This window comes from Dipodomys merriami, unplaced genomic scaffold, assembly GCF_024711535.1.
Source record: "Dipodomys merriami isolate MVZ:Mamm:240054 unplaced genomic scaffold, mDipMer1.0.p SCAF_13, whole genome shotgun sequence".
NCBI lineage: Eukaryota > Metazoa > Chordata > Mammalia > Rodentia > Heteromyidae > Dipodomys > Dipodomys merriami.
The window spans coordinates 42,318,286-42,533,285 of record NW_027202604.1 but is presented as its reverse complement, the minus strand read 5'-3'; the positions used below and the strand labels follow the sequence as shown (position 1 = coordinate 42,533,285).

The window sequence follows — 215,000 nt, the reverse complement described above, 5'->3', positions numbered from 1 at the left end:
TACTCTAACCCTGACCCTAACATGTATTCTATCAAGTACCTTGACATGTACTGTAAAATATACAAGTATCCATACATGTACCCTAACATGACTCAAACATAAGCTAGCATGTACCCTAACATCTGCTCTAACATACCCTAATAAATACTGTAAACCACACAAGTATGGTTTTTTGCATCCTAACATGTATCCCCAATGTTCCATAACACAGCCTAACATGTGCCCTAACCCTAAAAGATCCCCTAACACATACCATAGTATCTGCCCTAAGACACACTCTAACAAGTGCCCTAACATGTACCATAACCCTAACAAATCCCCTATCAAGTACCCTAATTCTAAAACATACCCTAACATGGACCCAAACACATAGCCTAATGTGTGCCATTACTTTACCATGTATATTAAACCTAACAGATTTCCCAATAGCACTGTAATGCACTAAACATGCTCTGGACCCTAACCCATATGGTAACAAGTACTGAAACATGTACTCTATAAACCGCAAGTGTACCCTGAATATACCCTAACAAAATATAATCCATACTCTACTAATAAATATGGTAACAAGGACCCTAACATGTACTCTAACCCATAGTTACCCTTACATATACCCTAACTCATCCCTTCACACAAAAACTAACCCAAACCTTACTATCCTTACACATACTCTAATCCTAACATGTATATTAACATGTGCCCCAACCACTAACACACAGTAACAAGTACCCTAACACATACAGGTACTCTTATAAGCACCTTAACATGTACCCCAAATGTACCCTAACACTAACCCTAAGCAATACCCTAACACACGTCGTAAACCTAACACAATATTGACTTGTGCCCTGAAACATCATAGTTCCCTAACATGTGTTCTTTTACCTAGGTACCCTTACAAGCACCCTAACATGTACTCGAAATGTAACCCAACACATACCCTAACACGTGCCCGAAAAATAACCAAAACCATAACCTTAACCAATACCCTAACATATGTCCTAATCCATGTCCTAACCCAAACACATACTCAAACACATATCCTAATAAATACCCTAACCACTAATACATGGTCTAAACCATACAGGTGACCTTCATGTACCACAAATGTATAACCTGACACATGACCTAGTGCTGGCTCTAGTCCTAACATATACCTTAACCCTAACATGTACCGAAAATGTTCCCTAGCATATACCCCATCATACACCCTAACTCTGGCCCATACTCACACCCTAACATATGCCCTAACCTAAATCCACACACAAACATGTACCCTAACACCTTATGTACCTTAAAATGTGCCTCAATCATAAAATGTATGGTAAACATTAACATGTATCCTAACAAGTACCCTAACACGTACTCCAAGTGATCCTTACATGCACCCTAACATGTATCCTTACATGTACCCTAACATGTACCCTTACACATACCTAACCCTAACACATAGCTTAACTCTAACAATCCCAAACACTTACCATAACTGTACCATGTACCCTAATATATACCCTAACCACTAATATGTACAGAATCAAGTACCCTAACATGTACTTTAAACCATAAAGGTTTGTGTACACCCTAACATGTACTCCAAACCTACCCTAAATGCATGCCCTAACATGTGCCCTAATGTACCTTAAACCCAAACACTATCTTAACTTGTTCCCTAACATGTACCCCACCATACACCCTAACTCTGAACCCATACTCACATCTTAACATGTGCCTTATCCCACACTCATACTCATACCCTAAGACATACCCTAAGCCACTCAGCAATCTTATGGTCTCACACTAAACCAGCTGCTAACCCAAATCCATAACTGTTTGACTAACACTTTCTACAACTCCCCAAACCTACATTAATCCTTTACTAACAAATTACCTAATCCTCACTTGTTCCATACCCACTCTGAAGACTGCTCCATAACATATCCAATATCCTAACCCATCCCACAAAGTTCTTCCTTGCACGTTCCCAAAGTAACTCTGAACCTAACTTTAACATGTATTTTAACCCTAACAGATTTCACAATAGCACTCTAATACATTACACATACTCTAGACCCTAACACATATGGTTAAAAATAGCCTAACACATACTCTGTAAACCATACATGTAACCTTACACGTACCCTGAATGTACCCTAGAATTCTCTAACCCCGACCTTAACATATACCCTAACATGTACTCTAACAAGCACTCTAAAAAACTGTAACCCTAACACACATCCAAACATATACTCTAATACAAGCTCTAAACACTTACATGTATCCTACAAGTACTCTAACATGTACTTCAAGTATTACATGTACCCTGAAGTGTGTACAACACAGGTAACCTTACATATACCCCAAATGTTTAAGTACCCAAACATGTACTCTATAAACCTAACCTTAGCCTGACCCATTCCATAATCCAAATGTTAATCCCTTCCATAACTCCTAACTTCACCAGATCCCTAACCCATTCTCTAACTAATCCATTATCATATGGTAACATTGACCCTAACACTAACTTAGTTCTTCATACAAACCTGCTCTGTTTGGCTAATTGAAAACCCAGCACCTGATCTAACCTAGTTCTGATCCATAACAAAAAATTCTAACTTCCACCCTGAGTAGCCCTAAAACACCCAAACTTAACCCTGCCCTTAGCATCAACAACCCTACACCTATAACCAATTCCTCAACAATTCTTTCATAACCTTATGCCTCTCATAGCTTTGGGAAGTTGGTCAAAGCTCCTGAATGTGTTAGGTACACACTTTGTGAATGGATTTGAATTAGCTCACAGCATAGGACAGAGGGCAGGGTTGGGACTTAGAGTCATCAAAGTTGTTCTGACAAGTAACAACTTACAAGCAGGAAGGAGTAGGCCTCCCTTCCTCACAAATGCCTTCACCCCTTCTCCAGGTAACATAAGCACAGATGAAAGCACGGTAGAGATGAGGATGCAGACCTAAGTTGGGTCTCAGTCTGCCAAAGCATACATTGAGTTGCAGAGCAAGATTCTACATGCATAATTCAAAGTGTGTGAACTCTCCCCAGCTTCTCCTGACACTCAGTACATTTTCTCCTCAAAGTGCCTACAGGCAGAGGCAGGCAACCAGCAACAAAGGATAGGCATCCAGGAGCCCTGTCACAGACAAGGGGGACCTGGTATGTCTGACAAGGAAAAGAAAAAGGCTAGGTTATGCCTTCTGCTTCCCTCAAAAAATCCTTATCAGAATGTGGACATGACTCCAGTCTACAGAAACTGACTGGCTTCTAATGCATAAAATGGAGAGCTTAGTGTTGAGATGTTGCCCTAGCCTGTGAAGAGCCCTGAACATAGTATCACCAGAATTCAACAAAGCAAACTGAAATACCTTGGAATGCCTGACAAAATGTCTGTAAGGTGTATGTAATGAAAACAAACGTGTCACACATCCTCTCACCCCCTAACCACCATACCTTATGCAGGACATAGCTGAAAGCTCAGTAAAGACTTGGTGACATGGATACAGGCCTGGGATGAGCCTAATGTGGTCAAATTTGTTCTGACAGGTATCAACTTACCAAGCAGGAAGGGAGAGGCTTCACCTCGTTCTCCAGGCCCAAGTGTAGACATGAAAGTATAGATGAAAACTTGATGCAGACTCCGAGAAATGCCAGCGGCAAGAGCAAGTTCTGATGGGATCCGATCCGTCCAGACCATCCCACATTAGTCTATACACCATGAACCTATATTCGTGATTCCAAGCTTCCAGGATCTCCCCATTTTATCCTGACACTCTGCGTGTTTTCTTCTCAAAATGCCTATAGTCAGAGAAAGACAACATGCATCAAAGTCTGAAAATCATGGAAAACAGCTCCGGACACCTGGCTCAGTGCCTAAACACCGAAGTCACCTCAGGAAGTGCTCAAATGACACACCGGGAGAGGCAGGCCGCACTTCACACCCTTCCACAGACACCCGCACCCAGGCCTGGGCCTAGACAGCTCCGGACGCCTGGCTCAGGGCCTAAACGCACCGAAGTCACCTCAGGAAGGACACAAATGACACACCGGGAGAGGCAGGCCGCACTGCTCCACCCTGTGCCCCACCAGCACCACCCCAGGCCCCGTACGCACCTGGCCGGAGGCCGCTCATCCTCCGCAGCCGCCTCAGGGTCCGCTCAGCTCCGCTCGTCCTCCGCAGCCGCCTCAGGGTCCGCTCAGCTCCGCTCGTCCTCCGCAGCCGCCTCACGGTCCGCTCAGCTCCGCTCGTCCTCCGCAGCCGCCTCAGGGTCCGCTCAGCTCCGCTCGTCCTCCGCAGCCGCCTCACGGTCCGCTCAGCTCCGCTCGTCCTCCGCAGTCACCTCACGGTCCGCTCAGGCCCCGCGTCCCGCCTTCTCCACAGACAAGCTGACCGCGCAGAGCCCGCGTTCTTCCAGGCGCTTCCCCCGTAGAAAAGCCGCTGGCGCCTGACAGGACCGGGTCGGAAGCCCAGCCCGCCACAAGACCACAGCTCCGCAGGCCCGCACGCCACCGCGCGCGCTCGGAGGAAGGAGCTGCCCGCGGCCTCAGAAAGAACCGAACCAGACTAGTCCAGCCCTCGCCCCCGCCCCGCTCACTTCCTCTCTCCTGCCCCGCCCCTCACGCGCTCTGCCCCACAAGCCCCGCCCATATCCTGCTCACTCCCAATCTAGTTCTGCCCTTCCCATGCTCTGTCCCCCGAAGTCCCGCCCCTGGACCACTCACTTCCTCTCTCTAGTCCCGCCCTTCCCCCCTCCCGCACAAGCTCCGCCCTGCTCCCGACAGGCCCCGCCCTGCTCCTGCAAAGCGCCGCTGGCTCCGCCCCGCTCCCCACAGGCCCAGCCATAGCCCAAAGCGCCGCTGGCTCCGTCCAGCTCCCCACAGACCTCATCTGGTCCGGCAGAGCCCCGCAGGCCCCGCCCTGCTCCCGCCCCCACTGCTCCTGCAAAGCGCCGCTGGCTCCGCCCCCTCCCCACAGGCCCCGCCCTGCTCCCGCCCCCCCTGCTCCTGCAAAGCTCGCTGGCTCTGCCCCCTCCCCACAGGCCCCGCCCTGCTCCCAGCCCCCCCTGCCCCTGCAAAGCGCCGCTGGCTCCGCCCCCTCCCCACAGGCCCCGCTTGGTCCGGGAAAGCCCAGCAGGCCCCGCCCTGCTCCCAGCCCCCCCCTGCTCCTGCAAAGCACCGCTGGCTCCGCCCCCTCCCCACAGGCCCCGCTTGGTCCGGGAAAGCCCAGCAGGCCCCGCCCTGCTCCCAGCCCCCCCCTGCTCCTGCAAAGCACCGCTGGCTCCGCCCCCTCCCCACAGGCCCTACCCTGCTCCTGGACCCCCTGCTCCTGCAAAGCGCCGCTGGCTCCGCCCCCTCCCCACAGGCCCTGCCCTGCTCCTGGCCCCCCCTGCCCCTGCAAAGCGCCGCTGGCTCCGCCCCCTCCCCACAGGCCCAGCCCTGCTCCCGGCCCCCCCTGCCCCTGCAAAGCGCCCCTGGCTCCACTCCACTCCCCACAGGCCCCGCTTGGTCCGGGAAAGCCCAGCAGGCCCCGCCCTGCTTCCGGCCCCGCCCTGGTCCTGCACAGCCGGAAGACCCCGCCCCGCAGGCCCCGCCCTGGTCCCCGCAGAGGCCCCGCCCACCCTGCGCTGAGAGGCGACCCAGCAGCAGGCAGCCAACCAGTGGTGGCGGGCCAGCGCTGCAGGGTGCTCTGGTGGTGGTCGTGGGAGTCCGCAGCCGCGGGGTCCATGGCCAATCTCGGAGGAGGAGTGGCAGAGGGGAAGGAGGCGGGGTTAAAGCCAGCGCCCGTGGGCGGGGCCAGCAGGGTGGGCTGCAGGGCGGGGCCGGGATTTCCCGCCAAGGTGGTGGTGCTTGTGAGGCTTGGAGGCGCAGGGTGTGGTGGGCGGGGCTGGGATTTCCCGCCAAGCCCCTCTCGGTGGCCCTGTGCTTGTGAGGCTTGGAGGCGCAGGGTGTGGCACGCGGGCAGGGCCTGGATTTCCTGTGGGGCGGGGCCAGGGAGGGGAGGGGCTGAGGGGCGGGGCCGCGGGGGAGGGGCTTGTGGGGAGGGGCGGGGCTAGGAGTTCCCGGGCGCGGTGGCCCGGGCAGTGCAGCGGCAGTGGCAGGAAGTCAGAGGAGCCAGGGCCCACGGGCGGAGCGCTGGACAGGCCGGCACCGCCTGCTTTCGAGACCCTACAGGAAAAAAGAAAAGCACAAATAAGTCCCGAACCCGCGTGATTCGACCCCGTACTGGAACTCAGCACACCCGTGCGGGGGGGGGGGGGGGGGGAGGAGTCCGCGTCTGTGCAGGGGTGAAGGGAGGGGTACTGGGGTCAGGAGGAGGGCTCAGGTGGAGGAGGGCTCAGATGGAGGAGGGATCAGGTGGAGGAGGGTCAGGTGGAGGAGGGATCAGGTGGAGGGAGGTCAGGTGGAGGAGGGTCAGGTGGAAGAGGGATCAGGTGGAGGGAGGTCAGGTGGAGGAGGGTCAGGTGGAGGAGGGATCAGGTGGAGGGAGGTCAGATGGAGGAGGGTCAGGTGGAGGGGGGTCAGGTGGAGGAGGGATCAGGTGGAGGGAGGTCAGGTGGAGGAGGGTCAGGTGGAGGAGGGTCAGATGAAGGGAGGTCAGGTGGAGGGAAGTCAGGTGGAGGAGGGATCAGGTGGAGGAGGAATCAGGTGAAGGGAAGTCAGGTGGAGGGAGGTTAGGTGGAGGAGGGTCAGGTGGAGGAGGGATCAGGTGGAGGGAGGTCAGGTGGAGGGAGGTCAGGTGGAGGAGGGATCAGGTGGAGGAGGGATCAGGTGGAGGAGGAATCAGGTGGAGGAGGAATCAGGTGAAGGGAGGTCAGGTGGAGGAGGGATCAGGTGGAGGAGGGATCAGGTGAAGGGAAGTCAGGTGGAGGGAGGTCAGGTGGAGGAGGGATCAGGTGGAGGAGGGATCAGGTGGAGGAGGAATCAGGTGGAGGAGGAATCAGGTGAAGGGAGGTCAGGTGGAGGAGGGATCAGGTGGAGGAGGGATCAGGTGAAGGGAAGTCAGGTGGAGGGAGGTCAGGTGGAGGAGGGATCAGGTGGAGGAGGGATCAGGTGGAGGGAGGTTAGGTGGAGGAGGGTCAGGTGGAGGGAGGTCAGGTGGAGGGAGGTCAGGTGAAGGAGGGATCAGGTGGAGGGAGGTCAGGTGAAGGAGGGATCAGGTGGAAGGAGGTCAGGTGGAGGAGGGCTAAGGTGGAGGAGGGATCAGGTGGAGGGAGGTTAGGTGGAGGAGGGTCAGGTGGAGGAGGGATCAGGTGGAGGGAGGTCAGGTGGAGGAGGGATCAGGTAGAGGGATCAGGTGGAGGGAGGTCAGGTGAAGGAGGGATCAGGTGGAAGGTCAGGTGGAGGAGGGATCAGGTGGAGGGAGGTCAGGTGGAGGGAGGTCAGGTGAAGGAGGGATCAGGTGGAGGGAGGTCAGGTGAAGGAGGGATCAGGTGGAAGGAGGTCAGGTGGAGGAGGGCTAAGGTGGAGGAGGGATCAGGTAGAGGAGGGATCAGATGGAGGAGGGCTCAGGTGGAGGAGTCAGATGGAGGAGGGTTCAGGTGGAGGGGGTCAGATGGAGGGAGGTTAGGTGGAGGAGGGATCAGGTGGAGGAGAGCTCAGGTGGAGGGCTCAGGTGGAGGGGTCAGGAGGAGGGGTCAGGAGATAGGGGTCAGGTGGACAGGGGATGGTAGAAGAGGGCAGGATCCCCTCCTCTGAGCCCAGGGGCATTTAGGGACAGGGATGAGTGGCCGTGGGGTGGTCAGAACTTGAAGACAAGGGACCGGGCAGGGGCTGAGATCAAAAGCGGCAGCAGAGATGTCTCCTAGACTTAGGGGACAGGGTGTCCTGGGGTTCAGGTCTCCTAGACCTGAGGGTCAAGGTCTCCTGGGGTCAGGGTCTCCTAGAGGACAGGGTCTCCTGGGGGACAGAGTCTCCTAGGCCTGGGGTCAGGGTCTCCTGGAGGTCAAGGTCTTTCTGGAGTTTCATTAATGTTCCTGGGTCATCTTCAGCGGCCTGAGGTCTGGAGTCAGTGTCTGCCCAAAGAGCAGCAGAGGCTGAGAGTGGGCACAGCAGGTGGCTGGCATGTGGCATGTGCTGGGGACCCAACCCTGTGCCTCAGGCTGCCCAGGATTCCTCCCAGGTGACAGCTGCTGGGTATGTGGGGGGGAGGTGCTAAGTGTCCCCATGGAGGGTCTGACTGCTGAGTGTCCCCACAGTGAGCCTGAGTGCTGAGTGTCCCTGTGGTGGCTGAGTGCTGAGTGTCCCCAGTGAGCCTGCATGCTGAGTGTCCCCACAGTGAGCCTGAGTGCTGAGTGTCCCTGTGGTGGCTGAGTGCTGAGTGTCCCCACAGTGAGCCTGCATGCTGAGTGTCCCTGTGGTGGCTTAGTGTCCCCACAGTGGGCCTGAGTGCTGAGTGTCCCCACAGTGGGCCTGAGTGCTGAGTGTCCCCACAGTGGGCCTGAGTGCTGAGTGCCCACAGTGGGCCTGAGTGCTGAGTGTCCCCACAGTGGGCCTGAGTGCTGAGTGTCCCCACAGTGGGCCTGAGTGCTGAGTGTCCCTGTGGTGGCTGAGTGCTGAGTGTCCCCACAGTGGGCCTGAGTGCTGAGTATCCCCACAGTGAGCCTGAGTGCTGAGTGTCCCTGTGGTGGCTGAGTGCTGAGTGTCCCCACAGTGGGCCTGAGTGCTGAGTGTCCCTGTGGTGGCTGAGTGTCCCCACAGCAGGCCTGAGTGCTGAGTGTCCCTGTGGTGGCTGAGTGCTGAGTGTCCCTGTGGTGGCTGAGTGTCCCCACAGTGGGCCTGAGTGCTGAGTGTCCCTGTGGTGGCTGAGTGCTGAGCGTCCCCACAGTGAGCCTGCATGCTGAGTGTCCCTGTGGTGGCTGACTGTCCCCATGGCAGGCCTGAGTGCTGAGGCACCCTTACTACACCCAAACACCGTCTTTCGTAATGCATACCCTAACATGTACCCTTAATATATACCACAACACATACCTAAACCATAACACATGCCCTAACTGTAACACAAACCCTGCCACATACTATAAATTTTACCTTACCCTAATACATACCATAACATACACTCTAAACACTAACATGTATCATAGCAGTAACTGTTATGTGAACTTTGAACCATACAGTTACTCTTATACATACCCTAGCATGTACCCCAAACACTCTAATGTATACCCTAACCGAAGATAAAAATTAAAAGATACGCTAACATTTACCGTGGACATAACATGTACCCTAACCCTATCATATACTGTAGACCTTACATATACCCTAAGTACCCTAAACTTATGCCAACACACATCCTAACATGTTGCCTAACCGAAATCATAACCTTAACCCTGAGACATACCCAAACATGTTCCCGAAATCTAACACATTAATATGTCTCCTAACAAGTACTCTATCATGTACTATAAGTCATACATGTAACAGTATATTTACCCTAACATGTGCCAAACATACCATGTATCCTAGTATGTACCCAAAACACTTATTCATATCCTAACAAGTACTCTAGCACATACTCAAAACCATACAGGAACCCTTACATGCACAATAACATGTACCCCAGAGTAAACTAATATACACCCTAATATGTGTCCTAGCTTTAACATGTATCTTAACCATAACAGAATTCCCAATAGTATTTTCACTCTAACACACCAAACATGCTTTAGACACTAACACATATGGTAACAAGAACCCTAACATATACTCTATAACTCATACAGGTAACCCTTACATGTACCCTGAATGTACCCTAACATAATCTAACCAAAACCTTAATCCTGACCTTAACATATACCCTAACATGTACCCTAGCCACTAACCCATGCTCTAACAAGCATCCTAACCCATACTCTAATAAATACATGTGCCCATACATGTACTCTAACACGTACCTCCAACATACCCTAACATGTTCCTTAACCCTAAGATATACCCTAATATACACCCTAATATGCCCTAACAAATATTTTAATCTAAACAGGTACACCAATGGGTACCGCCAATGTACCATAGCACATATCCTAACATGTGCCCTAACCCTAACAGTAACCATAACCCTACCCCAATTGAGTACCCTAACACTAACACATTCTGTAACATACCCTAATGTGTGCTCTAACCCTAACCCAGACCATAACACCAACAAATCCCTTATCAGTTATCCTAACTCTAACATATACCCTAACATGTACCCCAACACATATCCTAACACATACCCCAATACATAACAGATATATTAACAAAATGTACTGTAAACCATAGTTACCCTTACATGTACCCTAACTCATACCTTAACACAAAAACTAACCCAAACCTTAATACCCTTACACATGCCCTAAGGCAAACGCCAACATGTATACTAACGTGTACCTTAACCACTAATACATATGATAACAAGTACTCTTACACATACGGATACCCCCACATGCACCCTAATATGTACCCAAATGAACCTTAACACTAACTGAAACTCCAACCCTAAGTAATACCCTAATACATGCCCTAACTGTAAAGCATACCCTAGCCATGTACCCTAATCCTAACACATCATCTAAACCCATATCCTAATTAGTTCCCTAGAACATACTCAAAACCATGCAGGTGCCCTTACAAGCACTCTAACCCCAAATGTAATCTAACATATTCCCTAACACATGTGTTAACTTTAACAAAACCATAAACCTTATACCCTGAAACATGTCCTAAACCTAACACATACCCCATCACATATCCTAACATGAACCATTAACATTAGCACATATCTTGATATGTAGCCTAACTATGAACACATACTCTAAATGATACATGTGCCTAACATGTACTCCAAATGTATGGCATAACAGTAGCCTATAACTTGCCATGATCCTAACATGTATCCTGACATGTTCTCTAACATATATACATATCCTATCTCTGGCCCATACTAACTCCCTAATTTGTAAACCTAACCATAACCCATACCTTGACATGTACCATAACTAACACATATCTTACCATGTACCTTAAAATGTGCTCTAACCTCAAAATATTATTTCAACATTAACATGTATCCTAACAAGCACCCTAACAGTACTCAAAACCACCCTTACATGCACCCTAACATGTACCCCAAATGCACCCTAACAAATACTCTAACATGCCTTAGCCCTAACAGGTACCTTAACCCTGTCATTTTCTACGCTAACATGTACTCTAAATCATAGCAATACCATTACATGCCCTGTAACATGTACCCCAAACCTACCCCAATGCATGCCCTAACTGTGCCAAAACCTAACACCCTAACATGCACCTTAAACCGAAACACTATCTTAACGTGTTCCCTAACATGTACCCCACCATACATCCTAACTCTGACCCATACTCACATCCTAGCATGTGCCCTAACCCAACTCATACCCTAATATGTACCCCAAGCTACTCACCAATCTTATGTCTCATTCTAAGCCATCTACTAACCCCAACCCATACATAACTGCACAACTAACACTTTCTGCAATCCTACCCTAATAAGTTCACTAATCGTCACCTGTTCCATAATCAACTTTGAAGACTACTCCATATCCATACCATATCCATAACCCCAACCCATCCCACAGAGTTCTTCCTCACACATTCCCTAACCCTAAATCTTTCCTGGACCCTTACTCTAACATTTCCTCAAGTGCATCCCCAACATCACCCTTTGTCTACCATATTCCCTACACCCTTTCCTTACCTTAAGCCTGACCTATTCCATAATCCAAATGCTAGCCCTAACCTCACCAGATCGATAACTTTAACCCATAATCCTAACACTGACAATGACCCTGACTCTGACCCTAACCCACAACCCTAACCCATACCCTAGCACATGCTCCAACATGTACCCTATCAGTTATCCTAACACATACCTTTACTCTAAAACCCTAAACTGTAACACATACCCTAATAAGTACCATAACAAATATAGTAAACAGTGTCACATTCTATCAAGTACCCTAACAAGTACTGTAAACCATACAGGTACATTTACATACACCCTATGATCTACCTCGAATTCACTTTAACACATACCCTAACACTTGCCCTTAACCCAAACTATAACCCTAATATGCACTATAGCATATACCTTAACCCTAAAAATACCCAAACTCTAACACAAACCCTGACATATACCATAAACTTCATCCTCACTCAAACACATGCCATAACATATACTCTAAACACTAAAATGTGTGGTAACAACTACTCTTACATGCACTCTAATACATGCCCAAACATACCCTAATACATAACCTTAACCCTAAGCCAAACCCTAACAAATACTCTAACATATACCCTACTGATTAACACAGACCCTAACCATTATCATGTACTGTAAAGCTTACATATACCCTAACAAGTACCCTAAACTTATCCCAACATACTTCCTAACATGTTGCCTAACCCAAACCATAACTGTAACCTTAACACATACCCAAACACATACTCTAACACACACTCTAAACATTTACATGTATCCTAACAAGTACTCTAACATGTACTTCAAGTCATACATGTACCCGAACATGTGACAAAACATACCCTGTTTGCTAACATGTACTCTAAACACTAACTCATACCCTAACAAGGACCCTAACACTTATTCAAAACCATGCAAATACCCTTAAATACACTCAAACTTGTACCCAAAAGTAACCCAATGTACACCCTAATATGTGCCCTGACTTTAACATGTCTTTTAACCCTAACAGATTTCCCAATAGTACTCTAACACATTAAACATACTCTAGACACACATACTCTAACAAATACCCTAACACATACTCTATAAAGCATACAGGTAACCTTACACGTACCCTGAATGTACCTAACATACTCTAACTCTGACCTTTACATATACCCCAAATACCTTGACACGTACTCTAAAAAATAAATGTACCCTAACACGTGACTCAAACATATCCTAACATGTGCCTTAACCCTAACATGTACCCTAACATGCACCTTAACATCCCCTAACAAGTACTGTAAACCACACAAGTATCCTTACATGCACCCTAACATGTACCCTCAATGTTCCCTAACATATAGCCTAACATGTGCTATAGTCTTAACATGAACCTTCACCCTAACGAATCCCCTGTGAAGTATGCTAACTCTAATACATACCATAATATGTGCCCTAACACACACTCTAACATGTACCGTAATCCTAACAAATCCCCTATCAAGTACCCTAACTCTAACACATACCCTAACATGGACTCAAACACATACCCTAATACATGCCATTACTTTAACATGTATGTTAAACCTAACAGATTCCCAATATACTGTAATACACTAAACATGCTCTGGACACGAACCCATATGGTAACAAGTACCAATTCACATATTCTATAAACTGTACATGTACTCTGAATGTACCCTAACAAACTGTAACTTAACATGTACCCTAAATGTAGCACATCCTCTAATAAATACTCTAAATTCTAATACATTGTCTAAACCATACAGGTAACCTTATGTGTACTCCAAATGTGTAACCTGACCCAGGCCCTAGTCCTGACACATACATGTACCCTAAAATATTCCCTAACATATACCTCATCACACACCCTAACTCTGGCCCATACTCACACCCTAACATGTACCCTGACTGACATCCATACGCCAGCATGTACCCTAACTCTAACACCCTATGTACCTCAACCCTAAAATTTGTGGTAAACATTAACATGTACCCTAACAAGTACCCTAACGTGTACTCTAAGTGAGCCTTACATGCACCCTAACATGTACCCAAAATGCTCCAGTGCTCTGCTTTTCCACAAGCCCTGCCCCTGGGCTGCACACTTCCCTGCTCTAGGCAGAAGGTGCTCTAGGCAGGTGCACTGTCCATGGAGGACACTGGGTGCAGTGAGGGCTGCTTCCCACCAGAGGGCGCTCTAGGTATGCACACTGTCCTCCTCACCACCAGGGGGTGCAGTGACCACTGCTTCCCACCAGAGGGCGCTCTAGCTGTGTGCACCGTCCTCCTCAGGACCCCGGGGCCTCCCACAATCTCCAGCCCTGGCCTGCTCACTTCTCCTTTGCCACACCCCTCCTGTGCTCTGCCTCCCCACAAGCCCTGCCTCTGGACTCGTTCTTGCCCCACCCCTATCACTCTCTGCCCCCCCACAAGCCCCGCCTCTGGACCATTCGCTTCCATGCTCTGCTCCTCCCACAAACTAGAGGGTGCAGTGAGCACTGATTCCCACCAGAGGGCGCTCTAGGCTTGCATACTGTCCTCCTCCTCTCAAGACCTGGAGTACATTAAGGGCTGATTCCCACCAGAGGGCGCACTAGGCAGGTGAGCTCCTTGCTGCTCTCCTCTGGACCCAGGGTGCAGTGAGAGCTGATTCCCCCAGAAGGTGTCTAGGCAGGCTCATCGTTATCTTCTCCTGACGACAGGGTGAGGGGGGTGGGGTGCAGTGAGGCTGCTTCCCACCAGAGGGCGCTCTGGGTGTGTGCACCATCCTTCTCAGGACCAGAGGGTGCAGTGAACACTGGTTCCCACCAGAGGGCGCTCTGGGTGTGTGTACCATCCTTCTCAGGACCAGAGGGTGCAGTGAACACTGATTCCCACCAGAGGGCGCTCTAGGTGTGTGCACTGTCCTCCTCTTCTCAGGTCCAGGGGGTGCAGTGACCACTGATTCTCACCACATGGTGCTCTAGGTGTGCACATCATCCTCCTAGGACCCCAGGGCCTCCCACTAGCCCCTCCCCTGAACCCCTCACTTCTGCTCCCTTGCCACACCCCTCCTGTGCTCTGCTTTTCCACAAGCCCATCCCTTGGACCGCTCACTTCCAAGTTCTTGCCCCTCCCTTCTCATGCTCTGTCCCTCCACAAGCCCCCATTGATCTGCTCTTTTGCATGCTTGCCCCATCCCTCTCAAGCTTTGACCCTCCACAAGCTCTGCCTCACTTCCAGGCTCTTGCCCCTCCCCTCTAGTGCTCTGCCAGTCCACAAGCCCCGCCCCTGGGCTGCTCACTTCTGGGCTCTTACCCACCTTTCTCAAGCTCTGCTCCGCCCACAAAACCTGAGGGTGCAGTGAGCACTGATTCTGGCCAGAGGGCGCTCTAGGTGTGGAGCCTTCCTGGTGTGGGGCCTGCCTGGTATGGGGCCTGGTGTGCGGCCTGGCATGGGGCATGGTGTGGGACCTGCCTGGTGTGGGGCCTGCCGGTGGTGGGGCCTGGTGTGGGGCCTGCCTGGCGTGGGGCCTGCTTGGTGTAAGGCCTGCCTGGTGTGGGGCATGCTTGGTGTGGAGACTGTCTGGTGTGGGGCCAGGCATGGGACCAGCCTGGTGAGGGGCCTACCAAGTGTAGGGAAGACCCGGCACTCACCACTCCAAGCTTCTGAACTCGTCCCATTCTCTCACTGCAGCACCTGAGGTCAAGGGCAGTCTCGGGAGAACAAAGAATCAGCGTCCTGCAGGCCCTCCGCTGCTGAGCGGGATCTGGAGTATGGCTGAGAAGAAAAAGAAAAAGCCATCTCAACCACACTGTCTGCTCCCACCTTCTGCTACCAGACCCAGCTCCTAAGGAGACAGATCTCAGGCCAGGCCCGAGGCAGTGATGGTTTACTCCTAATAACCCTGCCAGTGAGAGAGTCCTCCAGGCACAGAGAAAGATCACAAAGGAGTTTTACTAATGGGTCTGCAACTACTGCCTCCTGAGCTCTGTCAGAACTAGGAGCAGCTGCAACCTACAAGGCTTTTGTTTTCTCCTTCCCACAGGTGTCAGCTCTCTGCAGGCCCCTCAGCTCTCCAGGCTCTCTGCCTCTCCGCCGGCCCCTCAGCGGAGCCCCGCCTGCCTGAGGAGAACCCTCGCCGGCCTGAGGGGACCCTGCGCCAGCCTGAGGGGACCCCGCGCCGGCCTGAGGAGACCCCGCGCCGGCCTGAGGAGACCCCGCGCCGGCCTGAGGGGACCCCGCGCCGGCCTGAGGAGACCCCGCGCCGGCCTGAGGAGACCCCGCGCCGGCCTCAGGAGTCCCTGCGCCGGCCCCTCAGCCGAGCCCCGCCGGCCTGAGGAGACCCCGCGCCGGCCTGAGGGGACCCCGCGCCGGCCTGAGGAGACCCCGCGCCGGCCTGAGTCCCTGCGCTGGCCTGAGGAGTCCCTCGCCGGCCCCTCCGCTGGTCCCTCAGCCCAGCCTCTCCCGCCTCAGGAACCCCTCTGCCAGGCCCCTCCGATAGCCGGATCCCTTACCACACTTCTCTCCTGCTCGGTTCCACAAAACCCGCCAAGCGCCGCTCACTTCCAGTCCTGCTCGGCTCCACAGACCCCGCCCTGCGCCGCTCACTTCCTCTCCCTAACCCCGCCCTTCCCTGCTCGGCTCCGCAAACCCCGCCCTGCGCCACTGACTTCCTCTCCCTAACCCCGCCCCTCTCCCTAACCCCGCCCCTCGCCCGCTCGGCTCCACAGACCCCGCCCTGCGCCGCTCACTTCCTCTCCCTAACCCCGCCCCTCTCCCTAACCCCGCCCCTCGCCCGCTCGGCTCCGCAAACCCCGCCCTGCGCCACTGACTTCCTCTCCCTAACCCCGCCCCTCTACCTAACCCCGCCCCTCGCCCGCTTGGCTCCGCAAACCCCGCCCTGCGCCACTGACTTACTCTCCCTAACCCCGCCCCTCTCCTGCTCGGCCCCCACAGACCCCACCCTGCGATGCTCACTTCCTCTCCCTAACCCCGCCCCTCTCCTGCTCAGTTCCACAGACCCCGCCCTGCGCCACTGACTTCCTCTCCCTAACCCCGCCCCTCTCCTGCTCCACAGACCCCGCCCTGTGCCGCTCACTTCCTCTCACTAACCCCGCCCCTCTCCTGCTCTATTCCACAGACCCCTGCGCCGCTCACTTCCTCTCCCTAACCCCACCCCTTGCCTGCTCGGGCCCCACAGACCCCGCCCTGTGCCACTGACTTCCTCTCCCTAACCCTGCCCCTCTCCCTAACCCCGCCCCTCTCCTGCTCTGCTCCACAGACCCCGCCCTGCGCCGCTCACCTCCTCTCCCTAACCCCGCCCCTCTCCTGCTCTGCTCCACAGACCCCGCCCTGCGCCGCTCACTTCCTCTCACTAACCCCGCCCCTCTCTGCTCTGCTCCACAGACCCCGCCCTGCGCCGCTCACTTCCTCTCCCTAACCCGGCCCCTCTCCTGCTCGGCTCCACAGACCCCGCCCTGCGCCACTCACTTCCTCTCCCTAACCCCGCCCCTATCCTGCTCGGCTCTTCCCACAAACCGAGAGGGTGCAGTGACCACTGATTCCCACCAGATGGTGCTCTAGGTGTGCGCACCTTGCTCCCTTTCTCAGGACCACAGGGTGCAGTGACCACTGATTCCCACCAGATGGTGCTCTAGGTGTGCGCACCATGCTCCTCTCCTCAGGACTAGAGGGTGCAGTGACCACTGATTCCCACCACATGGTGCTCTAGGTGTGCGCACCATGCTCCCTTTCTCAGGACTAGAGGGTGCAGTGACCACTGATTCCCACCAGATGGTGCTCTAGGTGTGCGCACCTTGCTCCCTTTCTCAGGACCACAGGGTGCAGTGACCACTGATTCCCACCAGATGGTGCTCTAGGTGTGCGCACCATGCTCCTCTCCTCAGGACTAGAGGGTGCAGTGACCACTGATTCCCACCACATGGTGCTCTAGGTGTGCGCACCATGCTCCCTTTCTCAGGACTAGAGGGTGCAGTGACCACTGATTCCCACCAGATGGTGCTCTAGGTGTGCGCACCATGCTCCCTTTCTCAGGACCAGAGGGTGCAGTGACCACTGATTCACACAGGATGGTGCTCTAGGTGTGCACCGTCCTCCGGACCCGGTCTGACCCCACCGGCCCCACCCTTCTTGAGCATCAGCACAGGAAGGCAGCCGCACTCTTTGACCTCTCACCTTCTGGCCTGGCCCCGCCCACAGGGCCATGATGCTGTGCCCCCGGCGCTCTGCCCCGCACCGCCCGGAGCCAGAGCTGAGCCCGCGGGGAAGCCGGCTCCAGGCTGCCGGGCGCTGCACCGGGGCTCAGGGTCCGGGCGGGGCCGGGGGTCCTCAGGCCGAGCGGGGCCCCGGCGCTGAGGCCCGGCCAGACACTGCTGCCGCCACGCGCACCCCCGCGCAGGGGCCGAGCGCCGGAGCGAGGGATGCGGCCATCTCCCTATAACGCCTCGATGGAACGCGAATGTGAATGGGATGGTTTCCCTGACTATGGATGGTTGGTGCACAAAGGCCCGTCCCTGTGCGTGAAGTCAGCCAGTTCCTAGGACTCAGGTCACACACCTGGATGCCCGTGTGTACACACACAGATCACACACCTAGATACCCGTGTGCACACACACAGATCACACACAGATCACGCACCTAGATGCCCGTGTGTACACACACAGATCACACACGTAGATACCCATGTGTACACACACAGATCACACACCTAGATGCCCGTGTGTACACACACAAATCACACACAGATCACACACAGATCACGCACCTAGATGCCCGTGTGTACACACACAGATCACACACCTAGATGCCCGTGTGTACACACACAGATCACACATAGATGCCCGTGTGTACACACACAGATCACACACATAGATGCCCATGTGTACACACACAGATCACACACCTAGATACCTGTGTGTACACACACAGATCGCACACAGATCACACACCTAGATGCCCGTGTGCACACACAGATCACACACCTAGATGCCCATGTGTACACACACAGATCACACACAGATCATGCACCTAGATGCCCGTGTGTACACACACAGATCATGCACCTAGATACCCTGTGTACACACACAGATCACACACCTAGATACCCATGCGTACACACACAGATCACACACCTAGATGCCCGTGTGTACACACACAGATCACACACCTAGATGCCCGTGTGTACACACACAGATCACACACCTAGATGCCCGTGTGTACACACACAGATCACACGCCTAGATACCTGTGTGTACACACACAGATCACGCACCTAGATGCCCGTGTGTACACACACAGATCACACACCTAGATACCCGTGTGTACACACAGATCACACACCTAGATACCCGTGTGTACACACACAGATCACACACCTAGATACCCGTGTGTACACACAGATCACACACCAAATACCCGTGTGTACACACACAGATCACGCACCTAGATACCCTGTGTACACACACAGATCACACACCTAGATTCCCGTGTGTACACACAGATCACACACCTAGATACCCGTGTGTACACACAGAGATCACGCACCTAGATGCCAGTGTGTGCACACAGATCACGCACCTAGATACCCTGTGAACACACACAGATCACACACCTAGATACCCTGTGTACACACACAGATCACCCACCTAAATACCCGTGTGTACACACACAGATCACGCACCTAGTGCCCGTGTGTACACACACAGATCACACACCTAGATGCCTGTGTGTACACACACAGATCACACACCTAGATACCTGTGTGCACACACACAGAGCACACACAGATCACACACGTAGATGCCCATGTGTACACACAGATCACACACCTAGATGCCCGTGTGTACACACAGATCATGCACCTAGATGCCCGTGTGCACACACACAGATCACGCACCTAGATGCCCATGTGTACACACAGATCACGCACCTAGATGCCCATGTGCACACACAGATCATGCACCTAGATGCCCGTGTGCACACACACCTCAGCACAGGCGATGCCAACACCGAGGAGACGCGCTGGTTACACACTCACCCTAGGAGGCCCCGCCCTGCTCCTGCAAAGCACCGCTGGCTCCGCCCTGCTCCCCGCAGGCCCCGCCCTGCTCCCCGCAGGCCCCGCCCTGCTCCCGGCCCCGCCCTGCTCTCCACAGGCCCCGCCCTGCTCCTACACAGCCAGAAGACCCCGTCCCTCTCCGCAGGCCACGTCCTGGTCCCCGCAGGGGCCCCGCCCACCTTGCGCCGAGAGGCGACCCAGCGGCAGGCAGCCGACCAACTGTGGCAGGCCAGCGCTGCAGGATGTGTTGATCCTGGGAGTCCGTAGCCGCGGGGCCCAGGGCCAATCTCGGGAGAGGAGTGACAGAGGAGGAGGAGGGGTTAAGGCGAACGCCCGTGGGCGGGGCCAGCGGGGTGGGTTGGGGGCGGGGCCGGGATTTCCCGCCAAGCCCCCTCTCAATAGTGGGGTGCTTGTGAGGCTTGGCGGTGTGGGTGTGGCACGTGGGCAGGGCCTGGATTTCCTGTGGGGCGGGGCCAGGGGAGGGGCCTTGAGAGGAGCGGGGCCTTAAGAGGGGCGGGGCTAGGGCTTCCCGGGCGCGGTGGCCGGGGCAGTGCAGCAGCAGTGGCGGGAAGGCGGAGGCGCCCACGGGCGGAGCCTGGGTTCGAGACCCTACAGGAAAAAAGAGAAAAGAAAAGCACAAAACGTCCCGAACCCGCGTGCTCTGACCCAGAGGGTGGAGTCCGTGTCTGTGCAGGGGTGAGGGGAGAGGTACTGGGGTCAGGGTCAGGTGGAGGAAAAATCAGGAGGACAGGAAGAGGAGTTGTCAGTAGGAGGGGTCAGGAAAGGGGATCAGGAGGAAGGGTCAGGTAAAGGAGGGATCAAGTGGAGGACGAGCTCAGGTGGAAGAGGGTTCAGGTGGAGGGGGTCAGGAGAAGGGTCAGGAGATGAGGTTCAGATGGATAGGGGAAGGTAGATGGGGGCAGGGTCCCCTCCTCTGAACCCAGAGACATTTGGGGACAGGGACGAGTGGCCTTGGTGTGGTCAGAACTTGAGAATAAGGGACCAGGCAGGGGCCGAGATCAAAGGCAGCAGCAGAGATGCCTCCTAGACCTGGGGTCAGGGTCTCCTGGGGGTCAGGGTCTCCTAGATAGACCTGGGGACCCAGGTCTCCTGGAGGTCAGGTCTCCTAGGGGTCAGAGTCTCATAGACCTGGGTACAGGGGCTCCTGAGGGTCAGAGTCTCAGACCTGGGGACAGGGTCTCCTGGGTGTCAGGGTCTCCTAGACCTGGGGTCAGTGTCTCCTGGGGGTGAAGGTCTCCTAGATTTGGGAACAAGGTCTCCTAAGGGTCAGGGTCTTCTAGTCCTGGGTTCAGGGTCTCCTAGGGAACATGGTCTCATAGACTGGGGGTAAAGGATCTCCTGGGGGTCAGGGTCTCCTAGACCTGGGGACAGGGCCTCCTAGGGGTCAGGGTCTCCTAGACCTGGGAGACAGGTTCTCCTGGGAGTAAGGGACTCCTAGACCTGGACAGGGTCTCCTAGACTTGGGGGTCAGTGTCTCCTTGGGGTCAGGATCTCCTACACCTGGGTTCAGGATCTTCTGGGGGGGCATGGTCTCCTAGGCCTGGGGGACAGGGTCTCCTAGATGTAGGGTTAGGGTCTCCTGGGGGTTAGAGTCTGTCTGGGATTTCATTAATGTCCACTGGTCCTCTTCAGGGGCTTGGGCCTGAGATCTGGAGTTGGTGTCTGCATAAAGGGCAGCAGAGAGTGAGGGTGGGGACAATGGGTAGCTGGAATGTGGCACATTCCAAGACCAGCCCTGTGCCTCAGGTCACCTAGCATTCCTCTTGGGTTACAGGAGCAGAGGCAGACACTGGAGGTGATGAGTGTCCCAGCAGTGGCTGAGTGCTGAGTGCTGAGTGTCCCCACACAGGCCTGAGTGCTGAGTGTCCCCACAGTGGCTGAGTGTCCCCACAGTGGCTGAGTGCTGAGTGTCCCCACAGTGGCTGAGTGCTGAGTGTCCCCACAGTGGCTGAGTGCTGAGTGTCCCCACGGTGGCTGAGTGTCCCCACACAGGCCTGAGTGCTGAGTGTCCCCACACAGGCCTGAGTGCTGAGTGTCCCCACACAGGTCTGAGTGCTAAGTGTCCCCACAGTGGCTGAGTGCTGACTGTCCCCGAGGTGGCTGAGTGCTGAGTGTCCCCACGGTGGCTGAGTGTTGAGTCTCCCCAGTGTGACTGAGTGCTGAGTGTCCCCGAGGTGGCTGAGTGCTGAGTGTCCCCACGGTGGCTGAGTGCTGAGTGTCCCCAGTGTGACTGAGTGCTGAGTGTCCCCACGGTGGCTGAGTGCTGAGTGTCCCCAGTGTGACTGAGTGCTGAGTGTCCCCGAGGTGGCTGAGTGCTGAGTGTCCACACAGTGGCTGAGTGCTGAGTGTCCCCATGGTGGCTGAGTGCTGAATGTCCCCACGGTGACTGAGTGCTGAGTGTCCCCACGGTGACTGAGTGCTGAGTGTCCCCAGTGTGGCTGAGTGCTGAGTGTCCCCACGGTGACTGAGTGCTGAGTGTCCCCACACAGGCCTGAGTACTGAGTGTCCCCACAGTGACTGAGTGCTGAGTGTGCCCACAGTATCTCAGTGAGTTTTTCTTCCCACCAAAGGGTGCTCTTGGCATGCACACTGTCCTCATCAGGACCAAGGATCTAGTAAGGGTTGCTTCCCACCAGAGGGTGTGCTGGGCGTGAGCACCATCCTCAGCAGAACAAGTGGTGACATGAAGGCTTCTACCTACCAGCGGGTGCTCTAGGCACATGAGCACCATGCTTCTCTCCTCAGGACCCGGGTTGTAGTGAGGGCTTTGGGGTGCATTCAGGCCTTCTTCTCACCACAGGGTGCTCTAAGCCGGCACACCAACCTCATCAGAACCAGGGGTGCAGTGAGGGCTTCTTCCACCAGAGGATGCTCTAGAGGTTCACACCGTCCTCATCAGGGTGCAGTGAGGGTTTCTTCCCACCAGAGGGTGCTCTAGAGGTGCACACCATCCTCATCAGAACCAGGGGTGCAGTGAGGGCTTCTTCCCACCAGAGGGCATTCTAGACATACAGTCCTCATCAGGGCCAGGGGTGCCATGAAGGCTTTTACCTACCAGAGGGAGCTCTAGGCATGCATACCATCCTCTCTCCTCAGTACCCGGGTGCAGTGAGGACTTCATTCCATCACAAAGAAGAATGAAGCCCTGCAGCAAGATTGTGTAACCTTTTGCCCTTTCAGGCGACCAGCTGGTGACCACCCAAGAATGAAGCCCTGCAGCAAGATTGTGTAACCTTTTGCCCTTTCTTATGGAGACTTTTTGCTATAAAAGTTTGTTATCCTCTGCATTAAATTGCACTCAGCATCCACTCCTCTTGTGTGTGAGTTGTCTGTTTGCCATCTCCCCACTTATTTCAGTTCCTCCACTAGGTGTCCTCCGTCGTCCCGACAGAGCCGGTCCGCGGCACCGGCACACCCACCTCATCAGAACCAGGGGTGCAGTAAGGGCTGCTTCCCACCAGAGTGCTCACTAGGCTTGTGAGCACCATGCTCCCTCCTCTCCTCAGAATCTAGGGTGCCATGAAGGCTTCTTCACACCAGAGGGCGCTCTAGGCAGGCACACCATCCTCATCAGAACCAGGGATGCAGTGAGTTTCTTCACGCCACAGGGTGCTATAAGCCAGAGCACCAACCTCATCAGAACCAGGGATGCAGTAAGGGCTTCTTCCCACCACAAGGTACTATAGGCATGCGCACCATCCTCGTGTCAGGACCAGGGGTGTAGTGAGGGTTTCTTCCCACCAGAGGGCGCACTAGGCACATGAGCACCATGCTCCTCTCCTCAGGACCTGTGATGCAGTGAGGGCTTCTTCCCACCACAGGGTGCTCTAAGCCGGCGCACCAACCTCATCAGAGCCAGGGATGCAGTGAGGGCTTCTTCACACCACAGGGTGATCTAGGCATGCACACCATCCTATCAGGACCAAGGGTGTAGTGAGGGTTTCTTCCCACCAGAGGGCACACTAGGCACGTGAGCACCATGCTCCTCTCCTCAGGGTGCCATGAACGTGTCTTTCCACCGGAAGGTGCTTTAGGCATGTGAGCACTGTCCTCATCAGGACCAAGGGTGCAATGAGGGCTGCATCCCCCTAGAGGGTGCTCTAGGCGTGCACACCATCCTCCTCTCCTCAGGACCCCGGGTTCAGTGAGGGCTTCTTCCCAACACAAGGTGCTCTAAGCGGCACACCAACCTCATCAGAACCAAGGATGCTGTGAGGGAGTGAGGGCTTTTTCACATCACAGGTGCTGTAGGCATGTGCACCACCCTCATCAGGATCAGGTGTGTATTGAGGGCTGCTTCCCACCAGAGGGCGCACTAGACATGTGAACACCATGCTCCTCTCCTCAGGAGCCGTGGTGCCATGAAAGCTTCTATCCACCAGAGGGCGCTCTAGGAGCGCACACCAGCCCTCAGTACCAAGGATGCAGTGAGGGCTTCTTCCCACCAGAGGGTGCTCTAGGTCTGCGCACCGTCCTAATCAGGAACAGTGGTGTGTAGTGAAGGCTGCTTCCCACCAGATGGCATGCTAGGACCATGAGCACCATGCCGCCTTGCCTCAGGATCTGGGTGTAGTATGGCTTCACCAGAGGGAGCTCTAGGCATGTGAGCACCACGTTACTCTCCTCAGGACCAGGGGTGCAGAGCTGCTTCCCACCAGCGGGCGCACCCCTCCCCTGTCCTGCTCAATCCCTCGACTTTGCCCCGCCTCTTGTGCTCTGGCCCCTCCTACAGCCCCACCCTCCGGCCTCAGCCACGCCCGCTCCAGCCGCCTTTCCCCGAGGCTGTCCCTCGCCCTGGCTCCAGCCACTGCCCTTCGAGCGGCGGTCCGGCTCTGCCCCTTCCCACCTGGAGAGACAGGGCTGCGAACCGCAAGGGAAGCCGAGCCTGTGGACCAGACGGCTTCGGCTGCCTCGGTGCCTTGCACTGGCCTTGAGTCCGGCCTTCCCTCCCCGCCGAGGCCCGCCCGGGAGCCGCCCGCTCCACCGCCCGCCGCCCTGCCGGCCGGGCCCGGGTTGAGCTCCACGCCGCGGCCCCGCGCGGGCCAGACCGCGAGCCTCGGGACTCTGCGGCGCGGAGCCGGCGGGCCGCGGGGACTGGCGAGGGACGGAGGCCGGTCAGGCATGGGGAGGAGAGGTCACGGAGGGCACCGGGCAGACCGGAGAGCGGAGCGAGGCAGAAACCAGGGCTGCCCGTTACATCGTCTTCCGACCCCACCTCCCGCCCTACCCTCAAAGGCGGAGAGGTCAGGACAGACGGAGCGGGACAAACAGCAGCAAGCGGGACGGACCGCAGCCAGCACAGACACACGGAAGCACAGCCCGTGACTTTGGGCGAAGGGACAAAAGCGGCAGCACACGGTGCTGAACAGGGATCCAGGGCTTTGCGTGAGCCGCGGCCGGGGTTCGATTCTTAGGCGCGACAGCAGCACACACGCCACAAAGGGAAACCATGAAACCGCATCCCACCCAACCACTCCACAAAGACAAGCTACAAACGGGAGAAAACCATCAAGGACAGTCATAGAAGCCTAATCAGAACAGCGACGTACCGAGGGGCCGGCCATGTCACCAGGAGATGATCAGCCGCCGTCTTTGCCTCGATAGACTACCACGGACCGGCCTGAAACAGAACTGAATTCCTCTTCGCTCTGGGTGTTGGGAGTCTCAGATCCAAGCTGTCAGGCCTGCTGGCCTGAGGCTTCTCCTGCAGCCTGCCCAAGGCTGCGCTCCTCACCAGGCCAGTCACAAGAAAGTGGACCCTGCCACTGGCCCTCTCCTGTGGTCACCACAGGAGGTGCGAGGGGTCTGCGCTTCCACATATGAATCCAAGGAGGCAACCGTCAGCCTGTTCAATCCACTCTGGAATCAGTTTCATGGAGTAAGACAGACATACAAATGGAGAGGAACCACTTAATATTTTTATTGTGCAAAGCACTGCTCTCCACTGACTTTCACCATTTGCTGTCCACGTAATAGACACAGGAATCACTCCAACACGGGAACCTTCATGAATTAAGCGATACCATCAAATGCAAGGTGAAACTTCAGTAACAAAGTGCTCAGTTCTCATCTTTTATGTCACACACTGGCACACAATAGCCCAGTTAATTGCCTACTATCCTGGAGAGGTGCAGAGAGGATCTGCAGACTAATCTCCTACGTTTGATACCAACATAGAAAGAACCATTACATTAAAGTTTTCCTATGACTTTTGAAGTCTAGGTGATTCTGGAGATAGTTCATACAGTGAAATAGAATTTTTTTATGTTGTTGGGGCTGGGAAGGTGGCTCGGTGGTAGAGTGCTCGCTTCGCATGCATGAGGCCCTGGGTTCAATTCCTCAGCACCACATAAGCAGAAAAAGCTGGAAGTGGCGCTATGGCTCAAGTGATAGAGTGCTAGCCTTGAGCTGAAGAGCCGAGGGACAGCGCCCAGGCTGAGCTCAGGCCCCATGACCGAGAAAAAAAAAAAAATTTTTTTTTCATGTTGTTAATGACAAGATCATCTAATTTCCAGAAATTTATGTCAGTCTGTTTCTGGGGGTTTTAACTAACCATTTCTAACATAATATACAGAAATCACTGCAATGAGGATATGAGATTGTTTTTATTTTTATTTTTAGCCAGTCCTGGGGCTTGAACTCATAGCCTGGGCACTGTCCCCAAGCTTCTTTTGCTCAAGGCTAAAGCTCTACCACGTAAGTCACCACACCACTTCTGGCCTTTCCTTTTTATGTGGTGTTGAGAAACTGAACCCAGGGCTTCATGCATGCTAGGCAAGCATTCTGCCACTAAGCCACCTTCCCAACCATATTTATTTCCTTATTGAACAGAAAGTGCTAGCATTCACAAGTTTCAGTTAAGGTTAGCTCTGTTATAAATTTTATTCAGTCTCATTCACGTCACTGAGCAAAAGAACTTTCAACACTTACCTCTTTGCAAAACACTAGAGACCTTTTATAATACTGTTACGATACTTGTGGCATTACAGAACCAGTACCATGCTTGGCATGTAGTAGAAACCCCAATGTTTTGAGTGGTGGGTGCTATTTCATAACAGGTACTGTGCAATCACATACAGATTCTGACCTTCAAAAATCAATAACCGTCACTGCAATATAATCTCCACCTAACACAGCAATGTAATTATCTCTGGTTTTGCTCATACCAGGAGAACCCTGTTTTGGAATAAAGCAATTCAAATATGAGGTTCTCTGCTAATATTATATCCCATTTGTGTTCTTTGTATCTACAACAAGGATTTTAGAATTACATTGTAATAGGGCCAGGAAGGTGGCTCAGTGGTAGAGTGCTTGCCTCCAACGTATGAGGCCCTGGGTTCAATTCCTCATGACCACATACGCAGAAAAAGCCAGAAGTGGCACTATGGCTCAAGTGGTAGAGTGCTAGCCTTGAGCTGAAGAGCTCAGGAACAGTGCCCAGGCCTACAGTTCAGGCCCCACGACCAACAAAAAAAAATTACATTGTTATATACTGCCAAAATTTACATCCCTTCCCCCAAACTTATCAGTGTCCTTTTTCTCTAGAAATAACTACAGTCCTGAAATGGTGAGACTCAAGAAGGACCAACTTTCCAGGAAACCTGGTCTAGAAGCATGGATTCAATATTCATGACCATTACTGGTATTTTGCAGGCATATGGCCATGTGTTTTTGTGTCCCCCGTCAGTGTATCCCCATCCCCTTTGTTCCCTGGATTCCTTGCAGTTCTGTGCTTTTTTTCTTAATATAAATTATTGTTTAGATGATGATGTAAACAGGCTTTACAGCTTCATGAGTACATTTCTTGTCAAGCATTGTTACTCCCTCCTTTTTCTGCTACTATCCCTTCCCTCCCCCAGTTCTGTTACTTTTAAAGCAAGGCTTCCTTCTTACTTTGTCCAAAATGACCTGCAAACATCCTCATCAGAGGCCCATTTATTCTTTGGCGTTTAGGTCTGCCAGGGAACATTGCTAATGTTTATACAGCAAGACAAACAGACTTACTGCCATGGATATCCTACAGAAATATAAAAAGCACAGTGAAGTATTATTAAAACTAAGACTAGAGGTAGGGGATTCAGCTTAGTCAAAGTCCTAGCAAGTGCAAGGCCATGAGGTCCATCCTCAGCTAATACTAAAATACTAAATGCAAATACTAAAAATGACATAGCAGCTAGGCACTGATGGCTGACACCTGTGACCCTAGCTACCCTGTAGTACTATATCAAATTCACCCACAAAAAAAAAGCCAACCAGGCACCAGTGGCTGTCATCCTAGTTACTCGGGAGGCTGAGATCAAGGATCAAGGTTCAAACTCAGCCTGGGTAGGAAAATCCATGAGACTCTTATCTCCAATAAACCACCAGAAAACCAAAAGTGGCGCTGTGGCTCAAATGGTAGAGCACTAGCCTTGAGCTGAAGAGCTGAGGGACAGTGCTCAGGCCCAGGGTTTAAGCCCTACAACTGACAAAAAACAAAAACAAAAAAGCCTAAATGGTGAGCTGTAGCTCAAGTGGTACATCACCCTGGTATGCAAAAGTTCAGAGATAGCATCAATTCCGAATTGAAGCACAACAACCAAGGGGAAAAAAGTAACTATCAGTCATTAGAGAAGGGGAGAAACACATAACTTAAAAAAAAAAAAAAGATACTTGGCCAAGGGAAGGAAAAATTGGCTTTGGCCATGCAAAAGTGTTAGTTACAACTTAGTAAGCGATTCAGACAAGGGTCTTGATGCGCTATCTCATTTCCATCTGTCTTTTTGTGTGTGTGCCTTTTTGCGTGTAACACATAAGAAGTATAAATCAGGGATCTTTGTTGGAGGTGCTATGTTTTGAAGCAGCACCCATGCTTGGATGGCACTATGCCACTTGAGACACCCCAACACTGCTTACTACTAGTTATTTAGGAGACTGTCTCAGTTTCTGCACAGACTAGATTCAAAACACCATCCTCTGAGCTCAGCCTCCTGAGACATAGCCAATTAACCATTCATGTCAGCACTTGTAAATAACCACAAGAAAGGCTCCTGAGCAACTAGGACAGACTATGTACATCCATGGATTATGGAGCCAGATAACCCACAGCAATTTCAGTTGCAATGTCCACTGTCAAAGTACCTACTACTTAATTTTTTTAAATTTTCATTATTATAGTGTTGATGTACAGAGAGGTTACAGTCACATAAGTCAAATAGAGCACATTCCTTTTTGGACAATGTCACCCTTTCCCTTGCTCTCCGTTTCCTCTTCCATCCCCACTGTCAAGTGGTATGATGCTCACAGGTGTCTAATGAGTACCACTGCTACATTTTGTTCACCCGTAGTGCCTCCATTTCTGTGCACACCCTTACCGCCTCCTAAGGTCAGATAAACAATACAAAAAGAAAACAAAAAAGGCACAAGGAAAAAAAATTTCCATTTCCTGGAGTTCACTGTTATGATCAGAGGCAAACAGGCATTGCGACTTTGTGTTCCTCTTCTAAAAGTATTATCCTTTGGTCTCACTGTATGACTGGAGTCACACAGAATTTAGCATTTACTGACATCTTTTAGATCCAGCTTCAACATGAGAAAAAACACGTGCTCCTTGTCTGAGTTTGGCTTTCCTTACTTAACGCAATTTGTTCTAGGTACCTCTGTGAACTATTCTACTTGGATTAGCTTTAAGCCACAACTCTGAGAGCTTAACCTCCTTCATCGCTAGGATTACAGGTGTGAGTCAATGCCACCTGGCTTAGTCTTTTCTTTACTATGTGTTCATTCACTCAGAGGTAACCATTCTCTGTAGGATTCACACATTGTGGGAATTCAGTATCACTTTCAGATACTTCAAAGTAGCTGAGGAACCTAAAGGCCTTTCCACATTGTTTACATTCATAGGGTGCTTCTCCATTATGTTTTCTTTCGTGGGCATGAAAGTAACTGAGATATCTGAAGGCTTTTCTGTTTACACATTCATAGTTTTTCTCCTGTATGTGTTCTTTTTACAAACTTGACTATAACTGAAACATCTAAAAGCTTTTCCATATTGTTTACATTTGTAGGGTTTTTCTCCAGTATGAATGACAGAGATGACAGAATGACAGAGGACTACTCAGACTTTGCCACATTGTTTACATTTATAAGGATTTATTCCAGTATGAGTACTTTCATATATCTGAATGTAGCAAGAACTCAAGGTTTTACCACAATGTTTACATTTGCAGGCATTTCCTTCAGTATGAGATCTTTCATGAGTTTGAAGATAGCTAAAACACCTCAGCGTCTTACCACATCCACATTCACAGGGTTTTTCTCCAGTATTTGTTTATGGAAATTTATATGTCTTTTTTTTTTATTTTTTTTTTTAAACTAGGGCTGAGAACCGAACCCAGGGCCTTGGACGCGCCAGGCGGGCGCCCTTCCGCTGGGCTAAACCCCCAGCCCCTGTTTATGGAAATTTAGAACTCAAAGCCTTACCACACTGTTTGCATTCATAAGGACTTCCTTACCATGTGTTCTCTCATGTACTCAAGGCATCTGTGATCTCTGAAGAATTTTTCACACTGTTTACATTCATGGGGTTTGGCTCCACTATGAGCTTTCATGGACTTGAAGGGAGGTGAAATATCTGAAGCTTCTCTAAGACCGTTTATATTTGTAGGGTTTCTCTCCAGTATGGATTCTTTCATGTTTTCAAAGAGACAGAGAAGTACTAAGAACTCTATCACACTATTTACATTTATACATTTCTCCAGTATGAGTTCTTTCATGTATTCTAAGGTAGCTAGAACAACTCAGGGTTTTACCACAATATTTGCATTTGCACGGGTTTCGTTCAGTATGAGTTCTCTCATGAGCTCGAAGGCAGCTGAGGTATTTGTAGGTCTTCCCACACCGTTTACATCGATAGGAACATATTTTAGCATGAGCATGTTCGTGTACTCGAAGGCAGCGGAGATATTGGAAGGATTCACCACATTGTTTGCATTCATGGGGCTTTTCTCCAGTATGAATTGTTCGATGCACTTTAAGAGAAGCAGAACAACTGAAATTTTTACCACATTCCTTACATTCATAGCATTTTTCTCCACTATGTATCCCTTCATGTATTCGAAAATAACGAAGACTTCTGAAGCTTTTTCCACAATATTTACATTCATAGGCTTGTATTCCACTATGAACTCCTTCATGTATTTGGAGGCTGCTGTGACACAAGAAAGCTTTTCCACATTGTTTGCATGCATAGAGGTTTTCTCCAGTATGAATTCTTTCATGCACTCGAAGATAACTAGAACAACTCAGACTTTTGCCACAATGTTTACATTCAAAGGGATTCTTAGCACTATGTGTTCTCTCATGTTCTCGAAAGTACCTGGCATGTCTGAAGGCTTTTCCACACTGTTTACATGCATAGGGTTTTCCTACACTGTGAGTTTCTTCATGAACTTTAAGACCATTAAGAGAACTGAGACTTTTACCACATTGCTTACATTCATAGGGGTTTTCTTCACTATGTGTTTTTTCATGCATTCGAATGGAACTACGTTGTTTGAAGACTTTTCCACATTGTTTGCATGCATAGAGTTTTTCTTCAGTATGAATTTTTTCATGCACTCGAAGATAACTAGAACAACTCAGGCTTTTGCCACAATGTTTACATTCAAAGGGATTCCTAGCACTATGTGTTCTCTCATGTTCTCGAAAGTAACTGGCACGTCTGAAGGCTTTTCCACACTGTTTACATGCATAGGGTTTTCCTACACTGTGAGTTTCTTCATGAACTTTAAGAGCATTAGGAGAACTGAGACTTTTACCACATTGCTTACATTCATAGGGGTTTTCTTCCGTATGTGTTTTCTCATGTATTCGAATGTATTTAAGTTGTTTGAAGGTTTTTCCACATTGTTTGCACGCATAGAGTTTTTCTCCAGTATGAATTCTTTCATGCACTCGAAGATAACTAGAAGAACTCAGACTTTTGCCACATTGTTTACATTCATAAGGATTCTTAGCACTATGTGTTCTCTCATGTTCTCGAAAGTACCTGGCACGTCTGAAGGCTTTTCCACACTGTTTACATGCATAGGGTTTTCCTTCAGTGTGAGTTTCTTCATGAACTTTAAGAGCACTAGGAGAACTGAGACTTTTACCACATTGCTTACATTCATAGGGGTTTTCTTCACTGTGTGTTTTTTCATGCATTCGAACAGAACTAAGATGTTTGAAGGTTTTTCCACATTGTTTGCATGCATAGAGTTTTTCTTCAGTATGAATTCTTTCATGCACTCGAAGATAACTAGACGAACTCAGGCTTTTGCCACATTGTTTACATTCATAAGGATTCTTGGCACTGTGTGTTCTCTCATGTTCTCGAAAGTAACTGGCCTGTCTGAAGGCTTTTCCACACTGTTTACATGCATAGGGTTTTCCTACACTGTGAGTTTCTTCATGAACTTTAAGAGCACTAGGACAACTGAGAAATTTACCACATTGTTTACACTGATAGGGATTTTCTTCAGCATGTGTCTTTTCATGTATCCTTAGGTACCCAAGTTGTTTGAAAGTTTTTCCACATTGTTTGCATTCATAAGATTTTTTTATACTCTGATTATTCTCATGTAGTTGACCTGAACTGTAACAAACAAAGGACTTATTTTGCTGGCATTTATACAGTGATTTTGTTTGGTGAGTTTGTTGATGTACTTGAAATGAACTAGAAGTATCAAAGATTTTCAAACATACCTTACATTCATAAGGTCCATTTATATTGTGAGATGCCATGTGTTGTTGAACACTTTTGTGAGAGATAAATGTTTTCCCACATTTTTTATATTTATATAGCTTCTCTCTGCATTCTTTATTTTCATATTTGTATCCAGAGTGAGATATTACATGCCTATTAAAGGAAGAATGATACATGAAAAATTGGGCATTGTCCCTGAGCTTCTTTTGCTCAAGGCTAGCACTCTTATCACCTGAACCTCAGTGCTACTTCTGGTTTATGTAGCACTGAGGAATCAAACCCAGGGCTTCAAGTAGGCAAGCACTTTACCACTAAGCCACATTCTCAGCCCCATGAAAATCTTTACAGTATTTTCACATGCTTTTAGTCCCACTGAACTTTTCTTCCCTATATTAAGATTTGGAACCAAGTGAAAGTATCGCCACACAAACCAAACTCTATCTGCCAAATAGCTTCTATAAAATGACAAGACATCAGTAGTAAGTGCTTTACTAATGAATATTTATTCATAGGTCTTAAACATAACACTGCTCCACAAATGAGGTGAAATGTGTATTTTCTGTTGTCTAGGTAGGATTAGTTGAAGCAGATGTTTCATTTACTTGGCAACATGGCTTCCACAGAACTATCACAAGAGCAACATTCATGTGTCCTTTTTTTACTACTGTTTGCAAGTGAAATGTTGTGCCAAACATTTAACATCCTTGTTACATCGAAATATATTTTTTGATAATTTTTTTCTAATAGTTAGAAGTTGTGCTCATTTGTTTTCTTCTTTTTTTTCATGGGGAGTGCCAGTCCTGGGGCTTTAACACAGGACCTGGACACCGTTCCTGAGCTCTATCTACTCAAGGCTAGTGTACTACTTCTTGAGCCACATCCCTAATTCTGGCTTAGTTGGGTGATTAACTGCAGATAAGAGTCTCAAAGACCTTCCTGCCTGGGCTGGTTTCAAACCATGATCCTAATATCACAGCCTCCTGAGCAGCTAGGATTACAGGTATAAGCCACTAGCACCCAGCCTTTTGCTTCTTTTTATTTTTATTTTATTTTTTTGCCAGTCATGGGGCCTCAATTCTGGGTCTGGGCGCTGTCCCCCCAGCTTCTTTTGCTCAAGGCTAGTGCTCTACCACTTGAGCCACAGCACTATTTCTGGCTTTTCCTGTTTATGTGGAACTGAGGAATCAAACCCAGGGATTCATGGATGCTAGACAAGCACTTTTCCACTCAACCACATTCCCAGCCCCAGCATTGCTTCTATTATGCACGTAAATTACCTGATATTTCTCTGAGAATTTTTGTGCTGATCATTCATGTTCAGGTCTGTCCATTTGCGTCCTAAATATGACCAAAAAATATTACCAATTATAAATTATAGAAAAGTAATACTAATTTCTAGGTTATATACATGGTAACCATGCCTGAAATATTCAACTTTTTCCCTATCTACATTCCAAATCTGTTGTCTATTTAGAAAAGAGAAGATATTGTGTATGTGTGTGCACATGCCCCTAACACTCTTGCTGGGCTTTGTCATTCCAGGCTGGTGCTTGGCCACTTAAGGCACACATCCATCTCTGGCTTTTGTGGTGGTTTACTGGAGATAAAGCCTCACAAACTTTCCTGAAAGGCTGGCTATTTACCACAATCCTCACATCTCAGCTTCTTGATTAGCTAGGATTACAGGAGTGAGCCATCAATTCCCGTCCAAAGGATGGTATTCTTACCTATACAGTTGAAGTTGCTGAAAGTTTCCAGCATTACATCTCTGTAGAAAGTCTTCTGAGAAGGATTCAGCAAAGCCCACTCCTCCTTGGTAAATTTCACAGACACATCCTTGAAGCTGAAAGACTCCTAAAACATCCCATATACATATACAGAACAGGTAAACTTACAGTACTATAAATGTACAATAATTCATAAACTGTTCTCAAGATTCTGTGGTCTCCAAATATTTACTGATTAGCTGTTACTCCCACATACTTATAGTACTAGAACTGAGCTTTTGAGGAAAAGAAATGCAGCAGATATATGTGATACACACATATAAACTACCTAAAAATTTTCATGAATCTTGTCTTTTAATACACAGATACTACCTCACTATGGATATAAAGTATATGTTCCTCTCATTAATGGGACAAATAAGTAACATGTGGTGCTGAACTAACCATAAATTCTTTATGGCGAGAATCACTAGAACTTGTTATAACCAAGTCCTGCCACCTGAGGTGCATAAGAAAAATCATTACAACAGTCATGACACTGTCCTTATAAACTTAAGCTCCAAAAGTTTGACCTTGGGGCTAGGATATTGCTCAGTGGCATGGTGGTTACCACTAAGTAACATGACACAACCACAAAAGTGGCCCTGTTTGGAGGGGGAAACCAGCAAGGAGGGGGAATGGAGAGGTGAATGGAGGTACATTATATACATATGAAAAATAGCATAATAAATCCCAGCAAAAACAGCTAAAAAGCGGAGGATAGGGCTGGGAAGGTGGCTCAGTGGTAGAGTGCTTGCCTTGCATGCATGAGGCCCTGGGTTCGATTCCTCAGCACCACATAAGCAAATAGAAAAAAGCCGGAAGTGGCGCTGTGGCTCAAGCGGTAGAGCGCTAGCCTTGAGCTGAAGAGCTGAGGGACAGTGCCCAGGCCCAGAGTTCAGGCCCCACGACCGGACCCAAAAAAAAAAAAAAAAAAAAAAAAAAAAAGCGGAGGATAGAAGGGAAACAGGAAAAATTAGATGGAGTGAATATGATCAAAGAACATTATATGTACATTGTCAATATAACATGAAGCTACTTTGTCCAATTATTTTTATTAATTATTTATTTAAAAACAAATTTAAATGTAGCAGTGGTACTAATTAGATACTATGTTGAAAATGAACTAAATACCTTGTGGGAGAGGACAAAAAGGAAAAACTGAGAAAACTAGGGAAGAAGTGACATTGTACAAAAAGATGTACTGCTGGGTGCCAATGGCTCACACCTGTAATCCTAACAACTCAAGAGGCAGAGATCGGAGGATCATGGTTCAAAGCCAGCCTGGGCAGAAAGTCTGAGAGACTCTTATCTCTAATAAACCACCAGAAAACAGGAAGTGGTCTTGTGACTCAAAGTGATAGAGTACTACCCTTGAGCTGAAGAGTTCAGGGACAGCACCCAGGTCCTGAGTTCAAGCCCCATGATTGACAAAAAAAAAAATTGTACTTATTACCTGACTATGTAACTGTAACCACTCTGTACGTTACCTTTATAATAACAATTACAAATTTACTTAAATTAAAAAAAAGGAAAAATTCTGCCAGGCACTAGTGGCTCATGCCTATAACCCAAAATACTGAGGATGATCACAGTTCAAAGCCAGCCCAGGCAGTAATTTCAAGAGCCTTATCTCCAATTAAGCAGCAAAAAGATGGAGGTAGAACTGTCGCTCACATTAAGAGTATCAGCCTTGCCAGGTACTGATGGCTCACACCTGTAATCCTAGCTACTCAGGAGACTGAGATCTGAGGATCGTGGTTCAAAGCCAGCCCGGGCAGCAAAGTCTGTGAGACTCTTATCTCCAATTAACCACCAGAAAACTGGAAGTGGAGCTGTGGCTCAAGTGGTAGAGCGCTTGCCTTTAGCTAAAGAGCTGAAGGACAGCACGTAGACCCCAAGTTCAAAGCACCATGACCAACAAAAAGAGTGTCAGCCTTGAACACTATGGACAATATGAGATGCTGGTCTCAAGTTCCAGGACCTGCAACAAAAAAAAATTTTTTTTTGGAAACAAGAGGTTCTTATTATGTCCTATATGCAGTTATTTCTTTTTTTTCTATTTTAATTTTCTGTATACCCTTTACCTTGTATATAAGCTTAGCTGATTAGTGGAGGGTAAGGGAACCACAGAAACAGCAGGACAAAAGATGAGCTAATACAACAATGATACTCATTAGACACTGTGTTGGAAATGAACCTTATAACAGGAGGGAGGGTAGAATGGGAAGCAGAAAAAAAATGAGGGAGAGGGTAACAGTGTTTAAAAAGAAATGTACCTTCCTTATGTAAATATAACTCCCGTTTATCCCCTTTATAATAATTTTTTTAAAAAAGATCATGCTCTCATTATGCCAAAATGGGAATTTTCAACCATCGCAGAAGTTGAGAATGCTGAGGCACTTATTAGATTAAACCCAACTTATTCAGACTCCATATTGACATCCCTGGCATTTTCTCTCCTAGCCTGGAATCATATTTGAAGAATACAGTAGAACTTTGGGCAGGTTAGTGCTTCTGGATCTTGCACATCTCGATTTCTCTGTGAAACTGTGACTCTTGTCCACTGGGAGAGTGACAGCTTGACGCTGGGATACTGGTGGAAAGCCAGTTTCAGGCGCTGTCCTGATGAGTTCACTGGGGGTCACCTGTGAGATGACCCAGGGCCTGCAGCCCAGGCAAGGCTCATCCTCCATCAACTCTCACTTCTGTTTTATCTACAACCAACTTTTTTTTTTTTAATGGTGGAGTTTAAATTTTTTTTTTTTAATTGTGAAATTACCGTAAAGAGGGGTTAAAATTACATGGGCAAGGCAATGAGTGCATTTCTTATCGAGCATTATTGCATCCTCCTTTGTTTCCCCTTACCATCCCTGAGCCCTGTCCCTCAGCTCACAGACTTTCCTGCTGGGGCTGGCTTTGGACCGTGATCCTCAGATCTCAGCCTCCTGAGTAGCTAGGATTACATGCATGAGCCATTGGCACCCAGCTTTTTTTTTTTTTTTTTTCCTTGACAATCCTGGGGCTTGAACTCAGGGCCTGAGCACTATCACTGATCTGCTTTTGCTCAAGGCTAGTACTCTACCACTTGACCCACAGCACCACTTCCAGCTTATTTTTTTTCTGTGTATGTGGTACTAAGGAATCAAACCCAGATCTTCAGGCATGCAAGGCAAGCACTCTACTACTAAGCGACATTCCAGCCTTTCCTCCAGTTCTTAAAATTCGTGTTTTGTTTTGTTTTTTCTATACATGAGATAGCTTTCATTTTTATCTGGCATGTCATTTTACACAAAAGACATTAATGCCATGTAGGAGGCAAAATGCACTAATTAAAAAACATTCAAACATTCTATTTTACAAGAAACAAAAATCTTGTCTTAAAATTTATATTGAGATTGTACAAAATGATATGAGAATATCTTTTTCTGGAAATTTTTCCATTTAAGAAATGTACACATGGGCTGGGAAGGTGGCTCAGTGGTAGAGCGCTTGCTCTGCATGCATGAGGCCCTGGGTTTGATTCCTCAGCACCACATAAGCAAAAAGTAAAAACCCGGAAGTGGCGCTGTGGCTCAAGTGGCTGGGCCCTAGCCTTGAGCTGAAGAGCTGAGGGACAGCACCCAGGCCCAGAGTTCAGGCCCCATGACCGGACCAAAAAAACCAGAAGTGGTGCTGTGGCTCAAGTGGTTCCACACTCACTTTGAGCTGAAGAGCTAAGGGAGAGTGTCTAGGCCCAGAGTTCAAGCCCCACAACTGACCAAAAAAAAGTGATAATTTTTTTAAATTTTTACTAGTCTGTATTTTCCATCCCAAGACAAGCACATATAAAATAATGTTGAATTTTTCATATACATATGTATGAATAAACAAGCCTGTACATATGTAAACAAATCTAATCAATGATTAATAGATGAGCCATGTGCTGGAGGCTGATTCATGTAACCCTGAAATTGAGAGAGAACGTTTGTGGTTTGAAGCCATCAGGGCAGGAAAGTCTGTAAGACTTTTATCTCCAATTAACCACCAGAAAACCAGAAGTGGAGCTATGACTCAAAGGGGACAACACCCAGGTCCTGAGTTCAAGTCCCAAAACAGACAAAAACAAAATAGCCTGAAGCTGTGACTCAAAAATTAGTTTCACCCTTAAATGAAGAAAGTACAGCACCAAGGTCCTTAGTTCTAGACCAGTACTGGCACACAACACACAACAACTGTGCGTTACAAATGATGGAAAAGGCCTATATGGTCTCACTAAATTCTTCCATTAAGAAGAACTGACAGGCTGGGAAGGTGGCTCAGTGGTAGAGTGCTTGCCTTATGTGCATGAGGCCTGGGTTTGATTCCTCAGCACCACATAAGTAGGAAAAGCAGGAAGTGGTGCTGTGGCTCAAGTGGTAGAGTGCTTGGCTTGAGCTGAAGAGCTGAGGGACAGCACCCAGGCCCAGAGTTCAGGCCCCACAACCAACACAAAAAAAAAAAAAAAGAAAAGAAAGAAAGAAAGAAAGAAAGAAAGAAAGAAAGAAAGAAAGAAAGAAAGAAAGAAAGAAAGAAAGAAAGAAAGAAAGAAAGAAAGAAAATGAAGGGATAGTGGGAGAACAAGGGAAGGGGTAACAATGCTCAATAAGAAATGTACTCATTGCCTTACTCATGTAACTGTAACCCCTCTTTACAGCATCTTAACAATAAAATAAAATTTAAAAAATATAAAAAAATAAAAAATTAACAAGCCGGGCGCCAGTGGCTCATGCCTATAATCCCAGCTCAGGAGGCTGAGATCTGAGGATCACAGTTCAAACCCAGACTAAGCAGGAAAGTCAGTGAGAGTCTTATCTCCAATAAACCACCAGAAAAACAGAAGTGGCACCATGGCTAAAGTGATAGAGCAATAGCCTTAAGCTGAAGGGCTGAGAGACAGCGCCCAGGCCCAGAGGTCAAGCCCCACAAAGGACAAAAAATGAAAATAAAAAACTGCAATAAGAACAGGGCACTGGTGGCTCACACCCGTAATCAAAGCTTCTCAGTAGGCTGAGATCTGAGGATCACAGTTCAAAGCCAGCCTCCTGGGCAGGAAAAGTCCATGAGACTCTTGTCTCCAATAAACTCAGAAAACCAGAAGTGGCACTGTGGCTCAAGTAGTAGAGTGCTTTCCTTGAGCTGAAGAGCTGAGGGACAGCACCCAGGCCGAGTTCAAGCCCCATGACCGACAAAAAAATAAAAAATAAATGTTGCAATTACATTTCAAAATATATTTTTTAATTCGACCCAACAAATTAGGACAGATGTTTTATTTGTTTTGGGTGTGCTAATTACATCCAAACTTCAAAAAATGGAGCCTAGCATTGGTGACTCATGCTTACTATAATCCTAGTTACCTGTAGGCTGAGATCCGAGAATCACAGTTCAAAGCCATCATGGGCAGAAAAGTCTGAGATTCTTATCTCCAATCAACTACCCAGAAGAAAAAGTCAGAAGTAGTGCTGTGGCTCAAGTGGTAGAGTGCCAGCCTAGAGGTGAAGAGCTGAGGGACAGTATCCAGGCCGAGTTCAAACCCCACAACCGACAAAAAAAAAAAAAAAAAAAGAGGTAGAGCCTAGCCTTGATCTGTAGAACTCAGGGACAGAGCCCAGGCACAGATTTCAAGCCACATGACCAACCAAAAAAAAAGGAAGAGTTTGTTCAAGATCACGCAGCTGGGCTGGGAAGGTAGGTCAATGATAGAGTGCTTGCCTCACATGCATGAGGCCCTGGGTTCAATTCCTCAGCACCACATAAGTAGAAAAAGCAAGAAGTGGTGCTGTGGCTCAAGTGGTAGAGCGCTAGCCTTGAGCTGAGGGACAGTGCCAAGGCCCAGAGTTCAAGCCCCAGACCAAAAAAAAAAAAGATCACAAAGTTTACAAGGAGGGGCTCAGAGTAGAGCTCAGTGCCCCTTTGGCCCCAAGTCCAAGCAGTTAAGGTGGTAAATATTGCCATCTAGAAGGCAGGGTTCCCAAAGACAAGGGACTCTCAGAGGTGCTAAGAGCAGAGGCGGAATGTTGAGTGGATACTATGGTAGGTGTGCTAAGGGCAACCAACAGGACACCAGCAACAGTAGCCTCCAGTGAATACAGGACTACCAAGGATGACAGGCAGATAACCAGGGAAGGGAAACAGCCCAGATGCCCTATCACCAATGGATGGATCAATAACATAAAGTGTGTGTGTGCGTGTGCGTGTAAGCGTGCATATGTGAATGTGTATATTTTTTAAAATAAACTGCCATCAGCATTTCCCGGGGCATTTTTCATGTTAAATAGCTCCACACTCCTCTCTTGCCATCTAATTTTTCTGTAATTCTTTGATAATTTTGTTACTTAGCTTGTTGATGGACTATATTACATTCATGTGATAGGATACATTACATTCATCACGGTTTTTTTTCTTTTGTGTGTTGAAATTTGCAACTAGGTTCTTACATGAGTAGCATGTGGTCTGCCACTTAATTACACACAGCCCTCCCCTTTTTCTTAAATTAAAATAGACTGGTAGCATAAAACTGATATACAAAGGCCCCTCATATGCATATGAAATGAAAAACCAAAAGCCAAGAATATCGAGAAATTCTTACATACATAAATCTAAATAGAACCAAGACACAATTTCCAACGAAAATGGAAAGCTGACCTTAGAATTAGATATTTATTTATTTATTTATTTATTTTTCCTATGGTAGGTCCTGGGGCTTGAACTCTGGGCCTGGGTGCTGTCCCATGAGCCACAGCGCCACTTCCCGTTTTCTGATGGTTCATTGGAGGTAAGAGTCCTTTCCTGCCCGGGCTGGCTTTGAACCGCGATCCTCAGGTCTCAGCCTCCCGGGCAGCTAGGATGACAGGAGCGAGCTTCTGGCGCTCCCTAACAAGAATGTGGGGAACGCGGAGGCGGGGCGCGGAGCCGCCCCGGGCCGGCGGGGAAAAGGCAGCCCCGCCCCGTCGGCGCGTGCGGGAGGCCCGCGGGCCTGGGGGGAGGGGAGCCTGAGGCTGTGCGTACTGAGACGGGGAGGCCCGGGCCGGCTCCGCCGGTTCCGCCAGGCTCAACGCAGGGTCCCACTCACCATTTCCCGGACTGCAGGGCCGCCCGGGTCTTGGCCCCGGCGGCGCAGACAGCGGGCAGGAGTTCCACGGGAGGCCGAGTAAGGCCCGCGGCACCGCGGGACGTAAGCAGCAGCCAGGGCGAGGCGCAGCGCGCCGTCCTTCCCGACGCACGGACCCCGATTGGTCGGACGGCCCTCCCGACGAGCCACCCCTCCGATGCGCGGGCCCCGATTGGACGGCCCTACCCCTGACGCAACGCGCCTCCGACGCGCGGGACCTGATTGGACGGCCGTCCCTCCCGACGCACCGCGCCTCCGACGCGCGGGCCCGGATTGGACGGCCCTCCCCAGACGCACCGCCTCTCCGACGCGCGGTCCCCGATTGGACGGCCGCCCGCCGTACCCTTTCAAGACCGAGAACGAGGAGCCTGATCCCCGCCAGCGCTGGTCGCCCTCTCGCAATCCCGGCGGCGCTGGAGGCTGAGGTCTGAGCGTCGCGGTTCCCCGCCAGCCGGGCGGGACAGTCCGTGAGAGGCACACCGGCACAAGGCAGGGAGCGGTGGCCCGAGTGGTAGAGCGCTGTGGTTTACGAACGAGCGGGTAAAACGCAGGCTTGAGGGGAACCCTTCCTCGGCACCCCAGGCCTGACGGCGGAACCCCAGCGGGAGCGGGAGCGGGAGCGAGGAACGCCCGCTGCGGCCTTGGAGCACCGACGGCCGCGGGGAGACGGCGTGGTCCACGGGGACGCCGCGTTCCGGGGACCGGGACGGAGCCCCGCGCGCGGCCGTGGGAGCCCCGCGCGCCCGCTGCTCGTGGTGCTCTCGGGATTCGAGCGAGTGGGAACGTGGGGCCCCTCTGCGCGCGATGGCTTCCCTGGAAGCACACAGAACGCTGCAGATGAATTCTGTTCTGCCGCCTGCGGCTGCAGCCCCCGTTACTAGAAGCCAAGTAAAATGTCTGGGCACCAGGGACTCACGTCTGTGACCCTAACTTCTCAGTGCGCTGAGTCTGAGGATTGGGGGAGAAAGCAGCCGGGCAGCACAGTCTCCTGGAGCCCGGCCTCAACTCCCGGCCTCTGCAGGCCCGGAGTTCAAGCCTAGGACTGGCACGTGAAAGGTAAAGTGTGCTGATCTCATTACAAAAATGAGAAACTCGCTTATTTAACACTGAATTGATTGTCTGAAATACACCGTTATGTCTTTGTTCATTTCCAGGTACTCATCCAATTATAAAAATTAAATAGGCTATCTTTGGTCCTCTTTTGTTTTGGCACTTTGACTGTTTGCATGATTCTACTTGTGGACTCCATATTACATTCCATTTACAGATGTGTACATTATTTCCCCAACATCACTCTTAAATCCTACGGCTTTATAGTAAGTACTACAATGGGAAGCTAACTTCTTCAACATGGTAACAATATATCATATGTATCTTAGCGGGTTATGTTTGGCTGGCTGAAGATTTCTCTCCCCCGAACTAGAATATAAGCTTTATGAGACATGAAACTTCATTGTACTTGATTGTTGTTTTTTTCCCTTCCTATATCTAGCATAATAGTTAGAATGTAGTAAAGTGCCAACGGAAATATTTTAGTTAAGTGAATGAAGATAGGAATGAAATAAAAGGCATGGAGACGGGCTGGGAAGGTGGCTCAGTGGTAGAGTGCTTGCCTTGCATGCATGAGGCCCTGGGTTCAATTCCTCAGCACCACATAAGCAGAAAAAGCCAGAAGTGGCGCGGTGGCTCAAGTGGTAGAACACTTGCCTTGAGCTGAAGAGCTGAGGGACAGCGTCCAGGCCCCAGAGTTCAGGCCCCATGACCAACCAAAAAAAAAAAAGACAAGGAGAATTATTCACAAGTGGGAGGACATAAATGGTGATACCATTCATCTGGTGAAGAAAGATCCTAACCTTCCCTCCTGGGAGAACAACTTTTGGTGAAGATGGAAAATAACTGGCTCAGTGTGGGACACGGTTCCCACTATACCTGTTATCCCAAGCCAGGTCCATGTCCTTCATCCATGCTCTGCCTGGCCTGGCCCTGAAACACACATCTGGGCCTCTTTCTGGAGCAAAGGTTAAAAATAATTTTTTTAAATTTTTTGTTGGTTATGGGGCTTGAACTCTAGGTGCTATCCCTGAGCTCTTCACCTCAAGGCAAGTGCTCTACCACTTGAGCAACAACACCACTTCCAGTTTTCTGGTGGTTTATTGGAGATAAGAATCTTACAAACTATCATGCCCAAGCTGGCTTTGAATCACAAGCCTCAGATCTCAGCCTCCTGAGAAGCTAGGATTATAGGTGTGAGCCATGATGCCCGGCTCAAGGTAAAAATATTTTAACCTGGGACCCTTCCAGTCACCACCACCTTGAATCTCAAAGACCAAATTAAGCCATAATTAGCAAAAATTACAGTGTCTTTGGCATGTTTTAGGAAGGGAGGCCTCTCACAGTTCCTTAGATGTCTTTCTCCCATCTGGGCCAAATGAACAGGAGAATATCATTTATGATGAATGTAGGTACAGGGAGTCTGGGGTTTTTTTTTAGACGTTTGAGTAAGGCTGTCAAGAGAATACAAAATCTTATGTTTTTCCCAAACCTCAAAACATTTGTATCAAAGTAACTAGTCTTCCTAACATCCACTGCATGGGCTGGGAAGGTGGCTCAGTGGTAGAGCGCTTGCCTTGCATGCATGAGGCCCTGGGTTCAATTCCTCAGCACCACATAAGCAAAAAGAAAAAAGCTGGAAGTGGCACTGTGGCTCAAATGGTAGAGCGCTAGCCTTGAGCTGAAGAGCTGAGGGACAGCGCCCAGGCCCAGAGTTCAGGCCCCATGATCGGACCTAAAACAAAAACAAAAAACAAAAAAAAACATCCACTGCATGCAGTGAAGAAGGAAGATACAAAAGTCCACACAATGGATGTGCACTGGCCACCAGAACTGAGAAATCCTCCAGTCATCTCTGTCATGCTAATTCTCCCTCACAGGGAAGCTGAGAACCTCCTTCCACACACCAGGGACCAGGAAATCACCACCGCCTAGCTCAGTCCCCTCCTCTGATACATACCTTAGATCAAAAGAAACTTCTCCCCTTCAGGAGTGAAACGGGGTGCCCATAAAACAAAGCCAACCCAAAATCCACCCTTCCTGTGGCAGAATCTAGAATTCTAGGGGACAGGGAGGTAGCAAGGAAGCAGCACTGTGAATTATAGAGGTTTCATGTCATCAGCACATGTTTTACTGTCTAACACTCCACATCTGAGCCTATGGTTCTGGGGAAGGATGGCCCTGTGTGACAAGGGGAGACTGACTTCTGCTTGACAAGGTCACACCATGGGAGATCATAATGTCCCTCACTCTTTAACACAGAGCCCTCCGAGAGGGGTGCCCAGCCACGCCCACAAATACTTTGCAGCTAAGGCTGCAGGCTTTCTTCCTGTAGGATTGGCAGTCAACCTTGCAATGGGCTGGGCTGAACACACTGAGGTAAGGGTCCTGCTCCCAGAGCATACCAGTCAAGGTGCAGGAAGCATTTTCAGTACTGCAGCTAAAGCTGTAATTAGGAAAGGCACTCAGTGAGAAGGCTGGGAAGGAGGGTGTGTACTTCCTGGATGAAGCTGGGAAGCTGGACCCTCCAGGGCAAGTGCACTACTGGATGCCTGGCCTCTCCTGCTTGCCCTGTCCTGTCAAACATTCTTTCTCTGTGTATCTTTGTAGTGTGTCTTTGCTAGGGATGGTGGAAACACAAGAGTTTTATAACAAAGGCTAGGCAGCTGGGCACCAGTGGCTAATGCCTGTAATCCTAGCTACGCAGTAGACTGAGATCTGAGGATCATGGTTCAAAGCCAGCCTGGCAGGAAAGTCCCAGGGAGACTCTGATCTCCAATTAATCACTAAAAAAAAAAAAAACAAAAAAACTGGTAGAGTGTTAGCCTTGAGCACAATGAGGCTCAAGGACAGGGTCCAGGCCCTGAGTTCAGGACCCACAACCGACAAACAAGAACAACAAAAAGGTAGGAGGTTGTTTGGGCCTGAAATACCAACACTTGAGAGGCAGGAGAACCATGAGTCCTAAGACAGCCTTGGGGCCTAGTGAGAAAGCCCAGGTGCAGTGGCGCTCCCCTGCAGTACCGGATACTTGGAGGCAGGGACCGGGAGCTGGGGTGGCCCGCGTCAAGCACGCCAGGAGGCTCAGGAGGACCGTCGTAGAATGCGGGCCCTCGGCAAACAGGCCGCATCTGAGAGGAACCACCGCGGCGAGAAAGGGCTGGGGCTGGCTCAAGGAGCAGGCCGCTGGCCGGGTAAGCCCCGGGCCTGGGCCCGAAGAAAGACCGCGACCGACGGGGGGGGGGGGAGGGAGGCCTCTCCTTCATCAGATTAGACGGTAGGTGACAGACAGACAGACAGATGTCCTTAACGCCGCCAGTCCAGGGACACAGGCAATGTACCCGGAAGCGAGGAGGCGAAGCAGAACGGGTCCCGCGACCCACCAGCCCCGCCGGACGCCGGCTCGCGCGAGCGGCCGCGGGGAGGCGCAGGCCAATGACGTCACCGGGCCCCGCCGACGGAGCCCCGCGCGCGCGCAGCGGCTCGGCCGCAGCTTCGCAGCGCTCGGCGGCATGAGCCTGCGCGCGCTCCTCCGGCCCCGCGCGGCGGCGGCGGCCCTCGCGGCGAGCCGGCGCTGGCTGGGCGCGAGCGCGCGCAACCGCGCGTTCGCCAAGGAGCTCTTTCTGGGCAAGATCGAGCAGGTGAGACGGGCCCGGTGTCCGCGCGGCGTCGGCCGCCCGCGCCCTGCGCACTGCCCGGGCACCGGCCCGACCCCCCCCCCCCCCCCCCCGGCTCCGAGCGCCGCGGGGCCCGGCCGCCCCTCCGCCTCGGCTGCGGGCCGCCCCGCGGGCTGCAGCTGTTGCCTTGTTGTTTGTTGGTCGGTCGGTCGCGGGGCCTGGGCGCTGGCCCTCAGCCCCGCAGCTCCAGGCGCGCGCTCCACCACTGAGCCGCGGCGCCGCTTCCGGCGTTTTCTGCTGATGTGGTGCTGAGGAATCGAACCCAGGGCCTCGTGCATGCGGGCCAGCGCTCTTTTGCCGGGCTCTGCAGAGCCGGGAGGAGCCGCCAGTGCAGCTCCGGACTTGTCCCGCGATCTCTGAACGGAGCTCAGTGCTCTGGCACCTTCCGGGGACCGCTCGGGAGACCGCGCTTCCCCTGCCAGAAATCTGGCTCCAAGGTTCTTCCCAACACTAACCCTTTCAGCCCCAGAGCCATCCTGTAGCAGCCATCAATAACAAAGCACTCCTCTTCTTAGAAGACACGGCTTCTCGTGGGTCTCTTCCCGGGGCTGCTACAGAGACAAGTGAGAGACCGAGTGAGTAGGGTTTGGGCAACCCCAGCAGCCTCAGTCAAACCACTTGGCTTTAATTTGTTTGGCTTCTGCGATAGGTTTACTTGAACAACGTACTGGTGTGGGTGTGTTTTGTGCCGATCCTGGGGCTTGATCTCAGGGCCTGGGCACTGCCCTTGAGCTTTTTTGCTCAAGTGTGGAGCTCTATTACTTGAGTCAGCTCTACTTCTGACTTTCCAGGTAGTAAACTGGAGATGAGTCTTACGGACTTTTCTCCCCAAGCTGGCTTCTAACTTTGATCTTCAGATCTCAGTCTTTTGAGACTCCAGGGGTTTAGGTGTGAGCCACCAGTGCCAGGCACTGTTCATTGAAATTGAACTCTTCATTCAATTTTTGTTCATTGTTATTAGAGTCCTTTCTTCTGTGCAACCAGGATCTCTCGCTGTAGCACCTTGGCACACATGAGGTGCCAGAGTGCCTCCTCATCTGTCCTTCCCATCGGTGCCAGAATCACCTTTCTCTCACAGCTCATTGCCAAGGGCTAGAGCTCCAGTGAGGAGACAAAGGTGATTGTGGTGGAGATGGGTTGAGCCTCTGTGAATTCCATGAAGGAAACAGGTTTGTTCTGAGGAGCAACACTCCTGTTTTCCTTCTTGACCACCTTGACTATGGTATGCTAAAGGACAGAAGGTTGAGTCAACTGTCTCTTAAATAGAGACCAACCTGTAGCCTGGGCCCAGAGAGGAGCAAACAGATCTGAGCACATTGCTAGAATGGATGAAGTAGGTAGATAGAACTGCAAAGGCCGGGGAAAAATTGAAGGCTCCTCTGAAGAACTTTCTGGCCATGAGTGTAGACAAGAGCCAAACACTGGTGCAAACACTTTGTTACTTCATGTTTCTGAGTTGCATGGCTGCTCTCTGAAGAAGTTCATATGGAAGGGAAGGGAAACTTAGTTTCCCGAGGGTGATCTGGTCTCATTCCATAACCCAGCTCACTTAGACACTCATCTCAGGGAGCTGATGTTGGTAACAGGGACAGTGGTAACCTCAAACAGATAAGGGGCACAGTGGAGATCCTCCCTCCTGTGCTGATCACAGGGAGCTGATGTCAGTGACAGGCCCAGTGGTGACTCCATCCATCATGCTCAGCACCAGGTGTCAGTGTCAGCCACAAGAGGAAGAATGGCCTGAAGGAGCAGACAAGGTGACCATGATACGCTCTCATCAGTAGGGATCTTTTGAACTCACAATGCCTGATACAGAGTTGATTGGTCTATTGAAGAGCTTTCATAAATCCCATCTTCCACAATTTTTACAAGGCCTTGAGTAAATGTGGGTGCTGAAGGGTGATGGGATTTGTCCATGGCCTTGAGTTGATAAGCAGCAAAGACTAAACTTAGACTGTAAAAATACTTCTTGTTTATGGGACTGTCATTATCACTTCTTGAGAAGGAAGCTGGCAGAAAGTGATCATCTTATCTGCTTGCACCAGAGGAAGGTGGACTAGGTGAGTGGGCACATGAAGCATCTCGTGAGATTTGCTTTGGCCTCCTTCCATGGGTCACATCCTGTTGTTCAAGTGTCTTCTTCCTTGCCTTTTGACTACTATCCCATGCTGAGAGGTATTCACTTTGTAAATTTCTGTCCTGTTTATCGTTGTTAGAAAGCCGTTTTCCCATTTCCAGAAGTTAGCCAAGATGAACTTAATGAAATAAATCAATTTGTGGGACCTGTGGAAAAATTCTTCAATGAGGAGGGTATGTAAGATTATCATTACCATTTCCATTATAAAGGTGGTTATCCTGCTGTATTAGAAGCACTGTATACAGAGTCTTTTATGAGGAAGAAACAATGTCCTCATAATATTAACCTAAGGCATCATTCCAACTACTTCATAATGTGTAAACATCTAGTTCAGCAGTGCTTGTTTTCTCCATGGTTCACCATGGGCCACTTTGAAATGTTTTCAAGTAATAACCTCTACATTCCTCACCTGTACAATTAAAAAAAAAAAATGTAGCTGGGCACCAGTGGCTCACGCCTGTAATCCTAGTACTCAGGAGGCTGAGATCTGAGGATCATGGTTCAAAGCCAGCCCAGGCAGGAAAGTCCATAAGACTCTTCAATAAACCACTGTGGCTCAAGTGGTAGAGCACTCACCTTGAGCTGAAGAGCTGAGGGATAGCGCCCAAGCCCAGAGTTCAACCCCACGACCAACGCCCCCCCCCAAAAAAAAAAAAAATGTTTGTAAGCTGTTACAGACCAACACTTGAGCAAAATACAATAAAAGTAAGCAACTGTGGCTGGTCATGATGGTGCACACCTGTAGTCTCAGCTACTTAGGAAGCAAAGATTAGGGAGGTTACAGTTTAAGGCCAATGGGGCCAGAAAGTTACCAAGATCCTATTTTAATGAACAAGATGTGTGTGGTGGTATGCATCGTAATCCCAGCTATGCAGGAAGCATAGGTAGGCCAAGTTGTGTTTAATAACAATTTTAAAAATCTTTTTAATGTTTACCTTAGTAGAATACAGCAGAATTCCCCCTATCTGCTTTTGTTTAATTTATATATCAAGTACCCCTGGAAAAGTCGGCTGTACACCTTGGAGAGAATTAGAATTAGAAAGACAACAATAAAACAACCTTGAACATGAGGGCGCCTTTGAAGGTGTTACATATACTGAAAACTACTGCAGTCAATGTTACTATGTTGCTAGTGTTCAAAGCTGCAGAGTTGTCCACAGATACATTTTATATTTAAAAATATGCTGTTCCTTTTGTTCTGGTGGTTATCTTTCTTCTTTAATCTGTTTTTAATATCCTTGGTCCTTTGGTCTTTATTTAAACTTGAATATCTCACACTTCTAAGTTGTAACCTAACAAACAATCAGCACAATCCATTTGTTAAACAAATACATTTTCCATAGATGTTCCCCACCCCAGCTTCTTTTTGTCATCTTGGCTCTTGAACTCAGGCCTAAGTAGCTAGGATTACAGGCATGAGCCTTTCCCATTTTATTCTCTCTCTGTCCCTAGACAACTGTTCACATGCTTTTCCTCACATTAGTTTGTATTTTGTGGAATTTTATTTAAACAGAACCATACATTATGTATGGTTTTATTCAGCTTCTTTTACAGCATTTTCAGTTTTCTTCATGTTACATGTAACAGATTTGGCCCATCCTAGAGCTTGAACTCAGGGCCTGTCTCTGAGCCTCTTTGTGCTCAAGGCTAGATCTCTATCACTTGAGCTACAGCACCGCTTCTGGCTTTTTTGAGTAGTATATTGGAGATAAGAATCTCATGGGGACTTTTCTGCCCAGGCTGGCTTTGAACTGTATCCTCAAATTGTCAGCCTTCTGAGTAATAGGATTTTAGGTATGAGCCACTGACACCCAACCCAGTTGTCCCTTTTAATGCTGAGTAGCAATTTCCTTGTTTGAATATATGAAAGATTGTATCCTTATGAAGGTTAACATCAAGTGCCAGGATAACAGGTATGTGCTACCATGTATCGCTAAGATTGTTTATTAATGGAACCATACCACAAAGAAGCTCAGAGAAGTTCCCAGGCCTGAGTTCAAGCCCCAAAACCGGCAAAATAAGTAAATAAAAAAATAAAATAATAATTCAGTGCCTTAGGAGAGGAACACAAAGGTCCAATGCCTATGTGTGTCTGATCATCCAAAATTATACTTAATAAAATTAACTCCAGGAAATAGAAACAAAAGGATATTGTTGTTTGTTTGTTTTCAGTTTGGGTTTGTTTTTTTTTTGCCAGTCCTAGGGCTTGAATTCAGGCCTGGGCTCTGTGGCACTGTGATTCAATGTGGTAGAGCACTATCCTTGAGCAAAAGATCTCAGGGACAGTGCTCAGGCCCTGAGTTCAAACTCCACGACCAACCAAAAAAAAAAAGAGAGAGAAGAATTGTACTTTTTACAGGAATTACGTAATTGTAACCCCTCTGTACATCACCTTTATAATAACAGTAAAAAAAAATCTTTTAATCTGAGTACTTTTGTTGTGTGTGAACATACCATATTTTTTTGGGGGGGGGGGTCCGGTCATGGGGCCTGAACTCTGGGCCTGGGCGCTGTCCCTCAGCTCTTCAGCTCAAGGCTAGCGCTCTACCACTTGAGCCACAGCGCCACTTCTGGCTTTTTTCTTATGTGGTGCTGAGGAATCGATCCCAGGGCCTCGAGCATGCAAGGCAAGTGCTCTACCACTGAGCCACCTTCCCAGCCCCACCATATATATATTTTTTTTTTGGTGGGGGGGGGATCCAGTCATGGGGTCTGAACTCTGGGCCTGGGCACTAGCACTCTACCACTTGAGCCACAGCGCCACTTCCGGCTTTTTTCTTTTTGCTTATGTGGTGCTGAGGAATCGAACCCAGGACCTCATGTATGCAAGGCAAGTGTTCTACCACTGAGCCATCTTCCCAGCCCACCATATATATTTTTAATCTTTATTTTTTTTTTTGTCAGTGGTAGGGCTTGAACTCAGGGCCTGGGTGCTGTCCCAGAGCTTTTTTTGCTGTAAGGGCTAATGCCCTTGAGCAGCAGCTCCTCTTTGGTTTCCTGGGGGGTGATTTGGAGATAAGAGACTCTTGGACTTTCCTGACTGGGCTGGATTTGAATCACAGTCCTCAGGTCTCAGCCTCCTGAGTAACTAAGATTACAGGTTTGAGCCACCAGTGCCTGGGTCTTATATTTTGTTTAATCAAAATTATTTCTTGTCAGTGGACTCTCGAAAAATTGACCGCGAGGGGAAAATCCCAGATGATACTTTAGAGAAATTGAGGCAACTGGGACTCTTTGGGATACAAGTTCCAGAAGAATTTGGTAAGTCGGGACAACAGCCACCTATCTGGTCTAGCACTCTAGTAAGCACCCGTATTTGTCCATGAAAGGATTCTTAACTGTTCAGGAAGACTGACCTTTAAATGTAGTACCTCTGCAATCTGGGTTGCAAAGCCTAGATGTATTATTGTGATTCTAGGCTCTGGAGCTTTTAACTGTCTGTCCTCTGATTATATTCTAGTGCTGCTTCCATGTACAATCAGCTAAGGATTTTGAGAGAAATAGCAGTTGGCAGCCCTTCAAGGGCTGGGCATGTTTTCTAGCTGTGAGTTGATTGTTTGGAGATGTCCAAAACAATACTTTTAAAAACTAATAGTTCTTGCCGGGCGCTGGTGGCTCACGCCTGTAATCCTAGCTACTCAGGAGGCTGAGATCTGAGGATCTCGGTTCAAAGCCAGACCGGGCAGGAGAGACCGTGAGACTCCTATCTCCAATAAACCACCAGAAAAACCAGAAGTGGCGCTGTAGCTCAAGTGGTAGAGTGCTCGCCTTGAGCTGAAGAGCTGAGGGACAGCGCCCAGGCCCAGAGTTCAAGCCCCACGACCGACCAAAAAAAAAAAAAAAAAAAAAAAAACTAATAGTTCTTGGGGCTGGGAAGGTGGCTCAGTGGTAGAGTGCTTGCCTTGCATGCCTGAGACCCAGGGTTCGATTCCTCAGCACCACATAAGCAAAAAGAAAAAAAGCCAGAAGTGGTGCTGTGGCTCAAGTGGTAGAGCGCTAGCCTTGAGCTGAAGAGCTGAGGGACAGAGTTCAGGCCCCACGACCGGACCCAAAAAAAAAACAAAAACAATAAAAACTAATAGTTCTTAAAACAATAGTTGTTAGCTGGGCATGACTGAGATTGACTCAGGAGAGCACCTCAGCAAGGGGACCTTGATGTTCTGTGTCCCTGCCTGTTTGTCTCTAGAGATCAGAGGGTGGCTTCCCTTCTGCTTTGAAGACTGAAGGTAGAGTTAAGTTCCTGCTAATACCTAACTCAACAGGTCAATGCTGAGACAAATAGGAAAATGAAGGATAAATGAGTGTGATGCTCAATTTTCTTTGGGTGTGTATTTAAACTGTTGTGACATATCTTCCTGTCATGTCATTTCTCTCATCACATTACCAACCATATGAAAGAATTTGTCCTGTCCTTGCAGAATACCTAAGGTAATGAGTAACACTGCTAACCTAGTGGTGGGAAGCACAGAGCTCACCTCTACAAGTGACAACAGATATCCTGTTGTTTGTTTGTGTGTTAATACCTTGTTTTTCTTTTCTTTCTTTTTTTTTTTTTTTTTTTTTGGTTGGTCATAGGGCTTGAACTCTGGGCCTGAGCACTATCTCTCAGCTCTTCAGCTCAGGGCTAGCGGTCTACCACTTGAGCCAGAGCACCCCTTTGGGTTTTCTGGTGGTTTATTGGTTTCTTGGCCCATCTGGCTTTGACCCACAATCAAATCTCGGCCTCCTCAGCTAGGATTACAGGCATGAGCCACTGGCTCCCAGCTTACCCTGTATTTCTTAACACAAGCCCACTCTGTCTCTGTGTGAGGCTGTGGGAAAGACTGAACTTAGCCAGCTCTTTCAGGCATCAAGGTTGTGACTCCCAAGTGCTGGGTATTACCAGCATCACACGCAGCCACACTGCATGAAGATACGAGTGGAAAGGAGGTGGGCTTGTTTCTCATCAGCTTAACAGAATTAGGCAGCAGTAACCTTATGTTCACGCCCACAGGTTGAGCGAGAATTTTCCCAGGCTAGAGAATTGTCAAGGCTAGGTGGGAGCTACTATACCAGAAAGCTGAAGTGTTTATTGACCAAGCCTGGATCTCTTCCCTTCGTCTCTGCTTGCTGGCTACCCAGGGCCTACAAGTTGTTGCTTTGAGTCCCTCGCACCGCCAGCAGCCCCTTGCAGCTGTCAGCTGTTCCCCTGTGATTGCCGTGCCCACCCCAGCCCCAGCAGGACCCTTCTGCACCCTCAGGGACACCTTCCCATGGGGTGGGCCTCATCCTGAGGTCAAGACTAGACCCACTCTTTGTTGGCCTGATACCCTTAGTCTTTGAATTATCATCTATAAAGTGAACGTAAAGCCATTAAGCTATACCTGGGAGTTGAAGATTATGCAGAGCACATACTTGAGTGGATTTTGTATTTTTCTGCGTTTTTTTCTTGATATTTGTTTTTGCCGGTCCTGCAGCTTCAACTTGGCCTGGGTGCTGTCTCTGAGCCTATTGGTGCTTACATCCAGGGCTCTCCCACTTGAGACACAGTCCAGCTTTTACTTGAGTAGTTTATTGGAGATAAGAGCTTCACAGACTTTCCTGCCTGGGCTAACTTCAACCCACAGTCCTCAGATTTCAGCCTCCAGAGCAGCTAGGATTACAGGTGTGAGCCACTGGTGCACGGCTATTTTTCTGTTTTTAATACTTTTGTATTTTTACTACTGGAGCAGTGGTTCCCAAATGAGGAAGCAGTGTTACCCCTCATGGAACATTTGGCAGTAGTCAAGATGTTTCTGATGATTGTGGCTGGCATAGAAGCCAAGGGTGCTGCTAAAGGTACTGCACAGGACAGATCACACAGAAAGTCGCAACCCAAATGGTGCAGAGAAAGCCTGTCATGGAGCCCAGCAGATGCACTAAAAGTGTTAGCCTGCATGTATTTCTATACCTAGAAAAAGTATAAAAAGATGTACACAGAAAGTTTTTCCTGTATAGTTTGATTATGGGCAATTTTTGTGTTCTTTGTGCCGTTCTAGATTGTGATTTTAAAAAATGGTGATCTGCTGTTACTTATAATCACTTTCCTCAATGGAAGGACTTGGGCTAGACTGAGACAAATTGATGTCTTTCTCCTAGGCGGCCTGGGGCTCTCCAACACCATGTACGCTCGGCTAGGGGAGATCATTAGCTTGGATGGATCCATCACTGTGACCCTAGCAGCACACCAGGCTATCGGCCTAAAGGTCAAGTGTCTGGAATTCCTGTTGGGGGCTTTCTGGAGGGAGGAGCTTCTTCTCTGCTATTAGAAGGGAATGGGGCCTGATAGCTCAATATCTTAGAGAAGAACAGGCCCAGCTGCTCTTGGCACCTTGCCTTCCAGTTCACTCTGGCATCGGTTGACCCACGACCTGTACTTGGCTTATGTAAGCATAGCCCTTGGCTCATGGTGCCCCTTCCCATCAGACTTTCCTCCTGTGCCCATTACCTTGGACCCATCCTTCAAGATCTAGATCAGGTGCCACTCCTGGAAGTGAACCCATTCTGAGCTGTCCCCTGCTTTTTGTGCATGTGCTTCCCTACTCTGTTCAGCTCAGAGCACAGTGGGACAGGTCCAAGGGCACACAGCTATCAGTGGAATTGCATTACATAAACACAGACCACAAAGAGAGCAGAATGATCCCTCTGTCCAGCTCCTCAGCCCTCAAAGCAGGAACCCAACCCCATTTGGCAGTACCGAGTAGGGGTGGGGCACAACTGAACTTCCTGTAAACCGTTTCTGTGCCAGTTCCGGTGCTCCCACATCCACACACCATCATTCCACCCAGCCTGCCAGTGGCAGGGGAAGGGGCTGTCCAGCTCATACATCGTGAAGTGAAGGATCAGAGGGTGATTATTTTTGGCCCAAGGACAGGAGAGGAGCAGAGATGAAAATGGCAAATGCTGATTCCCAAGTTCTGTTGTCATGTACACATCACTGTAGTACATATCCAGAGAGGGTCCACCCAACAGCACAGTTCCCTGCCTTCCCAGGCTGAAAACCTGGTCTCGCAGCACCTTCTTCACAAGAAGTAGATATCCTCAGGGGAGTTGTCTTACAGGGATGTCTTGGACTCTTGTGGCTTACACTGATGTGTCTGTGTGCATGTGTGTTTCATTCAGGGGATCATCTTGGTGGGCAATGAGGAGCAGAAGACCAAGTACCTGCCCAGACTGGCATCCGGGGAACACATTGCAGCCTTCTGCCTCACAGAGCCAGCCAGGTCTGCCACCCTCCGTAGGATGTTTGTCAATTTCCAAGGTTTCCCCAGTCAAGGGACTATTATTGTATACAAAAGCTGGCTTAGTATTTCTCCCCTAACTGATTAATTCTAAAGAATTAACACAGTAACCATTCCTGCTAGCTCTCTGGATCTTATTTCTCTTTTTTTTTTTTTTTTTTTTGGGGGGGGGGCGTCCGGTCGTGGAGCCTGAACTCTGGGCCTGGGCGCTGTCCTTCAGCTCTTCAGCTCAAGGCTAGCGCTCTACCACTTGAGCCACAGCGCCACTTCCGGCTTTTTTTCTTTTTGCTTATGTGGTGCTGGGGAATCGAACCCAGGGACTCATGCATGCAAGGCAAGCGCTCTACCACTGAGCCACCTTCCCAGCCCATGGATCTTATTTCTCTGTCCTAACAGGACTGTGAATGATGACATTTGACAGCATCCACCAAGTCAGTGTTGGTTGTCCACAACTCACAGTACATTCAGGACTGCATTCAGGCTTCAGAGTACCTTTCAGAATACATGGAGTGGTCGTATGTTCACTCCTCCAGTTGAAGAGCTGAGGCTCAGTGAGGCTATATGAGCAGCTTCAGGTCACACAGCTAGGATGGAGCAGGACCAGGCAGGGTTCCAGGCGTCTGTTGACTGTCACTGGGATCTCACTTAGCCCTCCTTCCCTTCCCCTGAACCTGCACCAGTCACCCTTCTGCTGAGGCCCAGACTCCTCCCATTAGCTCACTGAGCCCCTGTAGAGTTCACATTCTGTTCTCGAAACCTAAACTCAGGTTGTTTTACTGTGTGAAAGAGACATGGCCGGAGGTCTGGGAATGTGGCTTAGTGGTAGAGTGCTTGCTTAGCATGCATGAAGCCCTGGGTTCAATTCCACAGTTCCATATAAACAGAAAAAGCCAGAAGTAGTGCAGTGGCTCAAGTGGTAGAGGGCTAGCCTTGAGCAAAAAGAAACTCAGAGACAGTGCCTAAGCCTTGAGTTCAAGCCTCAGGACTGGCAAAAAAAAAAAAAAAAAAAAAAAAGAGACATGGCCGGGTTTACCCTTCCACTAGTTTTGTGAGAACACTTTTATTAGAACCTGCCTGTATCTTTACATAGGATTTTCTGTTCAGATTTTAGTGTTGAGGTGGCATCAAAATCATATAACTCAGAAACCCGAACATAGCTATTGTCTAACCCCACATTTTAAAAACTTAGCAACTTTCCGAGACGCTTACACATCTTTTTCTATTCCCAATAATGTCCTCCCTTGACCACATGGCTCCTCTGCAGTGGGAGTGATGCTGCCTCTATCCGGACCAGAGCCACACTGAGTGAAGATAAGAAGCACTACATCCTCAATGGCACCAAGGTACAGCCCACCCTCGCCAGTCACCCTCAGGCAGCACCTGTAGGTACAGCCCACCCTCACCAGTCACCACCTGTAGGTACAGCCCACGCTCGCCAGTCACCCTCGCCAGTCACCCTCAGGCAGCACCTGTAGGTACAGCCCACGCTCGCCAGTCACCACCTGTAGGTACAGCCCACCCTCGCCAGTCACCCTCGCCAGTCACCCTCAGGCAGCACCTGTAGGTACAACCCACCCTCGCCAGTCACCACCTGTAGGTACAACCCACCCTCGCCAGTCACCACCTGTAGGTACAGCCCACCCTCGCCAGTCACCCTCAGTCACCACCTGTAGGTACAGCCCACCCTCGCCAGTCACCCTCAGTCACCACCTGTAGGTACAGCCCACCCTCGCCAGTCACCCTCAGTCACCACCTGTAGGTACAGCCCACGCTCGCCAGTCACCCTCAGGCGCCACCTGTAGGTACAGCCCACCCTCGCCAGTCACCCCATCAGTTCTCAGACACCACCTGTAGTCATGTGCAACCACTCTTCATAAGCCAGGAGTTATAAAAGATCTGCACATCGCCTCCTAACAAATTACTGGGAGCGTTATGCTTTGTGTTCACTAAAGCTGAGAGACTGGCCCAGGGCAGGCCTTTGAACCTTCAGCAACAGAACCAGAACTAGAGCAAGGCATTCTGGTTCCAGAGTCTCCTTTTCTGCAGTCCCAGATCTGCCTCAACTGCCATTGTGTGTTTGTTTTACATTTTTACTATACAAAATTGCAGTATGCTACACTTGGACAGCTCCAGTACCTGTCTTGAGTGGTCACGTGCTCACAGCCGGCAGTGTCTCCTACTGCCAACATGGTTACGGCTGGATGTCATCTGTGGCAGAGTACATGGCTCTCTGAAGGAAAATTCCTAACTAACCTGCATTCAAGTTTCCTTGATTTTCTCTTTTTTCTTTAATGGTTTGCTTGACTCAAGATTGAAGTAATTCCCAACCATTGCAGTTTGTCAGACAGTCTCCCTTTTTTCCTTTCCCTTTCTGAATTTTCATCTCTTTTCCTTCCTTTTTTTAAATTGACAGATATTGGGTATGGTGTGTGCACTTATGAAAATCTTGTGAGATGACCCAGTTTCTCTGTCCTTGAAGGTCTGGAGTCTGGTGGCAGGAGGAATGCCAACTGCCTCAGTGCCATTGGCTGTTCTCCACCCCGACCCCGGACATAGCCACCTGTCTCTTAGGGAGCTCCCCGCTATGGGAGAAGCTGGGTTGAGCCCCAGATCACAACATATGAGCCAGGCTTATTCATCCATATGAGTTTGGCTTCTTTAACACTCTGCTTATGACATTTCTTGCCTGAATTTTTACAGGCAGCTGGAACTATACAAACAAAGGTAGATCTTGCTAGGTGTCTAGAAAGACCTTTTGCTCTCTTCTCAGGTCTGGATCACCAATGGAGGACTAGCCACCATTTTTACTGTGTTTGCAAAGACGGAGGTGATTGGTTCTGATGGCTCAGTGACAGACAAAATCACAGCTTTCATAGTAGAGAGAGATTTTGGTGGAATCACTAATGGAAAACCTGAAGATAAATTAGGCATTCGGGGATCCAACAGTAAGTAACACAGGCACGTGTGTGACAGGAACTCTGAGCGAAACTATGCAGATAAAGTTGTACATTTGGGGTTTCACAGACTGACTTCTTTGACAATTCAGATAAACTGAACCCTGGCTGTGGCTTCGTCAGTCAGGGCTGTGTGCCTCTGAGCTTTCAGTTTTGATGACACGAGGCAGGTGAGGCCAGTGGACTTCTCAGTATGGCCAGGGATAGTGGGCAACATGGAGGCGGGATGGCAGGTGTCCTACGTAAATACTTCTTTCTTCTTACTGGCCCTCCCAGGCCTCTCATTCACCCATCCATTTGTTTACTTACCTAGTTTTTCCTTTAAATAGTTGCACAAAGGCTTTTACTGCAACGTGCCCACCCTTAGAAAGCCATTTGAGTCCTGCGGTCCATGTACTATATCATGAAATAGGAACCATCGGCCAATTTCAATGTACTTCATCTCTGGGCTCTTGGAGCAGGCGTGCAGGAAGTAGTTGAATGAAGATCAGCAGACCCAATTTGCCATGCCTGGTCTGGCTCCCCTTGAGTCCAAACTTTTCCAATCCTGAGTATCTTTTTCTAGGGTGGAAACTGCTGTGCTTATTTTAGTAGAACATGCAAACGTGTTTTACAGAAAATGTGGTATGGAAGACACCATACTATGCCTTCCTAGGCCCTGTCCTAATCCCTTTAGCTCCTTCCTCTGGCTGTGCTTCACAGTGATCTCCCCGTGAGAATGTCTCCTTTAACAGTAGCTAGCAGTCCCTGGCCACAGTAGCCCTATCTATCAGATACCTCAGAATGGGGCACACAGCAAGGACATTTTATTCTCACAGTATTCAGGTGCCTAGGACAGGCTGAAGCAGCCCATGATTTGGGTTTACGTCGCCCGTGTGCTTTCTTCATCACCCTGGGGCACAGGCACTCAAAGACTTCTACTCACATTGCATCACACTAGCCAAAAGTAGACTTAGCGGCAGAGAAAGCAAGGTCTGCCCTCCATTCGTCTAGTGCTGGGAAGGGGGCTCAGTGGTAGAGCGCACGCCTACCACGCATGAAGCCCTGGGTTTGATTCCTCAGCACCACATACACAGAAAAATGGCGCTGGTAGAGTGCTAGCCTTGAGCAAAAGTAAACCCAGGGACAGTGTCCAGGCCCTGAGTTCAAGCCCCAGGACTGGTCCCCCAAGAAAGAATACACAGCTGGAACCAAGAGTCCCATCTACTCTTTTCCCATGCTGCCTCTACCCCACTTCATCCTCAGGCCCTTTGTATCCATTCAACCTCTGCTAAATGTGATCTTAAATAAATCTTGGGGCCCTCTCTGTCTTCTCTGCCCTGGGAGCAGCTCTCCTGCCACATCCCCTCACCCCTGTGAAAATGCATGCCTCCTCCAAGTTTGTCTCTACTCCTTCCTTGGTCAGGAGCACCTGTCAGCTGCTGAGCCCACCACTGACACCCAACAGATAAGGCCCACATTCCCTGACTTCACTTGTCCCCAGCCTCAACTTCTAGGCCATCACCATTTCAAGGGACATCGACACCACAGCCAAGGCAACCGAGTTCTTTGGGGCTGGAGCCGCCACAGTCGGGTGGCTGCCTCAGGCCGGGATTGTCCCAGTGTTGGAGAGCCTCCTCATTGGTTATGCCAGCAACCTTTCTCTGAAGCAGCAGCTCTTCTGTGCCATTCTCGGCTTTGCCCTCTCGGAAGCCATGGGGCTCTTTTGCCTGGTGGTAGCCTTTCTCATCCTTTTCACCACGTGAAAGAGCCAAGAAGTCTGGGGAAATTGGTAGACTCAGGGTTTGACAGGGAAGACAAAATAAATAGTATATTAATAAGGGAGGAAAAAAAAAGTCTTGGGTTAACCTCCCCACTCCCTCACCTTGCTCTTGGCTTTTTACACTCACAGTTGGTGCTTCTTATCACTTCTCCAGCTCTGACTTCATGCTGGTTAATTGGAGATGAGTCTCTTGTCGCCAGGGCACTGGCAGCTCACGCCTGTCATCCTAGCTACTCAGGAGGCTGAGATCTGAGGATCACGGATCAAAGCCAGCAGGAAAGTCCATGAGACTCTTATCTCCAATAAACCACTCAGAAAACCAGAAGTGGCACTGTGGCTCAAGTGGTAGAGTGCTCGCCTTGAGCTGAAGAGCTGAGGGACAGCACTCAGGCCCAGAGTTCAAGGCCCACAACAGACCCAAAAAAAAGTTGCTTGTCTTCTCCAGACCTTGATTCTCAGATCTCAGCCTCCTGAGAGTAGCTAGGATTATATATGTAAGAAGCCACTGGTGCTTGGCTTGACTCGGCCTTTAATATGAATGTTATGTAACATCTCCTTTAACCCCTCCCCATGTCTCTTCTGTGCCCTTTTTATTTTACCCATAGCACTGAGTATCACATCATGTTACCTTGTTTGTCTCCTTGTCCAAAGAATGAGCTCCATAGACAGGAGCTTGGGCATTGTGTCCTAACCTTCCAGACTGAATGGTACACATGCAAGTCAGGTGCAAAGTGATTTGCATTTGTTAGATGTCTTAATTTTTATGTTTCAGCTTGCGAGGTCCACTTTGAAAACACCAGGGTGCCTGTGGAGAATGTCCTTGGAGAAGTTGGGGGTGGGTTTAAGGTGAGTTGCTATCCAAGGCTCAGGTGAGTGCTGTGCATTTAGGGTGAGTTTGGGAGGCTGCTGCTCAGGCCAGAAAAGGAGAGAGAGAAGCAGAATCTAGAAGAGGGATCTGAATCTCACACACAGTGATATAATCTAGCCAGCCCACATTCCTGACTGGTATAAAAGCTGGCCAGTTCCAAGGACCACATTGTCCCTGAGTTTTCCAGCCGCCTTAATGTTGCTGGAGTAAACACTGGCCCCTTCACAGGGGTATACGAAACCATTTAGTCTCTGAGAATCTACTTGTTCCTCACACAGGATTTGATTTGAGAGATTCTACCCTTCAGATACAACAGAGTTCTACCTAAAGGAAAAATATGGTGTGGTATATTTTCCAAATCATACATAACCAAACACCCCATTAAAAATAATAGTTGAAATTGAGCTTTGGGGAAAACATACCATTCACAGCATTGTGGGGTTTTTTGTCGCTAAGCCCTGGCCCTGCCTTTAGGAACTGTCCATCAGTATCTCACACTTGGTCTGTGCTGTCTTAACAAGGCTCTACTGCTCACCCTCCGCTCAGGTGCTGCTTTCTCCCTGCTTGTCTGGGAAACCCGCCTGCAGTGTCTCTCCGAGAAACCTTTGCTTCCCAGCCTCCCAGCCCTCTCCAAGTCCCATAGTGCTGCAGCTCTCCCTCACAGAGTGGCCTCCTGTTGACTCACTGGCTGTTTGCACCCAAGACTGTGGTGGGTCAGGGCGCTTCCCGGACCGGACAGTGCTGCGGACCTTGTCTGTCCGAGGAGTGCACCTGTCCCTCTCTCAGCTGTTGGCTTTCTGCACTGGGTCAGCATAGTGAGGAAAGAGAGATGCCAGCAGCAGCATCGGGTCACTGTTGTTGGCACCTGGCTGAGCTCACGCTGGGAGGGCCTTGGGAGTGACTTCGCCGGGCTTAGGCTCAGCTTCTTGGTCTGCTGTTGTGTTTCTCTCAGCACTGCTGAGGGCCTTTAGGCCGCCTGGGGTTTCCGCTCCCTCTCCTGAGTGGGAGGGACTTGGGGAGGTGCTTTGACAGTAAGGCTCAGCGGCTGTAGTAGTCTCTTAACCACGTGGGTTTGAGAGCCAAGATTGCTTTCTCCCAGCTTGAGGGCAGATGGGATGACTCACTTGGCCTGGGTGCTAGCAGAGTTCTTTTATACTTGCCATTGTTTCTTAAAAACAATGTTTTTACAACATTTTTTAGTAGGTAAGTGTTCTCCCCTTGCGTCTAGCGTTGTATCTACCCTTTCCATCCCCTGCAGGTGGCCATGAACATCCTCAACAGTGGGCGGTTCAGCATGGGCAGTGCTGTGGCTGGGATGCTCAAGAGATTGATTGGTAGGTGGTCAGCCATGGCCAGGAGCCCTCTGCTGTGTCATGTTACCCTGGCTGCTCACACTGCAGCCTAGGAGGGTCTGTCTGCAGTTCCCCTGGGTAAGCCAGGGCTGACAGACCACCTGGACAGATGGTCAGCTCCAGTCTAGCATTTGGGCTTTGGTTTCAACCAGACAATGTGTATACTTTTCCCGGAGGTTAGGCTTTGTATCTCAACATTACTGTTTTATCTGCACACTGGGGTAAGAAGGAGGTAAGAAAGGACCACTGCCCTAAGAACAGCTGCTTGGTAAGCTCTAGCCGGGAGCTGGGCACCAGGTCAGTGTTAATTCTGATCTTCTTGTGTGCGTCCACATGGAGAGTAAAGAAGAGAGTTAGAACCCAGGTCCCTCAGCCTCTAGACCGTCACCTGATCCTCTCTGTCAGGGTAAGAGTCTCCTTTGTCTGTGAACTGAGAGCAGCCTGTGGCCATTCTCGTGAGGTGAGTGTGCCATGGGGGATGCCCGGGAAGAATGCGCCATCAGTGCTTTGTGCCTGGCATAGCTCGGTGCAAGGTGGGTACATACGGGCTTTGAGTAGGGTTCTTCCCTCTGTTTGGTAGATAAGGAAAGTGGGGTCCAAAGAGAGCAAGTGATTTGTCCAAGACCATGCGCCTGAAGTGCAAACCTGTCAGGCCTCAGGCTCAACATTCTTCTCTCTGTGTTGTGGTAGTTGTATGGGCTGTGCCTCCCAGAGTGGAGAACTAAGTGAAAAAGCTTCCTGGGTTCCTGTGGCCAACCTGTTCCCAAAGAGGCAGGACCTCTGATAAGTCCCACAGCTCAGAAATATGGATGTCAGCCAGGCACCGGTGGCTCACACCTGTCATCCTAGCTACTCAGGAGGCTGAGATCTGAGATTGCGGTTCAAAGCCAGCCCAAACAAGGAAGTCCATGATACTCTTATCTCCAATTAGCTACCTGAAAACTGGAAGTGACACTGTGACTCTACCAGCGCCAGGCCCAGAGAGAAAAAATAATCCTTGGGGATTATTTGGTGATAGTTACACCAGTGGAAGCATTTGGAAAATGGACTTCAGATGGAGCTAGGGGTGCTGGCTTGTTTCTTGGAGGGTCTCAGAATTCAGCCTTCAAATGTGTACCATGAAGCCCCAGGCCTGAGCTTTGAAACACCTAGGGTGTTTGAATGAGCACCTAGGGTGAAGAAGGGCTCTCCCACCTCTGGGGTGCTCTGTGTATCCAATTTGTGCCAGGCGTCTCCCACCTTCCATCAGATTACCTCTTCACAGCCATTCTGTCTACCAGGGAGGTGGAGTACTCGGCCCTGGCCTCCCACCAGTAGGAAAAGGGCCAAGACTCCGAGCTGTAAGAGTCAGAATTCCATGTCCTTTTGCTCTTGCTGGCTCCCCTCATGGGTGAGGACCAGGTACCCTGTCTCTGGTCCACTGGTGCTGGAAAGGGGGAGCTTCTACATTCAGGGCATCTGATCTCAACAGATGATGTTCATAGTTCTCGTTGGATGTTGGAAGGAAAATGGTTACAGCTTTAGGAAATCACTTTCAGATAATGAGAAACGTTCTGGCACCTTCTAACAACTCTTCTCTTCGTCAGAATGGACCGCTGAATATGCCTGCACGCGGAAGCAGTTCAACAGGAATCTCAGTGAATTTGGGCTCATCCAGGTACTGAGGACAGACTTCATGTGTGGACGTGAACAGGGTGCTCTATTGCTGCCTCTCTGCTAGTGCCTTCGGTGCAACAACCTGGGAGTAAGACTGGATAAGACTTTGTTGACATAGGCCCTTTGATTAATACTGGATTTGATTCTTCAGTGTAGAAGGCTTCTGACAGTTACTTCTGTCTTGGGTTGTGAGTTTGGAACTTGGCACATACACATTGCTTCTTGATTGTGGTTTTATATTTTTGTTTTTTGTTTTTTGGGTCCGGTCATGGGGCCTGGGCACTGTCCCTCAGCTCTTCAACTCAAGGCTAGCACTCTACCACTTGAGCCACTGCGCCACTTCTGGCTTTTTTCTTTTTTGCTTATGTGGTGCTGAGGAATTGAACCCAGGACCTCATGCATGCAAGGCAAGCACTCTACCACTTCCCAACCCCTTGATTGTGTTTTTGTAAACACTCCAGGAAAAGTTTGCACTGATGGCTCAGAAGGCTTACGTGATGGAAAGCATGTCCTACCTCACCACTGGGATGATGGACCAGCCAGGGTTTCCAGACTGCTCCATTGAGGCGGCCATGGTGAAGGTAATCGCAGTACATCCAGAGAGCTTGCATAGGAGAGAGATACAGAAAGCCTGCTTAGCTGCAGTCTCCCTGACGCACAGTGCTACCTGCCGTCTTCCTCTTCTCATCAGTTCATAGGTCAGCTTGGCCTTGGGCTAGGATTTTTGCTGTGCTCTGATGCAGCACAGAACAGCGTTGCTTCTTCAGACAGCCCACTGCTTCCCAGTGTGGTCTGGGCTGAGTTGTTATTGGCCAACTTATGGCTTATAGAAATGGGAGAAAACAGACATTGTAACTTCACATTTCTATAAAGTAGCAGCATTCCTGGGAAAGAATATCTTTTGCTCCCTAGGTTGATGGCCTTTAATCTTTTTGGTATCAGACCATACTTTGGTAAAATGTTTGATAAGGTAAAAGCAGGTTACTAATTACAGAAACTCTTTGGTGAGTCACAGTACCGAGTTGGTACTCAGTCAGTACCCTGGTTTTCAATTTGAAAACAGACAAATCATTAGGCTAGAAACAGTGCTTCTATGCTTGGAGATTCTGAAGACATGTAGGAAACTTCCTGAAACTGTTTTAGCCAAGAAGCAGCCTAAGGCCCTGTCCCCATCTGCGGCTTTGTCAGCTGATCCCCTAGAAAGGTGGGTTGCTTCCTTCACCCAGACCAGGGCTCTCCAAGGACACTGACTGGGGACTTGGAGCTCAGGCCAGGCCTACAGCTAACTGCAACAGTGTCTCAGAGTGGACAGAGAGAAATGAATCACGGTCCTGCCGGGTGGGGTGTCCAGACATCTATCCAAGTGCAGAGGATCAAAATGCCAAAAGAGTTGATATCTAGGTGGGTTTTTAAAGCTGGAGTTACACCAGGTGTGGAAGGGGTAGAAGGCGGCCTAGAGGTAAGGAAAGGCATTGTGGGGGTAGAAACCACAGCTGGTCATTGTGATCTGGGAAGGCCAAGGGCTGGCTTGGTACCTAGTAATTTCCTCCTGCGGTCACTCATCTCAAAGCTCGGGTTCTTCACAGACAGCCACCGCATCCTGAGCAGCGGCCTCTGAAGTCTAGGTTCTCCTGTGGGCAGGGATGCTGTGCTGACCTCACCCAGCGTCTTTGGCAGGTATTCAGCTCTGAGGGTGCCTGGCAGTGTGTGAGCGAGGCGCTGCAGATCCTTGGGGGATCTGGCTACATGAAGGATTACCCCTATGAACGCCTGCTGCGTGACGCCCGTATTCTCCTCATCTTTGAAGTGAGTGGCCCTGCTGCCAGCCGCTGTTCTTCCTGTGTTCACCCCTTTGCTTCCTGCATCTGAAAGGTGTGCTGCCAAGGGTCCAGCAGAGGCTTCCCAGAGCCCGGGAGGGGGCGGAGAGGCCAGGCAGTGCTCAGGTCAGGAGCCTAAACCCTCCCTTCTGAGCCCACTGCCTCCGATTGATCTGCTGTGGGTCTTTGCCAAATTTCTTCTCACTGGAAAAGCAGGTCTTATTGGAGACCTGAATTCCAGTTCCATCTTAGGCTCTAATTCCATCCCTTACCTTTTGGGTCTTTACTTTTCTTCTTGGTATATTGAGATAGCTTATAAGGTCTCTCTGTTGGGTCATTAATTCTCACACTGTATTCTTCCATTTTTGCCCTGATGACTTCACAAGTCTATAAAGGGTCAGTTTGGGTGCTGGGAATGTGACTGGGTGGTGGAGTGCTTGCCTCCCACGTATGAAGCCCTGGGTTCCATTCCTCAATACCACATACACAGAAAAAGCCAGAAGTGGCACTGTGGTTCAAGTGGTAGAGTGCTATCTTTGAGCAAAAGAAGCTCAGGAACAGTGCCCAGACCCTGAGTTCAAGCCCCAGGGCAGCAAAAATAAATAAATAGATGAATAAAGGGTCAGTTCATTCAGCAGGTAGCAATGAGGAGTGGGGTTGGGCCACAGAGGCTGCCTTCTGGTGTGGTCCGATGGTGTGGCCTGACTGCACAGGGGCCTGGAGACACAAGATTGTAGCCGGGCGCCAGTGGCTCACGCCTGTTATCCTTAGCTACTCAGGAAGCTGAGATCTGAGAATCACGGTTCAAAGCCTGCCTGGGCTGGAAAATCCTTGAAACCCTTTATTTCCAGTAAACCACCAGAAAACCAGAAATGGTGCTGTTGCTCAAATGGTAGAGCACTAGCCTTGAGCTAAAGAGCTGAAGGGGACAGCACCCAGGCCCAAAGTTCAAGCCCCATGACCGACACTAAGACACAGGATTGTGTTCTCACAGAAGGAGCTGGAGTCCGGAGGAACAAACATGCACTTGGCCTTTGAGGGTTGGGAAAGACAGATTGGGACTGAGGACAGTTTAGACTGAAAGGCTGTGTCAGGCCTACACAAGTCTTAATGGCTAGTACTAGGGAAGCAGTAAGGAAGCCTTTCTGGGAACATTGGTTGGCTCAGGAAGTAGAATAGGAAGGAGGTTGGGAGGTAAAGGGTCAGTGGGAAGATAGAAAAGCAGCTGACTGTGGAAGACTGAGCAGCAGGGATTCTGGAAGTCAGAGGAAGTTTTCAAAGAAGGAACTATAATTTTCTAGGGAACATAGCGGGAAGAGAGGCCCGGGTGCTTCTGACAGGAAGGAGAGCAGACTCGGGGCCCGTGGGGGCCGGCCCCCAACAGGGAGTTTGGAGCTTTGCCCTGGTCCGCTGGAGTACCACCCCGCCGTCAGGTCCTGGGCCATCTCACCCAGTGGAGGGCTTCCTTGGCCGACTCTGTTCCTAGGTGCACATGCCCCACCCAGCATCTCCTTTCCATTAGCCATCAAGGACCCACCTGAAGGTAAAAGAGCCGGCTCCTGAAGGACAGAGTGTATCAGCCCTAGGTACACAGAGTCTTCAAAACCCCAGTCCTCAACCCAGGGGGCTCCATTTTCTCTAAGGCCAGCAGGTCAGCTAGGTTAGGAAACTCTCAGGCTGTGCTTCTCATGTTGCCAGGTCTTCATTGTGAGACCTGCTCAGAGCTGGACAGTATTGTGAGAGCCTATGCATCCTTCTTGCCCCCTCTGCCGGTGGGGCCAGCCCAGCCACAGGCACGCAGGTCAAAAAGCTGGTGAAGGCCCTGGCTCACAGCATCATGGTGTTTAGTAGGCAGAAACCTTTCAGCCTCACAGCAACAGGGTGGAATTAGGTGGGGAGGGGCCGTGAGCATGTGAGCAAACTTCCAAGCCCCAGTACTGTGCTCACCCCAAGGAGCACTGCCCAGGTGCCCTGGGCTGCGCCTGCACTGAGGGTGGTATGCGCTAACAACCCCATTACTGCTGGGCCTGCACTGAGGTGCTCCCATCAGCTGTCCCAGCTTTCGTAAGGAATCTGACCTCAACCTAGGCCCAGTGGAGTCTGTCCCATAGTTGCTGTGCCCTAGGCATCGACAGCCCAGAGAGAACTAGCATTGGTTTTTGGGGGGATTTTGTTTGTTTGTTTGTTTTGTCGGTCGTGGGGCTTGAACTCTGGGCTGGGCACTGTCCTTTAGCTCTTCAGCTCAAGGCAAGCGCTCTACTTCTTGAGCCACAGTGCCACTTCCGGTTTTCTAATGGTTTATTGGAGATGAGAGTCTCATGGACTTTCCTGCCTGGGCTGGCTTAGAACAGTGATCCTCAGATCTCAGCTTCCTGAGTAGGATTACAGGCGTGAGCCACCGGCACCCGGCTTTAGCATTTGTCTTAATGAGTTTCGGGTTTACAGGCAGAGTGACCTATGCAAGACTAGCCATCTGGTCAGCTCCCTAAGCCACGCCTGTGCATGCGCGACACTGTGCTTCTGTCACGCCTGCCGAGCTGGGGCAGTCCTGCAGGTGCTGCCAGTAAGGTGTCTTTTCATCCCCACGTTGCTGGTCATAGGGAACCAATGAGATTCTTCGAGTGTTCATCGCTTTGACAGGCCTGCAGCACGCCGGTCGCATCCTGACTGCAAGGGTCAAGTATGTACCTCCACATCCCGCGGGGAAGGGGACCGTGCAGCCACACACACAGGCTCCATCCAGGCTTGTCAGGAGGGGAGGAGGGACTGAAAACCAGCCCTCCAGCTTGTCCTGCACCTGGGGGAGAGGAGCAGAGCCAGCAGCCACAGGGAGCCCTCATTCCTTACGCCTCAGGTCACACCCTCAGATCCCACACAGACACTCCATCGCCCCTTTCCCTGTGGCTCCCATCTCCCACAGCTACCCTGAGGCCATTTCCTCTCCTTTGTGTCCTGTTCTCTGCCCTGTCCTAGGTCACAACAAAATGTAATCCTTGATAATAGCATTTTCTGAGTCTTTGGTGAAAGCCAGGCACTAGAAAGCTGACCCCTTGACAGGCTGCTCCCTAAGTAGGCATCGGGAGTAGGCATCCAGGAGCCTGCATGCCAGCTGGGCATGCCGAGCTCCAGGGGACATGCTGATTCTCCGTGCTAATGGACCGTGGGAGCCAGCCGTGGGGACCTCGGGTCACAAGGCTGGACTTCCTGCAGGGAGCTTAAACGAGGCAATGTGACAGTAATCATGGAGACCATTGGCCAGAAGCTTCGGAACTCTCTGGGCCGATCTGTGGACCTGGGACTAACAGGCAATCTTGGAGTTGTACACCCAAGTCTGGGGGTAAGTAGGCCCAACACGTGAATCCCTCGGTAGGGTGGCCTCCAGCAAGATATTCCCCTTCCAGAGGGATGAGACTGGAGGCCCAGGCTCCCCAGGGATGTTGGAGAGTCACCTAGAAGGCCCACTCCATCTCTCTAGGGCTCCGGGCAGTGGGTGTCAGGTGGGCGCAGTGGGGACGGGGTACTGAGCCCAGTTTTTCTTCTGCCTATGTAGGAAAGTGCCAACAAGCTCGAGGAGAATGTGTATTATTTTGGCAAGACTGTTGAAACCTTGCTACTCCGCTTTGGGAAGGTAAGCCTGCAGACCCGGGGCACAGCTGGCCCCCGGTATGGTCAGTAGCCATGAGATTCATTTGTGCCCATTGCTCAACCATGGGACCATCCTAGAACAGAATCCTTGAGTGTTTGGGTCTGGGTGATGTGGCTACACAAACACTGGGGAGGCCTCTGCTTGGTGAGTCTTCGACAGAGTTCTCTTAGGAGCCTTTCCTGTAGACTTCCTTCGGTGAGGTGAAGGGCCACTCACCGAGGGTCTAAATCTAGAGTGTCTGTGAACTCGGACTGCTAGAGGTCTCTAGTCTTGCCTTGGCACCTGTCTGAGTATATAAAAAGGAAAGCATTAAGTCAACCGAGAGCCTACCTCCGATAGCCTGAAGGAAAAGTTACACAGACCTGTGTTACTCAGGAGCACAAGGAGACAGGGACGGCACAGGGTGGCTCCAGAGGGCCGGCCAACTGGGCCAGGCGGCAGGCCTCTACCTCTGAGCCTCTGTCCCTAGACCATTGTGGAGGAGCAGCTGGTACTGAAGCGGGTGGCCAACATCCTCATCAACCTGTATGGCATGACGGCGGTGCTGTCACGGGCCAGTCGCTCCATCCGCACTGGACTCCGGAACCATGACCACGAGGTGAGCTGCATCCGCCCGTACAGGACAAGAACGGGTCAGATCCACTAGTTTTCTGGGTCAGGGCAGGAATCAGCAACTCACTGACTAAGCCAGTCCTGGTGTTCCATTCCAGTTTACTGAAGCCCAGGGCTGGGGAGGTGTGGGGTTGGGTGCCTAGGGAAGGAAAGGCTACAGTGTCAGTTGGTGGTCACTGACCATGGGTGAGTCTTGAGGATGAGTGGAAGTGATGCCCAGAAGGCTATGTATGCTTGTTCTGCCAGGGCCTTGAGAGGGACCGTGATGGTCTGGAGACAGGGCTAGCGTCTTTGGTTTCCTGCCTGAGAGAAGAGAGGGGAGTTAGTGATGGGTCCACACACCCATAGCCTCCCCCACCTCGCCATCTGTCGGCTTTGTGCATTCCTCCCTTCACCAGAAGAAGGCGGGTGCCGTCACCAGTGCTTCTGTGTACATGCCTGGTTCCAAGGGAGCATACCAACATGGATTATGTCATCTACCTCACAGAAGAAGCTGTCCCCTGGGCTGGGAAGTTGGCTCAGTGGTAGAGCCCTTGCCTTGTATATATGAATCCCTGGGTCTGATTCCTCAGCACCACATAAGTAGAAAAAAAAGCCAGAAGTGGTGCTGTGGCTCAAGTGCCTTGAGCTGAAGAGCTGAGGGACAGCGCCCAGGCCCAGAGTTCAGGCCCCCCGACCGGACCAAAAAAGAAAGAAGAAGAAGCTGTCCCCAACATTCTGTGTAGGTGGCTCTTGAGGACAGAGTGAGTTTGAGTTAGGGCTGAACATAGAACACAAAACTGACTTACAGGCTAGGGCTGAACCCAGCTGCCAGGAAGGAGCCCTGCCAGATTTCTCAGAGTTCAAAGTTCAAGCCAAAGCTCTCAGCAGCTGTCCTTTTGTGACCTCGGTTCTGGCAGGTTCTGTTGGCCAACATGTTCTGCGTGGAAGCTTACTTTCAGAATCTCTTCAGCCTGTCTCAGCTGGACAAGTGTAAGTGGGTAGTTTGTGGGAGGGAAGCCAGTCCAGACATCTGTCAGTGGGCCCGTTTCTAGGCCTTGTTTGCCTCTAGGACCTGCTAGCGGCTTATATGCAAGCAGGGATTGCGCTGCAGATGGAAACCAGCCTTCACACAGCCCTCTGTGTGGGTCCTGCGGGGTCTGCCTGTGCCTGGCCTCCTCTTGCATCTTCCCAAGGAAGGTCACAAAGGAGCATACATTATACCTGGTCAGAAGACAGCCTCCCTCCCTTTAGCCTCTGAACTTCTGCCAAAATAAAACTTGCAGTTCTCTGCAGAGAACATGGCCCTAGAAAATAGGAGGCTTCCGCTTGTCTAGAGTGTTGTTCCATAGGTCCTGGCCACATCTCGGAGTGTGTAGCTCAGGGTCTTCCTCCGACCCTTAGAGTTCTGGCAGCCTGCCTAGCTTAGCCCTTCCATCAGGAAATGGTGGTTAGGGCTATTAGAGCCATGCTGAAGAGGGTGGAATGTGATTTACTGTGGCTCTGGAAACTGATCAGGGGCCCCAGGCAGCTGGCAGGACTTTTCAGGCGTGGGGGGAGCATTTATGAATGGCCTTCTCCACCCTCGTGCTCTGAAAAACCTACTGTCTGCAGCTCAGAATCGTACCTCAGAGGAGGTAGGGGCCCAACTTTGTATTGCCTCCTCTTTTTCCTCCCAGATTCTCCAGAAAACATGGATGAACAGATTAAGAAAGTGTCCCAGCAGATCCTTGAGAAGCGAGCCTACTTGTGTGCCCACCCTCTGGACAGAACATCATGAAACAGTCCGTGTCCCTACACCAGATGTCCTAGGCCCAAACTGATGTGGGACAGCCTCCTCACAAGATGGAGACCTTGAGGCCCCAACTAAGGCTTCTCCTGCCGGGAGGGAGTCTCAGATTTGAACCTGCCAGCGCCTGTCTGCTGAGTACAGCTTCTGAACGGATGTGAAGAGACAGGAGTCACGCATTACTGGAACTGAGCGCACTGAGGGTTCTGTAGGTGCCATGGTGGAAACCGGGGTGCACGCTGCCACCTCCTGCTTGGGGCCTGGAAAGCTGTTTCTACTAGACTCCATATTCCAGAAACAGCTAAATGTGTGCATACCACTCATCGGAACTAGGAATAAAATATACCTACTACCTGTGTCAGGAACCATTCAGTTAACGAAAGAAAGAAAAATGTGCTATTTTGTGTGTCCCTTCTAGCCTGGCTGTGGAGCTTATATTACTACTTATGATTTGTTTTGTTGTTTGTCTATTTTGTTGCCAGTCTTGGGGCTTGAACTCAGAACCCAGGCTCTGCCCCTGAGATTCTTCCCCTCCCCCACCCCACTTCCTTTAAGGCTAGGGCTCCACTACCTGAGCCACTTCTGGCTTGTTCTGAGTGGTTTACTAGAGATAAGAGTCTCACAGAGCCAGGAGCTGGTGGTTCACGCCTGAAATCCTAGCTACTCAGGAGGCTGAAGTCTGAGGATAGTAGCTCAAAGCCAACCCAGGCAGGAAAGTTCTTGAGCCTCTTATCTCCAATAAACCACTAGAAAACTGGAAGTGGAGCTGTGGCTTAAAGGGGTAGAATGTTAGCTTTGAGCCAAGCCCTGAGTTCTAGTCCCATGACTCACAAAAAAGAAAGTCAACAGATTTTTCTGCCTGGGCTGGGTTCAAACATGTTCAGATCTCAACCACCTAAGTAGCTAGGATTACAGGCATGACCAACCAGCACCTAATTCAAGTTTGTGTCCCCCCCTCTCTCCCCGCCCTCCCTTCACCTCCCCCCCTCCACCCCAATCCTGGGGCTTGAACTCAGCCTGGGCACTGTCCCTGACCCTTTTTGTGCTCAAGGCTAACAACACTCTACCACTTGAGCCACAGTGCCACTTCTGGCTTTTTGTGGGCATGTTAAGAGTCTCACGGACTTTCCTGCCCAGGCTGGCTTTGAACCACAATCCTCAGATCTCAGCCTCCTGAGTAGCTAGGATGACAGGCATGAACTGCTGGCACCCAGCTAAAATTGGCTTTCAATGGATACCCTTTGATGATGGCTTCTCTTTAGTTTTTGGTGGTCCTAGAGTTTAGAACTCAGAGTTCTGTGCTTTGCCACTTGAGCCACACCTCCAGACCATAGCACTTAGCACACACAGGCTCAGTTCACACAGTCCTCAGCGCACACAGCACAGTGCTCAGTACACCCCTTTCAATTGACTTGAAACACTGCATTGCTTGGAGTATAACAGTAGTGTTGTTTGGGGTTTTGTTTTTTGATTGGCCTCTGCTTCTGCAAAAAGAACGAGCAGACATTTTTTCTGGTCAGTCATGAGCCTGAACTCAGGGGCGTGGGCGCTGTCCCTCAGCTCTTCAGCTCAAGGTGAGCGCTCTACCACTTGAGCCACAGCACCACTTCTGGTTTTCTGAGAGGGTTATTGGAGATGAGTCTCATGAGGACTTTTCTGCCCTGGCTGGCCTTGAACCATGATCCTCAGCTTTCACCTTCCAGAGTAGCTAGGATGACAGGTATGAGCCACTAGCGCCCAGCTTCTACAAGAGTTTTGATAACTAATCTTTTTTTTTTGGGGGGGGGGTCCGGTTGTGGGGCCTGAACTCTGGGCCTGGGTGCTGTCCCTCAGCTCTTCAGCTCAAGGCTAGTGCTCTACCACTTGAGCCATAGTGCCACTTCTGGCTTTTTTCTTTTTGCTTATGTGGTGCTGAATCGAACCCAGGGCCTCAGGCATGCAAGGCAAGCGCTCTACGACTGAGCCACCTTCCCAGCCCTTGATAACTAATCTTAAAAAGGGGAAAGTTAGCAGGGAGAAACAGGTAGGCTGTATGCCACCACGCCTGGAATGGCAAGCTTCCCTGGCATGGGAACTCAGCAAGCTGCCTGTCTCTGGCAGCATAAGCCTTTATGACCAGGTAGAGAACCCTTGCAGACTAGTTTTTCTGACACATATCTTCACCTGGCACTGGGCAGGCTGGTAGTAAAGCCCAGGGAAGGAGAACTCTAGCCTGAGAGTGAAGCCATGTCAGGGCAAGTGCAGAAACTGACATTCCAGAAACTTAGCAATTCTTCCTACTTCAGGAAGATGTTACAGTGTTATCAGCTGTCCTCAGGAGTAAAGACAGGAACTATTAGCCTTGTTTTGGTTGCATCTAACTTTCTGGGAATCTCTTTTTGCTAGAGAAACACTTCTGTCTCCCTGAACAAAGTGTCTATGTTCTATATCCACTTTTAAATGATCCTGAGCATCTTCCTAAACAGGATGAAGGAGACAAGAATACTCAGGAGTATTAGTGTAGCAAGCTTCATGCTGCTTTTCTCCCTGGGGGACTGGTAATAGCCTAGAAAGGATTTAGAAGACACCTGTGAGCCCCAGCTTCAGCACTGACGGGCCCAGGGGCTGTGGTGACAGCTCTGATGCTCCAGAAGCCTTGACACCAGCCTCCCACGCCCCTCGCCTCTTCCCCCCTTGTATAGCCATACCCAAATCGGGGGGGGAAATGTGCTCAAAATTGCACAACGACTACCACACATGGGACTAGAACTCAGGCTTCCTGTTTTCCAGCTGTGTGTATAACAGGCAACAGACCAACCCTGGTAACTATCTAGAATACAGATATTGGCTGCATTCTGAAAACAAGTAGCTAAGAGTAAGGATGCAGTGAGCCAGAGCTTTGCCTGCCAGCACATCAAGAGTGTCAATGCAGAAAGGTGCTGTCTTACCTGTTACAGGCTTTGAAACTACAGGAGGAGGCAGCTCGATGAAAGGTGGTGGCTTCTTGTACAGATCAAAGTCTAAGTGGCGCTGTTCCCAGCTCCACCTGTCTCGATCCAACACAGGCTTCAGCACATTAGCAAACAGTTCATTTGCCTTCCACTCCTAAGTCGGGGAACAGGCGGGTTAGGAGGAAAGAGGTGTGTGAAGACCCCTTCCCCCGAGGCCCTGCTGCCCGCTGCGCACCTCATGCAATCCTCCGATGGTGCTCAGGCTGAGAGGCTGGTGATGGCTTTCAGTGTCACTCTGAAGCCCCAACACTTGGAACCCATTGGCTGTGAGCCAGGCCTGGCGAGACTTCTTCTGGGCTTTCTTCTTCTCTTCCTCTGAGTCTTGAGGCTGCACGGTAGCTGAGAGGTAATTCTGTGAGTATGTGAATCTCCTTCTCGGCTCCTAGAAATGAGTGAAAAACAGATATGGAGAGATATTTGGGAATCGTGGTGATAGGGTGGAGTGATCGTCAGGATCCCAGGTAAGTATCAGAAACAGCTGGAAGTGTAATGGAAGTTACCGACACTGGAAACAGTTCACTCAGATTAAGCTCTGGAACCCCAGAACAGTCACATGATTGCCCCACCACCACACCCTCCCACCAGTTCTTTGTGTAAGAAGTACTAACGGCCTAAACCAGGGTGACAGCTGCTGTCAATAAGCAGCAAAAAGAATCCTCCCAGAAGTCAAGTCTCTGCACTCTCAGCATATTTATCCAGACCTATGCTGAGGATTCTGGCTCACCTTTGAGCATGAAGGATTGCACTTACTGTGCAATGGGACTCCTTTCCCAATACCTGATCCCTTGTCCATTTCCCATGGCTGAGTGGTTTTCTTCTCCCGGGAGATCTCTTACTGACCTGTTGTCAGAGACGAGTTTATTGTATCAGCTAATTACCTTTGTCCTGTTTGGGCCTCTTACTCACCTTGGCCATCTCTTTGTACAGCTCCTTCTTGGCAAGTTCTGCTGAATTCAGGGTCTGAATACTATAGTTGTGCACAGCCTTGTTGGGAGCTGTTGAAATTCTGATCATCTTTACTGTGGCCTTAGAAGGCTTCTTGACCTGGTAGACTTCCACGATATTTTTCTGAAGAAAGAGAATATAGTTGTTACCATACCAGACAGCCAGCTAATGTGCCAGGAGATTGTCTCATACACAGAGCAGTGGGCAGTTGGTTAAAGATTTTTAATACCTATGGTATGTTTTCATTCTAGCAGCTTTTTTTTTTCCTTTTGTCGGTTGTGGGGCCTGGTTAATTGGAGATAAGAGTCTCTGGGAAGCCGGGCACCCATGGCTCAGGCCTGTAATCCTAGTTTCTCAGGAGGCTGAGATCTGAGAATCGTCATTCAAAGCCAGCCCAAGTAGGAAAGTCTGTGAGACTTTTATCTCCAATAAACCACTCAGGGGGCTGGGAAAGTGGCTCAGTGGTAGAGTGCTTGTCTTGCATGCATGAGGCCCATTCCTCAGCACCACATAAGCAGATAAAGCCAGAAGTGGTGCTGTAGCTCAAGTGGTAGAGTGCTCGCCTTGAGCTGAAGAGCTGAGGGACAGCGCCCAGGCCCAGAGTTCAGGTCCCATGACCAAAAAAAAAAAAAAAACCAGAAAGCTGGAAGTGGTGCTGTGGCTCAAGTGGTAGAGCACTAGCCTTTAGCTGAAGAGCTGAGAGACAGCACCCAGGCCCAGAGTTCAAGCCCCATGACTGACCAAAAAAAAAAGTCTCACGGACTTTCCTGTCCAAGCTGGCTTGGAACTATGATACTCAGATCTCAGCCTCCTGAGTAGCTAGGATTACAAGCCTGAGACACCAGTGCCTGGCTGGCATCCATGCTTTTAAGCAGCTTGAAGATGTTACATACACACACACATTTTTCTCTAGATGCAACATGTCTTAAGAACATTCCTCCTCTTCAGGAAGTACAGCTGAGATAAGACAAGGCTTGGAAGCTGGGCGCTGGTGGCTCACGCCTGTAATCCTAGCTACTCAGGAGGCTGAGATCTGAGGATCGCGGTTCAAAGCCAGCCCGGGCAGGAGAGACCGTGAGACTCCTATCTCCAATAAACCACCAGGAAACCGGAAGTGGCGCTGTAGCTCAAGTGGTAGAGCGCTCGCCTTGAGCTGAAGAGCTGAGGGACAGCACCCAGGCCCAGAGTTCAAGCCCCACGACCGACAAAAAAAAAAAAAAAAAAAAAAAAGACAAGGCTTGGAGTGAATAGTTTCGGATGGCTTCCTTCTCTATCTGATGTTTCTGGCTTCCCAGCCTTCTGTCTCAGGCTAGAAGCGTAGACAGGCCAGAAGTGCCCAGACTACATCTCTCAGCCAGTGTGGAGACAGCCTAGCGGGGCTTGGAACCCTGGGACAGAGGAAGGAGAAATGCCCACCTGAATCAGGCTGTCCTTCTGGCCTTTGTTTTTTAGCAACATTGCATTCCGCCACTGCAAGTACTTCTCCTTGTGAGCATGGATCTTGAAAGTGAGAGTCGAGGTCTGCTTTTGGGTACCTCCAGTGGTGGGAGTAGACGGAGGTACTGTGGTCAACAGTGCTCCACCTGTGAGCTCTTCTTGTGAAATGGGCATCCCGAACTCTTGGCTCAGGTCTTTGATCATGGCAGAGGAAGGCATCAGGTCTCTCACAATCACCTCCTTGAGCCTAGTGCTATTGTGGCAGATGTCGTAGACCCTGGAACAAGAACAGCCACCTACTCAACCTCACCTGCCTTGCAAGATAGGCACAACCAGCCCCAGCTTACAATGGGTGAAAATCAGAAAAGCAGAGTCTAGTTGGGTGGTCTGGCCTCCTTTCCTTTTTCTCTGAGTCCCCAGAAGTTAAGGTTTCCCAAGAACTACTGAGTGCCTTTCTATGACTACAGTGTTCATGTCCTTCATTAGCCTACACAACTGGGGAGCAGTCCCAGTATACTAGGGGTACATCTCTGCACCCTCCTAAACCAAGAGGGGACAACATGCACACCTCCTCACCTCTGAGTGAATCTCAAGGCCTGCATGATCAACTTTCCTCCTCAGGCCCTAGAATTCCCTCTTGGTGCCCTCTTCAGGCCTGGCCTGCAATGGGCCTTTGGTCAATGCTGACCAGAAAACACACCTGGGAACTGTCACATGACGCCCCGTCTCTGGGTCCCCAAGGCTGGTGAGGTGAATGCCTAGCAGATTCTGCCTCTTGCTGGCCTTTGGTGACCCTCTACCTCCTCAACTCTCAGACAGGAAAAATGCCTTGTGGACATAGCTCCCGAATGCAGAAAACACTTCATTTGACAAGCAATGGCTTTCATTTTCCTGATAGAACCTCAGCTACTTCTCAACACCTACCAGGCAGGACAGGCCCAGTCTCGCCAGCTGAGACTCAAGGTTGCCAACACCCAGGCCACCAGCACCTCCATATGTCCCTCCCTGAGAATTTCTGTGTGAGGATTACTTATCTATGCCTGTTCAGTCCCTGGCTCAGAGCTGGTGGGACATTGGGAAATAAAAGCCTTTAAGCTCTGAGTTCTTGTTCCATTTCTCTCCCTCCTGAAGTGCTGCTTCCACAACTCTTTCCTCCTCCTCTTCTTCCTCCTGATTCTCCTCCTCCTCCTCCTTTATCAACACACTCCACAACCTTTCATAGGAGCCTCTTGTCCAGATCTACTATGGGCTGTGCCAGTAGGAAGATGGGAGTGGCTCCTGAGCACTGAGGGGAGCTGTCTGAAGAGCGAGCTGCTGGCTTCCCCAGCCCTGCCCAAAGAAGTCCTGCTCTTCTCTCTCCCAAGAGGCTGCACAGAAACGAACCCTGTGCCTATTCCTTATGCCCAAAGCTTCTGAACCATGGAGAGAGGAGAGAAAGGGGTCTGGCCCCCTAAGAGGCCGCTCAGTTGTAAGCCATTGAGTACAGGAATGCGGAGAGCCCCGGAGGTGGCGTGGCAAAGGCACCAAGTGTCAGAAGATGCAACCCTTTAGCCCCTGTGGGGCAGAGGGTGAAACAGGCTTAGGGACTAAGCAGAGGAGAGGCATCAAAGCTGGGGGAAAAGCTATGTTGGCCAGCTGTGTGTATGGCTGCTGGTGGAGTCCATTTCCTCAGTTCTCACTAGAAAATGTTTTATGTTTTTTGTTTTTTTGTTTTTTTTTTTGCTGGTCATGGGGCCTGAACTCTGGGCCTGGGCGCTGTCCCTCAGCTCTTCAGCTCAAGGCTAGCGCTCTACCACTTGAGCCACAGCACCACTTCCAGATTTTTCTGCTTATGTGGTGCTGAGGAATCGAACCCAGGGCCTCATATATGCAAGGCAAGCACTCTACCACTGAGCCACCTTCCCAGCCCCAGAAAATGAGTTTTAACCAGCCCTTTCTCAGGCCCTTCTGGGTGTATCAGACATAGCGGCATCGTAAGGGCACACAAATGCCCAGTGCTCCTCCAGAATGTCAGCTTGCACCTGAGGTCCCCTGGGGTCTACTAGTTTTTTACCCATCCCCACCTGGCCAGTGCCAGGAAGGCTCTGCGTGGCACAGCGTTGCGCACATAGAGTGCTGGGTGTCGCATGAGCAGTGACAGGGGCCTGAACAGGTGCACGTGGTACAGAATGGTCTCCAGGTCTGCATAGAGACGGTGGCGAAACAGGAGCTTTGAGTTGTACAGCACCTTGCATGTCCCGTGCACAGATGGGGGTGCCCTGCAAGAGAGAGTCAGACAGTGAAGGAATTAACACCACTGCAGCCCTGGAACATTAGCTTGTTTTGCTCTGCCAGCAGCTTCATTTTATTTTTGCTTGTCAAAAAATAAGCAAAAGAGCCAGGTGCCAGTGGCTCACACCTGTCATCCTAGCTACTCAGGAGGCTGAGATCTGAGGATCACGATTCAAAGCCAGCCTGGGCAGGAAAGTCCATGAGACTCTTATCTCCCAATTAACCACTAGAAAACCAGAAGTGGCACTGTGGCTCAAGGGGTAGGGAGCTTGCCTTGAAATGAAGAGCTGAGGGACAGTGCTCAGGCCCAGAGTTCAAGCCCCATGACCGACCAAAACAAACAAACAAACAAAAAAAGCAAAAGGAACCTACTGATACTACATGCATTTAAAAGACTCAAAATCTGGAAAGGAATTGTCAGTGAACCTAGCGGGCTCTCCCTCCCCTCCGAGCCCTGGGTGCCAGCACTCTGGCACTTCTCGCACTTCGTAGTCTGTTAGGGACCCTGAGTCTGTGCCATGCTGTCACTGCTGTGGTGTGCGATTTCCATACTGCCTTCACCTGGCAAAGTCTATGCTCACCCTTCCAGCATCACTCTGAAAACCCTAATTACCTGCCCAAATAATTTGCCATCCTCTCAGTGGAGTGTTTTCATTGCTGTTCCATTGAATCATAAAGCCTGCTGGGAGACAGTCTCTGTTACGTAGCCTAGGCTGTCTTGGGGCTCAGGACCCTTCTGCCTCAGGCTCCAGTGCAGAAATTTTAAGCATGTACTATCATATCTGGCAACAAGACTTTTTAGATAAAGGGTTCTAACACTGTTCCATATGTTGAAAGCATTTTTTTTTCTGCTTGTGACTTGTCTTTTTATAATTTTGTGGTGATTTTTTTTTAGTAGTGATTTGTTTTGGGTTGTTTTTTTTGTTTTTTTTTTTTTTTTTTTTTGGTCGTAGGGCTTGACCTCCAGGCCTCGGCTCTGTCCCTGGGCCATTTCATTCAAGGCTAGCGCTCTACTACTTTGAGCCACAGCACCACTTTCAGTTTTTTTGTGGTTAATTGAAGATAAGAGTCTCACACACAGTCGGGCACTGGTGCCTCACGCCTGTAATCCTAGCTACTCAGGAGGCTGAGATCTGAGGATCGCGGTTCAAAGCCAACCCGGGCAGGAGAGACGGTGAGACTCTTATCTCCAATAATCCACCAGGAAACCGGAAGTGGCGCTGTAGCTCAAGTGGTAGAGCGCTCTCCTTGAGCTGAAGAGCTGAGGGACAGCGCCCAGGCCCAGAGTTCAAGCCCCACGACCGACAAAAAAAAAAAGAGTCTCACACACAAATGACAAAGGGTGAACCAATGCAACAGCAATACTCACAAGATAATATGCTGGAAATGAACTTTATAACTTAGAGGAGGAAAGTTGGGGGGGAAGTGGGAGAAAATGAGGGAGGGGTAACAATGTTCAACAAGAAATGTACTCATTACCTTACATATGCAACTGTAACACCACTATACATCACCTTTACTATGAAATTTTTTTTTCTGCTTATGTGGTGCTGAGGAATTGAACCCAGGGCCTCATGCATGCAAAGCAAGCACTCTACCACTGAGCCACCTTCCCAGCCCCTACTATGAAATTTTTATAAAAAGTTTCACATACTTTCCTGCCCACACTAGCTTTGAATCATGATACTCAGATCATATATCCTGAGTAGCTAGGATTACAGGCATGAGATACAGGCACCTAGCTAACATTCCATATGTAAAAAGGAACAGCTCTAACATTAAAAAAAATGATTGTAATGACATCATACATATGATGACTGCTTAATACCTCATCAAATTGGAGATGCTTCATCAGTCATTCTCAAGAAGAAATCCAAGCCATGTTGGAATAAGTAAAGAAGAATTTGCAAGAAGAAATCCAGAGCTGTACTCAATCCAGCAAATTTGTTAGCAAATTAGAAAGTTATATACAAAATTTAGTGGCAATTGGGGCTGGGAAGGTGGCTCGGTGGTAGAGCGCTTGCCTTGCATGCCTGAGGCCCTGGGTTTGATTCCTCAGCACCACATAAGCAAAAAGAAAAAAGCCAGAAGTGGCACTGTGGCTCAAGTGGTAGAGCGCTAGCCTTGAGCTGAAGAGCTGAGGGACAGCGCCCAGGCCCAGAGTTCAGGCCCCACAACCGGACCCAAAAAAAAAAATTTAGTGGCAACATAAACTTTGAAGGTGATACAAGTTAAACATTCTATAATACTATTGGGGGAGGGGGGATCTCTGGGGCTTGAACTCAGGGCACTGTCCCTGAGGTCCTTTGCTCTCAGCTAGACCTCTACCATTTCAGACACAGCTCCACTTCTAGGCTTTCCAGCCTGGGCTGGCTTCAAACCACAATCCTAGGGCTGGAAGGTGGCTCAGCAGTAGAGCGCTTGCTTTGCATGCATGAGGCCCTGGGTTGGATTCCTTAGCACCACATAAACAGAAAAGGCTGGAAGTGGCATTGTGGCTCAAGTGGTAGAGTGCTAGCCTTGAGCTGAAGAGCTGAGGGACAGCGTGCAGGCCTAGAGTTCAAGCCCTACGACCTACCAAAAACAAAACTAAACTAAACTAAAACAAGCCACAATCCTCAGATGTCAGCTGCCTGAATAGTTAGGATTACAGGCATGCATGATCCCAACTTATAGTACACTTAGGGTTTTTTTTGTTTGTTTGTTTGTTTTTTGGGTCCAGTCATGGGGCCTGAACTCTGGGCCTGGGCGCTGTCCCTCAGCTCTTCAGCTCAAGACTAGCACTCTACCACTTGAGCCACAGCGCCACTTCTGGGTTTTTTCTTTTTTGCTTATATGGTGCTGAGGAATCGAACCCAGGGCCTCATGCATGCAAGGCAAGCACTCTACCACTGAGCCACCTTCCCAGCCCCTACACTTAGTTTATGTTTAATTAATTTGAGCATTGCTTTAAATAATTTCTCTCCTTCAAATGACATGAAAAGGCAAAGTTTCTTTTTCTTTTTTTTATGAATTTAAGTTTTTATTTACATATTTCACTGTAGTTCTGTGACAACAAAATTATATCTGTGTACCAGACCATACATACATTAAAGGCAAAGTTTCTTTTTGTAAAAATGGAAACATGCCTATTTTCATGTCTTGTTTGTTTTATATTTTAAACAATACATTATTCATCCTTGTGTTTTACATAATGATTATATTGAGGTTAGGTTTTAGGTCATGTTATTAAAATTGTTTAAGCAATCTTTATAAAAAAGAAAGTCTGAATGGGGCTGGGAAGGTGGCTCAGTGGTAGAGTGCTTGCCTTGCATGCCTGAGGCCATGGGTTTGATTCCCCAGCACCACATAAGCAAAAAGAAAAAAGCCGGAAGTGGAGCTATGGCTCAAGTGGTAGAGCGCTGGCCTTGAGCTGAAGAGCTGAGGGACAGCACCCAGGCCCAGAGTTCAGGCCCCACGACCGGACCCAAAAAAAAAAAAAAAAAGAAAGTCTGAAGTATTTTTTCTAAAAAAAAAACTCTCTAAACCTATAAATAAAAGCAATATCACTTTTCAATAAACCTTTCTTTTTTACTATAAAAAATATTAGAAAGCAGGGAAAAAATTTGAATTGCTGATCTGGGTCTCCATGGACCAAAGGAAGGCCCAGTGTAGGTAAAGATACCAAAATACAGGCAAAAACTAGTGAAAATAAAAATTACTGAATCTTAAACCTCTAAAAAAAAATGCAGGAAGAAAAGAAATATTAGCCAGGTGGACCTGTGGGGGTGGAAGCCCTCTGCAGTAGTAGAAATTCCTCCTGGATCTTTTTTTCTTCTTTGCCCTTTCTCAACTTCCCTCCTAATGAGAGAACAATAGGCAAGCTCATCTTGGGGAAAAGGCAAAGCAAATATGCAGCTGTGTCCCTCAGAATAAACCGGAGGATGGAAAGACAACCCGTGCTCATAGATGAGTAGATTACTACTGTGACTACCAAAAACTATCAACCGCAATGCAATCCCAGCCAACATCCTGATGTCATTCAAAAACATGGAAAAATCATATGGCAGCATGAAAGACCCTAAATAGCAAAAAGCAATCCTGGGCAAAAAAAGAGCAACCCTGGAAGCATCACAGCATCAGACTTCAAATTATACTACAGGACACAACAACAAAACCAGCATGATGCAGACTAACTGATCAGTACAAGAATGCAGGAACAGAACCACACAAGCTACAACCAACTAATTTTTGACAAAGAAACTTAAAAAGAAAGCACCTTCCATAAGTGCAGCTGGGAAACTGGTTATCCAAGTAACAGAGAAGTGAAACTTGCTGTCCCACACTCTGCATACAAACCAGCTCGAAATAGATCAAGGATCCTAGGGTAAAATCTGAAACTTATTTATTTATTTATTTTTGTCAGTGGTGGGGCCTGAACTCTGGGCCTGGGCGCTGTCCCTCAACTCCTCAGCTCAAGGCTAGCTCTCTACCACTGAACCACCTTCTTAGCCCCAAAACATGAAAATATAAAAAATTACAAAGAAAACTCTGGAAGATATAGGGATAGGTAATTTTGTTAAGTAATATTCCAATTGCTTAAGAAGCACAAGAATTGACAAATTGGATAAAATCAAATTTAGAGGGCTGGGAAGGTGGCTCAGTGGTAGAGCGCTTGCCTTGCATGCTGAGGCCCTGGGTTCGATTCCTCAGCACCACATAAGCAAGAAGAAAAAAGCCGGAAGTGGCGCTGTGGCTCAAGTGGTAGAGCACTAGCCTTGAGCTGAAGAGCTGAGGGACAGCACCCAGGCCCAGAGTTCAGACCCCATGACCAGACCCCCCCCAAAAAAAAATCAAATTTAGAAGTTACTGCACATAAAAGAAACACTTGCCAGAACCAAGACATAATCCATGGACTGGAAAAAAACTTTGGCAGCTATGTAAGGTATAAAAGCTCACTATCCAGAATATTATATAAGAGTTCCAAAAAGTAAACAGCAAAAGGACAAATAATCCAACTAACCCATGAGTAACTGAATTGAACAGACAATTCTCAGAAGAAAAAAAATACCGCTAATACATACAGAAATGCTCGTCAAAACTATACTAGGATTCCATCTTACCCAAGAAAACAAACCATATGTAAGCTAACAGAACTTCAGTGGCATTCAGTATGGAGGCTCCTCAAAAAACTAAACATATGACACACAGACGCATGCATGCACATGCTTGGACTGTGGAATATTTCTCTGCCACTAAGGAAAACGAAGTTTTGTCATAGCTATGAGACTTTCAGTGAAATGGAAGTGGAGATTCAGTAAGCCTGAGCCCCATTTTCTCCCTCATTTGTGAAGTATAGGTGGAAAACAGATGATGAAAACGATGATGATGATGACGATGACGAAGACAAAAACGATGATGCAGATGATGACAATGATGATGGTAATGGGACAAGAATGTAAACAGAACTGTCTAGGAGGTTGTCAGTGAGAAGAGGAAGAGAAAAAAAGGGAAGAGTGGTATTGAAGAATGTTACACACACACACACACACAAACACACACACACACACACACACACACAACCACACCCTAAAACCTACCAAAGCTGTTTGAAAAGGAGCTGCAGAGGGAGAACAGGAGGACTGGAAATGTAGTGGACAGGATGAAATTTCTTTAAGTGTACTGTATGTATATATGGAAATATAAGGCCTGGAATAAAACTGGTTCCTTCCACAACTTCTGTCTCTGCGGTCTGGTAGAGTGTGGAACACTGCTGACCTCACATTCTAACACTAGGCAAGATGGCTCTTTGTGCCTAGCTTCTTTATATAGCATAATGTTTTCAAGGTAGAATCATGTTAAAGTGTCTCAGTACTTGAATTCTTCAGCTCAAGGCTAGCACTCTACCACTTGAGCCACAGCGCCACTTCTGGCTTTTTTCTTTTTGCTTATGTGGTGCTGAGGAATCAAACCCAGGGCCTCATGCATGCAAGGCAAGTGCTCTACCACTGAGCCACCTTCCCAGCCCCAGTACTTGAATTTTTCTGACTGAATAATATCTATCTTATAAACATACCACACATTGCTAATCCTTTGATGAACTTTAGGTTGTTTCTATTTCTGAATACTTATGACTGTCATGTATTATGACATTACAAGTTTTTCTGTGTCCTAAGCACAGGCCCAGATGTAGGCCAGATTCCTTCTGGTGCATTGTGGCTTGTCAGCGGGTCAGGGCAAGTTTGCCTAGTGCTGACCACTCTCTTGGGCAAACATACTCACTTCTGGATTCCTCGCTGCCAGTACATGTGAGCTCTGTGGGCCAAAGAGGGTTCTTCCCACTAGAGGGGAACCTTATTTACTCAGATGTGGATGCTTCCAGATTGTCACAGAAGAAGAGTTATCACACCACTGAAACTCAAGAATGCGAGACTCATGAGAGCTGCTCTGGCACAGAACCTGATGCTTTATCTCTACGATGTCCTCCAAGGATCCATGCCAGTGCCTCTGAGGAGTCCAGAGACAAGCAGCTTCCTATTCCTGAACATCCTCACTGGGCTCAAAATGGTTACATTAGTATTTCTTGGGATGAACTGAAAACTAATACAGAGATTCTGCCCTGGCTGTCAAAGATAGCCCTTGCTCAGACGTCTGAGGCAAGATTCATTCTCTGAATTACCAGATCTTATGTATTCCATTCAATTCTTCACCTCAACCAAAGGCAAAAATTCTGGTTATCAACTCCCATTCCTGAGCTCTGACAGGCAGCTGACAATAAACTCTTGAGGGGAACAGAATCTCTTTCTCAGACTAAGACACTAACCCTAACCTTGGCTTTGAAAGGCTGTTCTACTCTTTACGACCAGAACACTGTTTCCCATCTGAGATATGGAGGGAGTCACTCACCTACTCTGATGTTTCTCCCACAGTTGCTTCAAGCCTTGGTCTGCCAAGCCTTCCAGGATGAGGAGGTGGATCTTCCCATCCAGCAGGTGGAAGCCGGTGAGCAGATCCATATCCAGTTGGTCCTGGATCTTCACCCGCATCTTGAAGGCAGACAGGATCTGCCGGATATTCTCGGCTGGGTATGTATCCAGCTCCAGGGCCTTGGCATTGATGGCAGTGATGTCCTGCAGCAAGCTCTGCAGAAGGAACACCTTCTTGGAGTCAAACACAAAAACAATGCGACCAAACCGGGTGGCTGTGAGGTCTGCACTGGGGGCTTGTACCCCAACATTCAAGGGCACTGCCACATCCACTCGCAGTTTGAGCAGTGAATCAGCCTCCAGGTAGTTGCCCATGGGCATCGGGCTGAGCTGGAGGATATCTGTGGGAACTTGGGACCTCACAGCCTTCCTGCTCCTGAGGGCCCAGCTGTGGCTTGTGCCCTTGGGCTCACAATTGTGGATGGGGACAACCAGGTTCAGGTACTTGTGGCCAAGGAGGAGGTCAGCAAAGCTGACCTGGGCAACCCCGTAAGGGTCCCATGTCTTGTTCTGGGACTTAAAGGGATTGTTCTCTGTCTCTTTGGAAGAGATGAGGGTCTGGAGGTTGATGTATGGATCCAGAGTACTCTCTCCAAAGGGGGTGAGCTTGTGAGAATACTCTTCTGACTTCCGGTCCCGGTCATGAACTTCCACCACCATTGGGGGGCCCTCCAGGTACTCCCTCAGGTCACTGGGATGGATGGCTCCAAGGAAGATGACATTGATGTCCTGGAAGTATACATGGGTCCCGTGTGGCTCCCCCTTTGTCTTGTGAACTGGCGTCTTGTAGAATTGATAACTGCAGTAGACAGGTGCGCACAGCCTCTGTAAGACAGCAGGTGACAACAGCAGGCACTCAGGAGGGAAATGCACAGCCTGGGCACACCCCACCTGCTACCCGCAGCCCCAGAGCCTGAGTTTCCTCTCCACAAGATGCCTAACATGAAGCCCACTCTGTGAAGCCAGTGCAGGCCCACACACAATACACATGAACATACTCAAGATGGTAGCTGGCACAAGACAAGACTGACTTGGTGATGGGCACTCAGAATCATTTTCCATCCACACTGCAAGATCCAAAAGCATAGGTCATGTGTCTTTGATTCTGTGTTTCTGGTTCCTGTACTAAGGCTAAGTATGAAAAAAGGTGGAGATAAGCAGGTTTTTGAAAAGATAATTCCACTGGTGTGTGAATAAGCAGAACACTTTCCCAACATGCTGGATACCCTGAGTTCCATTACCAGCTCCACAAAAGAAAAATCTAATATCAGGCTGGGAAGATGGCTCAGTGGTAGAGTGCTTGCCTCACATGAATGAGGCCCTAGGTTCATTTCCTCAGTACCACATAAGCAGAAAAAGCTAGGAGTGGCACTGTGGCTCCAGTGTAGAGTGTTAGCCTTAAGCTGAAGAGCTGAGAGACAGCGCCAAGGTCACACGACAGACAGGAAGGAAGGAAGGAAGGAAGGGAAAGGAAGGAAGGAAGGAAGGGAAAGGAAGGAAGGGAGGGAGGGAAGGAGGGAGAGAGAGAGGGAGAAAGAAAAAGAAAGAAAGAAAGAAAGAAAGAAAGAAAGAAAGAAGGAAGGAAGGAAGGAAGGAAGGAAGGAAGGAAGGAAGGAAGGAAGGAAGGAAAGGAAAGGAAAGGAAAAGAAAAGAAAAGAAGGCAGGCAGGCAGGCAGGCCTCATGTCTACAAAAGTTTATCTGCTGTTTTCCTGACATGCATCTGGAAGTTGGCAGGAGCCTCTTTTGGCCTGGCATAGGTATCCAAGCTGAAAGCAGTCACAGGGAACAAAGGAGGCATGCAAGGAGGTTGGGGTTACAGAGAGTGTGGAGAACAGGAGGAAGCAGAGGCAGAAGGTGGAAAGGTATGCATGCTTCAAGCTTGGGGCAAAGACTTTGTAATCAACCACGGAGCACACAAGTCTGCAGTCAGGGTGTCCAGGTGACTCAATGCATGTTTATAAAGGAAAGCCATCATCAGGGGGGTGCTCTTGCAAAGTACATATGGAAATATGTACAGTAATGTTCATGGAGTCATGGAAGGTGAAGAAATATGGAAACCAATCACATGTATACTTCAGGCAAGAGGACAGAATGCAACAGAATTTTTTTGGGGGGTCCAGTCATGGGGTCTGAACTCTGAGCTGGGCACTGTCCCTCAGCTCTTCAGCTCAAGGCTAGCGCTCTAGCGCCACTTCCAGCTTTTTTTTCTGCTTATGTAGTACTGAGGAATCGAACCCAGGGCCTCATGCATGCGAGGCAAGCACTCTACCACTGAGCCAACTTCCCAGCCCGCAACAGAATTTTTTTTTAAAAAATGAGGTACAGTTGCCATGTGAGCATGGATGAATCCCACAGGATACACTATGAAATATCAACTAAATGCACAAAAAGTAGTAATAAAGGAATGGAGAAATGCATGAGACATACAAAAATAAACAGCAAAAGCAAAGGCTTCTTTTTCAGCAATTGATCATGTGTAACTACAGTCAGGTTATTTTATTTTATTTTTTTTTTGGGGGGGTCCGGTCGTGGGGCCTGAACTCTGGGCCTGGGCGCTGTCCCTCAGCTCTTCAGCTCAAGGTTAGCGCTCTACCACTTGAGCCACAGCGCCACTTCCGGCCTTTTTGTTTTGTTTTGTTTTTGCTTATGTGGTGCTGAGGAATCGAACCCAGGGCCTCTGGCATGCAAGGCAAGCACTCTACCACTGAGCCACCTTCCCAGCCCAGTCAGGTTATTTTAAATAAGGGCAGAGATTGAGATTTTTTTGTACCAGTTGTGGGTCTTGAGCTTTGGGCTTGGACACTGTACACTTTTTTTTCTTGAGGCTAGTGCTCTACCACTTAAGTCACAGCTCCACTTCTGGCTTTTTGGTAATTAATTCAAGATAACAGTGTCATAGACTTTCCTGCTTCAGCTGGCTTTGAACCACAACCCTCAAATTTCAGCTAGGATTACAGACATGAGACATCAGCACCTGGCTAACAGATATTTCTTTTTAAGGTTCCCCTGGCTGGGTGCCAGTGGCTCACTCCTGAAATCCTAGCTAGTCAGAAGAGTTATATGTCCTTATCATGAAAAAATATTTCTGCAGCTTGAGGACAATGGACATCTACCCACATGATAAAATGGCATACACACATTGAGCCAATGTTAATGTCTTGACTTTAATATTTTGCTGTCATTATGTAACAAATAGGCACTGGAGAAAATTGGAGGAGACATGGGTCTTGCTATGAATCTTTGCAACTTCCTATGAATTTACATTTCAATATGAAAAAGTATAATGAATCTGTATGGATATATTCATATTAAAACACATAAATAGTTTCAGAAGACAAAAGGAAGGTTCTACAGGCTTTGAGAAAAATAAAAAAGAGCATGTGTGTGTGTGTGTGTGTGTGTGTGTGTGTGTGTGTGTGTGTGTGTATACACACACAGAATATACCAGAATATGAACAATGCTTTTAAAACTGAAAGAAAATGATTTCTTTTTTTTTTTTTTTTTTTTTTGTCGGTCGTGGGGCTTGAACTCTGGGCCTGGGCGCTGTCCCTCAGCTCTTCAGCTCAAGGCGAGCGCTCTACCACTTGAGCTACAGCGCCACTTCTGGTTTTCTGGTGGTTTTATTGGAGATAGGAGTCTCACGGTCTTTCCTGCCTGGGCTGGCTTTGAACCGCGATCCTCAGATCTCAGCCTCCTGAGTAGCTAGGATTACAGGCGTGAGCCACCAGCGCCCGGCAGAAAATGATTTCTTAAGGAAACAATTTTTAACCTGTAGTTCTATAATCAGCCAAAATATCACCAAGTGTGAGGGTGGAAAAAAGATATTTTCAGACATATAAATAAAGAGGGCAGGCTGGGTGGCAAAGCGCTTGCCTAGCAAGTGCAACGTCCTGGGTTCGATCCCCAGTACCAAAAAAGAAAAGACAAAAAAAATACAGTTAAAAAACAAAAAATAAATAAATAAATAAATAAGAGGGCTGGGGGGAGTATCACATTGACTTTTTCTCAAGAAGTTACTGGAGGATGTGCTCCAACAAGACCAGAATAAACCAAGAGGAACACAGAGCCCAGTACACAAACCCAATCAAGACAAGATCAATCAGCTGCAGCACTAAACCTGTCAGTTCACAAGTGACCACCTGGATGGCTGTTGTTTTAACAGAGGAGCCGCAATTTTCTGAAGAGAAGTTAGTAACCAAGAACCTGTGTTGTGGTGAGGAACCTCAAATTTTGTGGCTCCTAGCCTCAGGAGTTTAATCTCTTTCATGTCTTCCTGTGGAATCCTGAGTGTCAGAATTCTCCTCAGTGACCTTTCTCACAGAGCCACTGGAAGGTTTAGAGAGGAAATGCAGAAAGAGCATGTCACCCAGGGGTCCTGTTTGGTCTTACCTCTAGATCATTCACAGGCACAGGCTGTGAAGGAAGGCAGGAGGCACACTTGATCTTTATGGTCAGGGGGTTTAGATCCTGCTTTTGCTCCTCTGTCATGATAGGAACTTCTGTTTTTAAACTCAAAAAGCAATCTAAAATGTTGGCAGACTTCTCACTGCCACGACTTACGACAGTGTAACATCCTGGGAAGAAATGCAGTGTTAGCCCTTGCTCTGGACAGCCACAGATCAGAGGGCACGCACTCCATGGTGAGAGGCGATTTAAGACTTCCAGCTTAGACTGTACCACCCACCACAGTAGAGCAATTAGAACTTAAATTAATTCATATTCAATGCAGTTTACAGTGCAGTTTTAATCAAGACATTCACAGATTATGACCCTCAGCTGTCATCTGTGTTTGCACATAGGTTTATCTTTCCAGCCTCCTTGCTGAAGTCCCAGGACCCAGCACTGGCCAGTCCCTTGTCCTGGAGGGCAGGCACCACTCCCATCAGCCATCACTCGGTTCTGCTGTGTGCAAGGCCCCCTGCAAAGTCGTTTACACGCATCACCCTTAAAATAATACTCTGGAACTGGGTGCCAGTGGTTCATGCCTAGAACCCTAGCTATTGAGGAGGCTGAGATCTGAGGATCATAGTTATGAGCCAGTCAGGGTCAGGCAAATCTAAAAGACTATCATACCTAACTAACCAAAACTGGAGGTGTGACTCAAGTGGCAGAGCACCAGCCAGGAGCACAGAAAGCTGTGCAATGAGATGGATTAGGCTTTGACCCAGGAGAGTCTCAGGAGGTTCTAGCTCAACGACCAGAATCCACACCTCTCCAGAGGGTGGCCAATCCTACCTACCAGTTAATAGTCCAAATGAGCTTTGAAATTGTTTTCTCTAAAATGAGGCTTTTGCGCGCGCGCACAAGCACGCGTGCACACCCACACCCACACAACCCTTCTTTGAGCAAAAAACCCCACATAATTTTACAAAAAATATTCACCTTTCATATAGTAAAAATCTTACTGATTACAAAAATGGAAAAAAAACAGCCAATAAATTGTGATTAAATGTAAGCAAAAGAATCTAATCCTTATTTTCCATTGACCTGAATTGCCTTGGGTAAGTTATTAACCTCTCTGTGTATGACAATGAAAAGCTCTGCTCACAACTTCACCCCCACAGGGTGGGAGTTTCTCATGAGAAGAAATAATCTCACATATGTGACAGGTACCTAATGCTCAGAAAAACGTTTCTCTTTGCTCATTACTTTTACTACAGACTTCCTGAAACCTTGTAGTTAAGTGCGCACTAGAAACATCTTATTTAGAAACTTACTTACTTATTTAGAACTTACATTCTAATGTAAATTTCTTTGGATTTTAGAATCAAACAGACCTGAGCTCAAAACCTCACTTTGCACTCATTAGCTATGAGATCCTGGGCAATGTACTTAACTTCTTGGGGCCTCTGTTTCTTCCTCTGTCCTTTGGAGACAGTTCCCCCACATATCTGAAGGGACAGTGAGGGTGAAGGGAGGTGGGAACACAGCAGGGGTTGGTGGCCAGGAGCATCCCATGTGAGAATATCTAGTCTCATGTGGCAAGACAGGCAGAACTGCAGGGAATGTGTTAGCTACCAGCAAGGAGCGGCATCACTGCCAGCTGGAGAGAGAAGGTGCTCTGCTCCCAGGCCTCCGGCAATTTAGCGTCTATGTCATCTTCTGTTCGAGATTTCTTCCCTTTCTGTGGGTATTTCTTCTTCCACTCTGAATCTTTTCCTTTCAAAAGGAAAGAAAGGAAATAAATTTTAACAGAAGTTCATCAGGCTACAATCCATGAAGTTCTACAGACAACCAGAAGCCTAGACTGGCAGGGGCTGCTGCTTATCCCCAGCAACTACAAGTGGTGCACAGAAGTGATTCACAGACCAAGTTCCAGCTACACGTGGACGTTTGGAGACTGTATCCTCATCACAGACACCACCTGCAAATGAGCAGGCAGGGCTAGGCTCACCCCGATGAGGTGCACTATTCAAAGGCAGCTCAGCCACGGGCTGGCAGTTCAGGCTTTGAGTCCTATCCCCCAAAGAGAGTGTGTCAGGACTTACTCACTCTGATCCTCAGCTACCTAATCTGTCAAATGGGAGCTGCAGCACTCACTTTCCCTAGTGTTGAGAAGATAAAATGTGTAAAGACATACAAACACTCAGTGCAGCACCAAGCTCAGCTCAAGAAGAAAAGACATGAGCCATTGGTTCAATAACATAGAAGCCAATGGAACAGACTAGAAAGTCTAAGGCACACAGAGGAGAACTGAACAAATGTCAGAGGTGGCATGTCAAGTCAATGGGCACACATAGACTCACAAGCAAACCACAGGGGCTGTCCACTGAAGTTGATTCCACCTATGAAATGAATTCCAGACTAAAGAAAGAAAACAGGAAATCACAGACAAATGTCTAAAAAACTGTACTGACATCTAAACAACGAGGATTTCTCAGGGCTGGGAAGGTGGCTCAGTAGTATAGTGCTTGCCTTGCATGCCTGAGGCCCTGGGTTCGATTCCTCAGCACCACATAAGCAAAAAGAAAAAAGCCGGAAGTGGCGCTGTGGCTCAAGTGGTAGAGCACTAGCCTTGAGCTGAAGAGCTGAGGGACAGCAGCGCCCAGGCCCAGAGTTCAGGCCCCACCACTGGCAAAAAAAAAAAAAAACAAACGAGGATTTCTCAGACATTAGCCAAAGCACAAACCAAGGAGGAAGAGTTAAATAATGTGTTCAGAGCAAGACATCCTATGTCAAGTGATAGGCCACAGACCCGCATCTGGAAGAGTTACACATAACATGCCATTTAATGACCCCTAAGGTATAAAATTAAAGCATGAAGCTCAATAAGATAAGCTTTTACATTTTTTAATTATAAAGGTGATGTGTAGCGGGGTTACAGTTACATAAGTCATGTAAAGAGTACATTTCTTTCTGGACAATGTCATCCCTTTCCTTGCTCCTTTCCATTTTTCTCTCCAATCTCCACCCATAACTTGTATAGTGCATGTTCAACACAGCATCCAGTACCACTGCTGCATTTGTTCACCCTTTGTCCCTCTACTTCTGTCCTTCCCTTGCCTTCCAAAGACAGATAAACAGACAAACAAGACAAAAAGAAAAAACAAAAATAGCAACAAGGAAAAAACACTCTTGCTTCCATTTCCTGGAGTTCAATAAATACTTTATATGATCAGATGCACATGGGATTGCTCCTTTGTGTTCCTCTCCTATGAGTATCTTCCTTTGGTCTCACTGTATATGAATGCCTACAGACCTGTAGAATTTATCATGTCCCAGTGTATTTTAGATAGAGCTTCCACAGATGAGAGAAAATGTGCCATCTGTCTCTCTGATCTTGGCTTACCTAACATGATTTGGTCTAGGTCCATCCATTTCACTTCAAATGACATATTATTCTTTCTAATGGCTGTGTAAAATTGTATTGTGTATAGGTACCAGATTTTGAATCCACTCATTTATTGTAGAACATCTGGGCTGTGTGCATATCTTGGCATTTGGGAATAGTGCAGCCGTGAACACTGTCTTTGCAGTTTCCCGGGTCATCACCTAGAAGCGATATGGCTGGGTCATAGGGAAAATCTATGTTTAGTTTTCTAAGGAACTTCCTGACCATTGTTCAAATCAATAAGGTAAGTTTTAAAACCAACAGAAAAATAAGGTGAAGTAAATAAAAAGCAAGCTGCAGGAAGGCACATAGATCATCAGACTGTCTCTATCCCTTATAAAACAAAAGTCAGTGCATTCTTGTTTGCTTGTAAGAAGGGTGTTCATCGACTTTGATGTCAGGAAAGGGCATGCTCCTCCAAGGAAAAGATAGAATATCTCTAATATCTTCTTTTCTTTAAGAAAGGAAAAAAGAGCTGTCTATAATCCTAACTATTCAGGAGGCTGAGATCTTAGAATCATGGTTGAAAGCCAGCTCTGGTAGGAAAGTTTGTGAGATTCCAATTAACCACCAAAAAGCCTGGAAGTGGAGCTGTGGCTCAGGTGGTAGAGCATTAGCCTTGAGCATAATCACTGAGTAACAGTGCCTAGGCCCTAAGTTCAAACCCCACAATCAACAAAAGAAAAAGAAAAAAAAAAGCAACTGGGGAAATGCAGAAAAATTCAGCACCTAAGCTTTGTGTACATAGTTGTTTTATTTCTCTAGAAATTTTCCTTTATTCCAAAATAAAAAGTATTTGAAAAAAATTTCATTAAAATACTTAACACATGTTCTGTGTGTGTGTGTCAGTCCTGGGACTTGAACTCAGGGCCTGGGGACTGTCCCTGAGCTTTTATGCTCATGGATACTTAGCTCAACCACTTGAGCCACAGCTACACTTCTGGCTTTTTGGTAGTTAATTGGAGATCAAAATCTCACAGTTTCTTGCCTGAGCTGACTTTGAGCTGCAATCCTGAGATCTCAGCCTCCTAAGGAACTGGAATTACAGATGTGAGCCACCAGTGCCCAGCCTTAAAGCATTTTTTTTTATTTTTTTATTTTTTTGTCAGTTGTGGGGCTTGAACTCTGGGCTTGGGTGCTGTCCTTGCACTCTTCAGCTCTACCGCTTGAGCCACAGCACCACTTCCCATTTACTGGTGGTTTATTGGAGATAAGAGTCTCACAGGCTTTCCTGCCCGGGCTGGCTTTGAACCACTATCCTCAGATCTCAGCCTCCTGAGAAACTAGGATTACAGGCGTGAGCCACCGGCGCCCGGCTTAAAGCACATTTTTAAAGGAATGGTGTTGTTTAATCTGGAAAGAAGAGACTCGAAGGAGTTGATAGGTGTTCTGACGTGAAAGTATAGACTTGTCTTCAAAGACCTTAAACATGGGAATCCAGCAGACAGCCAACTCACAGCCACTTCCCTACGTGAAGGCCCATTTCAAAGCATGCCTGGTACCCACATGGCTCTACAAGTTTCCACCTCCTATTAGAGACCACTACTGAAAAACTGATAAGGGGAATCTAGACCAAGATCAAGGAGGACTCTTGTTGCCCCAGCGTCTGTCACTAAGATTACATGCTTCTGCAGGAACAGGCCCCACCTGTGAGATGCTCTTCATGCCGCAAAGGAAGCAAGACATTTCTTGTCATTCTGGGAGTCTTTCCCTAACTCCAACCAACCACGTACCTGCCCCTGCCACATCAGCTATTACATACAGTGGCAACTGTTCACCTGAAACTTTCCAGTAGACTTCAAAGATTTTCATGTCCATAGGCATAACATTATAGATGAGACACCCAGCAGCGCTGGTGGGGTGGAGTTGGGAGAGGAATGTGTATATTATAGTAGCTACCATTTTAGTCAGATGCCAAAAAATCATATTGGAGTATCCTGAATTTTAATAGGCTTTCTTTTCTTTTTTTTTGGGGGGGGGTGTCCAGTCGTGGGGCCTGAACTCTGGGCCTGGGCGCTGTCCCTCAGCTCTTCAACTCAAGGCTAGTGCTCTACCACTTGAGCCACAGTGCCACTTCCAACTTTTTTCTTTTTGCGTATGTGGTGCTGAGGAATTGAACCCAGGGCCTCATGCATGCAAGGCAAGCACTCTACCACTGAGCCACCTTCCCAGCCCCGAATTTTAAAAGATTTTTCCAAATTTACACTATGAAATTTCAAGGCGTCACATAGTAAGAACCTGCTAAAGAAGAAAAAAAGGGGAAGAGGAGGAAAAGAAGAAAGAAATGTGGGGGGGAGAAAATTCAAAATCCCAACCTGGGAACTAAAAGTATAGCTCAAGTGGGAGAGCACCAGCCTTGAGTAGCAAAAGCTGGGCAAGAGTGTGAATCCCTGAGTTCAAGGCCACTCATAGCACACACACACACACACACACACACACACACACACACACACACACACACACACACACACACACCTCATTGTAACTTACTTGGAGACTTATGTTTTTCTGATACGTTTGTTAAGCTACTTAATGATGTTCTCTCAATTAATTCCTTAATATCCAACATGGCAGTTCCTGCCAAAGAAGCTGTTGTTCTTGAAGTACTTCGTCTAGAAAATCCAGAGAGAAAAGTTAAGGGACACAAAATGTGCAGGGGCCAGATGTACGAATCTATTTTCTGCACAAAATTACAGCAGATTTTTTTTTTTTTTTTGGGTCCGGTCGTGGGGCCTGAACTTTGGGCCTGGGCACTGTCCCTCAGCTCTTCAACTCAAGGCTAGTGCTCTACCACTTGAGCCACAGCACCACTTCCGGCTTTTTCTTTTTGCTTATGTGGTGCTGAGGAATCGAACCCAGGGCCTCATACCTGCAAGGCAAGTGCTCTACCACTGAGCCACCTTCCTAGCCCCTGGCAGATTTTTTAAAATGTGATCATGGTCCTCTTACCCAGTGATTCTCAAGTTAAATATACAGAGGAACATCTGGCACTCCTGACAAATAAAATGTGTACTTCACAAACCTGAGGAAGCCTGAAATTCCCCAGATGATGACAAGGCAGTCTGCAGACCACATGACACCTTCAAGGGACAAACCAATAGGAAATTTCACGGAAAATAACATGCTGTGTGTTTTTTTTTTAATGTATCAAAAAGTATAAGAGATCTAGAAATTCACTTACTGGAATTATCCATGTCATGTATAGGAAAAAATTAACTGTATTAATGGAACTAAAAGGAAGGTCTAATTAAGTGTAAGGATTTGTCATTATCATGGACAGAGAAACCTGACAACAAAATGAATGTCAAGCCAGGCACTGGTGGCTCATGCCTGTAATCCTAGCTACTCAGGAAGCTGAGATCTGAGGATTGTGGTTCAAAGTCAGCCCAGGCAGGAAAGTCTGTGAAACTCTTTTTTTTTTTTTTTTGGTCAGTCGTGGGGCTTGAACTCTGGGCCTCAGCACTGTCCCTCAGCTCTTCAGCTCAAGGCAAGCACTCTACCACTTGAACCACTTCCGGTTTTCTAGTGGTTTATTGGAGATAAGAGTCTCACAGACTTTCCTGCCAGGGCTGGCTCTGAACTGAGATCCTCAGATATCAGCCTCCTGAGTAGCTAGGATTACAGGCATGAGCCTCGGGCGCCCAGCTGTGAAACTCTTATCTTCAATAAACCACCAGAAAACCATAAGTGATACTGTGGCTCAAGTGGTAAAACACTTGCCTTAAGCTGAAGAGCTCAGGGACAGCACCCAGGCCCAGAGTTTAAGCCCCATGACTGACAAAAAAAAAAAATTTAATGTCAATTCTGCCCAAATTAACCTATACATTCAATGCAAAAACCATTTTTGTGAGAGGTTACAGCAAGAAGGATGTAAAGTATCTCCATTTTGGCTCTGTGAATGAGAACAATCTTGTCAAAGAGGAAACTAGATTCTAAAGAAAGAGGAAGGGAGCAAGAAACCACAAGGGAGGTGAAGGGACACAGAAAGCTACAAAGCAACTACCCCAGTGGGAGAAAAGCAACAAGGAGAGCTGAGCCAGTATCTGGCTCCCTGAGTGTGAGAAGAGAAATGGAGGACTGAAACAGAAGGCAAAATTAGATGGTCTGCCAACAGACTGTGAACTCTAGCTAGCCCTGGTTCTAGTACTGGGATTTGTGAGTCAGCAACTATCTGATCTAAGCCCTAGCCTTGGTAAAGAAAGGCATTCTGTGTCTCCTAGTTTCCCAGAGAACAAAGAGAAGTCACCATCTTGAGAGAAAAACTGTGGGGCTCTTCTGAGCCCCCTGGAGACTCTGCTACTAGGCAAACTCAGCTCAATGATACAGTACAATGTGCCATAAGATTCAGGTGTAAGTCTCTCATAAGAGGTAGTCGAGGAGAGGAGTGTCTGACAGGACTCCACAGAGAGTCTGGCAGGAAGGGACAGTCTTGGGAAGCCTGGCTATGTTAGGTAGTAAAAGAGGCATGGGTCTGGTAGCTATTGTTTTTACCCATAAAGAACTGTAATGGAAACTCATCTGGCTGGAGGCCACCATTACAGGCAGCTAAGACTCCAAAACACAACTGGTCCAGAGGTTAGCAGTGAAAAACCTAGGAACCTTCTGGACGCAGAGCTGTGGCACCCCACAACTACACAGACAGACACACACACCACCCAGGAGAGATCCGCACAGCCTGAGGTCAGGGCATCATGGTCCTCTGAGAAGTACCACTGTGCAGAGCCTGCTCCTTGCTTGTACACTGACTCTGAGGAAGACAGAGCCCTTACACCCAAATCTAAAGAAAATGATTTCCCTGCAGAGAGGTACACACACACACACACACACACACACACACACACACAAACACACACACACACACACACACACACACACACACGAATGATAGAAAATTCATACTTTTATATAAGACTTTGTTGCTCTTTTGATTAAATTTTGTATTTGTTTAACTATATGGATTTCTTCGTAAATAGCTGAGACAGGCCATTTACTTTTTAGTGTAGGGCACTTACCTGCTGCCATTTTTGTTGTTGTTGTTGTTGTTGTCGTGGGGCTTGAACTCTGGGCCTGGGCACTGTACCTCAGCTCTTCAGCTCAAGGCTAGCGCTCTACCACTTGAGCCACAGTGCCACTTTGGCTTTTTCTGCTTATGTGGTGCTGAGGAATTGAACCCAGGGCCTCATGTATGCAAGGCAAGCACTCTACCACTGAGCCACCTTCCCAGCCCCAAGTGCTTTTTATCTTGTAATTCAACAAACAGAAAGAATAAGCATAGAATAATTTATCTATGTAGCCATGTCACTGTGAATAACAATTCCTTGCATATTTAACCATTTTAATTCCCGTTTGATATTTACTTCTCTGTTGCTACACAAAACCGATCAAAGGAAAGTAAGCTTGTTTTACAAGCTGTATGCCTAAAAGCAGGTACTACTATTTATTTTACTGGCTTTTTTAAGTGATTCACTTTTGTAAGAGTCAGATGGCATTATGTTTGTTGTACAATGCCATATTGGTATATGACATAACAAGAAACAGTATTATATGACATATTTATAAATACTGTAAAGAAAATATTGTGTTTCATGCATTTAGAAACTGGTTGTTTAAATTCTCCCAACTGGGTTGACCTTTTTGCAGACACCTGTCCATACATTATGGTGAGCCTTACCAGCACAGACTAAATGTAATGTGGAAGTCTATTTCTAAATTCTGTTCCTTTGGAAGCAATTGCCAGGTCATCATAATTCTGACTTTCCTCCAGTAATGTTAACTTTTAAAATTAATTTTCAGTAAAGAAAATTTTAACTTAAAAAAAAAAAAAGCGGTACAGCCAGGCACCAGTGGCTCATGCCTGTAATCCTAGCTACCAGAGAGGCTGAGATCTGAGGACTGTGGTTTAAAACCAGCCCCACCAGAAAACCGGAAGTGGCACTGTGGCTCAAGTGGTAGAACACTAGCCTTGAGCTGAAGAGCTGAGGGACAGCGCCCAGGCTCTGAGTTCAAGCCCTACAAGAAGAAAAAAGTCCTCTGCATGTTACCTATTGGTAACTTATGAAAATATATGATAACTATACTAAACATTAAATGTCATTATCAAACTGCTAAAATGAAATTCTAATGTTTACCATTTACTGGGACAGGCCATCTCATGCACTGAACTTCCTTCATGGGAAATACATCTATTGTTAAGCATTTCTGTTGTGTTGACCATTTTAAATTGACATGTGATATGGACTTTTTTTTCCAGTCAGTCATGGAGCTTGAACTCTGGGCCTGGGCACTGTCCCTCAGCTCTTCAGCTCAAGGTGAGTGCTCTACCACTTGAGCTACAGCGCCACTTCTGGTTTTCTAGTGGTTTATTGGAGATAAGAGTCTCACGGACTTTCCTACCTTGGCTGGCTTTGAACTGTGATCCTCAGATCTCAGCCTCCTAAGTAGCTAGGATTATAGGCATGAGCCACTGGCGCCTGGCTTGACATGTGATGTGGTATGTATGTGCCTATTATGTGAAAAGGAATCACAAAATACATGTGTAATAACTTTCCAACCTTTCAGGATTCAGTTATATACAGATGAAGTACTTCATTATTTTTAAATAGTCATTATAGAAATCAAACGAGATAAATCAAATGAGACAATAAAAGTACAATGGGGCCCGGCACTGGTGGCTCACGCCTGTAATCCTAGCTATTCAGGAGGCTGAGATCTGAGGATCATGGTTCAAAGTCAGCCCAGGCAGGAAAAGTCTGTGAGACTCTTTTTTATTTTTTATTTTTTTTAATTGTGAAAATACTGTACAGAGGAGTTACAATTACATGGGCAAGATAATGAGTACATTTCTTATCAAGCATTGTTGCCTCCTCCTTTGTTTCCACTTCCCATCCCTTCCCATCTCCCCCCACCCCATTCTCCCCTCTGTGAGACTATTAACTCCAGTAAACCACTCAGAAAACCACAAGTGGAGCTGTGACTCAAGTGGTAGAGTGCTTGTCTTGAGCTGAAGAGCTGAGTGACAGGATCCAGGCCCAGAGTTCAAACCCCACAGACAAAAAAAAAAGTGCAATGGCCGGGGCGCTGGTGGCTCACGCCTGTAATCCTAGCTACTCAGGAGGCTGAGATCTGAGGATCTCGGTTCAAAGCCAGCCCGGGCAGGAGAAACCGTGAGACTCCTGTCTCCAATAAACCACCAGAAAACCGGAAGTGGCGCTGTAGCTCAAGTGGTAGAGTGCTCGCCTTGAGCTGAAGAGCTGAGGGACAGCGCTCAGGCCCAAAGCCCCATGACCGACCAAAAAAAAAAAAAAGTGCAATAGGGGTAGGGTAAGCTGGAGAAAACAAAGGAGGGGTAATGATGTTTGACAAGAATTGTGCTCATTTCCTTACTTATGTAACTGTAAAACCCTCTGGGGGCAGGGGGATGAGAAGGGATGGGAAGGGGAAACAAAGGAGGAGGCAACAATGCTTGATAAAAAATATACTTATTACCTTGCCCATGTAATTGTAATCCCTCTGGTATGGTATTTTCACAATAAAAATTTTTAAAAACCCTCTGTACACCACTTTTATAATAAAATTAAATTTAAAAGTACAATGCCTGACACATACATGCAAATATAAGCTTCCCTTTCTCTCCCTATTCCTTTCATTTGCTTGGATTCAACTTAGCCAGAAGTGCTAAAATTAAAATAATAATAATAATGAAAAGAAGAGGAGGAAGAGGAGGAGGAAGAGGAGGAGGAGGCGGAGGAGGAGGAGGAGGAGGAAGTAGTACATGACTCAGAGTAGGACCAATACAAGAGTTCCCATCTCCCCTAATGACATGGTCCATCCTTACCGAAATGGAGAAAGATCATCCATTTTGAGTGACTTTTCATATTCTTCACTGTTCTTAGAAGAAATTTCAAGGTCTGTTTGGTGGGAACCTGGTAATATTAGCAGATGTCACCACATCTCTTCTTCCATGCTAGTTCTCTAAGAAAGGAGGCTCCTTACACATTTCTAATACATCTCTGTGGCAGAAAGCCTGGCACACATTCAGTAACAATGATTTCAAAGGATCGTTAACAATAACTAAGTGGATGAATATATACAGACCAGACTGATTCTGTTGGACAAATGGGAGCAAGCATAGTCTTGCGTGACTTTATTTATTACCTATGGAATTGTCCACTTTAGCACTTTTACATGGTTAGGCAAATTGCAATCCCATCTACAGATGAAAGATGATCATGTCAAATGTACTGTCATAGAAAGTTCTTTTTTTTTGGGGGGGGCCGGTCATGGGGCCTGAACTGTGGGCCTGAGAGCGCTGTCCCTCAGCTCTTCAGCTCAAGGCTAGTGCTCTACCACTGAGCCACAGCGCCACTTCTGGCTTTTTTCTTTTTGCTTATGTGGTGCTAAGGAATCGAACCCAGGGCCTCAGGCATGCAAGGCAAGCGCTCTACCACTGAGCCAACTTCCCAGCCCTGTCATAGAAAGTTCTTAAGCAGAGAGGAAAGTACTTGTGATGACACATTAATAATCTCAGTATACAGAAATACTGAATGCATCCAGGATAACCTAGTATTTTAAAAAAAGAAAAAAGCCTAAGAGTGGGCACCAGTGGCTCATGCCTGTAATCCTAGCTACACAGGCGGCTGAGATCTGAGGATCTCAGTTCAATGTCAGCCTGGACAGGAAAGGCCTTGAGATCTTCTTTCCAGTTAACCACCAGAAAACTGAAAGTGGTGCTGTGACTCAAGCGGTAGAGCACTTGCCTTGAGCTGAAGAATTGAGGGACAGTGCTCAGGCCCAGAGTTCAAGCCTCATCACTGACAAAAAAAAAAAAAAAAAAAAAAAAAAAAAAGCCCAAGAATGAAATCAGAGAAATTTGCTATAATATGGTAAATAAAATGTTAAGCTGATTGTAATTGGTGATAGAATGATTCTTTTTCCTGTCTTCTTTTACTTTTCATTACTATTCATTGGGTCTTTAAAAATACATATCTAATTTCTACCATCATAAAAGTTATTTGTAAGTCATAAACCATATGAAAATACAAGAAAAGAATCAACAACCAAAAGTGGTGCATGCATGTTGTACCCACAGTTGTCTACTTACCTTGTTGAGACTGTGAGTGTTTTTCTGCCTTTTCTTTTGTTCCTGACAGATATTCCTTATCGTATTTCTCTCTGACAGTGCTGACTCTCTCAGTATCCATTTCAGACATTTTTTTCTGATTTAAAACCAACATTCTTACTTCCTCTAGAACACAGGAGAAAGGTCCACCGGCTTAGTGGATTAGAGATACCTACTGACCCGCTGGTGTATGGCAGTCACTACCTTCTGGTGGACATGAGACAGTGGATACACAACGTGGGGGGTGCTGTCCTCCAGGACAGCTGCCCCCAACCAGGAACCTCAAAGAGCAATAATGCCTGCTTTCAGCTGACAGTGGTGTCTGTCAGTGAAGTCACCGAGCACTTAGGTGACACTTTTTCAGGGTCACTGTCTTTTTTTTGTTGTTTTTTTGTTTGTTTTGGGGTTTTTTTTTTCTGCTTATGTGGTGCTGAGGAATCGAACCCAGGGCCTCATGCATGCAAGGCAAGCACTCTGCCACTGAGCCACCTTCCCAGCCCAGGAGTCACTGTCTTGCTAGGGGGAACACAGCATTACGTCCCTGTTCTACGGGCAATGCATGGATCTGGCACTTGAGTTTCTTGTGGCAGAACTGGTCCATACCAGAGTTTATCCCCAGTGAGGGGCAAAGCCAGGCTTGCACCAGAGCTCCTGTACCCACCACCTTCACTTTTTTTTTTTTTTTGGCTGGTTGTGGGGCTTGAACTCTGGGCCTGGGCGCTGTCCCTCAACTCTTCATCCCAAGGCTAGTGCTCTACCACTTGAACCACAGTGCCACTTTTTCTGCTTATGTGGTGCTGAGGAATTGAACCCAGGGCTCATGTGTGCAAGGTGAGCACTCTACCCCTGAGCCACCTCCCCAACCCCTCCACCTTCCCTTTTATCAGCAACAGGGCATTGCAGGCTCTTGGCAGCGGTCAAGAGGGGATGGAAGGCATGAATGATGATAGCAGTAGCTACAAGAAAGAAGTGTGGGGCAGGGACCAGGAAAGGAAGTGAAATTTCATTCATTTTGAAGGGCAGATAAAATCTGTGGAAAAAGAGATAGGAACCAAGATCCTTTGGAATATGGATTGTGCCTCAATGAAGAAGAGCCCTGTAACTTCAGGAACCAGGAGGTGTGGGAGCAGCACAGGATCAGAGCCTTGAGGAGAAAACCATAAAAAGCCTTTAGAGTCAAACTCAGAAGGATACACTTGGTCTTCTAAGGCACTGGGAAGCTGTGAAGTCTCAGAGCAATGAAGTGCCAGTATCACCGTGGTAACATGGGACGGGCAGGCTATGGTGTCAGAGAGAGGAAGAAACACCACCTCCACCTGCCCACCCCCCAACCCCAGAATGGAGTGAGCCAGATTGCATAAAGAGAAGCTGCATAACAGAGAACACCAAAGAGCATCAGCCAAGCACAGACTTCAGGCAAGTGGGAAGATGGGAGTCAACCTAATGAGAGCACAGGAAGGGCAAAATCAGATTTGAGGGTTTCTAGAATGTCCTCTCCACTCAGCACTGGGAAACCAAGGGGCTAAGCAGATAGAAGCAAAGTGAAATAGTAACTCTGGTAAGGACATTCCACCAAGACCATTGGCTCTAGGGCATGATCTACCAAACAAAAACCCTTCCTTTATAACAGGAAGCAGGCCTCCTGAGGGTGTTTCCGCACCCTTCACGATGCAAGTGTCTATAACATATCTCAGCAGGTGTCAGAAGACAGGACTACAGACAACAGGTGGGCTAGACCTACAGGAAAGCTGCTGACAGTGATTCTAGACAGACATCAGATGGCTTGAATTCGTTCTGCTTTCTGCCACTCAATTTCTAAACTGTTCTTAAGAAGTGAATACATACGAGTCTTTTAGTGGTCAAGATATACATAAAGGAATAGTCAATGATGCTAAGCTAGCGTCAGGCTTTGAGGAGAAGCAGGTGCCGTAGTCTTAGGAGCATTCAGGCCATGGGCTCTCTCTGCAGGGTCCAGAACATTCCTTCCTTTGGCCCATGATTCCATGCAGCCTTCTAGACATAGCCCCTACTGTTCCCTAGCCAGAAAGCTTTCCTGACCTCTTTTCCAGCACTCATATTGGAATGCCAGTGTGAGCCCATCACAAGGCAAGGGAGTATGTCAGGTGGAGGGATTTGAGAACATGATTTGAGAACATGTGTCTTCCCATTCATCTAGTTAAGAAAAAGATTCACAGCTAGGGGCAATTTTGGCAGTATTATGTAGGAATTGTTTATTATCATGCTGGAAGGCTGACTCAAGTCCAGTGAGCAAAGGCCCAGGACACTGCTCGACACCCTGTTATCTGCATAAAAGCCCCCAGAAGAAAGCACCTGTAAAGCACTCTAACACTGAGCTATACACCAACCCAACTTTTCTCCTTTGTTTATTGATATTCTTAGTGTTTTTTCTAGTGGACATAATACAGACAGACTAGTAATGGCCACCCATGTCAGGGCTGCACTGGGACAAAATATACTGAAAGGCAGTAGAAGAACACAGATGCAGGCTGGGAAGGCGGCTCAGTGGTAGAGTGCTTGCCTAGCCTGCATGAGGCCCTGGGTTCAATTCCTCAGCACCATATAAGCAGAAAAAAGCTGAAGTGGTGCTGTGGCTCAAGTGGTAGAGCTCTAGCCTTGAGCGGAAGAGCTGAGGGACAGTGCCCAGGCCCAGAGTTCAGGCCCCACAACAACAACAGCAAAAAAAAAAACCCACAGATGCTGGCCATCATGTCATGACTCTCCAAGAGACACCTCCTGTTCCCCAAGAAGGGCCTAGGGGAATGACATGCCATCAAAACAAGAAGCAATGTGTATATTGGGCAAACTAGGGGATGGATGTGAAAGAAGGCTGGCTTCACCCCAATACCACAAGTTGAATATTTCTCACCTAAAATGCTTGGGATTTTTTTCAGTCAAGAATATCTGTATATGTAAGTGAGCTATTTTGAGAAAGAGGTCCAAGTCTAAACATGAAATTTCTTTATGCTGAATGTATAACACATTTATACAAGCTTAAATGATTTCACATAGTATTCTTAGTGTGCCCTCATTTTAATTAGTCAGGTGAGATCAGTTGTGGAATTTCTCACTAAAGGCATCAGAGTGCTATTTAAACTATAGAGCATTTCAGACTTCTGTAGTGAGAAATCTCAAAACTCCACAATCATTTAAACAAAACAAAAATTACATACTTAGGGCTGGGAAGGTGGCTCAATGGTAGTGTGCTTGCCTTTGCATGCATGAGGCCCTGGGTTCAATTCCTCAGCACCACATAAGCAGATAAAGCCAGAAGTGGTGCAGTGGCTCAAGGGCTAGAGTGCTGGCCTTGAACTGAAGAGCTGAGGGACAGCACCCAGGCCCAGAGTTCATGCCCCACGACTGGCCAAAAAAAAAAAAAAAAAAATGACAGACAGACTTACCAAAAGATCCTGTGTCCTCTGAATAACCACCAGTCTTCAAACGGTAGTACCTGACTTTCTTGGAGACCTTGTCCTTGGTGTCCCAGAGCCTCAAGGTGATCTTGTGGAAATTTATTTTCTTTAATAACTCCTTTGTCATATTGACATTGAAAGTTTGGCTCCATGACACCCAGATTTTGTTACCTTCTCGCCACGGCTTCACCGTCTGTGTAAAACAACCATTCAGAAGCTGCACAGAGTTCAACAGAAACTGCAGCCTACCCCACCAGCAACGGGGTTAGCACACTGCCCTCTACTGGCTATGTTCTGTGATTACCTCACTCCTGGCTCTGAACTCACTGTGGGAAATGGACATTATGTACTGGGCCCTGGCAGACCTCTGCATTTCTCAGGAAAAATAAAAAACAAAAAAAAGAAAATTCATGTAAATAGTGTCCTCTCTGATTATTTCAAAGCAATAATGCAGGCCAAGTAGGAACAACAAGCAGCAGTCAGGCACATGAAAAACACACACACACACACACACACACACACACACACACACACACACACACACACACACACACACACACACACACACACACACACACCTCAAGAGCTACTGAAACTTTTTTTTTTTTTTTGGGTCCACTCGTGGGGCCTGAACTCTGGGCCTGGGCGCTGTCCCTCAGCTCTTCAACTCAAGGCTAGCGCTCTACCACTTGAGCCACAGCGCCACTTCCGGCTTTTTACTTATGTGGTGCTGAGGAATTGAACCCAGGGCCTCGAGCATGTAAGGCAAGTGCTCTACCACTGAGCCACCTTCCCAGCCCCTACTGAAACTTTTTAACACCTTAAATAAAGTAAAAATACTTTAAGTAACCTATATATTTTTGGGGAGAGAGAATGGGGCTTGAACTTGGCTGGGGTGCTGTCCCTCAGCTCTTCAGCTTATGGCAAGAGCTCTACCACTTGAGCCACAGCACCACTTCCAGTGTTCTGGAGATAAGAGTGTCATGGACTTTCCTGCCTGGTCTGGCTTTGAACCGTGATCCTCAGATCTCAGCCTCCTGAGTAGTTAGGATGACAGGCCTGAGCCACCAGCACCTGGCAACCAGTATTTTTTGATGACTTCAGATTCTCACTCAGGAGGTCTGAGGTGGCCCCAGGACCCTGCGCTTTAGCCAGTTCTGAGGCTGCCTGTGCTGCAGAACACTCACAGCAATATTGTGACTACTGCATTCTGTACACAGTCAGACAGACACCACGCACCTTTACTACTGACTCCAGGAACACTTTGGCAACTCCTGGAAATACCACTACATCAACTTTTTTTGGTTCTCCATCATCGGGCAGGAAGACATACTCAATGTGATAGAAACGGCGAGATTTTGTAGTGCGATTGTCCGGTTTAGAGTGTTTCTTATGTTTATCAGTAAAATTTGTGTATTTTCCTTTTTGACCTAAAAAATACAGATTTAATAAGTCTCATTCTAATCTTGTATAGAAAAGCAGACCTGTCTCCACAGACTCCTGGAGGCAAGAAAGAACACTATGGTTTGAAAATGTCCCCAAATTCACAACTAAGGGCTCAGTGCCCAGCTTGAGATGCTGCTGGGAAGGGTGGAACCATTCTGGGCAGAGCCTAGTGGAAGGAAGTGAGGGCACTGGGGGCAGAAGTAGGCCACGCTCTCAAAGGAGGCATTACAGGGGGCACTGGGGAGAGTGATTTTCCTGCGTTTTTCACAGTCTTTTGTTCTTTCTAATGATGGAGATGGAATACAAGGCCTTGCACATTCAAGGCAACTGTACTACTACTGCATTGCACCTTTGCAAACCTCAGCTCTTCAGCTCAAGGCAAGCGCTCTACCACTTGAGCTATAGCACCACTTCTGGTTTTCTGGTGGTTTATTGGAAATAAGAGTTTCACAGACTTGGGGTGGGTGGGATGGGAAGGGATGAGAAGGGGAAACAAAGGAGGAGGCAACAATGCTTGATAAGAAATGTACTCATGGGGCTGGGAAGGTGGCTCAGTGGTTGAGCGCTTGCCTTGCATGCATGAGGCCCTGGGTTTGATTCCTCAGCACCACATAAACAAAAAGAAAAAAGCCAGAAGTGGCGCTGTAGATCAAGTGGTAGAGCCCTAGCCTTGAGCTGAAGAGGGACAGTGCCCAGGCCCAGAGTTCAGACCCAAAAAAAAAAAAAAGAAATGTACTCATTACCTTGCCCATGTAATTGTAACCCCTCTGTACAGTATTTTTACAATTAAAAAAAACAAAAAAAGAGTCTCACGGACTTTCCTGCCTGGGCTGGCTTTGAACCACAATCTTCAGATCTCAGCCTCCTGAGCCACTGGCGCCCGGCTAACTTTCATATTTTAAAAAAAATTGACAATTCAAAATCTTAGAGGTGTCGGGCACCGATGGCTCATGCCTGTCATCCTAGCTACTCAGATGGCTGAGATCTGAGGATTATGGTTCAACGCCAGCCTGGGCAGGAAAGTCCGTGACACTCATCTCCAATAAACTACTCGAAAACAGGAAGTGGCACCGTGGCTCAGGCAGTAGAGCACTTGCCTTGAGCTGAAGAGTGCAGGGAGAGTGCCCAGGCCCAGAGTTCAAGCCCCACAACCAACCAAAAAAAAAAAAAAAAAGGAATGTTGTAGAATAGACCATGTGGGACCTAATTTTTCTTTCTTTTTTTTTTTTTTTTTTTGGTCAGTCATGGGGCTTGAACTCTGGGCTTGGGCGCTATCCCTGCACTCTTTGGTTCAAGGCAAGAGCTCTACCGCCTGAGCCACGGCGCCACTTCCAGTTTTTGAGTGGTTTATTGGAGATAAGAGTCTCACAGACTTTTCTGCTTGGGCTGGCTTTGAACCATGATCCTCAGATCTCATCCTCCTCAGTAGCTAGGATGACAGGTTATGAGCCACCAGCACCCGGCTCTAATTTTTCTTAAATAACATATAAATATTTATATACTTACTATAAATATTTAAGTATTGAAGGGAAATAATGGAACCTAGAATTTTATTTCCAGACAAAGGTATCTCAAAGATTTCGCAAGGTTTTGAAGATAAATTCTTCAAATGCCTTTTGAAGGAGTACCAAAATAAGAAAAGAAAATCTCAAGGGACAGGGCTAGTAATTCACATCATAACCCAACTACTTGAGTGCAGATCAGAATCATAGTTCGAGGCTAGCCTCAACAAAAAGTCCCATCTCAACAAATAAGCCAGGTGTGTTAGACACATCTAGTTATATGGAGGCATATGTAGGGAAAACATGGTCTGAATTCAATGCCAGGGGAAAAAATGAACCCTAACTGAAAAATAAAGCAAAAAATGAAAAGGGCATGACTCAGTGGCATAGCTCCTACCTAGAAAGCACAAGGCTTGGGTTCCAATATTAGTTCTAGCACAAAAAAAAAAGAAAGAAGAAAGAAGGAAGGAAAGAAAAAAAGAAAGAAAAAGAAAGAAAGAGCCGGGTGCTGGTGGCTCACGCCTGTAATCCTAGCTACTCAGGAGGCTGAGATCTGAGGATCGCGGTTCAAAGCCAGCCCGGGCAGGAGAGACCATGAGACTCTTATCTCCAATAAACCACCAGAAAACCGGAAGTGGCGCTGTAGCTCAAGTGGTTGAGCGCTCGCCTTGAGCTGAAGAGCTGAGGGACAGCGCCCAGGCCCAGAGTTCAAGGCCCATGACTGACCAAAAAAAAAAAAAAAGAAAGAAGGAAGGAAGGAAGGAAAGAAAGAAAGGGAAGGAAGGAAGGAAAGAAAGAAAGGAAGGAAGGGGCTGGGAAGGTGGCTCAGTGGTAGAGTGCTTGCCTTGCATGCCTGAGGCCCTGGGTTCGATTCCTCAGCACCACATAAGCAAAAAGAAAAAAGCCGGAAGTGGCGCTGTGGCTCAAGTGGTAGAGCGCTAGCCTTGAGCTGAAGAGCTGAGGGACAGCGCCCAGGCCCAGAGTTCAGGCCCCACGACCGGACCCAAAAAAAAAAAAAAAAAAAAGAAAGGAAGGAAGGCGGGCTGGGAAGGTGGCTCAGTGGTAGAGCGTTTGCCTTGCATGCATGAGGCCCTGGGTTCGATTCCTCAGCACCACATATGCAAAAAGAGAAAAAAAAGGAAGGAAGGAAAGGAAAGAAAGGAAAGGAAAGGAAAGAAGGAGGGAGGGAGGGAAGGAAAGAAGGAAGGAAGGAAGGAAGGAACAAAGGAAGGAGGGAGGGCTGCGAAGGTGGCTCAGTGGTAGAGCACTTGCCTTGCATGCCTGAGCCCCTGGGTTCGATTCCAAAGCACCACATAAGCAAAAAGGAAAAAAGCCGGAAGTGGCCCTGTGGCTCAAGTGGTAGAGCACTAGCCTTGAGCTGAAGACTGAGGGACAATGCCCAGGCCCAGAGTTCAGGCCCACGAATGGACCCAAAAAAAAAAACAACAACAAAAAGGAAGGAGGGAAGGAAAGAGAAAGAAGAAGCAAGTGTATTATTAGGGATATAAGGGCCAGTGAGGAAAGATGCCAGGCATATGTGGCTGAAGACTCCCAGGAGGAAGTCAGTAATGCTTTCTGGGAGAGAATTCTGGAATTCTGCCGAGGCACCTACCTGCATTTGCTGGGAAAGCAAGTGAAATAACGAATTTGCAGGGGACGACCTGGGGTGCGTCTGAGTCAAAGGTGCTGGCGGTCTTGAATGAGGAGTCCATACTGAAGTGGTCATCAGAATCTGACTCCTGGGCCCTGGCCTTGGCCCTGAGGTATTCTTCCACGTCACAGTCACTCAGGGACTTGTAAAAACTTGCCAGAGGAGAGATGGGTTCCATGCTTCCCTGATCCTCATCTTCTTCCCACTCCCAAGCCTGCAGAGACATACCTGCAGAGTGTCCACCAGACTGGCAGTCCTGCCTGAGAGAAAGAGAAGACTCCATCACCAGGAGTGAGCCCTGTCTCCTATAGGAAGACCACTTCCACGCCCTGCTCTGCCTCACCCTGTGAACTGCCTAGACCTGAGTCACTGCTAGTCTTAGATTCCAGGGTTCAACATACTTGGGGAATGAATGGGTGAAATAACCATTGACATGGCAGCTGACATCTTATTTCTCTAGCTGCCTCTTCTTTCACAAGTCAGGAGTTAGTCTGGCACCAGTGGCTCATGCCTATAATTCTAGGTACTCAGGAGGCTGAGATCTGAGGATTTCAGTTCACAGTCAGCCTAGACAGGAAGGTCCAATGAACCACCACCAGAAGTGGAGCTGTGGGTGAGTGGCAGAGGACACTCAGCTCCAGCTTAGCAGCACACGCTCCTCCTCACCTGGGGCTTACTCAGAACATGGAAGGCAGAGAATCCTCTGACTTTGTTTCACTGTTGCCAGGAAACCCAGGACTGGGCTGTTGGGGCTCTAGATCTCCCTCCTGATGCCAAGGTTCCTGCCAGCTGCAGCACAAAAATGAACTCTGCAAACAGGTGTATCCAGATTCTCTGAAGCCACTTACTTCATTCACTGATTCGTTCTATCTTTAAGACATTCTTACTCTGGATAAAAGCACCTGTCGTGCAGCTGGCTTGGATCTGTACTGTGCAGGCAGGAGATCTGCAGGGCCCTCCCTATAGCTCATTTATTTCTCATTGCTTATTTTATTTGTGTGTGTGTGTGTACATATATATGTGTGTGTGTGAGATGCTTGTGAGTGTGTGTGTGTATGTGTGTAAAACTAGAGTTTGAACTCAGTACTTTCTGCTTGCTGGGAAGGTGCTCTACAACTTCAGCCACAACTACAGCCCATTTTTTTTTGGTCAATCATGGGGCTTGAACTCTGGGTCTGGGCGCAGTCCCTGAACTCTTCAGCTCAAGGCTAGTGCTCTACCACTTTCAGCCACAGTGCCACTTCCGGTTTTCTGGTGGTTTATTGGAGATAAGAGTCTCACGGACTTTCCTTCCCGGGCTGGCTTTGAACCTCAATCCTTAGCTCTCAGCCTCCTGAGTAGCTAGGATTACAGGCTTGAGCCATTGGCTTCCAGCCACCCCACCCATTCTTTAATAAATTTCAAGGAAGTAGTAGTCTCGCCATACTCAGATACATGCACACCCAAACATAATCTTGTTATATTTTCTACTTGTGTCTCGACCTGAATTTATCACAAGACCCAACTCAAACAGGAGAAATTGGGCTTAGAGAAGTGAAGTTTAAAGTGGTTCAAGGTTACACAATGCCTGTGCAGCAACACTGGCTTGAAATCTAGACTCCGGATGCCAACGTTTAGACTCCTCTGTAGAACCCATGAAAGCACAGTAGGCAAGCCACAGTGTACCCAGATTCACAAAGCTAAAGAAACAGGCTCTCTACAGAAGGGGGTGGGCCAAAGCATACTGCAAAAGGACAAACATCTACAAACCCAGAGCTGAAGTCACTCATAGCCTGACTTTGCTTCATTCTTCCTCCCAAATGGGAATGTGCTAAGTGTCGCAGGGCTGGCAGAGGCTTTGTGAAGCCATTACAAGATACCAGTAGAGGGCTGTGAAGTGGCTCAGTAGTAGAGTGCCTGCCTTGCATGCATGAGGCCTTGGGTTCAATTCCTCAGCATCACATAAGCAGAAAAAGCCACAAGTGGCACTGTGGCTCAAGAGTTAGAGCGCTAGCCTTGAGCTGAAGAGCTAAGGGACAGCGTCCAGGCCCAGAGTTCAGGCCCCAAGACTGGCAAACACAAAAAACAAAAAACAATCAAAGCCAGGCACCAGTGGCTCATGCCTATAATCCTAGCTATTCAGAAGGAAGAGACCTGAGGATCACAGTTCAAAGCCAGCCCAGGCAGGAAAGTCTGTGAGACTCTTACCTCCAATAAACCACTAGAAAACTGGAAGTGGCGTTGTGGCTCAAGTGGTAGAGTGCTCCCCTTGAGCTGAAGAGCTGAGGGACAGCGCCCAGGCCCAGAGTTAAGGCCCCATGACCAGCAAAAAAAAAAAAAGACACCAGTAGTTGAAAGCACTTTAGAGAACAGCTACATACCAATCTTAGCCAAAACAGTGCCACCCTTTTTCAATGGGGTATAAATAAATAATGCATAGATAGGGGCTGGGAAGGTGGCTCAGTGGCAGAGCCCTTGCCTTGCATGCCTGAAGCCCTGGGTTCGATTCCTCAGCACCACATAAGCAAAAAGAAAAAAAGCCGGAAGTGGTGCTGTGGCTCAAGTGGTAGAGCGCTAGCCTTGAGCTGAAGAGCTGAGGGACAGTGCCCACGCCCAGAGTTCAGGCCCCACAACAAGACCCAAAAAACAAACAAAAACAAAAAAAGAAAAAAAAAATGCATAGATAAAACACATTCATTTTGATGTAAGAATTCAGTGATTTCAGAAACTTTACCAAGTGGTATAATTATCATCATAAATTAGTTTTAGAGCATTTTTATCTCTATAACACAATACTTCTCATATAATTAATAGTTAATCTCTGTTTATACTTCCTAGACAAGTACTAATCTGTCCTCTGCCTAAAACCTTTCCTTTCTGGACATTACATATAAAAAAGGTGATACAAAATGTAATGGATGTATCAGCTCAGGGAAGGGCTCTGAACAGTATGTTTCTGAGTATCACTTCTGCTGCTGCACATGTGGGCATTAACTTGGGCCTAAACACATTTAAAGAAATTTTGCCAAGCACCGGTGGCTCACGCCTGTAATCCTAGCTACTCAGGAGGCTGAGATCTGAGGATCACGGTTCAAAGCCAGCCCGGGCAGGAAAGTCCATGAGACTCTTTTCTCCAATAAACCAGTAGAAAACCGGAAGTGTAGCTCAAGCGGTAGGATGCTTGCCTTGAGCTGAAGAGCTGAGGGACAGTGCCCAGGCCCAGAGTTCAGGCTCCATGACCGGCAAATAAACAAACAAACAAAGAATCGCTGGTTTTTACAGTAGTTTTATGGTTGACTTTTTAAGAACATGACAAACTGCCTTTCAAAGGAACTGTTTCATTGTACATTGCCATCTAAGGTATGTGAGGGTTCCTACTTCTTCATTAATGACCATTTTATAGCCACTTTCATGGGTGATGTAATATTTATTTCACTGTGGTTTTATTTTGCATTTCCTTAATGATCAATGATACTGAGATCTTTTGTGGGCCTGGTGAGAATCCATTTAGTATTTGATGAAATCCCTTACCTTTACCCACTTTTTAATTCAATTTTACATCTCCTTGTATATAAGAAATTCATAAGTTACAAGAAATTATAAACTCTGAATACAGTCCTTTATCAGTCTCTTTTTTTTTTTTTTTTTTTTTTTTGGTTGTGGGGCTTGAACTCTGGGCTTCGGCGCTGTCCCTACACTCTTCAGCTCAAGGCAAGTGCTCTATGCTTCAGTCACAGTGCCACTTCCAGTTTTCTAGTGGTTTAGTGGAGATAAAAGTCTCATGGACTTTCCTGCATGAGCTGGCTTTGAACTGTGATCCTCAGATCTCAGCCTCCTGCGTAGCTAGGATGACAGGCGTGAGCCACCAGCACCCAGCTTATCAGTCTCATTTTTTCCCCACACACACACTTACTGTCCCCCAAAATCCTGCTTCAGCCATCTGAGTGGTAGAATTATGAACACCTACCATACATTCACCATTTTCTTCATTCTGTCCTTTAACACCTACCATGCATTCACCATTTTCTTCATTCTGTCCTTTGAAGTGTAATAGTTTTGGACTTTAATGAGGCTCAAACTGTTAAATTCATTAGATATTATTGTACTTTAGGAATCTTTTCCTAGTTGTATGCCCTCTTTATTCTTATTTTGCTTTAACACTAATAACAATTAACCCGGACTGGGAAGGTAGCTCAGTGGTAGAGCACTTGCCTTGCATGCATGAGCACCACATAAGCAAAAAAGAAAAAAGCCGGAAGTGGCGATGTGGCTCAAGTGGTAGAGTGCTAGCCTTGAGCTGAAGAGCTGAAGGACAGCGCCCAGGCCCAGAGTTCAGGCCCCACAGCCAGACCCCCCCAAAAAAAAAAAAACAAGGCTTGCCTATGCTAGGAAAACCTTGTCCCTCTAAGTAAATCACCATCCTAACCCCCCTTTTAATAGAAAGAAGTAAAAATGGATGCCTCAATACTAAATAGATCTAAAAATCAAGCATCCTAAAGACCTAAAAGCTTTATAGCAATGAAAATAATGTCTTAAGGACACTCTAGATTATCCAACACAACATATATACACAGAGAATGACAGAATGATGCAACTTCATGAAAAAAAACTTGCCAGTATCAAGTTCTTGTCCCACTAGCAAAGGACCCAACATCTAGACTACACCATTCTCAGTATTGTCTTAATGAAGGAACACTGAAAGCTACCTCCCTGTGACCCCAGTGCAGTAGAGGGAGTGTGGAGCCACTTCCATAAGAAAGCGCTAATGCTGGCATGGCTGTTTATGAAGCTGAGTGCCCACGCAGATTCTTATGTTAAGTGGGATGAGGTACGATTTACATACCTAAAACTTGCCCTTTATGTTTTGACAAATGCATTCAGTCGTGGAATCAACACCAATGATATTATAAAGTATTTTCATGATCCCAGAAAGCTCCTTCATGCCCCAGTACATGGAGACTCTGTAAATAAACCTATCAGAAACACAACTCTCATCTTCATATCAGGATAGTGGATATTTTATGCTTCTTAGCATTTTCCAGATTTTATAACAGCAATTTGAACGACAGACAGTTGGAAGTAACTCAGACAACACTGAAGTGACTTCAAAAAGTAGCCAGGACCATGACTGACCACAGTTGCCCCATCCCATCTAATACAAAGAGTTACAGACTCTGCCCAGAGTGGTCCTACCCCTTCTCCTACAAAGGGACACAGAGGTTTCTAAGTTTGCTTACTTTGAACCTCAAACAAAACCTTGTATAGCTAAATGGAATTCTTTCAGGGGTGCCTAGTAACACGACCCACAGACAAACAAGCCTGACAGCACACCATTATAAACCCTTGCCTCCCCGAGCCATGGGGGAGCAGAGACCAGGCAATGACTCCATAGCCAGATAGAGAAAGCTTTCTTTTCAGCATTGACTGATCCTGGAAAGTAGTAAGCTGCATGGGAGAGGGTAACCAGAGTATACTACATCATTGGCTGAGGCTCCTCTGCTGAAATGTGATTTGACATAGAGTCAAGCTGCAGAGTCTTGCTCTAAATGCACACCTCAGGCCCCATCACAGGGCATCCAGCCTAGAGGCTTCCGCAGTCCAGCGGGAGCTCTTGAGTCTCTACCAATAACCAGAGCCTTAAGAGCTCCCCATCACTGGGCCAGAGGACCTTCAATTCCCACCAATGTTTACTACAGATAGTTTTCTCTGGGGGCTTACATCCACAAAAGTATGTCCATAGAAATCTACAAAGAGATTAATGTCTACGTTGTGCATCAAGATCCCCAACTGCGTGTAGCTGGACCTTGGGTAAGGCTCACAGATAATATGGCAACATAGACTGCTTTTTTAACCCCACATCAATAAAGGTATCTGCAGAGAAAATGCCATCTACAATGGCAACTGTGAGGAGGCTGGAATACAAGCCCAAGTTTCTCTCCATGTACCAAAAGAGTTGCAGTTTCAGGTGACCAGAAGAGGAAACATCCCTCACCTTGTTGGTCAGTTCAATACAGGAGACACACAAAGCAGAAGGATGTAACCAGCTAAAGCTGGGTACTATCAGTCCTCATGGAAATTAGAGAAATTGAAGCATAGAACTTGAAGGAGGTGAAGGATCGGAGTTATAATATATCTGAGTGAGCATATATGCTCCAGCTTCATTCACTCTCCTCATTTGCTGATTTGTCCTGCCTGATATCCCATGCATAGCAGTTTCTCACTAGTATAAACAATAGTGCAGTGAATCTCCTTAGTAAATAGCTTTTTCTAAGGTAGAAGCCAAAAAGTGGAATTGTAAAACTTTTTGTCAAATTGCCATTATTTTTATTATTCAGAAATAAACCTTTCCAGGCTGGGAAGGTGGCTCAGTGGTAGAGCGCTTGCCTTGCATGCCTGAGGCCCTGGGTTTGATTCTTCAATACCACATAAGCAAAAAGAAAAAAGCCGGAAGTGGCGCTGTGGCTCAAGTCGTAGAGTGCTAGCCTTGAGCTGAAAAGCTGAGGGCCAGCACCCAGGCCCAGAGTTCAGTCCCCACGACCGGACCCCCCCAAAAAAAGAAAAGAAAAGAAAAGAAAAGAAATTAACCTTTCCATGTGCTACTGACTCTAGCTTGTAATTCTAGCTATCAGGAAGATCTGAGGATCATAGTTGGAAGCCTGGGCAGTAAGTCCCTGAGACTCTCATTTCCAATAAACTACTCAGAAAAAGCCAGAAGTGATGGTGTGGCTCAAGTGGTAAAACCCTAGCCTTGAGCAGAAGCTCAGGGACAGTGCCCAAAGTTCAAGCCCCAGGATCTAAAAACAAAACAAAACAAAAACACTTTTAAAAAAATTGCCCTATGGGGTTGGGAAGGTGGCTCAGTGGTAGAGTGCTTGCCTTGCATGCATGAGGCCCTGGGTTCGATTCCTCAGGACCACATAAGCAGAAAAAAAAAAAAGCCAGAAGTGGCGCTGTGGCTCAAGTGGTAGAGTGCTAGCCTTGAGCTGAAGGCCAGAGTTCAGGCCCACGATCGGACAAAAAAAAAAAAAAAAATTGCCCTAGCCAGGTGCTGGTGGCTCACACCTATAATCCTAGTTAGTCAGGAGGCTGAGATCTGAGGATCGCTGTTCAAAGCCAACCCAGGCAGGAAAGTCCATGAGACTCTTATCTCCAATAAACCACTAGAAAACTGGAAGTGGTGCTATGGCTCAAGCGGTAGAGTGCTGGCCTTGAGCTGAAGAGCACAGGGAAAGCACCCAGACTCAGAGTTCAAGCCCCAGGACTGACTGAAAAAACAAATTGACCAAATGGTTTGGGATTAGGTAAGCAAAAGTGTTCAAGAATGAATAGAAATTTGTCAAATGGACAAAGTGTTTGATTCTGGAGTAGTATGGCAGAAAAAATGAAAGTTTAGTGCTTTTCAGATGGAAGGATTGAACACTTAAAATCAGAATTACTTACAAGGTAAGCCCATCTTAGAAAAAGGACAGCTGAATCTGCTTCTTGCTCCATCTTAACTGGGTAACATTCCAAGGACAGAGAAATAAAAAAAACCATTATTAGACTATTGAACAGGTTTTGTTCATCTTCCAGAACCTCCAAAATGTGGCCAAACGGCAGCCTCTGGGCCTAAACATTGACCCAGAGAATTGAGGTCTGAGTGCACACTGGCCAAGGTGAGGCATGGGGTGAACAATGGAGACACCTACTCGGGGTCCTGTCCCACTTGTCTACTCAGGGTCCACACGTCCACTCGGGGTCCCACACCTCCACTCGGGGTCCACACGTCCACTCAGGGTCCACACGTCCACTCGGGGTCCACACCTCCACTCGGGGTCCCACACGTCCACTCGGGGTCCCACACCTCCACTCGGGGTCCACACGTCCACTCAGGGTCCACACGTCCACTCGGGGTCCCACACCTCCACTCAGGGTCCACACGTCCACTCGGGGTCCCACACCTCCACTCGGGGTCCCACACCTCCACTCAGGGTCCACACGTCCACTCAGGGTCCACACATCCACTCGGGGTCCCACACCTCCACTCAGGGTCCACACGTCCACTCGGGGTCCACACGTCCACTCGGGGTCCACACGTCCACTCGGGGTCCACACGTCCACTCAGGGTCCACATGTCCACTCAGAGTCCACACGTTCACTCAGAGTCCACACGTCCACTCGGGGTCCACACGTCCACTCGGGGTCCACACCTCCACTCGGGGTACACACCTCCACTCGGGGTCCACACCTCCACTCGGGGTCCACACGTCCACTCGGGGTCCACACGTCCACTCAGGGTCCACACCTCCACTCAGGGTCCACACGTCCACTCGGGGTCCACACCTCCACTCGGGGTCCCTCACGTCCACTCGGGGTCCACACCTCCACTCGGGGTCCACACATCCACTCGGGGTCCTGTCCCACACCTACACTCGGGGTCCACACGTCCACTCGGGGTCCTGTCCCACACGTCCACTCGGGGTCCCACACGTCCACTCGGGGTCCACACGTCCACTCGGGGTCCTGTCCCACACCTACACTCGGGGTCCACACGTCCACTCGGGGTCCTGTCCCACACGTCCACTCGGGGTCCCACACCTCCACTCAGGGTCCCACACGTCCACTCGGGGTCCCACACGTCCACTCAGGGTCCACACGTCCACTCGGGGTCCACACCTCCACTCGGGGTCCACATGTCCACTCGGGGTCCTGTCCCACACGTCCACTCGGGGTCCCACACCTCCACTCGGGGTCCACACGTCCACTCGGGGTCCCACACGTCCACTCAGGGTCCACACGTCCGCTCAGGGTCCACACGTCCACTCGGGGTCCACACGTCCACTCGGGGTCCCACACCTCCACTCAGGGTCCACACGTCCACTCGGGGTCCCACACCTCCACTCAGGGTCCACACGTCCACTCGGGGTCCCACATGTCCACTCGGGGTCCCACACCTCCACTCGGGGTCCACACGTCCACTCGGGGTCCACACCTCCACTCGGGGTCCCACACGTCCACTCAGGATCCACACGTCCACTCAGGGTCCCACACCTCCACTCGGGGTCCCACACCTCCACTCGGGGTCCCACACCTCCACTCGGGGTCCACACCTCCACTCGGGGTCCACACGTCCACTCGGGGTCCACACGTCCACTCGGGGTCCACACGTCCACTCGGGGTCCCACACCTCCACTCGGGGTCCACACGTCCACTCGGGGTCCCACACGTCCACTCAGGATCCACACGTCCACTCGGGGTCCCACACCTCCACTCGGGGTCCCACACCTCCACTCGGGGTCCCACACCTCCACTCGGGGTCCACACCTCCACTCGGGGTCCACACCTCCACTCGGGGTCCACACGTCCACTCGGGGTCCACACGTCCACTCGGGGTCCACACCTCCACTCGGGGTCCCACACCTCCACTCAGGGTCCACACCTCCACTCGGGGTCCACACCTCCACTCGGGGTCCACACGTCCACTCGGGGTCCACACCTCCACTCAGGGTCCACACGTCCACTCGGGGTCCACACGTCCACTCGGGGTCCACACCTCCACTCGGGGTCCACACGTCCACTCGGGGTCCACACGTCCACTCGGGGTCCACACGTCCACTCGGGGTCCACACGTCCACTCAGGGTCCACACGTCCACTCGGGGTCCACACGTCCACTCGGGGTCCACACGTCCACTCGGGGTCCACACCTCCACTCGGGGTCCACACGTCCACTCGGGGTCCACACGTCCACTCGGGGTCCACACGTCCACTCGGGGTCCACACGTCCGCTTGGGGTCCTGTCCCACTCGTCCACTCGGGGTCCTGTCCCACACGTCCGCTCGGGGCCCACACGTCCACTCGGCTGATTCTGCCTGGTTCTCGGCACCGTGTGCGTCAGGAAACTGGCGGCTGACTCTAGGAACGGCAGGGAAAGGCCGAGCAGAGCTGCGCCTCACGCGGGCGCCGAGTCCGGGTCCGAACGCTGAGGGCCGGGCGCCGAGGGCGCGGCGTCCCCGCCCAGCCAGCTCCGCGGGGGCGGGGCGGGGCGGGACGCAGGGGCGGGGCGGGACGCAGGGGGCGGGGCGGGGCGCAGGGGCGGGGCAGGGCGGGACGCAGGGGCGGGGCTGGACGCAGGGGGCGGGGCTGGACGCCGGGGGCGGGGCGGGACGCAGGGGCGGGGCGGAACGCGGCTACGCGGAGGCTTGCTGAGGGGCGGGGCTAAGAGGGCCAGGCTCCGCCCCGCCTTCGGTGGAACGCCCGGGCCTCCGGTGGTGGCGGGCAGCCGGGTGGGGATCTGAGGAGGGACCGGAGGTGCGCGCTTGGCGGCCCTGGCCCAGGTCTGCGTGAAGAGCGCGGCGGGGGACCCGTCCCGGAGGCCGGTGCGCACGCCGGGGCTGGAGCCGCGCCCCGGGCCTGGGCGCGGAGAGCCAGGCCGCGGTGCCGGCCGCCGGGCTGGGCCAGCGCCTGCGGGAGGTCTCCGCCCCGACGGCCGCCGACCCCCCTCCTTCCCCGCCGCCGTCTTAGCGCCTGTCCCGCTGCCTCCTGAGCCAGAAGGGGATGGGTGGGGTCTTAGCACCAGTTGCTGCACAGCCCTCCGCGCGGGGCCGTGCCCACTCCGCCCTCCGCCCTCCGCGCGGGGCCCTGCCCACGCCGCCCTCCGCGCGGGACCGTGCCCACGCCGCCCTCCGCCCTCCGCGCGGGGCCGTGCCCACGCCGCCCTCCGCGCGGGACTGTGCCCACGCCGCCCTCCGCCCTCCGCGCGGGGCCGTGCCCACGCCGCCCTCCGCCCTCCGCGCGGGGCCGTGCCCACGCCGCCCTCCGCGCGGGACCGTGCCCACGCCGCCCTCCGCCCTCCGCGCGGGACCGTGCCCACGCCGCCCTCCGCCCTCCGCGCGGGGCCGTGCCCACGCCGCCCTCCGCGCGGGACCGTGCCCACGCCGCCCTCCGCGCGGGACCGTGCCCACGCCGCCCTCCGCCCTCCGCCCTCCGCGCGGGGCCGTGCCCACGCCGCCCTCCGCCCTCCGCACGGGACCGTGCCCACGCCGCCCTCCGCCCTCCGCGCGGGGCCGTGCCCACGCCGCCCTCCGCGCGGGACCGTGCCCACGCCGCCCTCCGCCCTCCGCCCTCCGCGCGGGGCCGTGCCCACGCCGCCCTCCGCCCTCCGCGCGGGACCGTGCCCACGCCGCCCTCCGCGCGGGGCCCTGCCCACGCCGCCCTCCGCGCGGGACCGTGCCCACGCCGCCCTCCGCCCTCTGCGCGGGGCCGTGCCCACGCCGCCCTCCGCCCTCCGCGCGGGACCGTGCCCACGCCGCCCTCCGCGCGGGGCCGTGCCCACGCCGCCCTCCGCCCTCCGCCCTCCGCGCGGGGCCGTGCCCACGCCGCCCTCCGCCCTCTGCGCGGGGCCGTGCCCACTCCGCCCTCCGCCCTCCGCGCGGGGCCCTGCCCACGCCGCCCTCCGCCCTCCGCGCGGGGCCGTGCCCACGCCGCCCTCCGCCCTCCGCGCGGGGCCGTGCCCACGCCGCCCTCCGCGCGGGGCCGTGCCCACGCCGCCCTCCGCCCTCCGCCCTCCGCGCGGGGCCCTGCCCACGCCGCCCTCCGCGCGGGACCGTGCCCACGCCGCCCTCCGCCCTCCGCGCGGGGCCGTGCCCACGCCGCCCTCCGCCCTCCGTGCGGGGCCGTGCCCACGACCGTGGGCTTTTGGCCAGGACTTGCGGCCCTGGGGAGGAGGCGGACCACGCCGCGCAGGGCCTGCGGGCAGGGCGGAGCCTCAGCAGCAAGAATTCCCAGCACTCCCAGGTCTCCAGGGCCCGGGAGCTGGGCCGCCCCGGGCCGCGGCCCCTCTGGCTGTGTGGCTACTGACAGCCTCCAGCCCCAGGGCTAAGACCCAGGCTCCTTGACTCGCTTTCTCTCCCTTGCCCCCCCCCCCCCATCAAAAGAGTATTTACAACAAAGCCTTGAGGGACACCCAGCAAGCGAACTAACCACCTGAACACCTTCAGCCCCTGACTTTTCCTGCCAGGCTGCCACCCTGCTTTAAAGAGCAGAAAGCAGCTAGACGGCATCCTGGGCTCTCTGGCCCTGGTGAGCAGTGTGGCCTTGAGTGGCAAGGTTGCCACTGCCAGCCTCAGTTTCTCTTGCCATCCCTAGCCCTTTCTGAGCCCTCCAGGACAGAAGCCCAGACCCTCTTCTTGGGCTGACACCCTTGGCCAACACCAGCTGTAACCACAGGCCTGGTTGGAAGACCTCTTCCTCTCCTCAATGGCCTATCTTGTTCTCCAAAGTTCTAACAGCCCCAGAGCCTGGCCTTTCTGGTTAAGGACTCTGTTTATTCACGATGCTAGAATAGCACCTACATGAACCCAAGGCCTCTCCACACCCCAGAGGTGCCCAGAATTCACCAGCCACGTATTCCATGTGCAAATTTTACCACCTGCAAACTACTGGCTGACTTGGTTAATATTTCATAATTATGAAACCTTCATGACATTTTAAAATGTAAGCATTAATGTTCTAATGTTATAAACTCTTACACTTCATTTTTACTAATATACTAAAGATATAGTGTAAGTAAAAATAAATGCATTTATGTTTAAAGGGAACATTGTATGACTGAAAAGGAAAAGGACATTATTTCCCTAAGTAGAGGGTAGTCATTAAAGTAAGATGCAAATAAAACAGTGATCTTAAATCCCAGCTAGCCGCTAACTCCTGGCAGAGGTTCTGAGCTTAGGTCTGCAGCTTTTCATTAGAAAGTATCAAAGCTGGGTGCCGGTGGCACCAGTCATCCTAGCTACTCAGGAGGCTGAGATCTGAGGATCACAGTTCAAAGCCAGCTGGGTCAGGAAAGTCCTTGAGACTCTTATCTCCAATAAACCAACAAAAAACCAGAAGTGGGACTGTGGTTCAAGTGGTAGAGTACTAGCCTTGAGCATAAGAGCTGAGGGACAACGCCCAGGCCCAGAGTTCAAGCCCCACAACTGAGAGAAAGAAAGAAAAAGAGAGAGGAGAGGGGAGGGAGAGAGAGAAAAAGATCAGGGAGCATGAGGAAAGGTACCAGGGCACCAGAAAGAGACTCTGTTTGGCCTGTTCAGGGGAACTGAGGAAAACTAAAAATGTTGAGAGCAAACTGTCTAGCCTTGTGTCGCTCCATTTTATACAACAACGCTGTTGACCAAAGCTACTCCATTTTGAGTATTAGTGACAAGACAGAATAAATTTACACCTTGTTTATACAAGTAATCAACCACCACCTGCCAGCACAATATGAGGCACAAACTGGTTGTTTATTTCTGACAATAAACAATTACATTTGTAACTTATATCAAATCATATTGGAAACACCACACACATAAACTTATAAGTCGCACTGCTGTAAGCCCCTCATCTGAGAGACAGCACAGCCCTGAGACTGTCGGGCGCCTGGCACACCGACCCATCACACATCACTCAGGGAGAACCGCACAGCAAAGGCCCTGCTTCTACCCTGGACTCCAACTGAGCCAGCTTTTCCTACTTGCCATGCAGACTTCTGATGAGGAACTGCTCTGCCACTTAGACCTGCTCCCAAAAGCTGTGCTCACAACAGCTTTACACCAGAGGTTCATAAAACTTCTTTCCAGGCCCTATAGAGAAGTCTCCTTGGGTTTGGGGTGTTTTTGTCTTGATTTTTTTTTAATGCTTTTATCACCTCTTTGTGCCTTCCCTACAATGCTCTGACCTCTGCAGCCTCTCTCTTTCTTAACCCACTCAGCCATATGTTCCATAATTAGTAAATAAAAAATTAGAATAGTGAAACCTGTGTTTGCTAATGGCTCCTAGCTAGCAGGTGAAATCAGTAACACTTGGTATATTAAAGGCAACAAAACTAGTAAGTGTGGGTGATGGTGGCTCACACTTATAATCCTAGCTACTAAGGAGACAAAAGCCAGCCAGGCAGGGAAGTCTGTGAGACCTTTATCTCCAACTAACCAGCAAAAACCTGTAAGTGGAGCTCTGGCTCAAGTGGTAGAGCATTAGCCTTGAGCAAAAAAGCTCAGGGGTTGGGAAGTAGCTTAGTTTGTTTTGTTTTTTTGGGGGGTCCGTTTGTGGGGCCTGAACTCTGGGCTTGGGCGCTGTCCCTCAGCTCTTCAGCTCAAGGTTAGTGCTCTACCACTTGAGCCACAACGCTACTTCCGGCTTTTTTCTTTTTGCTTATGTGGTGCTGAGGAATCGAACCCAGGGCCTCATGCATGCAAGGCAAGTGCTTTACCACTGAGCCACCTTCCCAGACCAGGGAAGTAGCTTAGTGGTAGAGTGCTTGCCTAGCATGCATGAAGTCCTGGGTTCGATTCCTCAGTACCCATAAACAGAAAAAGCCAGAAGTGGAGCTGTGGCTTAAGTGGTAGAGTGCCAGCCTTGAGCAAAGAAGCTCAGGGACAGTGCCCAGGCTCTGACTTAAGTCCCCAGGACTGACAAAAAATAAAGCTCAGGGATCGTGTTCAGGCCCTGAGTTCATGCTCCAGGACTAGCACACACAAATAAAACTTGATATGATATGTGATTTATTATAATTCTACAAATTCTGGCATTGTGGAATAACACAAGTGTGTCTCTTTCTTTTTTTTTTTTTTTTTTTTTTTTTTTTTGTCGGTCGTGGGGCTTGAACTCTGGGCCTGGGCGCTGTCCCTCAGCTCTTCAGCTCAAGGCGAGCGCTCTACCACTTGAGCTACAGCGCCACTTCTGGTTTTCTGGTGGTTTATTGGAGATAGGAGTCTCACGGTCTCTCCTGCCCGGGCTGGCTTTGAACCACGATCCTCAGATCTCAGCCTCCTGAGTAGCTAGGATTACAGGCGTGAGCCACCAGCGCCTGGCTAAGTGTGTCTCTTTCTATTCACTATCTGTCCTTAAAATTCCAGCCTGTCCAGGCACCAGTGGCTCATGCCTGTAATCCTAGCTACTCAGCAGGCTGAGATCTGAGAATTGTGGTTCAAAGCCAGCCCCGGCAGTAAAGTCCACAAGACTCTCATCTTCAATAAACCAACAGAAAACCAGAAGTGGCCTGCGGCCTATGGCGCACTGGAGGAAGGTGGGTCTCCCTCCATAACCTGGCCACAGCCTGTGGTTCTGGACATGTAGCCCTGGGACGGGAGGAGATGATATGCCCTCCTTTGGGGCTGCACTCGGGGGATAGGGCAGGCTATTTTCATCATTTCCTTCCTCTCTGAAGTGGCAGCCCTCGCTGATGAGCTAGCTCCTACTGCACTGCCCGCTGCCAGGGAGCACAGACCACAGGATGAGGAGTTCAACCCAAGCCCTGCAGGTACGTGCAGCCCTCCTACCCAGGGTGGCCTCCACGCTGACTCCCTACTAGAAGGGGGGAGGGGGGCAGACTTTTTCTAAGCTATCACTGGCTCCTTGGCTGAATGAAGATGGATTGATCGGTTGAGTGACTACTGCTGTGAAGGGTCCTGGTGGGGAGCTGGGCCTGACAAGGGGACCGCTCCCCACCCAGGCCCTCAGCGAAGGCCACAAAGCAGACAGAAGGCTGCAGTGGCTCCTGGTGACCCTGAGCAAGCTGCTCTCCCTCCCAGACCTCCATTTCCCAATTCTAAGCATGAGTCTAGACAACTGGCTTTCCAGACAGGCCCCTGGGACTCCATCCCGCACCTCACAGAACACCCTTCTGCAGTTTTCTGCATGGCGTGTTGTGGGACAGGGTACTTAGCACAGCTGAGCTGTGGAGAACTATGATGGTTCGAACCATCTGTGGAGGGTTCTACCCTAGCCTGGGCCTGGCTGAGGCCTGGGGCTGGGTGTGGCTAAGAAGCACTGTGCAGTCTTTCAGAGCCGGGATCTTGGCAGGAATCCCTCCGTCCTCTACCATGCCACCACCCAAGCAGGGCCTTCTAGGGACCAGAAAGGTCCTCCCCCTCCCACAACACACGCCGGTGGTCTGCCCCCTCTCAGCTTCCGCCCCATGTCACAGAGGGGGCTGAGGCCTGGACGTTGCTCTCCCCCAGCCCGCCCGCCTGGCGCCCGCCCGGAGGCTCCTGTTCCTGCTCTGGCTGGTGTCGTCGAGGGCCGCCCAGGCCTGTCCTGCAGCCTGCACCTGCCAGGCCTTGGAGACGATGGGGCTGAGAGTTGACTGCGAGGGACGGGGGCTTACAGCCCTGCCTGCCCTGCCAGCCCACACGCGACAGCTCCTGCTGGCCAACAACAGCCTGCGCTCGGTGCCCCCGGGTGCCTTTGACCACCTGCCCCAGCTGTGGCACCTGGACGCCACAGGGAACCCCTGGCACTGTGACTGCAGCCTCGCCTACCTGCATCTCTGGCTGGAGGACCATATGCCCGAGGCCCTCATGCAGGTCCGCTGCGCCAGTCCAGACCAGGCTGCACACCGCCCGCTGGGCCGGCTGACAGGCTATGAGCTGGGCAGCTGTGGCTGGCAGCTGCCGGCATCCTGGGGCCACCCAAGGTTCTGGTGGGACCTGGCACTGGTGGCCATGGCTGTGCTGGGCCTGGCTCTCCTCGCTGGGCTGTTGCGCTCTTGCAGAGAGCCCATGACCCCGACTCCAAAGTGACCCATGCCAGCAGGCCGGGCCAGAGGAGCCTCCAGCGCTCACAGGCCTGGGCAGCCCAAAGTGGGGCTGACAAGCAGCTTCGTATGAGAGCAAAAACCTTACTTGTGTCTGAGGACTGAGTCTGGCTCCTTTTTGAATGGCAGGTTTCTTTTGTTTTAACCAAGCGTGAGTGCAGCAACTCTGTGGCTCCCATTTCCCACCATCTCTGGGTCCTGTGATTCCGGCTCTCACAGGCTCATTGGTCTCTTCACAAGCCCCTCCAGTGACGGCCAGGCCACACCCACCCACATCCAGCCCTCCAGTGCTTGCTGCCAGAGCAGTGTGAGCTGCACTGCAGGTCCTGGGGTAGGGAGCAACTCCATGAAGAGAAACACCTTGAAAGGCACATCACCTTTCTTGTGTGCCCCTGCCCACCACACCTTGGACACAGCGTGGCTGCCCAGGCTCACTGTCCTCCTCTCCCACCTCTCTGTTCTTCAGTACAGGCAGAAACCCACCTTGTCTCATAGGAAAGATCTCTCCTCCAAGCTCTGATGCCAGCTACCTCCAAACAGGTCCCTCCTATCCCAAACAATAGGCATCACATGCTACCAGTGTCACAATTCTCTCCCTCTAAGATTCTGTGCCGCTGTCAAAATGGCCCCTGTGGCTGACAAGCCCGGCAGCTCCCAGGCTGTGGGGAGGGGAAGCCGGGTGGCCTCCTTCCTGCACACTCCTTGGTCACAATGTCCTGAGTCACCATGGGCAACTGGACCCAGCACTGAACTGTCTAAACAGGACTTTCCTGCTGGACGCCACTGGCTCATACCTGTCATCCTAGCTATTCAGGAGGCTGAGATCTGAGGATCTCAGTTCAAAGCCAGGCCAGACAGAAAAGGCCATGAGACTCTTTTTGTTTTGTTTCAGTCATGGGCCTGAACTCAGGGCCTGAGCACTGTCCCTTAGCTCTTCAGCTCAAGGTGAGTGCTCTACCACTTAAGCCACTGTGCCACTTCCAGTTTTCTGGTGGTTTATTGGAGTTTCACAGCTTTTTATTGGAATTTCACAGCTTTTCCTGCCCAGGCTGGCTTTGAACTGCAATCCTCAGATCTCAGCTTTCTGAGTAGCTGGGATTACAGGCATGAGCCACCTGCACCCGGCCCCATGAGACTTTTATCTCCAATTAACCACAGAAAACCAGAAGTGGCGCTGTGGCTCAAGTGGTAGAGCACTTAACTTGAGCTGGAGATGTGAGGGACAGAGCCCAGGCCCACAGTTCAAGCCCCATGAGCGACAAAAACAAACAACTATCTTCATTAATTATCCCCAGTATTTTTTCATAGTGGTAGAAACCTAACACACAGTAATTTATAAACAATAATTTATTTCTCACAGTTCAAAAGGCTGGTGAATCTGAGATTAAGGGAGCAGCATTTGGTGTCTGGCTGGGGTTGGGGGCAGCACTCATACTAGTCCTGTGTAGACCCTGACCTCTTCCAGCAGGACACCACTCACACTAGCCCTGTCTACACACTGACCTCCTCCTGCAGGCTGGAGTTGGGCAGGCCTGTGAACGGGGTCTTTTTTTGTTGTTGGTTGTGGGTGCTGAGCTCTGGGGTTGGGCTCTGTCCCTCAGCTCTTCAGCTTAAGGCTAAAGCTCTTGAGCCACAGCACCTCTTTGGCTTTTTTCTGCTTATATGGTGCTGAGGAATCAAACCCTAGGGCCTCATGCATGGGAGGCAAGTGCTCTACCACTGAGCCACCTTCCCAGCCCCAAACTTGGGCTGGGGGGCGGGGGGGTCTTAATAATGTCCTTCTGAGCTCCAAGACTGGACATGGAACTCTCCCAGACATGAAAATTAGGCCTGCCTGCCCATGTGTCTACTAGCCAGATGATATCTTGAATGTGTCTTGAGTTCTAGCCAGTGCAGCTGCCTGGACAGAGGTCCTGTGTGGCACCGAGGGATCCAGCCTTCATACGCTAATGGGATTTGTCTTCCAAGGGGCACAGTGAAGCTGGGGGCACCTTCTGTCAGGCAGTCCTTCTCTGTAGCCTCTCTGGAGACTGAGGGCTCCAGCCTTCATACACTAACCCCCTGGAATGCAGGACTGACCAGCAAGAGCTGGTCACCGGTCACCGGATCCAAAGAGGAGACCTTCCCCATGGTGGGCCCTAGCCAGGGCCGATGGCGGCTGGTCTGCTGCAGTTAGGCCAGTCCACCTCAACGGGGCTGGGCAGGTCACAGCCCCGTCTTCTGGAAGCCCCCTTTCAGCACAGGGCTGTCGGAGAATGAACCAGGTTACCAGGATGGTGAATGGCACGGAGGGCGTGGCTCTGCTCTCTGCCGGGAACCGAGGAGCAGGCTGGCTGCACAGGGGCTCTCAACCAGATTCTGAATGATGGCTCTACTTTCCCCTGCTGACAGCCCCAGCACCCAAGAGGCCTCCCCAATTCAACCAGCTAAGTAGCTGTGGGCCCAGAAAAGGGTGCTGGCTTGTCCAGGGTTTATAACCCCCTGCCAGCCTTCCCTCTCCCTTTTTTGTGGTTGGTTGTGGGGCTTGAACTCAGGATCTGAGCACTGTCCCTGAGCTCTTTGTTCAAGGCTAGAGCTCAACCACTTCTGGTTGTCTGGTGGTTAACTGGACCTGAATCCATGGACTTTCAAGCCCAGGCTGGCTTTGAACTGCAACCTGAGTAGCTGGGGTTACAGGTGTGAGCCAGGCGCCTGGTGAGTCAGCCTCCTCTGCTCAGGGGTTGTAGGTGCTTCTTGCTCTTAGGGGTCCAGCTGAGGAATCTCAGCAGTGCCAGGCAGGCACTGGGCTGGTGAACCTCCACCTCCCAGTCCTCCCCAGGCCTGGAGACCAGCTCCGACAAGGTCTTGGGCAGAAACATTTAATAGCTGAGGAACACATATACGCTGGCTCTCCAAAGTCTCCAAAAAGGCAACTTTCCATGTTTTAAAAACACTTGATACAAAGACATATATTCATAAATAGATAACATGAAAATATCCCAAATTGAAATGGCATCCTCGGGCCGGCAAAGCACCAGGCCACCGACCCTCCAAGGCTGGAGAGCCCTGCTGGGGAAGCCCTCCTGGGGGAGAGCAAGAGAATTCAATGTGAATCAGGATCTTCTTCCTACAGCCCCCACACCGGGTCCTGTGACCCTGGAGAGTCCAGAAACCTCCAACCCAGCAAAGAGCCAGCCTCCACCTGCTGCTGTGTTATTATAAACAAGGCAAGATTACCACGCTCTCACCCCAGAGGCCCTGGGCTGCAGTGAGCCTGCCAAGCCTGCCACTGGGAAGGGGGCCAGTCCGCTCTCTCAGTTCGTTTTCTCACTGAAGCCCAAGTCCCCTTTGACAGAGGCCCCTCCACAGGAAACTGGCTTCAGCCAGACTCCAGGGACCTTGTAGGTCTGAGGGTGGTGAGGAGTCTGCTCTCAGAAATCTGCCCTGCCAGGGCTGGGAAGATGACTCTGTGGTAGAGCGCTTGTCTTGCATGCATGAGGCCCTGGGTTCGATTCCTCAGCACCACATAAGCAGAAAGAAAAAAGCCGGAAGTGGTGCTGTGGCTCAAGTGGTAGAGTACTAGCCTAGAGCTGAGGGACAGCGCCCAGGCCCAGAGTTCAGGCCCCATGACTGGACCCTCCTCCCCCCCAAAAGAAAAATCTGTCCTGCTGATCACTCCTTGGATTCTGGCTCAGGCTTGGTAAGCAGGAGGGGCAGGTGGGGCGCCAGGGGTCTGGACTGGGGAGCCCCAGGTGCCAGACGGCAGGGCGCACCACCTCTTGTGCTCTGAATCCGGTATGAGCCTCTAGACTGGCCACATGGCAACCTATCTTGGGCCAACGGCAACAAGGTGTTTGTGGCTGGACAGGACAGGGTGGGCTGAGAGAGGCGGGCAGAACAGCCATCAGAGCAGCCTGGAGTGGGGCTGCTCCCCTCTGGACCGCGAGAGCAGGGGTTCACTTAACCCACAATCTAACACCTTGGCTTTGAGAAAAAAGGAGAAAGATGGGCCTTGCTACAGGAGCTAAGAAACCACTAATGCTGGGCGGTGGTGCTCAAGCCTGCAATCCCAGCTACTCAAGAGACTGAGATCTGAGAACCAGCTTGAAGCCAGCCTGGGCAGGAAAGTCCATCAGACTCCTAGCTCCAAATAGCCACCAAAAAAGCCAGACATGGAGCTGCGGCTAAAGTTGTAGAACGCCAGCCTTGTGAAAGCTCAGATCCTGATTAAAAGCCCCCAAACAGGCCTCCAGCCCTAGAGGGGGTAAGGGCGGTGCCCAGGGTGACAGGTGACCCTCAGCCCTAGAGGAGGAAAGGCAGTATCCAAGGTGACAGGTGACCTCCAGCCCTGCGGGGAAGGGCGGTACCCAGGGTGACAGGTGAACCCCCAAGGCAGAAGCCACAGTCCCTGTGAACTGAACTGCAGTGGGCAGCACACAGCAGTGAGTATGATGCTACCTGTGGCCTGATGCTGGACTCACGCCAGGTGCAGGTCCAGACCCCGGCGCCCTCACACCAGCAAGGCTGGTGTTAATGCCTGGCCCCTGGGTTGGAAGCCCAGCTGACCTTGTTATCCAGAGGCACTAGCCACTGCCACGATGGTGGGGCTGGGGAAGGCGCTGTCTGTGGGGCACAGCGTTGCAGGTGAGCGGGGACCCTGAATGGCCTGACAGGCACTGGGCCCTGGCTGTGGCCAGACTGCCACGCCGGGGCTTTGGGAGGCTCCCTATCAGTAGATTGAGAGTGAAAGCAGGAAGTGGGGGCCTGGGCCCCACCTGGCTTCACTGGGCCACGTGAGCCCGCAGCCTGTGCCTGCACACAGGTGCAACCCTACTTTGACCACTCCTTGGGCGGGGCCAGCCTGCCTTCTCTCCAGAACCAGGCCTGGCCTTCTCAGCAAAGGGAGCTGTTTCAGACCAGTGTGGGGAGGGGCCGAGCCCGGCCCTCCTGGCCAGGTTCAGGGTGGGAGCTCACTCTTTTTTTTTTTTTTTTTTTTTGTCGGTCGTGGGGCTTGAACTCTGGGCCTGGGCGTTGTCCCTCAGCTCTTCAGCTCAAGGCTAGCGCTCTACCACTTGAGCTACAGCGCCACTTCCGGTTTTCTGGTGGTTTATTGGAGATAGGAGTCTCACGGTCTTTCTTGCCCGGGCTGGCTTTGAACTGCGATCCTCAGATCTCAGCCTCCTGAGTAGCTAGGATTACAGGCGTGAGCCACCAGCGCCCGGCTTGGGAGCTCACTCTTGAGTCTGTGCATTCCATCTCTGGAGGCCCTCACTGAGCAGTGTGAAAAGGCAGAATGGCTGACACAGAGGCCCTGGGCCGGGCTTGGGAAAAGCAGCTCCTCAGCCCCAGGACCTTTCCCCGTGACCTGAGCCTCCACTCTTTCCAGAGACTCTGCCTTCTGCTCTCTGACCTCAGCACCCAGCACAGGCTGAAGACCACTGGCCACACACTCAGCCCAGTGTGAAGCTGACCGTGCCAGAAGAGATTCTGTACATGAGTAAGGAGGAGCCTCAGACACAATAACAGGGCTTCTTTCTTCTTGCTTCTGTTTTCTTGTTTTGTTCTGGTACTGGGGATTGAACCAGGTCCTGTGAATGCTAAGCATCAGCCACACCCTCTCCAATCTTTTTTTTTTTTTTTTTTGGTTGGTCATGGGGTTTGAACTCTGGGCCTGGGCGCTGTCCCTCAGCTCTTCAGCTCAAGGCGAGCACTCTACCACTTGAGCCACAGCGCCACTTCCGGTTTTCTGGTGGTTTATTGGAGATAAGAGTCTAACGGTCTCTCCTGCCCGGGCTGGCTTTGAACTGTGATCCTCAGATCTCAGCCTCCTGAGTAGCTAGGATTACAGGCGTGAGCCACCAGTGCCAGGCTCCCCCAATCTTCTTTTACCTCAAGTTTTCACTTCCCACCTTAACCCCCACCCTTCGGAGAAACTGCTGGAAGACTAGCTGGTTTTTCAACCTGACTGGTACAATTTTGGCCCCAAGCCAGCAGACAGTCCCTAGCTGGCTATGGCCATGACCCCACACTTGTGCAGATGAAAATGAGAAGCTTCATGGAAAACCACAAGAACCCAAGAGGTCTTGATAAGGCAATGAGCCAGGCCCCAGCAAGCATCTCTAGAGAGCTCAAGCTGGCAGTGAAGGCAGATAGCCGCTCCTGCTGGGACATGCCCAGGCATCCCTGGGCAGGGCTCAGGCACCACGATCCTGGTCTGGTCGCCCTTGCTCCTGGTGCTCCAGGTGGAGGGTCTGTAGGAACTGAGGACTGGCTACATCCCGGGAGAGTAGCCGCAGCAGCCAAGGTTGCAATGGTCAAAACCAGCAAGTGAAGGATGGAGGCCAGGTCTCCTGCCCCTGAGGTCCCATTAAAGGGCTCACAACAGTCCTGGAATGTGAACAACAATGAGAGGCCCCAAGCTGGCTTGCAGGATGGGTCACCGTTCCCCTCTGCCAAGAGGCCCCTGCAAGGGGGGCCCTGTGGCCCCTTCCCACCACGTATCCACACCAGGGTGCAGAACACCAGGGCTGACACAGCAGCAGTTGAATGGCTGGGGCCCTACAAGAGCAGACTCCACAGGCCAGAGAGAAAGGTGGCTCAGCCCCTGGCCTGCTGGCCCTGTGCCCTGGTCAGCACCCACAGCCCCAGCTTTCCCCAATGTCCTTGCTGTCCAGCTGGATGTGGTCGGTACTCTTCTCACTGAACATGGGGCCCCCGTGCCTCATGATGAGCTCGGTGGCCACCCTCGTGAAGGCCTCGTCCACGTTGCTCGAGTCCTTGGCAGAGGTCTCAATGGCACACAAAATGTCGTAGTGTTCTGCTAGGCTCTGAGCCTCAGCCAGGGGGACTTCCCGGAGCTCAGCGAGGTCCAACTTGTTTCCTGAAAGAAAAGCTGGGTGTAGGTGTGGCCTGGGGAGCCCACTGAGATCCACCCTGCGATCCACCTGCGCTTTGCAGTGAGCAGCACAATGCAGAGCCATCCTGAGGAGCACACAGCCCTCTGCTCAGTGGTGCTAAGTGCAGCCTGTGAGGACTGCAGAGCCCTTCGAGAGCTCACCAATACCCTGGTCCTTGGCCTGCTAAAACTAAACATTTCTGAATATGGCAACCCATCTTTCTTAGTCTTTCTTATTTTAACAAAAGTGGGTTCTCATCTGCTGCCCAGACCAGCTTCTAGCTCTTGGGTGCCGGAGCCCCTTCCACAGCATAGTTGGGACTATGAGTGTGCCACTGTACCCAGATGCCTTTCTATTCTAAAGTTCTTACTCTACCCTTCACTCTCTTACTTTGCTTTTTTAAAACTGCTTCTTTTAAAGCTTACTTTGCAGGGCTAGGGATGGAGCCTAGTCTTCTGCACACCCTGTGCCTCGCCCTGCCTCCTCTGAGAGGAAGCCTGCTGTTTGATGAGAAGCACATGGAACTGTGGAGCTGCAGCTCCAGCCTCTGTCCTCGCTGCAGGAGCTCCAGTGAGCAGGTTTCCCAGGTCAAGTATGCCATGCTCAGGACAGGAGAGCAGGGCAATGTGGAAACGCTGGCACTTAAGAACCCCACAAATATGGAAAGGACAGAAATCTGGTGTTGCTATTTTTTTTTGTTTTGCTATAAGTTCATAACTATTATGTGTCCTCTTTTTGGGGGGGAGGGTTGGTTGTGGGGCTTAAACTCTGGGCCTAGGCACTGTCCTTGAGCTCTTCAGCTCAAGGCAAGTGCTCAACCACTTTAGCCACAGCACCACTTCCAGTTTTCTGGTATTTTATTGGAGATTAGTCTCACAGACTTTCTCAGATCTCAGCCTCCTGAGTAGCTAGGATTACAGGTGTGAATCACCAGCACTTGGCTCATGGACTTTCTTGCCTAGGCTGGCTTTGAACTGTGATCCTCAGATCTCAGCTTCCTTCTCAGCTGGGGTTACAGGCATGAGCCACTGTTGCCTGGCTTTGGGTTTTTTTATTTTTGAAATGGGGTCTTGCTACGCTGCCCAGGTTAGCCTCAAACTCCTAGGATGTAGTGATCTCCCTGCTTCGGCCTCCTTAGTAGATGTGGACACCCTCATTGTAGGCATGAGACACTGGCATCCAGCTTGAGTTGCTTTCTAAGAAAATGTTAGTATTTGTAGATGTGAAAATACTATTTTTTTTTTTTTTTGGGTCCAGTTGTGGGGTCTGAACTCTGGGCTTGGGCGCTGTCCCTCAGCTCTTCAGCTCAAGGCTAGTGCTCTACTACTTGAGCCACAGTGCCACTTCTGGCTTTTTTTTTTTTTTTTCTGTGTATGTGGTGCTGAGGAATCGAACCCAGGGCCTCATGCATGCAAGGCAAGCATTCTACCACTGAGCCAACTTCCCAGTCCCTGAAAATACTATTGCATATGTGTGTGTGTATGTATGTATGTATGTATATATGTGTATACACACACACACATATAATTTTTATTTTTGGCCTGTCTTGGGGCTTGAACTTAGGGCCTTGGGCACTGTCTGAGTTTCTTTTTGACCAAAGCTAGCACTCTACTACTTGAGCCACAGTGCTGCTTCAGGCTTTTTTCTGTGTATGTGGTACTGAGGAATCGAACCCAGAACTTCATGCATGCTAGGCAAGCACTCTACCACTAAGCAACATTCCCAGCCCTGCTTATGTAATTTTAAATATCTGTGTTTTATAGACTTATGCTGTAATTGTTACAGAGGAAACAGTTTGGTGTCTGAGATTAGTACCAAAGTAATACAATGGAAAGGAGTGGCCAAAATGAACTCAACTGACAGTTACCAGAAGCAGGAGAGCAGGCACTGGGGACCTAGGATACTATTCTACCTTTTTTTTTTTTTTCCAAATTTTTTGTGATTAAGTGGTTACATAATTTCCCAAGTGTCACAGTATTGTGGCATAGTGATGCTAGTTAAAGTCATAAACACATTCTAACTTTCATGGAGCAAATTGTCTACCATGGTCTATAACATTTATGAGTTCTATGAGCTTTGTGATACAATAATTCTTCCACATTGGGTGATATGTACATTTCTTTTGTTTTGCATAGCATCAGCTGTTCTACTATTCTATTTTTTGCACTATGTAAAATGCACTATAATAGAATGTTTTCTAGAAATGTCCTATATAAAAGAAATGTGGTTGCCGGGCGCTGGTGGCTCACGCCTGTAATCCTAGCTACTCAGGAGGCTGAGATCTGAGGATCACGGTTCAAAGCCAGCCCGGGCAAGAAAGACCGTGAGACTCCTATCTCCAATAAACCACCAGAAAACCGGAAGTGGCGCTGTAGCTCAAGTGGTAGAGCGCTCACCTTGAGCTGAAGAGCTGAGGGACAACGCCCAGGCCCAGAGTTCAAGCCCCACGACCGACAAAAAAAAAAAAAAAAAAAAAAAGAAATGTGGTTGTCTCAAGTGGTAGAGTGCTAGCCTTGAGCAAAAATGTTCAGAGATAACACCTAGGCCCTGAGTTTAAACCCCAGAACAGGCAGGAGTGGGTGCGCACACACACGTGTACACACACATGTACACAACACACACACACACACACACACACACACACACACACACACACACACACACACACACACACACACACACACACGAGCAGCTGAGCCAGACAAGGCAGCTCTGCTCCTGCCAGGGATCTGGGTCTGGAGTGTACTTCCATGCCCTATGGAAGGCTAGCCAGGAATACTGGCAGCAAAAGTAGGAAAACCGTCTTCCAGGCCAGCCTAGGCAAAAAGCAAGGATCTATCTGAAACAAAGCTAAAGCTAAAAGGGAGAGAGGTGTGGCTAAAATGGTAGGGTGCCTATCTAGCAAGCATGAGACCCTGAGTTCAAACCCTGGTGCCACCAAAAAACAAAAATCAAAAATGTACATCCATGGGCCCTAACCTCCTGACTGAAGTAAGCCTACCACCTGCACTTTAACAAGCCTTCTAAGTGATTCTGAAACCTGCAAATGGCGGAGTATTCACAGGGAAGCTGGACAGAGAAACCCATTGAGTTGTGCTCAGCAAACTCAACTCAGACTCTACATCTTTGTGCTAACAGGCTGTGTAGAATTGGATAAATTGTTCCACTTTTTTTTTTTTGGGGGGGGGGGGTCAGTCGTGGGGCTTGAACTCTGGGCCTCGGTGCTGGTCCTCAGCTCTTCAGCTCAAGATGAACATTCTACCACTTGAGCCACAGCACTACTTCCTGTTTTCTGGTGGTTAAGTGGAGATAGGAGTCTCACGACTTTCCTGCCTGAGCTGGCTTTGAACTGTGAGCCTTAGATCTCAGCCTCCTGAGTTGCTAGGATTACAGGCGTGAGCCACGGGTGCCCGGCTCCACTTCTCTGAATCTCATCTCATCTCATCAGTGAGGAGGAGCCATGGTTAGGAGAGCTAAATCTCACGTCAACCCTGAGCACTAACACAGTGACCACTGCAAGGGTTGGGTCTGCAAAACCCAGGCTGCAGTCTAATTGCCACCATGAAGTGTGGCAGTACGCACTCAACCGTGCCGTTTAGCGGGGGAGGTGATGAAGGTGGGAGGTCTTCGGGACAGAATCCCCACGACACAAGACAAGCACACAAATGTACTTTGTTTCCTGCCATGGGACTGGTGCTACCTAGAATCTGCCGGCAAAAAAGCAATTACTAGATATAATTCTTGGTCTTGGACTTCCGGGACAGTAATCCACAATAAACCTATTTATAACTAACACAGTCTGTGGTATTGGTTTAGGAACAACAGAAAGTAAACTAAGTAAGACACATGGGCTGCAAAGCAAATTTCAGCTCCCCTTCTGTCCTCTAGGCTCATTTTTAAATCTAACTGTAAAGTGATTAGCGCGATTAGGCTCTACAAAATCATGTTGAACTTGAAGCTCACTCCTGTGTGGCTAGACTCAGCACTTCTGGACTTGAAAAGGAGAGAGGCAGAGGCACAGAGGTGAGCTTTATTGTCCCAAGGCCTCTGTGGGCTGCCTGGGGTTACCAGCTCACCAATCAGCAGCTGCACGATGTTAGAGCCTGCGTACTTCCTCACATCCTCAATCCAGTGAGGCACAGACAAGAAGGAACTCCTCTTGGTGATGTCATAGGCAAGGATGGCCCCGTTGGCACTTCGGTAGTAGCTCTGGGTGATGGTTCGGAATCGTTCCTGGCCAGCTGTGTCCCAGATCTGCAGCTGGAGAAAGAGGGAATCTTGGGTGAACTTGGTGTTACGTGTGGATCACAGGAACTACAGACCAATTCGGATAGCAGCTATTTCACTGGCCTTCAGAGGCAATAGCCCACAGGATCAAACTTCCTGAGTGCTTACAAGGCAATTCAGAGGCTGGGTGCCAGTGGTTTGGGCCTATAATCCTAGCTACTCAGAAAGCTGATATCTGAGCCGGGCGCTGGTGGCTCACGCCTGTAATCCTAGCTACTCAGGAGGCTGAGATCTGAGGATCGCGGTTCAAAGCCAGCCCGGGCAGGAGAGACCGTGAGACTCCTATCTCCAATAAACCACCAGAAAACCGGAAGTGGCGCTGTAGCTCAAGTGGTAGAGCGCTCGCCTTGAGCTGAAGAGCTGAGGGACAGCGCCCAGGCCCAGAGTTCAAGCCCCACGACCGACAAAAAAAAAAAAAAAAAAAAGAAAGCTGATATCTGAGGACTCTGGCTCAAAACCAGCCAGAAAGACAAATCTGAAAGTGTCTCATCTTCAGGAAGCAGCAAAATGCTGAAAATGAGTTGTGGCTCAATTAGTACATCAGCGATCACTGAAGAAGCCAAGCTAGAGTGTGAGGCCCTGAGTTCAAGACCCAGGACCAGCACAAAAAAGAAAAAGGAAATACAGATCATGGCTTTAAGTAGGCCTAGGAACATATGTCTGTGAGATTCTATCTCCAAAATAACCAGTAAAAAGCAGAGCTGGAGGCATGGCTAAAGTAGAAGAGTGCCAGCTAAGCAAGTACAAGGCCCTGAGTTCAAATACAAATGAACAAATGAAGAAAGGAAGAAAAGAGAGAGAGAGAAAGGAAAGAAAGAAAGAGAGAAAGAGAGGGAGGGAGGAAGGAAGGGAGGGAGGGAAAAGAAAAAAGAAAAGAAAGGGAGGGAGGGAGAAGAGAAAGAGAAAGGGAAAGGGAAAGGAAAGGGGAAGGAAGGAAGAAAGGAAGGAGGAGGGGGAGGGAGAGAGAGGGAGAGAAAGAGGGAGAGAGGGGGGGAGAGAGAGGGAGAGGGGGGGGGAGAGAGAGAGAGAGAGAGAGAGAGAGAGAGAGAGAGAGAGAGAGAGAGAGAGAGAGAGAGAGAGAGAGAGAGAGGTGCACTAGTGGATCACACCTATAATCCTAGCTACTCAAGAGATCTAAGGATCACAGTTTGAAGCCAATCCAGGCAGTAAAGTTCATAAGACTCTTATCTCCAATTAACCACCAAAAAAAAAGCAGAAGGGGCTGGGAAGGTGGCTCAATGGTAGAGCGCTTGCCTTGCATGCCTGAGGCCCTGGGTTCGATTCCGCAGCACCACATAAGCAAAAAGAAAAAAAAGCTGGAAGTGGCACTATGGCTCAAGTGGTAGAGTGCTAGCCTTGAGCTGAAGAGCTGAGGGACAGCACCCAGGCCCAGAGTTCAGGCCTCACAACCAGACCCCCCCCCCCAAAAAAACAAAACAGAAGTGGAGTTGTGGCTCAAGTGGTAAGAGTCCTAGCTTTGAGCAAAAAAAAGCTAAGGGACAGTGCCTAGGCCCTGAATTCAAACTCCACTACTAGTACAAAAAAAAAAAAAAAAAGACAAACAGTAAACTAAATAATACTCATAATTACAATAAATATAAATTCACTAAATGTCCAATTAAAAGCCATAAAAAGCAAGTAAAAGGCAAAACCTAAGCCAGGCGCCAGTGGCTCACAATTATAATCCTAACTACTCATGAAGCTGAGATCTGAAGATCATAGTTCAAAGCCAGACTGAGAAGGAAGGTTCAGGAGAGTCTTAGCTACAATTAACCACCAAAAAGCCAAGTAGAGCTGTGGCTCAAGTGAGAGCACTAGCCTTGAATAAAAAAGCTCAGGAAAAGCATCCAGGACCTGACACAAGAATTAATTAATAGTGAATATGTAGACATTTAACAAAAAACAAAATGACTTTTACTAACAGGAAAAATTAAGAGTTCAGATGAGCCAGGCATCAGTGGCTCACGGCTGTAATCCTAGCTACTCAGGAGGCTGAGATCTGAGGATTATAGTTCAAAGCCAGCCAAACTCTGTGAGACTCTTATCTCAAATAAACCACTGAGAAAACCTGAAGTAGCTCTGTGGCTCAAGTGGTAGAGCACTCGCCTTGAGCTGAAGAGCTGAGGGACAGCGCCTAAATCCAGAGATCAAGCTCGATGACGGACAAAACAAAAAAAGGAGATAAGATGGAAAGTAAAAAATAACAGCATATTTTTTTTTTTTTTTTTTTTGTGTCAGTCGTGGGGCTTGAACTCTGGGCCTGGGCGCTGTCCCTCAGCTCTTCAGCTCAAGGCGAGCGCTCTACCACTTGAGCTACAGCGCCACTTCCGGTTTTCTGGTGGTTTATTGGAGATAGGAGTCTCACGGTTTCCCCTGCCCGGGCTGGCTTTGAACCGCGATCCTCAGATCTCAGCCTCCTGAGTAGCTAGGATTACAGGCGTGAGCCACCAGCGCCCGGCATAACAGCATATTATTACAAAATTAAAAACTTGTACATTCACAAGACCAAAGGAGGATATTCTTAGGAGAGAAACACAAAGGTGCAATGGCCTATGTGCATCTGATCATTTATCAAAATGAACTCCAGGGAATAGAAATGAAGTTTTTTCCTTTGTTGCTGTTTTTGTTTTTATTTTGTCTTGTTTGTTCATTTATCTGTCCTTGGGAGGGTAAAGGGAGGCATAGAAATGGAAAGATAAAGGGTGAACAAATGCAGCTTTGGTACTCACTAAACACTATGTTAAAAATGAACGCCATACAACTGGAGGGTGGGGATGGGAGGGGAAATGGGGAGAGCGAGGGAAGGGGCAACAGTGTCCAAAAAGAAATGTGCTCTTCACCTGACATGTGACTGTAACCCCTCTGTACATTATGACCTTTATAATAACAATAAAAACAAACAGGTCAGGCTGGGAAGGTGGCTCAGTGGCCTTGCATGCATGAGGCCCTGGATTCGATTCCTCAGCACCACATAAGCAGAAAAAGCAGGAAGTGGCACTATGGCTCAAGTGGTAGAGCCCTAGCCTTGAGCTGAAGAGCTGAGGGACAGCGCCCAGGCCCAGAGTTCAGGCCCTACGACTGACAAAAACAAAAAACAAAAAACAAAAAACAGGTCTTCTGTTACAACCAATTAAAAAAAGAAAGGTATTCGTTGCCTAACTTATAAAACGATAACTCCTTTGTACATCACCTTTATAATAACAATTTTAAAAATACTTGTATATTATGCTAGGGATCTAACTCAGTGGTACAACACTTACCCAGAATGTGCTAGAACCTGAGTTTGGTTGGTAAAACCGCACGTGCACGTACACGCACATGCACACACACACACACACACACACACACACACACACACACACACACACACACACAGCTTGTGTACATCAAAGTATACCACCAAATGCGTACACACACACACACACACAGAGCTGGTGTGCATCCAAGTATACCACACTCAGGTTTAGTTATGAACAGCATTTACTAATGTTATTACTGATTACTGATGCAATCATTTGACATTACAAAGTGTTTACTAGAAATACTATAGCTAACAGACAAAAAAATCCTGCCCAAACTTACAGCCTAGTACATAAGATAAACAAGATATGTAAGATTAACAATATATAATAAGCTAGGGATAAGTATAAGCATTTACATTTATTAAGTATATGTATATATAAACTATGACTAAATAATAAAATAAAAGCGTGCTAGGTAACTGTAAGGAGGAAAAAAATAAGTAGGGAAAGAATACAATATGAGGAAGAGTGGAATGTCAGACAGGATGATGTAATGGCTTCATAGACCTAACTGTTGAGGGAAGATCTGAAGTAGTTAGTCATGTGGACACTACAAGAATATTCTTTTTTTTTGGTCATGGGGCTTGAACTCTGGGCCTGGGCGCTATCCCTCAGGTCTTCAGCTCAAGGCAAGCGCTCTACCACTTGAGCCACAGCACCACTTCAGGTTTTCTGGTGGTTTATTGGAGATAAGAGTCTCACAGACTTTCCTGCCCCGGCTGGCTTTGAACCATGATCCTCAGATCTCAGACTCCTGAGTAGCTAGGATTACAGGCGTGAGACACTGAGCCTGACATGAGAAATGTACTCTTTTCCTGACTTATATAACTGTAACCCCTCTGTACAACACCTTTATAACAATAGAAAGGAATATATATAAATTTAAAAAATTGTACAGGAAACTGAACTAAAGGGGTTAGGCATGGCTCTGGTGAGCCCCACAACTCATTAGCCTAGCCAAAGTCAAGGCCACCTGCTCACAGAAGAAACCAACCATGGGATGTCTGGCCAGCCTCGTTTTTCTCCCCTCCCCTCATACCCACACAACAGCAGGAGCCCTGGCCAGCCAATGCTGCAGCTGCATTTTAATGATCACCCCAGAAAGTGGGGTGCAGCAGACTCCCAGGCCTGAGTTCCATCCTCAGCAACAAACTCACTCACTAGAAATATCAGTTTGGCCGCTGGCTGGAGAATAGTCCTACAGTGGACTGCAAAGAAGGTGAGGGTAAAAGGAGCCTCAGTCTCTTGGCCCAAGTGCTTTCCATCATCCAGAAGAGGAAGGAGAAGCCAAGCCAAGAGAACCCTGCGTCCCAAGGAATAAGCATTCCCTCCCCAGGCAAGCTCACCATCTGGTAGTACCCAAGGGAAATAGGGGGGAAGAGAGGGTCTGCCACAGTGGCTGTTAGGAGATGCAGGCACCACCATACACACCAGGCAGAGACCTCCTACACTATCACGGGACAGTTCTGTGCCAGGCCCAGGGGCTCAGAAGCCCAGCAAACCAAGTCCCAGGGATCTGTGGGAGTCCTGGCTCTGTCACCCTCACCACAGCCCACAGAGGCTCTGACGGGTGCCCAGCACAGCCGAGGCACCTAAACTCCGAACAGTGGCTTCCTCAGCAAAGCCTGAGCGCACAGTCTGCAGCACACTTGTGATCTTCTGCCCAGTCCCCTCGCCTCTCTTCTCTTAGGTACCATGGGGTATTGTAGCAAGGTTCCCCTGCTGGATGTTGTCGTAGGCACGATCATGACCATTTCCTTTATTTCAACGAACACTTTCACCTATACTGAGAACTATTTCATGAGCATCCTCTTTTTTGCAGTACTAGAGATTTGACTCTAGGGCCTTGAGCATGGTAGATAAGCATTCTACCACTTGACTAAACCCCTAACTCTAGTTACACCTGTAACCCTAACTACTCAAGAGACAAATATCTGAAGGACTGTAGGTCAAAGTGAGCCTGGACAGAAAAGTCCATGAGACCCCATCTCCAAAATAACCAGCAAGCCAGGCTAGAGGCATGATTCAAGTGAAAGAGCACCAGCCAAGAAAGTAAGCCAAGCAAGCTGGAGGTCTTGAGTTCAAACCTTGGTACATGGGGAAAAAAACAAACACTAGTCCCATCCTATCCCTTAACCCCAACTTCTCTTTCCCTTTTTCTTTCTTTGTTTTCTTGGATACTAGGGACCAAATCCAGGACTTTGCACATTCTCACAAGCATTCTACAACTACACTACACCCCCAACCTAGACCCAACTGAACTATCTGGTGTACTTCACTGCATTGCCTCAAGACTTAAGAAAGCCTTCACTAGAGCTGTGAACCAAAAGAAATGTTTTCTGTATACATTTTTAAAAAAGAAATAAAGATAAGGCTATACTTCCTAAAGCAAATTCATTCTTGTGTGGGATGAAGATGGGACTGTAGAGCAGGAATTGGCCGAGGACACTCAGTATGTGACTCCAAACTTATCATTAAGAATGGGCTTTGAAGAAAGGCCCCTTCGGACAGCTCCACTCTCGAGAGTGGCCAGCACTGAGCCTGCACCGGGCAGGCCCTCCTCCGAACGTCAAGAGTCCAGAGGCGGGTTCAAGTGGTCAGGCAGGGGCTGCATGTTACAAGCCCCCAAGAGCAGTTCACACGTGTCATGGGGGTGGGTGGAAATCAATCTTGTGTAGTAACACCTCGTTTAAAAACAGTTAGTTCAGTTATAAGGCCTGTATAAAACCTTTCTGTCTCTCCTGACAGAAACAAAGGAAGAATCTGCTTGAAGTCTTGTCCTAAGTAAAAAAGGAGACAGTGGAAAATTCCTTACCTCTTCATCTTAGGGAGAAAAAACAAAAACACCTTGGAAAAGTTAATTCTCAGGACATACGTTGAAATGGTCACAGTGATCCACATACCCATTCCTGAGCTCTCCCTATGGTATCCTGGGAGGTGGTAGGGCAGGTTGGGATTGAGGGCCTCCTCCTACTGTGCTCTGTTCTTCAGGGGAGTTTGTCTGCAGGTCTGCAGATGCTGCAGAAACTCTCCTGTGTCATGTTATGTTACCTGGCCCACAGTCAGGCAGGTAGACATGTTACCCAATAGCTGGCTGGGGTCCTTCTAGTCTACCTAGAATCATGAGCAAGCAAGGAGAAATTCCTCCAGGGCCAAAAGTCCAGGGCCTGGAAGTGGCGCTGTAGCTCAAGTGGTAGAGCGCTTGCCTTGAGCTGAAGAGCTGAGGGACAGCGCTCAGGCCCAGAGTTCAAGCCCCACGACTGACAAAAAAAAAAAAAAAAAAGTCCAGGGCCTAGGGTCAACTACAGACCCAAAGGCTCACAGCTCAAAGCCCTGAGAGCTGAAGGCCTACTGCTCAAGGACTTAGCAGCTAGACTTACAGCTCTGGGCACTCATGTGGAAGGCTTAGTACTCTGGGCTTTAACCACCAGTGGCCCCCAGCACTGGTAGCTGCTGTAATCATAATCCTCACCTACCACTAGCAGTGAGCATCAGCAGCAGGTATCACCTACTAGTATATAACAGCTCTAACAGGATTCAGGAATCTGAACCCTTAGCTCCATAGCAACTCCTGTTACAATTCTCCAGCCCAGGCTGTTTAGAACACCTGGCAGCCCCTTGGAGCTCTTCCAGCCGCCAAGTCCTTCAGTTTTTCATCTCAGGCTCCTCACAACTCATCTCTTAGCCTCAGCTGTCCACCTCTCTCAACTTCTGCTGTCACTCATTGGTCTCTATCACCTCTGTTCCCCATCATTTCTGTTCTTGCCAATCTGTGAAACTATTTTTTTGGGGGGGTCCGGTCATGGGGCCTGAACTCTGGGCCTGGGCGCTGTCCCTCAGCTCTTCAGCTCAAGGCTAGCGCCCTACCACTTGAGCCACAGCTCCACTTCCGGTTTTTTGCTTATGTGGTGCTGAGGAATCGAACCCAGGACTTCATGCATGCAAGGCAAGCAGTCTACCACTGAGCCACCTTCCCAGCCCCTCTGTGAAACTCTTTAGCTGACCTCTCATTACTATTCCTACTTTCACTGTCTTCCACTACCAGCTCAGCCAAGCACAGTCTGCAAGCACAGTCTATCAGAGATGCTCCAGGACCCAAAGTGAACCCTATCCACCTCTCACATTAACCTCCTGTATCCTACCATTTGATCCTCGGATAGCACCCCGCCCTGGGGCTTCAGCCCAGCTTTGGGCCCTCCCATTTGTCCTTCTCCTCCAAGCTGCTCTGTAGAGGCATTAGCCTCTCAAGAACAAACAATGGCAAGCAGTCTTCTGGGGTTCCTAGACACAGCTGACCACTTTGCTTCCAGCTGCCTTCAGGTGGCCCTGCCAGCAGGTAGGCCTGGGAGTTTTCCATAGACTGGTCTCCACTACACTCCTGCCTTGAAGAGCCTACAGTCCTCTGTGTCCATCTGATACTCCAGGCAGGTGCCTGGACAAACACCCTCCACTCCTCTTGCACCGTGGCCCTGCATTGACACAGTATGGCATCTAAAGCCCCTTTCATGCTCCTCCTTAGGAATCACCTACCTTTCAGCGTTTCTCTGAGCCCTCATGCTTCCTCTGGGATGGCCTAGCCTGTGGTGTACCACTGCACAAATTCATGACCACTGTGAGGTCCCGCCCTGCAGGAACTGTAACTCATGAGAATATTCGGCCCTGCTGTTGCTACAGTGACCCTAAGTGTACCTGTCAGGCAAGGGGTCTGGTGCTTGGCTCAGAGACCCCAGTTACCATAGAGACGGCATTAACAGCCTCACACGCTAAGTACTTTTTATGTAACTGTTCCCTCAGCCAGCAGCGAATACCAAAAAACAGGGATTGCCTCTGAGTTACCTTTTTTCTTTGGCACTTGGAGCAGAGTTTAGGAGGGCAGGTACAAATAAACCAGGATCTAATCACAGCATAGTTATCTCCCTGACTTAAGCTGAAGTTCAGCCTCTAGACAACAACTTCAGCCTCCACAGACAGCCTTCCAGTTTAGAGGTATGCTTCCTTTCAGTCCTATCTACATTGCTGCTGCTCCTAACAGCTAAGGTCACTGGCATTTTTTTTTTAACTCAGGTGCTGGGAAGGAACATAGAGCTTCAAGTAGGCTAGGTACATGCCAGAAGGGTATCTATGAAAATAAACAGCAAGTGAAGTGACAGAGGTTTGAGACTGATTGGGATATACTGTAAACGTGTGACAAGGATCATATATAGCCTAACTTATGGAGGACTGATGTCTTGGCTTCAACAAGTAGCAGGAAAAAGCACATATTACCTGTAATGTATTCTCATCAAAGCAGTTGACAGTGTTACTTGAGGCTCAATTTAACCTCCAGCTTACAGGAAATATAAAGAATAAAGAAACAGCAGGCCTATAATCCTGGATCCAGGATCAAGGTTCAAAGCCAGCCAGCCAGGAAAGTCAGTGAGACTCTTATTTCCAAGTAGCCTTGGGTTCTATCCCCAGCATAAAGGGGGGAAGGGGTGGAAGAAAGGTAACAGACAAGGAATATATATCCTTAGGTTTTAGCTCCTATTCAACATAAGAAAAAAACTGAGAGAAAGAGGAGCTATTAAAAGAGCTACTTCAATTCCACAGAGCTTTAGAAAGATAAGAATTATCATATTGATTATATATACCAAGTTCAGAGCTAGATGAAGAACTGCCCTATACCTAGACACTCTTCTAATATTTCAGGACATCAGATTTTTTTTTTCCCCCAGAAATCTATGCTTCCAAAAAGAAAAAGCCAGGGCAAGAAAAACAGTACTTTGGGCTGGGAAGGTGGCTCAGTGGTAGAGCACTTGCCTTGCATGCTTGAGGCCCTGGGTTCGATTCCTCAGCACCACATAAGAAAAAAGCCGGAAGTGGTGCTGTGGCTCAAGTGGTAGAGTGCTAGCCTTGAGCTGAAGAGCTGAGGGACAGTGCCCAGGCCCAGAGTTCAGGCCCCACGACCGGACCCCCCCAAAAAAAGAAAAACAGTACTTCATCTACAATCAGACTACATCAACAGCACTGGAAGCAGTATCTTCAAAATTCTGAGGAAATTATTGTGTACTTAGATTTCTATCTTTAGCTTGGCTTACATGAAAATGAGAGAAAAAATGAAGTTAATTTTGAATCTGTGATTACTGAAAGTTTATCAGGTAGTGGGAACTGAAAAATCTTCATAAGGCCTATTAGAATTTAAAAAATTAAAAAAAAATAAATTTCAAAAAGATAAAAAAGTAAAGTGAGGCCTAGTGTGAGTAAGTTGGGTCAACAGGGGTATGTTCTTGAAGGAGATATTGAACATGGGGCATCATTTTGGACAGAGAACTGCTAATACTATGTCAGGCTCCAGTGGCCTGTGACTAGCTCCAATCATCACATCCACCCATGAAAGACCTGCCAAAAGAGAGAGCTACAGTTTCAAAACAGATGTCAAGTGCAGAATGTCAGTTGATTCAACATTTAGGAGCTGTAATTTCTCAAGGAACCAACTCTGAAAAGAACAACACCCACCTCACACGTAAGCTCTAGCCTGTTATTTCTAGTCACACTCCATATATCTTTTGTTTTGTTTCTGAGATAATTCTCACTGTCGCCCAGGCTGGCCTTGAACTCCTGGGCCCAAGGGATCGTCTTGATTTGGCTTCTAAGTAGGCTGGGACCACTGCACCCAGCTTAAAAACTCCACATTTGGGATGATGTCAACGTGATCATTCATGAACACCCAAGTGAAAAATCTCTAAGAATTAATGCTCACATACCTCACTGAAGATTAGTTTCCCATGTTTTTGGGGAAAAGTAAAGGCAGGGGCACACAAATGGAGGGAGGAAAGGTGAGCATGTGCAGACATTATATTCAATGTACATTACATACAAACTGAACTATGTAACCTGAGAGTAGAGATGGAAGGGAGAATGATAGGAGAGAAATGTAAGGGGTAACACTGATCAAGAAGCATTGTACTCATAACCTGACTTATGAAATTATAATGTTTGTACAACTACTTAATAATAGTCTTAAAATAATTAGTCTCCTTTTTTCCAACAGAAGAAAGGGAAGTTTGCAAGCTAAAGTGGTAAGAATAGAGAAGATATTGAGTGGTGTCTATTAATGACCCAGGGTCCTTATTAGGATTTCACTGGTTTCTGTTCTGAACAATAGAACACTTAGTAGGCCATGGGCTGGGAAGGTGGCTCAGTGGTAGAGCACTTGCCTTGCATGCTTGAGGCCCTGGGTTCGATTCCTCAGCACCACGTAAGCAGGGAAAAAAAAGCCGGAAGTGGAGCTGTGGCTCAAGTGGTAGTGTGCTAGCCTTGAGCTGAAGAACTGAGGGACAGCACCCAGGCTCAGAGTTCAGGCCCCACGACCGGACCCCCCCCCCCAGAAAAAAAAAAAAAAAAAGAACACTTAGTAGGACAGTCTAAAAGGTAAGCTTTTTTTTGCCGGGCATAAGTGGCTCATGCTCGTAATCCTAGCTACTCAGGAGGCTGAGATCTGTAAATCACAGTTCAAAGCCAGCCAGGGCAGAAAAGTCTGTGAGACTCTTATCTCCAATTAACCAGCAAAAAACTGGAACTGGAGCTGTGGCTCATGGGTAGAGCCTCAGACTTTAGCAAAATGGCCAAGTAAGACCATGAAGCCCTGGGTTCAAGACCCAATACCAGCACACATGCACACACACACAAACACACACATACACAAAAGTAAAATACAAGTGATCTATAAAATTAGTCGACTTTTCTTGGTTGTTCTTTTGTGTATTCTGTTTGCTGGAAGTGTTGCAGGATATAAAGCTGCAAAGAGAAAATTCCTGACCAGGAGCCAAAGGCTAGGCTCTGGTTTACTCCTTGTCATATCCAGGCCCAGAGTGTCCTGAAGATCAAACAGAGCATTGCATAAAGAAAGTGGTGAAAATCAGTAAAATATGAACACCTGTGAGAAAACACTTTTCCTCTTGCTGAGAACTCTTCATGCCCATAGCACCCAAAGAAAACCACACAGCCTCACCAGAGGTGTACAGGTCAACAGGAAGCAAAGAAAACATACAGGGTTTTCAAAGACTTACAGGTTACAAAGAAAGGGGGCTGGGAAGGTGGCTCAGTGGTAGAGTGCTTGCCTTGCATGCTCGAGGCCCTGGGTTCGATTCCTCAGCACCACATAAGCAAAAAAAGAAAAAGCCAGAAGTGGCGCTGTGGCTCAAGTGGTAGAGCGCTAGCCTTGAGCTAAAGAGCTGAGGGACAGCACCCAGGCCCAGAGTTCAGGCCCCACGACCGGACCAAAAAAAAAAAAAAAGAACAAAGAAAGGGAATGAATAAACTGGGTGCCAGTGGCTCACACCTGTAATCCTAGCTACTAAGGAAGCCGAGATCTAAGGATCATGGTTCAAAGCCAGCCTAGGCAGGAAAAGTCCGGAGACTCTTACCTTCAATAAACCACCAGAAAACTGGGAAGTGGCACTGTGTCTCAAGTGGTAGAGTGTTCACCTTGTGCTGAAGAGCTGAGGGACAGCACATAGGGCCAGAGTTCAAGCCTCATAACCAATGACAACAAAAAAAGGGAATGAATAGACAAGGGGTGCCCTAATGCCCATGTAGAGCAGTGAGGTACTCAAAGGCCTCCTGTGACTTTACCTCCCCATTATCACTCAACTGGTTTCCAGTTACTGCCCAAGCCCCCTCCAGTGCTAACACAATCACTGGAATCCAATCTCCTTCCCTTTCTTACATAGAAAACCTCCTGTAGACAAGTTAGATATGACTTTCCTCACTTTATCTACATGGTAACTAATCAGTGAGTGACCTACTCATATCAAGTAGGCTAAGCACATAAGCTTCCTGACTCCCTTTCCTACTCTCTCTTTAGGTGCTTAAGGTACACTGATGATCCACAAGGGTCAGGTCCTTAAAGGGGTTTTGCAGGTGAAGGAGACAGGAAGAGGTAACATCACATGTTCAAGGTAATAAATACATAGCAAAGCCAAGGCTCTAGCATGGTGTTGTGAAGTTCTGAAACCAGCCTTTTTCCCCTGGCTTTCACTATTCACTGCATCAGGGTTTTAAGAACCCTTAAGGAGATGGAGGTGTGGTTCTGCTGGTAGAGCACTAGCCAACGAGCCAATGTGTCAGGTTCTGAGTTTAAGTCCTGGTCTCAGGCCCCCTGCCTTTCATCCCCCACCCCCAAAATGAAGGAAAATAAGAAACCTTGGGAGGGAAGGGTTACTTGGCAGTGAGAATGGTTACCATTAGAATTAAGAACAGATTTCTGAGAGCCAGTGGCAAACACCTGTAATCCTAGCTACTCAGGAGGCTGAGATCTGAGGATCACAGTTCAAAGCCAGGCCAGGCAAGGAAAGTCTGTGAGAGTCTTTATCTACAATTAACCACCAGAAAATGGGAAGTGGAGCTGTGACTCAAGTGGTAGAGCACTTGCCCTGAGCTGAAGAGATTGGGGACAGTACCCAGGCCAGGCCCAGAGTTAAAGCCCCACAACCCACCAAAAAAAAAAAGAACAGATTTCTTCACACAAGCAGTTTGTCCTACAATGCCTTCCTTATCTAATGGTCCTTTTGCTATTTTTTTTTAATTTTTTTTAATATTATTTTATTTTATTTGAGAACATACTGTACAGAGGGGCTACAATTACATGGGCAGGATAATGCATACATTTCTTACCAAGCATTGCAGCCTCCTCCTTTGTTTACCCTTCACCTCCCTTCCCAGCCTCCCCCCTCCCCCCACCAAATTATACCCCCCTCCCCCCCCACCGACATTGTAAAGCTGGTTTTGACATGACATTTTGTACTTCTCATTGTTGCAACAGGTTCACCTGAATCCTTAAACGACTTGTTTGCCCCCATCTCCTCCACATGTTATACTGACATCAAATATAGTGAAGGCAGGGGTTACACTGTGGGGGATCCTTTTGCTATTTCTGATCAGAGCTGAAAAGTTAAACTGACTTTATTCAAGTAAGAAATGTACACAAGCAAATCCAGACTCAATTGGAAGGAGAGGCCAAACTAAAAAAAATTAAAAATAGGGGCTGGGAATGTGGCTCAGTGGCAGAGTGCTTGCCTAGCATGCATGAAGCCCTGGGTTTGATTTCTCAGTACCACATAAACAGAAAAAGCCAGAAGTGGTGCTGTGACTCAAGTGGTAGAGTGCTATCCTTGCCCAAAAGAAGCTTAGGGACAGCGCCCAGGCCCTCAGTTCAAGCCCCAGAACTAGCAAAAAAAAAAAAAAAAAAAAAAAAAAAAAGAAAAGAAAAGAAAAGAAAAGAAAGAGAGAAAGGAAAAAATAAATAAAAATAGCCAGGTTAAAAAAAAATAGCCAGGTACTGGTGGCTCACACCTGTAATCCCAGCTACTCAGGAGGCTGAGATCTGAGGATCAGGAAAGTTCATGAAACTCGTATCTCCAATTAACTACCAGAAAACCAAAAGTGGAGCTGAGGCTCAGTGCCCAGGCCCAGAGAGTTCAAGCCCCATGACTGACAAAAAAAAAAAAAAAAAAAAAGTTAAAAATAAGCCAGGGCTGAGATGTTGGCTCAGAGGTAGAGTGCTTGCCTTGCATGCATAAGGCCCTGGATTCGATTTCTCAGCACCACATAAGCAAAAAACAGTTGGAAGTAGCGCTGTGGCTCAAGTGGTAGGGCATACTAGACTAGAACTGAAGAGCTGAGGTACAGCATCCAAGGCTGAGTTCAGCCCCCACAACCTACCTAAACAAAAAAAAAGGCCAGGTACCTGTGACTCAAGCCTGTAATTTCAGAAGGCTGAGATCTGAGGATTGTAGTTCAAAGCCAGGCTGGACAGGAAAGTCCATGAGACCCTTATCTCTAACCACCAGAAAACCAGAAATAGAGCTGTGGCTCAAAGTGGTAGAGTGGCAGCCTTGAATGAAAAACTCAGAGACCAGAAGTAGAGCTGTGGCTCAAAGTGGTAGAGTGGCAGCTTTGAATGAAAAACTCAGAGACAGTGCCCACACTCTGAATTCAATCTCCACAACCAACTAAGTAATTAAAATAAAAAACTTTTTTTTTTTTTTTTGGGTCTGGTTGTGGGGCCTGAACTCTGGGCCTGGGCACTGTCCCTCAGCTCTTCAGCTCAAGGCTAGCGCTCTACCACTGAGCCACAACGCCACTTCCGGCTTTTTTCTTATGTGGTGCTGAGGAATCGAACCCAGGGCCTCAGGCATGCAAGGCAAGCGCTCTACCACTGAGCCAACTTCCCAGCCCTTAAATAAAAAACATTTAAAAATCCAAGTTGGGGATGTAGTTCAGTGGTAGAGCACTGACGTAGTAAGCATGAGCCACTGTCACTCACACGCGCGTGTGCACACACACACACACACACAATTCCTTTCACCCTACCCTGACCTTTCTTTGGGAATTACCAGAAGCAGCTACAAAAACAAAGACGTGTGGGGCCATGGGCAAATTGACAACCAAGGCCAAAGGTCCTGAAATCTGGAGGCTAAGACCCAAGGGCAAAGACTTTCACCTCTATGAATAACAGATCAGACCCGAAAGAACCTCAACAAATAGACAGCAAGCTTTGACAGCTGAATAAGGGGTAAGATTCTAACAAGGCTGACCCTAGTTGCTGCAGGCTAGTGTGCCTGGTGATTTGCAAAAGTGACTTTACATAACAAGCCTTTTTGTTGTCCCAGATAAAAGGGAATACAGCAGCATTCACAAGGGTTTAAGGCTTGAGAGCCAGCTGAGATTTCCTGGGGGACATTGTGATCAGCGAAATGGGGGGGGGGGGGGACAGGCTAAGACATTTTATGTGGAAAGTGGTAACAGCAGCAATAAGCAAATAAATCCAAATACTAGTTTACATTTATATCTTGTTTTCCTTATAATACATTTAACAAGAAGTAGGTAATATAGATTGCTTCTGTTAAGAGTAGCTTAGAGGGCAAAGGAAAAAAAAGGGATTTTTTCCCCCTATGTATCCATTTAAGTGTTCCAAATTTTGGAACCTGAACCATGTAAATGAGCTATCTATTCAAAAACACATAAAGGAGGCCGGGCACCAGTGGTGAGATCTGAGAACCAAGGTTCAAAGCCAACCCAGCCAGGAAAGTCCATGATACTCATCTCCAATTAACCACCAGAAAACCAGAAGTAATGCTGTGGCTCAAAGTGGTCGAGCACTAGCTTTGAGCAAAAAAAGCTAAGGGACAGAACACTGGTGCTGAGTTCAAACCCCATGACTGAACACAAGAAAAAAAAATAAGGAAATTTTAAATTATTTTAGGCATGTCCATTATTTTTCAAAATTAGGCAGAATGATCAAGTCCCATTTCACGGATGAAGAAGTCTGAGGCACCAAGCAGAAAGTGGAATTACTCAAGGTTGTGGCACGGGTTGAGTAAGGACCAAGCCTTCAGACTCCTGATCTAATGTCTGTCTTTCAGAAACGCCACAATCAGGAAGACAGTACTCAGACTTACATTACAATTCCAGTCCAGGGAGTTAGAACCAAACAAATGCATGAGGGAACAGGAAATAATGACCATGCAGAAAGTTTACTAACTAGCACAGTAATTGATAAATACCCTTAAACTCTTTGGGTGCCAACACTTACTAGTGAATAACTTTTGTAAAACACCCTAGTCTACATTTTTCTTTTGGTGAGTGCAACAGGCACATTGCATTTTCACTAGATTCACCCACATTCAGAATCTCGTGGTCAACTTTATAGGCTAAGAGTTAATCAGAAAGTGGTCAGGTGTAAAAATAAGCACTGGGTTTCGCCAGATAGACACTGTGTTCAAATCCTGGTTTCACCAATGACCCATGAAAAGCCCTAGGTAAGCCGGTCACTCACCTTGGCCTCAGCTTCCTCTCTATAAATATTAACCAGTATACAGGTATATATGAACACCATGTGCTAGTGCATCTCACTGGATACAGGAGAAGACATATCAGATAATTTTAAGTCCAAATAAGTGCTATGAGCAGATACAATAATGGAAAAAGAGGGTCTGGGAGATCAGGAAAGCCCTGTCTAAAGAGGTTACATTCACACTGGAACCCAAACAATGAACACAACAAGTACATAGGGATCTGGGGACAAAGTATGACAGCAGGGGAACAAGCACAAAATTCTCGAGGCAGGAACAATCTTGCATGTTTAAAGGACAGAGGGCTAGTGATGCGAAAAACAGAATGAGAGGCACGGTGAAGAAAAATGGAGTTGGATATTATTAATTATTGGGCTGGATATTAATTATTGGGTTGATATTATTATTAATGGGCTGGATATTACTGTTACAGTGGCAAGTGACTATGGGGAACAGTAATTAATTTAATTACATTTAGCAGCAAAACTCTTTAAAAGCAAATAACAAGTGAAACTTCTTCAATATGCAGCTGGTAAAAGTGGTAGTATTTAGGCAGGCTGGGAAACTAGTTAAAGCCTCTGGGCTTCAGCCTTTTTAGCATTCCCAACTCACCTCAATGTATATACCCCTCAGAGGAGCTACATATTCTCAGATGATCTATTTCTAAGGTTCCTCAAACTGTTATGAAATCCAGCATCAGAGCTGGAGGTATGTCTGAGTGATAGAGTTCACATGCCAGGCCCAGGTCAAACTGAGGGCTGAGCATGTGAACTCTAGCCATAAAAAGAATAATACAATTATCATTATCATCCTGCATGTTATTTGTAAACTGATTTGTTGGAAGGTAACTCCTTTGCACAACTACTTCAACTATTAAGGATAAAAATACAATTTAAAATAATAATAGTGTCCTCCAGCAACCAAACACAGTCTTTCAGAAAGGTAACCACCGTACCTTGGAGGCCTCATAACTCTTACTCAGCCCAGGCTGCCTCTCAAGGAAGCAATCTGGAAGCAACTATAAAGAAAAGAAATAATGGGCTGCCCAGGTCTGCACTGCACAGCCCATGGGTGGGTACACAGGCCACCCGGCTCCACATGCCACAGGTAAACAGGGACCCTGCAGCCAGCACAGAGCCACCACACCCCACTCCAGATGCAGCCCAGCAGCTGGCCAGGCCATCACTGCACTTTCAATGTGACTGCTCGCAACATCAGGAATACAAATTCAGCCACAGAACCCTGTGGGGGTGGTCCTGAATAATTCAGAGCTCCCGGCCTACACCTTGCCCTTTCCTACACCACGAAAACCAAACTGCACTGAAACTCCAAAGACTACAATATTGCAAAGCAGAAGTTTCTGCTGACCCAGTTACATCTACTCTAGAGGCAGTGAGGTCATAAAAATGCCTTTGACTTACTTAGAGAGACAACATCCAGAAATGACCCCAATTTTTACAGGGGCAAAAACAAAGAGCTAATTATCCTGGCCAAAGGCAACAATAGCAGGCCTGCAGCCTGGGGAATAGGACCCTTAAAAAAATCCCCTTGGGAGCTGGGTGCGGGTGGCTCACGCCGGTCATCCTAGCTACTCAGGAGGCTGAGAGCTAAAGATATCCCGGTTCAAAGCCAGCCTGGGCAGGAAAGTCTCCAATTAACCACCCAAAACCCGGAAGTGGGGCTGCGGCTCAAGTGGTGGAGCGCTCGCCTGGAGCTCCGAGCTGAGGGACAGCGCCCAGGCCCAGAGTACAAGGCCCACGACCGTCCAAACAAAAAATCCCAATGGTAGAGATCTACAGACACCACCGCGCAGCGCAGCGCCGAGAGCCCCGAGGCAGACCCTGCCCCGCGCGGCCTGTGCCCCTGGAGGTGAAGCACGGCCTCCCTGCGCACGGCCCCGTTTCCGCTTCCGTTCCTGCACCGGGAGACACTGAAGCCATCACGAAGGATTTCCGCACCGTTCAATTCAGAAAAGATACTGGGCGCCCCGTGAGCGAGGAGCACACGGGCCGGGCCGGGGGGCAGGGAGGGCAGGGGGGAGGACGGGGGCAGGGGGGCCGGGCCGGGGGGCAGGGCAGGGAGCGGGGCACGGGGCAGGGCAGGGAGCAGGGGAGAGGACAGGGGGCAGGGCAGGGAGCAGGGGAGAGGACAGGGGGCAGGGCAGGGAGCAGGGGAGAGGACAGGGGGCAGGGCAGGGAGCAGGGGAGAGGACAGGGGGCAGGGCAGGGAGCAGGGGAGAGGACAGGGGGCAGGGCAGGGAGCAGGGGAGAGGACAGGGGGCAGGGCAGGGAGCGGGGCACGGGGCAGGGCAGGGAGCAGGGGAGAGGACAGGGGGCAGGGCAGGGAGCAGGGGAGAGGACAGGGGGCAGGGGAGGGAGCGGGGCACGGGGCAGGGCAGGGAGCAGGGGGGAGGACAGGGGGCAGGGCAGGGGGCAGGGGAGAGGACAGGGGGCAGGGCAGGGAGCGGGGCACGGGGCAGGGCAGGGGGGAGGACAGGGGGCAGGGCAGGGAGCGGGGCACGGGGCAGGGCAGGGGGCAGGGGGGAGGACAGGGGGCAGGGCAGGGAGCGGGGCACGGGGCAGGGTAGGGAGCAGGGGAGAGGACAGGGGGCAGGGCAGGGAGCAGGGGAGAGGACAGGGGGCAGGGCAGGGAGCGGGCACGGGGGGAGGGCAGGGGGCAGGGGGGAGGACAGGGGGCAGGGCAGGGAGCGGGGCACGGGGCAGGGCAGGGAGCAGGGGAGAGGACAGGGGGCAGGGCAGGGAGCGGGCACGGGGGGAGGGCAGGGGGCAGGGGGGAGGACAGGGGGCAGGGCAGGGGGCAGGGGAGAGGACAGGGGGCAGGGCAGGGAGCGGGGCACGGGGGGAGGGCAGGGGGCAGGGGGGAGGACAGGGGGCAGGGCAGGGAGCGGGCACGGGGGGAGGGCAGGGGGCAGGGGGGAGGACAGGGGGCAGGGCAGGGGGCAGGGGAGAGGACAGGGGGCAGGGCAGGGAGCGGGGCACGGGGCAGGGCAGGGAGCAGGGGAGAGGAGAGGGGGCAGGGCAGGGGGCAGGGGAGAGGACAGGGGGCAGGGCAGGGAGTGGGGCACGGGGGAGGACAGAGGGCAGGGGAGAGGAGAGGGGGCAGGGCAGGGAGCGGGCACGGGGGGAGGGCAGGGGGCAGGGGGGAGGACAGGGGGCAGGGCAGGGGGCAGGGGAGAGGACAGGGGGCAGGGCAGGGAGCGGGGCACGGGGCAGGGCAGGGGGGAGGACAGGGGGCAGGGCAGGGAGCGGGGCACGGGGCAGGGCAGGGGGCAGGGGGGAGGACAGGGGGCAGGGCAGGGAGCGGGGCACGGGGCAGGGTAGGGAGCAGGGGAGAGGACAGGGGGCAGGGCAGGGAGCAGGGGAGAGGACAGGGGGCAGGGCAGGGAGCGGGCACGGGGGGAGGGCAGGGGGCAGGGGGGAGGACAGGGGGCAGGGCAGGGAGCGGGGCACGGGGCAGGGCAGGGAGCAGGGGAGAGGACAGGGGGCAGGGCAGGGAGCGGGCACGGGGGGAGGGCAGGGGGCAGGGGGGAGGACAGGGGGCAGGGCAGGGGGCAGGGGAGAGGACAGGGGGCAGGGCAGGGAGCGGGGCACGGGGGGAGGGCAGGGGGCAGGGGGGAGGACAGGGGGCAGGGCAGGGAGCGGGCACGGGGGGAGGGCAGGGGGCAGGGGGGAGGACAGGGGGCAGGGCAGGGGGCAGGGGAGAGGACAGGGGGCAGGGCAGGGAGCGGGGCACGGGGCAGGGCAGGGAGCAGGGGAGAGGAGAGGGGGCAGGGCAGGGGGCAGGGGAGAGGACAGGGGGCAGGGCAGGGAGTGGGGCACGGGGGAGGACAGAGGGCAGGGGAGAGGAGAGGGGGCAGGGCAGGGAGCGGGCACGGGGGGAGGGCAGGGGGCAGGGGGGAGGACAGGGGGCAGGGCAGGGAGCAGGGGAGAGGAGAGGGGGCAGGACAGGGAGTGGGGCACGGGGGAGGACAGAGGGCAGGGGGCAGGGGGTAGGGGCCGGGGGGCAGGGGAGAGGACAGGGGGCAGGGCAGGGAGCGGGGCAGGGGGCAGGGGTGAGGACAGGGGGCAGGGCAGGGGGTCGGGGCCGGGGGCAGGGGTGAGGACAGGGGGCAGGGCAGGGGGGTCGGGGCCGAGGGTCAGGGGGCAGGGGTGAGGACAGGGGGCAGGGCAGGGGGTCGGGGCCGGGGGTCAGGGGGCAGGGGAGAGGACAGGGGGCAGGGCAGGGGGTCGGGGCCGGGGGTCAGGGGGCAGGGGAGAGGACAGGGGGCAGGGCAGGGGGCAGGGCAGGGAGCGGGCACGGGGAACAGGCGGGCAGGGCAGGGGGCAGGGCAGGGAGCGGGCACGGGGAACAGGCGGGCAGGGCAGGCGGGCTGACGTGGACAAACTTCTCATTCATCACAGACACGCTTACCCGGCCGCCGCCTTCGCCGGGGCCCCATGGCAGCCACATCCTGCCGAGTCCGCCGGGCGGCCGCGGCGGGTCCCCGCCCTCCGCCCCCCCCGCCGCCCCCCCGCCCTCCGCCCCCCCGTCCCCCCCGCGGCCGCCCGGCCAAGGCTCCGCCGCCCTCACCGCAGCCGGCCGGGGGCGGGGCCGGGCCGGAAACTGACGGAAACTTTGGGCCCTCGGGCCCCGCTCGGCCCCGCTTCCCGGCCGAGCTCCCACCGCGGGCGCGCGCCCGGAAGGCGGCGGGAGGGCAGCCGCCCGGCCGCGCGCGCCCCGGCAGCCCCCGCCGGACCCGCGGCCCGGCCCACCTTGACCCGCTTGCCCTGGATCTCCAGCGTCTTCATGGTGAAGTCCACGCCGATGGTGCTCCCCTGGCGCTCCGAGAAGGCGCCCGTCTTGAAGCGCTGCACCACGCACGTCTTGCCCACGCTCGCGTCCCCCACGAGCACGAGCTTGAACAGGAAGTCGTACTGCTCGTCCTGCTCGGCAGGGCCCGGCCCCGCCATGGCCTCGCCCGGCCCCGGGCCCGCTCCGGCCCGCGCGTCGACGGCGACGTGGAACCGCCGCACCTGAACCCGCTGCGCCGCCGGCCGCCGGCCGCCGGCCGCCTCCCGCGGCCCCGCCCCGGCCGGCGCCCCGCGGACTCGGCTCCGCCCCGGCCCGCCCCTACTCCGCCCAAGGCCGGTCAGACGACGACGACCGCCGAGCTCCGTCCTAAGCGGCGCCTCGCAGCCCCCTCAGCACCGCCCGGACCCAGCCCTCAGCACATGACTCCGCCCCCAAAACGTGCTCCCGCAGGGCCCAAGCCCCGCCCCTCTCCACTCAGCCCCGCCCCTTCCCGCGCAGCATCTCCCCTAAGCCCCGCCCCAACAGCGCCTCCGTCCCGCCCTCAGCGCCGTCCCCTCCCCTCCAGGTCCTCCCTTTCCCTCAGCACCTCGGCCCCCAGTCTCCGATGCTCAGCTTTACCCCTTACTCCGCCCTCGGTACGCGGCCCCGCCCCTACCTCCCCGGAAGCCCGCCCGCTTGTCCCCAGCCAGCCAGCCCCGCCCCCCGGCGGACTCCGCCCTCGGCCCCACCCCCAGGCCATCCACCTCCCCGGAAGCCCGCCGCTAGTCCCCAGCTAGCCCCGCCCCCCGTCGGACTCCGCCCTCGGCCCCACCCCCAGGCCATCCACCTCCCCGGAAGCCCGCCGCTAGTCCCCAGCTAGCCCCGCCCCCCGGCGGACTCCGCCCTCGGCCCCACCCCCAGGCCATCCACCTCCCCGGAAGCCCGCCGCTAGTCCCCAGCTAGCCCCGCCCCCCGGCGGACTCCGCCCTCGGCCCCACCCCCAGGCCATCCACCTCCCCGGAAGCCCGCCGCTAGTCCCCAGCCAGCCAGCCCCGCCCCCGGCTCGGGCTCGAGGTAGCTTTGCTGGCCCAGCCCCGGCCCGCGGGGAGCCCCGACTCCCAGGCCTGCCTCAGCGCCCAGCCCCGCGGGATGCCGTTGCCAAAGGACAGCCGGCCAAATGAGCCAAGTGGGTGAGGCTGGTCCGGGTCGAGAGGGAGCGGAGGGGAGGACCAAACACCTGGGAGAAGCTGCAGTGGATCAGGTGGTACCCATCGCCCAGAGGGCTTCCCTGCTCCCCAGACAGTGGCCCTGCCATACAGCCATACAGCCCACCATACAGCCCGCCATACAGCCATACAGCCCGCCATACAGCCATACAGCCCGCCATACAGCCATACAGCCCGCCATACAGCCCACCATACAGCCATACAGCCCACCATACAGCCCACCATACAGCTATACAGCCCACCTGGAACACTACTTCATCCAACAAATCTGATGAATGCCTGCTTCCGGCCAGGTTCGGTGCTAGGACCTTGGAATGAGTCAAACTCTCCAGCAGAAAAGGAAAGGCACCCTTCCAGAAGCTTCAGCAGACCCTGGGGAATAGGACACCACTCCACTGCCCGAGTGGATAAGGAGACAGAAGCTAAACCCATGGGAAGGCAGGATGGCTTGTTCTGAGACAGTCTGAACTCCCCTCCCATGGAGCTTTCCCATGGGAAAACCCCAGCAGCTGTAGGCAGGAAACCCTGACATGCCACCAAAAGGAATTCTTTGTTATATCAGGCAGAAGTGGGGAATTGCAGTGGCAAGCAATGTCTTCCCTTCCCAGACTGAGACAGAAGGTATGGAAAATTTCTAATACTAGACCTGGCTCTGGCTCTGGAGGACTGGGAATACCTCCAGCTCTGAGCTGCAACTCACAGCGAAAGGTGGAAGAGGAATCCAGGAGTAGGCAAAGAGGGCAGAGGAACTTGGACAGAGGTAGATGTGTTGAACTGGCTTTGACTGCCTTCAGCTGGGAAGGGAGGGAGGCAAACTGGTCTGGACTGGATTTTATGAAAAGGCACCCACCATTTGCATCTGTGTAATACTGAAAGCATTATAAACTGGACTGTTGGTGCAGGGAAGGTGGCTCAGTGGTAGAGCGCTTTCCTAGCATGCATGAGGCCCTGGGTTCAATTCCTCAGCATCACATAAGCAGAAAAGCCAAAGTGGCACTGTAGGCTCAAGTGGTAGAGTGCTAGCCCTGAGCTGAAAAGCTGAGGGACAGCACCCAGGCCCAGAGTTCAGGCCCCACAGCCAACAAAACAAAAACAAAAAATTGGACTGTAGGAAGAGTTGCACAAGTCAGGAATTTAATAAAAATAATTAAATGTATACTTATAAAAAGCAGATCTTGCTGGGCGCTAGGGGCTCAAGCCTGTAATCCTAGCTAATCAAGGGGGCTGAGATCTGAGGATCGAGGTTCAAAGCCAGCCTGGGCAGGAAAGTCCCTGAGACTCTTATCTCTAATAAACCACCAGAAAACTGGAAGTGGTGCTGTGGTTCAAGTGGTAGAGCAGTTGCCTTGAGCTGAAGATCTGAGGGACAGCACCCAGGTTCAGAGTTCAAGCCCCACAACCGACAAAAAAATAAAAATAAATAAAAAAACAGGAAAAAGAAAAAGCAAAGAATTTGCCAGACACTTGCACTCAGAAGGCTGAGATTTAAAGATCATGGTTTAGAGCCAGCCAGGGCAGGAAAATCCATGAGACCCTTATCTCCATTTAATCACTAAAAAATTAAAAGTGAACCTGTGGCTCAAGTGGTAGAGCGCTAGCCTTGAGCTGAAGAGCTGAGGGACAGCGCCCAGGCCCAGAGTTCAGACCCCACAACTTAAGGGCTGGGCAGATGGCTCAGTGGTAGAGCTCTTGCCTTGCATGCTCGAGGACCTGGGTTCGATTCCTCAACACCACATAAGCAAAAAGAAAAAACCTGGAAGTGGTGCTGTGGCTCAAGTGGTAGAGCGCTAGCCTTGAGCTGAAGAGCTGAGGGACAGCGCCCAGGCCCAGAGGTCAGGCCCCATGACCGGACCCAAAAAAAAAAAAAAGAAGAAGAAGAAAATGCCTTTTTGCATCTTTTTATGTCTGAAGTTACCATCACTAAAATATATAGCCTATAATAGTATCACTCAATTTTCCTTGTGTAACATTACTATGACTAGTATTGAAAATAAGCACCCAATCTAAAATGAGTGAAACAATTCCATGAGGACAGATGCCAACCATGAAACCCATGCCTGTAATACAGGAATGCTTGTTGGGCAACACTAGAGAACTGAACACAGCAGTAAAGCAAAGACTGGCAGCAGCAGTTGCAGACTTGGGTGCTCTGTGCTGGTACCAGGACGGCTCCCCACTCGGGCAGCTCTCAGTATACTCTGTAGCCAAAGAAACGGCAGGTATCCTCTAAGAAATGCAACATAAACAGACTGCCTTCACTCCAACATGGGAGCCCAGACCTGGTTTGTGGATGCCCCACCCAGGCTGGTGCTCAGGGTACCCCTGCGGCACGGCACCCTTCCTGGGCCTGAGGGAACAAAGTGCAGCCACAGAGGTTTCCTTTCTTATAAAAAATCTTTTAATAAAAATAGCTATCTACAGAGCAGGTAATAAAACAGATGCTTCTAGCTTAAATTCCCTTCCCCCAGCCAGGCACAGAGGTAAAGCAGATACTTCAGGTGGCTCTGGCTAATGGAAACTGAGACTCAGTTTTCAATAGAAGATAGGAAAAATCACATTTTTTATGCTACCTCTATAGTTGATTCTCCTCCTTTCAAACTCATGGAGTAAAACACTTAGCTAGGTGACAACCTGTTTTACACATCCCTATATAAAACTAAATGGATTCATAGGGTAGCAAAGACATTTGTAGGAAGTTGGTGGCCACGGTGTTCACACCCTGACAGCTACAGGGAGACGAGGGACAGAATCCTACCCTCAGACCAGCTGATGAGGCAGGAAAAGGTGCAAGGACAAAGGATGAGAAAGGTTTCCAGGTGGGGCCTGCCACAGTTGCGTGTGCGGGTGGTCCTGGGAAGGGCAGTCACAGGCATTCACCATATCCTCCAGACTCCAATGAGAACACCCCCTTGCCCTAATATCCCAGGAGCCTCTTGGCTTCTTCACTTTGAGCCTGAAGGGTCTCGCTGGCGTATTTCTGAAGCAGTTCCATTTTCTTCCTTCGCACAAGGGCCTCTTCAATCTGTGGACACCAGAGTAAAGGACTCACTCCTCAGCACGGCATCCAGCCCCTGCCCTGCCTGGCCCAGCCCGGGCGATATCAAGAAGCCAGACTTTCACTATACTTACACCCAGAATGGTCTGTTACACCCAACCCATTCCCACTGGGACCATGTGAACAAAAGCATGTGTTTGTCATTTCCACCTAGAGCAGAGTCCTGCCTTTTGTGGATCCTGCACCCTTTCATGAGCACAGAACTTTGGGTCGCCCAGTGGAACTGAAAGGTCCAGAATACAAAGGAAGGCACTGAGAGAGCCTGCCCTGGAGGAGCAGCCTCAGTCCTGGCCACACCCCACCCCAGCGGCTCTCAGCTTCCGTCCTACCTCCTGCTGTGATGGCACAGGAACATGAGCGATGAACTTCTGCTGCCCATCCTCTCCTGCCTTCTCCATGCTGCCTTCCTCATCAGACTACAAACAGAGACAGAGATCATCATAGGAAACTAGGTACATGAATGTAGATATCTCAGTAAAATATACCACTCTTAAGCTGTTTGAAAGCAAAGGAATGCAGAAGTCTCCTACTAACACAAGAAGACACGCAAGATGAGTTATTAAAGAGAAAAGGCACAGAATGCTGTTTTACATATGGAGAGAAAGTAGGACAGAAACTATAAGCAGCAGTGAAAAGTTGGTGGACAGTAGGTATAGAAAAGAGAATCATGGGCTGGGAAGGTGGCTCAGTGGTAGAGCGCTTGCCTTGCTTGCATGAGGCCCTGGGTTTGATTCCTCAGCACCACATAAGCAGAAAAAAATAAAAGGCCCAAAGTGGTGCTGTGGCTCAAGTGGTAGAGCAATCGCCTTGAGCTGAAGAGCTCAAGGACAGTGCCCAGGCCCAGAGTTCAGGCCCCATGACAGGACTCCCAAAAAAGAAAAAAAGAAAAAAACAAAACAAAACAGAGTCTTTGGCTGGGCACCAGGGGCTGATGTCCGTCATCCTAGCTACTCAGGAGGCTGAGATCTGAGAATTGAGGTTCAAAGCCAGTCCAGGCAGGACAGTCTGTGAGACTCATCTCCAATAAACCACTAGAAAACTGGAAATGGTTCTGTGGCTCAAGCGGTAGAATGCTCACCTTGAGCTGAAGAACGCAGGAATAGCACCCAAGCCCAAAGTTCAAGCCCCAAGACCGACAAAAAAAAAGAGAGAATTTTTGTTGAATATCTTTTCATTTTTGAACCTTGTGAATATATATTTTTAAAATTTTAAATGAAAAAATATACTATCAGAAAGAAAGATCAATTTTTACCCATGCATGGCTGGGCATCAGTGGCTCACACCTGTAATTCTGTTACTCAGGAGGCTGAGATCTGAAGATTGTCAAAACCAGCCCAGGCAGGGCTGGGAAGGTGGCTCAGTGGTAGAGTGCTTGCCTTGCATGCATGCAGCCCTGGATTCAATTCCTCAGCACCACATATGCAGAAAAAAAAGCCGGAAGTGGCGCTGTGGCTCAAGTGGTAGAGCACTAGCCTTGAGGTGAAGAGCTGAGGGACAGTGCCCAGGCCGAGTTCAGACAGAAAAGTCCATGAGACTCTTATCTCCAATTAACCACCAAAAAGCCAGAAGTAAAGGAATGGCTCAAGGAACAGTACCCAAGCCTTGACTTCTAAACCCCAGGACCAGCACAAAAACAAAACAGGAAAGCCTGTTCTGTTAACACTAAACACATTTGCCCTATAGCCTGGAAATTTCACATTGTGTGTAAACAATGCAACTCTATTTGCAGGAGCTGCAAATGGCCCTTAAACAAACCATGCCCATCAGACCCAAGAGTATCAGGGTGCCTTGGAAATAGGAACAAACTATGCATCAGATATGAGAGCACAGTTCATTACCTGACTCTGAAATGGTAACCCCTGTGTGTGAGTGTATATAATAGAATGGTGGAAACATTAGACTGTCAGAGCAATCCTGGACAGGACTGCATCTATAAGTCATAGTCAAGTCCTATTTCCTTCTGGGCATGTGCATGTGAGTGTGTCTCCTGGGCAAGTGCATGTATGTGAGTGTCTCTTGGGCATGTGTGTGTGTGTGTGTGTGTGTGTGTGTCTCCAGGGTATGTGTGTGTGTGTGTGTCTCCTGTGCATGTGCTTGTGGGTGTGTCTCCCAGGCATCTGTGTGTGTGTCTCCTGGGCATCTGTGTGTGTGTCTCGGCATCTGTGAGTGGGTGTGTCTTCTAGGCATGTATGTGTGTGTGTGTGTGTGTGCGCGCGCGCACGCACGTATATCTCCTGGGCATGTGTTTGTGTGTGTGTGTGTCTCTTGGGCATGTGCATGTGTCTCCTGGGCATGCGCGTGTGGGTGTGTCTCCTGGGCATGTATGTGTGGGTGTGTCTCCTGGGCATGTGTGCTTGTGGGTGTGTCTCTGAATCTGTGAGTGGGTGTGTCTCCTGTGCATATATCTCCTGGGCATGTGTGTGTGTGTGTGTGTGTGTGTGTGTGTGTGTGTGTGTCTCCTGGGCATGTGCGTGTGTCTCGGCATCTGTGAGTGGGTATGTCTCCTGGGTATGTGTGTGTGTGTGTGTGTATCTCCTGGGCATGTGCGTGTGTCTCTGCATCTGTGAGTGGGTGTGTCTCCTGGGTATGTGCGTGTGTATCTCCTGGGCATGTGCGTGTGTCTCTGCATCTGTGAGTGGGTGTGTCTCCTGGGCGTGTGTGTGTGTGTCTGTGTGTGTGTGTGTATCTCCTGGGCATGTGCGTGTGTCTCTGCATCTGTGAGTGGGTGTGTCTCCTGGGTATGTGTGTGTGTGTGTATCTCCTGGGCATGTGCGTGTGTCTCTGCATCTGTGAGTGGGTGTGTCTCCTGGGCGTGTGTGTGTGTGTGTGTGTGTGTGTGTGTGTATCTCCTGGGCGTGTGCGTGTGTCTCAGCATCTGTGAGTGGGTGTGTCTCCTGGGTATGTATGTGTGTGTGTATCTCCTGGGCATGTGTATGTGTGTGTGTCTCCCAGGCATCTGTGTGTGGGTGCGTCCCCTGTGCATCCGCATGTGTGGCTACTGTGCTCTGTATACACCTGGCTTGTGGTGGCTACTAATGAAGTACCTACCTCAGAATAAGCAAGTATCCCATCTAGAAAAATCCTCCTGGGCCACACTGCCACCCTACTTCAGACCTCCACTGATCATCCTCAGGGTCAACTGGACCAGAGTGGGAGTCCAGTCTGCTCTATATATCCTCAGTGACAGTAATGAACCTCTCCTGGCCTGAGGCCTTACTCGTGGTGTTGGGATAGCCCCTCACATGGGATCCCCACCCCCACCCAGCTTCACTCTGGACCTGTCCAGACTCCCCTCCTGTTCCAGCCCTGCTTCCATCTGTGACATGGGCAGGTCAGACCGCTACCAGCAGAGGGACTTCCACAGGGTTCATACTCCCACGTTAGCTCATTCGGGGGGACTAATCTTCTAACCAAGAAAATTATAACTGGCTGCAAACTCTCAGGGCAGTCCTTTATGGAACCCTCCCTGTGATCCTCAGAGGAATCATCACAGACATCCTGCAAGGGTAAAGACTGTGTCTAAGTCGGCTTCTTGCCTAGTATCCTTTGTAGCTTGGAGCAGAGGGCAGTGAGTGCCAGACAGAACCCATGCCAGTACCTCCTCCTCAGTGACAGCATAGATGTTGATCTCCTCTTCCTCCTCCTCCTCTTCCTCTTCTTTTTCGCCTCTTGCCAGCCGAGCCTCTCTCTCTGCTTTCCATTTTTCTACCAGCTCAGCTCTGACTGAAGACAAGGGAAATGGAAGCTGTTTATTCCAGTCTCCAAAAACCTTTCACCACTAGCTTAGAAAGGTCAAGGCTTTCCCTCTGAAAAGAAAAATCTGATTTTGTCCTGGGGTTGGAAGAGGCCAGGAGGGGTAGACTAGTCCTGGGGTAGGAAGAGGCCATGAGGGGTAGTCTAGTCCTGGGGTAGGAAGAGGCCAGGAGGGGTAGTCTAGTCCTGGGGTAGGAAGAGTCCAGGAGGGGTAGTCTAGTCCTGGGGTAGGAAGAGGCCAGGAAGGGTAGTCTAGTCCTGGGGTAGGAAGAGGCCGCCAGGAGGGGTAGTCTAGTCCTATAGCATCTCTAGCTACTACTGTAGGACAGCTTTTTGGAATGTCACCCACATGAGCAATCTTGTAAGGAACACTAAGGTGTTCCTTACAATGTGTGTGCTTTGCATAAAGGTGACGCCTACTCTTTCCATCAATAAACACTGGTGGTATGTAAAGCACAACCAAAAACTGCTAGCATGAGCACCTTCAATGAAGACCATTGTGGAACAAATCCAGGTGACCTCCTGGCTGGCAGCGACAAGCCAGAGACAGTTCTGCAGCCTCCCCGCCTGCTGTCCTAGCCCCAGCATGGTCCTGACCGCTGCCCGACTTGCAGGTCAGACCACTGCTATTCCTCTGAAGACCCTCAGCAGTAAAGGAAACCCCTTCTGGCATAATGAACTATTGAAACCCTGGTTTCAAAAGAGAAAACAGAAAACATCTGTAATGAAGCCCTGTGGACCTACGTTTCTTTTCATATTCTTGCTCCAAAGGCACAATAACACCATCATCTTCATCTAGGTAACCATAGTATTCAAAATCAATTGCCTTCATCAGCTCAGCACGTGTCTTTCTGGGAGGAGGAAGAGCTAAAATAAACAGTGGTAACTCAGCTGATTCACAGATAAATCAAATCTTCAGACATACAAGGCATCATGGTCATTTCATCATATGGTCAGAAGAGTATCATGAAACAAGGATCTGTAGCATGCATGGGACTGAATAAATGGAAAAACCTCTTTAAAACTCATGTTTTAGCCGGGCACTGGTGGCTCACGCCTATAATCCTAGCTACTCAGGAGGCTGAGATCTGAGGATCTCGGTTCAAAGCCAGCCCGGGCAGGAGAGACCGTGAGACTCCTATCTCCAATAAACCACCAGAAAACCGGAAGTAGCGCTGTAGCTCAAGTGGTAGAGTACTCACCTTGAGCTGAAGAGCTGAGGGACAGCGCCCAGGCCCAGAGTTCAAGCCCCATGACCGACCAAAACAATAAATTAATTAATCAAAACAAAACAAAACAAAACTCGTGTTTTGGTTCAATTAGTACCTTTAAAAGGAGTCTATCCTCAGGTGGTAGAGCGCTAGCCTTGAGCTGAATTGCTGAGGGACAGCGCCCAGGCCCAGAGTTCAGGCCCCACGACCAGACCCAAAAAATAAATAAATAAATAAATAAATAAATAAATAAATAAATAAATAAATAAATAAATAAATAAATAAAAATAAAAGGAGTCTATCCAGTTGGGAATGTAGATCAGGAGTAATAGAATGCCTTTTGGCTCAAGGCCCTGTGTTTACTCCCTAGCACTGCAAAAACAAACAAACACAACCTATCCTAATCTTGAAAAGGCAGCTGGAAATGTAGCTGAGTAGTAAAACATGTTAGCCAACCCAAAGTCCTAGGTTCAATCCCTAGAACCTAACACTCCTGCAAAAGAAAAAAAAAAAAGAGAGAAACCCTCTAAGTTCACAGCAAAGCTCCATGGATACAGATGTTCACTATAGCACATTTATGTAACAGTGAAAAACTGGAATAATCTAGAACGAAGTCTCAGATGTGCATGGGATGAGATACTCTGGACCTCTACAATACAGGAAATGTCATAATGTCAAATAATAAAGGAAGCCATAAGCAAGCAAACAAGGGAGAGATGGTCCAGAGTAAGGGTTACAATCAGAATATTTAAGCAATCCTTTTTCTTGTTTTAGTTTCATGTGACAGGGTAAGTATGATGGATGAAGAAGCCAGCCCAGAGAGGGCCTTCACATAGCCCCACTGAGATAGAAAACACATCCACATGGAGGGATTTTACTCAATAGTGTTCAACAACTTGAGTTACAGCTCTACCTCAACATTTTGGTGGTTAATTGGAGTTAAGAGTCTCACAGACTTCCCTGCTGAGCTGGCTACAAACCAAGATCCTCAGATCTCAGTCTCAGAATAACTAGGAATATAGGTATGAGCCACTAACTGCTAACCACTAACTACTTTTGATATCAGGAGATTAATTCACTCCTCTCAGTCTTAATCTACGGGAATTTACAGAGGTTAGTAATTGGAGATATACATACATACATCCTACATAGTTGGCTCAGAGCTCTAATTCTACAGGGAACGGCTTACTAATGCAGTTAGAGAGCTGGGCTTTAGCTCAGATGAGACCCTGTTTCATCCCCAGTACCACCAAAAGGCAAGAAAACAATTTTGATTCAATCAAAATCTATTTCACTCAGTTCTGGGAAATTTGCTTGAAATGCCAGGGTAGAAGGCAGTGTCCTGTTGCTGAGAGGACAAGATACAAGCAGATAATGAGTTACTTCCTCCATATATGGGAAAAGCAACTTACAACATAGGAAACACAGAGAAATGTAGTCTGAACTGAGCAACTTCTGAAAAAAAAACTTTTCCTGGGGTTTTCTGTGAGCCAATAAGCCAATAAACCAATAATTTACTTAGGTCTAAGTAAACTGAAGTGAGTCTGGCCCCGGCCATGGGTGAAACATGCGTGTGGAAGGGAGCACGCAAAGTAATCAGTTATGGTCCCAGTCACCTCTGGGGACAGAGTCAGGGGGGTGAGGTCCAGACCTACCTGGACATATACAGCCAGACAATGGCTCAAAAACCAAAAACCTATTGTGTAGCAAAGAAAAAGGGAGGAAGAGCACCTATCACATATTATATATATTTAAATTACGGATAGAGCCTTATAAAACTTCACAAATGAGTTACTTACGTTCTTTTTCAAACAGCTCTCTAACACCAGGTAAATCCTTTGCTGCTCCAAAGTACTTGTAACCTCGGTTTCCTGGGACTTCTTTCCCTTCATGATCCAGCATTTTAGGACCAACTTTCTTATTAGGGAGGAAAAAGAGAAAACGAATCTTGATTCATAAATCTATTTCTATGCTTGAAAATATGTTTTGAGATGTTAAATATCAGTGCTCAGCCCACTTATGTACCTTTTAAGGCTTTAAAATACAAATATCTAACTGTAGGAGGTTCTAAATGAATTATGACATACACTAGTAGGATTATTAATTTCACACCTATAAATGTCAATTCTTGCCAGGTACTAGTGGCTCGAGCATCTAATCCAAGCTAAGGAAGTGGCGATATGAAGCTTTCAGTTCAAAGCCAGCCCAAGCAGACAAATCCAAGAGACTCTTACCTCCAATAAATCAGCAAAATGCTAGTTACAGGTGTGGAGCAAATGTCAGAGCTCAGCCTTTAGTGAAAAAGCTAAGCAACAAGCTGGGCACCAGTGGCTCACACATATGTAATCACAGCTACTCAGGAGACTGAGATCTGAGGATCTTGGCCCAAGCCAGCCCAGGCAGGAAAGTCCACGAAACTCTTATCTCCAATTAACTACTAGAAAACTGGAAGTGGCATTGTGGCTCAAATGGTAGAATGCTCACCTTGAGCTGAAGAGCTTGGAGACAGCACCCAGGCCCAGAGTTCAAGCCCCACCACCAACCAAAAAAAAAAAAGTTAAGCAACAGTGGAAAGCTACACACACGTGCACACACACAAAAGGTAGATCTTATTAAATTCAAATGTTGACTCAGTAAAACATTTTTTATTTTAATTAATTAATTTATTTTTTGTCCGTCAGGGGCTTGAGCTCTGGGCCTGGAAGCTGTCCCTCAGCTCTTCAGCTCAAGGTGAGCGCTCTACCACTTGAGCTACAGCGCCACTTCCGGTTTTCTAGTGGTATATTGGAGATAGGAGTCTCACGGTCTTTCCTGCCCGGGCTGGCTTTGAACCGAGATTCTCAGAGCTCAGCCTCCTGAGTAGCTAGGATTATAGGCATTAGCCACCGGCGCCTGGCCTCAGTAAAACTTTTTTTTTTTTTTTTTTTGGGGGGGGGGTCTGGTCGTGGGGCCTGAACTCTGGGCCTGGGCACTGTCCCTCAGTCTTCAGCTCAGGCTAGTGCTCTACCACTTGAGCCACAGCGCCACTTTCGGCTTTTTTTTCTTTTTGCTTATGTGGTCCTGGGGAATCGAACCCAGGGCCTCATGCATGCAAGGCAAGCGCTCTACCACTGAGCCACCTTCCCAGCCACTCAGTAAAACATTTATGAGTCAGGCACCAGTGCTCCACACATGTAATCCTAGCTACACAGGAGGCTAAAATCTGAGGATCATCGTTTGAAGCCAGTCCAGGCAGGAAAGTCTATCAGACTCTTAGTCTCAATTAACACTAAAAGTCAGAAAATGGAGCTGTGACTCAAACAGTAGAGCACTAGCCTTGAGCACAAAAGCTCAGGGACAGTACTCAGGCCTTGAGTTCAAGCCCCAGGATTAGCATTAAAAAAAAATTTGTGTGTGGCAATTTAACAAAAGACTAAGAACAATCACAAACCACCTAAATAATAGACAAATGAGATACATTGAAAAGAACAAACAAATCTATTAAAAAACAATAACTATAGAGTGTGTAACTGTTGGGCAGGGCCTGTGGTAGAGAGAAAATCCTAAAAAGGGCATTACTAGGAAATGCAAAGAAAGGCCCAAGATACTGAAAGAAAATAAAGGATATATAGCAGGATATTAAATAAAATTGTTATCTACTATTTTTTTCCAACTTTCTGAGCTAAAAACTTTTTATTTTTTGCTGGTCCTGGGGCTTGAGTTTGGGGTCTGAGCTTTGTTGCGCGAAGCTAGCACTCTACTACGAAATGGCTCCACTTCTGGCTCCTTTTTGGTAACTGAATGGAGGTAAGACTCACAATGGTCTTTCCTGCCACCTGCTCCAGCTGGCTTCCAGCTGAAATCCTCCAATCTTAACCTCTTCAGTAGTGTGAGTCACCAGTCGGCCAGGATTACAGGGATGAGCCACCAGAGCCAGCTCAAAACCGTTTTTTGTTTTGTTTTGTTTTATGGTTGGTCATGGGGCTTGAACTCAGGATCTGAGTGCTGTCCCTAAGCAATTTTGTTCAAGGTTAGTGCTCTTCCACTTTGGGCTATGGCTGCACTAATCACAACATTTTTTTAAATGATACAAATAATTCTTTATTGACATGAAAACTGTTCCTGATACACTGTTAAGAGAATAAGCTGAGCCGGGCCCTGGTGGCTCACACCTATAATCCTAGCTACTCAGGAGGCTGAGATATGGGGATTACTGTTCAAAGCCAGCCCAAGCAGGAAACTCCATGAGACTCTTATCTCCAATAAACCTCTAGAAAACCGGAAGTGGTACTGTGGCTGAAGCAGTAGAGCGCTGACCTTGAGCTTAAGAGAGCAGGGACAGAGCCCAAGCCCAGAGCTGAAGCCCCAAGACCACCAAAAAAAAAAAAAAAAAGCAGGCTGGGAACGTGGCTTAGTGATAGAGTACTCGCCTAGCATGCATGAAGCCCTGGGTTCAATTCTTCAGTACCACATATACAAAAAAAGCTGGAAGTGGCGCTGTGGTCCAAGTGGTAGAGAGCTGGCCTTGAGCAAAAGAAGCTCAGGAATAATACTCAGACTCCTAAGTTCAAGCCCCAGGACTGGCCAAGAGAGACAGAAAGAGAAAGAAAGAAAAAGAGAGAAAGAGAGAGAGAGAGAGAGAATAAGCATATAGTTAAGAATATGAACTAATTCCGAAAAAAAAAAAAAATACACACATACACGCCTGGAAGAATACCTAGAACGATAAATAGCAAATGTTCATATTACTTATTTTCTGTGTGGTAGAAAATATAATACAAAAAATATAAATGTAACCGGGCGCCAATGGCTCGCGCCTGTAATCCTAGCTACTCAGGAGGCTGAGATCTGAGGATCATGGTTCAAAGCCAGCCCTGGCAGGAAAGTCTGTGAAACTCTTTATCTCCAATAAACCACCAGAAAATCGGAAGTGGCACTGTGGCTCAAGTGGTAGAGTGCTCGCCTTGAGCTGAAGAGCTCAGGGCCAGTGTCCAGGCCCAGAGTTCAAGCCCCACGACCAACAAAAAAGAAAAGAAAGATAGGTATGTCTACATATATTTTGTTGTTGTTGTTGTTGTTTTTTGGTCAGTTGTGGGGCTTGAACTCTGGGCCTGAGCGCTGTCCCTCAGCTCTTCAGCTCAAGGCCAGCACTCTACCACTTGAGTCACCGCGCTACTTCCGGTTTTCTGATGCTTAACTGGAGAGAAGAATCTCACAGACTTTCCTGCCCGGGCTGGCTTTGAACTTTGATCCTTAGATCTCAGCCTGAAGCTAGGAATTCAGGCGTGAGCCACCAACACCTGGTCTATCTTTCTTTTCTGTACTAGGGATTGAACCCAAGGCCTCATTCTTGCTAGACAAGTGCTCTATTACTTGAGTCATCACGCCAGTTCTTTGGGGATATTTTGTTTCAAAATCTTACTAACTTTGACCAGACTGCCTTAAACTCACACCTTCTGAATAGTTGGGATTAAAACTAATATGTAATCACACTCAGCTAATGTGTACTTTTTATACTATCTACATATTGTAATGTTATGTAATAAAAGTTACCATTTTGAAAAAAAGGAAAAACTGTGACCCAAATTTTACATAAAGGGATTATGATCTCATGATGACATTCGTCAAGAAAAACTGGAAGCGGCTAGGTTATATAGCTCAGTGGTAGGTAGCTAGAATGTGAAAGGTTAGGTATAGTTCAGTACTAGAATACTTATTTAGCATGTGAGAGTCCCTGGATTCCATACCTAGCATAACAAAAAAAATAAAATGAAAAAAAAAAAAAAAAAAAAGGAACTGGTGGCTCATACCTGTAATCCCAGCTATTCAGGAAGCTAAGATCTGAGGATCTCGGTTCAAACCTAGCCAGGGCAGAAAAGTCCCTGTTAGACTCTTACCTCCAATTAACCACTCAACAACTAGAAGTAGAGCTATGGGCTCAAAGTGGTAGGGTGCTCTACCTGAGCAAAAGAGCTCAGGGACAGTGCCCAGGTCCTGAATTCAGGCCCCATGACCGACCAAAAAAAAAAAGGTGGGGGAGGGGAAATAATAAACACTAAAAGCCGTTGGGTGCGCTCATCCCTGTAATCCTAGCTATGCAGGGGGCTGAGAGCCAGAGGATCACAGTTCAAAGTGAGCATAAGCAGAGAAGTTCATGAGACTATCTCCAGTTCCCTATAAAAAGCCTGGACAGAACTGTGGTTCAAGTGGTAGAGTCAGCAGTAAGCATATAAACCAAGCAAGAGCATGAATTCCCCAGTACCAGCATAAGCATGTATGTACTCACACAAACACACCCAAATGGAAGGAAATATTCAAACAGCTGCACCTGTTGGTAGGATTGTGACTGAATGTGGTTCTACTTCTTTGTACCTTTTTGAATCTATAAAAATGTAGGAAATACAAATATAAAATGCTTAAAGAAGTGGAAGGAGCCCGGCACCAGGGGCTCAGGCCTGTCATCCCAGCCACTCAGGAGGCTGAGATCTGAGGATCACGGTTCAAAGCCAGCCCAAGCCAGCCCGGGCAGGAAAGTCCATGAGACTCTTTATCTCCAATAAACCACTCAGAAAATCGGAAGTGGCACTGTGGCTCAAGTAGTAGAGCACTAGTCTTGAGCTGAAGAGCTGAGAGACAGTGCCCAGGCCCAGAGTTCAAACCCCACGACCAACCCCCCCCACACACACACCACTGAATGTGTGATAATTAACCTTGATTAAAAACGTAACTGGACTGAGAAACACCCAGATTAAGCCAGGCAGTAGTAATCCTAGCTACTTAGGAGGCTGAGATCTGAGGATCAAGATTCAAAGACAGTCCAGGCAGGAAAGGTCATGAGACTCTTATTTCCAACTAACTACCAAAAAAGCAGAAATAAAGTTGTGGCTCAAGGGGTAACGCTCTAGCTTTGAGCAAAAAAGCTCAGAAATAGCACCCAATCCCTGAGTTCAAGCCCCAGAAACAGCACCAAAAACAAAACAAAACCTAGGCACATTAGTAAAGAACAGCCCTGGTATGTCTCTAAGAGATTTCCTAGGACAAATTACCTAAGTTGGGAATCACACCCTGAGTGTGGCGACACCATCTCACTGAGGCGGGGGCTTCCCCGGCACAGAAAGAGAAAGGAGAATGCCTTTAGGTGTGGGTATCCTCTCTGCTTCCAGCAGCCATTATGTGAGGACTGCTCTGTACACAATCTCTACCTGATGAGCCAAACAGACCCTCTCCCTCATGGTACCCTCTCAGGTCTTCCTCCTTGAGATATTTTCTCAGGTATTCTGCCACAGCAACAGAAGTCTGCCTGACACAGGACTTAAGAATATATTTTAGGGGCTGGGAAGGTGGCTCAGTGGTAGAGCGCTTGCCTTGCATGCCTGAGGCCCTGGGTTCGATTCCTCAGCAAAAAGAAAAAAGCCGGAAGTGGTGCTGTGGCTCAAGTGGTAGAGCACTAGCCCTGAGCTGAAGAGCTGAGGGACAGCGCCCAGGCCCAGAGGTCAGGCCCCATGACTAGACTCCCAAAATATATATATATATATATATATATATATATATATTTTTTTTTTTTTTTTTTTTTTTTTTTGTCAGACCTGGAGCTTGAACTCAGGGTCTGGACACTGTCCCTGAGCTGCTTCTTTTGCTCAAGGTTAGCACTCTACCCCTTGAGCCACAGCGCCACTTCTGGCTTTTTCTGTTTATGTGGTTCTGAGGAATCGAACCCAGGGCCTCATGCATGGGAGGCAAGCATTCTACCACTGATCCACCTTCCCAGCCCTATTTTATTTATTTATTTATTTATTTATAAATACATCTGAGGCAGATTTTCATGATTATTAATAAACTAGTATTACTTTAAAACAGTCTACAGAAAAAGAGAATCTCCATCACAGACTGCTGAAGAGGTTACGTAATGACCCAGGTGATGCCCCACTGGGGCCTAGAACAGAACCAGACCGCGGGTCTGTCAGGAAGACCTCTCCACTGTCATGGGTACCTCAGCCTGACGACGTCTGTGCTATTCACCACACACAGACTTCCTGCCTAACAATCTACAACCCACTAGTTTCAACGGCTCAGGGTACATGAGTGGAACGGGGTAGGGTCTCAGGCATGGGTCCATTAGTGGCTCATTATGTCAATGAAGCAGTCACAATTGTCAACTTTTAAATATCAAAATGTAGCAGAATAGAAAATATCAAAGTACATCACACATAGCAATTTTTAATACATTTTTGTGTGTGCTGGGTTAGAATGAGTGCATAAACCTGCATAGTTATATGTTTCACAATAGTTTATGATCATTTATTTTTTATTTAATTTTTTAATTGTCTTTGCTGGTCCTGGGGCTTGAATTCAGGCCTGGTCTCTGTCCTTGAGCCTCTTTGTGCTCAAGGTACACTACCACTTGAGCCACAGCACCGCTTCCCACTTTCTGCTGTCTTATTGGAGATACAAATATTTTTAAAAGAGCCGGGTGCCAGTGGCTCACACCTGTAATCCTAGCTACTCAGGAGGCTGAGATCTGAGAATCTTGGTTCAAAGCCAGCCCGAGCAGGAAAGACTGTGAGACTCCTATCTCCAATAAACCACTAGAAAACCAGAAGTGGTGCTGTAGCTCAAGTGGTAGAGCGCTCGCCTTGAGCTGAAGAGCTGAGGGACAGCGCGCAGGCCCAGAGTTCAAGCCCCATGACCCACAAAAAAAAAATTATTTTTTTTTTTTTTGGGTCTGGTCGTGGGGCCTGAACTCTGGGCCTGGGCGCTGTCCCTCAGCTCTTCAGCTCAAGACTATCACCCTAGCATTTGAGCCACAGCACCACTTCCTGCTTTTTCTGCTTATGTGGTGCTGAGGAATCGAACCCAGAGCCTCATGCATGCAAGGCAAGCACTCTACCTCTGAGCCACCTTCCCAGCCCATCCGTAACAATTTTTCAAAGCTATCCTGCCTGCTTTAAGGCCTATGCTTTCAAATTATACCTCCAGTCCACTCTCTCTCTTGCGCGTAACACGTGCACGTGTGTGCAGACGTGTATGAACCTATGGTGAGACCTCATGCGCACAGGTTTCTCTGCTTACACATGGTACTCTACCACCTGAACCACCCCTCCCATTCCTGTTTTGCTAAATAACCGTGGAGATAAGAGTCTTGACAATCTGTCTACCAGACCGGCTTCAAAGACCCTCAGACTTCAGCCTTCTTCACCTACACTCTGCATACATGTCCTACTCACATGTAACAGAGGCGCTACCAAGTGGCTTTAGCTTCCTGCAGGAAGCTTAGCAAGGCTTCGGGATGTGCAGAGCTGGGTGAATCTGCCACACACTCACGAGCTGGCCCCAACGGGAATAGAATGGTGGCTTACTTACTCCATAATCAGGGCCGCCAAGTTCTTTTATCCGCACCTCCCAGTGTCCTTTTTCTCTTAACAGCTTATTGATCTCATCATTCAGGTCTCGAATTCGGAATTCACCTAAACCAGCTAGAAGGCAGAAATGTTAATATCATTTCTTCAAAATGAATGTTGACACCCTAACACATTCTTACTTTCCTACTTTCAAAATGAATGTTGAGGGGCTGGGAAGGTGGCTCAATGGTAGAGTGCTTGCCTCGCATGCATGAGGCCCTGGGTTAGATTCTTTAGCACCACATAAGCAGAAAAGGTTGGAAGTGGTGCTGTGGCTCAAGTGGTGGAGAGCTCGCCTTAAGCTGAAGAGCTGAGGGACAGCGCCCAGGCCCAGAGTTCAGATCCCACGACCGACCAAAAAAAAAAAAAAAAAAAAAAAAAGAATGTTGACAGCCCCAAATGTATGTACTACATAAAAATAGAATTTAAATTGAAAAGAAAACCACAACTAGACAAACAAACTAAAAAGCAATTAGAGAATATTACACACAGGACAAAAAAAAAAATCCCTAACAAAAAACTTCATTAGCAAGCCAGTCACCGGTGGCTCACGCCCGTAATTCTAGCTACTCAGGAGGCTGAGATCTGAGGATCATGGTTCAAAGCCAGCCTGGGCAGGAAACTCCAAGAGACTCTTATCTCCAATAAACCACTAGCTGAAATGGAGTGCTGAAGTGTGCTGTTTGTGGTAGGCAGGGTCTGGACACAGCCAGGAATCCACCAAAGAGGATGGTGGTGACCACTGACGGGCTGAAAGGAAGCACATAGGCTCTTGCCAGGGGCAATCTGAACCCAGCAGAGTTGACCAGCTAATGGAGATGGATAGGAAATACTCCTGGAAATGAACAAGTGGGAACTACATGGAGCCAGGAGCTTATCTATATCTTATGGTAGCAGTTTACATGGTTATGTAAGTGTAAGCTGAGAATGGGTTCATTTTATCCTAGATAAACTCCGTAGAAAAGGAGTGCATTGTGGTGTGTGCCTTAACTCTAAACTGTTTGGGAGGCTAAGCAGAAGGACTGCTTGAGCTCATGAATTTGAGGCCAGCCCAAGTCACAAAACAAGTAACAAGCTAAGAGCTGGTGACTCATGCCTTAAAAAAAAAAAAAACCAGCATACTCAGGACTGGGGAACCACTTAAATGATGGCGAGTACTTGCCTAGCAAACCTCAATACCATAAAAAAAAACAAAAAAACATGCGTGCGTATGTGTACATCTTATAATTTTTTAACCATTAACTTTGTGTTATTATAAAGGTGATGTACAGGGGCTGAAAAGGTGGCTCAGTGGTAAGAGTGCTTGCCTTGCATGCACGAGGCCCTGGGTTCAATTCCTTAGCACCCCATAAGCAGAAAAAGCTAGAAGTGGCGCTGTGGCTCAAGTGGTAGAATGCTAGCCTTGAGCTGAAGAGCTGAGGGACAGCGCCCAGGCCCAGAGTTCAGGCCCCATGACAAAAAAATAAAAATAAAAATAAAGGTGATATACAGAGGGGATAGTTACGTAAGTCAGGCAATTAAATTAGTACATTTCTTTCTTGCCAATGTATATCTTATAAATAATATATAAATATATGTAAGTATATATATGTATGTATGTGTACACACACACACACACACACACACACACACACACACACACACACACACACACACACAGAGGGCAGGAGAGGAAGAGAGAGGGGAGAAGGAGAGAGGGAAGGGGGAGAGAGAGAGAGAGAGAATGAACCTGAGCACGAGCACGAGGCACCAGCGGCCATGCCTAGAATCCTAGTTGATACTCAAGAAGCTGAAATCTGAGGAGCAAGATTTGAACCCAGCCCAGAAAAGTCCATGAGACTCTTATCTCTAATTAACCACCAAAAAGCAGGAAGTGGATCTGTGGTTCAAGGGGTTAAGTGCTAGCCTTGAGCAAAACAACTCAGGAATGGTACCTTGGCCCAGAGTTCAAGCCCCAAAACAAGCACAAAACATGGGGCTGGGAAGGTGGCTCAGTGGTAGAGCACTTGCCTTGCATGCATGAGGCCCTGGGTTCAATTCCTCAGCACCACATAAGCAAAAAGAAAAATAAGCCGGAAGTGGCGCTGTGGCTCAAGTGGTAGAGTACTAGCCTTGAGCTGAAGAGCTGAGGGACAGTGCCCAGGCCCAGAGTTCAGGCCCCACGACCGGAGCAAAAAAAAAAAACAAGCACAAAACATACACAGACACACATATACACACACAACAGACTGTTTGCAGTTGCAGGGTGATAACAATAGGAAGCAGGAGGGTGAATGGAGAGGGTAATAGGTTAAAGCACTTTGTATGCATGTAGGAAAACAGAATAATGAAACCCGCTGTTTTAAATGAGGGTGGGAAGGGTAGGGGAAAGTGATGGAGGGGGTGAGATTGGTGAGGCTTTGTTAGAAGTGTTGTCAGGTGCTCTTCTCTGTAACTGTCAGTGAGGTCAGACTGACCAATAGCATTATTCAGCTCTTTGTATCCTTCCAGTTCTCCTGTTTGTCATACTGATTACTGAGAGAAGTGCTGGAGTCCCCAGTCTAAGTGTAGAAGTAAGAATCACATTAAAGAGACAAGTTAGCTTACCATTCTGAATCTGAGCTACTTTTTTTGAGATCTCTCCAATGATCTATTAAAAAAAAAAAAAAAAGTAAATAGGAGTTCATTTTCAAGACTTTTTATGTCTGAAAGTACAAGAAAACTGTATTTTAAAAGTACTAGTTAAGGGCTGGGAAGATGGCTCAGTGGTAGAGCGCTTGCCTTGCATGCCTGAGGCCCTGAGTTCGATTCCTCAGCACCACATAAGCAAAAAGAAAAAAGCCGGAAGTGGCGCTGTGGCTCAAGTGGTAGAGTGCTAGCCTTGAGCTGAAGAGCTGAGGGACAGCACCCAGGCCCAGAGTTCAGGCCCCACGACTGGACCCCCCCCCAAAAAAAAGTACTAGTTAAAAACACTTAAAATTCTGATTTATTTATTTAGTCAGTTGTTGGGCTTGAACTCTGTCCTCAACACAAAGCTTTAAAGCAGGTACCAGAAACCCTCATTTAACAGATGAGAAAAATAAAAGCTTACAGGTAGCACTGCATTTGTTTTGTTTTGTTTGGGGGGCGGGGGTGGCCAGTCATGAAGCTTTAACTCTGGGCCTGGGCGCTGTCCCTCAGCTATTCAGCTCAAGGAGAGTGCTCTACCACTTGAACCACAGCGCCCCTTCTAGTTTTCTGGTGGTTAATGGAAGATAAGAGCCTCAGGGTCTTTCCTGCCCGAGGTGGCTTTGAACCTAGAGCCTCAGATCTCAGCCTCCTAAGTAGCTAGGATTACAGTCATGAGCCACCAGTGCCCAGCTTAGAATTCTGACTTAAGAGCTATTTATATAAAAAGAAGCAACCACATGCTTGTTAATTCTATTTAGATCAGATTTACCCAGAATATACCTGTCGTCTCCACTTCTCTGCTTTGGGCAACTCTGTACATTCTGAAGCAAGGAAAGGTCTTCGTTCCTAAGAAATATAATATTACATGTTTCTACTATGCTAGTTATAAGCTTATGTATCACTCCATTCCACATGACCCTCAGCCACACAAACACAAACATTCACTGCACTGCACCTAATACAGGGAAATGGTGGATATTATCTAGTTAAAAAAAAAAAAAAAAACCCAAATGATTAAATAGCAGTGGCCCACATCTGTAATCCTAGCTATTCAGGAGGCTAAAATCTGAGGATAAAGGTTTGAAGCCAACCAAGCCAAGAAAGTCTGAGACTCTTATCTTCAATTTACTACCAAAAAGCCAGAGTGGAGCTGTGCCTAAAGCAAAAAACCTAAGGAGTAGCAGCCAGGCCCTGAGTTCAAGTCCCAGTAAGGGCAAAAAAAAAAAGGCTAAATAAGTCACATTTTATCTATTTCATGGTATATTTGTACTATCTTAAGAAATTATAGCTGTGTTAAAAATAAACATGTAAATATGGAACACATATACACGTGCATGTATAAGAAATTTTTTAAAATCAAACGTCTATTAGAGCTGGACACTGGTAGCTCCCACCTATAATCCTAAATACTCAGGAGGCTGAGATCTGAGGATTATGGTTCAAAGCCAGCCAGGGCAGGGAAAGTCTGTGAAACTCTTAGCTCCAATTAACTACAAGAACTATGGCTCAAGTAGGAGATTGCTAACCTTGAACAAAAGATGCTAGGGACAGTCCCAGGCCCTGAATTTAAGCCTCAGGACAGGCAAAAAAAAAAAAAAGAGCCCAGAGATAGCGCGCAGGCTGCAAGTTCAAGACCCAGTACCAGCAAACACAGGTGCATGCACGCACACACACACACAAATTATTAGGAAATAATAATAAACAGAGAAAAGAGCATGTGGCATATGGGAAGACAATCAAGTCAGCCATCCTACACCATCATCAGCCATCTTCTTCATTACAGAACTTGGCCTTGGATTTAAGTGAGAACTGGATGGCTTTCTGATTAGTATGCCTCCTTTATGTTTCCTGTAAGGTTACAATGCCTATGATTTAGTGCCCAAAGCAGAAAGAAAAACATCTAAAAGTTGAATACTGTCCTTAATCTTACTGAGTCTCCATGATTTTATAGTATTTCATCTGGTCCTACATCCCACTCTTTTCCTTTTATTGAACATCGAATAATCTCACTACTTCCACTACGGAAAGGATTACCTGGAGTTCAAGGGAGCAGCCTCTTTTAAGAGTATCAGCCTTACAGACAGGAAGATTTGGATTGCAAGCTCTACCTAAGGAATTTCACTGCATTTCTCTTGATACTTTGCAATTTATGAGGAAGATTTACACCAACCTTCACTTTTCCCTCTTCCAACTGGGCTTGGCGAAATCTTGCTAAGGCCGTCCTACCAGGGACATAAAAGACTCCATTAGATCCTGTTCACAGATTTCTCAGCACCCAGTTCTTAATAGGGTAGACCTACTCATAACCGTATTTAAGATCATATAAATAGCAGAAACTAGGGTTAGGAGGTGTGGCTCAAGTGGTAGGGAGCCTGCCAAGCAGGCAAAAGCATCAGATACCAATTTGGAGTCCCAGTCTCAGACAAAAAGAAAAAACAAAAGGCAGAAATTAAGAGTATATGAAGTGTTGGTTGTCCAGGCCTATAATTCTAGCTACTCAGGAGACAGAGATTGAGAATCACAGTTCAAAATCAACCCAAACAGACATATCAAAAACCTCTTATTTCCAATTAATAAACAAAAACACAGAAGCAGAAGTGTGGCTCACGTGGCAGAACACCAGCTATCTACTTACACTGCATTCCAGACCTACTGGAAACTATAGATAAGAGTATGTTACGTCAGTGCTGTTGGTGGCTCCTGCTATAATCCTAGCTACTCAGGAGGCTGAGATATGAGGACCACGGTTCAAAGCCAGCCCGGGCAGAAAAGTCCAAAAGACTCTTATCTCCAATTAACCACCAGAAAACTAGAAGTGGTGCTGTGGCTCAAGTGGCAGAGCACTCGCCTTGCACTGAAGAGTGCAGGGACAGATCCCAGGCCCAGAGTTCAAGTCCCACTACCAAAAAAAAAAAAAAAAAAAGTACTGTGGTGAGAAATATATCCAAATATTAAAAATTAATATCACAGGGCCCCAGATGTCTGCCTGACACCATTCACAGGTAAATAAGCATTCGTTCAATATACTTTCTAGAAGGTGCCAGAAAACGTTTATGGGGAAAACAAATGGAAAAGTATGGGAATCTTTTTTTTTCATTCCGTTGTGAGGCTTGAACTCTGGGCCTGGGCGCTGTTCCTCAGCTCTTCAGCTCAAGGCTAGCACTCTACCATCTGAGACACAGCACCACTTTCAGTTTTCTGATGGTTTATTGGAGATAAGTCTCAGGGAGGGGCTGGGAAGGTGGCTCAGGGGTAGAGGCACTTGCCTTGCATGCCATGAGGCTCTGGGTTCGATTCCTCAGCACCACATAAGCAAAAAGAAAAAAGCCGGAAGTGGCGCTGTGGCTCAAGTGGTAAAGTGCTAGCCTTGAGCTGAAGAGCTGCGGGACAGCGCCCAGGCCGAGTTCAGGCCCCACAACTGGACCCCAAAAAAAAGTCTCAGGGAAGCCACACACTGGTGTTTCATGCCTGTAATTCTAGCTACTGAGGAGGCTGAGATGAGGATCACAGGTTCAAAGCCAGTTCAAAGCCAGCCCTGGCAAGGAAAGTCCATGAGACTCTTATCTCCAATAAACCACTAGAAAACCAGCAGTGGGGCTGTGGCTCAAATGGTAGAGGGCTCGCCTTGAGCTGAAGACCTGAGGGACAGCGCCCAAGCCCAGAGTTCAAGCCCCACGACCAACAAAAAAAACAAAAAAAAACAAAAAAACTCCAGTCTCAGGTACTTTCCCACCCAGGCTGGCTTTGAACAGCAATCCTCAGACCTCAGCCTCCTGAGTAGCTAGGATGACAGGTGTGAGCCATGGGCACGCAGCTCCAGAATGTTAACACATACAAACCCTTTCTCACGAGTAATGTACCAAAAGAACCAAATATTAGGACTGGGAAGGTGGCTCAGTGGTAGAGTGCTTGCCTTGCATGTCTGAGTCCCTGGATTCAATTCCTCAGCACCACATAAGCAAAAAGAAAAAAGCCAAAAGTGGCGCTGTGGCTCAAGTGGTAGAGTGCTAGCCTTGAGCTGAAGAGCTGAGGGACAGTGCCCAAGCCCAGAGTTCAGGCCCCACAACCGGACCAAAAAAAAAAAAACAACCAAATATTAGAAATTCTTGGGTGTTCATTAAGTTACATAAAAGTTTAGCCAGCCAAATACTGGTGACTCACACCTGTAGTCCTAGCTACTCAAGAGGCTTAGATTTGAAGATCAGAGTTCAAAGCCAACCCATCCAGGAAAGTCCTAAGACTCATCTCCAATTAGCCACCAAAAAGTTGGAAGTGGTGCTATGACTCAAGTGGTAAAGCATTAGCTTTGAGGAAAACAGAAATAAAAACTTCAGAGATAGCACCCAAGCCCTGAGGTTCAAGTGCCAGGGCCACAAAAAAAGTTTTAACAACAAAAAAAGTTTGATACTTACATGGCCTTTTCTGCATTTCGGGCCTAAAACAAGAGAAAAGAGAAGAAAAATGCTCATGTTTAGAATACTTTTCTTGTGCCATTTATTTATTTATTTATTTTGGGTCCATTATGGGGCTTGAAATCTGGGCCTGGGTGCTGTCCCTGAGCTCTTCAGCTCAAAGCGAGCACTCTACACTTGAGCCATAGCACTATTTCCAGTTTCCTGCTGGTTAACTGAAGATAAGAATCTCACGGACTTTCCTGCCTGGCCTGGCTCTGAACTGAGATCCTCAGATCTCAGCCTCCTGAGTAAGTAGGATTATAGGGGTGAGCCACTGGCACCCAGCTTCAATTTACTTTTTAGTGAGAGGTTTTACAAGGATAATGATTGTAAAGTTTTTAACAGAATGCTTTACTTACTATATGAACAACAATACCAAAAAAAGAAAAGTATGTCCAGGCAGGTGTTGGTGTACACCTGTAATCCTAGCTATGCAAGAGGCTGAGATCAGAAGATTATGGTGTGAAGTCAGCCCACAGAGAACAGTCTATCTCGAAAATAACTAATAGGGCTGGGAATGTGGCTTAGTGGTTGAGTGTTTGCCTCGCATGTATGAAGCCCTGGGTTCAATTCCTCAGTACCACATACACAGAAAAAGCCAGAACTGGCACTGTGGCTCAAGTGGTAGAGTGCTAGCCTTGAGCAAAAGAAGCTCAGGGACAGTACACAGGCCCTGAGTCCAGCCCTAGTACTGGCAAACAATAAAAATAATAAACAAAATAACTAGCAAAAATTGGCTAGAAAAGCATGTCTCTAGTGGTAGAGCACCAATCAAGCAAGCAAGCTAAGTGGATACAAGGCCCTGAGTTAGAATCCTGCTTCATGACCAAAAAAAAAAAAGAAAAAGCCCAAATCCTTATGACATATACTGCTCTTTCCTCTACTTCAATTCTTTTTTTTTGGGTCCGGTTGTGGGGCCCGAACTCTGGGCCTGGGTGCTGTCCCTCAGCTCTTCAGCTCAAGGCTAGCGCTCTACCACTTGAGCCACAGCGCCACTTCCAGCTTTTTTCTTTTTGCTTATGTGGTGCTGAGGAATCGAACCCAGAGCCTCATGAATACAAGGCAAGCGCTCTACTACTGACCACCTTCCCAGCCCCTCTACTTCAATTCTTTACTCCTGAATAGTTTCATTCACCTAGATCTTGCTAAGTCCCACTCCTTCAAATTTTACCTATATCACCACCATCCAGATGAGAAGTTCTGCACCCCTTCTTCCCAACCAGGCTGGAGGCCTCCATCTAGGTTATACTTACCCCACACCACAATTGTCTATTATCTGCAAGTGGAATTTAGGGGAGAAAAAAATCCCAAGACTGGCTTTTGCAAAGTGACTTTTAAGTGCTGTTACTAGTGTCAAGTCAGTTACTTCATAGATCATGTTTTCTGGGTTGGGTTATGTAGGATATAGCAAAAGAGTTCTTACAAAATGACACTTTTCTCCCTGTTCTTCCACACCTTCACTGAGAAGTGGTCTCTCCAAACCTGTTTCCCCATCTTTACACTAGAGATCCTATTTCTTTTTTTTTTTTTTTTGGCTCTTTTCAGTTTATTGCATGAAGGAGTTACACTAGTCCAAGTTAAAAGCGGACCCCAAATGGTTACATTATACAAGCTGTGAGGTTTTTATTTTTTATTTTTTTATTTATTTATTTTTTGGTCCGGTCATGGGGCCTGAACTCTGGGCTTGGGCGCTATCCCTCAGCTCTTCAGCTCAAGGCTAGCACTCTACCACTTGAGCCACAGCGCCACTTCCAGCTTTTTTCTTTTTGCTTATGTGGTGCAATCGAACCCAGGGCCTCAGGCATGCAAGGCAAGCGCTCTACCACTGAGCCACCTTTCCAGCCCAGCTGTGAGGTTTTTAAACTTGTGACAAGGGACAGAAGGGAAATTCTACTCATTGCAAGGAAATCCTCACTTAAAAGCTTCAGTGAGCCATAAGCACTTTAAACCCATGAACCTTCAGCTGATCATCTTTAGCCAGTCCAATTTCTACCAGGAACTGGCATATGTTCTTGGCGCTGGTCACCCTGTAACTGAATTACTTCTCCATATTCTGGATGCTCAATTACAGTACCATTGCAGACAAATTTCTTCTTAAACGCCTTCACTAGTTTTTTTATGGTAATCATCAGCGATCCCTTGGACAGTAGTAAGGGTCTTCCTGCCGTTTCTCTGTTGAATTCTTTTTTTTTTTTTTTTTTTTTTTTGGGTCCGGTCGTGGGGCCTGAACTCTGGGTCTGGATGCTGTCCCTCAGCTCTTCAGCTCAAGGCTAGCGCTCTACCACTTGAGCCACAGCGCCACTTCCGGCTTTTTTCTTTTTGCTTATGTGGTGCTGAGGAATCGAACCCAGGGCCTCATGCATGCAAGGCAAGCACTCTACCACTGAGCCAACTTCCCAGCCCCTCTGTTGAATTCTTATATGGATATAATCCTCAGTGCCAGCAGGAAGCAGGTCATCACCCTTACTTGCATCAGCAAAGGGGTCGAAAGAGTGGAGGTTCTGGATAGCGGACATACAATGTCCTTTTCCTCGGTGGAAGCGGCCTGCGGAAAGCGGCTGCGGGGAAAAGGGGGGGGGGAACGGAGCCTCGGGAAGCGAGGGGACTCAAGGGGGAGGCAGCTGAGTCTCGGCGGCGGCTCAGTGACTGGGGTAGAGATCATATTTCTTATCTCACAGAAATGTGATAATTCTAAGGTCCATTCCTGGATGATGAGCAGACCGCACCCAATACCTGTATACCTAGAAGAGGTCACATCTGCAGCCCCTGAGGTCTCATCTGGAGCTGATGTGGCCACACCTTTCTCTCACCTGGTCCTACTTCCCTTTACCTGGACACACCTCTCCCTGCCTCTACCCTAGATAAGGCCTAACCCAGGGCCAGACACTCTCTTTGCCAGCTGCTTGGAGTGCCAACCTGGCCTGGTCCCAGCAGGTCTATTGAATAAACCTACCCCTGACCTGAATACCACGTGCGTGGTATGGTTCTTACTCGGCTACCTCTTTTTAAAAACCTAACAATTAGTTAGGAATGTTGCTTAGTGGTAGAGTCTAGCATGCATGAAGCTCTGGGTTTGATTCCTGAGTACCACAAAAACAGAAAAAGCCAGAAGTGGTGCCGTGGCTCAAGAGGTAGAGTGCTAGCCTTGAGCAGAAGCTCAGGGACAGTGCCCACACCCTGAGTTCAAGCACCAGGACTGGCAAAAAAGAAAATAAATGGGATAACTTAATGAGACCAATATGCATAAAAATGCCAGGCATGTAGTTTATATACATCAAAAAGAAGTTCAACCTGAGTCTCCCTCCAGATTCTCCCTTTCAACCAACACAGAAAGGCACTTGATAGCGGCTGGGTGAACAAACTAACTGGTGGCCCCTTCTGCACTCGCACCCGGGGTCGCAGCGGCGCCCGTCGCGCGCGGTAAGGGCTCCCCGCGCACTGACCCTCCCTCCCGGTCCCCCCCTTCCCACTCACCATGGCGCGCAAGGTGCAGCCGGAGGTCTCGCTGCCCCAGGCCCAGCAACTCACGCTTCTCAGAGTCGCCTCACCAGGAACCGGAAACAGCGGGACCGGAAGCAAGGCTCAGTAAGCGGAGGCGACATGACGTTGCGTGCGTAAGGCCCTTGGAGGCGTGGCAAAGCTACGCCCGCGCAGCCGGCTGGGGCCTGCTCTGCTCCCGCGGGAACGAGCGTCGTGGAGGTCGGCACGGCCGCCCCGCCCCGCCCCGCGGGAGGGCCACGCCCGTCCTCGCCCGGGGCGGGGCTCCGCTCGGGGTGGAGGTGCTGAGTCACTGGTCCGCTGCCCGCCCGCCCGCCCCGGTGAGCACCGACCGACCGCAGTGTCTTCAGGGGCGGGCCGCGGGCCGGGCTGCGCAGCTCCGGCTCGGAACCTCACCGCCAGGCGCGCCGCCCGCGTGGTCTCCGGACGGTAACCCCCGGCCCCCCCCGCGTGGTCTCCGGACGGTGACCCCCGCCCCCCCCCGCGTGGTCTGACGGTGACCCCCGGCCCCCCCCGCATGGTCTGAGGTGACCCCCGGCCCCCCCCGCGTGGTCTGACGGTGACTCCCGCCCCCCCCCGCGTGGTCTGACGGTGACTCCCGCCCCCCCCCGCGTGGTCTCCGGACGGTGACCCCCGCCCCCCCCCGCATGGTCTGACGGTGACTCCCGCCCCCCCCCGCGTGGTCTGAGGTGACCCCCGCCCCCCCCCGCGTGGTCTGACGGTGACCCCCGCCCCCCCCCCCGCGTGGTCTCCGGACGGTGACCCCCGCCCCCCCCACGTGGTCTGACGGTGACCCCCGCCCCCCGCGTGGTCTGACGGTGAACCCCGCCTCCCCCCCCCCGCGTGGTCTGACGGTGAACCCCGCCTCCCCCCCCCCCCCCCCCCCGCGTGGTCTCTGGCAGCTTCTCCTCCCGTTTTCGGGGGCCCTTTGGAAGCTGTAGCATCCACACTCTGAACCAGTTCTTTGGGTGATGCTGGCATGTGACCAGAGTCCCAGTCTGCACTGCCTAATCCTCAAACCTGCGGCTGTTACCTTCCAGGAAACGAACGCAAGTAGGTTTGTCTTGAGACAAAAAAATTTAGAACGACCTCAGCCTCACAATGGTAATATGAGCTCATAGTGATTCATAAAGGACTTCCTGAGTTCAAGTCCAGGTACCTGAAGAAAAACCAACCAGCAAAACAACGTACAAACAACACAACAAATTATAAAACCTAATAACCCCACCCTGAGGTGGGCTGGGCACAGCATCACAAGTAAAACAGCCAGGTACCTGTGGCTCGTGCCTATAATCCTAGCTACTCAGGAGAGTGAGATCTAAGCGGCACAGTACAAAGCCCCAAGAGGAGCTGTGGCTTTAGTCACAGAACACTAGTCTTGAGCAAAAAATAAAGTTCAGGGACAGCACTGTGTCCCTAAGTTCAAGCCCAAAGACTGGCAGCCAAACAATTCCCTATCCAAACCTGTGTTCCTCGTAGCTTCCAGTCCCTCCAAATTCCTCTTTAATGTGGCACTCATTCATGAAAATGTGAAACAAACAAAGAGAACTTTTAGTCAAACTCCCCTTCCTCCTCCAGCTTTATTGGAATAGTTTAAAATTACATTTTCTATTTTCTAGGACTCAGTTGCTTTTTTTCCATCTGACTTTTAAAAACTGATTACAGCAAATGAAACACAGTTGTCTAAGTGATATAGTATACAAAAATAACATCTTGATTTCTGTGAAAATGCATTTCTCTGCAATTCCTGAATAAATCCAAATTTTGCTAACTCTGAGAAACGATGTTCACTCTGGGTTTTTAGATTTAGTCTTTGAAAATGTGTGTTCTTAACCTTTGCCATCACCATCTGTATATCCAGCATCAGCGCTGTGAAAAGCTGTACTGGCTTAGGCTTTTATTCCAATTTCTCTCCTGCAGCCTTTAACTCGTTTGCCTTCTCATTTTGTTTACTCCCACTCAACTGTATGTTCTATGAGGGCCTGATACAGATGTTACTTGATGTTATTTAATAGCTACTGAGGTCAGACAATCCAAGGCCATCATTATGCTAAAATTAAAGTTATTTATGGAAGTTCATAGAAACTTCCAGAATTGGTTTCACCTCTTACATGGGAATACTTAAGAAACCCAGAATGGGCTTACTGGTCTGACACAATTCTTCCCATTCATCAATCCCTATTCACCAGTGGCACGGAAAGGGGGTTCTTTAACAAAGCATTATACATAACACCTCTACCAAACTAAACATAAACTTTTTTTTGTAGTTAAATGCAGAAAGTCGAGTTTTTTTTCCACCCCTTTCCTCCTTTTACACGGCAAGTAAAGCTCACTGGCCTGGGAGTAGCCTCTACCTGCCAACCTTGGGCCAGTGAAGAGGATTCAGAGAAAATAATACAACCATCAATCAGAAAAAGGAGGGGCGACAAAGGAAAATAATTAGGCTGTAGCCTCAATAGTGCATTCCCGTGCAAGATGCCCTGACTCGCCACAGCGGTAACAGTTGACTTCGCTTGTCTTGCTGCAATTGATGGCTACATGACCAGTTTCACCGCACCTAAAAAAAAGAAAGAATTTTCACAATGCTATTCAAGTAAGTAAAACACTGAGTCAGTACAGAGCAAAAAGCCATTAACAAATTAATACATTTCTCTTTAAGACTACAATTACTGCCGGGCACTGGTGGCTCACGCCTGTAATCCTAGCTACTCAGGAGGCTGAGATCTGAGGATCACAGTTCAAAGCCAGCCCGGGCAGGAAAGACTGTGAGACTCCTATCTCCAATAACCACCAGAAAACCGGAACTGGCACTGTAGCTCAAGTGGTAGAGCGCTCGCCTTGAGCTGAAGAGCTGAGGGACAGCGCCCAGGCCGAGTTCAAGCCCCACGACCGACAAAAAAAAAAAAAAAAAAAGACTACAATTACTTTTTTTTTTTTTTTTGTTCAGTCACGGCTTGAACTCTGGATCTGGGCGCTGTCCCTCAGCTCTTCAGCTCAAGGATAGCGCTCCACCACTTGAGCCACAGCGCCACTTCCAGCTTTTTCTGCTCATGTGGTGCAGAGAAACTGAACCCAGGGACTCATGCATGGAGGCAAGCACCCTACCACTGAGCCACCTTCTCACACCAAGAGTACAAGTACTTTTTGAAACAGGGTCTCACTATGTAGCCCATACTGACTTTAAGCTCAGTCTGCCTATCTTAGTCCAGAATGTTAGGCTTAAAGACATATGCCATCATACCCAACTAAGACTATGAATTGTTCTACTAATAAACAAGACTGGGTTGAGGCTCATGAGATAAAAAACGATTAGGTTCAAGGTCAGCACAGTAAAGTTATGAAAGCACCAGTGGCTTACATTTGTAAATCCTAACTACTCAAGAGGCAGAGATCTAAGGATTGTGATTCAACGTCAGCACAGGAAACTCCATGGGATTCTATCTCCAATTAACCAACAAAATGCTGGAAGTGGAGCTGTGGCTCCAGTGGTTAAGCACTAAAAGTTCAAACACAGCACCCAAGCCCTGAGGTCAATTTCAAAGACCAGCACAGAGACACTGTTAGGTGTGGTGACAGTCAAAAGCCTATGAATACAGCTTGTGGAAGGCTCTGGATGAGGAGGCTGGCCCAGGCCAAAAACCAGAGATTCTACCTGACTGCCTGCCTAGCAGAAGCAAAGCCCTCAGTTCAAGCCCCAATATCAATCAAAACAAGAGGAGGAGGAATGAGTTTAACAGGCACAGTGGCACATGCATGTAATCCCAGCACTGTGGCACTAGGATTCTAAGTTCAGGGCCATCCTGGGTTACATAGCCAGACCTTGTTTTACCACATACACACAGAAGGGAATGGTCCCCTACTAGGTAAGGTGGCTCTCTGCCTATAATCTTGGCTATTCTGGAGGCTGACAATAGGGTGAATGCCGTTTCTAAACAGCCCTGAAAAAAGAGACTATCCAAAAAGTAACCAGTGCTTTGGGAACTGGTGGCTCAAGTCTGTAATCCTAACTGGTCAAGAAAATAAAGTCTGAGGATAAAAGCTTGAAGCCAGCCTGACCAAAATAAATCCTTGAGACTCTTACCTCCAAATACAGCAAAATGGAAGTATGGCTCAAGTGGCAGAGCACCAGCCTTGTGCAAAAAAGTAAAAAGACACAAGGTTCTGAGTTCAACTGGAAGCAATAGCACAAAAACAAAATTTTAAGAAGTGTAATAAGGGGATATGCCTACCAAGGAGGCCCTGAGTTCACAGACACACACCATCTCTGCAATTGCAGTTGCTTCCAGAAACTGACACTTACCTGTAGCACTTCACTTTGGTGCAGTCTTTCTGAATGTGTCCAAATTCCCCACAAGAATAGCACTTCTGCTCATCCGCGTGGTCACAGTCACGAGCCAGATGGCCGGGTTTGCCACAGTTGTAGCAACACTGCTCTCGCTCCCTCTTGGGCTCCTTGCAGTCCTTGGCAATGTGGCCACCTCTACCGCAGTTATAGCAGGCTTCAACAATAAGGAAAAGAAGCAGACCAAGACTATAAAACCTTTAACAAAGTGGTATCATGTTCAAACTGTATGATGTGAAGCCTGCAAGGTAGAAATCCTTTCCAGGGTTACATGCAGTGGTACATGGTGTGTTCTGGGCCTAGGCGCTGTCCCTAAGCTCTTCAGCTCAAGGCTAGCGCTCTACCACTTGAGCCACAGCGCCACTTCTGGTTTTCTGGTAGTTTACTGAAGACAAGAGTCTCATGGACTTTCCTGTCCCTGCTGGCTTTTAAACTGTGATCCTCAGATCTGGGCCTCCTGAATAGCTGGGATAACAAGCATGAGCCAGTGGCACCTAGTGACATTTTCACTTCTAATTGTACAGGAGTAAGAAGTATTAAATATTTACCATCCTCCTGAAGATCACAATCCTTGGCAAGGTGACCAGACTCACCACAGCGATAACAGATGTCTGGAAGAGACGAGGAAACAAACTGGAAACCTAGTATGAGCAGAAACAAAAGAATTTGGCTAATTAGATCAGTCATGATACTAATGAATACTGCAGTATTTCAGAAATTTTTATATCGATAAAAATACCTCTATCCGAGGTAAAACCACCTCTGCCACGGCTTCTCATTCCACGACCCCGTCCTCCACCAGTAGGGCACTCCCTGGCCCAGTGGCCAGATCGTCCACACTTGAAGCACTCATTGCTGCTCATGGCTGCAGTTAAGAGCTTTGGAATATTAAAAATGACATTAAACTACTTAAAAATTTTCTTAGAAAAACAACATCTCTATCCAGACACTATACATTTTATACACTATATTAAATTTTTTGAAAAATCAAAATATGTCACATTTTATGATCTTCAAACTCATTAAGCTGAAACAAAAATAAGCAAATGTTACATTGCTGAGGTGATGGGATCTACAAAGTTGGAGTCAATAAAAATTTGGTAATAGACACTGATCAAGATGCCCTGCACATATCAATTGGCAAGCCGAATTGAAACTTTTTTTTTTTTGATGGGTCATGGGGCTTGAACTCTCGCCTCAGCTCTTCAGCTCAAAGTGAGCACTCTACCGCTTGAGCCACAGCACCACTTCCAGTTTTCTGGTAGTTAATTCCTTTCTTGTTGGGGCTGGCTTTGAACAGTGATCCTCAGATCTCTGCCTCCTGAGCAGCTAGGACAACAGGCATGAACCAGAGGCACCTGGCTGAAGCTTCTTTTAGAACTACTTAAAAGGAATTCATCGTAGCGCCTCATCCCAGGTCTAGCATAACTGACATACTGACATGGTTATAAGCCTCATTTTGTCCAACCAGATACTGATCACAAAATCTGAATAAACCAAACTAAGGAAGCTACAAATGAATTCTGTGTGTAATGTCAATAAAGAAAAATTATCTCATCTGAAGCATCTGCTTGCAAAATAAGGTAGTTTTTTGTTTGGTTTTTTGGGTCCGGTCTTAGGGCCTGAACTCTGGCCTGGGCACTGTCCCTCAGCTCTTCAGCTCAAGGCTAGCGCTCTAGCACTTGAGCCACAGTGCCACTTCCAGCCACTTCCAGCTTTTTTTTTTTCCTGCTTATGTGGTGCTGAGGAATCGAACCCAAGGCAAGCACTCTACCACTGAGCCACCTTCCCAGCCCCAGTAAGGTAGTTTTTAAACTATGTTAAAAGACATGTAACTGTAGTGCTTGCCTAGCATGCATGAAACCCTGGGCTTGATTCCTCAAGTATCACAAACAGAAAAGGCCTGGGTTGGCACTATGGCTCAATTGGTAAAAGTGCTATCCTTGAGCAAAAGAAGCTTAGGGACAGTGCCCACACCCTGAGTTAAAGCCCCAGGACCGGCAAAAAAAAAAAAAGACACGTAACCTATTTCGGCCACACACCAATAGCTTCAAGGACTGGGGTTCAAATCCGACCCAAAAGACTCTTACCAATTAACTAGCCCTAAGTAGAGGCATGACTCAACAGCACTGGTACAGAAAGGGTAGGGGGATATGAACACATTAGAAAGTATACCCAAGTATTAATAGTCCATAGTACTAGAGAACACTTGTATTTTTCTCTTCATCTTTCCAACGTTTCCAATCTTTTAAAGTAAAGCTATTTGAAATTTATTTCAAACTAGACTCCTTGTCATCTCTTAAAAATAAAACAACCACTAGGCTGGGTGCCGGTCACTCAAGAGGCCGAAATGTGAAGATTGCAGTTTAAACCGAGGCCCAGCAAGGAAGTCTCTGAGACTCTTATCTCCAATAAACCACCAGAAAACCAGAGGTGGTGCTGTGGCTCAAGAGGTAGAGCACTAGCCTTGAGCTGAAGAGCTCAGGGACAGCGCACAGGCCCAGAATTCAAACCCTAGAAGAAAAAAAAAGAAACCCACTAATGCAAATATTTTATACTTCTGTAACAACCTAAAGATAATGTAAGGCTATTTTAAAAATAGAATAGAATGGAATGAGAAGTTTGTATACCCCATTTCCATATTTAAATATTTTCTGTGGCTCAAGGGGTAGAGTGCTAGCCTTGAGCAAAAGCTTAAGGACAGTGCCCAGGCCGGGAGTTCAAGCCCAAGGATTGGCAAAAAAAAATCAGTTTTTAAAGATAAAAATAAGGGCTGGGAAGGTGGCTCAGTGGTAGAGCGCTTGCCTTGCATTCCTGAGGCCCTGGGTTCGATTCCTCAGCACCACATAAGCAAAAAAGAAAAAAAAAGCCAGAAGTGGCACTGTGGCTCAAGTGGTAGAGTGCTAGCCTTGAGCTGAAGAGCTGAGGGACAGCGCCCAGGCCCGGAGTTCAGGCCCCACGACCGGACCCAAAAAACAAAACAAAAATAAAGATAAAAATAAATATCACAAAGACATTATTAAAGCTTTTAAAGTCTTTCAGTAGGATTAAATGTTTTTCCAAACTACCTTCTTTTTTTGGCCAAGCCAATCACAAACAGTGAATAAACTGTCATTTTTTTGTTTTGTTTTTGTTGGTCGTGGAGCCTGAACTCTCAGCTCTTCAACCTTTTCTGATCATGTGGTGCTGAGGAATCGAACCCAGGGCCTCATGCATGCAAGGCAAGCACTCTACCACTGAGCCACCTTTCCAGCCTAAACTATGATTTAAAACAAAACAAAACAAAACAAAACATGGGCAAACTAACAATTCCCACTTCATTTTAGAGGCATGTTATTTCTCCTAGAAGGTAGGACCTTACATACAACTTCAATTGAAAGTTCTTTAGAACTAAGAATTAGGGCACCATGCTTGACTGTGACTGACCCTGACTGGATTTTCCTCAACTGTCTGTCATGTCCTTTTCCAAATAAGGGACAACTCTATAAAAGATTGTGAACACATACCGAGCCTAGAACTCCCCCTTTCTATTTACTAAGACTGAAGACACTATTACCTGACTGACTACATGCATCATTATTAATCTAAATCCTAACAATATACACTTAGTCATCATACAACTCAGTATTTCAATTGCTTTTGGAGAGGACTTACGTGTCATCTGTGGAATGATGCAACGGTCAAATAGTAACAATACTACTATACCTTAAAAGAATCAATGTGTTTTCAATTATGTACTAAGAGTACAACCACTGAAATTCAGCTTTCTGATAGTTAACCTTCTGTGTAAAAGGATTTCCAGGATCCAAGGCTTCAACTCTGGGAGATATTAAGGCCCAGCATAGGAAAGATAATCCTAATAAAAAAAGAAAAACACCAGATGCTGGTGGCTCACACCTGTATGTAATCATAGCTACTCAGGAGGCTAGGATCTGAGAACATCAGTTCAAAGCCAGCCCAGCCAGGGAAGTCTGTTCAGATTCTTATCTCCAATAAACTACTCAGAAAAAGCCAGAAGTAGCACTGTGACTCCAGTGGTACAACACTAGCCTTTAGCAAAATAGCTCAGAGACACAGCTGAGGCAGGCCTCAGCAATTACCAAAAAAAGAGAGGGACAAGTATAGAGGTGTGAGTGATAGCAAGGTTTGGAAGGGGGAGAAAACACCCAAGAGAGAAGTAACTTCCACTTTTTTGCTTGTTTTAATTATTGGAGACAGTATATCCTGTAGCACATGTTGGCCTTGGTGCCTCAACTCCACAGTGTTGAGATTGCAGGAATTATACTACATACGTGGCTTTAACTTGCACCTTGTAATGTTCTTTTCTGAGATTTTAATCACTAATAAACTTCTAAATAAAACCCAGTAAAGGCAAAAAAAATCCAATAACGTTTTGAGTATTTCAAATTATCTAATATAATCTCTGCCAAGAGGGTAAGAAATTTCCATCAGAAATCACTAAAAGTTAGCACTCAGGCCAGGATCCTCAATTTATTACCTACGCTCTATTAATCCAAAACTTAACCATCTAGTGTAGATATGTATCTACTTAACTACTTTTCTCATTTTTCCCCAACACAGCTGAATATTCATATTTGCATACTGTATATCCTTTATTTACCCCAAGCTCAGGATTATCCCTGCTTCATTGTAGTTAGTCCAGTGTTTATAGACTACTATGGTGATTTTTTCCTGACTGTTCTATGTTGCTCCAGGAAGTTTGGTATCCTAACATACTACTGAAAAATGTTGCTGTTCTAGTAAATTGCAAATACAATAAGAGAAAGCAAGACAAATTCTGCATTTCCTGTGTTTCGACCAAACTATGGAAAAACATTAATATCTGATAGCAACTCTATTCTTACCCACAGCCACATTTACTGCCTGACTTGGTTAATTACATCCATGTCTTGACCTGAAGGGTCTTAATCTACTATAAGCCATGAATTAAAATGTCACCCTCTCAAATTTACTTAGTGTACCTTCACACAGCTTTTCTAAATCTGAAGACATTACTATCCTTAACTCTCTTTACAAAGGGTACCATAAACACTGGCATCTTCATTTTCCAGGTTAATAGCTTCGTTTATAATGATGGAATCACCTCTAGATGATCATTACTGCACTTTCATATTCCTAACCAAATTCTTTTACTTACAACCTGTATTTTGGTGCCACAAGCTCTCTTTTTTTTGGGGGGTCCGGTTCTGGGGCCTGAACTCTGGGCCTGGGCGCTGCCCTGCAGCTCTTCATCTCAAGGCTAGCACTCTACCACTTGAGCCACAGTACCACTTCCAGCTTTTTCTTTTTGCTATGTGGTGCTGAGGAATCGAACCCAGGGCCTCAGGCATGCAAGGCAAGCGCTCTACCACTGAGCCACCTTCCCAGCCCCCAAGCTCTCATTTTATTATCCCAAGTTTTCTACAATGCGGGAATCCTGTATAGCTTTTTTTCTTTTTTGGTAGGTCGTGGAGCTTGAACTCTGAGCCTGTACACTGTCCCTCAGCTCTTCAGCTCAAGAATAGTGCTCTACCACTTGAGCCACAACGCCACTTTCGACTTTGTTTGCTTATGTGGTGCTGAGAAATTGAACCCAGGGCCTCTTCATTCATGCAAGGCAAGCACTCTACACTGAGCCACCTTCCCAGCCCTGTCTAGCTCCTTAGACTCTCTCAATGGCTTTCTCTCTTATTGCAGCAACCTTTGACATGGACACAGTATGAGTTAAGACAGATGCCTCTTTCGGGTTCATCACATAGCAGGTCAGATGCCTTGGTGTTAAGTCTTCTGGCTCTCCACTTCCAGGAGGCTTAGGACAGGAAAGGAGCCAACAATTTTTTGCTATTTTTTAAGCTATCACTCCTGTAGGAAAAGAAAAAAAGCAAAAATCTTCCTGTTGTCAGTATGAGCCAATAGACCAATGACTCCAATTAGTAAAACATTGAGTGGTTTCATTGCTTCTAAGGGATCAGTCTGTCCCCTTCCCATATACCTGCTACACATTAGGTTTTAAAATGGTAAAATAAAGCTAATCATAAATCAATTACAAGGTTCACTTATGACACCTTATAAAACAAATCACATTGCCAGTTTCAGATGTTCAATTGCCAGGGATAATAAATGCTCCTTGGTCTTCCACTGATGGGTTGAAAGCCTTTTACAGATTACACCTGTTTGGAACAACCTTTTTGGATATCAATAATCAGACAGTCCTGAGTGAGGTTGATAGGGTATAAGCATAATAGCTTCACTGAAGGACACAGCTCCCCATAATCTACTGTCATCCTGTAGATGGATGGGTGTGTATGTGTACACACAGGTCTTAAACTCAAGGTCTCTGCACTATCCTTTTTTTTTTTTTGGGGGGGGGGTCCGGTCGTGGGGCCTGAACTCTGGGCCTGGGCACTGTCCCTCAGCTCTTCAGCTCAAGGCTAGTGCTCTACCATTTGAGCCACAGTGCCACTTCCGGCTTTTTTTTCCTGCTTCTGTGGTGCTGAGGAATCGAACCCAGGGCCTCAGGCATGCAAGGCAACCACTCTGCCACCGAGCCACCTTCCCAGCCCCCCCCCCCTTTTTTTGGTCATGAGGCTTGAACTCTGGGCCTGGACAGTCTCTGAGCTCCTCAGCATAAAGAGCTCTACCACTTGAGCCACAGCGCCACTTCCGGTTTTCTGTTAGTTCACTGGAGATAAGTCTCACAGACTTCCTTCCCAGGCTGGCTCTGAAGCGTGATCCTCAGATCTCAGCCTCCTGGGTAGCTAGGATCACAGGCGTGAGCCACAGGGCACTGGGCTCATCTCTGAGCTTTTTTTGTTCAAGGCTAGAGCTTACCAGTGAAGACACAGCTTCACTTTTCAGCTTTTTGGAGGTTAATTGGAGATAAAGTTTCAGGACTTTCCTGCTCAGCTGGTTTTGAACCACCATCAGTTCTCAGTCTCCTAAGTAGCTAGAACTACAGGCCAGCACCTGGCTGTAGATATTTTAAACTCACATTTGAAGATCTACTTTTGGACTTGGGGTTGCCCAAGCTTTAGCTGACATTAATGTGTATAAAAAAAAAAAAAAAAAAAAGAAAAATCCAAAAGGGAACTTAGAAGTTAAAATGGTCTCCAAGAACTGTAAATAATTGAAGAAAAAAAAATTACAGTTTTAATTCAGCCCTTGGGATATAGATATCCCATTTATACTCTACTTCACCAAAAGCTCCTTTTACACAACATTCAAGCTTGTGTTTAGGATTGTAGCAGTTGTTTGGTAAGCCTTAACAGGGTTAATGACCACAACATTTAAAAAAGTTGCATAGGTAGAAAGAAAAAAAGATTTAACAACTACATCTCTGGAACTTTTTAAAAGTCTCACTCTCAAGTTATATTTTGAGTAAACAAAACTGGTAATCCAAAAACAACTCACTGATTTAAATACCAAATAGATACTTTCTTCTCCAAAATAGGATTGAACAGGAAAAGAGGGGGGTCATAGTTTCAAGTTTAATTTGAGGTCAAAATGGAGGTGTGGTCCTTTAAAGGATGTCAGTTTTCAAGAGTACTGGCTCATCTTGCCTGTTTTGTGGGTGCGTGCTGATGATACATGATCTGAAGGCACAGATGATTCCAGAACGTTTCCTTTATCGAAGACCCCCAAGACCAGATGAAGTCACTTCCTTTGCAAGTACCTATGGCTGTGGCCGTGTGCTGCACATGTGGCCCAAGTAGAAGACTTTCGATACCCAGACCGCGCGCGGGTGGTCCCGCCGTCCCGAACGGTTTCCCCGCTCCGGGAGCTCTGGATGGGCCCAGCTACGCTTCGCGCTTCCTCCGGCGTTTCCCAGAAATGCCGCCGGCTGGTGCTGCTCGAGGCCTCCCGGCGAGTGCGCGGCGCCCCCGGCGCCGGCCGGCCCGAGGCCCGGCGGCGGCCCTGGCTCCGCGCTCCAGAGCCGGTCGCGGCCCGAGCTCGCGGGAGGGGCCTCCGCCAGGGAGGCTCCCGGCGCCCGGACTTCCGGCGGCTTCCCGCGGACCCTCGCCCGAGGCCCCAGCGGCCTTGGCACTCGGCCCGGCCGCCGGCGCGCGAGCGCCCAGCGCGGCCTCCGTCCGCGACCGGCTCCCCACCGCCGGCCGGGCCGGGCCCGCCGCTCCCCGCCCGGCCGCCCTCCACAGGCTCCCGCCAAGCCGCCCTCAGCGCCCCGGCCCGCGACCCGGACCCTGCGGGACCTTCATCCGAGAGCCGCGGCCCCCGCGCCGGGCCTGCGGCCTGGCGGGGCCTGGGCGCCGGGACGGGCCCCGGAGCGCGGCGGGGCGGCCCTCAAGCTCGGCCCGGGGCGGCGGGGCGGCCCTCAAGCTCGGCCCGGGGCGGCGGGGCGGCCCTCAAGCTCGGCCCGGGGCGGCCGGGCGGCCCTCAAGCTCGGCCCGGGGCGGCCGGGCGGCCCTCAAGCTCGGCCCGGGGCGGCGGGGCGGCCCTCAAGCTCGGCCCGGGGCGGCGGGGCGGCCGGGCGGCCCTCAAGCTCGGCCCGGGGCGGCGGGGCGGCCCTCAAGCTCGGCCCGGGGCGGCGGGGCGGCCCTCAAGCTCGGCCCGGGGCGGCGGGGCGGCCGGGCGGCCCTCAAGCTCGGCCCGGGGCGGCGGGGCGGCCCTCAAGCTCGGCCCGGGGCGGCGGGGCGGCCCTCAAGCTCGGCCCGGGGCGGCGGGGCGGCCCTCAAGCTCGGCCCGGGGCGGCCCGCCTGACGCAGCAGGGCGCAGGCCGAGGCGCGGCCGCCATCGCGCCGCGCCGCGCCGCTCCGACCGCCCTGTTCGGCCTCGGCGCGCCCCGCCCGGCGGACTCCTCAGCACGGCCCTCACCCGGGGCCCTCACCTTCGGCGTCGGAGCGGCCGCGGCGGCGGAGACTCGGACGCAGGCCCGGGAACAGCGACTCGAAAGGCAGTGGCTGTTTATTTTCAGGGTCCTTGCCTGCGCCACACGCGGGTCTGCACACGGCCCCACACACGCCGCTGCGCACGGCTCTCCTCCGCCTCGCCCACGCGGCCAATCAGCGCGCAGAGCTCGGCCGGCCAATCGGAGCCAGCCGCGGAGAGCACCGCCTGGCGAGACCGCGGCGTGAGGCGCCGGGGGGCGGGGCGGTTCCTCCTGCGCGCGCCGCCGCGGCCTCTCCCGTGGTGCCACGCGCGCAGCCTTTCCCGCCCAGAGCCGAGGCGCGGCCGCCCCCCCTCCCGCCGCCGCCGCCGCCGCCGCCCGTAGCTCCCCTCCCTCCCCTTCTCCTCCCCCCCTCTCCCGCCCTTCTCCCTCCCCCTTCTCCCCTTCCCCTTCTCCCCCTTCTCACCTCCTCTTTCTCCCCCTCCCCTTCTCCTTCGCCCTTCTCCTCCCCTCATCCCAGGCCAGATGGATGTGGGGGGATGGGGAGGTGGACGGGAGAGCACGGAGGTAGACTGGAGTTGATGGGAGGGGAGGGGGAGGGGGAGGGGGCCTGGTATGGTGGATAGGAGGGGTGGGGCCAGGGATGGTTTCTTTGTGGGCCTGTGACCCCAGGGGTTCGGGGCTAACAGCCATTCCCTCTGGCAGATTGGCTTGGGCTTTGGATGCAGCCTTTCCTCCCCCAGACACAGCATAGGTTCGTGTATTGGAGCTGTGGGGATTCTGGGACCCCGTGTTCCACTTGAGTTCTGGGTTTGGAACTAAAACATCTCATTTTGGAGTGTGTGCCTGAACTCTGGGCCTGGGTGCTGTCCCTCAGCTCTTCAGCTCAAGGCGAGCGCTCCACCACTTGAGCCACAGCGCCACTCCCGGTTTTCTGAGTGGTTCATTGGGGATAAGAGTCTCAGGGACTTTTCTGCCCAGGCTGACATTGAACCGCCAGCCTCAGATCTCAGCCTCCTGAGTATCTAGGATGACAGGTGTGAGCCACCAGTGCTCAAGTGGAATGGCTTTTTTATTAGAAGCAAAAAAGAAAAAAAAAGGTGGAAGATTTTCAAGTCTCTAGCACTCCAAAAGGTACTGAAGTAACTACAGTCTCATGCAAAGAGTGCCTTTCTTGTCACTATCAGCTCCATACTGTGGCTAGGTTGTTCCAGTAAGGGACTTTTCCTTCATTCCACTGAGGACTTCAAAGTACTGAAAGGATAAGCATTAAAAAAAGGGGGGGGGCTGGGAAGGTGGCTCAGTGGTAGAGCACTTGCCTTGCATGCATGAGGCCCTGGGTTCGATTCCTCAGCACCACATAAGCAAAAAGAAAAAAGCCAGAAGTGGTGCTGTGGCTCAAGTGGTAGAGCGCTAGCCTTGAGCTAAAGAGCTGAGGGACAGCGCCCAGGCCCAGAGTTCAGGCCCCATGACCGGACCCAAAAAAAAAAACAAAAACAAAAACAGGTGCCTGTGGCTCACACCTTTAATCCTAACTACTCAGGAGGCTGAGATCTGAGGATTTTGGTTTAAAGCCAGCCCAGACCAGAAAGTCCATAAGACACTTGAGCTGAAGAGCTGAGGGACAGTGCCCAGAACCAGAGTTCAGGCCCCATGATCCGACCCAAAAAAAAAAAAAAAAAGTTAGGAGCATGGAAGTGGCGCTGTGGCTCAAGCGGTAGAGCTCTCACCTTGAGCTGAAGAGCCCAGGAATAGCAACGCCCACGCCCAGAGTTCAAGCCCCATGACCGACAAAAACAAAACATCAGGAGCAATGTCCAGGCCCTGAGTTCAAGCCCCTGTACCAACACATACACAAAATAAAAAATTACATAAGTGGGACCACACAGTATGTAGCCTTTTTAAAATATATTCTGTTGGGGCTGGGAAGATGGTTCAGAGATAGAGTGCTTGCCTTGCATGCATGAGGCCCTGGGTTCAATTCCTCAGCACCCCATAAGCAGAAAAAGCCAGAAGTGGCACTGTGGCTCAAGTGGTAGAGCGCTAGCCTTGAGCTGAAGAGCTGAGGGACAGCGCCTGGGCCCAGAGATAGGTCCCACGACTAACAAAAAAAATTAAATAAAAATATTGGGTTATACAGTTATATAGAGGGGTACAGTTACATGCATCAGGTAAAGGGTACATTTCTCTTTGGACAGTGTCGCCCCTCCCTCAGTGTGGAGCCTTTAGAGGTTATTCTACTTCCTAAGGCACACTTCTCTGGGGTTCCACACATGTCATTTGCATACACCAATAATCTGGTTTTTTGTTTTTTGTCAATCATGGGGCTTGAACTCTGTGTCTGGGCACTATCCCTCACCTCTTCAGCTCAAAGTGAGCGCTATACCACTTGCACCACAGCAACACTTCTGGTTTTCTGAATGGTTTATTGGAGATGAGTCTCATGGACTTTCCTGCTCAGGCTGGCTTTGAACCATGGTCCTCAGATCTCAGCCTCTTGAGTAGCTAGGATGACAGGTGTGAGCCACCGGTGCCTAACTATAATCTATTTCTTTTATTGTTAATATTACATAGTGTATACATTCTTTACTGCTCATGAAGGACCTTGGTGTTATTTCTGATTTTTTACTATTACAAATAAGTTATAAATATTCATGAGCAAGTCTCTGTGTAAATGTAAGTTTCCACTTGGCATTTCATTTCTTTCATTTAGTATGTCCCAGATCACAAATAGAATTGAGCATCTTTCATTAACTAGGTTCAGACTTTCCACTTTGAGAACAGCTTACAGTTCTCCCCCCCCCAGGTTGTCTTTTTCTTACTAGTTTGTTAGTAGTTTTTAAAAAATTTATTGAGATTAGGTGATTACATAAATTTCACATATTTCACAGTATTGTGGAATAGTGATAAAGTCACGAACACATTTTAACCTTCACAAGGCAAATTGTCATTATCATGGTTTTTAGTGGTTTTGTTTGTGATGCTAGGGATAGAACCAAGGCTTTTACTCATGCTAGACAAGTGTTTTTGTGTTCTGAATTGTTCATCTTTTGTCAGTTATAAGGTGAGATTATATGTGTTGATATTTTAATGGTCATTGTTTTTCAAAGTATTGAAAAGTTTAGAGCAAAGTACCAGTGCCTCATACCCAAAATCTTAGCTACTTATTAGGCTCTGGTCCAGATGATAGAGGCTTGAAGCTAGCCCCAGCAAAAAAGTTTGAAAAATCTCTTGTTTTTGATCACTACTACTACCAAAAATGAAAAGACAGCCGGGCGCTGGTGGCTCACGCCTGTAATCCTAGCTACTCAGAAGGCTGAGATCTGAGGATCGCGGTTCAAAGCCAGCCCGGGCAGGAGAGACCGTGAGACTCCTATCTCCAATAAAACCACCAGAAAACCAGAAGTGGCGCTGTAGCTCAAGTGGTAGAGCGCTTGCCTTGAGCTGAAGAGCTGAGGGACAGCGCCCAGGCCCAGAGTTCAAGCCCCATGACCGACAAAAAAAAAAAAAAAAAGAAAAAGAAAAGACAAGCCAGGCGCTAGTAATTCATACCTGTCATTCTAGCTACTCAGGAGGCTCATCTGAGGATCATAGTTCTAAGCCAGACTGAGCAGAAAAGTCTGTGAGGCTCTTATCTCCAGTAAACCACCAGAAAACCAGAAGTGGGGCTGTGGCTCAAGTGGTAGAGCGCTAGCCTTGAGCAAAAGAGCTCTGGAGCAGCGCCCAGGCCCTGAGATCAAACTGACAACCAACAAAAAAAGCAATACAAAAAGTGGTGGTTGAAGGCATAGCACAGTTGGTAGAGCACTAAATACTGAGCGAAAGCAGCAGTACCATGTTCAACACAGTCTCAGACCTAAAAAGGAGACTAACGTTTAAAATCAATGCAAATTTCGTGAAACATGTTTATTTCAGGGGGGTTATTCATTGTGATTTTTAGACAATGATGTACCCCACACGTCATAGACTTCATTTCCTTTGCATCATTAAGTATCAGCTGCATGTTTTCTGCAAATTGGTGTGTTCAGTGCCAGGAAGAGTCTATAAAAACTTGTAGCTTTTTGAAGGCAGATGCCATCTTCCTTTAAGTTTGTTTGGTAGCAAATGCTTTCCCTCATGTTTTAAAGCATCAGTTGTGTTTACTGCATTGCTAAACCAGTCATGTTTTCCAGTCTTTCAACCAGCTCTGGGAAAATGCTGACATCACCAGTCTTCTTCCCCAGCCCTGAAGCCAGAGTTTATAATACTGACTCATCCTTCAGCCAACCACAGAAAATGCTGATTATTCCAGTACAGTCCATGCTTACAAAGTGACTTTGAAAGAGGAAATCGCCAGTGTGATTTCAGGTAACAGGCAGAGTTTTCTCAAAGCCAGTGTGATCTCAGGTAACAGGCAGGGTTTTCTTTCCTTTCTCATCTATTCAGCTGCTGCTGCTTTCCCCCTTGGCAGAAGAAGCCACAGTTCTGCAAGCCTGGCCATGCAGTTGTGGCCTGTGCAGGCTGGTGGGGAAGTTCTGTCCTGAGCAGTGACAGCGACTCATCCTCCTGGTCTACACTGAGGGAGCCAGGCTGGGACTTGGGGTTCATCTGTAACAAACTAGATAGCTGGGCTAGCCAACTCAGACATTGGCTCTCATCTCAACAAATTACCCTGTAAAATGTCTCCTGGGCCAATTTCCTTCCCTGCTTTATTTGTTTGTTTAGTACTGATCCTGGAGCTTGAACTCAGAGCTTGGGCACTGTCCCTGAACTTTTTTGTTGTTGCTGTTGATTGTGGGGCTTGAACTCTGGGCTCAGGTGCTGTCCCTCAGCTCTTCAGCTCAAGGAGAGTGAACGCTCTACCAGTTGAGCCACAGCACCACTTGGGTTTTCTGGTGGTAACAGGAGCTAAGAGTCTCAGGGACTTCCTGCCTAGGATGGTTGTGAACGTCCACCCTCAGATCTAAGCCTCCTGAGCAGCTAGGATTATAGATGTGAGCCACCTGTGCCTGGCCCTTAACTTCTTTTTTAGATTCTTGCCTTCCCCATTTCATGCAATGAGTCTCTAAGGTAGGAGTGTGACTCAGTAGTGAGCATTTGCCTAGGACACATGACACTGAGTTTTCTCCATAGCACTACAAAGAGGGAGAAGGAAGCCAGGACCAGTGGCACGCCTGTCAGGCTAGCTACTCAAGAGGCTGAGATCTGAGGGTTGCAGTTCAAAGCCAGCCCAGGTAGGGAAGTCCACAAGACTCAACTCCAATAAGTTACTCAGAAAAAGCCAGAAGTGGGGCTGTGGCACAAGTGGTAGAGCACAAGCTTTGAGCACAGACAGGTTCAGGAACAGTGCCTGGGCCCAGAGTTCAAGCCCCAGAGCTAGCAAAAAAAAAAAAAAAAAAAAGACAGTGACTCTAAATGTTACTAATGTTTAATGTTTATGATCTATCTCAAAAGAACTGTGCTCTGGGGGACACAGAATCCAGACAGAGACCTCGGACTGGGAAGTTGGCTCAGTGGTAGAAGCGCTTGCCTTGCATGCCTGAGGCCCTGGGTTTGATTCCTTAGCATCACATAAGCAAAAACAAAAAAAGCCGGAAAGTGGCGCTGTGGCTCAAGTGGTAGAGCGCTGGCCTTAAGCTGAAGAGCTGAGGGACAGCGCCCAGGCCCAGAGTTCAGCCCTACGACCGGACCCAAAAAAAAAAAAAAAAAAAAAAAAGAATCCAGAGACCTCTAGATTGAACCAACGAGGGCAGGTGAGCAACTATTTTGTATATCCCTTTCTCCTTTCAGGTGCCCACACCTGGAATCTAGACCCCTGAGGGCTTCCTGGTCTGTCAGGACCTTCCCTTCCCTCTTCCAGGTAGAACCACCACAGTCAGTCAGACAGGGAGTAACCTGCATTCCCATGTCCTTTGTCCATAAAGGGTCAACCATCATTTCTGGAGAAATAATTACATCATACAATATTGAGGCAATTTTCATACCTTTGTCGCCTCATGTAGCTATTACAGAAACCTTATCAATTCCTGCACAATTTCAATAAGTATGATTGATATTTAAGTAAGAGGCACTATGGTCCTAAAGTTCTCTTGGATGGTATATGGCAAGGCGCTGGCTGATATAGTTGCATCATATGGGAATAAAGACCCATTTCCAGTTTCCTTCAGTCCCTCACTTCATCTCCAGGAAAGAGTCTCAGTCTGGGAATAGTTGTCTTTTTTTTTGGTTTTGGTTTTGGCTTTTGGTTGGTCATGGGAGCTGAACTCTGGGCCTGGGCGCTGTCCCTCAGCTCTTCAGCTCAAGGCTAGCGCTCTACCACTTAGCCACCTTCCCAGCCCCAAACTGTATTTTCTTGTTTATTTCAATTAGCATTGGATCCTCCAAGCCCATCCATATTGTAGCATATTTCAGAATTTTTTTTTTTTTTTTTGCCAGTCATGGGGCCTGAACTCGGCCTGGGCGCTGTCCCTCAGCTCTTCAGCTCAAGGCTAGAGCTCTACCACTGGAGCCACAGCACCACTTCTGGCTTTTTCTGTTTATGTGGTGCTGGGGAATCGAACCCAGGGCCTCATGCTTGCAAGGCATGCACTCTACCGCTGAGCTACCTTACCAGCCCCTTCAGAATATTTTTTATCCTTTCATTTTGCTTCAAATTAAAACAAGTAAACCCTTTTTTACATAAATGCACCAAGGTAACAGAACACCAGAGTGCAGCCCAGAATAGCCTCTGGCACAGCCTGTGTGTGCTGGTCTTTGGCCTGTCCCCGAGGCTGCCTGAGCAAGGATGGTGTTTGGAACAAGGAGCTCTCAGCTGGATCTATTGACTGCCAGATAAGTTGCAGAACATTATTTAGTTTTCTTTGCCCAAAGAGAATCTAAATTGTGCTGAATCAGAGGAATTATAAACTGTGTTGGCTTTTAGATATTTCACTTTATTTCCTGGATGCTCAAACAATAAGCACAAGTTTAAAACTGCTTTTCTGAAAAATAAATACAAATGAGTTGACAAAGTTTGCATACAAACTACCTCAGACTTTCAAGTCTAGGACTCAAGTGGTAGAGCCCTAACCATGAGCAAAAATTTCAAAGAGCTAGAGCATTGGTGGCTCAATTCTACAATCCTAGGTACTCAGAAGGCTGAGATCTGAGAATCACAGTTTGAAGCCAGCCAGGGCAGAAAAGTCCCCTAGACACTCAAAAAGCCACTCAAAAAGCTAGATGTGGAGCTGTGGCTCAAAGTGGTAGAGCAAGCCAGCTGCTGGTGGCTTACACCTGTAATCCTAGCTATTCAGGAGGCTGAAATCTGAGGATCATGATTCAAAGCCAGCATGGACAGGAAAGTCCTGAGACTTTTTTTTTTAGGTCGGTTGTGCCACTTCCAGCTTTTTCTGCTTATGTGGTGCTTGGGAATCAAACCCAGAGCCTCATGCATGCAAGGCAGGCACTCTACCACTGAGCCAACCAGAAAACCAGAAGTGGTGCTGTGGCTCAAGTGGTAGAGCACTACCCTTGAACTGAAGAGCTCAGGGACAGCACTCAGGCCCAGAGTTCAAGCCCCAAGACCCACAAAAAAAAAGGGGGGGGTAGAGCACCTTGAGCAAAAGATCTCAGAAATAGCACCCAATCCCCAAATGCAAGCTCTACAACCAACAAAAAGTAAAACAGTAACTGATGGTACTTCTAGAAATGAAGCTTCTTACAGTGGGTTAGGATAAAAGCCATGTCTTTGTAAAATGTCAAATTTTGTTTTGTTTTGTTTTGGTTTTTGGTCGTGGAGCTTGAACTCTGGGCCTGGGTACTGTCCCTGAATTCTTCAGCTCAAGGCGAGCGCTCTATGTATGCTTGAGCCATAGCACCACTTCCGGTTTTCTAGTGGTTTATTGGAGATAAGAGTCTCACGGTCTTTCCTGCCTGGGCTGGCTTTGAACCATGATCCTCAGATCTCAGCCTCCTGAGTAGCTAGGATTACAGGCGTGAGCCACCAGGGCCCGGCTTATTTATTGGTTTTGAACAAAGAGATAATCTCCAAAAGTATAAGTTGTGGAAGATAAAAGGCAGTTTGATTGCTTCATCAAAATATCCAATGAGCCCAGAATGGTGGCCACACTTCTAATCCTAGTGCTTAGTAGCTAATCGGGGATTGCTAAGAGGCCATGGATCACATAGTAAGACCTCATCTCAAAAATAAATAGAGGGGGCTGGGAAGGTGGCTCAGCAGTAGAGCACTTGCCTTGCATGCATGAGGCCCTGGGTTCAATTCCTTAGCACCACATAAGCAGAAAAAAAAAGCTGAAATGGTGCTGTAGCTTAAGTAGTAGAGCGCTAGCCTTGAGCTGAAGAGCTGAGGGATAGTGCTCAGGCCAAGAGTTCAGGCCCATGACTGACCCCCAAAAAAATAAATAAATAAAAATAAATAAAATAGAGGGCTGGAAAGGTGGCTCAGTGGTAGAGTACTCGCCTAGCATGTATGAAGCCCTGGGTTCAATTCCTCAGTACCACATAAACAGGAAAAGCCAGAAGTGGCACTGTGGTTCAAGTGGTAGAGTGCTAACCTTGAGCAAAAAGAAGCTCAGGGACAGTGCCAAGGCCCTGAGTTCAAGTCCCAGGACTGGCAAGATTAAAAAAAAAAGTAAACAAAAATTAAGCAGCAATATCAAAAAACACAGTGTTATCAACAACTCAACAAGGCAAAAAACAAAAACAAATTATTTTAGGGAGTTGTTGTTGTTATTGATTTTGCAGGGGTGGGAACTTAGTCGTGGCCTTGAATTTCCCAGGCAACAGTGCTGCCACTAAAGGAACTCCCTCAGTGTTTTTACTTATTTATTTATTTATTACTTCCTTTTATTTTTCAAAGATCTCCTGTTTTTTGTTTTTTGTTTTTTTGTCAGTTGTGAGCCTAGGCACAGTCCCTGAGCTTTTTTGCTCAAGGCTAGAACTTTACCACTTTGAGCCACAGTTCCACTTCTGGTTTTTAGGTGATTAATTAGAGGTAATAGTCTCTGGCCTTTCCTGCCCAGGCTGGCTTTGAACTGCTATCCTCAGATCTCAGCCTCCTGAGTTGCTAGAATTACAGGCTTGAGCCACTGGCACCTGGCCCACCAGACCTTTTTCTCATATATGCGTGTGTAGGGATGGTGCTGTGTGTATGTGCCTTCACCAGGTGAAGACAGAGGTGAACCCTATGGATGTCTTTCTCCTCCCAGTGGGGAACAATGATCCTGGTGTTTGAGTTACTCATTTCCTTGCTTTTCTTTTGGGCTGTGAGACGCATAGGTCCAAGTAGCACCTCTTTGGTTTTGAAGCACTGAGAACCAGGCCCAACACTGGGATGGTCAGGAAAGGTCAATGTGTCAGCTTTCAGGCTCCTGGGAGTCATAAGAATCCTGGTAGGGCAAGGTTAGAAACAAAAACAAAAAAACCTTTTTCTCGTAATTCTTCTCAGGGTCAGTCATCAGTGGCCCTTGTAATCCCTACTACTCAGGAGGCTGAGAGCTGCCTGCCCAGATCATTCCTGCACAGCTTCAAGGCTGAGCTTGCCTGTGCCCAAGTTGGCCTAGGCCAGCTATGAGGAGCCTTCACTACTCCTGCTCTAAGAAGCAATCTACAGCCACACCTTGATCCACCCAGTCTGCAGATCTGAGTCACCAGGGCTGTCCAAGACTTGCTGCTCAGTAATTAAGAGAAACCAAAGTAACAGAAGCAGGGCAAAGCCAAAACCAGCCTCTGGAGTGCTCATCACTGTTGGAAGGCTGCTCAGGGTGTCTGTACCAGCCAGTGGGAACTTGGAGAAGCCCTGACCTCTCTGGTCCTGCTTTTTTATTTCTGGGACACCAAAGCCATACTAAATATAAGCTGGGTGCCGGTGGCTCATGCCTGTCATCCTAGCTACTCAGGAGGCTGAGATCTGAGGATCTCGGTTCAAAGCCAGCCCAGGCAGGAAAGCACATGAGACTCTTATCTCCAGTAAACCACTAGAAAACCAGAAGTGGTGCTGTGGCTCAAGTGGTAGAGCACTCACCTTGAGCTGAAGAGTGCAGGGACAGCACCCAAGCCCAGAGTTCAAGCCCCACAACCAACAGAAAAAAAAGAAAACAAAAACAAAGCCATACTAAATATCAAGGGTGTTTTCCATTCTTGGGTGTTAAATACAAGTTACAGGAAGCCACTGGAGTTTTGTTGGCTTTGCTCTGGTGCTGGGGTTTGACTCCAGATCTTCCTGAATGCTATAGTCTACCATGAACGGAACCCCAGGTGGGAGGCCACAGATCTGGACTGAATCCATTCCAGGTGCAATAGCCAGGTTAAAAACCAAAACAGAATTGCTCATGCCAATGTTTCACATTACCCAGCTGAAACATTGTCTTGGGGGGTAGGTGTGGGGAGTCAGGGTGCCATTCCTGGAGTTTGATCTCTGGGCTGGGAACGGTCCTTTTTGTGCTCAAGGCGAATGTTCTACCACTTGAGCCACAAGCCCCACATTGGGCTTTTTTGGTAGTTTACTGGAGATAAGAGTCTCATAGAGGGGCTGGGAAGGTGGCCCAGTGGTAGAGTGCTTGCCTTGCATGCATGAGGCCCTGGGTTCGATTCCTCAGCACCACATAAGCAAAAAGCCAGAAGTGGCACTGTGGCTCAAGTGGTAGAGCACTAGCCTTGAGCTGAAGAGCTGAGGGACAGCACCCAGGCCCAGAGTTCAGGCCCCACAACCGGACCCCAAAAAAAAAAAGAGTCTCATAGATGCTGGGCGCTGGTGGCTCACGCCTGTCATCCTAGCTACTCAGGAGGCTGAGATCTGAGGACCATGGTTCAAAGCCGCCTGGGTAGGAAAGTCCGTGAAACTCTTATCTCCAATAAACCACCAGAAAACCGGAAGTGGTGCTGTGACTCAAGCGGTACAGCACTAGCCTTGAGCTGAAGAGTGCAGGGACAGCACCCAGGCCCAGAGTTCAAGCCCCACCACCGACAAAAAAAAAGGGGGGGCTGGGAAGTTGGCTCAGTGGTAGAGTGCTTGCCTTGCATGCCTGAGGCCCTGTGTTCAATTCCTCAGCACCACATAAGCAAAAAGAAAAAAGCTGGAAGTGGCGCTGTGGCTCAAGTGGTAGAGTGCTAGCCTTGAGCTAAAGAGCTGAGGGACAGCACCCAGGCCCAGAGTTCAGGCCAGTCTCACAGACTTTGCTGACCAGCTGTGTTCAAACCATGATCCTCAAATCTCAGTTTCCTGAGTAGCTAGGATTACAAACTTGCGTTGTTGGTGCCAACTATTTATTCTGGGTGGGTTTTTGTTTTTGTGAAGTGCTAGGGTTGGAGCCCAAGGTCTCATGCATGCTGTGCAAGTGTTGTACCACGGAGCTGCCCCCTACCGAGGCCTGCATCTGAGTCTTGAAGAAGGAATTCGCTGGGCTGAGAATAGAAAACAAATCCAAGAGGAGGAACAGGTGCAAAGCAGGGATGCCAGAAGGCTGTGTGGGCTTCTGGAAACTGGAACATGCTCTATAAGCGTTGCTTATAGGGCTTTGGAGTCACAGAGCTGGGTGCCACCCTGGATCCAGCCCTTCAGCTCTATATGCCTTACCTAGATGGGAAAGAAGATGAGAGGTATGGCTGGGTGCCACCCAGCCACCTAGAATCCTAGCTCCTCCAAAGGCTGAGACTCCAGCAGAAAAGTCATGAAGACGCTATCTCCAGTTAACCAGAAAGATACTGGGTTAGGGGCTGGCTGAAATGATCCAGCACCAGCTATGAGCCAGCAAGCCTAGTGAGAGCTTGAGACTCTGAGTTCAAGCCCTAGCTCAAAGGGGTAGGGCAGATACCAGGGCAAGTTTCAGGGCAGAGCATCCCTAAACCAAGTATCCGCTTCTTTGCTTCCACCAGCCAGGTAGCACTGGGGTCTAGGCACAATTACACTGAGGTGGTCATTCCCTGAAACCCTGAGTCTATTGCAGGCCTTTCAGATTCAATTATGAAAACACTAGAATGCTATAAAGATGTTTTAAATTTACTGAGTGTGTGTGTGTGTGTGTGTGTGTGTGTGCGTGCGTGCGTGCGTGCGTGCGTGCGTGCGTGCGTGCGTGCGTGCGTGTGTGTGTGTGTGTGTGCCTGGGCACTGTCCCTGAGCTTTCATCAAGACTAGTTCTCGGGGCTGGGAAGGTGGCTCAGTGGTAGAGTGCTTGCCTTGCATGCATGAGGCCCTGGGTTGGATTCCTCAGTACCACATACACAGAAAAAGCTGGAAGTGGGTGCTATGGCTCAAGTGGTAAAGTGCTAGCCTTGAGCTGAAGAGCTCAGAACAGTGCCCAGGCCCAGAGTTCAAGCTCCATGACCAGCAAAAAAAAAAAAAAAAAAGACTAGTTCTCTACCTTTTGAACCCACAGCTCCACTTTTGGCTTTTCTGGTGGTTCATTGGAGATA

General features: G+C 49.0%; 7 protein-coding genes, 1 long non-coding RNA gene, 1 other non-coding gene and 1 pseudogene across 23 annotated transcripts; 3 read left to right on the top strand and 7 right to left on the bottom strand.

The window, feature by feature from the left end:
* Positions 1-30,281: 30,281 nt before the first annotated feature.
* LOC138824888 (uncharacterized) lies at positions 30,282-41,521 on the bottom strand. The gene is made up of 4 exons (XR_011371210.1): positions 41,404-41,521; positions 34,275-34,401; positions 33,825-33,885; positions 30,282-32,700 (listed from the first exon to the last, which is right to left on the bottom strand). It is a non-coding gene; the product is annotated as an uncharacterized lncRNA (long non-coding RNA).
* Positions 41,522-45,976: 4,455 nt separating this feature from the next.
* LOC138824886 (complex I assembly factor ACAD9, mitochondrial-like) lies at positions 45,977-72,454 on the top strand. 2 transcript variants are annotated; one of them, XM_070019327.1, is made up of 19 exons: positions 45,977-46,133; positions 46,685-46,744; positions 48,386-48,479; positions 51,466-51,567; positions 54,424-54,530; positions 55,447-55,547; positions 56,830-56,908; positions 58,336-58,510; positions 61,054-61,127; positions 62,408-62,483; positions 64,088-64,158; positions 64,619-64,738; positions 65,835-65,963; positions 68,575-68,654; positions 69,185-69,311; positions 69,525-69,602; positions 70,090-70,218; positions 71,132-71,204; positions 71,891-72,454. In XM_070019327.1, the coding sequence occupies exons 1-19, from the start codon at positions 46,005-46,007 to the stop codon at positions 71,989-71,991; spliced, it is 1,905 nt and encodes a 634-aa protein (XP_069875428.1). In that variant the 5' UTR covers positions 45,977-46,004; the 3' UTR covers positions 71,992-72,454. The 2 variants fall into 2 exon arrangements, with proteins under 2 accessions (XP_069875428.1, XP_069875429.1); XM_070019328.1 differs by lacking the exon at positions 46,685-46,744.
* On the top strand, positions 59,660-61,047 carry LOC138824887 (ATP synthase F(0) complex subunit C2, mitochondrial pseudogene; annotated as a pseudogene).
* Positions 70,212-129,242, bottom strand: LOC138824885 (uncharacterized). 9 transcript variants are annotated; one of them, XM_070019318.1, is made up of 18 exons: positions 120,057-120,079; positions 119,853-119,890; positions 119,009-119,064; positions 111,551-111,849; positions 108,230-108,420; positions 106,979-107,183; positions 103,542-103,685; positions 102,276-102,363; positions 96,932-97,053; positions 92,629-92,769; positions 91,000-91,184; positions 86,529-87,433; positions 79,436-79,630; positions 77,352-77,649; positions 75,897-76,058; positions 75,166-75,372; positions 74,928-75,084; positions 70,212-70,535 (listed from the first exon to the last, which is right to left on the bottom strand). In XM_070019318.1, exons 4-18 carry the CDS (start codon positions 111,813-111,815, stop codon positions 70,387-70,389), a joined length of 3,414 nt encoding a protein of 1,137 aa, XP_069875419.1. In that variant the 5' UTR covers positions 111,816-111,849; positions 119,009-119,064; positions 119,853-119,890; positions 120,057-120,079; the 3' UTR covers positions 70,212-70,386. The 9 variants fall into 9 exon arrangements, with proteins under 9 accessions (XP_069875419.1, XP_069875423.1, XP_069875422.1 ...); XM_070019322.1 differs by lacking the exons at positions 119,853-119,890; positions 120,057-120,079 and adding an exon at positions 119,796-119,812; XM_070019321.1 differs by lacking the exons at positions 119,853-119,890; positions 120,057-120,079 and adding an exon at positions 119,587-119,700.
* Positions 119,282-123,959, bottom strand: LOC138824501 (collagen alpha-1(I) chain-like). Its single transcript, XM_070018374.1, has 7 exons — positions 123,944-123,959; positions 121,502-123,293; positions 121,215-121,460; positions 120,404-121,162; positions 120,086-120,331; positions 119,777-119,962; positions 119,282-119,648 (listed from the first exon to the last, which is right to left on the bottom strand). Exons 1-7 carry the CDS (start codon positions 123,957-123,959, stop codon positions 119,282-119,284), a joined length of 3,612 nt encoding a protein of 1,203 aa, XP_069874475.1.
* Positions 126,808-128,104, top strand: LOC138824500 (platelet glycoprotein IX-like). The gene is made up of 2 exons (XM_070018373.1): positions 126,808-126,843; positions 127,544-128,104. Exons 1-2 carry the CDS (start codon positions 126,817-126,819, stop codon positions 128,102-128,104), a joined length of 588 nt encoding a protein of 195 aa, XP_069874474.1. The 5' UTR covers positions 126,808-126,816.
* Positions 129,243-131,017: 1,775 nt separating the features above from the next.
* LOC138824884 (ras-related protein Rab-43) lies at positions 131,018-160,513 on the bottom strand. Of its 2 annotated transcripts, none has more exons than XM_070019315.1 (3): positions 160,188-160,513; positions 139,070-139,253; positions 131,018-134,977 (listed from the first exon to the last, which is right to left on the bottom strand). In XM_070019315.1, exons 1-3 carry the CDS (start codon positions 160,383-160,385, stop codon positions 134,727-134,729), a joined length of 633 nt encoding a protein of 210 aa, XP_069875416.1. In that variant the 5' UTR covers positions 160,386-160,513; the 3' UTR covers positions 131,018-134,726. The 2 variants fall into 2 exon arrangements, with proteins under 2 accessions (XP_069875416.1, XP_069875417.1); XM_070019316.1 differs by lacking the exon at positions 160,188-160,513 and adding an exon at positions 159,847-159,896.
* Positions 160,514-162,497: 1,984 nt separating this feature from the next.
* Positions 162,498-189,511, bottom strand: LOC138824883 (pre-mRNA-splicing factor ISY1 homolog). 2 transcript variants are annotated; one of them, XM_070019312.1, is made up of 11 exons: positions 189,406-189,511; positions 185,890-185,912; positions 183,648-183,699; positions 182,258-182,323; positions 181,415-181,457; positions 178,791-178,903; positions 171,251-171,368; positions 168,985-169,107; positions 168,086-168,210; positions 164,817-164,903; positions 162,534-164,454 (listed from the first exon to the last, which is right to left on the bottom strand). In XM_070019312.1, exons 1-11 carry the CDS (start codon positions 189,406-189,408, stop codon positions 164,347-164,349), a joined length of 861 nt encoding a protein of 286 aa, XP_069875413.1. In that variant the 5' UTR covers positions 189,409-189,511; the 3' UTR covers positions 162,534-164,346. The 2 variants fall into 2 exon arrangements, with proteins under 2 accessions (XP_069875414.1, XP_069875413.1); XM_070019313.1 differs by lacking the exon at positions 168,985-169,107 and having other exon boundaries at positions 162,498-164,454.
* Positions 189,512-190,978: 1,467 nt separating this feature from the next.
* LOC138824882 (CCHC-type zinc finger nucleic acid binding protein) lies at positions 190,979-202,759 on the bottom strand. Of its 4 annotated transcripts, none has more exons than XM_070019310.1 (5): positions 202,614-202,759; positions 194,532-194,649; positions 194,322-194,412; positions 193,730-193,933; positions 190,979-191,986 (listed from the first exon to the last, which is right to left on the bottom strand). In XM_070019310.1, the coding sequence occupies exons 2-5, from the start codon at positions 194,632-194,634 to the stop codon at positions 191,869-191,871; spliced, it is 516 nt and encodes a 171-aa protein (XP_069875411.1). In that variant the 5' UTR covers positions 194,635-194,649; positions 202,614-202,759; the 3' UTR covers positions 190,979-191,868. The 4 variants fall into 4 exon arrangements, with proteins under 4 accessions (XP_069875411.1, XP_069875409.1, XP_069875410.1 ...); XM_070019308.1 differs by having other exon boundaries at positions 194,511-194,649; positions 202,614-202,757; XM_070019309.1 differs by having other exon boundaries at positions 193,730-193,928; positions 194,320-194,412; positions 194,511-194,649; positions 202,614-202,756.
* Positions 202,760-209,125: 6,366 nt separating this feature from the next.
* Positions 209,126-209,198, bottom strand: Trnaa-ugc (transfer RNA alanine (anticodon UGC)). Its single transcript has one exon. It is a non-coding gene; the product is annotated as a tRNA-Ala (tRNA).
* Positions 209,199-215,000: the final 5,802 nt, after the last annotated feature.

Coding starts and splice junctions, on each gene's coding strand:
- LOC138824882 (XM_070019308.1), bottom strand. CDS start 194,634: ATGAGCAGCAATGAGTGCTTCAAGTGTGGACGATCTGGCCACTGGGCC. Junction 193,934..194,321: donor GATTGTGATCTTCAGGAGGA/TGGTAAATATTT, acceptor TTTCCTTATTGT/TGAAGCCTGCTATAACTGCG. Junction 191,987..193,729: donor ACCAAAGTGAAGTGCTACAG/GTAAGTGTCAGT, acceptor TCTTTTTTTTAG/GTGCGGTGAAACTGGTCATG.
- LOC138824884 (XM_070019315.1), bottom strand. CDS start 160,385: ATGGCGGGGCCGGGCCCTGCCGAGCAGGACGAGCAGTACGACTTCCTG. Junction 139,254..160,187: donor TCCAGGGCAAGCGGGTCAAG/GTGGGCCGGGCC, acceptor CTCTTTCTCCAG/CTGCAGATCTGGGACACAGC. Junction 134,978..139,069: donor CATCGTGCAGCTGCTGATTG/GTGAGCTGGTAA, acceptor CTTTTCTTTCAG/GAAACAAGTTGGACCTCGCT.
- LOC138824886 (XM_070019327.1), top strand. CDS start 46,005: ATGAGCCTGCGCGCGCTCCTCCGGCCCCGCGCGGCGGCGGCGGCCCTC. Junction 54,531..55,446: donor ACCAGGCTATCGGCCTAAAG/GTCAAGTGTCTG, acceptor TGTTTCATTCAG/GGGATCATCTTGGTGGGCAA. Junction 55,548..56,829: donor TGCCTCACAGAGCCAGCCAG/GTCTGCCACCCT, acceptor GCTCCTCTGCAG/TGGGAGTGATGCTGCCTCTA.
- LOC138824885 (XM_070019325.1), bottom strand. CDS start 111,815: ATGTCTCTGCAGGCTTGGGAGTGGGAAGAAGATGAGGATCAGGGAAGC. Junction 77,650..79,435: donor GCCTTCCTGGCACTGGCCAG/GTGGGGATGGGT, acceptor TTCTTGTTCCAG/GGTCTACGACATCTGCCACA. Junction 70,536..74,927: donor AGTTTCAAAGCCTGTAACAG/GTAAGACAGCAC, acceptor CTCTTCTCTCAG/GCAGGAAACCAAAGACGCTA.
- LOC138824883 (XM_070019312.1), bottom strand. Junction 181,458..182,257: donor CAGAGAAGTGGAGACGACAG/GTATATTCTGGG, acceptor TTTTTTTAATAG/ATCATTGGAGAGATCTCAAA. Junction 169,108..171,250: donor AGAGCTGTTTGAAAAAGAAC/GTAAGTAACTCA, acceptor TGTTTATTTTAG/CTCTTCCTCCTCCCAGAAAG.
- LOC138824501 (XM_070018374.1), bottom strand. Junction 121,461..121,501: donor GACCCGGACTCGGCGCCCGC/GTGAGGCGCAGC, acceptor TGCCGTTCCTAG/AGTCAGCCGCCAGTTTCCTG. Junction 119,649..119,776: donor GGTGTGGACCCCGAGTGGAG/GTGTGTACCCCG, acceptor GTGGACCCCGAG/TGGACGTGTGGACCCCGAGT.
- LOC138824500 (XM_070018373.1), top strand. CDS start 126,817: ATGAGGAGTTCAACCCAAGCCCTGCAG. Junction 126,844..127,543: donor GTTCAACCCAAGCCCTGCAG/GTACGTGCAGCC, acceptor GCTCTCCCCCAG/CCCGCCCGCCTGGCGCCCGC.